The 218,976-nt window shown below is 42.6% G+C and overlaps 5 protein-coding genes and 1 long non-coding RNA gene across 9 annotated transcripts; 4 read left to right on the top strand and 2 right to left on the bottom strand.

The window, feature by feature from the left end:
- The first annotated feature begins 12,458 nt into the window (after nt 1–12,458).
- On the top strand, nt 12,459–37,719 carry MXD1 (MAX dimerization protein 1). The gene is made up of 6 exons (XM_028517746.2): nt 12,459–12,790; nt 13,526–13,625; nt 18,198–18,227; nt 30,746–30,860; nt 32,615–32,774; nt 33,035–37,719. The coding sequence occupies exons 1-6, from the start codon at nt 12,718–12,720 to the stop codon at nt 33,220–33,222; spliced, it is 666 nt and encodes a 221-aa protein (XP_028373547.1). The 5' UTR covers nt 12,459–12,717; the 3' UTR covers nt 33,223–37,719.
- LOC118501132 lies at nt 20,241–163,656 on the bottom strand. Of its 4 annotated transcripts, XR_004903730.1 has the most exons (8): nt 162,150–163,655; nt 159,454–159,618; nt 136,240–136,341; nt 134,311–134,429; nt 66,952–67,094; nt 37,937–38,016; nt 27,725–33,216; nt 20,241–20,472 (listed from the first exon to the last, which is right to left on the bottom strand). It is a non-coding gene; the product is annotated as an uncharacterized LOC118501132 (long non-coding RNA). The 4 variants fall into 4 exon arrangements; XR_004903729.1 differs by lacking the exon at nt 20,241–20,472 and having other exon boundaries at nt 28,095–33,216; nt 162,150–163,656; XR_004903731.1 differs by lacking the exons at nt 20,241–20,472; nt 134,311–134,429 and having other exon boundaries at nt 28,095–33,216.
- ASPRV1 (aspartic peptidase retroviral like 1) lies at nt 52,219–56,364 on the bottom strand. Its single transcript, XM_036028128.1, has one exon. It carries the CDS (start codon nt 53,592–53,594, stop codon nt 52,818–52,820), a length of 777 nt encoding a protein of 258 aa, XP_035884021.1. The 5' UTR covers nt 53,595–56,364; the 3' UTR covers nt 52,219–52,817.
- A 502-nt stretch (nt 163,657–164,158) lies between the features above and the next one.
- On the top strand, nt 164,159–165,835 carry PCBP1 (poly(rC) binding protein 1). The gene has a single exon (XM_028514772.2). The coding sequence runs from the start codon at nt 164,399–164,401 to the stop codon at nt 165,467–165,469; it is 1,071 nt and encodes a 356-aa protein (XP_028370573.1). The 5' UTR covers nt 164,159–164,398; the 3' UTR covers nt 165,470–165,835.
- A 28,129-nt stretch (nt 165,836–193,964) lies between these two features.
- Nucleotides 193,965–194,704, top strand: LOC114499664 (cytochrome c-like). Its single transcript, XM_028516031.2, has one exon. The coding sequence runs from the start codon at nt 193,975–193,977 to the stop codon at nt 194,347–194,349; it is 375 nt and encodes a 124-aa protein (XP_028371832.2). The 5' UTR covers nt 193,965–193,974; the 3' UTR covers nt 194,350–194,704.
- A 5,140-nt stretch (nt 194,705–199,844) lies between these two features.
- Nucleotides 199,845–201,547, top strand: LOC114499470 (ADP-ribosylation factor 1-like). The gene is given in 2 exon segments (XM_036028126.1): nt 199,845–200,370; nt 200,372–201,547. Coding segments are annotated over 2 exon segments (537 nt in total). The 5' UTR covers nt 199,845–199,936; the 3' UTR covers nt 200,475–201,547.
- Nucleotides 201,548–218,976: the final 17,429 nt, after the last annotated feature.

Raw genomic sequence — 218,976 nt, 5'->3', positions numbered from 1 at the left:
AATAAAGTTTTATGGAGAAAACCAGTACAGTATGCAATTGGATTTACTTGATGGGTACCTATTTTGGAACTCTGCTCTATTTCCTTACACTAGGTGTTTAGTGTTACCTGAAATAAGTAAGGATTTTCAGTTCATTTTTTAAGTCTTTGGGACCTTCCCAAATAGTTTTGAAAGTATATTTCCATATTTCTTTTTGGATTTTATGGAAATCTAAAATACTTTGGCTTATTTTGAAAGTGAAGTAGTATTTTCTTAATGTACATTAAGTAATCTTGAATACTTCTTATCCTAAACTTTGCCACCTTAAAGGTGATTTATAGGTTTATTCTCTGAAGCATGTGATTATTTTTTATAAGAGGAGTTCAGAATTTTTTAAAATAAACATTGAATTTTTTTTTGTCATAGGCAATACATGAATCGAAAAGGTGGATTTAACAGACCTTTGGATTTCATTGCATGAGAATTGAAATGTTGAAGAATGATTTTTTCCCTCATTGTGATCAGAAGAGTGGACGTTATATTTTATATTTCAGACTCATCAAAGCAGGATCACAGTCTTTCCTCCTTGTAAAGTAAGAAAATTTTATTTATGATGGGTGCAGTTCACTTATCCTGCCTCAGAAGAAGAAAGGTTAAATAATTACATTTTTTCTTTTAGGAAATATCACTTGGGGCAGTCATTAACCCCATTTTCTTTTGTTCTTATTCCTGTGGAAGCTGTGTATGGTTTGTTTTGTTTTGTTTTGTTTTGTTTGGATGCTCATTAGGACTTTTTTGAACACATAAATTAATTTGGACGTAAGTCACTCAAATAAAGCAATATTTCTACCCCTTTGTATTTGATAACTGTTTTATTGCTATATAAAAGTATCTTCCTACACATTTTCTTTTTTCATACATAGATTTAGATATGATTCTTAGACATTTAAAAATTAAAAAATGAACAATTTAAAAAGATGTTATCAAAAAAATTAGATGAAAATGTATAACTAGATTTTTATCTTCTGAGGGGTTTTTTTCAATACCATTTATTACTTTCCCCCTATTTTAAAAGCAATACATGCTTATTAAAAAATGGGAGAAACCAAACAGTAAAAGAAAAGCCAAAATCACCTATAATCTACCCCCAGAAGTAATGTTAATATTTCGGTATACAGTTGTCCCTCACTGTATCGCAGTTCACTTATTGAGGCTTCACTGTATCACGGGTTTTTAAAAATATATATATCTAATTCTGTATCATGGAATTTTCACTGTATTGTGGGATTTTGCAATATACTGTACCCACATAGAATTTTATATGTTGTTAAAATTACATAGGTTTAAGAGTGTAGAAAATGTTTAAGAGCATGTGAAGTGTTTACAAGAGTGTGGGAAAGGTTAATAAGAGAGAAAGATTTATAGGAGTGTGGGAAGGATTTATAAAGCCTTAAATATACATAAATAATAAAATAAATATAACATCGCTACTTCCCGGATTTTCACCTGTATCCTGAGGCCCTCTGGAACGTAACTCCCGCGATAGGTGAGGGATCACTATATGTCTTTCCAGGTGCCTATGGGTGTATATTTCTTACTTGCATCCATGAGATCAGGATGTATATGCTGCTCTCTTTTACTAACCCTTTTTCTCCCGTGTGTTGTGAATATTTTTTAAAGATTTTATTTACTTTTAGAGAGAGGGGAAGGGAGGGAGAAAGACAGGGAGAGAAACATCAGTGTGCAAGAGATACTGTATTTTGTAGTGTATAATACAAAATATGTATAATGGGCACCCACATTGTCGGTTTAGGCCCGAACTTTCAGGAAAAAAATCTTTCATTTCAATTTATTGATTTCATTTCAATTTATTTTTTAATTCAATTATTTGTTTGTTTATATTTAGGTACTTTGTTATAAAGGAATTTTAATATTTTTTGAACATATGGTACAAGAAATTTTATATAACAATTACAAAACACAAGAAACCAAACAGAGTATTTCAGGCACTACCTATGTATGATACACATCCTTATTTTTCCCTCAGAAATGTAGGCAAAAAGTGCGCGTTATAAACAACAAAATATGGTACATTTATCTCTTGCCTCTCGCACAGCCCCAACTGGGGGGACCTGTCCTGCGACCCAAGCATGTGCACTACCCAGGAATCAAACTGGCGACCTTTCAGTTCACAGGCCAGGCTCAGTCTACTAAGCCACACCAACCAGAGCAGTTTCTTAATATTTTTACATATTCTTTGGAAAGTTAGCTTTTAGTAGGTACTTGGTTTTACCATAATTTATTATTAACTAATTCTTTGATGAACATTGGCTTCCCTCCCATGATTTGCTGTGAGTAGTATTTATTAGTTCTTATATGTGAGATAAAGGGGTATGTGTGTGTGTGCAGGTGCATATTTTAAGGTTTTTGGTATGTATGGCTAGAAAGGTAACAGTCGACTCTCACCTTTGAAGTGTGAGCATATCCACATGTGCACTAATATTGGGTGTAATAATTTTTTTAAGTTTCTAATCTGATGAGTAAAATACTGGTGTTTGGTTTCAATTTACTTAATTTCTAGGGAGGAAGAACATTTTAGAAACATGTGAGCCATGTATATTTCTTTTGTGAAATGCTAATTCCATATCTTGGATCCATTTGTGTTTTGGCAAGCTTTTCTTATTTGAAGGAAGCTCTTTTTATATTGAAGATAATAATCATTACCCATTCTATTTCACTGATATTTGACACTGTGGTTAACTTTTAAATTTAAGAGGTTTCTTTCTTTTTTTAAGTAACTAATACAAGCATAGTTCAGACAGCATAAAGCAAGGGGGTCAAACTCATTTTCACCAGGGGCCACATCACCTCACGGTTGCCTTCAAAGGGCCAAATGTGATTTCAACTCCTTAACAGTTAAGGAGTGGTTACATTTATACAGTCCTAAAATTATTTTGGCCCTTTGAAGGCAATTGTGAGGCTGATGTGGCCCCTGGTGAAAATTAGTTTGATATCCTTGACATAAAGGGCATTGTGTATTTTTTCCAGAAATATTCCCTATGTACACAAAGATATATCCTATTTTATTAATCATATGTAAGCAAACTTTACACACTATTTTACACCTAGCCTTTTTTCACTTACTTGTACATCTTAAGATTGCTTCTTATCAGTACATGTAATATTGCCACTTTTTTCTTTTCATCACCAAGTAGGGTTTATTCCAGAAATTTAGAGAGAAAGAATGCAATTCACAGTATCCACATGGCTGCTTCTGTATATCCTGTTGTAGGACTCTCTGCAGCTGGTCTTCGGGCGGTTGGCTGTTCTGTAATTTAGTTGTAATTTGATGTGGTCCTGGAAGGAGGTGAGCACAGTGTTGACCTACTCTACCTTCTGCCTCTTTTTTTTTTAAGGACAGCGATTACAGTCAATTGTAGAATAGACTATAATTTGTTTTATATAATGCCCCATTTAAAGGACATTTAAGTTGTTTCTAATTTTTACTATTTTTAAAAAGTTCTGTAATCACTGTAAGTACCTGATTTTGTAAGTGTCTTTAGCTGGATTTTAAAATCCTTCATTGCATTTGAAATTTGACCATCTATTATAGTTCTTTAAAAACTCTTCTGGCAAGTTATTCCCTATGAAATATACAGGTATTATCTCCATTTCCCAGATGAAGAAACTGAGGCTTTTCAGACCACAAAGGCAGAAATCATTGGTGTTTATGCCAATAACTGTGCCTTCTGTACCTAAATATTTGAATGTGCTACATCCATTGCACAAGTGTCACTGCCTCAGGCAGTTGAATTATTTTGTTGGACTTTTTGCCAACTGAGCTAAATGGAATCCCATACCCCTACTCTCCAAAAGCTTGTGTATTTGTATATTATCCATGACAAGGACTGTTTCTAACCACATATGTGCATACCCAAGGAAATCAGACCCAATTGTTTTAATAGGAAAGCCAAAATTTCTGGAATAAAATATATACCCAAACCGAATTACAGGTCTTTGAATTGTCCTCTTGGTATGGTGTTAGTAAAGACTTGGCTTGAGATCCTCAAGGCAGCACATTTTGTAAGGAAATAATCTGAGAATATCTGGTGGCTCAGTAGATTTGTACACCATCAGCCAACATCAAAGAAATGGAGAAGGAGGAAGTATGAAAATTTAGAGATAAGACACCTCTGATCCTGAGAAGTCTTGGTTTAAAGGATCTTTTATCTATCAGATTGTCTGATTCTGTAGGAATAACAAAGATGGAAGGATAGCCTTGTCTTCTAACCAGCTGCTGCCTCTCAGCGGGCATAAATTATGCCAAATATTCTATTCCTAAGTATTTAAATGTTAAGAGTGTTCCGGGGTTCCATCCCTGGACTTTCCAATTTCTGCCCTGGCAAGTCATGTACTTGCATGACTTCAAATATCTGCCTTGGTTCCAAATTTATACTCCAGCCTGACCATTTTACTGAGTTCCATGCTTGTATATGCACCTAGATTATTAGACATCTCAAATTTCTCCCCTTTCCCTGCCCAGCCTTCTCTGAGGCTTCCTCATCTCAGTGAGTGGCTCATTCCTCCACTCACTTCTTTGCTCAGACCAAATCATTAGGGTCATCCTTGACTCCTTTCTCCTATGCAAACTTTTTTACTCTAATCTGAGAGTATATTTTGGATGCACTTTTTTCAATCCATTGAGGTATACTTGACATAAAATTGTAAAATACTTCAAGTATACATTGTAGTGATTTGATATGTTGAAACTGTTCACCACCTATACTAACTGAAGCCATCACTCTGCCAGGACTACTGCAGTAGCCTCCTAGTAGCTCTCCTTCCTCCTCTTGCTGCCTCAGTTTATTGCAGCAGAGGTGGACCTTTTTTAATGTGTATCAAATCACATTGCTGCTGCCTCTGGCATTTTTCTGTCACTTAGAATAAAGTCCAGTCCTTACTGTGGTCCAGAAGCCTGAACAGTCTGGACCCTGGCATCTCACAGCCTCACCCCCTTGCTACTGCACTAAGTCACACTGCTGGCCCTCCTTGCTGTTCCTTCAGAACAGTTCTGCATCTGCCTGAAGACTTATTCCTCCCCCACAAACACCCCCACCTTCAGTTTTGCATGGATGGCTTCTTCATGTTGTTCAGATCTGATCAAAATAAGGTTCCTGAACATTTTATCCAAAATATCAAATCCCCCTTCCCTCTATTAATTCTGCTTTACCTCTTTTTTATGTTTAAGAAGTTGAGATATGATTTACCCTTTTAACATATATCATTTCAGTGGTTTTTTAGTGTATTCATAGAGCTATGTATCCATCAACACTAATTCCAAAACATTTTCATCACCCCAAAAAGAAATTGTACCCATTAACATACATGCCTCATCCCTCCTACCACAGAAACCACTAATGTACTTTCTGTCTCTAAAGACATGTTTAATCTAGACATTTTTATATAAATGGATATTTCATATAAATGGAATCATAGAGTAATTTGGTCTTTTGTGTCTGGCTTGTTTCACTTAGCATAATGTTTTCAAGGTGTCCGTGCCATAAGATGTCCCAGTACTTTATTACTTTTTGTGGCTGAATAATATTCTATTCTATTACATACATTTTTCTTCATAATTTATCAGTTGATGGGCATTTGGGTTGTTCAACATTTTGACTATTACAAATAATACTGCTATGATCATTTGTATACAAGTTTCTGTTTAATTCCCTTGGGTGTATAACTAGAAGTGGAATTGCAGTGCAGTTAAACACAGAAAATACAATCATTCTGTGTTTAACTTTCTGAGGCACTGTCAAACCGGCACAGCTACACTCTTACATTCTCCCCAGGAATGTTTGGGGGGTTCCAGTTTTTCCACATGTTCAGCAAAGTTTGCTTTTCCTTGTAACTAAGGAAATCATCTGCCCTGTCATAGTTTTCCTTATTATTTTCTGGTTCTTCCACTAGACAAGCAGTAATGGCGGCTTCTGTCTTGTTTGCTCCTGTAACCCCAGCACCACACAACTCCTGACACAGAGTAAGGCAGTCAATAAATATCTGTTGAATTTGTGAATATAATTTAGTGACCTTTTCTCACTTGGCTGCTTCCCTTAATTTTTATATTAACCTTTAGTTACTAAAGTAATAAATGAACACATTTTCCCTGTAAAAATTTTATAACGTCGCAAAGCTAAACCCCTCATTCCTGGTCTTGTTGCCCCTTCTTTGCACTGTACCTTTCCAGACGTTTGTCTGTGCATGAATGTAAATAACAGAGTTAGAGTTGGAAATGAGGAAAATACATTGGGTTTTAAAAATACTAGTAGTAAGCTGTAGGGCTCATTTTATAATTCATTCAATACTGCTTTGGAGATCTTTCCATGCCAGTTTATGTACATCTGCTTTTTTTTTAACTGCTACATAGGGTTTTGTATAATATATACTAAGTCTGTCCAGAAGGCATCCGGCCATGTACTATGAAAAATAGAGACATTTATTGAAGAAGTTACAAGAAACATTGTACATAGGACAATGATGCTTCAGTCCCCTTCAAAGTAGCACCTCGGGACCTCACACAGTTCTTCCAGTCACCATCATCTTCCCTGTCATATTTTCCTGAATCTCACTGACAGTCTGAAATCTCTTCCCTTTCAAAGGTAATTTTAGTTTTGGGAAAAGCCAGAAGTCACAAGGCACCAAACTTGGGCTGTAGGGGAGTTGAATCACCTAGGTGATTTGATGTTTCACCAAAAAACTTTGTAGGAGTTGTGATGTATGAGCAGGCATGTTGTGATGAAGCTACCAATCATGAGTTTCTCATAGCTGCAGCCTTCTGAATCGTCCTAACAGTTTCCATGGAGGGATGGTCAAGCTTATTGCAAAATATATTGCAGATCTATTGCTCTTCTCATTCAGTCACTTTGAATCAGACAGCCACACAGTACACATGCCCACTCAACAGTGTCTGCCGCCTCCACTGAGTTGTACAGTGAAGTTGTTACTGTTCACACATGCACATTCCAGTCCACTCTCCTTGGCTGCCAAGTTGCATCAATCTCATACAAACTGTTCTCATTATATTAACAATGGCTGGACTTTTTCCAGACAAACCTCATATGCTACTGTTTGTTTAACCATTGCTCTGTTTTTAAAATGATAAATATTTGTGGAGTAGCTAGTTTTTGCAAAGTAATATTCTTAAAGGTTTGTAAAATTAATATGATATTAGATGTTGTGATATTGGAGTGTCCAAAGTAGCCAAGAAGGGGATTGATGTTATTGAAGCAGGGAATTCCAGTCCTGATTTTTGTACTTTGAAGAACAAAATTATTTCCTCAAAATTTTTATTTAAAAAATTTTACTTTAATGTCATAGTGGTTAGGAAATATCAAACTGAGTTACAAATAAGGTGTTTTGCTTCCAGCTTTGGAACTTTTTAGACATTTAAGGGTTATAATATACCAGTTTCCTTTTCCCTGCCACTCTTTGAGGTACTGACTGAAGAATTAGCTCTCTGGACTTCCAGCCAAGATGGAGGTGCAGGTAGGTATACTTTGCCTCCTCGCACAACCAAAGGACAACAAATTTAAAAACAAAACATGACCAGAACTGCCAGAAAATCAAACTGTATGGAGTCCACCAACCAAGGAGTTAAAGAAGAAAATTCATCCAGACCGGTAGGAGGGGCAGAACGGGCAGCTGGAGTGGAGAGGACTCATGGCAAGGTGGCAGCTGGAGGACCAGGGTGGGTAAGGCAGCAGCTGGTGGAGCAGGCGGTTCCACATTTGCATGCAGATAAACTGGAACAACTGGGGAGCAAGACAGACTGCACAACCCAGGGTTCCAGTGCAGGGAAGCCTCTAAACCTCTGACTAAAAAAACCTGTGGGGGCTGAGGTGGCAGGAGAAACTCCCAGCCTCTCAGGAGAGTTTGTTGGAGAGAGCCATAGGGTTCTAAAATGTACACAAACCACCCCCAACACCAGGAATCAGCACCAGAAGGGCCCAATTTGCTTGTGGGTAGCGAAAGAAGTGACTGAAAGCCAACCAAGAGCTGAGCAAGGGGCATTGTTCCCTCTTGGGCCCCTCCCCCCACATACAGTATCTCAGTGCAGCAACATGGGTTGCCCCACCCTGGCAAATACCTAAGGCTCTTCCCCTTACCACATAACAGGCCTGCTGAGACAAAGAAGAATGGCCCAAATGAAAGAACAAATCAAAGCTCCAGAAAAAACAACTAAGCGATGAAGAACTAGCCAACCTATCAGATGCAGACTTCAAAACACTGGTAATCAGGATGCTCACAGAAGTGCTTGAGCATGATTGCAAAATAGAGGAAAGAGTGAAAGCCATGCAAAGTGAGATAAAGGAAAATATACAGGGAACCAATGGTGAAAGGAAGGAAACTGGGACTCAAACCAACAGTTTGGAGCAGAAGGAAGAAATAAACATTCAACCAGAGTAGAATGAAGAACAAGAATTCAAAAAATATGGGGAGAGGCTTAGGAACCTCTCGGAAAACTTTAAATGTTCCAACATCCAAATCATAAGGGTGCCAGAAGGAGAAGAGAAGGAGCAAGAAATCGAAAAATTATTTGAAAATACAATGAAGGAAACCTTCCCCAATCTGGCAAAGGAAATAGCCTTCTGGGAAGTCCAGGAAGCCCAGAGAGTTCCAAAAAAGTGGGATCCAAGGAGGAACACCAAGACACATCATAATTACATTAGCCAAGGTAAAAATGAAGTAGAGAATCCTAGAATCAGCAAGAGAAAAGGCAACAGTTACCTACAAAGGAGTTCCCATTTAGACTATCAGCTGATTTCTCAAACCTCGCAGGCTGGAAAGGGCTGGAAAGAAGTATTCGAAGCCATGAAAGGCAAGGACCTACATCCAAGATTACTCCACCCAGCAAAGCTATCATTTAGAATGCAAGGGCAGATAAAGTGCTTCCCAGGTAAGGTCAAGTTAAAGGAGTTCATCTTTACCAAACCCTTATATGAAAGGTTAAAAGGACTTATCTAAGAAAAAGAAGAGGGTCAAAACCTATGAACAGTAAAATGACAACAAACTCACAACTATCAACAACCGAACCTGAAAAACAAAAACTAAGCAAACAACTAAACAGAAACAATCACAGGTGGAGATCATCTGGACAGTTATCAGTGGGGAGGAGTGTGAATGGAGGAAAAGGTACAGAAAGTAAGAAGCATTAAATAGTAGGTACATAATAGACAGGGGGAGGTTAAGAATAGTATGGGAAATGGAAAAGCCAAACAACTTATATGTATGACCCATGGACATGAACTAAGTGGGGGAATGCGGGTGGGAGGAGAGGTGCAGGGTGGAGGGGAATTAAATGGGGAGGGGGTGGTTAATGGGACAACTGTAATAGCATAATCAATGAAATATATATATTTTTTAAAATTAGCTGCCTGTCAGAACTCCTGTTGCATTTAATGAACCTGCTGCTCAGTCAGCATTTGCATACTATCCTGTGCCCACCTGCAGTACATATGCCTCCCCAAAGCAGGAGACTGAGTCTTAGCTTTCTAAAAGATGCAGTAAAGATTATCTGAGGGGTCATATAAGTATGTCTTTGTGTTTCCCATTTTCAACATTTTCTTTTACTTCCCAATTTTATTAGTTGATCATTTTTTAAAAGATTTTATTTAGTTTTAGAGAAAGGGGAAGGGAGGGAGAAAGAGAAGAAGAGAAATACCAACATGCAAGAGAAACCAATTCATTGCCTCTTGCTTGCCCCTGGGGCCCAGCCTGCAACCCAGGCATGTGCCCTGACTGGGATTCCAACCAGCTGACCTTTCTGTTTGCAATGACGCCCAAGGCACTGAGCCACACCAGTGAGGGCTTAGCTGATCTTAATGCTCGCTCAAAGATATATGTGGTAAACTATTGTCATCTCATAGATATGCTATTACACATAACTTTATTTAAAATGCTGGTCATAAAATTTAGGTTCAAACTTTCTGGAATTACTAATTTTTATTTTGGGGATTGTACCTATCAGTCAATGGTTATGCAATGCCTTTGAGGTTCTAGGTGCTGGGGGTCACCACTTTTACTTTAAGATTTTCAGTTTTTTTTTCAAAACCTGTATCTTCAGAATATCTTATTTAACTGGTAATTGTATAGATTTCTGTAAAATAATTTCTAGAAAAACAAATCAAACCTTTGTTTTATGCTTACTGCTTGATTTCCAGTAGATGGCACCAAATACCCTTTAAAGTTCTGAAGTGATAAGAATTCCTAGTTGGCTACTTGATCATTTCTTCTACTACCACCAGGGAACAGTAATGCTCCATTCTTTCATCTAATTCTGATTGTTACATAACTGTATTTTTGTGTAGAGTGTAAGATAGTCCTGTTAGTGTTCAAATTTGCTTTTTTTGACTCAGATTTCAACCTTTTCTCCTTTTTAATTTTTTGTAATTGATTTTCAGTGGGTGATTCTAGCAGGATTGTGATACTGAAATAAGACTAGGTTAAAAGACTTGAGGGCAAGAGAAAGAATAACGATATTCTGAATGATCATAATAAAAGCAAAGGGAAAATACAAAAGTATACAATATCCAAAATTAAGATAATGAAATGAAAGCGTTTTTACCATTGTCAGTTTTGGTACTTTAGTAGAATTGTATTATGAGTTTTCAAGTTTATTTTACAAATAACTTGAAATTTCAAAAACAGTCTTAAAATAGTCTTTAAAATTTGTATATCCGCATTCTCATTTCCAGTTTTTTGCAAACCTTACCTTCAGTATATGTATTTACTAGTGTTTTTATTAAGAATCAGCTTTTAGATCCAATTAACCATTAAAACCAGAAAGTGTTTCCTATGTGGTAGGCATAGTTTACTACATTTATTTTACATATTCTGTGAAGTTTATGTAATTTTAATGGATCTGTCAAACATAAAAAAAGGGCCCTTTTAAAACTTCCCATCATAATTATCTTGAAATGCTTTTCTTTTGCCCCAGTGTTTGAGTGTCAGTGTTTTGTGACTTGGTCTAGAAATTAATTTCTTAATTGTATTGTCTTTAGAATAGACTACCAATGGGAGCATTGGTAGCATGGGCTCTGGGTGAAACAGATCAAGGTTCACTTCCCCTCTGGTTGGAGACTAGGAAAGTCTTAGCTTCTGTGGACCTAGATAATGTAGTAAACTACCCGACACGAAATAAGCTATTTTCGTATACTGGCAACAGTTAAAAACTTTTTAAACTCATCTGTATATTCAGGACTCTCAATTTACCAAGTTTTATTTTTACTTATTAAGATAGAGATGTCAGTATATTAACAGTACTTGGGTCTCAAAATAACTTCATCTCAGAAATCTTGACAGGCTTATGGAACAATCCTTAATAAACTTTTTAGTTCTACACACTAATATTGATATCACCCCTACACACAAACACACCATTTATAGCCTTCTTGAAAAGTATTTTTTAACATTTTCATCTGGAATCAAAAGAGAAGAAAAGATCCTAAAAGAGATTTAGATCAAGATATCTCGGGATTCAGCGTCATTCTGTAGGTTCAGGGAGTTTCTGAGCTTTTAAACCCCACTCATGTGAGGGAATAGTTAATGCCAGCACTTTGCGTGGTGGGGAGTGCCTTTGGAGAGGAGCTCCGTACTGAATACAGCAGCCCGGTTCGAGCGCTTTCTAAGAAAAAACGCTGGGAGATCATTTAACGCAACTGAAAGCCAGGCTTTTTCATTCAAACCCCACAACTACGTGGCGCCTGTCGGAGCTCTGAGCTCACCGGCCACTTGCCGGGCTGCCATCATCATTCTCCATTCAGAGGCATTCACTGCGGGAGGCCCTCAGCTGCCGGATCCCGAGAAACCTTGGAACGTCTGGACCCGCAGCCTCCAGGCTCAGGGCTCCGACCCCGAACCCGATCGAGGCTGATTGCCCAGGAGAGGCGCGGTTCCAGGATTATACTCAAGGGACGTCCGGCAGGTCCCCGGAACTTTTCCCCTGGGACAGGTCCTGGCAACAGGTCCCCGTGGAGACCGAGAGGGACCGGGTGGAGCCAAGGTCCGCGACAGCGGGTGAATCAGCGCCGCCCCACGTCCCGGTCGCCCTCCCAGCCCACCCTGGATTCGGGGAGGAGCAGCGGGGGCCCTTAACCACCAGCCACTCAGGGATCGCCCGGCTTGGGGAAGGGTGACGTCATCGTAGCTGGGAGGTTTCGGAAGGCTTCGCCAACGGGAGACAGGAGAAGTGGCTGCTTTCTGTAGCTCTTGGCCAATACTAACAAAGCAAAAGGGGGCCCGGTTGTCGGTATAGAACCAATAGAAAACAGGAAAGGAGCACGAGGCGGAGTTGCGAATCCTGGTACCAATTGGAAAGAGGGTCGTAAGGCCGTCCCCCAATCGGACAAAGCTAGGGGTGGGGCAGTCTTTGGAGTACCCAATGAGAAAAGCAGCCGAAGCGGGCCTGTCAAGAGAAGGGACTGGGGGCGGGGAGACGGTGAGTCGGGGATAAACACTCCGCGGCGGGGGCGGCTGCTGCTTGTCTTCGGGTTCTGTCACGGTGTCGGCGGTACCCAGCTCACCAGTCCCCTCCCCCTTCTGGCCAGCGTGGTCGCCAGAGAGGCTTTCTCAACCCTGCTCTGCCGACTCCAAAGCCGGGAGCCGGTGTCCGGCGGCGGCAGCGGCGGCGAGCCCGTGGGCAGTGGGGGTTGGTCCCGTGGCTCCGGCCCCCGGTGCAGAATGGCGACGGCGGTTCGGATGAACATCCAGATGCTGCTGGAAGCGGCTGACTACCTAGAGCGGCGGGAGAGAGGTGCACGGGGACGGGAGGGGTCCGGCCCAAACAGGGGCCGGGGGCTCTGAGGGGCCGCGCTGCGAGTGCGGGCGCCCAGCCGCTCCGTGGGTAGTTGGGGGCGCGGAGAGCGCGACCGCGAGCGCTCCTAACCCCTCCAGCTTTCCCCAGGCGCGGTCGTAAGGGAGGACACCCGCAACCCCAAAGGCAGTGAATAGGGGTGGAAAGGGGGCTGCTGCACTCCGGGGTCCCAGTGTCACCCTCTCCCCAGTCCGTCGCGTGTGAGGTACCGGGGGCCCCCATAGCCAGGCCCTTGGTTTACCTCACCGGGGTTCTTCCCAGCTGACCCCCAAGTGGACCTGGCGCCCCGTCTCTCAGCCGGAGAAGCAGCGCCTCCCCTGTCCCCCCAACCCCCGCTCCGGGTGTTTACCCCGCACCTTCGCCTGAGGCTGGGCTCGCTTAACACACCTGCTGGATGTTGCCAATGGGAAACCCGGGCTCCATGCGCTTAGCGACTTGCTGGGTCTTTCACAACAATGAGCAGCTGGAATTCTCCCTACACCTGCCCTGAACTGAGGTATTCACACAATTTAAAAAATAATCACTGTTCTAAGAATTCCATCTTGCTCCGTTTAATTATTCCCCCATATTCTTTCCATTAAAAAATAAGTAAATTTTAAAAAGGAAATACTGTGGAGAGGAGAGAGTATTGAATGTTCTAGGCTCATTCATTAACTGGATCCTCCGGTTTTCTAGAAGCTGAGCACGGTTATGCCTCCATGTTACCATACAATAACAAGGACAGAGATGCCTTAAAACGGAGGAACAAATCCAAGAAGAATAACAGCAATAGCAGGTGATTTAGGAAATATTTCTCTTTCCCTTTTAGATTATACTGCAGATGACATAAACTGCAGAATGGAAGTTACCTATTGTGATCAGAACCCAGTAAATTAAGTGGCGATCTTGATTCAGTAATGCACACATGGTCTTAAGCCATAGGAGGAAGCAACCGTTCTGTTTTGAGTCGAAGGGATTGGAAAAAGAAAAGGAAATTATCTATTTCTTTTACTTTTCATAATGAAAAATTTATAAACATTTTAAAGTATCTGACTTGGCATGGGTAGTAGGATTTCATATTTGATATGTGGTTTGCCTGAAAAACTAGTATGTCACATCTATTTATAATGGTACAGAAGAATGAGTGAGATTAAAATCTGCCTTTTAGTAATGAGAAACAAATAATATTAAAATATTAATATGCCACAATGCTTTTACCTTAGCCTTATAGTTCTTAAAAATCTCTGAATTTCACTAGGAAATATTTGGTTAATGGTCAGTGAAATCACACATTAAAGCCCTGAACATAGTTCCTGGTACATAAGAGTACTGTGTTAATACTATTACCCTTTTTTCCCTCTTTGCTCTTGAAATGTTAGCTAGGAAATCTGTTTTATTAAATCCATTCAATTATACCTTTCATGCCAGTAAATTAAACTCATTGATATTTTCATAACTGACTTAGAATCCTTATCCCTTTCCCATCCTGCAAGTGACTATACTTGGTTAGCCTCTATGGCATAACACAGACCACTAAAAACCAGAAGCTTCCTATTTAAACGTTAACTCGTTCTTCCTGCCTCCTCTGTCCTTGATTCACCCCATTGTCCTTAGTGTTAGTAGAACCACAGGATGAGAGCGGCACACATGTGCTGAGCTCTTGAATAGGAAGGCACCTGAAGGATGAGCCTGGTAATTAATTACCTGGTGGTTTTTCCCATCTTCAGCATTACCTGAAAGTCGTAGCCAGTAGGTCTGTGCATGGATACTATGGGCCTTGAAGAAAGATGCTAATACTGACTTGGATTATACAATGATATAAAACAATTTAGCTATGTTGGATTTTGTTACAGTAGTTTTCAAGTTTTGTTTGGAAAAAATTTGAACCCTTTTGGTTTAATTTCTGGAAAAGTGTAGTTCATTTATTGTTTTTATTCTTGCCTATTTATGATTTGAGAGGAATTGTCCTCATTAATAGTCAAGGCTTAATCCTTTACACTTTATTTTTTCCTAAGTTTCACAGGAAAGTTGTCAGGGAATGTTCAGTGGTAGGGAGAGGAACTGAAGAGGATATTGGTAAAGAGAAGTGGCTGGGTCGCAGAAGATAATTAGGAAAGAAACATAATGATAGTTGAGAATTTCAAGACAACAGTCTTTCACTTTATTATGAAACATTATTTCTGAAAAATGGCTGCAACTCCTGATTTTTGGAAAAGCTCTATTCTATTAATGGGTTTGGTTTTCTTCGTGTGGTTTGAGACAGGAGGCTATGACGGTTGTCCATATTCTTGGCTAATAATGAATTAATGCAATATCTTCAGTAATGCAAGCCTCTCCAAGAGACCATGATTAAACGTGGAGAAGGCACCAAGCAATCATATGAAGCAGAAGCAGGTTGTCGTGTTTAAATATGATCATTTCCTTCATGACCTGGGTGGAATGACACTTACCTGAACAGTGAGGCATCGCCCCAGAGAAAGCACTTTGATCCCTTGATTTGAATTAGACTTATATGCAAGGTTTTATATCATCAGGATTTTGAACTGAAGTAAGGGCTATGGAGAGATTGCTGCTGGTTTACATAACCATTGGATAACAGTTTATTCTTGTTAATTCAGGTGGAAATGCTGTGCTCTTTGCTTGTAGAGTCTGGGGGCTGGGAGTACTTTTCCTTGGATGATATAAAATAAGATTTAGCCACATATCAAACTTCTTGGGAACTAAAAATAAAGTCTTGAGTATCGCTAATTGCTTGTTTAAAAAAATAACAAAACAAATGAATTGTGAATATTGATTGCTTTAGAAACATTCAGAGAACTAATGGAATACAGAGAGGTGGGACCCCTTTCCTTTCCTTTCCTTTCCTTTCCTTTCCTTTCCTTTTTGAAATCAGTTACTAATTATTTAGAATTGAAACCTAGAGTTTTTAAAACTATGTTAAAAGTATGTTAAATTGGTAAAGCAGGCTTTGGTCCTCATTTGAAAGAGGAAGTTCAGGACTTGCACCCAGTTCTTTGATGAGACAGTGCCATAGAGCTGACCTGACAGGGGGAATCTTTCTGAACCAAGGACTTTTCTCATTCTCAAATACTCAGTAGTTTGATTTAGTTATCTTTTTGTTAGAATATATTTTAAATGGTGATATTTGACCTTCATCAATGATTCCAGAGTTATCAAATATTTCCAGTAATCACATGGAAAATGATTTTGATACAAAGTATCTATATATCTTACAATGCTATAATTAAAAATAATAAATGCTAACCTATCAATACTGTTAGCAGGCAGCTCTGAACTGAGTATTTTTTGAAAGTCTGCTTTTTTATTAAAGACAAACTCAGTTTCAGTGCACCAAATGCACTGCAGTAATGCCCTAGCCATCAGGTGTAAGTCCCCTTGTAAAAATCACAATGTGTTCAACACCGTTAAGTAATCAAGTAAGATCTGTAGTTTCCCAAATTCTGCTCAAAATTTGGAAGGAGTTCTGCCTCCTATAGAATTTATTAAAAAGTTTATTTTGAGGATTCAGGATTTTTAAATAGGTTTCTTCAAAGAATCCAGAAGTTTTTGGTAAGAGTGTCCTGTGTGCTGTTATTTTCTCTATGCAGAGACCACGTCCTTTTCAAATACCCACTCCCCTCTCCACCACCTTCCAAGGATGGTACTTGAGGGCAGCCCTTATCTACAATCAAACAAGGAAGTCTTGACCAGTTGTCACATAATTTCAATCATTTAAAAAATCTGTCAGACTTTGAACTTGTTATTCTCTATTAAAACTAAAATGCCACATGCTTTTAAGCCAAAGGTTTGCATTGCAGGCCAGATTCTCGTTAACTATGATATCCTGCTGGCCATTGCAAGAGTAAACCTTCAGAAAAATGTAGCTGAGAACACTGAGGAATAATCACGTGAATCAATTCTAAGCTTTTAGGTTAACCAGTTTTAAAGTTCACATATCCTTTATCTAGAAAACATATTGTAAAACTGAAAGTACTGTAATTATTTTCTTGTGAATAAAAACTTTGTATCCCCAAGAGCCTCATGGAAGAGAACTTCCAGTGCCAGATTGGAAATTTCCCATTTCAAAACTACACACACATGCATGCAGGCACGCATGCACACACACACGCTCAGTCACTGTTGTGAACAGATTTGGTGTTGCCCCCCTGATGTAAATGAGTGGCTGAGCATTCATGGGAGCAGTGATCCTCCATGTTACTATGAGAATTTATCTCCTAGGCCCAGTTAAGTTTCTGATTATGGTCCCACAGAGTTCATGGCCTGAACTAGGGCATATTCTCCTGAACTGGTTAGATTGTGGAGAATTTCCATAAGAAAGGTCAGGATTCAGTGTCTTTATAACACTGAGGTGTTCCTCAAGTTTATTTGTAACTAGTCAGAGAGGAATTGTGTGAGCAGGATATTGAAGTGCCCACATTGTCTGACTTCTTGTGACCTTTGTGGAAACCAGTCCATAAACTCTTGGACTAGACTTTATATCCAAGGTCAGCTATAAGTACACTAAGAATATAATTTCACATCCACCGCAGCTTTCATCCAAGGCTCTCTGATCACTGTTACAGTTGCTACCTCAGTGACCCACGTTTGTTCAGAAGATAATTAACAATAAGTTTTATTCCATTTTACAGAGGGATTAACCGAAGACTGGAGGGCAAAAAAAATTTTATGTCTTCTACAGTACCAGTCAGTGGCAAAGCTGGATTTCAGATTTCACCCTTACTGCTGCTTTAACCTGGCTATTATCTTTATATTGAAATGAGTTTTGGAAGCCCCTTCCTGAAATCATTTTGTAGCTGTTCAATAGTAGTGTCTTTCAGGAGGTTGTAGATGATAAAATAGTTACTTCAGGGAATAGGAAAGATTGATGGGTTATTTTTACCCATTTAAAACTGTATCCTGTAGCCAAACAACTTAGCATAAAAACTTGGTGTATACTACACCTAGAGAAAACTGCAGGGCTGAGGTGGGGGTACCATCTCCACCATTGTACTCTCAACCTAAAGAAAGTTTTGTGGAATTATATAACCCCAATTCACATCACATTGTGTAGTGGTTTTTGTATAAATAGACTCCTTTTATTTCCTTTCTTAAAATGGATTGCTTTCCCACTAGGGAATGCATGCCTCTTAATTTGTCACTTCTCCTTGAACTCTATTTTAGATATTTACATTTCTCTAACTCCCCAAAGGGACTGATTTCTTTATTAGAGCCCATTGAGTTTTTCTCCCTTTCTCTGTCTTCTCTCCTACCAACTTTGGAGAGAAAGAAATTAAAATAATTCTGTTGGTATTGAAGTAGTCCTTTAAGACAAAAACAATCTTACTCTTCTTATTGTTCCCTCTTTCAGATCAACTCACAACGAAATGGAGAAGAATCGGTGAGTTGGGGATTTGGAAGGTAGAATCGGGGGAGTTTTGATGCATTTTCTATTAATTAAATTGAGAATTGTTTGCTCCTCTTGATTCCTCTCACAGGTAGCACCTGATTAAAGAATTCACTTCAGGCCCTCTAAGCAGCATTGCCCAGAAGTCACTTAGGTGCATGAAGGGTTTGCCAGTTCTAAAGACCCCACTCTCACCCCTGCAGCCTCTTGAGGAATGCCTTTCTGTGCGACTGTTCCACAAGCTAGAGTATTTTAGGCCCTCAGCAGTTTCTGCACATTGTGTTTTAAAAAATGACATGCCACTGAATATAATTGGCAGGGCTGTCTCAAATCGCGTGTGTACATACACACATGTATATATACACACCACATGCACGTATGTGTGTAGTTACAATTTACTTGTGAATAAAGATTCTCAAAATTCAGGCAAATACAGCAAAATCAGAGATACCGACTCAGTAGAGGAGCCCTGTGTCCTCACTGGGCTCCGTCGTGCCACAAGCTTTATTTAATCTCTCTCACCTGGAGTGCCTCTTGCCGCTTATTTAAATCTTTTTTTTAACAAGCCAAAGATATAATAACAGCTTATTTAAATCTTTATTTTCCAAATTAAGTTTGCCCCGCCTCAATGATGTACCCTGGTGGTTCTCAACTCTGTTTGTACATTAGAATCACTTGTAAAGCTTTTGTTGTTGTTTTCAAAAATTATTTTTAATGTTCAATGCATTATACATATACACTGACACTTTTTATTACAGAATTTTTCAGACATACAAAAATAGAATGAATAATGTAATCAACTCCTATGTATCCATCACCCAGCTTCAACAATTATCAACATTTTTGCCACTCATGTATAATTAAAACCACCCTTTCTCATGGGACATCTTAAAGCAAATCTAGTAGACTTTTTACAAAATACATAATCACTTTCTTTTACTATACTGAAAAAAATTCATGATAATTCTTTGTGGAGCTTTAAACGAAAAAAAAAAAACCCAATACCCAGACCTCACTCCTAGCAATTCTGATTTAATTGGTTTGGGTTGAGACAGTATACCAGTTTGTTTGTTTTTTAAAGCTCCCCAGGTGATTGTCATGTCCTTCCAGGACCAAGAATCACTGAACAAGCCTTACTCTGATCTCAGAGCTCTCTTCAACTTGAAATACGAGTGACCTATTCCAATTGACTGACTTTGTTGATGCCCTGCATGAATGAGATGGTGACGTGTAATATGGCTCTGTAAATACATGTGGTTATATCGTACATACCCTCTTTGACAGGGGAGCCTGACTCTGAAAGTCAGGGTCTAAATAGCATGTTTCATCATAAAAGGGCAGACCAGACCCTTACTAGGAAGGCACATCTTGAGACAGGACAAACATTTAATATCATCCCACTGTGTGACTGTGTAATTCTGTGTGTGAGTGAAGGACAGGGAGTGTGTCTCACCACACACATGCTGCTCTCCACCCCTTCTTCCCTTTTAATCTCTCTGTGATTGTGACTGGCTGTGTTTTAAGGCAGAGCTTCCTTTATTCTTTAGGGATATATATATCATGAACTGGAAACTGAAAAGTATCTCTTAAGGTGGAAAGGGAGTGAGATGTGGCTACTGTTTTTCACCTTTAGATTCTCTTCCATCTTCCTGCCTTTGAGGTGAACTGGATAAACTGGAAGTTTTCCACTGAAAATTCTTCTATTTCTCCTTCTCCCTTCTAACATTTTGCTTAGGTAGGCATTTACTTTATTAAAATTTCATCTCTTCATGTAAGGGCTCTTAGGCTTACTATAGCTTTGTACCTTTCAACTCTGCAGGAATGCCTCAGAATGTCAATTTTATCATTTATTATAGCAGTCGAAAGATGTTTGTTTTCTACCTACAGTGGCCCAAGAACTTGTGCTCAGCATTGGGCATTCAAAGAGTTTGTATGGGAGTATTAAATCAGCATGGTCTCCATCTTTGAGAAATGTGGTTTGTTAATGAGAGGGACACAGAGTTTCAGTTAATATACTGAGTCCTAAGATTAAGGTATCTACAGGTGGCTGTGGAGGCAAAGGGTCTAGAAAACTGGACTTGAAGTCACCACTGGGCAAGCTGCTTATAATTTAGACTGCTTCTGTATGACTGGTCAACTTCTGCTCATTGAAGGGTTACTCATCTAGTTTCCTTATTGTCCTTTCTTTTTTGGAATTTGGTCTTCTAAGGTCTGGATAATTCTTCCTCTAGCCTAGAGCCTGTGAACAGAAGAGAAGGAAGTAAGGACTCAAATTTACTTAATTTAACCAGGCATTGTTGCCACAGTCCAGGGGAGGAGATTAAAGTTGTCGGGCACTTCTCCCTTGTTAGTGTGCTTGCTTAAGATTTGGGGGGTTTGAGGTCAGTGGAAGAGTTGCTCTTATAGTCTCCCTGGTTTTAGTAGCTGAATGTCATAAAAAAGTACTGCTATGCTAAATGCTACTACATGTGAGCTATTTTTTTACCTTAACATCACATAAAAAGATTGGCACAGCTGGGGGGGGAAAAAAAGGTAGCAACTTAGGGGAAAAAACTAACAGTGGGATTTTTTTTTACTTACAGAGTTGATTATACTTGGGTTAGGGTTTTGTTTTTTTAACACAGAAATCTTTTCTGTGGCACTTTAGATATTCTGAATAATTGGTATTCATCAGGACTCCACTCTGAGGATACTATACTTAACAAACAATACTATTTAAATAATGTTGGCATTGGTGAGAAGAGAAAATACTTCCAGAATGGTGGAGGTGAGAGTTGGTGGTGGTAGTGGTGGCGGCAGCGGTACTTTCCAGTCACTAGATTGGGTATCCGTGACCACCAGAGATGCCATGAAATTAGGTGCTGGGAATAGAGAGCCCAATACAGACCTGGCCCCTAGAGTGAAAGAGTTGGTTTATTATCACTCTTGATACTTGACCTAGGCTTCTCTGCATTTTAACTAATTTTGTGGGTCTGGCCTCGTAAGGAAACACCCTTTGTAAGTATTTCTTTTTTTAAAAAGCTAATCTTGTAGAAGTTTCTGAGAAATATTTAAAATCATACTAAAAAATTAAATCATCCATGAATCTAGCAACCAGAGGAAACCAAGGAACCTTTGAAATCTTTCCAATTGGTTTTGGAAAAATAACTTTTTAAAAATATAGTTTAGCTTAGAAAATTGGAAAGTTCAGAAAAGCACAAAGAATATTAAAAAATCACCTATAATAGACCTTGCAACAGTGACAACTGCTAACATTCCTGCTAAGTTCTCTATTTATCTAGACATTTGTGCATACTTTTTAAAATTAATGTCAGATCATATAGTAAACAATTTTTAATCTGTTTAAGCTACACTATGAGTGTTTTCCAATGTCATTAAATCTTTTTTTAACACTACTTTTAGTGAATGCCCAGTATTATACCATATGGATGTGCCGTGACACATATAACCAATTTCCTACTTAAGGTTCTCCCCAAGATTTTGCTAATGTAAGCAATGCTTCCTTAATCTACCTTGTAGGTAAACCTCTGTCCAACATCATAATTATTTCCTTAGGATAAATTTATAGTTGTGGAATTTTTGGGTTTTGATGTTGACTGCTGGGTTGCCCACCAAGCAGGTTATAGGCTTTATTTTCCTTATACATTCACAAGTTTGTAATTTTAAGACTTTTATAAGTTTTATAAGTAAAAAACAAAAACACACAACTTGTTTAAATTTGCATTTCTTATATTACTAGCACAATTTAACAATTTTGACTTCTTTCTGTGTGTGTGTGTGTGTGTGTGTGTGTGTGAGAGAGAGAGAGAGAGAGGGAGAATTGCCTGTTAAACCTTTGCCCAGTTTTCTGCTCAGTTTATCTTTTCCTTTATTTTGAAAATATTCTACACTATAAAGGATATATCTGAAAGAGATTGCCCCTTTGTGTATCACATAATTGTCCAGTTTATTATTTACCTTTATGGAATCGATCTTCTCTCACTATTTGAAGTCAGTGCCTCTATTGTGTACTAAGTTTTTGTTTAAGGCTAAGTCCGTTTCTAGACTTCTGTTCCACTGATCAGTCTGCTCGTTCTGTGCCAGTGTACATTGTTTGAATCACTGAGGTTTTATCATACACTTCAGGATCTGGTAAAGCAAATTTCTATACCTCCTCCCTTCTTTTTTTTTTTTTATTTTACCATATTCTTAGCTATTTTCTTCAGTTTGTTTTTCCTGATAATTTTTATAATCAGCTCCTCAATTCCTCATCCCCCAAATTGTTTTGGGATTTTCAAAATCAAATAATTCCAATACAAATTAGCCTTAAAAAGTTAATATTTACACATTAGATCTTTCCACCCAGGATTTGGTGTGTGTCTTCATTTATTCAGATCTCTTTTCTGTCTCTAAATTTTGTAGTGTTTTTGTGTTGATCTTGCACATTTCTTGTAAAAGGTATTCCTGGATTTACATACTTTTAAATTGCTATTGGTTTCCCATTGTAATTACTAATTAATTACTATTGGAAAAAAGAACAGTTTTAATCTTTCATTGTAGTTATATGCCCTTTGTTGATAATACCTCTGTTTCCTTCTCTTCACTGGGAACTCTTCTGGGTTTGAGTGCCTTTCAATGAGCCTTTAGCAAGTGGAGGCTGAGTGAATGCATTTAAGCTGCAGCCAGTAGTTCAGGGGTCAGGTGCTAGAATGGGCTCCTTTTTCAAAAGAAGGCTCTAGCACCTCCCTTAATAGTAGACACTCGTTTTTCTGGAATGGTACACGTGCTAACTGGAATTAGGCAGCTGGTCTACAGAGATTACCTCTGCCAGAGTCTTCTGAACCCCATGACAAAAGATTTGTGTGTGTGTTCTGTGGGGAGGAATCAGCGGCCTGACGTAAGCTGTTATTTTCATTTGGTCGAACAGTATTTCAGTGGCATCTGGTCTGCCATGTGAAACCATTTCAGTCAGGTCTCTTCTGGCAGGGTATTCTAGTTTATTGCAGGTCCCTGTACTTGTTTCTTTTGGGGTTTGGCTCTTCAAATAGCTAAGCTCCTTTACTCAAAGGGATAGGGAGCCTGACTTTGCACTGGGCCTGAATTGTGGTATACATTGCACCATTCTTACTGCTTCTGAACACCTTAAGCACATTCAGATTTCACTCTAGGATGCTGCAACAAATCCACATTGCCTTGTTGCCTCATTAGGCTAAAGTTAAGGCCTGGTTATTACAAGGGGAAAATATAGGTATGTTAGTGTGGCGCATGTGGATGGTGTAGAGGAGCACTCAGATTTGTATCACTAGAATCCATCTTTCTTCATGGGTAGATGGCATCCGTCCTTGGAAGAACTCAGAGAAGAGATATACACTGGTTATTCAATCAATTTCCAGTCCCCTACCTGGAATATTAGGGGGCATTCCCTGACTTTTTGCCATAGACATTAATAGTCAAAGGGTGAGATGGAGCTAGCTAGTGCTAATTATCATACATATTTTGTATTTTTTAACTGGGTTCTAGAAAGGAACTATTAATGAGACATACTTATGTATTTCATACTTTTAATAGAGAAGTGATTTTATAACTTAAATGTAGCCACCCTCAATTGCTACTTATGCATTGTTCGCTGAGTGTCATTCCCACATAGCCAGCATACATAATGGCCTTTGTATTTTTTTTTACCAAGATTACTATCAGAATTCTGAAAAATCTTCAAAACCTTCCAGAGTTTTAATTAAGTTAGTAATAATTACACATTTGGCAATTTTATATGAATGGATCATTTTAGAAAAGGGAAGAGAGTACTGTTTTTTCTCAAAACATAATTTGTAGCCTTCATCAGGATTTTCTGTTTAACCCATTAAGGCTCTGTTCTAAACCCAAAATCTAGGTAAGGTTAGAACCTATAATCACTTTGAGGGAGTAATTTTTTATCCCGTAAGATTTTTTCTTATCTTATACTAAATAACTTATTTCTCTCATTATACAGCTTATATATACCAATATCTGATATTATTTTCACCTCCAATTATCCTGTAAGATTTATAAAGCTATTTCATTGGCTAAGTCCACACAAAGGTAGGAGATAAAATGGAGAAACCTTAGTGTTAAATAGGTTACTGTTTATGTAATTTTTTTCTGCTTTGGTTAATAAACATAGACCCAATTTTAATAAAAACTAGAACTCAGGTCCAGTGTATCATATTCCTTAAGTAAGGCTTTCCTCAAAGAGCAGGGATGTGAATTACTAAAGATACAAGATTCTACTCTTAGGTCGGCAGATACATTATTATTTCTATTTTAATACAAAATGGAAGACTTGGTCTCTTCCATTATTTGGTAATGAAAGAAATAGAACAGTTAGACACATAGGTCTCCAGCATGTGAATAAATGGATGCGACCTATTTGGAAAGAAAAAAAAAACTTATTATAGGCTATGACAGCTTAAAAACCTTTATGGAGAAGTTAAGTCAAACAAGATGTAGTTGAGGCAAATGAAGAAAGAGGGCAAAGGGAATCCATTCTAGAACTTCCAGTGGGAGCTGATATTTGTCATGGTCTAAATAATTCTGCAATAATTGTTTACTCCATGTTCGATCACTCCAAGTGATTTTAAGTATCTCCAGGGGAGGGACTTGGTCTTTCTTACTCAACATTGTATCACCTGCACCTAGGAAGGTTGCAGCGGATAGTAATCCTTTGAGAAATGCTGGTGGAGTAAATGAATGAAAGAGTCCAGTGTATGTTTCAAGATTTCCACCTGTGAACCTAATAATTATATACCCTCTTCACTCACAGGTTTCCATCCTGTTTGCTCCACCCTGACCTTATAATTCTTTTTATATCTTTTTTCACTTTACGATGAAAATCTGAGGGAGAGAACTCATGTAGAGCTTCAGTGAAGAAGACTAATCTCTGATAATAATACATCCCTCACAACACAGACACACACACATGCATACACTTGATTCGATATCATTCTCAGTCTTGACTATATCCACGTCAGGAAGAACTTTAGGTTTAACACAGTAAGTTCAGGAGCCTACCTGCAGATATAGCACAATCTACCTATAGACTTACTCTTGTTGTTGCACCTGTTCCCCAGCTTACCAGATCTGCTGGTCTGAGAGAGAGACATGGGTAGAATCAAGGAAGCTTGAGTATGGAGACAGAATAAAAAGATCAGCATTGAGGATTGTCTAAGAGCACGCTCATTAGCCCAGGTGTCTCTGTCACTGCCAGAGCTCTGCTAGGAGGTACACCTCAAACAGCCCAGAGCCGCTTTAATAATGATTTCCTTTACTTGTTTAGTTTTATGATTCATGGCTGACAAGAGGTAAGGAAAACTAACAACACAATTGTGTGGCATCAAAATACATTTTATATTTAAATCTTTAATGTATATAGTTTATTTTGATATTAATCTCCCCACTCCCTTGCCATTTTCTGACTAATCCATTCTTTCCCCAAGGATTTGCAGTTATTATCTCCATTATATGCTAGATTCATGTCTATTCCTAGGTTTCTTCCTGGTAATTTTTTATTCTGTTCACTTGATTTGTCTGTCTAGTCCTATATTATTATACAGTGTTTTTAATTATTGAAGCTTTGTAATATAATTTAATATCTAGTATAGCACATTCCTCCTCATTCTTCTTTCTCAAAAATTTTAGTAGTCACTCATAAATTTCTTCTTGTACATGAAGTTTATACTAATTTCCCAGTATTAAAAAGAGTACTGTTGGCATTTTTTTGGAGTTACATTAAATTTGTACAGACTTCGTAAGATTGACATTTTTACTTTGAGAATTCATATCTAGGAATGTGGTTTTTTTTCCATTTATTCAAATTTCCTATGTGTCTCAGCAAAGTTTTGTAGTGTTCTTCCCAGGGATCCTTCCCAAAATGTTTTAAGGTTGTTCTTAAATATACTATCCTATCTTCTTGCTATTGTACATGAGATATTTTAGGGTCTCTGGATATGGATATACATCTGGAGATGTGCTTGGATTTCCAAGATCAAGACTATTTGCCCCTATTTTTGTTTCTTTTGGCCATCACAGTAGAGATATAAGAGGGAGGCCCAGGGCATTTTGGATGCTTCCTGCCCAGTGTCGATGTCCCTCCTTCCCCCGCCTCTACATGATGTGGGTGCCCACGAAGGAGTCTTTCCTTTTGCATGCAATAGCTTTACAAACTCCTTGTTAACTTTTCAATGTAAAAAGAAAAAAGGATCTTTAACATAAGCTATTTGTTTCCACAGAAAATGGGTTAGAATTTCCATGAAATCTTTTAATGACAAAAGATGTCTATTAGCTTTAAGGAAACTTTAAGGAAGAGCTTAGTGACTGGATTTTACCAGATAGCCTCTATTTACCTAGTGAGACACTTGGAGTTCCCTACCAATTTTAAAGGGAATATTATAGTGCTATGATGATCTGTATTTGCCCCCAGTAATTATCCTTCTACACAGGAAGCTAGGATTGAAAGAATAACTACTACTATATATGGAGCACCCCATGTCAGACTCTGTCTGAGGGGCTTCCCTACCTTGTCTTAGTTAATACAACAGCCCTCTCAGGTGGGCACTGTCATCCTCCTCCTACTGCTGAGGAAATGGATGCTACATGGAGTAAAGAAATTCGCTCAAGGTCACACCCGGGATGAAGGATCCCACACCTTTACTCTTAATCACTATACTAACATTTGGTTATATAGAGATTGACAGATTCAGAATTAAAAATAATTAAAAATAAATAAAATTTTAGATACTAAAAAAACTTACTGAAGAAAAATTATAGTTTGTATCTAATTTAGATATAGGCCACACTTTGTTACTAATGATAACTCAGATCAAAGATGGGTCTTTTCATGCTACTGTAAACCAAAAGTATATCAGCCCATTCAGAATAATTAAAGCAATATTTCTGAAGAGTCAGCAGGTGAAGTTGGTCAGAGTTCAAGACCTAGGGACAAAACATTTGGATCACTACAATAAGAAGCAGTCGGGGACAGGAGGAAGCCAGGATTTGGCAAAACTTTTCTGCTGGGGGAGGGAGTTGGGAGGCAGCTCTTGGCAACAGAGGGAGGCCTGTCTAAAGAAGATATGATGGGAGGAGATCCAAGGAGGTGTCAGATCGAGATATCTAGTGGCTTCCTATGAAGGATGCATGGCAAAACCCCTGCCTATTCCCCAAAAGGAAGTTAGACCTGGTTCAAAATGGGACAGTAGGCCCCTCCTACAAGACCAGAGCTCCGGGCAGACTAGTCAGGACTAAGGAGGAAGAGCTGAGACAAGTGCTTGTCCAGTTTGCTCTGGATCTGGGAGCTCCATGGGTGTTCAGGGCTGGCTCAAGGAGCCCAGTTCCCAGGGTGGAATGAGTGTATGAGTATGTGTCTGTGTCTCAGGGTTGAGGATCCCCAGTGGGAGCTGTTAATCTGTTTACTCTTTTATCTGGTTCAAGAATTGAATTTCACTACAATGTGATGGAACTGAGCTTGCTTCACATACCTCGTTCCTGTCCTACGTGTGGTCCAGGCACCAACTGGGGCTGTGTCTGCAGGCAGGTGGCAGGTGGGCAGGGCAGCCATCAGGCTGCAGGAGTGAGGTGCTGGAAGAGGTGAAGGCAGGCACTGCCACAGCCAGAAGCTGGCTCTGGATCTCTACAAAATCCAGAGAGCATTTTGGTCCTATTTTCATAAAACGAGGCCACAAAACACTGAACAAACATGTATTGTCCTCAGCTCAAATTAGTCAAATTGCCTATTTCTAGTTTCACAACTGGGAGTGTTCCTCAGAAACCCACATTTGGGTAGTGAAAATCATACTTTCTGGGCTAGGCTCCCTATGTAACTAGAAATGACGATGCATGGACAGATGACTTTATTATACTTTTATCAGTAGACAAACTTCCTTAAAAATTTACATACTCATATCTGTAGATAAACCCACATCATAAAAAGACTAATTATGACACTGTTCTGAATCATGCAGTCTTTGTAAATAACAAGCAGACTAAAAATGTTCAAATTTTAATTTTTGAGCTTTTTTTCCTAACTCAACGATTAGTCTGTAAACTTTATATTAAGTAGTAAGGAATAAGTTGGATAACTGTATAAGTGACTGATTATAGTTTCCAATGGCATTTCGAGTAACGTCTATTTTCACTGCTCTTTTGGAAGAATGTTATTATCCACAATGAGCAAGTACATTTTACACATAGGTTCTGCTTTTCCCCACCCACCCCTTGCCACCCCCCCCCCGACCAATGCAGTAGTGGAAGGAACAAACACCTAATGTGAGTCTCTGCTTGTGACCAGAACACATGGATAGGTTTTCAGAGCAAGTAGAAGTCTTATGTTGTAGTAAGACATTTGTCCCATTAAATCTTCCTAGTTCAGGAATGAATGCTGTTCTTCTTGAGCTTGTCAAGACATAGGGGGGCCCTTGGAATATCTAGGACAGCTCCTTCAAGATCCATAGGAAGAAGGCTCAGAAGCAAATGAGGCAGGGGCTCAAAGTATGTCTAATGTACCACTTGTTATATCTGCCTTGCGGGGCAGCGTCTGAAGTCTTGATCTGAAAGGTGTGAGTTGACTTCCTTGGTCAGTACCATGCACATTGACCTGCTGTAGAGCTTTCTGAAGCAATTTTCTTCTTTTGGTCTGTATTCCCAACTTTTGTTAATACAGTAAAATTTTTAAGAGGGAAAAACTAATTTTAAAGGTTTTCTTCAAGTTCAGCTGAGGATAGCCTCCCAGGCTCCTAGGGGCTCTGCTCAGGTCGTTGTGTGTGGGCAGTGGCCATGTGTCTAAAACTCCAGGATCCTGAGCACTGCTGAAGGTGTAAAGATGTAGTAGAGATGGACTCTGTCCTCGAGGAGCTTAAAGTCTAGTTGACTAGATGGCATAATCCACTCAGCAAACATTTATTAATAAGCATGTGGGAGGAGGAGGCACTGTGGCAGAACATCAGTGATTAAGCCACAGTCCCAACTTTCTAAGGAATTTTTGCAATGAGTGCTTAAGTAACAATGCCCAAAAATTCAGGCAGAACAGTGAACTTTCCAATGAATAATATGAACAAATAAGTACTCAGAAAATGGAATTGCTTCCTGGCTGGTTAGCTCAGTTGGTTGGAGCATCGTCTCCAATACACCAAGGTTGTGGGTTTGATCCCCAGTCAGGACACATACAAGAATCAGCCAATGAATGCATAAATAAGTGGAACAACAATTTGGTATCTCTCTCTCTCTCACCAATTAAAAAAATTTTTTTTTTCTTAGAAAGGAATTTCTTTGGGCTGGAATGGCCTATGAAGGCTTTAAGGAAGTAGTGGGCTGAAGAAAAAACTCTGAATCTTGGCCATTTCTCACATTCATAGAATCTCACAGGTTTTAGAATAATGCCCAAAACAAGATTTCAGTGAAGTGTTGATTTCCAAAAATTTAGGAACTTTTATACTTCTGGTCAGTCTGTGACTGAAGGCTCTCTGTTTAGTGTGTTGACCGTGGCTTTTGTCTCACACAGCCTTTCTCCCTCTCACACTCTGTCCCATGGCTCTAGTCCGCCACTCAACAAGATACACCTGGTTATCTCCAACTGCTCAGCATGCTTGTGAGTGCAGCAATACAAGGATGTACTTTCTCATTATTTTTGAAAAATATATTTAACTTTTGAATAGCAGTAGTTTACATGGTTGGAAAACCAAAAAGTATAATACATTATTCAGTAAACAAATTACCCCCCTTTCCTTGTCCCAATCTGACTATTCGCTGACTTCTCCCCACCCAGCTACTGTTCCTGGTTTCTTATGTATCATTCTAGACTTTGTGTCCAATACAAGAAAACACATATAAGTTTTCCTCCATGTTATTATATGCACAGTTTGCTTTTCTTCACTTGATATATCTGAAGGTTCTTTCCTAATAGTACATAGAGCACATTCTTATTCTCTTTTTATAGCTGCATAGTATTCCACTGTATAGATGTGCCACAATTTATTTAATCAGTTCCCTACTGATAGACTTTTAGGTTATTTCAGGCTTTGCTGTTCCAAATAAAGCTGTCATGAATACCTCCCCCACACATGTCATTTACATGTGTATAGCAATGATATGGTTATAGTGACTCAGTGGTCCTAACTGGGAAAAGAGAAGTATGGCTTCAAAGGATTCTCACCCGGCGTGTCACAATTTTCTGAATTTGAATGTTCTGTATGGGTCACATCATTATCCAGAAACCTGGAGATAACCTGGTTATCTCCTAATTGCATGCCTAATAATAGATATTTGTTCCTATCCTGACACATGTATTAAAAATAGATTTAACTGTATAAAACCATGGATTTTGCTTCTCCCTGGTTTTCACTAGAGTTGTCTGGTTTTAAAAGATATATATTTGGTAAGGGGTCACCGGGGGCATTTGCCATCACTGGGCCTGGGCAACTTCATACTCTTAGAATTTGTTCTTTAGGGGTACCTTCTGGCCCACCATGAGATTCTCAAATGCTACTGTGATCTTGTTTTCACAGACGGGCCCATCTTCGCCTGTGCCTGGAGAAGTTGAAGGGGCTAGTGCCACTTGGGCCTGAATCAAATCGACATACTACATTGAGCTTATTAACAAAAGCCAAATTGCACATAAAGGTAAGTGCGTCCTTGAGATATCTTTTTATCTTTACCTATCTAGTATGGGTTTGTTTGTTACAAGGCCAGCAAATATATATCTGCAGGACAGTCTTCTCCTCTGAGCTCTTCCATCCTATCTCTTGGATGAATCACAAGTACCCCAAACTCAGCATGTCCAGACCCATCTGAGTACTTCTTACCCTAGGCACCAGAAGTTAAGTGGTCCATCCTACTGCCATCTGATTATATAAGCCAGAAACTCAGGGTCATCCTTGTTAGCTCTTGCTTCTAGCCATATATCTTAAGTTGTCTCCAAGACAGCCTTGTCTCATTCTCTTCTGAGTCAAGGGAATAATTCACAGCCTTGTCTCATTCCCTTTTCACCCCATCATCATCTGCTGTGATAAACCCCTCAAGGCCTCCCTCTGAGCTTATCCCCATGCTTCCCAAGAACAGTTCTCCCTGAGCTCAAGTCTGCATGTCACTCTGTTTGCAATGCTGTGGTCAGGGCACACTCTGCCCCTGCTGTGCCTGACCTGGCCCACACCTGTGTGCAGCAGCCTCCTGTGCCATTACATTACCCTCTCTGCCCCAGCCCTTCCTCCAGTCCCTAGCACTTGCCATGCCCTCTGACTACAGGGTATTTGTACATGCTTCCCCTCCTTTCTTTCCCCAGTTAACCTCTTATCATCCTTCATATCCCAGCACAGGTATCACTAGTGCAGGGAAACCTTCCCTGGCCTGGTTACCTTCTTCCTCTGCCAGGTGGTCCAATATTGGATGTCTCTCTCTCTCTTCAGCACTTGTCACAGCTGGCATCCAATGGTGGTTTACATGACTGTTTGGTTGTTCCCATCCTGAGACTGTAGACTCCATAGGGAGGGGCCCAGTTCTTTGTGTTCACCTTGTGTCCCTAGCACTTCCCAGAGGGTCTGGCACAGAGGTGACTTTAGCACATAGCTGAAATAGCAAAGAGTGAGTGAATTGTATTCAGGCTTTTGAGAACCACAGCCCGAATCACTCTGTAGCTTGTTTTTATAGTCAAGATTGTATAAATATCACTTTAAATATGGTTAGTAGCCTGCATGCATGACAGTTCTGGGGGCGGGGGAGACTCTCTCTTTAGAGCAAAACAATCACAATTAAACAATCTTCTTAATTATCTGAAGAATATGAGAAGCTAGAAGACAGATTTGTAAAAACAAGCGGTCTATGGAAATGTATTTTCTAAGCTCTTATTTTGGACAATTTGGAATCAGGACTTCAAAAGGGACTATTATTTCCTGCTAACAAACAAGTTAATTGAGATTTGGCATGACACAAAGTGCTTCTGTGATGGGGACATGTACTTGAATAAACACACATTTAAGGGAAGGTCTGTTTCTTAAGCTCCCACCACATGCAGTGCTCTAGTTCGGAGATGAGGTGTTCAGGGTGTCACTGCAGACAAGGGGGACCAGGTTAGGGGTTCCTGCTTGCAGTCTTTTCAGTATCAAAATGGAGGGGTACCAGGATGCTACAGTGTCGGAGCTTATCCCTAGAATCCCTATGACAACACAGCTACAGCACTGTCAATGCTGAAGATGTTAGTGAAGACAGGAGTCACTCACTAGCCAGTCAACTTCCTGTCTCTGTGAGAAGCTGGACAAGTGACACACTAAATGGCTTCTGAGAAAATTGGCAGATTTCACTGCTAGAGAGGAAGATGCAGGGTCATTGCTAATTTTGAAATCTGCCTGTGAGCCTCCAACAACTACCCCTTTGACTTGCAGAAACTTGAAGATTGTGACAGAAAAGCCATTCACCAAATAGACCAGCTTCAGCGAGAGCAGCGACACCTGAAGAGGCAGCTGGAGAAACTGGGCATTGAGAGGATACGGATGGACAGCATCGGCTCCCCAGTCTCCTCAGAGCGCTCAGATTCCGACAGGGGTGAGCCCTCTCCCTGCAACCTCAACCACCCTCTCCCTTTTTCTCTCCCACCTGCCAGGGGCAGAACAGAGAAGGAGCTAAGAACCTGCTTGTGATTTAGAAAAGTTGAGTAGTGTGGCCTTCAGTAACTACTGCCTCTTTCCTTTTAGCAGTTAGACACCAGTGTCCAAAGAAGGGCTTGACTGGAGTCACTCTGATTTTCAGCCTGAGTTTTCTGAAGAGTGCCTTCACCACAGTCTCTGTCTTTTGTCCTCCCACAGAAGAAATCGATGTGGATGTTGAAAGCACAGACTATCTCACAGGCGAGTTGGACTGGAGCAGCAGCAGCGTGAGTGATTCTGATGAACGGGGAAGCATGCAGAGCCTCGGCAGTGATGAGGGCTACTCCAGCTCCAGCGTCAAGAGAATAAAGCTTCAGGACAATCGCAAGACGTGTCTTAGCCTATAAGAGAGAGTGGTCACTTCGGCAGCCCCCAGGTGGTTCTCCCTGTCGGATCTGATTAGGTAGTGTATTGGACCAGCCCACAATCCCCTTGCACGTAAACTTCAGTGTACTATCCTTACCGAAACCAGTTTTGTAAACATTTTCAAGGAAGTGCTTAGGATTGTGGGTTTCTGATTTCATCCACTAGCTTCTCTTTCTCCATAAAATTCGTCTCTGAGAGACTGTACATTCCAATCAATTTGAAGCACCCCAAAATTCTTAGAGCGAATAAGCAACTTTCACGTCTCAGCAGTTTCTCCCTCTTGTTTACTGTCCCCATGTGTAGCCTACCAAACCTTTTAAAAGTTTTCTGGCTTACTATGTTATTTGCCTAGCAGAAATGTACGAATGTGTCTTGTGCTTAGGAAACTGAAGGAAACAAGCTTCTAAAGTTGAGATCCTGATCTCAGCACTCCAAAGTAAGCTTTGAAAGGGGCATTTAAGAGCACTTAACCATGAACCTCACCAGAGTGAGGAGTCAGGAATACCTCCAGAAAACACCCTTCACACACCCCTGTGCTCATTCCCCAGACTCGCGTGTGGATGGGAGCAGTATTTCTCACTCTAAAATGGACACCTGGAGAGCATGGCTTTGGGGTTGCACAGCTTATAAAAGTTCCAATATTGTTTGTTCTCACAAACAAAATGGTACAAACTATTTTTGTGCGATGCTTTTGGGACCACGCTGTGTACTGCTACTCCAAGGCTCATTTCTTCTCAAAGTTTGTATGCTACTTGTCTCTGGAACATTTTTTTTTTTCCTACCTCAGAGATAAAGGAGATCTCCATTTCCCACTTAACACAGTGATTATGCCTCTTTTTTCCCCCAAATAAGTGACATTTGGTCCAACTCTAATCTATTTTCCTATTTAACTTTCAGCAATAACTGAGCTTTGGCACTAGTTGAGCTAGTAGCCATCATCAGTGAAAGGAAAAGTCCACATTTCTACTCTGTGTTGCAGGTGAACAGGAGGGGCTGGTACAGTGTTACTAGAATTCCTCTCATTATTTTTGGATGCACCCAGAAACTTCTTTATGGGGGTTTTGGGTTGATAGTTTAAAAGACTGATTTTTCTTTTTGGTTATGATTTCTCCCTTAAGTGGTCTCCCACTTTGTAGCATTTTTATTTAAGCTAAAACAGAGCACATGTATATGTACATAAGACACATTAAATCTATAAATACTATTTATTCATTTTATATAAACTAATGTAATGGAAAATAAATTCTTATGACTTTGTGCTTTTATAGATGTTCTAGAAACTTTGTATGTAGGTATCTACCAAATTGGTTCATTCCCCTTATTTTTGCATTCATATTTTTGAGGTCTTGATGTTTTCAGCCTCTGGCTAATCTTTTTCATTGAATTTAAACCATTTGTAAAATCTGTGATGCTGAAACAGAGTGTATGTCACAAAGTGATGAGAACATTCCTAAAATCCACAGACGCACTGCAACCTAAGGGCTCAAGGGCTGAACCAGTAGCGGGCGGCCACCCTGTGTCCCCGCTGGCCTGCGGTCTCTAGCATGCCACAGCCTCACACCTCCTCCATCACCTCCACCTTCCACACAACTAAATGTTCAAACACACTCTATACAGAAGCTCATTCTAGATGTGAAGACCAATGTAAACAAAGCAAGACTACTTTTGTGTTTTTAATAATTCAATATATTTAAAAAATTTAAATTGGAAGTAGGGGATTGCTAAATGATCCCAAAGTCATGTGTAACTCTTCTGCTTCTGTTCTGGTTTTTCCTTCATTTGGGCTTTGGGTGGGGTGGGGTGAGGGAGGGGCAAGAGACACGAAGGATTTTTTTTTTCATTATTGGAACCTTTTCCAATTACCAGCTGAAGATTTGCACTGAAATACAACTTGTATGCCTTTGCATTTTTAAAGCCTGCTTCCTGAATTTAAGCAGAGTGATAGTGTTCAAAGAACCAGCTCAGCCTGTAGTATGTTTGAAAAAGATGTATCTGCACTTTGAGGTCCCTTTCGAATGCCATTCGCCAGACCTCTCAAGCATTTTGTTTAATTGCTACAATTCAAGCGCCTCACAAGTCCACAATAATGATGCTGGATGGCATCAAAAACTCAAGACTTCGGGGAAAGCTTGTGGGCTTGCATTGGGGGAGGGAAGGGAAAAAATGTGTGTACTTGTTTAATTTAGAAATAAGGCATCTGAGATATGCCATTATTTTCTGTGTTTTAATTGTTGTGCCTTTGAGTTAAACTGCATTTTTGTCTTTTGGTTGAAATATGAAATGTACTGTCCCAATATAAAACAGTAATTATTTGACCTTTGCACTGTTTGTCTGGTCCTTTTCAATTTGACTGCTTAGCAATGTGGAACTTGATAGGTCGCTATATTTTTAATGCACTTGTGATAGACTGACACTAGGGTTAGACATTACTTTCAAAACTCGGGGTAGACTGAATCAGCATGCTAGATGGGCCACTCTCTGACCAAAACTGTAGCCTTCAGGACCAGCAAACTCAGCCCAAGGCAGCTAATCCCCTTCCTTCCATGGCTGATGGACAGCCTTGATTCACCAATCTGTCCTCCCATTCACTGATCCACCAGCTTGACTGCTAAGAGCTATACAGTCTTTTTGGTTGTTTTGGGGTTTTTTCCAGCAAAATGAAAAACCTTTTATTAGGGTTGTTGGGGGGAGGGGATGGGCAAAGATATAAACCCCAGCCTTTAAGATTTTGACAATTGTATGTAATAGAGGTGTGTATAAATATAGGCATGTGCATATTTTTATGTGAAAATTGATTTTAAACTAAAAGAAATCTAAACTACATTCTTACTGATACCATTGCAATGCAAATGGGAAAATAAGTGTATGTAGTCCAGTTTACTTTTATGCAGTGAGAAAATATATATATGTGTGCTTCTGTTAACATCCCAGAAAACATAACTGTCCATGCCTGATGACTTAGAATGGTGGGCCGAGCAACCGGGGCATTTTTGTTTGAGTTTTTTATTGCTAAGCAGAGAGTTTGAATTTTTCAAGGTGCCAATAGCAACTGCTGGCACCTTTCTCTAGTCACAGACCTAATGCTAGGTAGTGATTCAAAGAGCATCACATTTTTTTTTTAGCAGGACCTAGATTCTTCTCCCTGTCAACCCAAGACTAAAATAATTTCAGTGTCCATTCAGAATTGAGCACTAAGTAGGCCCAGACCCTGCAATTGGCCATTTGAGTGGTTTTGGGTTTTTTAAGATGGGCATTTTCCTTGAACCTCTACTTTTTTCAAAAGAAACAAAAGGACCTTACCTAGGCTCCTAACGGGCCTCTCTGCTTCATCTCTGAAGTGGCCAAGAGCAAATCTTAGGGTATGGGGAAAACAAAGTATCAACTGGGTAGGATTCAAAATGACTGTCTAGCAACATCTTGGGGCTTGCTAATGGATTTTGGACTTTTTTCTTCTTCTTGCCTTTCTTCGTCCTTTAGAGAGAAAACTTATTTTTGCAAAGTATATACATACATACTATTATTTAGGTTTTTATACCATCCTGTATTGGCAAGAGTATCACTTTCATTGTGCTTTATAATCTATTTATTCCCCCAAATCTTGATCTTCACTTGTTTCACCAAGTTTCTTTGTCTTCTCCTTCACCTGCCCTGTGTGTCGAGCACCAGGAAGTCAAAGGCTGCAAGGCAATTTCCTGCATGGTGATCTACAGATTATTTTTCTATGTCTAACTCTTAGATGCAGTATGTTTAGGTAGCTGGCTATTCATGATTTTCAAAATCTTTTCTGAGAGAAGACAACCCAAAGGCCCTTTTAGACGAGGTGGTATTTATTCTACATGATAGATCTCTTTGTTTTTGAAGATACCTGGGAGTTGGGGGAAGGGGTGTAATATGTGATTTATCATTTTTTTTATTAATAGTACATGGGTGATCCTCTTACATTCTCCTGAAAGAAGAAATAATTGCCTGTCACTACCAGTCAGCTATTGAATGGCTGAAGAAACCGAGTATCTTTGTCTCCTCTCAAAAATCATACAATGAAAATCAGTAAGACACCCAATTCTAACATTTATCCAGATTTTTTATTTTGACTTCCTATTCTCTCTAGGGGGGTGGGGGTTGAAGGGGGTGTTCTTCATTTTACCTGAGAACCAAACTTGCCTTTACCCCTTGTCTCTAGAATTGGTTGCTCTGGGAATGTTGCTGTTAACCACCAACGTTGGGGGCCATCTTCCTAGTGGTATACACAGCCTAAACAGGGGGCAGAAGATGAGAGTATGCAGTTCTGTTTTCCAGATGTTTCTTTATGTAAATACGCCAATGTAAATCCTGTGTCAAGACATAGAGAATGGTGCTTTTTACTACAGTTAGCACATGCATTTTTAGAACGACTATGTGTTTGAGAATCTTTGCTGTGTATATGTAAACCTCTGTATTGTTCAACTGTTAACAAATAAATTATTTCATTATTAAAGAAATCTTGGTCCTCCTGATGTTTTGTACCCCAGTTTAACTTCTCATGCTTTTTACTTACAAAACTGAATTAATCAGATTCCTTTTTTCTTTCAATTTCATGGAAAAATTCACCAGCCAAAAGTTTTTAGCCCTTGGATCCTGTGATTAAAAATTTCAGTTGTGTGGCTTTGGTTGAGCCTATTTGTTGATCAGAACTAGTAACAGTACAGGCCACTCCACTTCCCATCAGTGTCCCCTGCTCTTGCACTCACTCTTGGCTCCTTCATTGTGACCCCTCCTATGAAGGCAGCATGCTGGGGCTGCAAGACAAACAGGACTTCCTTTTCTTTCCAGCAGCCCGTGGTTTAATGGGAAAGATGATACCAATATAGTTAGTTGCAGAATAAAGTTGTACAGGGACATGCTATGAGAAATCACATAGGTGGTGGCATTTGAGTTGGGCCCCGGAGAAAGAGTGGGTATTTGCTCGGAGAGGAGACTTGCAAAGAAGACATTCAGTACAATGAGGCAGGTGTTTGGGGAAGGGAATAGCTCCTTGGGGTTTGGGTGTGGCCTGTAGGCTGGGAGCATGTAGTGGGGAGTGGGACCTGTGTGGAGAGGACACCATACTGTGAAAGACCTCATGTACTGCACAATTCAACAAGAGAAGGAAAGGCACCCAGTTCAGGTTCTTTTACATATTGACCCCTTGAGTTATTTTAAATTTATTAATTCATTTAACAGCAGGGGTTGAACACCTGCTCTATACCAGGCTTGGTCATACAACTGAAGACAAACCAATGAACCAAGCATAAAACTCTGCCCTCTGGAGCTGTCTTTCCAGTGTAAACTGACTGATGCTGGAGCTCATTGGAGCTCCTGTCCTCAGCCTGGCAAAGTTTGCTGAGCTGAGCACACCACCCTGACCTGACTTCTCCTGTTCCCCCAAGAGAGCACTTGCTTGGAGTTGAGAGGAAGAAAAAAAGGTGGCTTTCTCCTTCTTGACCAGCAACAACTTATTTTAACTGCTAAAGTTTTTTAAAAGATTTTATGGCACCTTAAAGTTACCTATGTGGCATGCAGCCTGTGGGTCTCGTAAAAAAGGATCTTTCTGGTACTTCTACTTGGGGAAATGGCCTAGCTCTTCCATTTTCTCCAAAAAGCAGAGGCCATGTGCTGGCCTGTCTAGGATGTGATTCTAGGACCCACTTCTGAACAGGCTCCAAACAGAACCCACCAAAGAGTGAATTGTCAGCAACATCAAAGAAAGTTCTGTTCTACCACGGTGTCAGGATCCCCGTTTACTAGGACTGAGTAGAGGCAGCTTTGAACCACAGATAATTAAGACGCCAGCTCTCACAGAAAGATAGTCTCCCCACAAGTTGACAAATCTTGTTCCAAGTTTTCCTGACTTGGTTTCCTGATGAAGTGTCCTTCATTGTGGTATATGTGTCAGTGTTACAATAATGGTCAATTCACATGTACTGAGCACTCACTAGGCACTGAGTGCTCTGCTCATTGCCTCCTTGACATCAGCCCTGAGGGGAGAGGAGTGCCATCATGACCCCCAGGCCACAGATGATGAGGCAGGCAGAGAGAGGGGAAGCATTTTACTCAAAGTCCACAGAGCAAGCAAGCTGACTCCAGAGCCTCACTCCTTTTCCTCCATTTTTGCAAGACCTGTGTCCAACTGTAATTAATATTCCATATAGAGCAACTTTCTTTTTAAAGCCTTTGAATGCAATGATTCATTTTCTGTAGAGGTGCCTTAAGTTTCAGTTAATGGGGCAGAAATTGGGAATGCATGAGACAACTGCAGATTGTCATTGCTAAGTCACCACGCTTCCCTCTATCTTAACTTCCCTGTCTATTGTGAGGGGTAACCCGGACTCGAACCTCCTGGGGGTCTTATAGCAATCACTCAGCATGCTCCTGGAGGAGGACATCCTGTTCAAGGATTGAAGACACTCTTTCTACACCACATCTTTTGGGCTGTGGACCCTGTGACATCACTTGACTTATCAACCAGTATTTACTAAGCACAACTTCCACCTAGGCCTTGGAGTCCCCTAAATGTGACCTAGATGAGGAGGGACACACCAAGTCTCTCTGCCAAGAGTCTCTGGAATAGCAGCTTCTTATTCCCATTGCTTTTGTGGGCCTTCCCCTCAAGTAGGGACATTTGGCTCCCAATGACCAAGGGCCCCACAGGCTGGGCTCCATAGGAAGCATTGTTCGGGGCTTGGCACTAATTGGGTGTCAAGATCTCCACGTACTCTGTCTTACACGGAATTCTTGAAGCCTCCTGGAGGAGAGCAGTCAAGGCAGATGGGGCTGCTGACTACTGACTAGAGGCAAACACATTGCCCAGAGGGGAAAAATGCTGCATGGTGGGAGACAGTGCCTGACCTCCTTTCAGCAGATAGACAGCAGACTCTGCCAGGATGGAGCTTCTGGGAACTTTCCTCGGTGTGCATGAAGGCAGACTCAGGACTCAGTGGGGCAACTGAGGCAAGAGCTAGCACAGAAGCAAAGGTTTAGCCCCAAGGACAAGATGCAGCTGGGGGACTAGGGACTGAAGGGGTTCACTGAGGCCCTGGAAGAAGAGGGAGGAGACTTTTACAGGATGCTCTTGGCCACACCTGGGAGCAGAGGTTTGTAATGAGAGTCAAGATAGAAATCTCTGGGTCAGAATAGATCTACCTTCAAGGAATCTATGCCCCTAGGAGGGCCTGTGGGAGACAGGAAAGGGAGAAACACACCAGCCTACCAATCATGTTGGCCACCCAGATGGCCAGGCTGGGTAACAACCTGGGGCTGTCCCCAACCCAGCAGAGTGGCCAGTGGGGATAGGAGACCCAACAGCCATCTGCTAAGAAAGTTCATTTGGTTAAAAACAGAATGTCTGATAAGCCCTTGCCTTGCCTTGCTGGTATTCCCATCCCCCCAAAGGAAGATGCTGGTATCATAAAGCACTGGAGCTAATTATGACCAATGAAGATTAAGTGAGCTAGCTGAGTGGAATGAAGGACTCTGAGGGGAGGGGGTGCCGTGGTAGCCATGCCCTTTAGTTATATGGGAAGGGGGTTATGGGTGATGGTCAATCACACAGACTCTCTAGTCAGATGGATCCAAGACCAATGCCAACTCCACCCTTTATACTCTGGGTGACCTGTCTACAAAGTGAGGATAGTACAGTCATCCCTCAGGATCCAAAGGGAATTGGTTCCAGGGAACTCTCCCCCTGAGATACCCAAATCCAAGGATGTTCAAGTCCCTTATATGAAATGGCACAGTATGTGCACATAACCTACACTGGCACGCTGGCTAGCACAGGGGGTGCCCAAACATCACTGCATCCACAGGGATTCACTGTAGGGCTCAGCATGTGGCAAATTCAAGTTTTGCTTTTTAGACCTTTGGGGGGGGGGTGTAAGAATATTTTTATATTGGTTGATTAAATTCACAGATGTAAAACCTGTGCGTAGAGAGAGCTAACTAACTGTACTTATTTCCCAGGACTTTGGGAGGATTGAGATAAGGGATTAAAAACAGCCCAGCCCAGTGCCTGTTGTTCAGGAAGGAAGCATTGAGCACTTACGAGTGATGATGATGATTTTACTGAGGGGGAGAAAGGTTGGAGCACTATAAGACCAAATTCTGACACTCAGCTAAGTCATCAGCCCAGGGAAAATGACATTAGATGGTAGGGGAGTGTTCAAACACATCATTCTGACTGTGCTATTTAGACAACAAACAGTGAGCAGGAAGTGGTTAAGCTGAAAGGGGGAGCAGAGAAGAGAGCGACTCAGGGACAGAATGTGGCCAACGTTGGGGAAGGGGGCATTTTTCAGGTGGTACCTCATCTAGGTGCTGTTCAGAAAGTCAGACCCTAAAACCCCTCCAGCCCTGCAGAGTAGCTCAGAGACTCTCAAAGAGGAACCAGGCAATGCCTGGGTGGCTCAGAGAGAGGCCCTTGCTTAAATGCCTACATTTTTCAAAATTTCATCAGAACTGTGGGAGATGCCCGAGGTCCTAAAATTTCCATGTATCTTTCCAACAAAAAGGAAACAGTAGTCGCTAGAGCTCTAGCCAGACAATCAATGAAGACACCATACTTCTAGTATAAACTCTGGGTAACTGCTGGGGTTGTGACAAATCTCTGCACCTTTGCAGTTAAAAGCTTTGGTCAAAGCAGCTGCCAGTCAAGTGCAGACCAGCATGGGGCATGGAATAACATGGGGCCCAGAAGACGCATCTGTGGAAACAGACATCAGGATAGGGCCCATGGTTAGGAAGGGGGGCGGGGCGGCGGGTGTGAGGGGCACTGCTTGCTCTTCATCACACTGAGATCCTTTAATGTTGGGAAACACAACTTTTCAGAACTCAGTCCAGAAATCCTGCTTTCCCTTAAGAATGGGTGTGTGTTTCCTCAGGGAAACAGTGAATCATTAAATGGATCATTTTCCTCTTCTTGCTTTGGCTGCCGGGAAGCTCAGAGCCAAATTCACACCTTACTTTTGATAATTACATGCAACCCTATGATTTGTATATTTGTGTCTTAAATTCCCCCTAGCCTTTTCTCTGACCTGGCTTTTTATTTATTTTTTTTCCTATTTTAATATATGTAATTTTGGAAATAATTTCAAACCCATATTTTAGAGAACAAGGAAGACATGGTTGTATAAGAGTGCTGCCTGTGTATAATAAGAAAACTCTGGTCTATTCTTTTGTAAGCAGAGGGAAGAGAGGTTGACTAAGCAAGACTGAGTGTATTGGAGCTGAGAGTGTGGAGAGGAAAGGTAAGTGTAGGGTTGTGGGGGTTTTTTAAGTACTGGAAACAAACTTGCCAAAGAATAAAAGGGAGCTGCCTCAGAGCTGAAGGTAATTCTGACTCCACTGTCTCCAAGAACCAAGGCTCTCTGGGGTTTTCCACAGAGAGACAGTGGAGGAGGCAGGAGACAGTGGCAGAATTGACCTAGGCCTGAGTCACCTGTCAGAAGGGGAAGGAACACCACCCTGTCTCCCCAACTCAAGAAAGTGCACTGGGTTGCAAATGAATGAAAATAACGTTTTACACAACAAGCTTGGAATCTGCTGTTGCTCACTTTAAAAAAGAAAATGACTTGCAAATTTCAGCATTTTATTAACAAATTACTCATGGCCTCACCAAAATTAAATTACTGGATGCAGGTCAACCTGCAAGAAGGTGTCCAGTATCATGAATGGAACACTGTCCCCAACAACACGAATACAATAATTTGGAGCCAGGTGTGGATGACACATACTCCGAATCTAGGGTGACCCCAAGGTAGCGAGATGGTACCTGAATAGCCTGACAGAATCAGGACCCCAAAATGTGATCAGTGGGCTGCAGTGAGGGGGCATCTTGGACAGAGATAAGAACAGCCTCCTGAACTTGGCCATGAATGGATTGAGGGAAGCCCTGTTTACAGCCAGCATGTCAAAGAGAATGGGCTCAATGCTGAGTCTCCACAGTGAAGGGACCACTGCAGAGGGGAGCCCTTCTGTGTCACTTGAATAGGCCAGAGAGCAGCCCAGAGTGAAAGAGGGGCCACCAGATGAGCTCAGGGCAGCCCTGGGCCTCAGCAAAGCCCAAGCTGGTCTCCGGGCTTTCCCTGGCTGTTCCTCCACCCCACCTCCAGCCTCTCCCAAGCCCCACAAGATCCTTTTAAAGCAAACATCAGATGGAAGCCTCCCATGACACAAAACCCTCCTGTGGAGCTCCATCCTGCTCAACAGCACATCTGAGTCTCTTCAGTGGCAAGTCTCCACCTGATTGGGCCCTACCATCTCTGACTCAGTGTCCTATCACCCTCCCCCCTCACACCCACCGCCACCGGCCTGCCCCGGCCTGTGGGCTGTTCCCAGAACACCCAAGGCCTTTGCACTTGCTACTCCTTCCACCTGGAATGCCTTCCCCTGACACCTTTATGGCCTGTTCCCGTGCTTTGCTCAGGTGTCTGTGCAAATGTCACCTTGTCCATGAGGTGCCCACAAGTCCCTTTGTATAACACTGCACATCCCTCATCACTTTCTAGCCCCCTTGCCCTGATTCATTTCTTATCACCACATGACATATTATAATTCTGTCTGTTTAACATAAAAATGGGGCTCTGCCAGGGCAGAAGCTGAACTCGACACTATGGCTGTCCTAGCACCTACAACAGCACCTGGCACAGAGTGCGGGCTCAGCGATACACTTCTGTGGATGGGTGTGTGAGAGGCACAGACACACTTCAGGCTTAGAGCTAGGGCAGAACAGTATCTCCAATGTCACATGCACCAAACTAAAAGAGGCTTTCACTGCAAACTAAGGACTTTATCACCATCAGGGCTGTGGGGAAGCACCACCATGAGGGCCCCAGAAAATGCCTAGGCTTTAGCATAATCCAGATGATTTGGCCAAAAACAAAAGCAACCTGATAAAAACAATCTGGTTGAGAACAGGTTGGGGGAAAAACAATTCTAGACTATTTCATCTAAAAGTATACTCCACATTATTTTTTTAAATTGGGGTTTTGATGCAGCACGGAGCTGGAATGCATCCTTTTGTGCCTTTTTTAAATAGTTTGCTTAAATTTGTTTTACCCTCTGCTTTAAGTTCCCAGTCAATATTTCAGCCAACTATTTGAATTCTGTTCATTTCTTAAAATGTATTGTGAAATGTCATGCACATAGATAAAAGTGCAGAGAACATAAATGTGCTGCTTAGTGACTTATTATAAACGCCAAGCAAACATGACTCAGTCAAGAATGAAGAAGCTGCTGACCCCCAGATGTCCCCAAATGCCCTTCCTGACTCAGCATCTCAGCTGCCCTGCTTCTGCCACAATCACACCTTTTCTTGTCTTTATAATTTTGGCCTCCTGAGCCTTGCCTTCTATGCACTGTGGTTTAGTTCTGTCTATTCGCTTTAGTCTATAAATGGGATGTCTGTGTCCGGCTTCTCTCCCTCCACATGGCCATGAGATCTGCATGTGTTGCACGCGGATGCAGTCCTTCCCTTTCGTTGGTCTACTGTGAGGTTTCTAACAGCAAAGTGGTGGAAACGAGCTGCATGTCCAAAAATAGGGAATTGTTTTAATCAAGTACCAAATGTGGGGGGTTCACAAAACAGAAAGCACTTCATAGCCTACTTTTGCTAAGAGGGAATAAAGAAAAAATGAGAATGAGAAAGTGAAAGAGAAAGAAAGAAGGAAACACATGCATATGAATAAAGAGAAAGGTCTAGAAAAATATGCCATGCTTAACCTAAGGAGCATGAGTGGGTGCATGGTTCTTCATGAAGTTTATTTGTATATATAATTGGACTGACCTCATTTTCTGGTTTTCCCATAATGAACACTTACTGCTTTCAAAGAAAAAAGAACAAAACAAAACAAAACAAAAAAAAAACCACTAAAGAGAATTTAAATAATGAAAAATTAATAAAGTAACAATAAGTAACAATCAAAGAAAAGTATCTGGAATTCTATGGAGGTTTTAGGGGTTTTTTCTCCTTAAAAATTATTTCTCCTCTACTTGGTGGATGATTTCTATAAACTTTTTATTTTCATAAACTGATCAAATAACAGTGAATATTTCCATGTTCGTGAATTTTATAAATACCTTACACACTGTTTAGTTAAACAAAACCTATTTGTTAGATACTTCAGCCCTTTAAATGCTTTTCCACCCACTTTGTCTTGCCTTGCTCTATTTGCAATAGATGAAAACAACCTAAATTCATTTTGATCAAATCTTTGTCTAGACTGCTCCAGCAGACTAAATCGAACACTCTAAGTCAGGTTGGCTTAAACTCCAACCTCGGCTCAGTCTTGACCATTTGAGCAACTGACCGTTGGGCAGACTACCCTCCCCTGGTTTCAGTTCCCTCATCTGTTAAATGGGTACAAAACGGACATTGCAAGAGTTTTGTGAGACTTAGAAAGAAACTGTCAAATCAGCACCTGTGTGTCAGCTCAGGCCAGTTCCTCAGCCTGTGCACTGCTGACATTTGGGACTGGAGAATTCTGTGTTGGGGGCGGCACCTTAGGCATTGGTGGAAGGATCAGCAGCATCCCTGGCCTTTACCCACCAGATGCTAATAGCACTGCTCCACCAAGTTGTGACCAAAAAAAAAAAAAAAAAGTCCCCAGACATTGCTGAAGTGCTCTGGGGGCAAAACAGTCCCCAGTGAGAACCACTGCCTTAGACTTGTCCCTTTCTCACATCCCATAACTGATGTCCCCAGGTCCTGTTGGTTCCTCCTCCTGTTACCTCAAGAATTGGTCCCCCTTCCTCATGGAGCCTCTTCAGCTGCCCCTGGGCCAGCACAGAATCCTCACCAGACTAACTCCCTCCACCCAGTCTTATTCCTGGTGCCCATCCCCAGGCTGTGGGACATGACAACGCTAATGTGTGCTTTTGCTCCCAATTCCTCCATCTCGGTAAGTAGCCTGGCCTCTTAGGGCTCTCTTAAGTCCCTGGAAGGGACACTGGGCCTAGAAGGTATAATACTTTTCTTCCCATCTTTTGTCCCTCCCTAAACCCAAGGATAAGAATCTGTCTGAAGGCCCTGGATGGGGAGGGTGGCCTTTGGGTGTGTAAGAGGAGGTGAGGAGGACAGATTGGGCTGAATGGTGATGAGCTCTGGAGAGAACAGGCACCACACACCACCTAGCAGCCTCAGCCCGAGGAAGTGGTAGAACATCACCGGTGGGGGCGGGGGCTGCCTGGTGTCCCTAGGAAGGCAGGACCTGAGATCCAGGCTTCCAATGCTCTCCCCCAGAAGCAGTGCAGCCACATGGCCTAAGGCACCATGTGGACAGAGGTGCGGCCTCTCCATGCTTCTGTGTGCCTGGGAATCTGTGCCTCTCAACCCCCACCCTGCCCTGTGCTTCAGTGCTGCTTAAGATTCTGGACCTTTCCCCAATCCACAGCAGGGAGCAACCCCAGAAAGACTGAGAGTCACTGTCTCAAAAGGCTGGCTGAATAGGGACTCAGAGTTGGACATAATTAGTTTTAATTTTGGAAAATCATTTTAAAATGACATTCCTTATACCTCATTGAGATTTTGAACTGAGGCTCAGAGGCATTACAAATGCAGATATCAACTTGTCACTTCCCTGACTACAACCCTTCCATGGCACCTGCACTGTGTAGGAACAGAGCCATGATTACCCACAGCACAGGAAGCAGGGGCACATTCTCTGCGCTCGCTCCCAGGGCAGACATCACAAATCAATCGTGGCATCTTTCTGGCTGTGTCTGAACACAGTCCCAGAATCCTTTACAGCACCACCCACCAGGCAGCTGCATGGATCTGACTTGGAACCTGAGCTGAAGTCAAGTGTTTTCTCCATTTTAGAACCCACATCCACCACTACCATGCCCACACATATATTACTGCTGCTTAAATTACCATGTACCATTGGTGTATATATTTATGTTATAGGGTTTTTTTTTTCCCTCCATAAATATTATTAAATTTATAATGCACTTTTTAATTGTGTGCATCTTAGAGCTGAAAAAATGCAGCATTGGCTATCCCTGGCCTTCTGGAGTATTCTCAAAGGTCATTCAGGACCCTCTACACTTGGCCCTCTCCCCACATCCCAAGTTACTCCCCAAGCCTGACCCAACCCACTGGTCCTTCCATCCTTTCCTAACTTCCTCCCTCTCTCCCATGTCTTCTTAGGAAATGGCCACTTGTCTTTCAAGACTCAGGTAAAGATCTCCTCCATGGAGCCCTTTTTTGACTCCCTCCATGTGACCCTCCATGTGATCCTCCCTGTGTCCCTGCACAGATGGGAGGGGACACAGCACCAGGCCTGGCTGTCTCCCTCTTCAGGCTGTAAATCCCTAGAGGTCAGGACCCACCTCACACACTTCCTAAGCAGGAAGATGCTCTAATATGAGCTCAGAGAGGCAAAGCAGGACAAAGTTGGCCCCAAGCAAGCCCAACAGGCAACATGAGCCTTAAAGAATTTGCCCCAATCCAGGCTTAGGGAAGACTGGCCTACAATGCCTGAGCAGTCAGTACTTAAGAACTAGTTTATGAACCCACAATGAGGAACGGAACAGCTGGGTAGAGTTGATGGTAAGATTAGCCTGACCAGAATTTGCCTTCCCTGCCACATAGCCAGGGAAGCTGCATTTATTACCCTGGGTTGCTTGCCAACTAGATAGGCCAGTGACTGATGGGACTGGAATGTGTGATGGCGTCAGCTAGACGGCTGCCTCAGTGTGCTCTCAGTGGCTGAGGACCAGGTGGGCAGGCCAGGTCACCTCTCTGGGGCCTGGAGATTGGCCACTCCCTCAGCATTGCCACTGGATCACTTGTGGCCTTTGGTCTCTGACTCCAGCTGGCCTCCTGACGGGAACATTTTGTCCTCAAGATAAAGTAATACCTGCAGACTGACGCCGAGAGCCTTGCACACCTGTGAGCCTTCACTCTTCTTTAGATGACTGCAGTCTAATGTCATAATCTATCTCACGTGCTGCCAAGGACCACCCACACCTAGCGCTGAGTAGGCGATTAATAACTGGGTTATGTTTTTCATGATTGTATGGGTTAGCAATTCGGAAACTACTTTCTGGGTATTTTAGAATTGAACAAATAAGTAACCTGGAGCCAGGTTTCTCACTGTTGGGGAGAGAAGTTACAAATATGGAAGAGGGGAAGGTTAGAATAAATCCTGTGATGGTGGATTGGAACTGGAGGAATCAGTACAAACTCCAAATTTCATTATAGAGGGTGATATAGAAATATATAAAGATGTGGTATATGTTTTTGTCTTAGCGCTCTGACCACCAAGAGGACCTAGGAGCCCTGACACCCCAGGAGCAAATGAGCACACCTAACACCCGGATCCTGGTTTCTACATACCAGACTCTATCAAAGAGAACCAGCGCGGGTGCAAGGAAGATACAAGATGAACCTGGAACATCTTGTGACAGAAAATAAGAAAGAGCACAGATTATGATGAGGACATGTCCCAAGAAGACAGGAGCCAGTTTGAAGAGGTTCCTGAGGCTAAATCTAAAACAATTTGAGCATCAAAATAAACAATAGCAGTAACAGAGTACAACTGATGGAATAAAATAAGAGTCTGTGAGTCTACAATGATATGAATAAATAATAAAGAAAGGAACAGGAAGGGAAAGCTTTTCCCTAGAGTGCCAGCTAATAAACGTGGAGGGTGAAGCTGAAAATCAGCGTTGCAGGCAAGGGTCATCCATGGATCTAGTGGGTGCCAGTCTGATGAGAAACAAGCTATTTACATATTGTACACACAATATATACTGCGTTTCTCATAGTATCAACCCAAAAGACATTAATTACACAGGAAAAAATGGTTTACAGTGGAGAAACCTGGCAGACACCACTTTGACCAATTGATTCAAGTGAAATCACCCGTAATGGAATAAAGAGGCACCCCGTGCCTCCTGACAGCATGCAGTGGGATGGGCACGGCCCTTCTGGGTGTCCCTGCCAAAAACACATAACCTGACTCTGATCATGAGAAGGTGTCAGTCACCCAAATGTAGATTCATGTTCTATGAAAGAAGCGGCCAAGGCTCTCCAAGAATGGTAAGGTCATGAAAGACAAAGGCAGATTGAGGATTTGTTCAGATTAAAGGAGACCAAAGAGACATAACCACTAAATGCTCTATGTGGCTGGATCGGATTCTGGACCAGAAAACAATTGGTTTCTTTTGCTACAAAGGTCATTGATGGGATAATTGGAAAAATGATTAAGCTCTGCAGATTAGACAGTAACAGTATTATACCAATGTTAATTTCCTGGTTTTGATTACTGTATTGTGGTTACGTACGAGGATTCCTTAGTTTTTAGGAAATAAACACTGAAGTGTAGAGAAGTAAATGTAGAGAACTGTAAGTGTAGAGAACAGATACAGAGAAAGAGAATGAGATTGAATGATAATATTAATTGGTAAAATGTTAATATTGGGGAAAAATAGATAAAATGTACATGGACATTCTTTGTACTCTTCTTGCAACTTTTCTGTAAGTCAGATTATTTCAAAACAAAAGTATAAAAATAAATGTTTGCTGGATAAATGCATGAGAAACCATCTCACACCACTGGGGGACTGGTCAGCATTTAGTGTGTGGTCATTATCAGAGAAGAAGGGTCCTGTGGGGGCCATGAGTTGCTCCTTAATTAACTAGAGGGATCAGAATGTTCTAGGCCAGGGCTTTTCAAACATCCATGTGCATGTAAATCACCTGGACCTCTGGCTCAATGAAAGTGCAGGTCTGGGTGAGGATGAGATGCTATGTTTCTAACCAGCCCACAACTGATGCTCATGCTGCCTTCCTGCTGGTCTGGGGACCACCCTTTGGGTCACAATGGGGCAGATACCCCTGGGATTTAGACCAGGGCTTCTTGAGTCTGGGTGCTCATTAGGGGCACCTTGAGGAACCAGCTTTAATTGCTCTTCCCAGGCCATTCTAAAGTGCAGCCAGATTAGACCTTTGCGTTGCTGCCTGCCTGTCTCCTTCCATCATCTCAAACTCAGACCCTGAGTCTGACTACTGCCCTGGCTTTCCAGTTTGATTCTTTGTTGCTGCTTTACTCCAACCTACACCTAGAAGCCAGATAAACCTTACTGGTCCTCCATCATGCAAGTCAAGCTCAAACTCCTCACCCAGGCATCAGTCAAGCACTCTGTGATGTGGCTGCCCCACTCATTAGCTGATCTCTAGGGATCCACCTTGATACTCTGCTCTTAGGGGATTGGCGGTCTCCACCCTGCAGCCCAGCTTCCACATTTGCACTAGTAACCAGCTCACACACACACACACAGCACCTGTCTTAAGTCTCACCCTGAGTGAGTCTTACCTGGAAAACCTTAGGTCTTAAGGTTTTCCAGGTAAGAACCACCACTTAGTTCCTGCTTCCATGGGGGCCTCTTCCTCCCCTGAGGCCCAGCCTGGGCGCTCACTTTCCTCCAGGAGAGAGATCCTGGAAGCTCAAACAAACTCTTCTCCCTCAGAACAGGAGAGGAAAGGACTCTGCAGCTGGGACACAGGTCACCCATTCTTGTACACCAGCCTGCTGTGCATGGGAAGGCCAAAGAGAAGACAATTTGGGTGCTGCCCTGGAAATGTGGCCTGACACCCAATTTCTCATGCCTGTGCCCCTGCCTGCTTCCCCACCCACTCTGCACCCTTTCCCTACCTCAGCCCAGCATGTGGCTGGGAGCTAAAGGACCTAGAGGAAATAGGTCACAGGGAGGTGCCACTTGGGTTGTTCCCTCAAGGGAGGGTTTGGCCTAGGAGAGAAGCAGCTTTTGTTAGAAGTTGAAAACCAAATTTGAGAAAGGGACACAGAGGACGTGGGGGACAGGAGCTCACCTCTTTCCCCAGCTCTCCTACCTCCTTCTCAGATTCTATCTCCACTCTGAGGCCATTCGCTGGACCCACCCCCTCTCCAGGCCCCACTTTCCTGGGAAAAGATTTCCTTCTGATTCAGCCCCGCCTATTGTCCCATGTTCCCTGGGGCTGACAGCTAATTCCTGTGAAGATGTTTGCTCAAGGCCTAGCTTCAGTGGCTGAGCAGGTGTCTCAGTTTCCAGGAGAATGACAGCTGGAATTCAAGGGAGGAGCAGTGGCTCTGGGCTCAGATCAAGAAGTCCACAGGCTCACCTGTGCAGGCAGGCTGCTTGTCTCTTCCTCCAAGACATCCAGGTAGAAACCTCTATGAGAGGCGCATTGAACCCTCATGAGGGGAAGATGGCCCTTCCCACCTACTGTTGAAAGCTCTCAAAGCTCTGCCACCCTTGGTCTCCCTTTTGGCTGGGGGTTTTCAGATTCCTGGCCCTGCTCAGTTCCAGAGAGAAAGGCAGGCATTTGCAAGCAGATTATGAGGTAGACCCAAAAAAGATGGATACCCCATTCCCAGATCTGGGAATGCCCCCCACTCCATCCTGCCTCTCCAATTTCAGGCTCATTCCAAGTCCCTCCGGGAAGAAGCTGTCCTCCTAGCACCAGGGCCCCTGTTGTCACTGCATCCTCTGTCCTCCAGAACTCCCTTGGGCAGGCCCATGCAGGTCAACACTTGTCCCTGACCTTGTGTTCTGCCTCTGAGCCCTTCCCAGGCAGCTGTCAGAACCTACTTGTCAGATACTTTCTTACCTGTTTACAAGAACCATAATTTTCCAATCTCCAATCAAGACACCTCACAAATAACTTTAGGGTCACTTTTGAGTATAAGGGGACAATTTAAATGCTATAATATTAGTTTGAAATGATTAGAGGAATTATGACTCGATTAGAAATGATGGTAGGAATTATGGAGGAAATAAGTCAAAATATTTGAAACTGAGGCTGTCATAAAATACAAGGTACATAGTCACTGTCTATATATTCTCCTATATCCAGGACAGGCGCTCAGTAAATACTGGAATCTTCTTTCTCTCTGACATTTACACTTTGTTTTTCTCACCCTCTCACATCCATCCCATTCATCCCCAATCAACACATTACGTGGTTTTCCATGAGTCAATCTTTATTGGCTTTGGAAGTAATGAATTATTGACACAAGGCTCCATGGGTTTCAAAGCAAATGACAGAAGGAAATATACATTGCACAGGTGGGAAGACCCAACAGGGAAGAATATCTGAGCAGCTGTGACCCTCACTGGCAAGACCTGTGAGGACCCTGCAGCCAGAAGCCAGCCTGGCTGGTTCAGGCTTCACAGATACCAAGGTGATTCACCATGTCTCAGGAGATCTGAATCGTCCCCTAGTCCTCTCTCAAAGGTGATCATTTCTAGCCTTCATGGACCCTTCTTCCAGCCTTTGAGTCTTTATCACCAATAGCAGCCTGGAGAGCATAAGGACCCTCTCTCCCTCAGATAGTAAGCCTGTTCTCTCTCACCTGTGCCTTTTCAAATGAAGCCTCCCCAACATGGGCAGACTAAGCTCCCTGCAGAGGAGGGAAGAGGAGGAAGAGGGGGAGGAGGAGTGGAGGAGGAAAAGAGTTGGTTTGGGTTGGCCAAGCCCCCTGACCCCCTAGGACCTGCCCTTCTCCTCCACCATGGTGGGTCTTCTTCCAGTGTTAGGGGGTAAGGAAATGGGGGCTTTTTAACAGGAGAGCTGCTGCTGCCCCTCCTCTGAGGGTTCTTCCTCTATGAGCTCCAGGTCAAACTCATCTTCCAGGGACCCTCCAACAGGCAGAAGGCGGAACTTCTTCCCTTTTAGGGTGCACGTGCGATGCTCAAAGTCCAGGACAGCGTTGTGGTCCTGGAGCACGTCGGTGCCAATGATGGCTTCCTCAGCACTGGCATTGGCCACTAGGAAATGTGCCTTGAGCTTCATTTTGCCCAGTGACACCGCGGTATCCCAGACGCCCAGGATCTTCATTTCTGCACCATTGGCCACTTTTACCACATTCTCAAAGGGCCGAAGGGTGTCCAAGTCACCATCAGTGACCTCCTCCCACAGACTAGGGTGGACCACAGACACCTGGGCCCCAGAGTCCACCAGGAACCTCACAGACACTTTGCCAATTTTTCCCTTGAGGTAGTAGCCCTTACCCATGCTGTTGGCAAAGAAGATCTCCTTGGGCAGGTGACTGTGGGCAGCCCTGGGTCCCCCGAAGGTCTTCAGCAGGATCTCTTTCACCACACTATAGTCCCCTTGGTCCTTGGGACTGAGTCCATCATAGACCTTCAGAGCATCTCCCCTGAGGGACTCTTTCAAGAACCTTAGCTGGGTGACTTGGTCCCAATGGTTGAGGTCACTGATGACCTCAAAGCGGTGCAACCAGAGGTGGGGGGCTACACTGGCTCCATCAAAAGGCTCCGGGGTGAAGGTGCGCTCCCGGCGGCCCTCCTGGCTCCTGGCTCGGCTCCCAGCCATTCCTCTGCTCTCCTGTGGAACTGCAGCAGCGGCCCACACCAAGTAGAGAAAACTGCAGAGCAGCACCGGCGCAATCACGCTGGAGAACAAGGCCTCTTTAAACAGAGTGTCGCTTAGGTGCCCGGCCTGGGGCAAGCAGAAGGGATCAGGCTAGGGTTGTCTGACAGACTGCTGGGCACAGAGGCAAATGCTGTAGCCTGCTCACTCTGCAGAGCCTTTTTGATGCCTAGCCTGGGCCCCCAGGGCTCCCCATTCTTTGTTCTGGAAGCTCCGCCCTTGCTTGTCCTGCCCTCTTGCCAGCATCCTGCCCAACTAGCAGGATCAGTGCCTCACCCTTCTGTATCCATCCATGAGACTGGCAGAGGCCAGCCCACGTGGCAAGAAAGGCCAGCCTCTGTTAGAGGGGGGCCACTGAGGTATCCTCCCAGACTGCCCAGAATAACACAGGAGGACACAGAGGATGTTATGACATCCAGGTATTTGTCATCATCTGTGGAAGGAAGGGGGAGGCAGGGACCAGAAGCCGATCAATCTCTAGACTTGGGAAGCCCTTTGCCCTCAGCCCCAAGTGACCACTTTGAGCAGTTAAAGGAAAGGAGCTTACATTATTACACTCCTACTATGTGTGAGGCATGGGGTAGGTGTTTCGCATACCTTCTGAACCAAATATAGAATCCCATAAGATTCCCAGAGAGGGACACAGAGAAGGGTCCCAGAATCAAGATGCACAGAAAGAGTTATTAAATGACAACACACACACACACACACACACAGCATTTTCCATGCGCTCACTTGCTACAGTAGTTTTCCCTCATTGATCACACTTTGGGTCAGCCCTTTTCCAGGCTAAGCCTCAGCCCTTGTGCCCTCATTAAGTCCCTGGAGTGGGCTGGTACAGATCTTGAACCATGGGAGTGAGCGCTGAAAGCTGCAAGCTGGAAGCCAGAGGTCAGAAGCCAGGAGCCAGGATCCAGCTCCAGCTCCAGCTCTAGGCACCCCCATGTATTGGCTCCTCCTGATGGCCCCTCTCACCTTCCAGGAACCTCCTAAGAGCCCCTTCCCCAGGACTGCAGCCACCAGCCCCCTAGACACACACACACCTGATCACTTATAAAAAGAGCAGACAGGGAATTTCATTCTCTTTGCTCTGAGAGGGAGAAATGTCTGCCATGTTGGTGAAGCCAGAGGTGAGATTCCAGAAGGCTTTGGCTGGAGGAGGTTGACTCTGGGACCTCCTGCTGGGGGGCACGGGGCCACCCCAGGCCACCCCATGGATGCCCAGAAGGTGGATCTGTGAGTCCTAGGGCTGGAGCCTAACTTGGGCCTGTGCAGGGAAATTAGGGCTGTTGGAGGGGACGGCTCTTATGACCCCATTCAGGTAACGCCACCTCCATGGAGCATTCTCCCCTGCCCCTCACATATGTACCTCCTCCCAGCTGAGTGTGTGTTGCACTGTGCTGTGTGGTTTGTTCACTAGTCTGTCTCCTGTGATGAACCAGCCTGTAAGGCTCACACAGGCCTGTGTGACTGTCTCCAGCCCCCACAGAAACTTTGGGCTCAGCAGGTGCTCTCTGCTTAGCTCTAGGCCTGGCTGAGCACTCTCACCAAACAAGACAGATTAAGACAGGAGAGGGGCAAGAACCAGTGGCATACATATGGCTCTGGGCTGTTTTTCCTGGCCTATCACCTGTTGTTCCTCACTGGCTCCCTGTACCATTCATCACCTAGTACCTGGCTGAATCCCAAGGAACCCTGACCCCAATCTGGCCTCTGGACAGTCCCAAGGTTCCCAAACATGCCAAAAGACCCTCAGTCCCTGCTACTATCTCAACCCCCTCCACCTGACACAGTGAGCCAGCAGAGAGGAAGCTGGGTCAACACCTCTTCCACAGCTGCCAGGCTAAGGTGGGGCCACCATGCCATTCCAGGAGCCCAGAAGAGGGGGAAATGAAGTCACTGGGAAGGTCAAGGGTAGATGAGTCTCTGAAATCATATAGTAAAAACAGTCTGTACCCAGAGAAATGTCCCCACCACCCACAAGACCAGGAAACCCTTTCTGCAGGTGGACTTCTGTGGATGGACTCCCAGCTCTTGCAATGGGTGTTGTTCTGTGGCCCAGGGACCTGACCTACTGGCCTCCTGGCTCCCTGGTATCTGTCATCTCCCCACACACCTGGTCCTCTGGAAGTAAGAATGAATGAGGAGGCCAGCATGGAACCAAGGGAAGGAGGAGGCAGGGTGGCTTGTCAGCTGGTGAATTTGGACTGCTAGAGGTCCCACAGTATGGCTCTTCAAACCACTGGGGTGGATGCCAATGTCAGATCTCCCCATCGTTCTGAACTAGAAGTAGGTGGTCACTGGGGGTGTGTGGCACTTCACTTGACTGGATTTGGTGTTCACTTTGGCGAAGTCATTTCACATCCATAACCTCAGTGTCACGACCAGCCCACCCTACTCTGGGATCTGAAGCACAAGGAGCTTGGATAGCTGGATGGTTCTTTCAGGCCCCTAGCTGTCCAGTTATTTTGTAAATAAAGTCAGGAAAGTGAGAGTGCTGGGCTCAGGGAGGTGTGCAGCCAGGGTCTGGGGGCTTGGGCTTGTTGATAGCCTCTGATGGGGACAGTGATCTAATGAACAGTGAGCAAGAGCTGATTTTTGCATATTCAAGAATTTTGTGAGCCAATTGTTAAACCAACTGGTATCTTTGTGGGAATTGGCAAATTCAAATCAGGATTTTTCCCTCCTCTGGAAATCCCATTTATCATCCCACCCCTGCATGGGAAACTCGTTTACCTCTCCCCCTCCCTCTCCCTTTCCCCCTCCCTTCCTCTCTCTCTCCCTCTCTCTCTCTGGCAGACAAAACCCATGACCAATGGCTAACAAATTTATAGTAATCTCCACTCCTGCCTGCCTACCTGTCCCAAATCCCCCCTTCTAGCCTAGCTTGCCCCACATTCCCCACAACCCCTATATTTCTGGGTCCCTTGGCCTGGGGCAGGCAGCACCCCTCAGGGAGGCCCTTCAGGCAGGCTGTCCACACAGTCCCATCTGGGATCCCTAAGACAGAAGCACACAGTGGCCTGGTGGTTACTAGAAGAGCTGGAGCAGGTTGCGTTTAGGGTCCAGTCTCCGGCTAGGATCGAAAACATGGTGAAGGAAGTTCTCCAGTTCTCTTAGCCCTCAAGAGATGCCCACACGTGGAACACCCCGAGACCACTCAGAGACCTCAAGATTGCTATGCTATTGGTACACTGATGAGCTAAACCAGCTGGGGCAGACCAGGTGTCTCCTCCCAGAACCTTGGAAATTGTGGCTAATTATTGACAAGTATAGGTATTAGGGTGGGAACACCCTCATTATTACCCATTAGCATCTCCTGAGTGGGTTGTGAAGCAAGCACATGGCACTTGACCCAAGAGGAGGCAAATCAGGACAATAAACAGGAAGGAGTGAGGGAAGCCCCACCCTCCACACCCCCTCACTGAGATTTCGGGGCAGTGAACTCTGCTGGCCCAATGCAGCCCCAGCCTCCCAGCTCCTCTTTGCCACATCTTCCCCCAAGGATAGGGCCCACTAAGGCCCCTGAGAATTGAACCACTTTTGGGGCAGTGAGGGCACAACTGGAAAACTTTTGCACTCTTATCCTATACTGTTTCTGCTGCCTGATGACTTCTGGAAGCACAGAGGGCACTGGGTACTGGAGAAGAGCCTGAAACTTCAAATCCTGAGGGTGGAGGGCAGGGCCCTGTGATACTGGGTGGGCTGGAAAGGGACCTGGACATTCTCAGGAGATTGTTTTGAGCAAAGAGCCCAGATACACTTTATGGATCTGGGTGCCCGCATGAGGTAGGGTCAGGAAAGGTGCAGACAAGCCCCACAATGCAGAGGTCAGCTGCTGCAGCTCCTCTCCAGGTTCATAGTTCCCCACACTCCCAAGGTGAAGTCACATGGGGCTCTCACTCAGAAAGGCCCAAGCTTGGTTTGATGCTCTGTAGCTGCTGTCTTGAAATTCCCAATAATTCTGAGTAAGTGGCCCCTCACTGACGTTTTGCACCAGGCCCTGTAAAGTATATAGCTGGTTTTGTCTCCAACCAACCTGATGGGGACATCCCTTCACACACACACACACTCCCCACAAACATACACACACAAACACATACATTACCACACACCACACTGTCTATACTGTTTATATTGTCTATAAAAACACACTTTCCACACACTATGCACACACCGTATACAGTCACACTATATTTCGCAGTTCAAAACAGCTAAGAAATTGTGTAACTTGCATATAGAATTTAGCCCCCACATTTCATTTTATATATTTATTTGCACAGACATTTACATTGAGTATTAAAGTCTTATTTACTGGAGACACCTGTTATTTATTAGCCTCTGGGCACACTTGCTGGCTCAGAAAACTAGGCAGGTCCCCATCACCATGGCTTTCAAGCCAATGAAAACAGGATACAGATGTTTAACTGCCTGGTTTTGAATCATTTAAGACCAACCTATATGTGAGGCTGACCACCTGAAGAAGCCCCAGTCACAGCCATGCCACTTTGAAAATGGATCATCCTGCCTTCTGGTTGCGGGGCCAAGGACACGATGCCTTCCACTGTTGCTACCTGTGGGCACTTGCTGCCATGAGCAAGGTCCCACTTGTCTGCACAACTCCCGCTTCAACCCCGCCCAAAGCCCCAGTCCCAGGGTAGGTGAGAGTGGAGGGGTGTGCAGGGAAGGCTGCTTTCAGCATTCTGCTTCAGCCGGTTATGGCATCCATTCCTTAAGCTGAGAAGAGGAGCAAAGAGACAAATTCCATACAAAAATCTTAGGGATGCAGATCAGAGCCCAGGGGAGTTTGGGTGGGCTCTGACCAAAGCAAGGCACGTGGGGAAGCCCAAAGTGACGGCAGGTTCCTTGTTTTCCAACCACAAACCCTCAGACAACAAGCGCTGTTGTTCCCAAGCAGAAATGACCCAGCAGTCACATCAGTCACACCAAAGACACTTGGACAAGACAGCTTTGCCTTAACTGGTCCCCCTTCTTGGTCCCTGCCACAGCCCGCACTGACACAGGCCAGTCCTACTGACAGGCCCTTCCCCAGTTCTCCACTGTTCCAGAAGCTCTTCCTCCCATTTGAGTTGCCCTCTACTCTCCTTTACCACCCAGTTCAGAACTCCCACCCAGAGTCGCCCCACTCAGCCCCCCAGCAGAGCCCCTCTGTCAGCAGGCAGTGAGAACTTGGTGCCCATCATAGCCCTGGAGGGTGTTGAAAGTGTATAGGGAACAGTGATACCAAGCCCCACTGCCACTCTAGCCCTGTAGGCCCAGAGTTAGGGCCATGGCCAGGGCCAGTCAAGAGGTGGTCAGAACAAGTTGTTGACTAACTCCCTAGCAGTCCCATATGCCAAAACTGGTTCTTTCCCTGTGTTCATCTTTCAATCAAATCTGAAGATTACTTAAGGTGTTCTGAAAGCCTCCCCACTACTCTCCTCACAGCCCAGTCCTGCAAATCGGGTTCCCGCCTTCTTCCCAATTCCTGACGCCCCCACCCTAGACCAAGTCCTCACCCCTTTCTACTCTGGTTTCTGCCAGCCTCCCTCAGGGCCACAGAGACCCAGGGTTTCTGCCTGGCCAAAAAGAATGGTTCTAAGGGAAGACCCTCTGTGGAGCCCCTCCTTCTCTCCCATTTTGTGGTCCCCTCCACTTAATTAAGGTTGAAAGTGGGACTTGTAAGATAGTCCAAACAGATCTGGAGACATTAACCCACTTCTGACAAACACTCCTGAAATTTATAAAATGTTCAGACAATCAAAATATACAGACTGGATATTCTCTAAACATAAGTGGGCTTCTAATCACACCAGGAAACTTGGCTCAGAACTAGACACATGGAGAACTTTTGTGCAATTTAAAATACCTCAAAGGCAGCTTTGAACTGATCCTGAAATAGTTTTAATTGCTGCTAATGACAACTTGTATTGTGAGCAATGCAAACATATAAAATAGCCTCAGCACAGAGAACGGCTTCTATTGAATCCACTGCCAACTTAGCTTTGCTCCTAATGTACAGAAGATGGGGGACAAAGTGGGGCACCTTCCCTCTGGCATGTCAAAGTGGCGTCTCTCCTTTACAAACCAGGAGAAGTGGGGTGGACAGGAAAAGGCAGAGGAAAAATGAGCTACCATGTATAGAAATCTTCAGGTTATTGGTAGTAGCAGTAATAAATATTTATTGAGTACCTACTGTGTGCCAGACACCATGCTGGTGGCTGTAAATTACCAGAAGGCACTCTGAGAGTCTGCAGCATAGATGAGGATAAGCAATGCCAAGTAAGTGGGTTGGTTCAATACCATGCATATTTCTTCAGGCCAACTCAGCCTCACACTGAGTGGTGAGTCAGCCCTGAGCCCTACCCTCACAGAGTGCTCAGGTGAGTGGGGGAGACAGACTCAGACACAGAGAGATGAGTGTGGGACGTGGGCAAGACGCATTGGGCAACTTGTCCTACCAGATGTCAGCCAATATTACCCAAGAAAAACAAAAATGGAAAAAATGTTAAGGGAAAACCTGCATTAGCATTAAAACTGGGGAAAGAGGACACCCCAAACCCACAAACTTGGATCAGTTGTTGCTCATAGAGCAGACTCTCTGAGGAGGGATGCAGGGGTGAAGGCCACGGGCTGAAGTCACTCGTGTGGACACACCAGACAGGAGGACTCTGGAGGGATAAAAGAGTCAAATAAAAAGCTGGAAGGAAATACACCAAACCAATGGCAGTGTTGATTTATGGATGGCAGAATCATGAATGCTCTCAATTTTCTTCTAAATACATTCTGGGAATATATTCTTTAATAAGAAAAACATTATTTAAACATAAAGAAACTTGTTCTTACAATTGTCTGTAAGCTTGAAGTTATTTCCAAATAAAAAAAGTTTTAGACCAGGAGTATATGGGAAATCTCTGTTATCTTCTAATCAATTTTTCTCTGAACCCAAACTGATTTAAAAAATAAATTCTATTAAAATTTTTTTGAAGTTTTTAAATAAGTACTTAAGGTGGGGGCATTAAATGACATTCACAATAGTAATAATCACTGAAGCTAAATGATAGGTATAAGAGGAATTTTCATTTGCATTTCCCACAACTCTTGCGTGTGTTTGAAAATTTTCCACAAAAAAAAAAAAAAAAAAGAAGAAGAAGAAACAAAAACTCTGTGCAGAGACCCTCACTGGCCTGGCCTGCCCAGTTGTAGGCCTGCTGCGCAAGCAGTCTTCGTATCACCAGTCTGGGGTACCAGAGCTGCTGGTCATCTGGTTTAGGCCATCTCAGCCATGTCTCCATGTCCCTTGCCCCATCACAGAGATCCTCAGTAAACTCACCTGCAGCACCAGCCTGTACACTGGGACCCCAAGCTCCAGGAGGGCACCCAACGCTGCTCCCCCTCAGCCCAAACCCCCTACCAACAGCCATGGCAGCATGCCCCTTCCTGCCTAGGCTACTACCCAGCTTCTCATTGCAGGGCTCCCCATCCTGCATTTTCTTTTTCCTCGTGGGTTCCCCTCTTTCATCCGAATCAGCATTCACCAATCTCTTACGGCTGAAAAATGTAACCCGTCGCATGGTCCAGCATCCCCCATGGTCAGTTTTCTAGAAGGGCTGCTCTATATTCGCAGGGCCACAGCCTGCAGATACCTCACTGTGGGCCATGTGGGGGATGAAGTCCATCATCCTCTCACTAAGCCTGAGTGTTGGGTTGAGGGTTTGATATGCCAGGAGGAAGGGGTGACCCTTTCTAACGCACACGAAGACACCATAGCAGGGTCTAGATGCAGCCCTGCTTCCTCTCCTCCCAGGGTGTCACCTCCACACACTCCCAAAGCCCCTGGCTCCTGCCACACCACCCTTCACTGCACCCTCGCCAAGGACATCTGGGGCCTCCCAACAGCCACACCCCATGGCCCCTTCAAGAATTTGATTTTCTGAAGCATTTGTCTTACTGCTTTTCCTCCTAAGTCTTTTCTGCCCTCTTGGCTCCTGTGACCCAAGTTTCTGGGTCTTGTGAAGAAATTAAGAGTTATAAATTGATAGTTATGGGGAAGTAAAGTACAGCATAGGGAATATAGTCAATATTATAATAAATATGTATGGTGTCAGGTAGGTCCTGAAATTATTGGAAGGGATCACTTTGTAAAGTAGATGATTGTCTAACAACTATGCTGTACACCTGAAATTACTGAACAATACAAAATAATATTCAGGACTTCCAGCCAAGATGGAGGCATAGGTAGATACACTTTGCTTCCTCACACAACCAAAAAAAGGACAACAACAAATTTAAAAACAAAAAGTAACCACAACTACCAGAAAATCAAACTGTATGGAAGTCCGACAGCCAAGGAGTTAGAGAAGAGACATTCATCCAGACTGGTAGGAGGGGTGGAGACAGGCAGCCAAAACAGAGGATGCATGGCAAGGCAGTAGCTGGGGGACCAGGCAGTCCCACATTCGTGTGCAGATAAACTGGAACAACTGTGTAGTGAGACAGGATGCACAACTCAGGGTTCCAGCACAGGAAAAGAAAGGCTCCAAACCTCTGGCTATAAAAACCTATGGAAATTGCAGCAGTGGGAGAAACTCCCAGCCTCACAAGAGAGTTTATTGGAGAGACCCACAGGGTCCTGGAAAGTACACAAGCCCATCCACCAAGGAAACAGCACCAGAGGGGCCCAATTTGCTTTGGGCAGTGAGGAAGTGACCAAAAGCTGGTGGAGAGCTGAGCAAGTGGCATTGTTTCCTCTCAAACCCTCACCCATACATGGTACCACAACGCAACAATGTGGGTTGCCCAGCCTTGACCAATACCTAAGGCTCTGCCTCTTAACATAATGGATGTGTAGAGACAAAAAAATATGGCCCAAATGATCAAAGCTCCAAAAATAGAACTAAGTGATGAAGAGATAGCCAACCTATCAGATGCACAGTTCAAAACAATGGTAATCAGGATGCTCACAGAAATGGTTGAGTATGGTAGCAAAATACAGGAAAAAGTGAAGGCTATGCAAAGTGAAATAAAGAAAAATATATAGGAAACCAACAGTGAAGGGAAGGAAATTGGAACTCAAATAAACGATTTGGACCATACGGCAGAAATAAACATTCAACCAGAACAGAATGAAGAAACAAGGATTCAAAAAAATGAGGAGAGGCTTGGGAACCTCTGGGAGAACTTTAAACGTTCCAACATCCGAATCAATGGGGTACCAGAAGGAAAAGAAGAACAGAAAGAAATTAAAAACTTATTTGAAAAAAATAATGGAGAACTTCCCTAATCTGGCAAAGGAAATAGACTTCCAGAAAGTCCAGGAAGCTTGGAGAGACCCAAAGAAGTTGGACCCAAGGAAGCACACACCAAGGCACATCATAATTATATTAGCCAAGATTAAAGCTAATAGAATCTTAAACGCAGCAAAAGAAAAGGTGACAGTTACCTACAAAGGAGTTCCCATAAGACTTCCAGCTGATTTCTTGAAAGAAACCTTGCAGGTAAGAAAGGGATGGAAAGAAGTGTTCCAAGTCATGAGAGGCAAGGACATACACCCAAGATTACTCTGTCCAGCAAAGCTATCATTTAGAATGGAAGGGCAGATGAAGTGCTTCCCAGATAAGGTCAAGTTAAAGAAGTTCATCATCACCAAGTCCTTATTACATGAAATGTTAAAGGGACTTATCTAAGAAAAAGAAGATAATCAAAACAGTAAAATGACAACAAACTCACAACTATTAACAACTGAACCAAAAAAACAAAAACAAAAACAAACTAAGCAAACAACTAGAACAGGAACAGAATCACAGAAATGGAGATCACATGGAGGGTTATTGGCAGGGAGAGGAAGAAAGGAGAATGGGGGAAAAGGTACAGAGAATATTAAGCATAAATGATAGGTACAAAATAGACAGGAGGAGGTTAAGAATAGTATAGGAAATGGAGAAGCCAAAGAACTTACATGTATGACCCATGGACATGAACTAAGGGGGCATGGGAATGTTGGTAGGCAGGGGAATACAGGGTGAAAGAGAATAAAGGGGGAAAAAATGGGACAACTGTAATAGCATAATCAATAAAATACATTTAAAAAAATAATCCTGAAACACCAATTCAAAAGAACTTAATGTTCATATCAACACAATTTACAACATCCAAGTGCTGGAAGCAACCTAGGTGCCCATCAGTAAATGAATGGATCAAAAAACTGTGGTACATTTACACCATGGAATTCTATGCAGCAGAAAGAAAGAAGCAGCTCCTATCCTTCGCAACAGCATGGATGGAAATGGGAAGCATGCTAAGTGAAATAAGCCAGGCGGTGAAAGACAAATACCATATGATCTCACCTGTAAGAGGAATCTAATGAACAAAACAAACAAGCAAGCAAAATATAACTAGAGACATTGAAATAACAAACTGACAGTAACCAGAGGGGAATGTGGAGGAGGATAATGGTGAAGAGAAGGGGAAGGGTCATCAAGGAACGTGTATAAAGGACCCATGGACAAAGACAAAGGGGGATAGGATTGAGGGTGGGACAAGGGAAGTGGAAGTTGGAAAATGAGGACAACTGTAACTGAACAACAATAAAAATAAATATATATGTATAAATACATAAAAAAGAAAAAAACTAATCCAAAAGGTTATGATTTTATTCAGATAACATTCTTGAAATGACAGAATTACAGAAATGGAGAACAGATTAGTGATTGCCAGGGATTACAGAGGGGGTTGGGATGGGCGAGAAGTGGGTGTGACTATAAAAAGGTGATATGAGGGGTCCTGGTACAGATGGCAATGTTCTATATCTTCATTGTATTGATGCCAATACCTGGGTTGTGACAGTGCACTATAGTTTTACAAGCTCTTACCATTGGGAGATATGAGGTAAAGGGTACCTGGGATCTCTTTGTATTATTTCTTACAACTACATGTGAACCTATCTCAAAATAAAAAGTTTTATTTAAAAAAACAAAGTAATATTCAATGTAAGCTCTAATTAAAAAAGTAAGACAACTTAAAAAAATAAAAAGACCACTCCCTTCAGTCTTTCATGGGCTTCCCTTGACAGCCCCTTCTCTCATTCTATACTCTCCCTGGCCTGACCTCACTCCTCTGCTCCAGCTGCACACTGCCATATCCACCTACAAGTGCCACTTTCAACATTGAAAGCACTGTCTTCTCCCCAGACCCGTGTTCTTCATCTGGGCAAAGGCACCACCACCCAGCTAGTTCCCCAGTCAGCACCACTGGAGTCACCCTGAACCTCTCTACTGCCTCACCCAATGAGTGATGGATGGCCATGTTCTGTTGGCTCCTGCTACCAAGTCTCCCTCCCTTTAGCCCTGCTCTGCATCCCCACTGCCCTAGTTTAGGCCCAACTATTGCAACCTCATCCTGCAGCTCTCCCTGCCTCCTGTCCCCTCCCCATTAATCCACTCTCCTCAGGGAAGCTAGAGTCATGAGATTAAGTCTACTCATGCCATTCTTCTGGTCAACATTTCTCCATGGCTCCTCATCCCAAAATAAAATCCTGACTCTCAAGGTGGCACTTGAGGCCTCCTCACTAGTTCATGCTCCACCTATGCTAAATGGCTCATATTTCCCCAAACATCATGAGCTTTCCTTTGCCTTTTCACAAGCCACTCACTTGGCCAGGCAAGCCTTTCCTACTCCCCTGATCTTATGGCAAAACTCAACTCTTCCCTCAGATGTTAGCGAAGGTGTCGCCACCTCCAGGAAGTCTCCCCTGATTTCTCCTCTAAGCTGTCATCACTGGGACTGCAATCCTCAAGCTACCTGAAAGCTCCTGGACACTAGGTCCAGACTCATTCTGAGTTGGAGCACCAGCATAATCTAGGGCTGAAAGCTGTGGTCTTTCTGCCTCTTAGCTTATGTTATTCCCTCTGCTTATCCATAACCTGAAGTCCTCCAAGCCCAGCTCATTTCATGCTTTTCCCCGGAAGCACTGACTGCTTTTCCTCAGCAATCACTCTTTCCTGTATGGCTCTGAATGGCAAGCTTGACAGTGCTGTCGTTATTGGGTAGACTAGTAGAGATTAATTTTTTTTTACTGTGACTACGGTAAGAAACACATTTCTCATCATGTTCCAGTACACATACACATTATAATATACTACATATAAATCTATCTACAAATATGTAAAAGTGTATTTTTTTTTTTTAGATTTTACTTATTTTTAGGGAGGGAAGGGAGGAGAGGGAGGGGGAGAGAGAGAGAGAGAGGGAGAGAGAGAGAGAGAGAGAGAGAGAGAGAGAGACATCAATGTGCGGTTGCTGGGGGTTATGGCCTGCAACCCAGGAATGTACCCTAGCTGGGAATCAAACCTGGGACACTTTGGTTCCCAGCCCACACTCAATCCACTGAGCTACACCAGCCAGAGCTTGTAAAAGTGTATTTTTAATATATGGTATATTTCTGTATATTTAATACTGGTATATTATATAATTAAATCATATATTTGATATTGACTATATATTACATATTCAATATATAAGTACATATTTATATATAGGTAAAACCAAATGTATTTACTACATGCAATATACTCTGAGATTTTCTATTTCACTCCACTTCTTTACTTAATGCTGGTAATGACACACTGAATTAAACTCCCAGCCCACAAACCGGCCCCCACCCACCACTTGAAGCCTCCACTACAGCCTGTGGGGATCACTCAGGGCTTCCAGCAGGGGAGCAATGTGATAGGAGGGTAAATTCAACAGTGCTTCTCAAATGTTCTAAGGAAATGCACCAGTTTTGTAAATTTCCAATCTGTCATGTATTTTACTTTTTAAAAGTACAATAAGAATGAATTATTAGAAAATAAAATAACAAAAACATATTTTAAATGTAAGCCCCAATTCATACATTAGCTGCAATAGACACTATGGAGTGGTAGCAGGAATGTGCTGGGAGGTAGACACCAGATAGGGGCCAAAAGCGTTGGGTGGCTTTGATAGCCCTTCAGATGCCCTCAAGTCCTTGATATGTGGTCACACCTGTCCTTCCAATCTCTGTCCTAGAGCAATTCCAGTGTCCACAATCTGAGGGGCTTTGCTGAGGACAAAGGGGCTGCTGTGCAGGCTCCTGTCCTGTCAACAGAGCTGGGCTGTCTGAGTTTACATCCTGACTGAGCCACCAACTGGCTGTGCACTGGGGATAAAGGACTTAACCTCTCCAAGCCTCTGTTTCCTCCTAGGATTGTCTCAGGAGATTAATAAAACAAATCCATACTGCAGGGCTTGGCCTGGGACCAGAACCTCATTGACACCCTACCTTCTAGCTTTCGTGGTTCTGGTGCTGTTGTCATCTCCCATCTTTCAGAGTTGGCCTTGTCTTCACAGGTCCCTTCTCTTTGCCCCTCACCCACCTCAGCAGCTCATTTCTCTGCCTCTCACTCTCAGAAGATGGCTGGCATCCTACATAGCAGAGAAAATGGTACATATATGAATGTGTTATAAATTTTATTGACACAAAGGATGTGTAGCAACTTACAAATAATAAAGTATATGATACTCTTTATTGTGAACTGCATAGAGCAAACTGAGTTTTACAAAGGCTTTTATTGATTTTTAGCGACTTGCTGAATCCATATCCAACCTATAATTGTAATTGAGTGTAGTTCTTATGTGAACGCTGGTTGGAATTTTTGTTTGTGCCAACTAATAAGAAAAAAAGTGACACAATGAAAATACATATTGGAACTTCACTCATTTGTCAATGATATGAGCAACTTCTTTACTGAATGAAATCATAGTTTCTGGACAGTGAAAGAACTTACGCTCATTTTTCTCTGCCATTCACAATGTAATGGCTAAAGGCACAACATACATTTAAGTTTATTAACATTTTCTCTATGACTTTCTTAAGTCTAGACAGTCAACAAGCAATAAATTAAGCCCTGATTTGTGGGGTTTGCCAACTTCCATGATGTAAATATTTCCACCATGGTCAATTTCAAGCTATTAATATGATGTCACTGAATGCAGAGTTAGAAAGAAAAGCACAGTAACAAATGGCATAGTATTTCCACAGACACAATAGATGAAAATACTCTTAAAAATGTAAATAATAAAATGTTGTAAAATTCTTAGGAAGTGATAAGCTTTGAGGATTTATCTTTGTTTTTAATATAATTTACCTAATTGTAATTTTATATAACTTAATTTTAAATAATAGCTATGTTTAACTACTGCATAATAAAACTCTTCAACATTTAACAATCAGCTCTTAGGAGCTGGTCTGATCTGAACTCACCTGGATTCGACCCCCTGCTCCCAGCTCTGCTTTAAATGGGGCCCTGAAAAAGCTCTCCAAACCTGATGGCCCCTTCCAAAGGACATTTTTCAGGTCTTATCTTAAAAGCAAAACTGAACTCATGTTCTTGCTCTCAAACCTGCTCCTCTCCAGGCTGCCATTTTGGTGAGTGAAGGACTTCCCCATCCACCCAGCAACCTAAGCCAGACCACACAGCGTCACCACCTTGCCACCTTCACACCTCTAGCACCAGGTCACTTCCTCTCAACTTTGCCCCTGTTCTCTGTCCCCTGGCTTTCTCAGGATCACATCCCCATCACCTCCTCCGCAGGCCCCCATAGCCTGGCTGCCTTCCTCATGACATCTAAAGCACTCATTATGCCCTACCCAGTTGTAAACTGGGCAAAGCCAGGCTTCTCAGAGCCCAGCAGTCACTGTCCCCTCTCCAGAGTCATCTGGGGCATGTCCTGCACACTTGATCTCTGCTCCAGTTGTAAAACTAGCTACAGTCTTTGTAACACATCCCACTCTCCCAGACCTCCATCCCTGTGCATGCCTGTCTCTGGAATGCCCTCCTCCACTCAGATTTGTTTCACAAATTCTTGGGGCTTCTTTGGACTCACCTCAAGTGTTAGCACCCTGTGAGCACCCCAACCCCAGGCAGAATTTACTCCTTTACTCATTCATGCATTACTTCATTACTAATATTTGTTCAGTGCCGACTGTGTGCTGGGGTCTGTGCTAGATGCTAGGGATGCAGAAATGAGCCTGGCTCTGAGACAGCTCTCAATCTAACAGGGAACAAAAGCAAGGACAATCAGCCCCTGGTACACAGTACCCTGCAGAGGTGCTGGAGAAAAGCAGAAGGGAGACACCCTTACTTGGGCTCCCAGGACTTGTAGCCCTTGATCTGATCTTTAATGGGTGGGTAGAAGTTAGCCAGGTAAGGGATGGGGAGAATGCTCCTGGCAGAGAGGAGCAGGTGCAAAGGCCCCAAGGCATGAGTACTGTGTTGGGAGCTATGGGTGATTCAGTTTGGCTAGTCCTTAAGGGTCAAGAGGGAGGCAAGACCAGATCCACAGGGTTTAAATGGTAAAAGCCAATTAAATTTGGAAAAAGCCAAAATGGTGATACTGGCAGTGGTGAAGGCAAAGGGAGCAACAGAAATCTTCCTGCTCCAGAATCACAGGCCTTTCAGACAGCTCAATCTGAGGAACATAATGGAGAGATACAGGATGAGAAGCAACATGCTGGGTTGAGAGATGGGATCGGGCAGTGCAGTTAAGAAATGCTGTGGGCCGCCCTCAGTGGTAGTGCTGAGGGAAGGAGCACACAGTTTGGGAGCAAGTGTAGGTGTGGAATCAGTAGTACCTGGTGACCATCTGGAAGGGAAGGGGCAGCCCCAGCTTCTGGCCTGAGTGACTTCGAGGATGATGGTAGTACTCTCTGGAGTAGAAACTGAGGTGTGGCTTTGTGGGTGACCATGAGTTCATCTGGGGGCATGCTGGTTTTGAGGAACCCATGGAAAAATCCCCTCACCCATTGGAATCCACACTTCAGGAAAAATTCCTGGCTAAAAGATGGACTTTGAAAGTCATCAGCAAGTCAGTATTTGGGAATCACCTCCTTTGTGCAGGGCAGGAGTTGACCAAGAGGAGGGGAGAGTCCCACAGAAGCCCTGTGGAACACCAGTGTATAAGAGGCCAGCTGTGGGTGAGGAGACAATCAGTGAGAGACAAAGGAGGCAGACAGCAGTCCAGGGTCCCAGAAGAAGAGAGAGGAGAGTGGCTCAGGGAAGAGAGGATGTTTAGCACAGATCAAGTGTGGTCAAGATTGAGAAGTACCCAAGGATTTTAGACATTTGGGATTCACTGGTAGCCCTGGTGACACTGGGTGAAGGAAGAGTGGATGACAAGGAAAAGCGCAGGGCAGCAAAGGGAAGGAGGAGACTGGGAGCCAGGATGATGGCTACCAGGGGCATGGGGACCTGATGGGGACAAACAAGGAAGCCAATCCACAGCCCAGCTGAAATACCAGCCTTGGGCCTGGGGAAGAACTGCCTTTACAGAGATGTGCCAGGAGGGTGGAACCCAGGCAGGGAATATTCAGAGTGACAAGCCAGGAAGGTGGGTGTCAGTACAGATTCTCTGGGAGGCAGATGCCAAATGGAGTTAGAAATATAAGAGATTTAGTGGGGTGGTGACACCTGTGAAAGAGAGGGAGAGGGAGCCGAAGGAGGCACAGAAAGCTTTCGCATGGAAAGCAGGCAGAAGAACAGGCAGGCAGAGCCTCAGACCTGGGGCAGAAGTGGCTGAGCCCTCACACCCCTGCCATGCTCACTGCTGGCTGCAGCTGGGGGCTGCCAGCTGACCATGCTCCCCCCAACCTACCAGCTTCCCTCTGGCAGGGAGGACTGTGCAGCACCCCTCCATGGCTGCCACAGCAGGGTGCTCCCCAACTGGTAACCTCTGATTCCTCAGAGAAGTGGGATTTGGGATGTTTGCCTGAAGTGTGCTGGACAAGTTATGGGGTAGATGACCACAAAAGAGGCTTGGAAGAATTCGAGGGAAAGGGGAAAGGCTGATGCTGGCTGGCTGAGGCTTGGTTGTGATTGGAGGCCTAGTTTATAGCAGCTCCAATCTCCCCGCTGGGGAGATGAGGGTGGCAGGAGGTTAACCTGATCCAGAGCTGGGATGTCTTAGCCTGGTCAGGGACAGTGGAGGAACAGAAGAGAGATGGATTGGCAGATTTGGGGAAGACGTGTCTGATGTGAGGAAAAGGGGCCTTCAGGAGAGGGAGGTGAGGATAGGCTGGAGGGGAGGGTGCTGGGGAACCTCCAGAACAAGAGCAGGGGTGGTGGAAGTTGTGGATGAAAACTCTGTAAAGGAAAATGCTGGAATCACAAAGTGGGGATTCTGGAATTGATTTAGAGCCAAGGGAGAACCATTCTGGAGAATGACAGCATCAGGTAGCTGAGGAGGGCATGGAGCTGTGAGGCCAGGCTGTCCCAGGATATGGGGTCATGGGCTGATGGCGTGTTTACATTCCTGTCACATCCTGTCAACCAACTGCCCTGCACCCATGTCTGACAGCCCCCAGACCTCCTGGGGACAAGCCTGTTCCTCAAGCACAGAGCAGGCTCTGGTCATGTGCCTGGCAGCTCCTCCTCCATCCTTGAACAAATAGGTAAATTTGGAAAGCACCCAAAATTACTTGAGGAAAAGACAGACTGTTTGTAAAAGATACATTTGAATTTGCCAAGAGACTTTGCTACCAGATTAGAGACAGAGACCAAGTCCATGGTTTTCTCCCTGTGATTTCATGTTTTCATTGGTAAAATGTGGACCTTGCTAAGCAATAAAGGGGGAAGGAATGGAACATGAAGGAGACATGAGCCAGAATCCCCCTCATTGTGCCAGGCACATAGGAGGTACCCCCAAATTATTTATTGAATGATGGGTCAGATGAACATGAAAGAATGGCCAAGGCTGCCTATTTGATGTCCCCCGACCCTTTCCCCATTGTCAATGAATCTGCTTTTGGGCTGAGCCAGGGTCCCTTTCTAGACGTCCTTGGGGCCACAAGCATATGTTGGAGATTGCATGCCTCAGGACACAAAGGGAAATACCTGTCCTTACTCAAAAGTTACGGGAAGTTGCTAAATGGGCCAAAAGAAGAACGAGCATGCTTGCTGCTCTCTTCTCTCCCCCATGCTCTAGCTGTTGCTTCATGGAGGGTCAAAATAGGCAAGATAAAATCTGTCCGACTCAGCTCCAAAAAAACAGGAGTTAGAAATGTGACCCAGCTGCAGCTCTGCCCAGTCAGTCCCTCTCTCCCACTCTGTAGGCTGGGGAGGCCCTGACCCAGGATGGGAGACCTCTGAGACCTGCGTCCTGCTGGGCCCAGGTCTCTAGGCTTCCATTTTGACACTGTTCTGATCTCTTGTGAGATCTAAACCTGGTTTCATTTCTGGATGGTGGGTCCAGTTGTTTCATCTTCTCTGATGAAAAGTTGGGTATAAGTCAGGGAGGGGTGGAAACCCATGATTCTGCAGTCCCTGCTCACAGCCGCTGGCTTCCCAGAAGGGCTGTGGTGGTAGTTTTCCCTGGCAGCCAGGCCCAGCCCTATAGTACCCCACTCACTCCAATCTGATCTTGGTGAGACAGACAGCAACGTGGCTGGGCCGCCTTCACCCACTCCCAATCCCAAGGGTCTGGAACCAGCCAGGAGTCCACTGCAGAGCCCTGATGTTGAGTGGAAGCTCTCGGACAAGCCATGGGACCCCCCCTGGAGACTCTCCTCCTATTCAGGAGACAATATTAACCAAGACACATTCCTGGCTATGAAACACAGCCTTCCAGGAACCTGACACTGAGCCCTTGCCCAGAGGCGATTTTAGATAATTATTTGTTGATTGCTCTCCAGAATTATTTGAGCAAATGAATGAATGACATTGACAGCAAGTCAGAAGCTTCCCAAACCTGAACTTCTGGGTTAAGAAAACCCTTTACCAGCCTCTTTTGTTTCATCCAGAGACCCCACCTCAGCAGTGAACAACCATGGCAGATCCCTATCTCCCTCCAGGGTCAGAGTGTCACACACGCATACATACACACACACTGCAGAAGCACAAACTGGGCAAAAATGTAAGAATTCAATTTCACCTAATCATTTTTTGTTAATTATGAGATTTTCCATTGTCTCAAAAGAAAATTACAACCTCCAGACAAGCATGTATAAGTAAACAACATAAAGACACTGGCAGCAAGCCCACTGTGGGTGGGAAATCACCAGCAAGGGGAACTCTGCTCCCCTCTCTGAGTTCTGTAATTGCTGCAGAGGTGTCATTCCTGCCTGCTGACCATACTGTAAGTTGTGTAAGATGCTGTCGAAAGAGCACAGAGTTGAGAGGCAGGAACCTCAAGTTCCAAACCCACAATAGCCCCTCAAGTAGCTGTGTGACCTGGGGGTGAGCTCCTTAGCATTGCTGGCTGTTTTGTTTCCTTCTGTAAAATGAAGGATGGCCTGTAGAACTTCTGTCTTAGATTTCCACAGTGTACAGAGCCTGGCCCAGTACCACCCAGGAAAAGGCTTAATGAGTACAAATAGAAAGAAAGGGCCTAGCATGCCTTTTGTTAATATAACCCCCAAAACTGGCTTAAGATTTGGTGAATAAGCTACCATTTCCCAACAAGTCCATCAGAAAATTTGGGTAAAATGCATATTTGGGGTCACAAGTCTTGAAATTTTCTCTTTCTCCAAGCCAATTTTTAGCCCTTGGGGTGAAGGGGAGAAAGATGGAAATGAGAAATAGGAGTAACTAAGATGGGAGTGGAAGGACTGATGTGACAGAATCACTGAGGGGTAGGCTTGTTGTGTTATTGTGACCTGAACCATCCCAGGCTGCCTTGGATCTATCTCTAGATGGTGAGCCCAGATATGGGTCCCCACCCTTGGGTGGTGAGTGATGACAGTGGCATGTGTCTGCCCAGAGACCAAACACAAACCCAGACGCTGCTGCCCAGCAGGGAGCAGGCTGAGATGCTCTCAGACCACCTCTGCATGAACACAACTGGTGCAGGCCTGTCCCACCATTGAAGAAAGGAGGACAGCCCTCTGCAGGTCAGGCACTCAGGCAGGGTCTGGGCCCTGCATCCAGGCAGCAACCCCAGAGCTCTGGGAAATGCTTGCTCTCACCCCTGGAGAACCTCACCCCCATGGCGCTCTCATGTCCCCAACACTCCCTCCTCACCTCTTCAGGACTCAGGGGACTGGAGAACCTGGGAAGCCCTTCAGGAAGGGTTTTCCCAGACTTGATTCTGAGGATAGTCACATACTTGTCCTAGGATATTTGCCTTCTGAGTCCTCCTGACCTCCCAAGGGAACACAGCCCAGAGGGCTGAAAAGCTCAGCTTCAGAGTCAGGCCAGCTCTGCCCCTCACCTACCCGGTGGCTGTGGGGAAGCTACATGACATCTGTTTCTTCTTTCATAAAACAAAAACATTAGGGCCAACCCAGCAGGCAGTTGTGTAGATTAAATGAGATAATGCAGGGAGAGCACTTAGGCCAAGCCAAAAGCTGGCTTACTTTTACTATGATGATTACACAGAGCTACAAAAAAAAATTCTCACAGATTAGACCAACAACAGCCCTCAGTAAGAATCTTCCTGGTCAAGTCACATGGCTGGTAAAGGCCAGGAACTCCAAAATAAAAGACAGCCTTGACCCTCCCAGGAAGTGACTGATCCTAGAACTGCGAGTACCACAGCTGCTTTAGAGGTTATGGAACCCACCTGCTCCTCACACAGCTGAGGAAACAGGCTGAGAGACTATGGGTGACATGCCTGAGGCCACGCTGCAGGTTTGTGACAGTACTGGGACAAGAGGACATATCTTCCCATTTCTTCCCATTTCCTGGTGTGGCCATTATTTCCTCAGATGTTAATTTGTGTTTAGATGGTTGTGTTTTGTCTTTCCCTCACCATTCCAAGGTCTTGGATCTGTCCTCTTTGAGTATCAGGACCAGACAGAAGCCACCCCCAGGCCCTTCTGTCCTTAGCCTGTTTTCCTGAGCCTGGGATCCTTATAGACTCTGAGGGAATGTCTCAAGGGTGCCTTGGGAGGAAAGAAATGACAGGGAGAGGGACCGGGGTGCAGGAAAAGAATGGAGACCTGGGTGCTGCACCTCCAGGAAATGGTAGGCCTCGAAGATGAGGGGGCAGGGCCCTGGGCACAAAGACCACAAACATAGCCTAGGAGCAGAGTCTGAGCTTTGCAGGGCACCTGGGCCCATGAGAGTGTACTGCCCACAGAAGTGCCCCTTTCTTGTGCAGCCCCATCAGCCTTCTGGGTTCTGGGTGACCCTTACCAAGAGGGGGCCTATAATGACCACAATGGGATTTCTTCCCCAGTAGGCAAGATGGGAGTTCAAGATTGGAACTGAGTTCATCTCAAGAGTGTTTCTTGCCCTCTTGGGATGGTGGATTGAGATTCACACTATCCACATAAGGCACTTCTGTCCCCTCTGTGACATCGTTCCCTATGATTGTATTACCCATTTGTATGGTGCTATACAAATCATCTTCCCAATCATCCATTCAGTCCCTGAGATTCTGCCTGTTAAAAAAACTAGAACTCAGAAAGTGGACCAACTTGCTGAAGTTCATACAGTTAGTAAGAACTAGGATGAAACCCCGAATCTCCTGACTCCTAGACAGTGATCTTTATAGCACATCACTGCCCACTCTGTCTGGCTGCCAGCTGAGTCCACTTTCTTGGGGACCATCACTCACTCTCACCCAGGTTACCCCACCAGACAGGCCTCCAAGGCAGAAAGAAGGCCCGAGGGTGCATCTGGGCAGGCCCACCCTCCCCGGGGCTTGGGGTGGGGGCTGCCCTGCCTTGGTGACTGCCAGATACAGTTACAGCTTTCTGTGTGCTCACCTGACACTGCATGTCAGCTTGAATGGAAGCCAGAGGCACACTAAATTTATGTCATTGTTGTAGCTGTTATGCCTATTAGGTTGGCAAAGTCTTTTTTCCCCTACAGTATTGGTGGGAATATAAATTAAAACAACTTTGTATACACACATGCTTAAAAGTATTCACACCCTAAATATAACATGGTGTCTTGGATTGATTCCTGGATTGGAAAAGGGACATTAGTAAGAAAACTGTTGAAAGCCAAATAAAGCTTGGAGTTTAGTTCGTAGTAGCATACCAATGTTAACTTATTAGTTTTGACAACTATACTCTGGTTAGGTAAAATACTAGCTAGGTGAGGGGTACATGAGATCTCTCTGTACTATCTCTGTAAATCTAAAATTATTTCAAGAGAAAAGTTTTAATGTTTAAAATGTTCACATTCTTACACTGAATTTCACTTCTAAGAATTTATTTCAAAACTTATCAGAGATGTAGATAGGCACTTATGTACAAGGATATTGCACAACTTAGGATAAGCACAAAATAGAAATTATCTACATGTCTATCAGGTAGACCAAATAAGTTACAATGTACCCAATGATGATAGAATGTGGTCAGAAAGAATCACATTATAATATTTGTTGATGTGGAAAATGTTTACAATAAATAGTAAAGTGAAAGAATTAGGACACAAAACTATATATTTTAAGCTCAATACAACTTTTAAATGACGTACCTAAGCAACAAGGAAAAATATCAATATATTAAAGGTATTTATTAATGGGTCATATAAAGTGAATTTTATTTTCTTCTGAATACATTTATATATACTATAAATTTTCTTATTTCTTATACTGTTATTAATAACATGAACATGTTATTAATAATAGGGGGGAAGTATCAAAAATCCCCAACCCATGGTAGTTCCTCAAAAATTTAAACACAGAATTACCATATGACCTGGCAATTCCACTACTAGGTATATACTCAAAAGAACTGAAAACATATGTACACTAAAGGTAACTTATACTTAAAATTATATTTAATAAAACTTAAAATTGGCAAGAATGCTCATGCCAATATTATTTATAATACCCAAAAAGTCAGAATAATTCATATGTCCATCAGGATAAACAAAATATAGTACCCCTATATAATGGAATATTGTTCAGGTATAAACAGGAATGAAGTACTGATACACGCTTGAGCATGGATGACCCTTGAAAACTTTATGTTAAGTGAAAGACACTAGACACAAAAGGCCACTTACTGTATGATTCTATTCATATGAAATGTCCAGAATAAGCAAATACATAAAAACAGAAAGTAGATTAGTGGTTGCCAGGATCTGGGGAGTAGGAAGTGCCTGCTAATGGTCCAGAGTTTCTTTTTGGGGTGATGAAAATGTTCTGGAATTAGATAGTGTTGATGGTTATACAACCTTGTGAATATACTAAAAATCACTGAACTATGCACTTTAAAGGGTGAATTTTGTGGCTTGTGGATTATTATTATTTCAAATACAGAAAAGAGAAAGAAAAAAATTCCCCTACCCAAATGCCACACGTTTTACTGCTTCTCATTATTTTCTTTAAAAAAAAATTGTTTTCCTTACTTGGAAATAATGCCGGGGCGGATAGAACCTAGCTGCCCCCAGATCCAGCCCCTGTAGGCAGAGCAGGTAGCCATATGTTTATGCAGCAGATGGAATCCTGAGATACTCCTTCCTCACCAGTTCACTTGTTCATTCGTTTGTTCCTTTCTTCCTTTATCCTCTTTCTCTCTCTGGTACAAGAGCTAAATTGCCCAGGGGGGCCCATAGTGAAGAGCTAATCTTTATTTTATTTTTAAGAGGGAAGGGAGGGAGAAAGAGAAGGCGAGAAACATTGATATCTGAGAGATATATCAATCAGTTGCCTCTTGAATGCCCCCAACCAGGGACCTGGTCTGCAACCTACGCATGTGTCCTGACTGGGAATTGAACCAGTGACCCTTTCATTTGCAGGCTGGCATTCAGTCCACTGAGCCACACCAGCCAGGGCAAGAGCTAATCTTTCGAGTTACCATTTGAAATAGACACCCTGTCCCATTAAATTTCCCCTATTAAATGCAAGTTTCCTGGAATTTTAAATTTACTACCTGTGTGGGGATTAATTGATTGGAGTCCTCATAAGAGCAATGAGAAAAGAAAGGTACCTCTCAGAATGGATACTGGTCCTGGCAATGTCACTGACCCCTGTGGGTCAAGCACCTGGAACTGTGGTCATTCTGCCCAATGTCATCCACACCAACAGAATTAAACCATGTTCAGTAAAGCAGAAACTTTCCTTGGCCAAGGAATGGAAGTTGTGCCCTATAGATCCCTTCTCCTAGATTCTGGGGAGTTAGGAAAGTGTCAGTTTGAGACGAGTTAGGTGGGTTCAGAGGCAGAGATCTTCGAGGAAAGGGTAAAGAGTTCTCAGACCTCCAAGGGAGCATGTGCAGTTTCCAAACATACTTGGAACATGCCTGGCTGAACATCTCATTTTAAAGTTAAGTCCCCACCCCTGGACATGATTGTTTGCATGCCAGTGAATGAAAGTTCATTGAAAGGTTGCTTGGGAAGGGGCTTCAGATGACATTTGAGAGAGAACTCCATCTTCCTAAATTCCCAGTGGGACTGACTGTCAGCACAGAATCCAAACCAGCCAATGAAACTCTATCTGGAGATCACACAAGGAGACTGGCTCTACCTCTGCCCAAAGGCAGCCTTCCTGTTCCTGAAACCCAACTCCCCTGGCCTTCATGGGCAAGGATTCTTCTAACCATTTTTTTTTGAGGGGGAGGGGTGGGAGTTGTTTATGTTAGCTACAGCCAAACCAATTAAGCATGCAAAGCATGATGCCATGGTACCAATGGTTTCCATTATTTAGTGAGTGTCTATCATGTACCAAGAATAGTGTGGGACCCATCACATACATTAATCTAATTCTTATTCCACAGATGCAGAAACTAGGACTACTCAGATGAATATTATGGCTAGAGTTCCACAATTAAAGAAGATGGAAAGGGAATTCAGGTCCAGTTTGATCTAGCTTTGAAGTCTCGCCTTCCCTTCCCTTCCCTTCCCTTCCCTTCCCTTCCCTTCCCTTCCCTTCCCTTCCCTTCCCTTCCCTTCCCTTCCCTTCTCTTCCCTTCCCTTCCCTTCCCTTCCGCCCTTCCTTCCTTCCTTCTTCCTTCCTTCTCTTCCTGTCTCTTTCTTTTGGATTTGAACCCTTGGACAGAGAGCTGATTAACCAAATTCTTCAGTGCATGGCACTTGATCACCCTTTTGTCCATGCAAAGCCCCCCTCTTTACTATCCAAGCTACTATTTTATTTTTCTTCCCACTGCTCAGGATCATGACTCGCCTATGATAGGGTTGGGCCTCTCACTGACTGGCATTCAGATATTTGGGAGAGTCAAACCTTGAGTTTCTTTGTTTTCTTGAAGATCAAAATCCAGTTTGACCTGTCCAAATTCTTCCAGGTGATTCTCCAGCACTCCCCTCAATTGGCCAACCCATCAGCTTTGCTGTGGGCTCAGCTCTGGGCTGGGGTGAAATGTGGAAGTGATAAGAAAGGGAAAGACCCAGCTTTCACCCTTAGGAAGTTTAAAATTCATATGTCTGTCCACTCAGCAAATATTTATGGTGCACTGACTTCATGTGCCAGGTTCAAAGATAAAAAAATGAACATAACAGCTCATGTTCTCTGAGAGCTAAAGCCCAGTGGGGGAGAAGACAACTAAGTAGTTTGACCTGTGTCACAAGCCTGTGGTAGGGGAGGTGCAGGAAAGTCAGGCGGACCCAGAACCCGGCCTCAGATAGTAAGTAGCATTAACCCAGAAATCAGGAAGAAATATAAATTTATAAGTACAATTGTTTCTGCTGTATGCCTCAAATCTGTAAATACAATAATGAGGGGTAGGATTTTCATCAGATTTGGAGGGGAAGTATGGGATGTCTAGACTCAAAGTGCAAACTTTATGGCATGTAATAAATTAAATATGAGCAGCCCAGGGGAAAACCAGGGAAAGAAGCAGTCATCCTAGACTAGACCTGTGGACATGGGGGCCAGGCGGGCCTGGCTGGAGGCCTGAGTGTTGAATGGGACATAGAGGTCCCCATATGCAGATGACTTCACTTGAGAATACAAACAGGGTATCTAATATGAACCCTAATCAAGATTCAGCACAGAAAGCTCTGCCCTACAGGCAGCAGTCCCAGCTGGGCTGCCTCCCACATGAGTAACTCTACATGTGTCTGGGATGAATGGGTATGGGGACATTTTAGCCATCAGTAGTGGCTGTCCTCCTGAGCAGCACAGCTGCCCAGAAGGTGAGAAGGGAGCAGGAGGCAAACCCTGCTTTGCCCCAGGCAGGAACTAGTGTGCCAAGAACACAATCTGCTCACTGGGGTTTGCCCCCTCTGCTAGGAGAAGGCCTCCCAAATCTACAAGTCCTTATGAGGACACCTAAAAGGTTCTTTAACTCAGGGAGGGAACCCTGCTTGGAAGTGGAATGACAGTTTCCTAGACTTCGCCCATGCAGCAACCACAGGAGGGAGTAGAGGTTCTGACATCAGACTCCAGCACCCCTCACTCAGGGCTTGGGAAGCATTTGACCAGACAATGAGGGACATCAGAACTCCCTTCTGGAAGCCTCACTGCTGGTCTCATGCTGACTGGGACCACTGACTGGGGACAGGGCATGTGTGCCTCTCACGAGAAGCCAGGAGAGTAGGAGATAATGGTGAGGTCACTCAGGGGGTAAGATTCTAATCCTGCTCCAAGCTGGAGCTGAAGAGGGGGCCCTATCTGGGCAGTACCACAACACATGCTGTGTAACACCATTCTTCCCACTCCTGCCAGTGCAGATGGTACAGGGCTAGGGCTCGCCATTCTAAGGGGAGTTAGAATGGTAAGGAAAGCCCTGCCTATGTTGTGGGCCCACCTTTGGGCCTTGAGGGATGAGCCACCTGGGGTTAGGGAGAAAGGGAAAGGAGTATGATGGTGTTCAAGGGTGAGGGAGCAGTCTGAATGGTGCTGAGGTGGGAACAGGGTATCTGATTCGAAGTTCAGCCTAAATGAGAAGGCACAGGGAAAAGGAGTCCTGGAGAATAAAAGGCATTCTCCACCCCCCATTCTGCTAACCTGCCAGCTCCTCCCAGCCTTCCCTGCAACACCAGAGGAAGAACACACCATGTTCCCCCAAGTGTCACATCCTCCAAGCATCTGCTATCTCTTCTGCTAACCTGCTCCCTGCCAACCCCCCCCCCCCCACCACATACACACACAGAGGTCAGACAGTCAAGCTCCAGAATCCACAGAAAACAAGGTAGGTTTTCATGGCCTTCACAATGTCTCTTCCTTCCCATTTCTCTGGGACTCCTGGTTCTTATCTGGGCTCTAGATGTACTTCTTCCTTTCGTGGAAAAAAATTCATCACACACACAGTCCTATACCAGCTTAAATTTTCCAATGATGCCTCACTGCCTTTGGGAGAAAACCCCAAATCCTTACTTTAGGCTGGCCCCTCTGCAGGCTGGCTCAGCCCCTGCAGCCTCCCTCTTGCAGCAGCCACTGGCTTCTTCTGGGTCTTCCACACCTCTTGGCCTTTGCCTGTGCTGCCTCCACTGCAAAGGTCCTTGGCCAGCAAACTCTAACTTAAACATCATTTCCTCACAGAAGCCTGCTGTCTTGGTCTAATGCAGGTACCCCTTTCACCCTCTCCCAGATCCTGTTATTTTCTGTCACACCATTCATCCCACTTGCTGTAACTGTACGTCTCCTATTTCCTACTCAGTCTCCACACTGGAGTGATCTGCTTCTGAAGGCAAGGGCTTGGATCCATTCACCCTAATTCCCAAGAGCTCAGCTCACATCCTGACATGGATTTGTTTTCTAAATATTTAAATGATACTCTTCTGGCTATGGCCTCCTCCCCACTCCCTACCCCACCCTCCCCACAGCAGGCTGCCCCCTTTCTTGTTCTCCAGCTTCTCATCTCCATTATGGCTCATTTGGATAGAGTGTCATCCCATAGACCAAAAGGTCATGGGTTCAATTCCTGGTCAGTGCACATGCCTAGGTTGCAGGTTCGATCCCAGTTGGGGTACATACCCCAATTGGGGACACATATGAGAAGGGTATATACTCAAAAGACTAGGACAGATATTTGTACACCCATGTTCATAGCAACACTGTTCACAATAGCCAAATGGTGGAAGCAATCCAAATGTCTAACAGATGAATGGATAAACACAAGTGGTATATACAAACAATGGAATATTATTCAACCTCAAAAAGGAAGGAAATTCTGACATGTGCTACCACACAAATGAACCTTGAAGACATCATGCTAAGCAAAACAAACTGGACATAAAAAGCCAAATATTGTGTGATCCCACTTACATGAGGTTCCTGAAATAGGCAAATTCATAGAGACAGAGTAGATTGGTGGTTGCCAGGACCCAGGGGGAGGGAGGCTAAGGAGTTATTTTTTTTTTAAGATTTTATTTATTTATTTTTAGAGAGGGAAGGGAGGGAGATAGAGATAGAGATAGAGATAGAGAGAGAGAGAGAGGGAGAGAAACATCAATGTGCGGTTGCTGGGGGTTATGGCCTGCAACCCAGGCATGTACCCTGGCTGGGAATCGAACCTGGGACACTTTGGTTCCCAGCCCGCGCTCAATCCACTGAGCTATGCCAGCCAGGGTGGGAGTTATTTTTTAATGGGTGTAGAGATTCTGTTTGGGGTGATGGAAAAGTTCTGGAAATAGATGGTGGTGATGAGTGCAGAACAATGTGAATGTATTTAATGTCACTGAATTGTACTTAAAAATGGTTAAAATCACAAATTTTATGTTATATATATTTTACCTTTTTTGAAAAATTAAAACCCTGCTACTTGGACCTTATGTTCTAGAGGCACAGACCTGAAGAAGAGAGCTCATTAACAAAGAGTAGGGTTTACCCTCCCCAACTCAGAGCAGGCGTCGTAACCCACATCTGGTTCTGCAGAATTCAGGTGGGGTGATAGGAGGCAGTCAGGAAAAGGTTACACACAGGTTCTCCCATGAGCTCTTCACAGAATACTTTCCCTTGTTACTGTCTTCAATTTTAAGTATGTTCAGATACAATTTTGTTTGGAAAAAAAAAGGCCATCACATATCTTTAGTAATCGTGACAAAGGGGTCAATCTGGTAGATGTTAACGATGGTAAGGCTGTGCATGTGTGGGGGCAGGAGTATATGGGAAACCTCTGTACCTTCCTCTTAATTTTTCTCTGAACCTAAAAATGTTCTAAAAAAATACTCTTTAGGAAAAAAAAAGAAGGCCACAGCTTCTTAAAATGTTTTTTTTTCTAAACTACTGCCTTCCTTCTCCAAAATGACCATTGGTTCAGAGATGTTTCTGTAAAGAGTGAGCAGGCAGGGAACCACTCTGCAGGAGGGGTCCCTTGAGTACTCTCAGGGAGGCATCAGCTTTGTGAGGAGGGTCCCGTGGGCAGGGGTCAGAGGAGCAAGAGGCCAGCCTGGAAGGGTAGGGCCCTCAGAGCCCTGTGGCCATTCCCCTAGGCTAGGGTGGTCAGGTATCAGATCTCTGGCTCCATCTTCTCCTGAGGGCAGAGTTCTCCAGCTGAGTCACCTCTGGTCTTGCCCAGGGTGGGGTATGGAAACGGCACTCGATTTTCACCTTAGAAACCTTGGCTTCAAGTCCTGTCTGTGCCCTTTATATGACATTTAACGTCCCAGCCTGTTTACTTAGCTGTAAAGTGGGGATGACCTGACACCTCCCAAGATATGATGGGCATGACACCACCAGAGGATGCCCAGCACAGTGCCAGGTACAGAGAAGTGTGCATAGGAAGCTTTAGTGTTAGGACCCTAAAGCTAAGGAATGGGGGCTGTGGGCCCCTATACCCTCAGACGTGCCTAGCTGAACTATCCAGTGCCAGCATTTTCTTGGGGTAGAGAAGGGATACCTCATGCACACCCACCCCCATAGCAAATAGTCAGGATATTTGGATACCTGGACTGACAAGACAGCAGCCCTGAGATGCCTGAAAATGCTTTGGAGCCACATCATGGTTTCAGGAGCTGGTTTCTGAGGAAGGAGGCTCTGACCTACCACCCCCAGGAGCCTTCCCCAAACCCCAACTACACGTGACTGTTCTCTCCCTTCCATACTGGGCTGCAACTTCTTAAAGGCAGGGATTCAACCTACTCACCTTTATTCTCCCAGCACACAAAGATCAGTAACTCTGAGATAAATCAGAGGTGGTAGTGATAATGACAATGATTGGGATGGTGAAAATACAGCAGCTATCTTGTAGAGCCCTTACCACAGGCATGGGTCCTAGCAGGTGTGTACTATTGACATGATCCTTATTGTTAATGAAGGAACTGAGGTGCAGGGAGTAACCTGCCAAAGGTCACGGAGAGTGACAGAAGCAGGACTTGAACCCTGGTGCCTCAATCAGCCCTTTCTTTTACTGCTACTCCAAAGTGCTGACTACTCATGGTGAAGGGACCTCTAGACAAGGGACTTTAGAATCCTTAGGCACTTTCTTAGACAGGCTCTGCCATGTGCTCTGAGATGTCCTGGCAGGGACAAGACTGAGCAAACCTTCCATTGATGGGAAAGACCCAGGGCACCTTTCTGTGAAGGAATCTGGGCCTGCCTCCCTCTCACATGGCCCACCCTATGGAAATACAGAATTGTTCCCTCCTTTACCCTCAGGTGGCTCTTCAGGTATCTGACTCACCTCTCTGCCTCTGGCTGACAGTCCCTGCCTCATCACCCACTCCTCTGTCCCAAGACCCTCTCTCTCCTGGTGGCCCACCCTGAAGGTATCCTACTTGATTAGTCTTCATGATCCTGTGTCCAACACCAGACATGACTGGGGCCTAGGGGGCAGGGAGTACACATGGGCTGCATCCCCTCCTCCTCCCAGGTCCATGCCTCCTGTGTGTATCTGGGCTCCTCTAAGCCAACACTCCTGGTCCACAGTCTGGTCTGTGGAAAACTGGCCCCCTACTGTCCCTGCACAAACCCATCTCTATGTACCTGGATTAGTTATCTTAAACCGAAAAATGAAATGTTACATTTTCTTTTTTTTATAAATTTTTTTTTCTCAAAGATTTTATTTATTTTTAGGGAGGGAAGGGAGGGGGGCCACCTGGGGGAGAGGGAGAGAGAGAGGGAGAGAGAGAGAGAGAAACATCAATGTGCGGTTGCTGGGGGTTATGGCCTACAACCCAGGAATGTACCCTGGCTGGGAATCAAACCTGGGACACTTTGGTTCCCAGTCCGCGCTCAATCCACTAAGCTACGCCAGCCAGGGCTGAAATGTTACATTTTCCTTTGTAAAAGTCCCTCCTTTTTATCCACCCTAACAAGACTAGTTTGAATCCTAACTTTGTCACCCCAGAGCCATTTCACTAGTCCCTCCCAGGGCTGTGTCATCTGCAAACTAGAGAAGCCTCACTGTAGGGTATTTATTTATTTATTTTTAATCACTGAACAGGTTTCAGTTTCCTCATCAGTGTTTAAATCTAGGACTAATAAATGGATTTGTCTCTGGTTAGACCACCCTCTCCCCAGAAGTGCTAATTCAGGGGTGCTAGTCAACCTGGATGAATGTGACAGGTGGGGAATGTGAAAGGTGACTCTACCCTGGGAAGGGGTTAATGGGGTTCCACTAACATCTCTTCTATTATTGGGAGCTTAATTTTACTGCATATGATCTTTGTTACTTTCTCCCCCAATTTGAGGACTATACTCAAGTGAAGTAAAGTTGGAAAAAATTGAGAATTAGGAGCTTTTCTTTCTCTCTGACATTAACATGCCACGCCTCCTCCCCCTAGCACAGGGCATCTTTGCCCTATTCACCCTTTTGTTCTAAACAGACTTCAATAAAGAAGTAGACAAGCAGCCTCTGCATGGAGGCTTCCTTTACAATCACTGCTAATTCTAGACTCCCATCCTTCTGGACGTTCTGACGTCCTTCTGACATGAGTATGTTGCATACCAGATATCACATGCATGTGAAAAACCAGTAGGATTATTGAAAATCTAAGCCCCTCTGTCTTCTTCTTTTGACACCCTCACCCATTAAAATCATTTGTGGCTTCATCACCAGAATCTAACTTCCACTAGTTAGAATGCTTAAGGTTGGATGATTTTTCTCTACCCCTCACATTAGTACATTCCTACTGAAGAAAATAATTCTTCTTAGGCAGCTTCTTAGAACCACCACTTGACCAAGCTATGCTCCATTTCTGGCCTTGGGATAATAGCTGTGCAAACCTCTGAGATCTTTTCACAGATCTTTGATAATGTACCTTAGTTTAATATCCTTATTTTGGCCCATTAGGAGAACCGGTTTCATCACTTTGTAGTCAAAACAGCATTTGCAAATATCAACAATAGGATGTGTAAAGTATTATTCATGACTACTATACAATAATCTGTTGTTAAGACAGAAACCTCCTGCTGTGGCACATCTCCGGGCCCCACTGCCTCCAATTTAACACTTGCTTTCTCAGATGGTGTGGAATAAATAATTCTTGTCTCAGAAATACCTGGCTTTTCTTTAAGCTCCTCTCACTGACTGGAACACCCCTGCTGTCACCTGAGGTGACTCACAGAAGCAGATGTGTAGATCCAGTGGCCAGGGAGTCAGGACAGGACAGGCTACCAAAGAAAGGGACACCTGTCCCTGCCTCAGTGAGTGAGCCACCTCAGGCAAAGCAGTGAGGACAGCAGAGTTGGTCCTCCCAGCCCAGCACCCCCTGCCCCCTGCCACTGCTCTCTAAAAACTTATCCTAGTCCAAACACTCAGTGGCTTTGTCCTGCCCTCCGGTCATTTAGGCCACACCACCCAGGCATGCCACCCCAGGGTGTGTCCAGCTCAGGGTCCCCTCTCCACACCTATCTTCAGCACATTAGGGAGCCACTATCAGCAAGCTTTCAGATCTGAAAGGATTGATTCACAAATTCACATTGTTGAACATAGGACACCATCTGTAACAAAAGAGTTTTAGGCTGTGAGACAGACTAGGGCATGTGGGCATGGGAGATCTTGCCCATTACCTGAGATCATAGCATGCCTCAAACCCATGAAGGTATGACTAGCCCTAATCAGGAGCAGTTCAATAGCATCGAATTTATCTAGAAACACTGAGGTTGCCATGAATTAGTGAAAAGTGAAACTTCAATGGCCAGAACACCATTTTAACCACTTCATTAATTTTTTTAGATTTTACCTATCTTTAGAGAGAGGGGAAGGGAGAAAGAGAGGGAGAGAAACATCAATGTGTGGTTGCCTCTCATGAGTCCCTCTCCCGGGACCTGGCCCAAAACCCAGGGATGTGCCCTGACTGGGAATTGAACCTGCAACCTTTCAGTTTGCGGGTCTGTGCTCAATCCACTGAGCTACACCAGCCAGGTGTTTTACCCACTTTAAAGGGAAATATTGCTACAAGGTGTCCCGTGGTTCCCTAATACTTAAAAAAAAAAATCGTCTTCCACTGAAGTAGTCATTGTTATTGACATTCCCTAAGGAACTAGAAAATAACCTGACAGTGTTTCCTTCTTATTGTTCCTGTTATCTGTGCATCCATCTCTAAAAACTAACTACCACCACCACCCTCCCAGGTCATTTCTTTTCTTCTGCAGTGTGTTGGGAAATCAGAGTGCCACTCTCAATTAGAATAGTATGCTAATAAATGGCAACAGAGCTGGAGGCTCTCAGAGGAGTAAAACACTGGGTTTAGATGCAGGGATTTGATTGTACCTATTTCTGCGGATTCTGTTCTCATTAACTCCCAGTTCAGGACTAAAGTCCAAAGGGAAAACAGGGCTCTGAGACTTACTCCCTCCTGGAATGCTCCTTCCATGCACAATATTTATCATCCATCCTCTGGCTGGTCAGATGTCTCTATTGTGATGCTACATGCAGGAGCTCCATGTCTTATTCTTCCTTTCTCTGTTATTTTTAGCCCCACAGGTGAGTCCAGCTGGTGAGCCCTGCTAGGCCTGGGAGCTTCATCAAGAGGGCTGAGACACTCTGTCCTGTGGTACCTGAAATGGACCTGACATCTTTCTCAGGTGTCTGGAGTACTTTAGAAACTTTCCATCTCCTTCCACAGCATGAGACATCATCTGTGACCATGGCCACTTCCTGGCACAACTGACTGGGTCCCTGAAAGGAGAGTCCACGGAGAGAACAGAGCATCGCCAGGTAGACTGTCACCAGGAGCACACAGCTGCTGGAACCACCATCTGCCAGCTCTTCAAGGGACTCAGAGGGCATTGTCTGAACAGGGCCATTGGCCTATGTTTGAAATTGTTCTGAACAGCAATGATCTCACTCTGCATTTTTCACTCTGTGCACTGTGATCCATTACCGAGTAATGAAATCAGTTTAGTAGGTCACAACCAACATTTTTCTTTAGAAAAATAAGTGGAACAAAACAGAAAGTATCCACATGCATCACTCATAGTAAGGGTAGGTACTGTTTTTACAAATATTTGCTTTGGTTTTATGTATTGGTGCACAGATGTGTGTGGTGGTTGGGACATGAGATGTATTTCTCCTTGGGAGTGGTTGGCAGGAAAGTCTGAAATGTGGTGAATTGACACCCATCCATCCTGCAGCAACATCTTCCTGAGATCCATCCCTGCCACCTCCATCACTGACTGAAAAGCCAAAAGGAATCTGTTCAGGGCCCTAAAACTGCCTCACCTGGAAGGCACAGGAGTCAGGGAAGCCTTCTTGGAAGTGGGGTTTGCTGTGACATAAGCAGAAATAAGGAGAGGGGGTGGCAGGGCAAAAGGAAAGGCACAAGCACTGTCTCTTCCTATGGTGTGGGGCAAACAAGGGCCCGGAGAAGCCTGTGATGGATCCCTATCGACACTGCCCTTCTTTGGGAAGGCAAACCAAGAAGGGGCCACGGCTAGACAGGAAGGCCCATTTGATTGAAAAGACCCATTTTCAAAGTTACCTTTGGGGGATACTCAGTAGCGGGGCAGCTGAATGGGGTATCAGGCCTAATGTCCCTATCTCTTATTGATCCAGTAAATGCAACCTAACAGGGTCTGCTTTTCTTTTGTCAATTTAAATTTAATTTTTAATTAAAATAAAAAATTTAGTTCCTCAATTACACTAGCCACATTTCAAATACTCAATAGCTACTAGTGGCTATCATATTGGGTAGCATAGAAAAACATTTCCATCAGTGCAGAAAGGTTTACTGGACAGGGATGTCCTAGAATGAGCAAATGAATAATTCATTCCAGGTTCACCTTCCCTCAGGGAGGCAACATCTTCCATTATTCCCATACATCTGTCATTCTAAGTGCAAATGTTTCTGGAAGAGGTATTGAAATGGCTTAAACTCTTACCAAAGAGTAACTAGTTGATCTCAAGGGCCTGAAGAGAGTCAGAGTCCAAGAAGCCATCCACCAGAGGATGAGTATGTATAACAGCATGCAAAGTGCAGGGGGGTGAAAGGATGTTGGAAAATAAGAAACTGCCCCTAAGAGTGTCCCATCAGAGGATACTGATGGATAAGGGATACTGATGGATAAGCTTCTTCCATCAGAAGATGTGGAAAACTGTGAGTCCTATGAGGAAAGGAAGTGACACACTGTTAGCATTCATCTTCAAGTGAGAAGACTGAGTTCATACCCTCATGTTCCCCAGCAAGGGGATTATTACATGAGAAACAAGCATTATTCTATTTCTACAGAGGGAATAAGAAATGAATGAAGGTTCGTAAGATGGATGCTTGTGAACTTGGCCTTCTTCTGTCCTCTACATTCATTCAATAACCAGGCCCAATGAATGATCCATCTCCTTCATACCAAGGACTCCCTGAAAAAAACACCACAGGCCCAGACCTAGAGATCCAAATACTAACTGATTTCCACCAGCAGCCTCCACTCAACAGTCCCGAAGAGACTCTTTGGCCTCCTGCTCCTCCCAATCTGGCTCATCCTCCACTTGCTCGCTCTATTGTCCAGGTCAGCACCCTGTGAGTCACCCCAGACTCTTCCCTCACTTCCCTGCTCCCCCACTCAAAGTTACCACATCTTGGCCACCTCTCCACTCTGCCTTGAATCTACCCTGCTCCATGCTCTCTAGCCCTAACTACCACAGGGGCCAGTCACAGTCACCTACAGCCTCGTGATTCTTAACCATGAATAAGCAACAGAGGAGTTTGAAATCTAGATTCTGACTCAGTACATCTGGCCAGGTTGAGCATGTGTAGTTTGCAAAAGTGCCCCAGGTGATTCTGATGCACACCCTTCATTAAGAACCACTGCTTCCTCCTCCTCGTTATTAACAACAACAAAAACAACAATTAACATTTTTTGTGCACTTACATGTACTGCCTCAAGTAATCTTCATGACAACCCTGGGAGGTAGGAACTATCATCTATCTACTCCCATTTTACAGCTGTTAAAACTGAGGCACAAAGTCCCATGGTCAGTAAGAGGGAGGATTGGAACATGACCCACCTCTCCTAACCATTCTGTTCCCCACACCACTGTATAGACTTGACATTTGGCTCCCTCCTTAACACCCTTTAGAGACAGTTCTAGAAAAAGATGGCAGCTTGGGGACATACTCACGATTTCCGTCTCCACCCAATCTCCCACCAACAGCTTCTTAACTTTAAAAAATTTATCTTAATCAGGGTGGTAGTTATATAGTGTACATGCATGTAAAAATTACTGAGATGGATACTTAGGGTTTGTGATTTCACTGTATGTTTGCTACTCCTCAACAAAAAAGATCCAGAAGAAGTCACTTAAATAAGAAAGAACCTAACAAATATGACAGGGAAAACATGCATGCACAAAAGCAATTAGGAAAAAGCCCTCACAATTATGAAAAATTCTTTCTGGAATAACACATTTAAGAACAGAGTAAGAAAAAGTCTCCAGACCTAACCAACAAGAAATCCTTAGAGGAGAACAGGTTTAGAGAAAACACTGACTGGAGGCAGGGTCTCCTGCGAAATGGATAGGAAAAATCTCAGTATAGTCTGTCTTGGCTACAGTGGGGAGCATCTGGCTGATGCTGTAGCAGCCATAGCAGTATGGACACAGGGACTCTGAGGGTCCACAGAACTGTCTGGGCCAGAGTCTGGGGCATGCCCCAAGTGCAGGTCAATGGCAGTGAGGGGCTTCTTCTTAACAGGCCATGTGATGTCTGTACCAAGAAGAAAGTGCAGCCCCCACCAAATCCAGCTGTTGGTATGTTTGGTACTTAAGAAAAAAAAAGTTCAACCAGGATCATCTGTTTCCAGCTCCCACTGTGCAGAGCGGGGCTTGGCATACTGATACTAAAGTCCATTCTAAAAGAACAAAGAAAATTATGAGAAAAAAAATGTGATGAAGTATCTACCTTATCCAAGCACCTACTAAGATATATTAAAAGTAGCCCTGGCTGGCATGGCTCAGTGGATCGAGCGTGGGCTGCGAACCAGGGCATCACAGGTTCAATTCCCAGTTGGGGCACATGCCTGGGTTGCAGGCCATGGTCCCCAGCAGCTGCACATTGATGTTTCTCCCTCTCTCCCTTCCCTCTCTAAAAATGAATAAATAAAATCTTTAAAAAAAAAGATATATTAAAAGTAAATGTGATCAAAACCTGATGGAAAAGACAATTGACTGGAACAGATCAGAGAGACCCAGAACAGACCCAGATATACATGGAAACATATTGTGAGATACAGGTACTTTTACAGATCAGGAGGGCAAAAGTAGATATTTTAATCATTGGTGAATTCAGAAAAAAGACATTAAATCCTTAACTATCACAATTCACCAAAATACCACAAATTCATCTAGATTAGAAGTTAAATGTAAAACAAAAAACAAAGGTTTAAAGAATTATGAGAGAATTTATGTGAATATACAATTCTGTCACAGAACAAACCTTTCTGAGCCTGACACAAAGACAGAAACCAGGCCAGGCCTAGAGATCCAAATACCAAGTTCCCTCCACCAGGAGCTTCCATCAACCATCCCAAAGTGGATATAACAATCTCTACCCTGCTCCCTCACCTTTCTTCCTATATTCCTGATTCTGGCTTATCCTCCACCTGCTCACTCTGTGGTCCAGGTCAGCAACCTGTGAGTCATCCCAGACTCCCCCTCCTTCCTCACTCGCCTACCCAAGTCACCACATCTTGGCCACCTCCTCACTCTGGCTCAAGTCTGCCCAGCTGGATCCTCTCCAGCCTGGCCATGACTGCAGGCCTTGTCCTGCCACTGCTGTGGCAGTGCAGGGGCCGCCCATGGGTCTTCCTGCTTCCAGTCACACCCCACTTCCAGCCCAGTGGTTTGAAAAGCCTATATAGATTACCTTGACTACATGAACATTTTAGATTTATGAATGCTAAATAGTAAGCAAAACTAAATGGCAAATGACAATGTAGGCTAAAATATTTTAATATAAGAAAAAAAAGTTTAGTAACTGGAATATAAATCAAGTACTCTTATAAATCAAGACAAAAAGAATAAACCACACTAAATAAATACTGTACAAATGAAACGAAAAAGTGATATATTCCTTTCTAATAGAAAACTAGATAAAGCACATAATCAAACAATTTGTCAAAAGAGGACACCAGGGCTTCTGGTCAAGATGGTGACATAGGCAGATGTAGCTCACCACTTCACACAACCACATCTAAATTATAACTAAAGTATAGAACAACCATCACTCAGGAATGTCAAAAATTCAATTAAATGGAAGTCTGACAACTACGGAATTGAAGAAACCACATCTATCCTAACTGGCAGGAGGGGAGCAGACGCAGACCAGGCTGGCCCCACACCCACATGGATAAAATTTGGGAGGGATATCTTGAGAGCAAGAAGTCCCAGATCCATACCAGGACCCCCAACCCAGGGTTCCAGTGCCAAAAAGATAAGTCCCCACACTTCTGGCTGCAAAAACCAAGTGGAGATTGAGACAGTGGAGGAGGCTGCTACAGCTCTAAGTACTTCCTCTTGGGGAACCCACATGTGGACTTACCTACTCAGACTCTCTCGCTCTGAGCCCCAGCACCAGGGTGTCAGCTTAATGGGCACCAGTGGTATACAGGGAGTGACTGAAGTGTCTGGCATTGGGGTGAGCAGAGGCCATTGTCCCTTTGCTAAGCTGTTCCCCAACACAGCCAGTAGGCTGGTGCCACATCTGAGACTCCATCCCACTTGGCTAACATTGTGTTAACACTTGGCTAACACTGTCACCCAACAATCCCAAACTGTTTTTTCCCTAAGAATGGCTCATCTTGGCTCCTAAATCCTATCAAACAAGCAACAGCTGGCTTTAGTGAGCCCTACCGGTAGTCAGGAATAGAGTCACAGCTTGACTTCATCTGGGAATCTCCAAGCCCAACACAACTAGCAGCCATCTCAGAGTGTTTTTACAGCTCAGGCAGAGTGTCTGGGGTAAAAGACAGGTGGGGGGCTGACCTTGGCCTGCACCACTCGGGGAAACCCTAGGGCCAGCGAACCCCGTGGACAGCTACAGACCAGCACTGAGCACTACCACCCTGCCCTTGCACAGCTGATCCTCCATGGAAGGCAGAGGTTGGTGGTCAGTAGTCAGGAGTCACAGCCAGTCCTTGCAGCTGGCTGGCCTGGAAAAATCCCTCCCACTGACTGCCAACAGTAACCAAGGCTCAACTACAATAGAAGGGTGTACACAAAGGGCCACAACTTGAGTAGCCAACTTGTGTGATAGGGGAGGCTGTGTCATTGGACCCCTACAGGACACCTACTACATTAGGCCATGCTACCAAGACACAGAGTCAAAGAAACTCTACCTAATACATAGAAACAAAGACAGGAAGGCTGCCCAAATGAGGAGACAAAGAAACATGGCCCAAATGAAAAACAGATCAAAACTCCAGAAAAAGAGATAAACAAAGTAGTGATAAGCAACTATCAGATGCAGAATTCAAAACACTGGTTATAAGGATGCTCAAAGAACTTAGTGAAGTCCCTCAGCAGCATAAAAAACACCCAGTCAGAAATGAAGGATACACCAATTGAAATAAAGTACAATTTACAGGGAAACAACAGTAGAATGGATGAAGCTGAGAATCAAATCAATGATTTGGAACATAAGGAAAGCAACAAACAAACAGAAAACGAAAACCAGCCATGCAGAACAGAAAAAAAGAATCCAAAAAAATGAGGACAGTATAAGCAGCCTTTGGGACAACTTTAAGTGGTTCAATATTCACCTCATAGGAGTACCAGAAAGAGAAGGAGCAAGAAACTGGAAATCTATCTGAAAAAACAGTGAAAGAAAAATTCCCTAATTTGGTGAAGGAAATAGACATGCAAGTCCAGGAAGTGCAGAGAGTCCCAATTATGATGGATGCAAAGAGGTCCCCTCCAAGACACATCATTACTAAAAGGCCAAAGGTTAAATATAAAGAGACACTCTTAAAAGCAAGAGATAAGAAGTTAGTTACCAGAAGGATGCCAGATAAGGGGGGCGGGGGGAAGAATGGGTGAAGAGGTGAGGAGATTAAGAAGTACAAATAGGTAGTTACAGAATAGCCATGGTGATTTAAAGTATAGTATAGGAAATGGAGTAGCCAAAGAACTTATACACACAACCCATGGATGTGAACAATGGTGGTGGGATTGCCTGGGGGAGTAGGGGGTGCTGGGTGGAGAGGGCCAAGGGAGGGGGGCAAAATCAGGACAACTGTAATAGCACAATCAATAAAATGTAATTTTTAAAATTGTTTTTTTAAAGGGATCAATAATGACTAGTAGGCCTGTTAAAAAAATGTCTAAGTAATAATAATAAAAAGAAAAGCAAAATGAAATAGCAACAATGAAATACTATTTTTGCTTATCAGATTTGCAATTTTTAAAAAGAGTAATTAATACCTAGAGTTGGGAAGGATAAGGTGAAAGAGATACTCTTCTAGGACAGGTGGTGAGAGCCTAAGTTGATAATACCCTTTCTGGAAGGCAATGGGGCAATATGTATCAAAGTAATTCAAAGTGTGCATATTTTTTGATCTAGCAATTCTACTTAAAGAGTATGTCCTGGGGATAAAAATAAGAATGTAGAAAAAAAAAGATGTGCATAGTCAGTATTATATACTATTACATAGGCAATAACTCTTAGCAACCTAAAGGGGTAATAATAAGGGATTAGTTAAATCATGGTAGGTACACAATGAAATACAAGAGGTCCACAGGAAGTTTATTTACTGACAAGGAAAACTTTTCGCAACTTAATACTAAGTATAAAAACACAAGTCACAGAACAATTGGTACAATATGGATCCATTTATGTAATGAAATGTATATCTGTGTATATATCCATATGTATGCACAGGAAAAAAGATCATAAAAGATGTAACCAAAATAGTAACAATAGGTATCTCTGACAAATGTTAGTAGCATTCTAATTTTATTCTTTGTTCTTCTTTGGATTTCCTGCTTCTTTTATAAGAAATATGGAGGTGTGATGCAGAGCCCCACCACCACCATCCACCTGGTGGGGAGTCCCTGTCTCCTATTTGCTGTGGGCATCCACATCCCCTACATGTGACACATACGGTATTTATTTGCTGCTCTTTAACCTTTCAAACTTAACCTTGTCTCTTCATTTCTCTAGACTGTGGGTATGGTTTGTGTCTTACATTTCTTTTGTGTTCCTCTCAGTGTCTAGTACATAGCGAGTTCTCAGCAAATGGTCCAAGAAAGAATGTGTCACTTCTGTGCCTGTGCCCCTGTGAGCTGCCCAAGGATGGGCTGTTGGCTACACAGGTGTGGCATCCAAGCCCAGTTTCAGGTCAGGCTTGATGCTGTACGTTGTGGGCCACCTGTCAATCTGGTCCTGTTAAAATGCCCATTATTGCTACTAATTATTATTGAGAGATGGGACTGTTTGTTTAAAGCATAGGTTACTGTCCCCACACCCAGAGGCAAAGCCAATTTCATGGCATCCTATAATTAATAAGCCAATACGGTAAGTATTTCCTATGGTGCAAAGTTGGCTTTAATCCAACAGATCCCTTCCCAATTCTTCTGCCACACTCATCTCATTTACTATTTCCCATCTTGGCTGTTGGAGGCCTCCTTTGGATATGCAACACCCTTCATCCCAACTGTGGGCAGACAGCCGGGTGTGTTTGGTCCCAAGCCTGACTCACCAACTCCTCCTCCTCCTGGATAATAAAGTTTGCTTTCATGTCTAAGCAAATCTAACTATTCAAAAGCATCTCAGCATGTAGGCCCAGAGATTGAAAGGGCCCTAAGGGACCACTGTAGGAGTGACAGAAAGTTTTGTCATGCAAATTCAACATGTAAATTTTCATGGTTGTCAATAATCTCTGCAATCAGTACTTACTTAGTTCAGTTAAACCCTTAGGAGAAAAAATACATAAGCTATAAGAATGGAGTCGTCAATCAGGGAGAGAAGACCAATCAACTACTTTTTGTTTTCTCTCCTTGTATAAATATAAAGAATCCTCAGTGCTTCTAGAGGGAGCAGAGAGAGAAATCCTAAAGTGCTTGCTGTGAGCACATGTGAAAGGCTGTATGGAGGCCAAGCCTAGAGTGCCACTGCAGGAACCTTGGACTGAGACTTGACAGCTCTGTGCCTCAGCTTTCCCATCTGTAAAATGGAATAGCAGTGGAACCTGTCTTCTAGGCCTGTGAGGATTAAATGAATTAATGGATGTAAAACACTTAGAACAGCAGGTACTTGCAAACTATAAGTGAGCAAGATGTTTGCCACTATTAACAAAAGCAGAGGGAGTCACGGTGACAGCCACTTGCTGGGAAGTCTGCCCTGCTGTAGCCCAGGTTTTGTCAACCTCAACACTATTGGCATTTTGGGTGGACAACTCTGTTATGAGCAGCTGTCCTGTGCAATATAGGATGTTTAGCAGTATCCCTGGCCTCTCTCTACCCATTAGATGCCAGTAGCAAACCCTCCATAACTCCCATGAAGTTATATAACCACCAAAAATATCTCCAAACATTGCTAAATGTTCCTGGCTTGGGGTGGGGGGAGGGGTGCAAAATTGTCCCCATTTGAAGATCATTGATATAGCCCTATGGAGAAGCCATGCCACACACTCTGACCTCCTACCTCTCCAGGTCTGGTGTGGATCTAGGCCTGGAGGTCCCACACTGGGGTCCCCCATGGTTAGATGTAGGAGTTGCAGGTAGGGAAGTGAAGAGCAGCCAATTCTGTTTCTTAAAGTGACTGCCATTTTCTCTTCTTGCAGATGGAACAGGAAGCTGGGCTTAGGCATACTTCTACTTGGAATGTACCCCTCACCCTTGAGAGACCAAGAGAGTACAGAGAGAAAAGGAAGCTAGGGCTGAATTATCCAAAAGCCTGAGGCTGTAGCCCTTAGATAGAGAGCATGAGCAGGGCTTACTAAGACTTCTAGGATCCCAGTCCTGCCAAGAGGGGAGAAGGCCAGAAGAGGTTCAGAGATGAAGCTCTGGCCAGGGCAGAGAGAAGGTCAGTATTAGTGAGGCCTCTGGGCATAGGAGCAAGCAGCCTCTCTCTTTTCAGGAAACAAGTGGGCTCTGCATTTGTTTGTAATTGTAAATTTTTTATTGTAAAAATAAACATACTACTCTTTTCATTAAAAAATCTTCTGACAATTTTAAGCCCTGGCTGGTGTAGCTCAGTGGATTGAGTGCAGGCTGCAAACCAAAGTGTCGCAGGTTGGATTCCCAGCCAGGGTGCATGCCTGGGTTGCAGGCCATAAGCCCCAGCAACCGCACATTGATGTTTCTCTCTCTCCCCCTCCCTTCCCTCTCTAAAAATAAATAAATTAAATCTTTTAAAAAAATCTTCTGACAATTTAACTTTATAAAAATTTAACAAATACTTATTTTGAACAAATGTACTGCTACAAATATATTCTATAGCTGCATTAGCACAGGTGCACAACTGGGGTAATAGTAATCCAGAATGCAGGCTTAGGACCTGACTGCCTGGTTCAAACCCCAGATCTAGCACCTACAAAATACGTGATCATGGGAAAGTTATCGACCTCTTTGTGACTTAATTCCTTCACTTGTGAAACGGGAAATAATAAGGCCTAACTCACTACGCTGTTACAAGGGTTATGTGACTTACTATATGCAAAGGAAGGTGTCTGTTGTTAATAAATGCTAGCTATTATTATGTTCATTGTGCCTTAACTGATAATAACTAAAAATCTGGAAAGTTATGCCAATCATTTGTTAAACATGTGGCACACCCATTCTATAGAATACTGGGCATCATTGAAAAAAGTGTAGTAGAACTTTATCTACTTAAATAATACAATTTATTTAACACTAAGGTCAAATTATTAAAGAAAAAAGCAAATGAGTTGCAGGTAAGCATATATAGTTTGAGATCATTTGTATATAAAAAGCTATACAGAATGTCTTTATCTGCATAAAAAATTTTTTTTAGAGCTCTCAAGAAGCTGTTAGCAATAGTTACATCTAATAAGTGGGACTAGAAGACTGGAGAACTTTTGCTTTCTCCTTAAGTACTATTAGAATTTTCTACTACGAGGATGTATTTTGAAAAATTTTTTAAAGAATAACATAAATCTGTATCTACAGCTGTGGAAACATTTTTTAAATATACTATTAATTGCTTTTTCAAAAGTGGCAGAACTTGAATAGAATAAGCCACAGGAATAAATCTCAGTTCACAAATTCAGGTATGCAAGAAACTAACGTTAGTTTCTGTAACTCAACTCAGTGTTTATGGTAAGCTTCCATCCTGCCAAAGGGACACTTAATTCTAGGTGTGTCTGAGTTCTCCAGAACACTGAGTAGTGCCAGGCATGGAATAGAGGAAATGGCTGTGAAATTGACTGAGGCCAAGTCTAGTAGCCTCTGCTGCTCTGTGCCACTTGCGGACAGCCAGGAATCTTGGACCAGGCTACCTGACTCCCCACAGCTTGCTGCCCCCCACCTATGTGGCCACCACTCTCTGAGATCTTACTCCTGCCTGTCCAGGTGTGCTGACAGAAGGCAGTGTGGAGGTCACAGATATTTCTCTCCTGTCTCTCCTCATCCCCCTCTTCCAGTCTGAAAAGGGAGGGCTTCGAAGAGTTAGAGGGTCTTTCCACTCCAGGTGAAATCCTTCTTCATCTTGTTTCTAGTCAAAACATTCATCTATGCAAGAGAGTATTTTTCTTTGATGAGCTATTCTGCAAATCCAGAAGTTTCCCTTAGTGTATAAGCTTTTGGCACACTAGGCCAGAGACACCTGAAGGATTCCATTTTCTAAGCTGGGGAGCTAGCTCAGGAGGAAATGAGGTCCATCACAGTGAGAGTGGAAAAAGGGGGAAATCTAGTAGGGGAAGAGATTAATTTCTCAAATATGATGCCAGCCATACATATGTATGTAAATGCAGAGCAAAAAGTCTGAACATTTATACCAAATAAGTAACAGTGCCTATCAGCAGGGTAAGCTTTAGGATAGGGGAAGGGGTGAAAGGGGAGCTTTACCTTTATATTCTATGTATTTTTAAACTGCTTGAACTTTCTCATAATGAAGCTATATTTAATATTTTTATATGGATTTACTATTTTAAATAAATACCCATACATTTTTTGCCTCCAAGATAGAGATGGAAACTGATGTAGGTCACCCCTCTCTGGCCCTCTGATAGGCAGCACCTTGGGAAGCATATTTGCACGAGGGGCTAAGAGGCCTGTTGGGAAAGAACTCTAAGGGAAAGAGATAGGTACCATGAGCTAACCCAGAGGCAAAGCTTTGCTCCATGGAAAGATAATTAATTCTGAGCTACAGTAGTATTTGTAATTTAGACATATATGTGGAGCCAGACCCCATGGCTCTCTAAGGCAATGAGGGTACCAGCAGCCCTATGACCCTGCTCCTACAGTGGAGCTGGCTGATCTCATGCCAACAGGAGTGTCAGTGGTTCTGGTAGGTGTGGGATGCTTGATGGGTGTGGCAAAGTCCAGCAAAACTGATAGTTCCATAGGGTGTGGCAGGGGCAAAGGGAGGCTGCAAAGTAGAGAAGGGAAAAAGATAGCTGGGGGTGGGGGGTGGGTAACTGTCTAACCTTATCCACTGACACATGGGAGACACACACCCTGAGGACGCCCAAAATGCTTGTGGAGTGAGGGTGTGGGAACTAGGCAGGACTTGCACTGGCAAGTAGGAGCCAAACTCAGAGACACATGTGAATGAGCTCTAATGATGTGAGAAGTGCACAGGAGTCCAGGTGTATGCACAGGTGGGGAGCACAGGACCAGGGAGCCACAAAGTCTACATGGGAGGGTCAGGAAAGGTCTATTGAGTCAGCTGCCTGGTAATTCAGTGGGTGGGAAGGGTGGAGGGAGTGAGGAACCATGTATACAAAGGCCTGGAGCTATGAGGGAATGAGCAGGGTTTGGGGGAAGTGAAAGCAGTTCAGGCTGAATACAGGGGAGTGGTAGATGAGGCCACAAAGGTGGTGTTTCATAGTGTGGAACTGGACTTCATCCTACAGGCAGTCATGAAGCTCAGAAGAGGACTTTAAGCAGGAAATGAGATAATCAAATTACCAGGAAAGCTTTTCACCACCATACTTCTGCCACTCCTACCTAACTCCCACCCAGTGAGCAGCTTCAGTGTTGCTTCCTCCATGAAGTGTTCCCTGACCACCCCTAAGACTCAGCTACTTTTAGCTAAGGCTTTTAGGGGTTCTCAAGCATCCCTATTACACTGTCTTGGTTACCTGTGTCCTGTACTTTTTCTCTCCCTTTGTAGATAGTAAGTGCTGGAGGCCAGGGGCTGTCTATTGTGTTCTGTGTTGTATCCCCAGCACCCTACACAGTGCCTGATATGATACATATTCAATGTATAGTTATTTAATTTTTAAAAAACCTATAAGTAGATAATTCTTGTAGTTTCCAACCTGAGCTGCAGAATATAGGTTGGAAAAGGGAAAAGAGACCAAGATGGAACTTCTTGTAATCATTTGGGTAAGAAGTGGTGAGGGCCTGATACGAGACAGTGGTGGTAGAGCTGGAAAGCAAGAAGAGACTGGGAAAATATTTAGGAGGCAAAACTGAAAGGCCTGTGTGATTAGCTAAGTGAAGTGATGAGCCCAAAGAGAAGAGGGCTCCCAGGCTATTGACTTAAGCAGTTGGATGGATGATGGATTAACCACAACTGGCTACTCTGGAAGAAGAGGCAATATGTGGGGGAAGATGAGTAAATCAGTTTAAACATGTTGACTTTGACATACCCGTAGATCACATATGTGCAGAAGTCCGAGAAGCTGCTCAAATCATAGAATTGGAGCCCAGGAGAGACATCTGGTCTAAAGGCAGAGATTGTGGAACTGACATCCTGTAGGTCATGGTTAAAGATCAAGGAGGGGATAAGATCACCAAGGAAGTGAGAGAGGAGGTAAAACAACAAGGACACCCACCTGTAACAGGTGGGCTGAGAGGGAGCTATGGAGGGACAAAGAGACATAAGGGAGAGAGAGAGAAAGGAGACCAGTATCACAGCTGCTAGAGGACAAGTGGCTGCAAGGCCTAGCAAAGATAGTTCAATAGTGTAGAGAAACTAAAAGCCCACCCAGACTCCTTAAAACTGAGAAAACTAAGGCCCAAGGAGGCTAACTGAGGTGTTCAAGACCACAAGCTGGTATTGCCTATGGTCACAGTGATCAGTGGCTCTCAAATTATGATCACTGAACTCCTGGGGGTCCCCAAGACCTTTTCCAAGGAGTTTAAGAGGTGAAGAACATTTTTATAATATTACCAAGATTTTTTTTTATAGTATTCACTGTGTTTACATTTGCACTGATATGCAAAAGCAACACTGGGTAAAACTGCTGGGACCTTAACACAAATCAATGTAGTCATATTCTTCACCCCCCATGCATTTATGGTTTAGCAAAAAGTCCAGCTTCACATAAGAATATCCATATAAAGTAATAATTATTAATTTTATTAAAACACGACCCTTGAACATACAACGTATTAATAATCTATACATAAAGTACTTCTGCTGCATACTGAAATAATGGATGCTTTGAGAGCTATACTACCTTCTTTTCTTGTGGAACATAATTTTTATTGGAAAGAACAATTGACAAACTGATTATTTAGAGTTGGGTATTTGGCAGACATTTTCTTTTTTCTTAAATATATTTTACTGATTATGCTATTACAGTTGTCCCATTTCCCCCCTTCATTCCCGTTCACCCTGCACACCCTCTCCCACCCACAATCCCCCCTTTTAGTTCATGTCCATGTGTCATAAGTTCTTTAGCTTCTACAGTTCGCATACTACTCTTACCCTCCCCTCGTCTATTTTCTACCTACCATCTATGCTACTTATTCTCTGTACCTTTTCCCCCTTCCTCCTCCTCCCACTCCCCTGTTGCTAACCCTCCATGCGATCTCCATTTCTGTGGTTTTGTTCCTGTTCTAGTTGCTTGCTTAGTTTGTTTTTTTTGTTTTTGTTTTTTTGTTGTGGTTGTTAATGAGTTTGCTGTCATTTTACTGTACATGTTTTTTATCTTCTTTTTCTTAGATAAGTCCCTTTAACATTTCATATAGTAAGGGCTTGGTGATGATGAACTCCTTTAACTTGACCTTATCTGAGAACCACTTTATCTGCCCTTCCATTCTAAATGAAAGCTTTGTTGGACAGAGCAATCTTGGATGTAGGTCCTTGCCTTTCATGAGCTGGAATACTTCTTTCCAGCCCCTTCTTGCCTGTAAGGTCTCTTTTGAGAAATCAGTTGACAGTCTGATGGGAACTCCTTTGTAGGTAATGCTCTCCTTGTCTCTCGCTGCTTCTAGGATTCCTCCTTTCTTTTAATCTTGGCTAATGTAATTATGATGTGCCTCAGAGTGTGCTTCCTTGGGTCCAACTTCTTTGGGACTCTCTGAGCTTCCTGGACTTCCTGGAAGTCTATTTCCTTGGCCAGACTGGGGAAGTTCTCCTTTATTATTTGTTCAAATAACTTTTCGACTTGTTGCTCTTCTTCTTCTCCTTCAGTACCCCTATAATTCAGATGTTGGAACATTTAAAGATGTCCAGGAGGTTCCTAAGCCTCTTCTCATTTTTTTGAATTCTTATTTCTTCATTCTTTTCTGATTGTCTGCTTTTTCTTCCTTCTGGTCCACTCCATTGATTCGAGTCCCAGTTTCCTTCTCATCACTATTGGTTCCCTGTACATTTTTCTTCATTTCACATATTGTAGCCTTCATTTTTTTCATCTAATTTGTGACCAAAATCAGCCAATTCTGTGAGCATTCTGATCACCAGTGCTTTGAACTGTGCATCTGATAGGTTGGCTATCTCTTCATTGCTTAGTTGTATTTTTTTCTGAAGCTTTGATCTGCTCTTTCATTTCGGCCATTTTTTTTGTCTTGATGTACCTGTTACGTAGTGAGGGGTGGAGCCTCAGGTGTTCACCAGGGTGGGGCATCCCAGTACTGGGTTGTGACGCTGTATGTAGGTGCAGGGTCCAAGAGGGAACAATGGCACTTGCTCCACTCTCTGTCGGACTTCAGTCCCTTCCACCACTTTCCCCAAGCAAACTAGGCCTTTCTGGTGCTAATTCCCATGTGGGTGGGCTTGTGCACCTATGGGTCTTTCCAGTGACCTCTCCTGTGAGGCTGGGAGTCTCTCCCTGTGCCTCAACGCCCACAAACACCCACAGGTGTTTTCAATCAGTGTTTTGAGGCTTTATTTCCCTGTTCTGGGACCCTGGGTTGTGCAGTTTGTCTCACTCCCCAGTTTAGCCTGGTTCATCTGCACATGAATGTGGGACTGCCCAGTTCTGCAAGCTACCTGGCGCGCCAAGCCCCTCCACTATTTGCTTCATTGTGTCCACCTGCTGCCGCCTTGCGCTACCGCCTGCAGGCCCAGGTCGCCAGCCACTGCTTTTTTTTTTTTTTTTTTTGCCACAATCCCTCTCTGCTCAGCCACCCAACTCTGCCCCTCCTACTGATCTGGATGAACGTGTCTACTTTAACTCCTTGGTTGTCAAACTTCCATATGGTTCAATTTTCTGTCAGTACTGGTTGTTATTTTGTTTCTAAATTTTTGTTCTCCTTGTTTTGGTTGTGCCTATGCCTCCATCTTGGCTGGAAGTCCTGAACATCTCTTTAATGACTAACTTAAGACTTCTGGAGTCTCATACCTGCTTCTGTATTTAGTGTGTTGCAATATGTCACTTTGGTTGGAGTAGATGAACAAAACCAGATGCATACAGATTTGTGGTTGGGCAAGTAGGAGTATTTTAATGGCTTTTTGAGATAATTGTGGCTGTATTTGAAGGTCACCAAAATTGGACAAAGTCAGTTTCTGAAAGATAAATTGCAGTGTGGGATCTGAAACCACACCAATGAACTTCTCATTCTCAGCTATAGTAAACTCCATTGGTCTGTCTAACACCTTGAGTAAGGTGTATTTTATTCATGTCTGATTTTGTAACATCATGCATTGGTTATTTGGAAAATAATGGCTCAGTGAGTCATGCAGATGTTCCAAATGTGGACACATTTCAGTCCACAATATCAGAAGTGTTAATATTACCACTGATTTAATCAGCAAACATCTTTAGATATTGGGAAGTTGTCAACCTCAAGACGTACATACAAGTTTCCTAAAATTCTAATTTTTACTTGACAACTCAAATTTTATTATTGGCAAAAAATACTATCAGCTGTTTTACTTGATGCGACAAAGCTCAATTCATTCATTTTCAAGAAAATGTCTGGACTGCTGCCCAAGATGGAGGCATTGGTAGACACACTGTGCCTCCTCGAACAACCAAGATAGGGACAATAATAATTTAGAAACCGAATAGCAACCAGAACTGACAGAAAATTGAACTGTATGGAAGTCAGACAACCAAGGAGTTAAAGTAGACACATTCATCCAGACCGGTAGGAGGGGCAGAGAGGGGTTGTGTAAGGCATCCCAGGCACACAAGACTGCAGTGGGCGGACTCTGGGCATGCAAGAGGTGGCCGGCAGACCCAGCGAGGTGGCGATTCTGAAGCAAGGCACTGCACACAACCCAGGATCCCAGCGCTGGGAAATAGATCTCACCTTTAACAGGAACCTAAATAACAAAACAAAGAAACAAGCAAAATATAACCAAAGACACTGAAATAGAAGTCAGGCTGACAGTGCCCACAGAAGAGAGTAGAGGGAATTTCAGGGGACAGTGGGAAGGGTTCACGGGAACAAACTTAAAGGACACATGGTCATAAACTAAGGGGAGGGTGGTAATGGGAGGGAAGTGGGGGGGTGGAAGGGGGGGCTGGATTGGGAGTAAAAAGGAGAAAACTGTATTTGAACAATGATTAAAATAAAATTTAAAAAAAGAAGAAAAAAGAACAGATTGGGGTACCAACTTACATCGTACACAAAAATAAATTTAAGGTGGATAAAAGATTTAAATATAAGTCGTGACACCATAAACGTCCTAGAGGAGAACATAGGCAGGGAAATCTCAGATATTCCATGCACCAACATTTTCACCAATATGTCCCTAGAGCAAGGACATAAAGGAAAAAATAAACAAATGGGATTGCATCAAAATAAAAAGCTTCTGCACAGCTAAAGAAAACAGCATTAAAATCAAAAGAGAACCAAATGTATGGGAAAAGATATTTGCAGATGATACCCTGGACAAGGGTCTGATCTCCAAAATATATAAAGAACTCACACGACTCCACTCCAGGAAGACAAACCATCCAATGAAAAATAGGCAAAGGACTTGAACAGACACTTCTCCAAGGAGGACATAAAGAGGGCCCAGAGACATATGAAAAGATGCTCAACATCACTAGCCAGCAGAGAGAGGGAAATTAAAACCACAATGGCATACCACTTCATACCGGTGAGAATGGCTATCATAAACAATCAACAAGTACTGGTGAAGTTGTGGAGAAAAAGGAACCCTTGTACATTGTTGGTGGGAATGCAGACTGGTGCAGCCACTGTGAAAAACAGTATGGAATTTCCTCAGAAAACTAAAAATGGAACTGCCTTTTGACCCAGCAATACCACCATTAGGATTGTACCCTAAAGATCCTGAAACACCAATTCAGAAGAACCCATGCACCCCAATGTTCATAGCAGCACAATTCACAATAGCCAAGTGCTGGAAGCAACCTAAGTGCCCATCAGTAAATGATTGGATCAAAACACTGTGGTACATTTACACCATGGAATACTAGGCAGCAGAAAGAAAGGAGGAGCCTACCCTTCGCAACAGCATGGATGGATCTAGAGAGCATTATGCTAAGTGAAATAAGCCAAGCGGTAAAAGAGAAATACCATATGATCTCACCTATAAGTGGAACCTAATCAACAAAACAAACAAGCAAGCAAAATACAACTAGAGACAATGAAATAAAGAACAATCTGACAGTAATCAGAGAGGAGCAGGGAGAGAGATAATAGGGGATAAGGGGAAGGAGGGCATCAAGGAGCATGTATTAGGGACACATGGACAAAGCCAAAGGGCGTAGTTCAAGGGTAGGAGGTGGGGATGGGCGGGGGGGGGGGGGTGAAAATGGAGACAAATATACTTGAACAACAATAAAAAACAAACAGATTTGGATCAGCAGCCTGGGGCTGTAATACAGGGGTCCCTCCACTGGGTACTTGTGCTAAAATGTCTCTCTTCCCCACTCAAGCCTAGAGATCCTTGCTTGCAAGTAAGGTCTTTGCTCATGTTTATAAGTCACGTAGATTTCATTTTTTAATACTCTGTCCATCCTCTTGGGTAACTCATTCTTTTATAATAGTTTGTAAGAGAAAGTGACTTTTTGCATTATTTTTCAATTACAAAACTAGTTTAAAAATGATTAAAAGTTAATGAAATAGAATACAAAAAAATAGAGATAAATACACAAGAACTGGTTCTCAGAAAAGAAAATCGACCTCTATCTAATAAAACTAATCATGAAAAAATGCATGAAGCATTAAATGAGCAGTACTGGGAATGAAAGGGAATATAAGTAAAATACAGTAAAGATATAAAGATAAAAGACTATAAAATTTTATGCTAATAATTTTAAAACCTTTTTTTACTTTAACATTTTTGAGAACATTTTTAACATTTTTAACATTTTTAACATTTTAAAATTACCAAAATTGACTACAGAAGTAATAGTTTTAATAATACTTATAGTTGTAGTAGAAGTAATATTCTGGGGTTTCCTCTTAAAGTACAAACTGCTCAGTGAATTCATTTTCATACAAAGTGCTAGTGAATTCATTTCTCAGTTGCCTTTTGTGACAAAAGAGAAGGGTCTTGTGGGCCTAGGGCTGTCTGTCTGGTTGGGAAAAAAGAGGATGCTAAGAGTACAGGGGAGGAGGTAGCACTGCAACTCCTTACAGCAACCCTGGTGGCCTGAAATCAGATAACCCCAAGGCTCTATGGGGCTGCTTGCTTCCCTTAAGCTTCCCTAAGACTTGGACTCAAATGTAAGATTCTGCCTGGTCTGTCAGTCCCAGATGCAAACAGACACCCCTGTCAACCTCCTCTGCCCAGCACCAAGGCTCAGCCTACAATCCCCTCCTCCCTTACTTCCTTTCCTCTTTTCTTCTCCTCTCACTCCTCCCTCTCCCCTTCACCTTTTTCCCTCTCCCTGCCTCCTCTCCATCATATTCTATTAGAAGACAAAGAATAGGTCCAGGTGTCACTGGAGCCATATCAGGTGCCACACTCTCTCCCCCCACATTCCACCCTCTCCCCATTCCCACTGCCTGGCACTTTAGCCAGAGGGGTTGCAGCAAATAGATGGTGTCCTGAGGTCTAAACATTCAGCCTATCTTAGCCAATCCCCAAACTCATTTGAGTGTGATGTCAGAATGTGACAGAAAAGGGGTCAGAAGGGTGTGGTGGTGTGTGCAGTAAAGGGAGATAGTTGTCTAGCTCTGTGCCCTGGTACTGGTGTTAACACAAGAGGTCTACCATTTATACCTTGCACTGTCTGTGGTCCAAATGAATGTCCCACATACATTAACAATAATGTGTCTCAAACTTGTCAATGCAGTTGAATGAATAAAAAATAAATCTATTTAAATGTGTTATCCTGTGACCACTAGTATTATCTCAAGCAAAAGACACTAGAAGCACCACCACTAAAAGATGTGTGTGTGTGTGTGTGTGTGTGTGTGTGTGTGTTGCAAGGTTAAAATACATAATTTTTTTTAGCCCTGGCTGGTGTGCTCAGTGGACTGATGCTGGCCTGCAAACCGAAAGGTCGGCCAGTTCAACTCCCCGTCAGGGCATATGCATGGGTTGTGGACCAGGTCCCTATAAGGGGCGCATGAGAAGCAACCGCATATTGATGTTTCTCTCCTTCTCTTTCTTCCTCCCTTCCCCTCTCTCTAAAAATAAATAAATAAAATCTTTTTTTTAATCCATAAATTTGTTTTAATGATAGAGTGATCTTCAGGAGAAGGATGGGGATGACCAGTATACCCAACATTGCTGGGGTCATAGCTGTGATGTCTCCTTATGGTCTAATCCATGGGGGTGGAAGGTAAGAATTGGAAGGAGGCCACAGAGAGAACTGAGTCCTTTGTGGACCTTGCTAATGATTTTAGTCCCAGATTGACTATAGGCCCTGGCAGCCTCTAGACAGATACTTCAGGGAACTCCTTAACTTGCCCAAAGCCCCAGGGCAGGGAGTAAGATATGCAGGGCAGATACTGACCCTGACCTCCAACTTTTGATGACCACCTGGTATGAAGTGACCAGCCTATCCAGATAACAAAAAACTGATGCTGCAATGACAATGACCACACCTGAAGCCAGGACACTTGTCAAGTGCATTAATGGACACAGTAGGTTGGAAGAATTAAAAATCTGACCTATAACAGATGTCTGGTAGTCCTTACCAAAGTCAGCCTCTAGTGAGAATGTGGATAGGAATCCAGCATCAGAGAACTAAAAACCTCCATGAGTAAGAAATATGTGCCACGTCATGGTCATTTCTCAATCCAGGCTGATAGTATGATTTGAAAGGCCCTAAGGAAGGTCCCCAGATTCCCCCTATCTAGTGAAATGATGCCTAAAATTCCAAAATTAGGGCTCTCTTCCTCCCTTTCACTGAACTTCCACTAGTTTGGGTAGTGCAGGGTGAAGCTGGATAGATCTAGGACCAGTATTATTCTGAGCTGTTGTCAATCTTTTTTACCCTTGCACTGACGAAGCCTCTGACAATGAAGCGTGATGGGGTAGGTGTGGAAATGAATGGAAGCAATAATGAGGAAACAAGTTTCTAATATTGCCAGGAACTGACTTTATTGACAATCTAGGCCTTTCAGGTCCTCTCTTCCTGACTCCACTGACCTATTTGGGTTCAATCTTTGGAAACGAGCTTCCTCAAAGTACTCACCACTCCCTGCCACTGAGAGCTATGAAGTAGGGTGCTTTTCAGCATGGACTCTATGTAGACCTTAGGGCTATGTGATTAATTCAAAACCTTCCTCTGTGGGTACCTCTGTATCCAAGAAAGGGGGATGCGTGAGATGTGGTGTAACATAGTAGGAAGTCTGGTTTATTTGATGTGATTTGTCAAGCCCTCTAAAATCCTCCTTCCAAAAACATCACCCCTATTCCAGACCTCCTGACCCCAAATTTTACCATTAGAGGGTCCTTGAAATTACTCAGTAAGGTCTCAAATAAACACAAGATTGCCCTGGCCATTGTGGCTACTTTGGTTGGAGTGTTGTCCCTGTAAACCAAAAGGTGACAGGATTTGATTCCCAGTCAGGGCACAGCCTAGTGTTTCAGGTTCAGTCCCACTCAACCTGGCTGGGGCACATACAATTCGATGTTCCCCGATCATCACATCAATGTTTCTCTCCCTTCTATCTCTCCCTCCCTTTAAAATCTCTCTCTAAAATCAATAAGCATGTCTTTGGGTGAGGAAATAAATACATAGATAGATAGATAGATAGATAGATAGATAGATAGAACAAAGATAATTTTCAACTCAGGGTAGGGGTAGGGGATTAGTGAGAAGTCACATAAGAACAAACCAGTGGTAGCCCTGGAATTCCTAGATGAGGAGCTTAGAGGTGATAATCCCGTGGGAAGAGCGGGGGTGAAAAAGTGGAAGGGTTGGAAGGAATCTATATTAAAGCTCTACTTTCTTATATAACGAATACACAGTTTTTAAATTACACTGCAATATTTATTTGAGATGGCTTTGACAAGGGACTGATAGAGATTTGGGATGCTAAAGACTCCCCCATAAACCTCCCCTTAACTCTACCACTGCAACAAAGAGAAAAAAACAAACTGAGTGCCATGACCATGGAAATCAAGACACAGAAGCCCTGAACTTAAAGGGGTGGGGGAGTGGTTCAAACCCAATCCCTTCCCCTTTCAGTCATTTTGCTTGTGAGAGGTAGGCAAACACCTCAGGCTGAGCTGAGGAATATCCAAGGGATCTTGAGTCCTCAGAATTCTCCCCTGGGTTCCCTTCCTGGAAGAAGGGAGTACAGCTCCTCAGGCCAAGAATGGCAGGAAAAGGGCAGAGTAAATTGTGGGCTGGACTGTCCAGTCACATGATGCAATCTCACTGCTTCTTGTCACGTAATTTTTCTCCCTCCTCCTCTGGTCTCTCCCTCTCCTTCTTTCCCCTCCCTTTGCTCTGTTTTGATTTGGTTAAAATAGATGCAAACTCTGGTCTTTTCTATTTTTAATACCCAGCTATTACATAATCTATACTGTAATTGCTGACTTGAAAAACTATTGGCAACAGTAGAAAATCCCCAGAGCTTTAAACAGGAAAAGGATTATTACAGCACAAAGCCTTTGGCAGTTTTACTGATGGGCAAACCGTCTGTAATCGTCACTTGCCAGTGGAAGTCACATGGACCCTGGGAAACTCTCTCCCCACCTCAGGGAAAGCCAGCTGGGGGAAGGGACAAACTGCAGCCTCAGTTGGGAAGAGGCTTTTTATGGCAAGGCAGGGGGTGGAATGGTGCACTGAGAGTCTTCTCTGCACCCAGACTCAAGGACTGAAGAGTGAGTCACCCCCTCCCAGTGACCACCTTTTACTGCTTTTATTCTTGCTTAACTGTAGTTTCCAGCATCCAGGGCCTTCCCCTCATCAACTTCCCAGGCATTCCTATAGCTCCAACACATTTCTGAACAAGTCTGAGTGAAAGGAAACTATTATGGTTAAATAGATAATCTTCTAAAGGCAGAGGAGCAAGGAAGACTGCTTGTTTATTAGAGACCTGACCCACTCCTCTACAAGGCATTCCACATGTTAGACCAAGCACCACACTATTTAATTCTTCAATAAATGTTCTAATAAAACCATAAGGACTATAGTTTGATAAAGCATTTCAGAACCAAATCAAAATTATGTCACTAAGACAAAATTCTCTGTATGTATACTGGAGGTGTGGGTAGTACAGGAGAAGACAGAATGGGCTTTCCCTGATTTTGCCAATTCTGCTACAATTCTAACCCCAATAACCAAGGAGGCTGAATTCAATTTAGGTAACTGTATGTGATGATTCAATAAATGTTTGCTGAATGCCACACACTGGACTAGTTCCTGGGAATATAACAGTGAGTAAAATCACTGCCTTAGTGGAAGTGCCAGGTCAGTGAGGGAGACGATCAAAATATTACATAAACATATCATTATAAACCATGATGAAGGGTTAGAAGAGAAAAACATAGGGCACTAGGGACATGTAGAACAAGGGCCCTGATAGGGTCTGAGGGTTCCTAGATTACCCTAGAGGCTTCAGGATTCTTTTAATTCAGCACTCTGTCTTCTTTCACTTCCCTACCCTCCCTCTTTCCTTGCTGCCTATAGTTAAAATTTACTAGGGTTTTTTTTTCTATGTTCAGAAGATAATGCCAGGTTCTTTACATGTATGGTCTCATTTGATTCATATAGCAAACTGACAATTCAGCACTTTAAGACAAAAGGATCTGTTGAGAAAGGCCAAACCACAATTTATCAAGAGAACTACATACAATTCATAGCATAAATTAAGGCTCTACTGGCTGCAGATTACAAAAACTGAAATCAAATTTCAAGAGAGAAAAAAAGGAAAGCCCAGACCCATGTAAAATGAAACGCCCTGAGTTAGACTAGCCTAAAGCTTAGACCCAAGTGCTCAAAAGATGTCATCCAGTCTCCATCTCACAGCTCAGCTTTCATATGTTGGCTTCAGCATGCCCGTTGGGGTGGCAAGATGATGACCAGTAGCCTCAGAGTTACATATAAACTATAGGCTTGGCAACCCAATTGTAAAAGAAATGAGAATCTACTTCCTAATAGTTCTAACAAAAGTCCAGAGTCCTGATTGGCCTGGATTTGAGACTATACCCATGCCAACTGCTGTTCTCTGATTAGCATCGTCATGTCTCCTCCATCTAAAGCCACAGGATGGACTTGAATCCAGTCTGAGAATGGGGAAGGAAGGAGTCCCCTAAAGGAAAACCAAAGTATTCAGACCTATGAAGGAAGAATGCATGCTGTGCAGTCAAAGCCCACCTGACCTCTGCTGTCCTCAAACTTTGGAATTACAGTAGGTGTTAAAACTATTATATAGTTTCTTCCTCCCTGAGGAATAAAGGAGAGTGCTTGTACAGTGTGGCACAGGCTGTATTTGCCCCAGTCCCATTCCAGCTCCTAAGGCACCTTGCCTTCTTGCTTCAGAGAACTCATTGGAGACTTAATATTTGCTTATGTGCTTGCTCAGAGCAGTCTTCACATCCTAAGACTTTGTGGAAGACTTTTCCAGCCTTTCTTCACTCTCGAATGATGTGCCCTACTCAGCGCTGGCTAGAGAGGCTGCAGTTCTCTGGCCCTTGGACAAGTGTCCTCAGGGGTCTACGTAAATTACAGGGAGGGAAGGGAATAACAAGCCCTTTGTTAGAAAGTTTTGCTTCTCTTTTGGAGTCTGAACTGAAAATGGCTGTCACTAGGCAGAAAAAGGAGTATCAGGATAGTTCCTGAAGCACTGAACAAATAGACCTCCACAAGAAGGATCGTAAAGAAAAGGGTTGGGGGAGTTACTTAAACATTCGGGAAGGTACAAAACAGCACTGTAGCAATCAGATGTCAACTGCAACCACCCTGTCCTTGGGCATGTTTTAAAAGCTGCCTGGATCTGCCTTCCCAAATTCTATGGGAAGTCCAAAGACCCTCCCAAAATTTCCACAAATTCCCAGCAGCTAAAGCTCTTAAGAATCCCTTTTGGCTGACTCCACATCCTTCTGGACTTGTGATCTCATTCACATTTCACCTTCTAAGGCTGGTCTCTCCCCTCTGCTCTGAGCTGTTGCAGATGTGGGACTTAGCTCCCTTTTCCCATGCTTTACAAAATAAAACCCCACATATACAAACTCACTAAAACCATTGTGTGTTCATCAGACATCCCTGAAGTTACAGAGGGCTTTCATATTCCATGCTGCTGGGCACCTTTACCCTTCTAGGTGCTTCTCAGATATGGCAGGGGTCTCGTCTTCCCTCGGGAAACTAACCTCCCCTTATATTACTCAGAATAACTTAGCTCTCCACCGTTTCCTCTGACATCCAATGACCCATCATAGCTGGAGTCAGCCCCATTTTGAACCATCCACTCCAGGTTCCATCCCTGACTAGCACAAACGAAGTTTGAACTTCCACTCTCTCACTACCACCATTCTGTAGTGATGAAGCAAATGGAATGATTCTTTCCCCAACAAATATGAATACCATCTCTCTTTAGAACAGACTTAGCTGAAACCAGTTTTGTTTTGTGTTTTTAATTTTTAAATTTATTTTTAGGGAGGACAAAGTAGGGGGAAAGAGGGAGAGAGACATCAATGTGCGGTTGCCTCTTAAGTGCTCCCAACTGGGGACCTGGCCTACAACCCAGGCATGTGCCCTGATTGGGAATTGAACTGGCAACCCTTTGGTTCACAGGCCGGCACTCAATCCACCGAGCCACGTCAGCCAAGGCCAGTTTTTATTTTAAATACGTTTCTACAGGCATACCTCAGAGATATCACAGGTTCAGTTCCAGACCACCACAATAAAACAAATATCACAATAAAGCATGACACAGATTTTTGGGGTTTGTAGTACATATAAAAGTTATGTTTACACTATACTGTAGTCTACTAAGTGTGCAAAAGAATTATGTCTAAAAAACAATGTATGCAGTCAACAATACTGTAATAACTATGTATGGTGCCAGGCATGTATTTGAAATATCCAGGGAACACTTTGTAAAGTATGTGATTGCCTAACCACTATACTGTACTCCTGAAACTAATAAAAAACAATGCTGAATGCAAACTGTAATTGAAAAATAAAATTTTTAAATTAAATTTTAAAATTAAATTTAAAAAAATGAATGAATGGACCCAGCAATTCCACTTCTGGGTGTTTATCCCAAGAAAGCACAAACACTAACTTGAAAAGATATCTGTACCCCCTGAAGCATTATTTACAATAGCCATGATATAGAAACAACCTAAGTGTTCACCAATAGATAAGTGGATAAAAATGATATATATAATGAATTATTATTGAGCCATAAGAAAGGAAATCTTGACATTGTGACAACACAGATGGACTTTTTAGATATTTTATTGATTATGCTATTACAGTTGCCTCAATTTTCCCCCTTTGCCACCTCCCCAGCACCCTCAACTCCCTCAGGCAATCCCCACTGTCTCAGACAACAGCCAGCAGTGTCTATGGCATTATGGATAAGACCAGAACCATTCACATGGACTACCAAGTCCTGTGGAGGAAAAGGGAAGGCATGGCTACTCTCTCAAGGGGAGAGCATCTTGGAGTGGCCTGACCACTCTCTCAAAGGAGAGTGTCCCATCCCTGGACAGGTTTTTATTGGGATCAATTTGCACAGGAATACAGGTAAAGCTCATTAATCATTGTCAGGCAGTAAGGATCAAACAATAGATAACATACAAAGAACTCTGAGGGCCTATTCTGACTCAGGGTCTATTAGCTAAAAGGCTACAAAACCTTGGGAGACAAACTCATTTCCTGCTCGGACCCTTATCATTTAATTAAGAACATTCTTAGCAAAGCAGGTTTCACAGGAACTTATATACTCTTTCTCAGGCCTGATCACCTGAGGAGCCCACGCTTTCCAGCACAGGGCTGCATCGCCCTCGGTCACTGTTTCCGGATTAAGTCACGCAGAGAAAGCAAGGCAGCCAAGAGATTAGACTTCTCAGAGACAGAATGAGGACTCAGGCTTTGTCAAAGCTGAAGGGCAAGGGTCCATCACCCCCTTTTGCTATAGTCCCCCAAGTCCTTCCCTGGGACCTCCATGTGATCATGACTGTCTTAGGTCATTCCTCCCTTGGGGAATCTTACCTGTTATTGGCTGACTGATCAAGCATTGGGGGCCAGTTATGGAAAAAGGAGCAGAAGCGGTGCTCCTGCCAGTGGCTTATGGTCCAAAGGTCACTCACTCAGCCTTAGCCATGGGGGGGGTTACAGCTCCTGAAACCAGGCAGGGCAGTTCCCAACACCCCACACCATTGTTGATGTCCATGGGTCAAGCATATAAGTTCTTTGGCGACTCCATTTCCTATACTGTAGTTTACATCCCCATGGCTATTCTGTAACTACCTATTTGAACTTTTTAATCCCCTCATCTCTTCACCCATTTCCCCACAATCCCCTCCCATCTGGCAACCATCGAAACATTCTCTGTGTCCATGATTTTGTCTGTTTTTGTTTGCTTAGTTTGTTTTCTAGATTCAACTGTTCATAGATATGTGTTTATTGCCATTTTATTGTTCATAATTTTGATCTTTCCTTGAATAAGTCCTTTAACATTTCATATCATAATGATTTGATGATGATGAATTCCTTTAGTTTTTTCTTGTCTGGGAAGCTCTTAATCTTCCCTTCAATTCTTTTTTATTTTTAAGATTTTATTTATTTATTTTTAGAGATGAGAAGGGAGGAAGAAAGAAAGGAAGAAAAACATCAATGTATGGTTGCCTCTTGCACGTGCCCTACTGGGTACCTGGCCTGCAACCCAGCCATGTGCCCTGACTGGGAATTGAACTGACAACCTTTTGGTTCACAGTACAGTGCTCAATCCATTGAGCCACACCAGCCAGGCTCCCTTCCATACTAAGTGATATCTTTGTTTGCTAGGTAGAGGATTCTTGGTGGTAGTGCCCTGCTTTTCATGACTCTGAATATTTCTTGCCAATCCTGTGTAGGTTGCAAAGTTTCTTTTGAAATCAGCTGACAGTCTTACGGCAACTCCCCTACAGGTAACTGCTTTTCAGAGTCTCTATTTTTAACCTTTGGCATTTTAATTATGATGTGTCTTGGAGTGGGGCCTCTTTGCATCCAGCTTGTTTGGGACTCTCTGTGCTTCCTGACTTGCATGTCTATTTCTCTCACCAAATTAGGGAAGTTTTCTTTCACTATTTTTTCAGATACATTTCCAATTTCTTGTTCTTTCTCTTCCCCTTCTGGCCCACCTATGATGCAACTGTTGGAACACTTGAAGTTGTCCCCGAGACTATTTATACTATCCTCATTATTTTTTTTTTGGGGGGGGGGGTTCTTTTTCTTCCTATTGTCCTGCATGGATTTTTGCTTCCTTATTTTCCAAATCATTAATTTAATTCTCAGCTTCATTCCACTTCACTGTTGTTTCCCTATAAATTGTTCTTTATTTCAATTAGTGTATCCTTTGTTTCTACTAGACCTTTTTTATGCTGCTGAGTCCTGAGTTCCTTGGGCATCCTTATAAAGTGTTTTGAATTCTGCATCTGATAGATTGCTTATCTCCATTTTGTTTAGCTCTTTTTCTGGAGATTTGATCTGTTCTTTCATTTGGGCCTTGTTTCTTTGCCTCATCATTTTAGCAGCCTCCTTAAGTTTGTTTCTGTGTATAAGGTAGAGCTGCTGTGAGTCCCTGTCTTAGTAGCATGGCCTAATGTAAGAGGTGTCCTGTAGGATCCAGCAGCACAGCCCCCCTTATCACCCAAGCTGGGTACTTGAGGTGTGCCCTCCCTGTGAGCTGAGTATACCCTTCTTTTGTAGTTGATCCTTGACTGCTTTTGACAGTGGGAGGGATTTACCCAGGCCAGGGCTGGCTGTGACCACTGACCACCTCCATGGCAGAGGCCTTCCATGGAGGATCAGTTGTGCAGGGGCAGTGTGCTGGTGCTCCATTACATAGTCTGTATTGGCCCTGGGGTTTCCTGAGTGGTGCAGGCCAAGGTCATCCCACCCTGTGTTCTGCTCAGGGCCACCTTGCATGAGCTTATAAGCTAACCTGAGATGGCTGCCTAATTGTGCTGGGCTTGGAGATTCTCAGGTAAAGCCAAGTTGTTGATCTAGGCTGGCTGCTGTAGTGCAGTGTCGTGGGGCCATTTAGCAAGAGTTATGGGGACTGGGGGATCTCTGAAGCTGGCTGATGCTTGTTTGAAAGGAAGTTGTGAAGCATGAGCAAAGACTAGTCACTCATATGGAAAAGTCACTGTTAACAGCTTGGGTGGGCCTGTCAGCTGGGTAGGACAGTGTCTCAGGGAATCCCCACAGCAGGGAAAACAGTGTTAGCCAGGTTGAGGGAGTCTCAGTTATGACACCTGCCTGCCATCTCTATGGCTCCGTGGGGGCAGGGTTCAGAAAAGGGACAACGGCCTCTGCCTGACTTTTTGTCTAGGAGAAATTTGTCGCCCAGCTCTTGCCTTGATGCCAGACACTTCAGTTCCTTCCTGTATGCTACTGGTGCCTTTCAAGATGCTACCCTGGTGCTGGAGCTCAGAGGGAGTGAGTCTGAGTAAGTCCATGTACGGGTTTTCTTTAAAAGGACTGCTTGAAACTCCAAAGTTTCTTCCATTGATTCAATCCCTGCTGGTTTTTGCAGCCAGAAGTTATGGCAACTTATCCTCATGGCACTGGAACCCTGACCTATGTGGCCTAGTGTGGGGCTTGGACTCCTCATTCCTAAGATATCCCACCTGAATTTTTATGTACCACACATGGATATGGTACCAGCCTGTTCTGCTTCTTCACCACTCCTACCACTATGGATGGAAGTGGTTTCTTTAATTCCATAGTTGTCAGGCTTCTATTCAACTTGATTTCTGACAGTTCTAAGTAAAGGTTGTTCTATAGTTTTGTTGTAATTTTGATGTGGTTGTGCAAGGAGGCGAGCTGTGTTAACCTATGATGCCATCTTGACTGGAAGTCTGGATGGATCTTGAGGGCGTTATGCTAAGTGATATAAGTAGGACAGAGAAAGACAAATGCTGTTATGACTTCACTTATATGTGGAATCTAAAAGCAAAACAAGAAACAATCTCAAAGATGCAAAAAACAGACTGGTTGCCAGAAGCAGGGGTAGGGAGTAAGCAAAATGGGTGAAGATGATCAAGAGATACAAACTTCCAATTATAAAATAAATCAGGCATGGGGATGTGATGTACAATATGGTAACTATAGTTAATAATATGGTATTGCATATTTGAAAGTCTGCAAGATTGTAGGTCTTAAAAGTTCTCATTACAAAAAAAGTGTACAACTATGTACAATAAAAAATATTAACTATGCTTATTGTGGTGATTATTTTGCAATATACACAAATATTGAATCATTATTTTGTCCACCTGAAACTAATACATGTCAGTTATACCTCAATAAAAAAATAATGCACATACCTTAATTAAAAAAGACTTTATTGCTAAGAATACTAACCATCACCTGAACCTTCAATGAGTTATAATATTTTTGTTGATAAAAGGTCTTGCCTCCATGTTGATGAAAACGAAATTATCTGTGCAACAAAGTGAAGCACAAGATAACAAGACCACTAAATGTAAACTCACAGGCTCAGAGAAAAGCCTGTATTACAGGTCCAAAACAATTCATGTACTCCCATACTGGGGTCCACTGACAATGAGAATGTAATTAAGGAAAGCAGTGTTTTGGTCCCAAATGTGTTACGTGTCTTTTAAAAACAAAGGGGTTTGGGTACCACCCTATGATGAAATTCCTGTTGTTTCCAGGCTGGAATTCTGGAGCCTCAAATCCCAGTGAAATAGACAAAACTAAGGTGTTAGCTTTAAGGACTTCTTTCATCTAGGTTGGTAGGGCCTACGACTAAGTTTAAAGCGATTGAGAGGCTTCTCCAAAGGAAAGGCAAAGACAAATGCAAGGAGCTCAGTTCCTCCCAAGGCCTGGGCCTTGCCTTCCTGGGCCACTCAAGTAAAAACACTTCCCTTTCTAAGGGGAAGGAGCAAGCAGACCTCCCAAGCAGAGGAGGGCCCAGGCCCTCCCACTGCATCAAAGGCAGGAGGCAAACAGGCTCTTCAAGGCTGTAAATAACAATAAAAAGAAGCAAATTCTAGGAAAGAAGAATTCTGAGCTTTGCATTCCTTTGTTCACCATGCCAAAGAGTACAACAGCAGGCACCATGGCCCAGTAGCCTGCCTCACGAGACCTTTTAGTTCCTAAGGAGGGCATTTAGTGAGAGGTCCCAAATTCTTCTTATAGGTTAAGATTTATAATACCCAATTAAACAAATAAAGAGAGTAAGAAGGTAAGGATGAGGAATAAATATTTTATTTTACATAAATAAAAGACAAGTTGACTTTTCATTCATTAATATCATAATTAGAAGAATGCGGCCTTAAATATTTTTTAAAAGATTTTATTTATTTTTTAGAGAGGGGGAAGGAACATCAATGTGTGGCTGCCTCTTGCATGCCCCCCTACTGGGGACCTGGCCCGCAACCAGGCATGTGCCCTCACTGGGAATTGAACTGGCAAACTTTTGGTTCGCCATAGTCTGGCGCTCAATCCACTGAGCCACACCAGCCAGGGCAGCCTTAAATATTTTTGACCTAAATGAACCCTCTAATAAAATTTATAACAGGGTGAATACATTGCCAATCAAATAAATAGGAGTGTGTGTTTTTTAATGGGAATATTCTATTTGTAATTTCTCTGCACTTGTTTTTTTCTCTGATATAGAAACCTACTTTAATGTTTTCATGGCCACATAGCATTTCAGTCCTGCTACTCATAGATATTTACCAATGCAATGAACATTCTTATTCAGAGAACTCTGCTCAGAAATAAGCATTTCTTTAGATGAAATTCTAATTTGCTCTGCCTATTTGTATTCTTTGTTCATTTTCTATTGGGCTTGTCTTTTCCTTACTGATTTATAGGAACCCTTTATAAATTATAGATGTTAATCTATTGTCATTTACATATATTGCAAAAATTTTCTCCTAGCCTGCTGCTTGCCTTCCAACTTTGTTTACGATGACTTTAGCCAGACAGAAGTTTTTGTCAGTTAAAGTCATTTTCATGTGGCAAATCTAATCACAAACAGTTTAGAAAACACTGCCATGGGAACAGTGTACCCCAAACTCTGAACCACATAGCCTCTTCTGCTGGGGGCCACACAACCTTGCTTAGGTTCCTGTGGGGAATGGCTGATTAGGCAATCATTTCTGAGCTGTTCACATCTGGTTTTATAGCCAGGGTAACTGTATAAATGGATCATGAAGGAACAAAATGAGGTCTGAAGATTTTGTTTGTTTGTTTTCAGCTATTTGGAATCTCCTTTCATAAATGTTTAGCGTCATGTATTAACAATGTCAAAGGAATCCTGAACCACTGAAAATCCAAAAACATCTTTATAAATAATAATCTGAGTACTTCCAGACTCTCAAACAATGTGGGCTTTAGGGCATTATTTGCTGATAGCATAGGTGGAGGAAGACATAAATTTCACACTCCACAAGAACAGAAAGGCTCAAGAATCCACTGACTCCTAGCATTTTAAACAAGAAACCTTTACAAAGTTTCTTTCCAGCCTCTCACAGAAGACTGGCACAACCTGATCCTGAACAATTCAAAAAACCCTAGTGGCCAAATGAGATTTTCCTACAGGAGTAAACTTAGTCCCTCTTTCTACAAACTCTGCCTAAAGGCCCAGTACTTTGTGGAGGTCCTCAAAGTACTTGGCTAGAACCCCCTTCTCTTCCTTCCCCAACCAGTAAAACTCCATGGTATTTAGGTTGGCCAGTGCAGAATGCAGACCTAAAAGGTGGTTCTGGCCTCCCTCCCCCTAGCTAAATCCTGATACTCCTTGAGGAACTTGGTTTCCAGGCAATGAAGGTTCTGCCATAGAATCATTCATCAGCACCCAGTGGTACCAAGAGGAAAAACAATGTCTCAGTGCTGCTGAAAAGACATTATTCCTACAATCTTCCCAAAAATAAAATCTTTCTGTTGCTGATGCTTGTATCAAGTAGCTATACTTCTCCTCACTGCTCTCAATTACTGACCTCTTGGTCCGTCAATGACTTTGGCCTCTTGATCAGAGTCTCTGCCTTTCTACTCTAAGTCAGACCCTTTGTCTGGTCATGATCTCCTATATTTCTGCCCTTCCTTGTCTTTATTTCTACGGCTTCTGTTATTCAATAACAATGAGATTTCCAGTCCCTTGATATCAGCCCCTATATTATATTGCTACCTATCAGTCCTCTCCTGGACTCACTTCTCTCTCTAGTCAACTAGATGACAACCATTCTGCTACCAATATCTTAGACTCCCTTCACTCCAAGTCTACCACTTGCCCCCACAAAACAGCTCCTATTTGAACAGAATGTCCTCTGCTTTAACCCCTAAGTTGCTGAGTAATACTAAAGCAAGCACTATTGTAAGGGCTGCTTCCTCTAGAAATTTATCATCTTCAACATTAGTTGGTTCTTTGGCACTGTTCAGTCATCCTCCTGCATGTCCAGATTACTGACATTGGCACAAGTTTTTAAAAACCATGCCACTGTCCCCAATATCTCACCTGGTCCTAGCAAATGACCTCAATTTCTTTTGTCTAGAAAAAACAAAACCCAACAGAAGGAAACTCCAACTTTCTGTCTCCCCCAAATTTCAGCAAACCTCTCTTTCCCATCATAACCCTCGCCCCTATCGAATGGTCGCAAAAGGTAAAAAAGCAATTACCAGTGGTAGTGGTGGTGGTGATGGAATTAACCTCAGTGGTCCCCTAAGTCTTTGTTCAGTTCAAGTTTAATCTCTGCACCGGTGCTCAGGCTACAACAGCCCCTTCTCCCCAGGTGCCTTGCTCAAAAATTTTTATTTCTCTTTCAATCTCCAACTTTTCCCTCTCTACTGCTTCTTTCTCCACAGCACAGAGATGCTCAGGTCTCAAAAAAATAAATAACACACCACAAATCCTGTGACACGCTTCCCTCCGCCCCCCCACTAATTCTCCTCATTTCACAGAAAAGTTTCCTGAAAGAGTAGTCTTCCTGACTCGGTCCACACCCTCCCTTCATTTGCTAGCTGCAGAGGTACTGTCTCTTAGAAGAGAGTGGAATGGTCTTATTTACCAAAGCTCTTTGGAAAATTGCTTTAGAAATTAACAAAGAAGCATAGTGAAAGGAAATACATTATGTTGCTATTAAATCAGGGTTTTAACATGAATAAGAATAATTTTTAATAACAGGAATGAGAATAGATTTCCTCTGTATCAACATTACCTCTGACTACAGTATAAGCAATATTGTTTAAAGTGTTTTTTAAAACAAAGAAAGCTGTTTTAGACAGATTCCCTGATTCTCTAGATCCAAAAGCAAAAAACAATCTCTCCTCTGAGTTCCCAGTTAGTCTATACCTGTCATACTCAATCACTTTATCTCAAATTATTATAGAATTCCCTGCAGTTAATAAATATTTGCTAGATGAATGAATGGACTTTACAAGCACCTATTATAAATCAGATAATTCTAATTACTAATCAGTCTAATGGACTAATTAAATCAGGCCTCCTGAAAAACCTCCACTGACATTTTACTAACTTAATATTAGTCTTTTTCTACACATTTAATAAATTTGCATTTAGTCATTAACATCCTGTAACTTAGGGTTTCACTCATTTAAACATGCCTTGCAAAGTCTGAAACACTGGGATATTATCATGTCATTTGGGATTCAATCTGAAAGGACTAAGTTTTTGTCACAGTCAGTGAGGCAGAAATTATCCAATCTAAGGAATATGAGCAGGGCATTGGGGGAAAGGAATGCATTTCTCCCCTCCCTCGCCTGAAAAATACCCCAAGAAATGCTCCTCCAGGAGGCACTGAGACTTCCTCTCATGCAGGGTCTTGCTCCCCTCTGCTTCAATTCCTTTCACATAACCTGAGTGTCAGCTACTCAGTATAAGCATGTCTTTGTCCTTGCTGGACCCTCTAGAGGCTTACTCTTTTCTAAAACAAGGAAGTTTGCCTAGAGTCTCAAAAGTTTTTTTTTCTGATGTGAATAACTGAATATTACTTGCAGCATGAAAAATAACATTTTATCTTGAAAAACAGGTTCAATACTTAAAGAAACCCAGTGGTAACTCCTTTTGTGATATGAAGAAGGTCCATGTCCTCCTACAACCCCCAATATAACTGCTAGATCATTTATGTAAGACCAATAATTCTCCTCAAGCAAGATATGGAGATTGGTGTCAGAAGCTTCTTCCAAAGCATTGATATTCCTGCTATCATAGTCCCTCTGAAGAAGTCAGTCTTTAATCCTTACCCAGGGAGAATTATGGGCTTGGAGGACTGTACTGAGAGTAAAAAGGTGGCAGGAAATGTACACCAGGAAACACAGAGCAGGGCAACGGCCCCAGTCCCTCTGAGGTCAGATCCAGGACCTCCCCATTTGCTTTACCCTCACAGAGGGTGTGATTTCCACCGGGCTAAAAATCGCCAATGGCACCGAGCCAAAGAACAAGACCAGGCTGGGTAAGCACGAGCTAGCCATGAGCCAAAGAGGCTCCTGATTTAGAATCTAAGCAGTGAGGAGGAAGGGTCATGGAGAGCCTCTTCCAGAGGACTTAGAAAGTATCTGCCCTCTCTGGGTAAGACACAGGTTGCCAATCAGAAATCTTATACCTCTAGAAGCCTCCTCACTTGCTTCAGAAACCTTCTCAGCAGCCTCATCTTATTAGAAGGAAAGATCGTGAGACAGGGATTCAACTAACACCAGCTTACTGGTTTTAGAAATGTCCCTTCTCTGTGGAGTCACCAGCTCACAGAGCAGAAGCTTCCCATGGTACCTCTATTTCCTCCCTTCTGAAGGAGGTGTGAGGCTCTGGGAAGACTGTTCCTCACAGCTCAATATGCCTCGGGGAGAAAGTCCTTCAGTCCTTCACTCACTCACTCACTCACTCACTCACTCAACAGCTTCCTAACTGCACACTCTGCTCCAAGCACTGGGCTGCAAGGATGCCTTGCAGGGCTGTGAGTGGACACTGGGCTAGCAATTGCCTGAGAACCTCTTTAAAATAGACCCTGTTAATTCAGAACTTCTGACAGGACATAACTGTGTGTGTGTGTGTGTGTGTGTGTGTGTGTTTATGCTATCAGAAAGGGTTAGCAAATAATTTAAACCCATAAATATGATTGTCATTTGGAAAACTGAAGGAACTTAAAAGACTTTGGATACTTTACTCATTAAAGTAGGTCCTCTTAGGATCTCTACCAGATGGCACATATACAAATGAGTTACCATGTGATCCCAAAAGTAAACAAACCTAATGACTTCATAAAAAATTTTTTTCATGTAATTAATTCAAACAAGCTCTTCCCTCCTGGATCAAAATCAATATGTTTTTATTGTATTACTTTCAAAAGAATGAAACCAGAGTTCGATAAACCAATAAGCTACTACATTAACTCTGCTGTAACCAAACTGGCCAACCTTACTTCCAAAACACCTCAAACTTTTTATGGACAGAATAGGACTTTTTTCCCCCTTGAATTCAACAGAAATACAACATTTTCTACTTTAGAAGAATGTCAGGGCCTACAAGGGCCAGGGCACAAGGCAGTGACTATGAGTGGCATGGTGTCTTCCCTGGCCCTCTTCTTCCTCTCATCACTTACCATACTCTGTCATATATAATGTGCACAAAACTGTGGTGCACATTACACATGGCAAAATATAGTAACTGTGGGTACTCCTAACTCCAGGCTGCAGCTTTTTCTCTAGTCTTTCCCTCCTTGGAAAATTCATCTCTAAGAGATAGAGAGTGAGGAATTGGAAATGGAATTTGAGGCCTGAATACCTGATTTAAGAGATTACATTCTACTCTGAGCCTCAGTGTCCATATAAAAGAAGAAAAATAGTAACACATAACATACAGGATTGTGTTAGTTAAGTCGCTGTATATACTGGCCTTTACAAATGGTAGAGTGGCTGTTATTTGGGGGGGATTACTGCCCACTCCCACCTCTCCTAGAAGAGTGGTTCTCTTTTCCTCTTAACCCCATTTCTGTCTGGAAAAGTAATTTTCCAACTTCACAGGGTAGGCAGAAACTTTGACATTATCAGTGACTTGCTACTCTTTCTTCTTTATCCTCTTCCTGACAAACAGGCTATCAAATCAGTGTTTCCTTCCATGGAATGTCCTTCAGATTAACCCTTGTCCTTATAATCCCACTGTCTACCCTAGTTTATGCCTCATTATTACAGGCCTGGACTGCCACTATCATTTACTGCTTTTTTCACTTCATTTCAACTTCAGAGAGACTATGTTAATTTATATCCGCAGCAACACAGTATGAGTTCACTTCCTCAAGTCCTCCATAGCAATAAGTATTTTCTGTTTAATATGTGTTAATCTAATATGATATTTAATTTAATATGATATCTCATTTCTGTTTGTGTTTTCTGGATTATAAGTGAAACAGCCTTTTTATTAGTCTATGACTTTGGCCCATTTGTGTGTGTTTTTGCTTTTTTCCAATTGATTTGTAAGAGACTTATGCACCTTAGAGTCATGTTGAAAACGCTTTGTCAACCAGATGGCATCTGCTTTTTTATTTTGTTTATGGTGTTTGTTGTAATTTTTTAAGATAATCTATCACACTTTTTCCTTTATAGTTTCTGCCATTGGTGCCCTACTAATAAATTATTTTCTAGTATACATATTACTTTAGATGTCATGTAAAGATCTTTAATCTACCTAGAATTTATTTTGCTAGAAGATGAAAATTTTTTTAATGGTTAGACATTTGTCCTGAACACTATCCTTCCCCACTGAAACCCGGGTTTGTTTCTGGGCTTTCTAACCTATTCTGAGCCCAGCTCCCCAACAAGAATTATTCTTTCCTGTTAGATTAGTTTTTCCATTGCCACAACAGGTTCTATGCAGGTTGCTGCCCATATTCACATTGTTGCCTTTGCCTGAAACATCCTCTTACCTCCCCATCACAGATCCTTCAAAGCAAAACCATTCCTGGGATAAGAAGTAAATGCTACCTAAAACAAAAAATGCTTTCAAAAGAGGGAAGATAATGTAAAAGAACACATCAGAGTTTCCCCAAATTCTTTGTGTAGCTAAAGAAGTGGATTTTAGATAAAGAAGTGTAGATAAAGAAGTATTTAGTGTAGATAAAGAAGTATTTTATTCAGCAGAGCCCTTTGGTGGGCTTTGGACACACAGAAGTGAGTTAGGGAGGAAAAGTTAAGAGTTCACTTACTTTGCATAATAGAGTAGAAGTATTTGAAGTGCTTAGTGACAATACAGTAAGAAAGGTTTGCAGAAGAAAGGTAAGATTATAAGAAAGTAAGGCCGTATACCTAGGTGATATGAATAGCAGTAAATCCCTAATGGCTAGGTAGGCAAAAGTATTTTAAGGGACAGGAATAGCCAGTATTAGAATTCAAGTTGCTTCCTTTGCTACAATGTGAAATACTCTCCATCACCCCAAACTTTTAATAAAGTCTGCTACACACATAAAGGCTAGCTTGGAGACAGATATGAGAGTTCTACATCTGGGTCAGTGTGGATGAAAACAGATACTGTATAGCATGTTTGGAACAGCAAGACCATTTATAATGTGAAGTAATTTGGAGCTCAAAATTAGAGTGACCATAAATAAATACATGAAATTCCAGGAATTTGGAGCAATCTAGGTAAAGGAATAAGACTTTCTACAAGTTGTAGAATGACACATTGAGACAAACTTTTAAGGAAAACTATAGTTCTAGCTAACTACTTATGAGTTACACTAGGATACTCAATCTCTGGGACATTCTAAAAGGAACCAATCTGCATGAGGTTCAGTAGCATCTTACAAAAGCAGCCAGTAGAGAAGGTGACAATTACTCTGCTTGCCTAAGAAACAAGCTGAGGATTATATGCCCCATCCATTCTCCACTCTGCATGCTTCCAAGGGGTCTTCTGATCCCTATCCTACCTAGAGTGTTCTTATAAACTCTCACCTCTTCCATGATGCTTTCTCCCAAGGTTTTAGCCCTCAGATGCTTCCCTTTCAGAACTTCCATTTTACTTAGAATCTGAATCTCAGTTTAACCGTTAATTGTTCTTTATGTTTTTTCTGTTAACTTCACTGCTGAATTCAAGTACAGGTGCCTTGCAGACAAGAACCACAACCTAAAAAGAAGGAAAAAAGGGAAGGAGGCAAGAAGGAAACTACCTACCCACATCCTAAACAACCTACATTACACTCAGAACCTACCAAATTTCTGGTGGGGGAAGAGTATAAGATAGTGATACAGAAACAACTTTACTAATGACCCTGGATGGTGATGCTCCTGTCAAGGAACGGAGGAGGAATAGGAATATAGGAATAGGAAGGAATAGAGGAATATGGAGAAGAGGATGGGTTGAAAAAGAATATAATTTGGCTTAGAATGTATTGAGTTTAAAATGTGGAAGAGCCATCCAGGTTATAACGTCAATAGTGTTTAGCCACTGTGAGTCAGGAACTCAGAAGAGAAATTTAGGGTTAGAGACAGAGATTTGAGTTTCTTATGTATCAGTAGTAGAGCTAAAACCCTAAGCATAAACGGCATCACTCAGGGATAGTAAGGGGAGGAGAGAAGAGAGCTAAGAACAGAATCTTAGGAAATATTTTTATGTAGGGAGCCTGTTAGGGAAAAACCAGTTGGAGAAAACAAGCCTTCTGTAGTTATAGGCCAACTAATACTTACAAGGCAGACTGACCAAATAACTGACTGGCTCCATTTAAGATCTCTAAATGCCCATTTCAAGCCTTCTTTCCACCTTCTTTCTGTAAGTTACCTCACTCCCTGATCTTCAGTTAAAACTATGGTCTTTCAGAGGAAGCGGCAGAAATGGCCAGGTGCCATAGGACAGGATCCCTAGGGTGGGGCTTGTGGGTAGAGAATGCTACTTGTTGAATGTTCAAAGAACATCATACCTAATGGCATACCTAAAAGCTAAGCTTTTCCATCTAGTTCATTTTATGATTATCTCAGCCAACTGAATTAAGATTGGCCAACCAAAGTTATCACTCATGACAGTAAAGACATATACATAAGGGTCTCAAAGAGCACTAGTAATTTCTTTCTTTTTATTTATTTTTTAGAGAGGGAAGGGAGGAAGAAAGAGAAAGAGAAACATCAATGTGCGGTTGCTGGGGGTTATGGCCTGCAACCCAGGCATGTACCCTGACTGGGAATCAAACCTGCAACACTTTGGTTCGCAGCCCGAGCTCAATCCACTGAGCTACGCCAGGCAGGGCAGTACTAGTAATTTCTTAATCAAGAGTCTTAGAGATTTCTTTTTTAAATTTTATTCCTAGAGAGAGGGAAAGGAAAGGAGAAAGAGAAGGAGAGGAACATCAGTGTGTGGTTGCCTGGGGACCTGACCCACAACCCAGGTATGTGCCCTGATTGGGAATCGAACCAGTGACCCTTTGCTCGCAGGGTGGCACTCAATCCACTGAGCCACACCAGCCAGGATGAGAGTCTTAGAGATTTCTATCTGCTTCAAGTAGTCTTTTCCTGTCTGTCCTGGTTGGGAAAAGCACACAGAGAAAAGTGACTGGCTTCCTCTTTGGTTACCACCTATGCCAGCCAGAGCTCCTTAGCACTTGGTCACCCACCCTACCAGATGTAAATGGCTCTCCACCTCTAAGATCAGTGTACCCACAAAGCATGGATTTACCTCCACTGAAAGGTTGAAAAAAATTATTATAGTCTGGACTTCCCATGAGCTATAAGAGAAGAGGGATTTCATAGGGAAAGTAGAAAATATGTAATGTCACACCTATCCCATATGAATGTGCTCCATTCTACTTGACACTGATCCCCATTGTAAAGTCAAAATCCTGAACTAGCAGTGAGGCTTGACACTGAGGTAAACAGTTCCAGGATAGGAGGGAAGGCATGCTTGGAAGTGCTAGGGAAATCCTGGAAGAGGTCAAATGCAGGGAAAGAAGCCTCCGAGAAGTCCTCCTTCCTTGGATTCAGAAACTGGAAGAAAGGGGAAAAGGGTCCAAATGTGGGAGAAAAAATGCAGAATATCTATATACTTCCTCCCCACCTTAGGGTTCCTCACCAGATCACATCAGGCCTTATGCAGACACACAGTAAGCAGTCAAATACGTCGTATGATTCCAGCAGAGACTGGTAAACAGTAGGTGGTTCAGTGGGCTTTTGTTCAATGAAGAACACAAGGAAAAATTTCCTACCCAAATCATTTTTTTCATGGATAGTCACATTACCTTCACCTACAATTCCTCCATTTGCTGTCCATTCATTTGGGATCAAGACTCATACTTTCTAAAACTGTGCTCCACCCAACTTCATGTTCTGTTAGATTTTAATAAATATTCCTTTAGAAAATAAGATGGTTTTCTAATTAAGATGGGAAAATATTATATTCTCTACCTCCCTTTGGAGCTTTACAAATGCATATTTAAAGCTCTTATTGAGGCAGAGGCAGCTGTAGAGCTAGCATGAAATTCATGATAGGGGCCTAAGCTAAGACCAGCGTGTTCCACAAGGCCTTGTTCCACAAGGGCACCTGGACAGACCAGCATGACAATTAGACAACAAGTAGCAGCAGAATTCAGGGTGGTCAACACTGGGAGATATGTACATGAGCAGGACTCTACCTACCAAAGCCTAAATTCAAGAAAAGGCTCTAGGATCAGAGAAGGGACCTGGCCTAAGAGAGGCTGGAAAGCTAAGGCCACAGCCCCTGGTGAGGGATTGACAACAGGGTTGTAGTCTTGAACAGGGCTGGGGGTTCAGGCAGGCAATTAGACAAAGCTTGATCCTCTTAGGAAAAAGTCAAAATATATGTGTTATGGAAGGGAGACACCGATTGTCATGCAGTGCACTGTACACATGCCCAGAAGTCCCTCCCTGCTGGGGGTACTGTCTCCAAAATCTTAGTGACCAACAGATCCAGCTGCATCACTAGATCTTGTGTATGGGGCTACAGTAGTTAGGGAAAAAGGATGGAGTGTGGTACCTCCAGAAAACTCTCCAGAGCTGTGCTGATTCCAGTAAGTAAAGAGATTCAAACCCTGTAAAACTTAAGGAGGTGAGAGGGAGAGACCATTTCTAGGAGAGCCCTTTAGGAAAATATGCCAAAAGAAATGAGTAAGAACCCCAGAGGCCTGAATGAAGCCAAAAATCTGATCAAAGGAAAATGCGCTAGACTTAGGGTATAAATCTGGACAGAGTAGAAGTTGAAGCTTGAGACTGAAAGACCTCCATGAACCCAACTGTGAGGAGCTAGGAAAGGCAGAGAGTTGAGTTGCCTCTGTCAAAGACCCCCTGGGGGAGGAAAAGATGTGAAAATTTAGATCACACAGGCAGTCTAAGAAGCCTGGTAAATAAGAGGTGAAGCCAACTAAGGGAGGTTCTCTCTCAGTTTGGAGGAATTCAGACCAAAAAGTTGTAGATCTGAATCACAGGTGCTATGCTGGCAGCCTCTGGAGTGGCTTTTTGGCTCTACAAAGTCAGTGAACAAGGGGAAACTGCACCTTCTCATGGACACCCCCAAGTGCTTTGTCACTGTTTTTAACGTGGCTTATTTTGCTTTCCGGTAAAGCCCTGTCTCTGCACAGCTCATTGGGAAATCAAGACCAGAAGCTGTATGTGACCAGTGGCCACTAAGGAAGTGCCCTGCCCATGTTGTCAGCAGCAGCTTCTTTTGCACCACCATTTGACGTCATTTCTGGGAAGCTCCCTCACACTTCCTAAGTTCTGATGGTCTTGTCTAAGGACAGTCACAGCAAACCACAGACCCAAAAGTCCTTGTCACATTCTGCCTGTCAGCTGCTCTCCAGACAATACTGTGCCTGCATACTTAGCATGCTGGTGGGAAATCTTTGCTCCAAGCCCCCTCTTGGGATCAAGAGCATCCATCCCACCTACCCTCAGCTGCTAGTTGTTTTTGTTTTTGTTTTTTTTTCAGACAAAACTGTAAAGGAAATGAAACATTTCTTTAGAGACCAAACTTCTCATTTCAGAGAGCCTTTATCTCCAACTCAGTGTTGTCTCCCTCCTGCCGCTATGAGTGGGAGCACCGTGTCCTCTCCTCCCTGTCAGTTGTCTTAGTCTAGTTCTCAGAAATTAATCTCATAAATTGAATGACACTTCCACTTACATGACCAACATCCTTCATATCAAACCCCTTCCTGGAGTCTCTTCATTTTTAGTAGGGTCTCAAAGACTTAAATCTAGGGAATGAAATCTCACTGTGTAACTCCAACCAATGGCAAATAGCTGAGGTAAGTCTTTGAGGGGCAGGACACATTCTTGGTGCCCCTAAGATTACACCAATTGATAAACCAGCCCTGTCTCTTCTTATTCCATCACCTGACACTCTCAAGCTGTCTACTCTGCCAGCCCAAAGGCCAGGCTCCCCTGGATCTGAGCCAAATCCACTGCCATCTGGTCTCCCTTAGAAAGACAAAAGAGAAACACCTTGTTTACTCAGTAATAATTCACTGCAATAGTCACATAACAGGTGCCACCAGCTCTAGTAGATGCAGTAAGGGCACACCACACCCTCATCTCTGCCCTTATCATGGCTTACTCCTTGGGACACAGCAACAGATTTTATTTGAATGATAGGACAGGGCCTCTTAAACCAGAGTTACCAGTGGTGTTTTGACACTTGTGGGTTACACTGCAATGGTGAACTACAGCTAAAGAATAAAGGCTTTTTTAAATCTTCCCCTCCAGCCATTTGGTATTTTTCCCACATATGTTGTTGTAGCATCTCTATATATAAAACCTAGTATCCTATAAACAGGATGCTCTGGCTAAACAGGTCTCAACAAGCAAAACTAGAGAAAGATGGTGTCTCCCCATCCCTTTCTGCCCATACCCCTTTGCTAAATCTTGTCAGAGATAGAAGAGCTCTACAATAACAGCATGGGCCTTGGAATTGCAGACCTGAGTAGAAATCAATCCTAGTTCAGCCTTTTATTCGCCATTTGACCCTGGGCAAGTTACATAACTTCTCTTTCAGCTTGCCCACGTGCAAAAATTGAGATAAATATTGGTTTGCATTATGATAAGAAAATATATGAAAAGCATCTAGTTACATGCCTGGCTCTTCAGGGATGTATTTGTTCTTCCTCATCTAGCACATCATACACCTGGTGCCTTCATGTTACTCTCTGGCTATACAAGGCCAAGGTATGTGCCCCGCACAAACCCTTCCTTTCTTTCCTAAACCCTATCAAAGTTCTCATTCCTTAGAAGACCTGATCTAATCATGATGATAAAAGGAAAGCAATTCTGATAAAATTTAATTAAAGTAAAATGTGGATAATATTGCTGGATTCCTAAATTAACCATGTGTATGGGGGGCAGGGAGAAGGTTCTGCATTTAAAAATGGAGCCTAGAAATTCAAATGAAAGGAAGGTCAACTAATGGCAAGAGGACAGGGGACCAGTATATTGGACAACTCATATCACTATGCTGAGATGAGAAACCATCAGAGATACAGAACATCATCTTGGATTACTGAATATCACACCTCGAGTCAACAGGTTCAGAATAGAACTTGGGAGCCTTGGCTACTCCTCCTGCTCCGGCCAGCAAGCACCACTTCCTTAGCCAAGAAGTTACCACCATGCTTTTTTTTCCTAGAGATTTTCCAACACTATTTTAAACTCTTTGGAATCAAGCAGCAACAGGATTTGAACATGGTCATAGCCTTTGAACAGCCTGTAGGAAGCCTGGGCTCTACTTCCAGAATTGCACCATCCTTCTCTGAATGGTCCCAGCAAGGCCCAGATTAATACAGAAGGCAGAGTAAACCTGTGTCTTGAGTTCTCTCTCAGTAATCCAGGAAGGAACACTACAGGGAAATTTCTGGGCTTTCCATACACAGGATCAGAAAGCAGATTATTACAACTAAAATGGCCTAAGTAGCACAATGTGCTACACTGACTATAAATCACAATTCAGCATGGGAGTTTTCCTTAGCAATGTTCACGTTCTATTTGATTTTCTTGGCAAACTCCCAAGGCACTAGCCTTGGCACTAGCCCAGGCTGGGGTCTCAGGAGCCAGACACCCCTTGGGGGGTGAAAAGGGCTAGATGGCAGCTTCAGCAGATGGAGTAAAAAGGAAAATGTGAAGTCCAAGGTGAGGGAGGGACTGGTCCAGGCAGGATTATCCAACAGCATGTGCTTAGGGAGCTATCAAAGAAGACACAATAACAAATATTTTTAAATTATTTACTATTTATCCAAGTAGTCACCATGGTAAAAACTAGAATTTTGCTGGATTTTCCTCACACTTTGCTAGATTTCCTTATACTTATTTTGTTTTAGTATTGTTCTTGAAATATATATGGGGGCTAAAGTATGAGGGACATAATAATCATTTTATTGCCCAGGCCCCCCAAAGTTCTTAATCTGATCTTTGGCTTTAACAAGAAGCAAGAAAAACTGGGATTCCAAAGCTTCATGGTTAATATTCACTTCTTCATTGAATAAACATTTCCTGAGGGGCTGTCCAGTAAGTGCCAGGTCTTTGCTCAGTCCTGGATACAGTGGCAAACAAAATATATGGCTCCTGAGTCCCCAAAACTCAGTCTAGTGAGAGGAACTGACAATAAGAGCAAGATCCAAAGGAAAAGGTCTGTAGTGGGGAAAAAAAAATGAGATTACACAGCCAATAACAGGATGTGAAGGGAGGAAACCTCTTCAGGCATGCCTGCAGAAGAGACCATGGGCAGACAGAAACTATTCAGAAAGATGAGCTGGGTCAGATGATGTCTTTATCCCCTACACCCATAGGGGAGAGATCCACTGTGGTGGTTTGTGTTTATCAAGAACAGGTAACCTGGGCAGTCACAGCCAGTGCTACCATGAAACAAGTCCTTCTCTGCTTGTGAGCTGTGTATGAGATCCCAAAAGTGCCAAAGAAAAATAAAACTTGAGTTGTCTACTGACAAATTCAAGAAGCATAGCAGGCCAGAAATGAGAAGCATAATTCAACTGCTAGCAGAAATTGTATGACCATCCCCTCAAATTCCACTCACTTTCTCTGACAATGCATGGAAACGAAATATAAAAGCCTAATTTCACCTGAAGGGTTGGGGCCAGGAAGAAACCTAGTGAAATGATCAGGCTACAGCCAGAAACCTCATGAGAAGGGTTTCTACTTTAGGATATGAAGTGGGCATAGATGGAGAAAGACTGTGCCTGCTGTGTTAGAGAAAGGAGCCATTCCAACAGCTCAGCCCCAGCACTACCAGAAATCGATAGCTGTGGTGAAGGTGGAGAGCTGCAATGGCAGGAGCTTCAGAGTAAGTGCCCAGCCCACAGAGCAGTGGCCTAGAGATATCTCCAAATACTTTTTCACTTTGGGCTTCCATTTCCTTACCTGATAAATGAAGGTAATAAGAGTGTGCACTGGTTTCCTAGGGCTGCTGTAACAAATACTAAAAACTGGGTGGCTTTAAACAACAGAAATTTATTCTATCACAGTTCTAAGGCTAGAAGTCCAAAATCAAGTTGTTAACAGGGCCATGCTCCCTCTGAAGACTCTAGGGAAGAATCCTTACCTGCCTCTTTCAGCTTCTGATGGCTGACAGTTATCTTTGCCCTTCATGGTTTGTAGCAGTATAATTAAATCTCTGCCTCCATCTTTATCTGGCCATCTTTTCTCTGTGTATGTCTCCCTCTCTTATAAGAATACCAGTCATTGGATTAGGACCAACCCCTAAACCAGTATCTTCATCTTAACTTGATTATATCTAAAAGACCCTATTTCCAAACAAAATCACATTCATGGGCTCTGGGTGGACATAAATAGGAATGGGGGCACTGTTCAACCCAGTATAGAGGATCTGCTCAAGAAGGGTATATATACATATGTAAGGTGCTTAGAACAGTTCCTGGTACATAATATATACCATGTAAGAGTGAGCTGCCCTTCTTTTCATCTCTGGCAGACAGTAGCTGCCATAGGATATGTAGATGCTCTACTTTACGAAAATCATCCTCTATCTTGAGTCAGAGGCAAGATGGAACTAGAGTTCCAAAATGAGCTGATGAGTTTATTACTATTCGGTACCTCCTATCAATACCCTAACCATACCCTCAGGCTGGAGTGAGGAAACACCTGCTATTGTCACTTCATTTGTTTCTTGAACAAAATAACTTTGAGTTTGAGGTGGAGATTTGCTATCTCTAGAATATTTTCCTTTCAAATTAGAGGAGGGGAGAACCAATTCTCCAGAAGGAGAATTCTTCCTGATTCTTGCTCCTGCTCTTGCTCCTTCTTCTTCAATAAATGGGTTTGGGAAACTACCCAAATAAAAAGAAATAGAGCCAGCCCTGAGTGGTGTGGATCAATGGGTTGGGCGTCGTCATGCAAATATAAAGATTTCCAGTTTGATTCCTAGTCAAGGCACATGCCTGGGTTGCCAGCCTGGTCCCAGTTGGGGGCATGAGGGAGGCAACCAATTGATGTTCTCTGGCTCATCAATGTTTCTCTCTTTTCCCTTCCCTTCCCTCTCACTAAAAATAAATAAATAAAATCTTTAAAAAAAATACAGACAGATCACAACTGCTGTCTTCATATCAAAATAAGTTCCAAATAAAACTTAAATTTAAAGATTAAATTTAAAGATTTTAAATTACATATATACACAAAGTTCTCAAAAAGAATCGGTAACTGTTTTTATATTTTGAGGTAGCAAAGCATGCCTTGTCTTTTTTTAATTTATATATTTTAATTAAATTCATTGGGGTGACATTGCTTAATAAATTATATAGGTTTCAAGTGTACAATTCTATAATAGATTATCTTAATTGTACTGTGTTTCTTCCTCCAAAGTCTAGTCATCTTTGGTAACCATTTAACCCCTTTACCCTCTTCTATTTGCCCCCACCCCCTTTCCCTCTGGTAATCACCATACTGTTGTCTGTATCTGTGAGGGGTGTTTTTGGTTTTTATGTTTTTTTGCTTAATCCCTTCACCTATTTCACCCAGCCCTCCAAGTTCCCTTCCCCTCTGACAGCTGTCTATCAAAGCATACTTCTCTAAGCACAGGCCTAGCGGCAGAAAAACTACAAAGGAAAAAATTATATTGACTACCTAAAAACATAAACTTCTAGCAGGAAAAAACTGCATAAACAAAGACGAAAGCAAGATGACGAACTGGTAACAATTCTGTACCATATATAAGAATCAACACTTTAACTCTTACAAATTATTGGGAAAATGTGCAAAGGACATTAAGTGATCCAAAGTCCAAATGTCCAAATTATGTCCAAATGTCCTAAAATATATTGAAAAGATGCTCAATCTTTAATATTCAAAGAAATGTAAAGTAAATCACACTTATTGCATGCTACATCTCAGTTACTATTTTGAATTCATTTTACTTGAATTAATTGATTTATCCCCCACAAAATAGGTACTATTGTCATTATCCCCACTTTATTATCAAAAATGAAACTGAGGGAAGAGAGGTTAAATGACTTACCTAAGGTCACATAGTAAGTGACTGAGTCAGAATTCAGGACCCAGCAGGCTGGCTCCAGAGTTACATGCTCAACTACTGTTCAGTCACAAGACCATGTCTCACCTGTCAGATGGGGAATACAAAAAACACACAACCCAGTGTTACTCATAATATGAAGAAATTGACAACCTTATAACTGTTGGTAGAAGTTAACATTCTTTTTTGTTGTTGTTGTTGTTGAAAAACAATGTATATTTATAAGTAAAAATGAATGAAAAAAATATCCTAAATTCCAAAAGGACTCTGTTCTTTTCTTTTTTTAATATATTTTACTAATTATGCTATTACAGTTGTCCCATTTTCCCTCCTTCACTCCCCTCCACGCTGTATACCCTCTCCCACCCAAATCCTCCCCTTTAGTCATGTCCATGTGTCATACTTATAAGTTCTTTAGCTTCTACATTTCCCATACTTTTCTTACCCTCCCCCCTATCTATTTTCAACCTACAATCTATGCTACTTATTCTCTGTACCTTTCCCCCCTCTCTCCTCCCTCCCACTCCCCTGTTGCTAACCCTCCATGTGATCTCCATTTCTGTGGTTCTGTTCCTGTTCTAGTTGTTTGCTTAGTTTCTTTTGCTTTTGCTTTAGGTGTGGTTGTTAATAATTGTGAGTTTGCTTCATTTTACTATACATGTTTTTTCTTTATCTTCTTTTCTTAGATAAGTCCCTTTAACATTTCATAAATAAGGGCTTGGTGATGATGAACTCCTTTAACTTGACCTTATCTGAGAAGCACTTTATCTGCCCTTCCATTCTAAATGAGAGCTTTGCTGGATAGAGCAATCTGGGATATAGGTCTTTATCTTTCATGACTTGGGAATACTTCTTTCTAGCCCTTCTTGCCTATAAGGTCTCTTTTGAGAAATCAGCTGACAGTCTGATGGGAACTCCTTTGTAGGTGACTGTCCCCTTATCTCTTGCTGCTTCTAGGATTCTCTCCTTCATTTTTACCTGGCTAATGTAATTATGACGTACCTTGGTGTGTTTCTTCCTGGGTCCAACTTCTTTGGGGCTCTCTGAGCTTCCTGGATTTCCTGGAAGTCTATTTCCTTTGCCAGAATGGGGAAGTTCTCCTTTATCATTTGTTCAAATACATGTTCAATCTGTTGCTTTTCTTTCCTCTTCCCCTTCTAGTACCCGCCATAATTCAGATGTTGGAACGTTTAAAGATGTCCTGGAGGTTCCTAAGCTTCTCCTCATTTCTTTGAATTCTTACTTCTTCATTCTTCCTTTCAGTTGTTTTTTCTTCCTTATGGTCACTCTATTGTTTTGAGTCCCAGTTTCCTTCCCATCACTATTGGTTCTCTGTGCATCTTCCTTCATCTCTTTTATGGTAACCTGCATTTTTTCACGTAGTTTGCGCCCCAAATCAACCAATTCCGTGAGCTTCCTGATCACCAGTGTTTTGAACTGTGCATCTGATAGACTGGCTATCTCTTGGTCGCTCAAAAAGGATGAGTCCTGGGGCATTGATCTGTTCTTCTGTTTGAGACATATCTCTCATTTTTTTTTTTTTTTTTTTTTTTTTTTTGGTCTGGTCGCTCCTGTAATGGTAAGGGGTGGAGCCTTAGGTGTTCATTGGGGCTGGGCACCCCAGTCGCTAGATTGTGACGTTGTATGTGGGGGCAGGGGCGGAGGGGAACAATGGTGGTAGCTCCGTTCTCCTGGCCTCAGTCCCTTCTCTGGGATCCTAGGTTGCGCGCTCTGCTCTGGTCCACAACCACCGCCTCACTGGGTCCGCCAGCTGCCACTTGCATACTCAGGGTACACCCACTGCGATCTTGTGCACCCCAGATGCCTTACGTGCTCCTGGTTGCCTTATGCACCCAGTTCTTCCTGTTCTCCGAGCGCCACGACCCACGCCAGGCTGCTCCTCTCCACCCCTCCTACCAGTCTGGATGAACGGGTCTACTTCAACTTCTTGGCTGTCCGACTTCCATTCAGATAAATTCTCTATCAGTTCTGGGTGTTATTCTGCCTCTAAATTGTTGTTCTAATCTTGGTTGTGTGTGGAGGTACGGTGCATCCACCTATGCCTCTATCAAAGTTAACATTCTTAAAGGTTTGTTAAAATGAGTCAACATTTTAAATGTGCATATCGTTAACTCAGCCAATGCATTTCTTGAAATTTATCCTAAGGAGTAAGTATAAAAGTATGCAAAGATCATAACATTTATCAGAGTATTTATCACAGAATCTATATAATAACAAAAATATTACAAATAAAAAGCCCAATAGGTACACAAAAAGTTTAACAAATTCATTCATTTAACAAATATTTATTGAGCACCAATTGTGACCAGGAACTGCTGCAAGTACCAGATATAAAGTAACGGGGTAAAAAGAAAAAAAAATCTGTCTTCATTGAACTTACATTCTAATGGAATGTGTTAGACAATAAACAAATACATTTTTAAAATGTATATCAAGCCCTGGCTGGTGTAGTTCAGTGGACTGGGCGTGGGGTGAGGACCAAGGGTCACTAGTTCAATTCCCAGTCAGGGTACATGCCTGGGTTGCAGGCCAGGTCCCCAGTGGAGGTCATGCAAGAAGCAATCACAACACTGATATTTTTCTCCCTCTCTTTCTCCCTCCCTTCCCCCTCTCTAAAAATAAATAAATAAATCTTTTAAAAAATGTGTATCAAGTGGTGCTAAATGCTATAGAGAAAAATAAAAGAGAGAAAGGAAATAGGAAAGAAAGGTTTGTTACAATTTTAAGTAGGGGAGTCAGGAAAGGCCTCACTGATAACAAATGAGCTAAACAGATTAAATATTAGAGAATAAAATGTATTACAGTATAACCACACACTGAAATATAATTCAACAACTTACTCTGTATTGGTTAACATGAAAAGATGTCTATAACACACAATCAAATGAAAAAAGATTTTCACAATACACACACAAAAAAATGGGTAACTATGTGTGGTAATGAATGTGGTAATCATCTAACACTATATATGTATATAAAAATCATCACACTGTACACCTTGAACTATACAATGTTGTATGTCAAGTTTATCTTAATAAAACTGAAGGAAAAGGTAAAAAAAAGGACTACAAAACAGTACTAAAGAAAAAAACAAGGAGGGGGGTTTGGCAGGGCACAGGAGAGGAACAGGGAACAGTGGGACAACTGTAAGTGAACAATAAAACTTTTAAAACAGTATAATGTATAATTCCTATTAATATGAAATTACATGTACATATATGCTGATACTTTAAATGGGAGAAAAGAAAAACACAGGAGATTGATAATACCAACCAAGGGTCGGAATGAGTGCCAAACAAGTGATACAGGTTGCATTTGTTGTTCTTCCAGCCACTCACTCATCCTCCTCCCCATACCTATACTGTGTTTCAGAAAGGATCTAAGGACAGCAAATCCACACACCTCTACCAGTTCTTTAACTCTCCCCATCTTCCTTCACCCTTTTCCCTCCTCTTCCCAGAAGCCAGGCCAGTGACAGGATGAAAGGGATAAAGCTTAAGATCGAGGTAAGCTGAGGGGGCATAAGAAGAATGGAAGGAAACCCTCCTAGATCTGGTGGGATTCCTCTAATTTTGGCACATGGGAAACAGATAGGCACACTTCCACCCTGCATATCTGTAAAACTTAAAACGAGGCTATCTGATTCGAGTCCCTATTCATCTCCTATTTATCCCCAAAAGCCTTGCAGAGCAACCAGGAGGTGACATTCACAGGGAGGTAACAGACGCAGTAGACCAGGGCTCTGCACCTGGAACAAGTACCTGTATCTCCCTATGAGCAGAAAATGACACAGAGCTAAGCCCTTTTCCCCCTGTATCTTATCCTTCCTCCATGCCTGCATCTAACAAGCTATCCTGGCTAAGGTAAACTCATGTCCAACCCCACCCACCCACTACCACCTTGCCAACAATTACCCTTGAGTTCACACACTTCTCCCCTAAGATTCTCAACACTAGGTTGTTACTAAGTTTGCCCAAGGTGTAAGACATGCTAGTTTGGAACATTTTCTGTCTGGGGTAAGGTTTTAAGTAACCTAGTGACAGGGTCCAGATGTATCTGCTCTCAGATATGTAGGAACATATTACACTTCTTGCATAAAGCCACAAACAAGAAACTGGAAGCTTTCCAAAGATGGAATCCATGTTGCTATCCCCCCTCCCTCTCATTTAAAATGTCTATTCATTCAGAGTGAGAGGAAGGGAGAAAGAGAGAAACATCTATGTGAGAAAGAAACTCAAATTGGTTGCCTCCCATATGTACCCTGACCGGAGATCAAACTTGTAACCTAGGATGTGCCCTGATGGGAATTAAATCCCTAAACTTTTGATGTACAGGATGACGCTCCAACCAACCTACACCAGCCAGGGCTATTCCCTATCTCTTTAGCCTGAGAGTAGGAGTGAGGGCACGTGAGAGGTAGGGGACCTAGAGAAAGATTTTAAGTGTTTGAAAATATTTCTCACATACTCCTTATCACCTCTTGGCTATCTACAATATGCCAGGTCTGTGTTAAGTGCTGTCCTTATATCCAAGTGCTTCATATCACCAAAATGAAAAATCACTTTTATCAAACATCCCTATCATGTGCTACTAAATTTAAAAAGCCTAAGGCATTGCCCTGGCTGGTTTGGCTCAGTGGATTTAGCGCACACCTGCGAACCAAAGGGTCACCGTTTCAATTCCCAGTCAGGGCACTTGCCTGGGTTGCCGGCCAGGTCCCCAGTAGGGAGGGCTCAAGAGACAACCACACACAATGTTTCTCTCCCTCTCTTTCTCCTTCCCTTCCCTTTCTCTAAAAAATAAATAAAATCTTTAAAAATAAAAAAACAAAAGCCTAAGGCACAAACAGATCCAGATGTCCTGGTGACAGGTGAATACCCAGGTTTGAAATTAGGAAGAGGATAGAAATCTGAGATTCTCCTGAGGGTTGCAAACATCGAAGTCCCACTACATACTATCAGTCCACAGGCTTAAAGACCCCATACCAGTTTTTTCCTGAGCTTTCAGCAGGGAATATCACACACACACACACGCACACGCACACACACACACAAATCCTCCAACACACTTAAGTCTGAAATTAAAAGAAATTCTTCACTAGTGAGAGTACAAGATGAATCAGAGAAAAACCAAAAGCAATCATCTCTTCAGAAGAGGAACCTTTTTTCTCTCCGTCTCTATCTCTCTCTTGTCTTCCTTGAATATGTAGTTTTTGAGCAATTTCTATTATGCTCACCACTAGAGAATGTTAACGTAAGACATGTCTCCTGCCTTCAAGAATTTATTACATCTGGAAAGACAAAATCAACACACGGGAAACATGTTATAAAAAGAGGGCCCCAAGACTTCTAGTGCAATGAACAGGAAGCACAGAGATGCTAGTAAGACAAAGGGGTGGGTAAACTAAGACAAATAGTGGGGTATCCTGACATACACAGATATCTTCAATTTCACACACAATCTCTCTTTTTTGTTTCATTCTTAGTAAGAGATGTATTCACTGCAAAAAAAATCTCAAATACAAAAGTCCAAGACATAAAGTTGGGGATCATTCACTAGACAAAAGGAATCTTTCTCTTTGCTGTAAAATTTAAAGAGATACAATTTGACACACACACACACACACATACATATACACAATGTTTACATTCAACTTTGTAGGATCATGTTTATAGGGTGAAGCAAATTGCTTTTTAAAAGTTTATAAAAAAACCCTGACCAATGTGGCTCAGTCAGTTGGGTGTCATCCCACAAAGCAAAACATCACTGGTTCGATTCCCAGTCAGGGCATATGCTTAAGTTGTGGGTTCAAGCCCAAGTCAGGGAGTGTGTGAAAGGCAACTGATCAATGTCTCTCTCTCACATCAGTGTTTCTATTCCTCTCTTTATCCCTTTCTTTCCCTCTGTCTCTAAAAAAAACTATGTTGACAGGTGAATAGATAAACAAAATGTGGTATATACCTAACATGGAGTATTGTTGAGCCCTGAAGGAAATCCTGTCATGGTACATGGATGAAGCTCAAGGACATTCTGCTAAGTGAAATAAGCTAGTCACAAGAAGACAAATACTGTATGATTCCACTTTTATAAGGTATCTATAGTAGTCAAAGTCATAGAAAGAGAAAGTAGAATGGTAGTTACCAAGAGCTAGAGGGCGGAGAAAATGAGGAATTGTTAAATGAGTATAAAGTTTCAATTTTGCAAGATAAAAAAGTTCTGACAATTTGTTGCACAACAATGTGCATATACTGTACACTATAATACTTAATGGTATGCAAGTGGTTAAGATGGTAAATTTTGTTATGTTTTTTACTACAGTTTTTTAAAAAGGCAATGCACATGGGTTAAAAAAAAATTCTGCAACACAAAAAGATACACATAAAAAAAAAAAAAACCTTCCAGAAGTCTGGGAATAAAGTACATAGAGTCCTCCCTTTCATTCATACAAATACTAAAGATAGCATGCCACAATTGCACTTCTGCACCTTTAGTTTTCCTTTTATTTTCATATAGTTCATTTTTATTGTATTTTTTCATTACCATTTATCTTCCCTAGTTTTCCCTTAATGATAAGTCTTGGAGTTTGTTCCACATGTGTGTATCTAATTTTTTTCATTACCATTTATCCTCCTTAGTTTTCCCTTAATGGTAAGTCTTGGAGTTTGTTACACGTGTATGTATCTAATTCTTTTTCATAGCTGCACAATATGGTAATCTAACAAATAATGCAATTAGTATCTATAATTCTTTTTCATAGCTGCACAATATGGTAATATCTAACATAATTAATGCAATTAGTATCTTATCAACAAATGATGTATTTTTAACCAAAATGTAAAGGCTTTAAACAGGAATTCTGCATATCTTCCCTCCAAGTAAAGATGTTCAGATTCCACTCTTTATGCTCTAAGCAACTATGAATGATGACTGATACCTGCTTTGGTTTGAATTTAATAATGTTTCACCTTGGCTCATTTCTACGAGGCTATACAAGGGGTAAGGGGCAAAAAAACCTGGAATTATCTTCTGGAGGCAGCCCCTTGTCGAACAGGCTTCCCCTGATAGGTGAGTGTTCTAAGAACCCATTTGTATTAGTGAACTAGCTGGTGTTATTGTGAGAGGCTGCATTCAACTTCAGTGAATTTTTTTTAAGACTCTTCCAATGCGTTTGCCCATTTCATGATGGATGATTTACAAGTGTACCCACCCACACCATGCTAAATGTTCAGCAGTTTTTGATCAAAAACAGCATGACCCCCATACCCCAATTCACCCAATTTCTTTCCAAGTGACTTTTTTTTGTTTCCCTGATGAAAATCATCTTCAAAGGGAAACGTTTTGCCGACAGGGAGGAGGCGAAACAAAAAAACAGCAGCAACACTAAAAGGCATCAAAATCAATGAGTTTAAAAATTGTTTTGAGCAGTGCAAAAATGTCTCAATAGGTGTATTGCATTAAATGGAGAGTACTCTGAAGGTGACTGAAGTTTAAACAGGTAAGAATACACTATTTTTTATAAATAAATTCTGTTTCATGCAGAGTCTCTCCTTGTATATTGACTTTGTCATTATCACAAGAAGTCCCCAAGGCAAGACAGGAACAAAGAAACATGGAAAATACACATCATCCTTGAATATTATGGTCACCCTTTAAGTCCATTATCCTTATAAATGGCTTGTCAATAGTACACCTTTTACTGTGTTTAACTCTGAGGAAATTTTTAAATATATTTATATATACTTCTATTACCTAAGCAATTTTTTTAAAAGCACCTCTTTCACTTCAGTGTCCCTGAGCTTGCTATTTGATTTCTCTTAGAGAGAGCACAGTGAGGTAAAATGAGTGAGGACTCTACAGACATATCAAGGTTCAAATCTCAGTTCTGCTATTTCCAAATTAACCCCTCTCAGAGCCTCTGACTTGTCATCTGTAAACCAAGAGCAGTACTACCTATCTCCTATATATGTGAAATTACCATACAGGGCAAAAGTCCATTCAAGAGAACCAAAATCTTGTCTCTGTTGAATTAGCACTGCCTGGCAAGTCTAGAACTACTCAGAGAAGTGGTAAAAGAACAACAAGGAACCTAATCAATTGATGAGAGAAAGAGGGTTTCTGTCAGAGGCAATAACACATGCAAAGGGTGAGAGCTGCTGCAGAGCCACAAAGCACCAACACGGATACTAACAAGAAGCTGAAAGGTAATTTAGTCAACAAGTACTTGAGTATCTCTATGCACTAGGCACTAAGATACAACCATGAACAAGAAGGTCCCTGCCCTTGTGGAGCTTATAATCTAGTAGGAAGGAAACTGGTAAGTAAGCTAATGGAAGCAACCCAGGTGCTAAATAACATGTGTGTGAGTAACATGATGTTGCTTTGTATAGAGTGGCCAAAAAAGACCTCTAAAAGGAGACAATGCTTAATTGAAACTTAAAGGCTAGGATGGTTAATAAGGTGAAGGGCAGGGTAAAGACTGCTCCAGGGTGGGGGGTGGGGGTGACCACAACCCTGCAAAGACACTGAAGCCAGAGAATGGAAGAAGAGGTCAAGCAACTTTGAGGGTGCCTGCAGGAGATGGAAACAAGGAGGAGAGGGGCTTGGAATAAGCCCTGAGAAATAGTTTTTCTGGGCCTTGTAGTCCATAATTTGGACAAAATTGTGCAAGACTGTTTATTCCACACTGATACATTTGGACTTGACTGTATAGACAACAGAAATGCAATAGAGAATTTCAAAAACAGAAAGACAGGTTGTGTTATTTAATAGAACAGTGAAAGCTATATAAAAGATGGCCACAGCAGGAAGTGAGAATAGCTTGGAGACCAGCTTACACTAGTGCAGGATCTATGTGCACAGGAAAGAGAGGCATCTCAGACACAAATCTAAAGTGCAACTGGTAGCCTTTAAGATCTATGTTCTAGCCTGCCTTCTGAATCCAAAATCAAAGCCCCCTGCAAATCTCATGAAGGAGTCATTAACACCCTCTTCCTCACAGTAGGGCTCTATACCTACTATGGCAATGAGAGAGAAGGTACTGGTACACAGAGAGTCATCCATTGGGAACAATGGATGACTAAGGTTCCTAGGACCTTAGGATCCTAGTAAAGGGTTCAAATCCCTTTCCTTCCCCTTTAGGGGTGGGGAGGAGGTGGTCAGCAGAGTCCATTAAAGATGGAGTTTCTCCAAATATGGTCTGCAGGTGACCAGTGTCAGAGTCACCAGGAAGCCCATCAAAATGCAGATTCCTGATTACCAACCCATACCTACTAAATCAGAATAGCTAGGATTAGAAACCAAGAATCTGCATTTTAAGTGAGTATCCCAGTTCTCCCCTCCCCAACCATTGCCCCATGGGTAATTCTGATGCATTAAAGCTTCATAATCATAGCTCTAGGAGGAAGGCTAATGGAGGACCTCACTTGAAGCTGGCTGACAATGTCAAAATTAGGGACTATATAGAGCCAAGAGTCAAGCCGGGCATGGAGTAATATAGACATAGGAGTCAAAATGGATTATGAAATTTGAAGGCCACAAAGCAGAAAATAGAAGGCAGGACATCAGAGCATGGGGCTTAGGGAACAGAGGAGTCAAATTCAGGAGCACTTGCACTCTTGGAGAAATCTCTAACAAAGGCTATGATTTCTAGCCCTCTTAGGTTGGTTTTCCTGGCAGAGCCCTAGGATGGGGTTCAGATGCCTTGCCTCATATAGGTCAGGTGACTGGGCCTTAGACTGCCCAGTATGTATATATAATCAGTCCATCCAACCTTCGAAAATGAACACACCTCTCCTCAGTAAGTACTGTTTCTATCCCTATGATTCTCTCTCAGCACCCACCACTATGCCAGCTACTAAGCAGTCTGCAGAAGAATTCCAGGCTACACAGAAAAACATAAGGATACCTACAAGGGCACCTCTAAGGGCTAATAACTAGCACTACTCTACTCGGCACATCAGAGACCCCCTAATGCTGCCTTAAACTCAAGGACCATTCCAGGTCAGAAACTTCGAAATCTACTGCCTACACACCTTCAGATCCTACCATCTATACACACCCAGCCAGTTTTCCACTTCTCCTTACTATGCCTCACCAATAAAAGTACCAGTCTATATTCTACACTCCCGTGTCTTTCCCTAAAATTCAGACAGAAATTCCACAGATTTGGGCTGAGCAGAGAGTTCTGAACTCCTGAGCCTGCAGAGGCCAGCTCCTATGCCTAGTTTACTGAGAGGAAGTCACCTGAAGGAGTGTTCACTCTACCTGAAAGGAGCAGCAGGATTGCTGCAGGCTCTGTAATCTTTTTTCAAAGATGAGTTAGTTGAACCTAGTGAAAAGAGTGAAGGCAGGCTGTTGGGAACAGAAACTGAAGTAGGGGAAAAAGGTAAGGTAGAAATTCTGGAGGAAATTAAGGCAGAATTTGACTGTAAATAGCACATAAAATACAAATAAAGTAATATGCAATCTAGATCAAACCCTTGTATGTGAACTACCTAATGCTTCTTATAATCCAAAAGCTGGTTCCACACTAAAGAGCTAAAAATGCTAGAACATAATTTAAGTAATCCTCAAGATTATTTATGGTCCTAATCCTGAACTGCCTGCTCTGTCTTTTCTTACACTCCACCCGCTATCCTGATTCTCTACGTTTCTGAGCTAATGATTCAGCTTCCTGTTTCATCTTTGCCTCACCCTATCCCTAAAGCCTTTTGCTTCCTTCTTTGCTTAGGATTCCACTGCACTCTCAGTTATTCTCCCATAAGTCACTAGGAGTAAATAATTGGCCTACCCAGAGACTCAGCCTTTGTCCTCAGCATTCACACCCGCTTCATGGACAAGTTCCCTGGCAGGCTTACTTTGATTTTATGAATGTGTCTCAGTGAGACACAAGAATGTTAGATGGTTCAGCCAGGTAAACACTGGCATCACTAAAGATGATGGAATAATGAGAATTACAATAAGCCAGGGGCAAATGGCTAGACCTCACCCTAACATTTTAAGACATACTTTGTTTCCCCTCAGGTGATACTCCTGGTATTACATCCCTCCTACCCACCACCCACAACTCAAGGGATCCTTCCAACCCACAGCAGATAGGACTAAGAATACTTGGTGGGTAAGATATGGGCCTTTATCCAACAGAATTTACAGTCTAGATAAGGAGATAAACACATAATTACAATATGCATGATAATTAAAGGCAATACTTGCAGAACTGTAAGGTTAAAAAGGCTAGTAAGGTGAAGTTACACCTAAGCTGAAACTTAAAGTATAAATAGGAGATACCCAGACAGTGGCAGGGCATTTGAGAAAGAGTATTCCAGGGAGAAAGAACAGTATATGCAAAGGTTGTGAAGCAAGAAACCACATACAAAGAGACGGGATGTACTAAGGCGGTGGGGAGGACAAGGTAGAGGGTATACTATGAGGCAGATGATACTGGACAGACCAAGAAGAGCTTCATAAGACATATGAAGCTGTCACATATTGCTAAGCACTATGCAAAAAACTACAATAGGTGATATTATAGAAAGTACATGGGTGGCCACTTTAGAATCATTAGGTGGTCAGGATAAGGCCTCTCTGAGATGACATTTAAAAGCAGCATCTCAATAAAAAGGAACCAGCCATTCAAAGATCAAGGGGAAAAGCATTCTAGGTGGGGGTATAGTATATGCAAAAAGATCACTGAAGGATTTCTAAACATGGAGATTAGATCACAATCATTCTTACATTTTACAAAGACCACTCTGGCTGCAACATGGAGAATGGAAGAGGGAGAGGATAAAAATCAAGACTGAAGACAGAGACTATAGAGGAGAGAATGAGAAGAATAACAACACAACGACAACTACGAAGACAACAACCAACTAAGGCAATAAGGAGGAGGAGGAGTGGAGGAAGAAAAAGGGGAGGGGGAGGGAAGGAAGGAAAAGCAGGAGCCAATCCCTCCTTAAGCATTTGATATATATTAATTCATGTAAAACTCACAAATACTCTATTTGATAAATTAGGAAACTAAGGTACATAATGGCAATGAAGGAGGAAAGAAAGCATTCCAGAAAGGATTTAAGAAATATTGGGGGTATGGGGGAACAAGTCCTAGTGATAAGCTGACTGATGGCTGTGGGAAGGGAAGGGAGGACTTACAATTACTACTAGGCTTTGGGGCCTAACAACTGTGTGGGTCAATGGTGCTATTTACCACATGATAGGACACTGGATGAGGAACAAGTGGGGAAGAGCAAGAGGCTGCATTTTGCCATGTCTGCAAAAAAATCTAGTGAAGTTGTCCATATGAGCAGTTGGATACTCTGGTCTGGAAAGAGATTTAGGTATCATCCATGTAGAGACATGAACCGAAGCCATCAGAGAGGTTGAGATCACCTAGAGAGAATATGAAGAAAAGGGAAAAAAGTCCTAGGAACGGAATGCTGACATTTAAAACATAAGCATCATTCATAACAAAAAACTATAGATAACTTAATGTCCCATAAGAAAAATGCTAAATGAAATACAGTATACATATTCTATGAAACATTATACAGTAGCCAACAAGAATAAGTACCTTTGTGTACCAACATGGAATACTGTCAAAAGCATATTACTGAATCAAAGAAAGAAATACCAGAACAACACATAAAATGTAACCCCATTTGTGTAAATAAATAAAAAACAAAAATAATACTTTAAATTTTTCTGGGCTCATACATATGTATGCAAACATACAGAAAAAAGTCTGGAAGGAACATTGCAAACCACTAAGAGGTTATCTTTGGAGAATGCAAAAATAATTAAAATGTGGGAGTAGAAGTATTCAAAATATCTACAATGTATTGATTTCAACCTTGCTGTGAACCAAACTATTCTAAAAAAATAATAACTATAAATTTCTTTTAAAAGTGAGAACAAGGAGCCTGCAAAGGATATCCTTTCCTTCAGATACTAAGTTTTCTCTGTTCCTTCCATCCCCATCCTGATACTGACCTTGATGTTCTAACCTTCTGGTTTTCCATTTGCCCATATCTGTAAAATTAACTCCAACTCCCATAATTCTATGTTCTATCCTATATCCTTGGCCTCAAGCTAAGCTTGGCCACCAATTCCCAGGCTTAGCCAGAGCCCCAGGAAGGGAGGTCAGACACCAAAATCCTAAACAAACATGAGAGAATGAGTATAGATGCTCATCAAGGACAGAGATCAGGCAGCCTTGCTGGCCATCACAAGATTCAAGGAAAAAAGGTATTGAAGGTTTGGAAGCAGCTCTTCAATGCTGGAGAATGGGGCCAAGGGACAGTCAGGCAAAATTAGGGGGAAATGGTATGGGGTAAGTTGAAGGAAGAGCCAAATGCTCTTATAAAAATTCCAAGTGAAGTGTTATAATATGATGGAAACCAGGTTTATAGCAAAGAGAAGAAGAGAAGCTGTATTCTGTGAATGGGTATATATGAGTATTTGTCTAGGGGCATGCAGAAGAGTCTCCTCATATCAGAACAGCAATTCCAGGAGGAACAATTTAAAAGTTGACGAGCTGAGGCCGCAGAAGGCACCAGGATCTTGGCTCCTTCCAGACAAGAAAAGAGTCTCTACAAGAAAAGATACTGAAAAAAGCCTTTCCTTCTTTAGTAAACCAAAGACAGGAAAATATCATGGCAGATCTCTAGAGAGTGTGCTCTTAACTTTCAAATTGGAGGATGAAAGACAATATATTTGGTCTACAGGTTTTCTTTGCTGTGCAAAGAAATAATACTGCCTAGTCCTTACGCAAGGCTGAATCACCATCAATTAGTCTGTATCACAACCTGCTGAGCCTTATATCGCACGCAGTCGCATACCAGACGGCTCCAGAAAGAAAACAACCTGGTGTGAGCTGTCAAAGTCCTCCCAGGTACCTGACCACACCCTGTGGGGTAGGTTTCATTTCAAAACTGAAAAGGACTGAAGGGCTGGGGAAATCCAGAGATCAACAGAGCCAGGAATGAGTGATTCCCAACAGAACAGACTCCTAGGCTGGAACTCAAAACAGAAACCAGACCACTGATAAGACATAGTTTATGATGTCTGTCTCCAAGCCTTCAGATACCATTTTTATGTTTTCCAATATTTACAACAGGGCATGCCCATTCTTATCCAACTTCTGATAATTAAATATCTAATTCTCCAAGTGTTCAATCAACTTCCTGGCTTTATTAAAGTTTTAGGAGCTTTGAGGTAGCTCTAATAGCTGGGATACCAGGGGACTGGTGAATTTTCAGTCTTTCTTTCAAATAGGCCACATTTTGATCATAATGAATTTAATCACTTCTTCCTTCTTCATCTCCACACAAACCCTTGGCAAAACTCCTGTCTCACTAAAATATTTCCAAGTTGTTCATGATAGTCCTCTCATTAGAGCAATATTCAATACATTGCTTTCATTGTATTGAAAGTCTATAGCTCATCAAAGGGGTCAAGGTATTTGCTTGAGGTTCATTTTTATTTTTTAAAATTTTTATCTATTTATTTATTTTTTTAGCGAGAGGGGGAGGGAAGGAGAAAGAAAGGGAGAAAAACATTGATTGGTTGCCTCTCACACACTCCCTGACCAGGGACAGAACCCGCAACCTAGACATATGCCCTGACTGGGAACTGAACCAGAACCCTTTCACTTTGCAGAATAACGCCCAATCAACTGAGCCACATTGGTCAGGTCTTGACGTTCACTTCCAACTAGCTGAGTGACCTTGGGCTCAGTTTCCTTATCCATAAAGAAGGAGGTTGGAAACAGATGGAAGGAAAGCAATAAAACTTCCCTGAAGTTTTGAAGTCTAAAAGATTCATCACATGGCAAGCGGAGTTATTTGAAAAAGACACACACCTAAACATATCGTGATGAAAATCTAAGCATGAAAAAATTTATAAGCTTCCAGAAAGAAAGAACAGGTTATTATTTCAAAGAAAAAAATTATCCAGTTGACAAAGGACTTTCCATCTATATCACCAGAAAATGAAGATAGTAGAAAGCTGCACACAGACTTTGTAGAAACTAGGACTACTATTCAAGAAAACTAAATCCAAACAAGATACCATTTACATGCGTGAAAGTTAAAGAAAAAAATACTTGGATATATAAGGAACTTGAAAGTATCATCCATGCCCATTTTCTAAGAAAATCACTCAAAGAAGTGTCCTAGTCAAATAAATATTTAAGATTGGAACTAAGCCACCAGGAAAGACAGCCTGGGCAGGCCAGGTAACTCATTTGGTGAGAGTGTCATCCCAATATGCCAAAGTTGCGGGTTCAATCTCCACTCAGGATACATGTAAGAAACAACCAATGAATGCATAAATAAGTGGAATAACGACTTGATGTTTCTTTCTCTTTCTTCTCCTTCCTCTCTCTAAAATCAGTAAATTTAAAAAAAGGAGGAAAAAAGCTGGGAAAGACAAAGTATACATGTGTTTCCCTCTTCCCCCCAAAAAGCCTTTTAATGAAGTTGTACCAGATGACTTTTGATAGCCTTTCCAAACACAAACAAAAATTGTCCTATACACAGCTTGCTTGGCAGTCTGGGTTTGTGAGTCGTTCATCACCTAGTGGTCTGATGAAGGAAATGCAATTTCCTCAAGTGCCCAGATAAACTTCCAGCCATTTTGAGGGCTCTGTGTACAGGGCAGCAACCTAATGTCCTAGAGATTACAAGAGTAGGAGACTACCTCCAGACTCATATACAGTTGTACAGATTCAGCTTACTATCCGTTCATTCTCCAAAAACATGGGAAGGGCCCACACTTTGTGCCTAACTACTCACAAGAAGTAAAGCATTCATTTGTTGCAAGGCTGTACTTGCAAAGTAGTAAGAGATAGAGATCACTTTTGTGAAGACCAATCTCAATTGAATACAAGTTTAGATGCTACAACAAAACTGCAAATATGCCTTATAAATAGAAAGACTATCTTCCAACATTCACAAAATTGGTGTGTGGAAGATGGATTACCCATACTTTGCCATGTATAATGCTCACCCACATTTTTGGCCCAAACTTTCAGGAAAAAAATCTTTCATTTTAATCTTTTAATTCATTTTGTTATTTATTTATATTTAGAAACAAAACTGATTATCGTATTCCCAAGTATCATTTTGCATATGGATATCATTATTGCTTTCTAGAATTACACTTTTAACACATAAGCATAAATAGAAGAATTAATATTTATATAGATATGGAATTAGTACTATAGGCATGTGTAATGCATCTTTATTTTTCCCTAAAAAATTTGGGCAAAAAAGTGTGCAAAATATACACAGCAAAATATGGTATATTTCTCCTGCGTGGTTCCAGGGGACAGGCCTAAAACTGGTAAGTCATCTCATTAGATTACAATTCAAAATAAGAAATAATTTCCTGCCAGTGAGAGCTGTTCAACCATATAATAGGATTCCTCAAGAAGCGATGAGCTCCCCAGTGGTGGAAGTATTCAAAAGGAACTGGATGATCATTTGTCAAGGGGATGACAAAAAGCATTCCTGTAACTAACTGGATGACAGTCTGAAGACAAGGAGCTTGACACTATTATTGTAAAGGCCCTTTCCAACTCCAAGTGTCTATCATTCTAAGCAAAACAAAACAAAACAAAAACCCACTAATAAATAACTAAAAAGCCCTCCTTCTGCTTTTTTTTTAAAAAGCTCCAACCAGGTATTATAACTTAATAGATTTGATACCACTTTCCATTTGAGTAAATATAGACAAAGTATTTAACTGCTTGCTTCATTTTCTTTATCTGTAAATGTAGAACAGTACCTATCTCATACCATTACTATGAAGATTAAATAATATACTTTGAAAGTACTTAAAATAGTACCTATCATATAGAAAGTGTATAAAACTAGCAGCCTCAAAAGAAAAGTGAGCTAGGGGGTGGGGGGCAGTTTGGAAAGTGAAACCTAAATGTGCTGCTTGTTTTAGTTATCTGTACCCAACCCTCAACCAAAGCATTCCTGACTGTTGCTGGCCAGAGGCTAGGTTCCCCTGGCAACCAACCTCAAAAAAGAGACCAGACCTACCTTCTTCAGGAAGGCGCTCACTCTCTGCCCTGAAATCTGGCATCTTCCCTGCACAAAGCAGACTCCCTAAAACTCACAAATACCACTGCTTCAAAATCAAAGAGCTGAAAAAAGAAATAGCAAGAAGCTGAGCTGATGTTACTCTCCTCACTTCACATGATCAATCACAGAAAATCAGAGTGAGAAGGGATCTCAGAGACCAGCTAGAGCAACACATTTATTTAATGAGTGAGGACAATATGCTGAGGAAAGTGAAGTCCTGTACCAGGCAAGCTGGTGACAGGGTCAAGATCAGATCACAGTCCCAACAGTCAAAATCTTCCCATTTTTCCAATGGGAAGAATAGAATTGGCCTTACTAAGCCACCAGGCCCATACTATGTACTTTACACAGGTAAGAGAGAAATAGCAACAGTAGAGAAAAGAGGTTAAGAGCATGGACTCTGGAACCAGACTGCTTATTCAGATGGTAGCTGTACCACTTGCTTTGTGACTTTAAGCAGGTTTCCTAACTTTCTCTTTGCTTCTATAAAATAGGAACAAGAGCAACTATTTCATAGCATTATTTTACAGATAGGATGAGATAATCCAGGTAAAATGCATGGCACATAGAAAGTATTCAATGCATATATTGCTCTGCTTCTCATCATACCAGTTAGTTGTATTAAAAAGAAAAACAATCATACTAATAAAGGAGACCAGACAAGCTTCTATTTCTGATCCAAAGAGCACTGGGAAGGGCATAGGTGTTTATTAGCTCCATTTCCTGGCCCCAGCCAAGGAATACCCAATGGGTTAGTTATAGACAAGAACATCATTAACCCATCACTCATTCATTTCTTTGGATCAAGGGAAGGTCAACTCAAAGAATAACCAAGCACATGCTATGGTGATAAGATGCTTAGGACCACAAATACAGATTAGGTAGGCCCAAACCAAAGCCTGACTTTTACATCTATGCTATCTGAAGTTGAACAAAACACAGTTTTTATCCAGTCTCTTCTCAACCCATGAGGGTGATGTGATGTAATGGTTAAGAACAAGAGTTCTGGAGTCTAACTGTCTGGGAGTAAATTCCATCATTTATTTGCTGTGTCACTTAGGCAAATAACCTTACCTCTCTCTATGTCTTTGTTTCTCCATCTGTTAATAATAACTATTTTAATTATGATAACAGCTGACATTTGGTGAGCACTTTCCATGTGCCAAGCACTGTTAAGCACTTTACGTGACTTACATCATTTAATCATTACAACTACTTTATGAAGCAGGTACTATTATTACCCTCATTTTACAGATACAGATGACAAAAATGAGGCTACTTCCTTAATCAAGGCCACATGGCTAGTTACTGGCAAAGCTGAGGTATCCCTGCAGGTCTGACCTCAGAGTCTATGTTCCTTACTCCAAATACTGTTCTACTTCTCACAGTACCAGGCTCATATGGTTGTTATATTGTTAAAATAAGACCCACAAAACATGCTTAGCACAGTGCCTAATCCATTAAGGTTAGCCATTACTATTATTGTTATCATCACAGATCCCTTTGAGCCTCTCTCAAATACTACTACCTGAGTTTCAATTTCATCTCAAAGGAAATGCTTGTTTTCCTACCTAGATACCAGCTCACTGGACAGCCTGGGGTGGGGTTCTAGCATTTCATTTCCCTCATGCAATACAGGGATAAGTATCTGGGTGGAGAGACAAGGAAATATTTTCTATAGACTTGCTACTCTAAGGAAAGCAATACATTAGTCTTTGTTTTCAAAGCTTCATTGCTCTCATTAGAAAAGAAACATGCTTATTAAAATTAACTTTTCACCCTGGCTGGTGTGAATCAGTGGATTGAGTGTCAGCCTGCAAACCAAAAGGTCGCCAATTCAATTTCCAGTCAGGGCACATGCCTGGGTTGCAGGCCAGGTCCCCAGTTAGGGATGTATAAGAGGCAGCTGATTGATATATCTCTCACACTGATGTTTCTCTCCCACTCTTCTCTAAAAAATAATTCAGTAAGATCTTTAAATATATATATATATATAAATAAAATTATTTTTTGAAAATAAAGCAGAGATACATAGTATTTGCTTAAAAAAAAAGAAATTATTGGTCCTCTAACTCCTTCCCTTTTCATTCTCCTATTTCAAAACTATTATACTATTTAGTCATTTAATCCTCACAAGAAGTAAAATTGGCCCCAAATGGTGTATGGTTCAGTTGGCTGGGTGTCATCCCACAAAGCGAAAGGTCCTTACATCAATTCCAACATGATGTATTACTTTATCCTGCTAAAGATCACAGCACTGTTTAGGTCAAAATAATTTTTTAGCCTAAGAAACTTGAGGGTAGGAACAATGTCTTATTCATACAGATATTTTCCCTCATTATCTGGTGCACAACCCTCTATATATTCAATACGTTTTTGTTTAAAATTTGAATATTCATTCAACTCCTAGGGCTAGGCATTGTTTTCTAGGAGAGAGAGAGCAATGAGCAAAACAAAGTCGTAGGCATCACAGAATTTATATTTTAGTTGTAGATGAGAATACATAAGCTACAGTAGAGAAAGTCCCTAGAACAGTGCCTTGCACATAGTAGGCAGCATTCTATAAATTTCAGAATAAATATTATGTCAGATAGCAATAAATTCTGCAGAGAAAAATAAAGCAGAGAAGGGGGACAGGGAAAACAGAGAGCAGAACAGGGCTTTTACTTTTAAATAGGATGGTCAAGGAATGCCTCACAGATTAGGTGACAGTTAAGCAGAATCCTGAAGGAGGCAAGGAAGGAGGACAGCCTAATATCTGGAACAAGTGTTCCAGGCAGAGAAAACTACAAAGTTCCAAAGGTGTCTGACATATTGGAGCAACTACAAGACCAGTGTGGCTAGAGCACAAGGGCAAAGTAGTAGAAGATAAAGACAGAGCACATGGGAGAGGGTAGTGCTAAAGATGCTATGTGGCCTTGCAGACCACTGTAAGGACTTTAGTTTTCAATCTGAGGGGACCAACAGCAAAGGAGGAAAACCATTTAGAAAATACTCCAATAGTAATAGAGAAAGTGGTGAGATGTGTTCAGTTCCTGGATATATTATTTTAAGATACAGTTGACAGGACCTGCTGGTATATTAGATGAGAAAGAAAGAGACAGGAGAGAGTCTTCCATATACTCAATACAACAGAAACAGAGATGGGAGGAACTGCCAGAGACATGCGGTTTGAGAGAAGAATTTCCAGAGTTAATATTTTGAATACGTTAACTTCAAGAAGCTATTAGATACCCAAGAGGAGGTATCTAGTAAACAGTGGTATGTAAGAGTCTTGAGTTCAGGGAAGACACTCACACTAGTAATATAGACTTGAGAACTGTCAGGGTACATGTGATATTTAAAGTCTTGAAATAGAGTACCTAGGAAATAAGTGTAGACAAAGAAAGGCTCCCAGGACTGATTTGAGTACCCCATCATTGGAGGATGAGGAAAGAAGTAGAATCAGCCAAAAAAGGGGAGAGGGGTTGAGAAGGAGGGACCAATGAGGTAGGAGTAGACCCAAGGAAGTGGTATCCTGGAAGCCAAGTGAAACTAGAGTGCAAAGGAGTGTCAAATACTACTCGTAGGTCAAGAAAGAAGACAACTGAGAAATGACTACTGAATCTATGTGCTATTTTCTAAGCACTTTCTTCCCTACTCCACACACATCACTTTTTATCTTTTAATCCAGGTAAAATCCCAGTGTTGTTTAATGCAGCTATACCTATGTCTCTGAAAAACAAAAAACAAAACAAAACAAAAAAAATCAATGCTCTTAAATCTAGACACAACAGATTTTACACAGTGAATATTGTTTAGTTAACACTTTGGTTCAATTGTCTTTCTGAAACAACATCCCCAACTATCTTGCTTGTGCTCAGGAAGTAGAATCAAGAGAAATGAGCTATTTAAATGTATTTGTTTTGTTCTGCCATAAAGTAGCAATTACTCTTCAACTGTTTTTCCTCCTCCCTAACTCAAACAGCCTAGCAAAAGACCCTAAATTTCCACACACACACCCCTTTAAAAACAAAGCAGAACACAATCAAATCCAAAAGCTGAATGAGAGAGGGGTATGCTATGCATACACTTTTCTCTTTTACTGCACAAAAGGTTAATGATCATTTGCTGATTCAAAAGCTGTGCTTTATTTACATTTTTGTCCTTACACTCTCTAAGACAGAAAGTGCAATTTCTGGTGTCTTCATCTTAAAAGAGAATTACTGCTACAAAATAAGAACTTTAACTTTGTGCTCTAGCAAAAAAGTCAAGTCTCAATAGTTTACATTTCTGAAGCAGTAGAAAAATAATCACCAAAAACTAGATCATGCAAACATTGTTCATACCTCCCTTAAATGAATGTAACTTCTGAATGAACTGTGTTCCCTCTGCCTGTAATACTCTTCCCTGCCCTCCACCTTGCAATTTGCCAACTTGGGATTTAGCCTGAATGTCAACTGCTCTTAGGCAGCCTAGATTCACTGAATCCCCTCCAAGACTGAATCAAGGTTCCTCCTCTGAGCCCATAGCACCCCTTGCTTACTCATATCCTAATATTGTACTTTAATGCAGTGTATTGTAAATCTACTTATGAGTCTGTCTCCCTCTGCAACCATACACATCTTGAAGGCAAGGACAGGATCTTATTCATTTGAATATCCTTAGTGTCTGGAATATAGCAAGCAATCAATAAGTGTTTAATGAATGAATGAATGAGATGAAATTTAACTTAGAATACCTTATGTGATTTTTGTAGCACATTTTCCTTAACAAACCAATTGAACTGGTATTGATATTAAAATTACTGGCATCTAATCACATCCCCAGCTGATAGCAAAAACAAAAAAAAATTCTCCTAACACTGAAAATAGAGGTTTAGAAAAAGAGATGTTCTGTTCAAAATCAGCTCAAGGAGGAGTTACCATACCAACTGCTCTTCCTGGTGCAAGACAGCAGCCTGTGCACCCCACACCACAGGATGGGATAATGGACCTCTGGGTTATTCTCTTCACCTCCCTTCCACTAACCCTGTATTCTCCCCTTTTCTGCCCTATTATTTTCTCTTTCTTTTTCTTACCTTTTTTTCTTCCTCACTTTCAATACTTTGCACTTTCACTCTGAATGTTCTCATTTTCCCTTTAACTTTTCTCCACAACCCCTTCTCCATGCCTCATTTCAGAGTGACCCTGGGGAATCCATGGCACTGCGTTGCCCAACTGGGAGAACTTAGGCCAAGGATGTTGCTGTATCTCCTCATCACTTCCGTAAGGCACGCCAACATATTTCTTCTGTTTCTAATGATACAAGTAGTGACCCCATAACAGCAATGCAGGGTCACCAGCAATTAAAGTCAAATTGTTACTATCCACATTTTTAGGCTGCACTCCAAAAGTAATATGAGAAGAGTGCTCTTAATTTAGTATAATTTTAAGTAAAAAAGAAATGTAAAGCTAATATGAAGGGAGAAAAGGAAACGAAACCATGTTTTTGGGAAAAAAAAATGCTGCTACGTTAGTAGGGCAAATTTAAAAAGCTATAGTGTATTTGCTGGGCCAGGTAATTTATTAGAGAAAAAAATGTGATCCCTGCCCACTGGGAACCCAAGAGTTTTACTGAGGAATCATGCCCACCATTTACCAAACCCATAAATGTGAAAGAGAATAAAAAAGAAGAGATGCTCTTAAACTAAAAGAGTTAGAACCCTAACATACGTGGATTAATGTTCTGGAACAGAACAATAAAGACTGGATGGAAAGCTTCTGAGTTTCAGATAAGACCATTCCATGTGTCAAAGTCAGTGTCACAAGCACCAGAAGCTCAGGAAAGGACAATCCACAACTAGGACTCAAGAGGATCAGCTCAGATCCTAATAAGCTGTGTAAACTTGAGCAATTCATTTCACTACTCTGATCTAAACATGGCTCTTTCATACAACAAGCAGAATACCTTCCTGGCAACATTGTCTGTGATGATTAAATAAATAATGTGAACTCACTTTGAAAGGTTCTTATAACAAGCCAGTGTGAGGTAAGAGGAAGCAAAAATCCTTCCTCTGAATGGAGCATAAATCCAGTGGTTCAATTTCCAAAGTCTAAGCCTGACTCACCTTAACCAACCTGAAGGCACTCAAGTTGGGAGGAGAAGAGTCATATGTGAGACTCCAAGGATAGGGCGGTGACTATTTATAGTCAGTTGCTCCATTATCTCACTGTCTTCATCTATAAAATGGGTGGTGTGGAATTCACTCACCTATCCACAAGACAGTGCAGATCTGAGAAAGAAGTGGAGAATTTACAGTAAGTAAATAAGATACATTATTTTCATAACCCTCCCCTCCAGGGATAAGTAACTGAGATCATCAAATATCATTACTCACTGGATAGAATTAAAAGGGGTCTTAGAGATCATTTAATCTCTTTTTTTTTTAACAGATGGTGAAACTGAGGCCAAGATAAATGAACTGGGATATGGAAGTCTCAAAGCTAATCAGCGATATAGAGTTGGACTGAGGGGCCAGAGTCACAAATTCCCAAGTCCAACTGTACTTTTTGCCAGATCTCAGGTTCACCCAAGTTACCTGTGGCCTGTACAACATACTATCAACACCAAGACACATTACAATTTAATCAACAGCTAAATGTGAGCTTCTCTAGGGAGGAGATGTAGGACTCTGAAGGAATGGGAAGGTTGAGAGCTAGGAAAGGTAAGACTTCAATGAGGAGGAGGGTAGAGTCCTAGGAGTACTCAGATAAGAAATTAAGGGAATATTTCTGGCAGAAAAGGCTTAAAATAGGCAGTCTTGTGAAGAAAGACCTAATGGATAAAATTTTCTTTAGAGATAATAAATAGATGGCAGATTTAAAGGACCAGAATGCTTTCAATCAGGATTCTTTTTTTTAATTTTTGAAAAATTGATTTTAGAGATGGGGCAAAGAGAGAGAGAGAAACAATAATTTATTGTCCCACTTATTTATACATTCATTGGTTGATTCTTGTATGTGCTCTGATGAGGAATCAAACCTGTAACCTTGGTGTATCAGATGACACTGTATAGTCAACTGAGCTACCAGGCCAAGGCTAGGATAATTTTTGATTATATATAATGTAGTCTCCTAAGTTTTTAACATTTGCTAACTTTTTAAAAGATTTTTTATTTCCTTATTTTTAGACAAAGGGGAAGGAGAGAGAGGAGAGAAACACCTATGTGTGGTTGCTCCTGGCATGCCCCCACACTAGGGACCTGGCCAGCAACCCAGGCATGTGCCCTGACCAGAAACCAAACCAGCAACCCTCTGGTTCACAGGCCACTGCTCAATCCACTGAGCCACACCAGCCAGGGCAACATTTGCTAATATTTTTAATACCCTAATCAACTCTTTCTCCCTACAAAATAAGGCCCTCTGCGGAGAACACATCCACTTTAGGGGTTAAATAAATAGGTACTGGACCCAGATAGTGTAAATTCAAATCCTTGCTTACCACTTACTGGCTATGTGACCTTGGACAAAATCCTTTACCTCTTGTACCTCTCTGAAATGGAAATAACATTACCCCATCTCAGGAGTTTCTATGAGAATTAAATGTGTACATTAATCATATCAGTCACAATCTAATAATGGGTTTTTCAGTACTTTAGTTTTCATGCGCCCTTTTTAAAACTTTTGTTATTTACTGATTTGGAGAGGGAGAGAGAGAGAGAAACATCTATTTGTTGTTCCACTTATTTATGCATTCATTGGTTGATTCTTGTATGTGCCCTGACTAGGGATCAAACCTACAACCTTGAAGTGTTGGGCCAACCCTCCAACCCATTTAGCTACCCAGCCAGGGCCTTGTCGCGTTACCTTTTTAATGTAAAAGAGAGAATAAAAATTACCAGAGTGCACTGCATGTAGTAACAGTAAGTACCATTTTGCAAAATTTTGTTTCTGTTATATACATGGTGCGCATATATCTGCTACTATATGTTACTTCTTACAGTGGTTTGCTTCTAAAAATGTGAGAGCCACTGACATAACACAAAGCTTCAAAGTGTCTGCCTACTTACCTGCCATGGTAAGCACTAGTTTCGTCATTGTCATTGCTGCTGTTGTGTACCTATCTATGTCAGTTGTTTACAGAATTATGTAAGTAATGTGAAAGCACTTCGGAAAAGTCTGATATGTGATATCAATGTAAGTTGGAGGAAACAAAAACCTTTTTCTCCATTTCTAACACTCACATAAGCAGAACCCTGTTTAGGCATATATTTGTTGCTTGGCCCACAAGTTATTTGTTACACTGAACTAAAATGTCCACAGACTATGATTTATCTAACACTCTGTCATGCTCTGTCAATATTTGCAGAGAAATAGAGGCTTGGCGCCAGTGTGAAATTACTTATTTTTACCTGGTTGGGGTGGGGAAGGCAAAGTCATGCCTCTTGGTAGCTAAAGGAAGCAAGTGAGTCATATACAGAAATTGCTTGCTCCAGAGCCAGGTAGACTCAAATTGTGCCACAGACTCAAATTGTGCCACAGCTGAGGCAGGACTGACAGATACTAGAGCAGTTAAGCAGGGTTGAATCATTTCCCCCTCCCTATCCTCACCTAGACACCTAATAAGAAAATAACATTTGAGCCCATTACAGGTATAACTCACACCAGGAAATTCTGGAAATCCCCAAACATGTACAAATAGAGGGTAAATACCCACCAAAAGATTACCTGAAGGATTCCTTTAAATGACAAGCTCACCTAAATATTCAAATAGTAGTTAAATTATAGAATCCTAATTTACAGAAAAATGTGGATATTTGCTCACCAATAAGGAAATAAGGAGGTCTGGATTCCATTCTTGACACTGTGTGACTTTGAATTAATCATTTCATCTCCCTGGGCCTAAGAGAACTCGTCTGTTAAAAAAAGAAAGAAAGATAACACCACCTACCTCAGAGGATCATTATAAATTAGGTAGTACGCAGTAAAATGTCTAGTATAGGATCTGGTACCGGTAAATGAACAATAAATGTCTGTCTCTTCTAGACTAAAAGTGAACACCAGTTGTGAGAAACTGAGGCTCACTGTCCAGCTTGCCCATGAAAAAAACCATTGGCATCCTAGTCTCTCCATGGAAACTTTTTAAAAATATATATGTCATTTCTTGAACTTTTCTAGTCCTAGAAGACGACGGAAGCAGTAATTTCCCCTTATTCCTTAAGGCAGTGATTGCTAAATGTCTGTTATTGCAGGTCCAAGTTACCTATTGGTACCGGCCCTCGCTATGCATTAAATTTAAAGAGAGCAAGAGACACGGTATCATGCCTACATTTTACAGTTCATGTTCGTGGTTCAAATTAGTAAGAAAGGAATTAAAAATCGCTCCCTCCCTTCTCCCAGGTTTTGGACCACGCTGTGGGAATTGTTATCGGAGTGCTCAGAAGACTCGCTGCGCTGGGAAGGTCCCTGGCCGACAGGCACGGGGGATGGCAGAATGACGAGAACGCCTTCTAGAGCATTCTTGCCCACCCCAATTTCTCGTTGGCGGCAACCCCGGGCCACGTGCCGCCATTTTGTGTTAAGGAAACATGGCGGCTACCCCCGTGAAGAAGGGGGGGGGGGGCAAAGGGACCGCCACGTTGGTCGCTTTCCCTGAGGGAGTCTCAAACACGTTGTGCACAAGGCCTTTTCTGTCTGGCTTAACTGAAGGGTAGGGGAAAGGGGGGAATCACAAGTAGTACACCAGCAACCAGAGCAATCTTTCTCCTTTAGCAAGGAAAATGTGCAGTTGCACCAACAGCAGGAAAGGCTTCCCAAAATGGCGGCCCGTCAGGGGCCACCCCCGGAAAGTGCAGAACACGGCGGCAGCACCAAGGGAGGCAAGGACCGCAAAGCCTTGCGAAGCGCAAGCCGTGCGGGGAGTGACACAGGAGCTCCCCAAAGCACTAGTCGGTAACCCCTGAGTGAATGCGGTCTACAAAAGGAACACTATTGTTTTAAATGCCTGTAAGCTGCCATGACTAAACCACCACTAGGGTAGGAGGTGGGGTTTCTGCGGGTTTTCCGAAATAAACTTGCAAAATGCAAACAAAGCATTATGTAAATGGACGCCATTCTTTTCAGGGCCACGTTTCTACCACTACGTAAAAACCGCGAGCAAAGCCGCGACTCCAGTGGCGGAGTGGAGTGGATCAATCTTTCTCCTCTCCAGCCGCCAGCCCTAGGCCTGGGCCCGAGTGGCAGCTGGCACCCAGTGCCCAGACGCCGGAGACTAAAGATCCCCACGTGCCCGCCCGCGCGCCCGCCCCACAGCCTCGCCTCGCCTCCCTTCCCCCCCGGAAGATTGCGGCTGCCCCTCCCATTCCCCCACGCCCTCGCGCACGCGCCCTTTACGCCTCACGCGCACGTTTTAAATCCGCGGCGTCCCAGCTGCTGCCTGCAGTTATCGTCCGGTCTGGCCGTATTCCTCCGCGTCTAAGCACATTTCGCAGGGTAGTAAAATAACGTGTCGCCCCCATTTACATCACTAACATTGCCAAACAAATGCCAGCGCCACTAGAATTAATGAAGTACATATTCGTTTTAAAACTTTGCCGGACGCACAGCATCTGCACCTCGGAGCCTTATATTCAATGCCAGGTTGTTAAAAGGTTTTTGTAAAACTACCCTGTGGAGGCTGGCGTAATCTTGTGACCTAAAAGAACACGGGTCCTCATTTTTTTCAAGGGGTCCTGCGCAGCAAGCACTTCCGGGGTCAGAGGGTATGCGGGGTTGAAAGCGGGCTTCCCGCCCCGCCCAGACCGCCGAGGCTGCCGCTGGAGTCGCCACCGCCGCGCCCTCGCCCACCCGCCCGCCCGCTGCTCCCGGCCCTGCTCGGCCCCGCTCGCCCCCTCCACCGCCGCCGCCCGCCCCTGCGACGACGCCGCGGCCTCCGGCCCGTGCCCGCTCGCTTCCGCGGCCCTCGCTCGCCTCGCGCCGGCAGTTTTGGGCCTACACCTCCCCTCCCCCCGCCAGCCACCAAAGACTTGACCACGTAACGAGCCCAACTCCCCCGAACGCCGCCCGCCGCTCGCCATGGATGCCGGTGTGACTGAAAGTGGACTAAATGTGACTCTCACCATTCGGCTGCTTATGCACGGAAAGGAAGTAGGAAGCATTATCGGGAAGAAAGGGGAGTCGGTTAAGAGGATCCGCGAGGAGAGTGGCGCGCGGATCAACATCTCGGAGGGGAATTGTCCGGAGCGAATCATCACTCTGACTGGCCCCACCAATGCCATCTTTAAGGCCTTCGCTATGATCATCGACAAGCTGGAAGAAGATATCAACAGCTCCATGACCAACAGCACGGCGGCCAGCAGGCCCCCGGTCACCCTGAGGCTCGTGGTGCCGGCCACCCAGTGCGGCTCCCTTATTGGGAAAGGCGGGTGTAAGATCAAAGAGATCCGCGAGAGTACCGGGGCCCAGGTCCAGGTGGCGGGCGATATGCTGCCCAACTCGACCGAGCGAGCTATCACCATTGCTGGCGTGCCGCAGTCTGTCACCGAGTGTGTCAAGCAGATCTGCCTGGTCATGCTGGAGACGCTCTCCCAGTCTCCGCAAGGAAGAGTCATGACCATTCCGTACCAGCCTATGCCAGCCAGCTCTCCGGTCATCTGCGCGGGCGGCCAAGATCGGTGCAGCGACGCTGCGGGCTACCCTCATGCCACCCATGACCTGGAGGGACCACCTCTAGACGCCTACTCGATTCAAGGACAACACACGATTTCTCCGCTGGATCTGGCCAAGCTGAACCAGGTGGCGAGACAACAGAGTCACTTTGCCATGATGCACGGCGGGACCGGATTCGCCGGAATTGACTCCAGCTCTCCAGAGGTGAAAGGCTATTGGGCAAGTTTGGATGCTTCTACTCAAACCACCCATGAACTCACCATTCCAAATAACTTAATTGGCTGCATAATCGGGCGCCAAGGCGCCAATATTAATGAGATCCGCCAGATGTCCGGGGCCCAGATCAAAATTGCCAATCCAGTGGAAGGCTCCTCTGGTAGGCAGGTTACTATCACTGGTTCTGCTGCCAGTATTAGTCTGGCCCAATATCTAATCAATGCCAGGCTTTCCTCTGAGAAGGGCATGGGGTGCAGCTAGAACAGTATAGGTCCACTCATAACCCTTTCTGCTGTTTTCCCATGATCCAAATGTGTAATTTCTGGTCAGTGATTCCAGGTTTTAAATAATTTGTAAGTGTTCAGTTTCTACACAACTTTATCATCTGCTAAGAATTTAAAAATCACATTCTCTGTTCAGCTGTTAATGCTGGGATCCATATTTAGTTTTATAAGCTTTTCCCTGTTTTTAGTTTTGGTTTGGGTATTTGGCTCATGAATTTTATTTCTGTTTGTCGATAAGAAATGTAAGAGTGGAATGTTAATAAATTTCAGTTTAGTTCTGTAATGTCAAGAATTTAAAAATTAAAAAATGGATTGGTTAAAAAATGCTTCATATTTGAAAAAGCTGGGAACTACTTTGTTGGTGCTTTTTTTTTCCCCCCTTCCCTTTTAGTGTTAGTCATTTGCAGGGAGAAGGCTGGCCCCATCCTTGGTATTCCCTGAAGCCCTTTTCACCTCATTGGTAAGATTCCATTTCCTCTCTGTCCCAACAAAGGAACACTGCAGGTTGGGCCTCCTTTGGGATGTTTGCAGAGACAGGTTCTCTCCGGGAGAGTAACATCCCTCCGCCCAAGTTCCAGAGATAGGCCTCTGCCCATTTCTCTGGTAGAAAATGTGTTTTCTCAGACATGAAAAGTATCCCTACTCATTAGGACCTCTGAATGGCCCTGTGTCCTCCCTTCTAACCAGCTTTATCCCCACCCCCAATCTCACTTGGAAAACTCAGCCTGGAACAAAAAAATGTTCTGAGGTGGGAGGAGCCCCAGGGGACACAGAAGAAGGGGGGAGGATTGGGCGGGGGGGGGGGGGACGGTTGGGGGAGTAGGGGGAGGGGCGAGGGTAGGTGGGTGGGCTTGAGGGCTTGGAAGAGGACAACTACAGGGTGGTTGGTAAGGCTAAAGGGGTCTTGGTGGTTAAGCTGCAGGACTGAATGGGGGATGGTACCAGCGGGGCACACGTGTCAAGAATGCACCTGTGGCAAGCAGCCTGTCAGAGGATGTTATTACACCTGCCAAGTGGCGTATCCAGAAACAAAAGAGGCCCAGCTTCTAATTCTTCAGCTGTGTGCAGTATTTAGAGAAATTACTATACCAGGAGATAATTCTACCTAAAGGGTAGTCCTCACAAGCAGGAATGTAGTAGACAGCATTGGCTGTTACGGCCTAGGAATGACCTTGGAGTTAAAAATTCGGATTTGTGAGTCCCACCCCAAATTTATTCAGAAGGCTGCATCTTTAACACTACCAAAGGTTCTTAGATTTGAATGCCACTGATTCTCTTCACTAGTGGATTGGGATGGTCCTGCTATGAAGGCCTAACAGCCTCAAGTCCACATCAGCCAGTAAAAACAAGGCTGGACCTTATGACAGAAGAAAAATTATTAGGCAAAGATAGACTGAAACAACAGTATGAGACAATAGACAAGTGACAAAGTGTAGTTCACACCCCAGGCACTGGAGGAGATCACTAACAAATTACAACGGAAGAATTTTATCCACAATAAATATATGTTGAGACTTAACTCTCCAGGGCATCTGCTCCTTTTTTTCTGAGGTGCAGACCTGATTCTGAGTCCTTGGAGGTAAAAGTGGGGTCTTCTCTGCTCTGGAGTTAGGCATGAAGTCACTGAAAGGAGCCCAAATTCTGGAGTTCAACCTGAGTTCAATTGGGCAAATCACTTTGTGTCAGCTTAAAATGATGGTGGTAAAAGTACTCATCTGGGCTTGTGAAAAAAATGAGAGCACATATATGAAGCAGAACAGCTTGTAACAACACAGTAAACTTCAATATACTTTAGGTTGCAAGAAGGTAAAAGCCCATTTCCACCCACAATACCTCTGGGTGCAGAAGATAAATAATAAAAGGTAGGGAACAAAGCAATGTGTCCTAAATGATAAGGTTGAGATAATACAGTTGGACTGAGGGGCCAGGACAAGGAAGGACCTACTGAAGGCCCCAAAATGGTTTCAGTGTCTCCTGGGAATAATACACACAAATCATGTTTGTGTAGGGTAAGGAAGGAATGAATTATTAGACTGGCCCCTCACACACCAAGCCAGATAGTTTGTGAGGAGTCCCTGAAACATGCTGGGTTTAACATTTGAACATCTACATGCAAAATACTTTGAACTAAAACTTGATGTTTTGGTATGATTGGAAGCTGTATAGTAACTCATAGAGCATGGTTTGTGATAAAGGGAGGGAAGGGAAGGTGAAGGAAGCCACTAAATCATTTGAGGCTAAATTATAAAGAGTCTTGAATGCCATAATAAAGGACTTGACCTTTATTCTAAAAACAAGTGGTCTACAAACTTTTTTTAAAGTGTACCCCTTCAGTAATAAGTCTTTAGCATATACCTTATTACATGTTTGTAAAGTACCTATATGGATACTAGTCATGCTTATTTATACACCATATATAAGCATAATCTAAATACATACCAGTGTATCAGAAACCACAAAAACTTAAGATAAAAAACAAATTGAAAAATAATTTCTAATAGTTCTTTTACCTTTTCTTCCCAATCATTTTAGAGAGCACTTCAAGGGAATACTAGAGAAAACAATTTAAATGCTATAGGTTCCTTGCGGCATGATGGGGAGAAGCCAAATTGCACCAAGAAAAGGAGGGACTGGGGGATGAGGCAGTGGAGACAGGAATGTAGATGGCTCAAATACTTGATGGTGCAAAGGAGAAAAAGAAATAGGACAACTCGAGGGGCAAGAATTGAGGGAATAGGTTTCTTGAAAGGAACCTCACTAAAGGCAGCTAATCAGGAATCAATAGAAGGCTCTGGATAGGGAGGGCCCAGGCCAGCTTGACTATTAGATTTTAATTCACTTTGTCCTCACTCCAATGGGGACTTGCTTTCAGGACTCCTCTCCTTTCTCTTTGGGGCAGCTTAAGTATATCCTGTCCTGTTTTAGATTAAGGACTGGAAATCAATGAGCCCCCTCTGAGGTTGCTGTGTTTCTTGCCACAACCCTATTCCTATCACCAGCTGCTAGGCCACAGCTATTGCCACAGTCAGGAGTATATAATAATTTCTCTAAACATTGGCAACACCTGCGTGTCATAGCCAGAGGAGTTAGGCTACTTGTTCTGAAGGCTGGTATCCCTCCCAGACCCCTCACCCCACTCAACATACACCACCATATATGTACACCACCACCACATGCCCCACCCCAGGAAGCAGTTGGGACAATGAATCACCACTGTTAAGTTCACCCCTAGAACAGCTACTTATTTTTTTGTCACTTGTTTGCCAAGAGCTTGAGGTTTTTGAGTTGCACCCATCTCATCCCTGATACTCTTGGCTACCCCAAGTAGTGAGCCACATACTGTCTACCATCTCTGGACCTATAACCTCCTGCCAATGAGACAACACCCAGCCAGACATATAAATAGGCAGTCACCACCAGAGAAGGCTCTACTGCCAAGTCTTCAGGACACCTTGCCTGGCCTGGCCACCTGTGGGGCCGTTCTAAAATTCTAGTCTGACCACATTACTCCCCTGCTTAAAGGCCATCAAGTCCTGCCTCCACCCGTGGTCTATAAAATAAAATCCACACTTCTCAACACAGCTCACAGACCCTTCAGGATCTGTTCCCACCAGCCTCAGCAGTGCCAGGCCTCTCATACAGAATGACTTGTAGTTCCCCAAAGTCATTCTGTTTGGAAATTCTTGCATTTGGGAAATAATTGTTTCTTTGTCATTCTGACCCTGGCTGCCCTCTTCTTTGTTACCTGCCTAGGGTTCTGGGGCTCCTACTCTTGTTTTGTTTTGTTTTTGTTTGTTTTTTCTAGAGTTCATTGATTTATTTTTAGAGAGGGGAAAGGGAGGAAGGAAGAGAGGGAGAGGAACATCCATGCAACAGAGAAACAGATCAATTGCCTCCCATATGTACCCCTACCAGGGACCGAACCTGCAACCCAGGCATGTGCCCTGATCCAGAATCAGACTGTTGATGTTATGTTTTGTGGTACAACACTCAACAACTAAGCCACACTGGTCAGGGCAGGGCACTGACATTCAGCAAGGAAAATTACACTCTGTTGAGGATCCAGGAGACTGAAGCTCTGGTATCAACTCCCTGGGTGATCTTGGACAAGCTGTTCCTCCTTTCTGGGCCTTAGCCTTCCATCTGAGAAGAGGGGATAAAATAATGCCCACAATTCTCTGGCCACCTTGGGGAATAATGCGCCTTTGTGGGTATCCATCCCTGCTTCTGCCTCCTGCCACAAGGCTGTCTTCTGATACACAGACCTTCCCTAAGCACACTAAGAGAGAAAAACGGAAGTCAAAAACCGGCAGCAACGAGCCCCAGCTTGGCATTTTGGGTAACGACTCACGAGGGTTTGATTGAGGAGGAAGCAGAAAGAAAAGAACTGCTAAAGAAAGAATTTTGCTCTGAACACCTTTGAAGGTGCTGTCATCTTTAGACCTCATTGGGGAGAGGAGAGAGCAGCAGAGGGGAAGGCAAAGGGGGCATGCCAGAATTACCTGGAGGCAGAGTTAGCCCCCTAAGCAGGCCCAAACCCCCTACCTCTCCTTCCCCTGCTCTCGTGCTCTAACGGTGAGGACTCTGTGAGAGAGCTCTGACTCCCCTGAGTGTCTCATAGACCTGTGTCTGCTGAAGTAGGGAGAGGGTGTCTATAGCTGCCCCCGTCTCCTCTCGGGACTCCAGACCTCTGCCATCAGGCTGAGTTCACCTTGGCAGAGAGCTGAGGTGACTATAGTTCAGTGACAGCACACACTACCCAGTTAATCAAGTGGTGGGAGACATCAAATTAGTTATTCCCTGAGCAGTTCACCCACTGTGAGGAGATACAGACACACCTTCTTAAACCTGCCTCCATGTGAATGAAAACCTGTGCTTTGTTAATTCACCACTACAAAAACCATTTTCAGCGCTTGCTCAGTGGTCCCTTAAGAGAACCTTCTCCCTGGCTGGTGTAGCTCAGTGGATTGAGCGCGGGCTGCGAACCAAATTGTCACAGGTTCGATTCCCAGTCAGGGTACATGCCTGGGTTGTAGGCCATGACCCCCAGCAACCGCACATTGATGTTTCTCTCTCTCCCCCTTCCCTCCCTCCCTTCCCTCTCTAAAAATAAATAAATAAAATCTTAAAAAAAAAAACAAACTCCAGCATTTCTCTTAAAAAAAAAAAAGAGAACCTTCTCCCATCGGCTCCTGATAGGACTTGAATGAGGTCTGATGCTGTCATTTCCCAACCTGGAACGTGAGCAGCTCCAAGCAACATCGCCAGGACTGGCTAACATTTATCAAATTCTTACTATGTGTAAACCACTGTTCCAAGCACTTTAAATGAATTAACTCACTCAATCTGGAGAGCCCTATGAGGTACATATTATTTTGAGGCCACTTTACAAGTCAAAAAACAGAGGCACACAGCTATGAGGTGACTTGTCCAAGGTTACAGAGCTAGCCGGCAGCAGAGCCAGTATTTGAACACAAGCAGTGTGACCCCCACACTGCTCTCTTAATCACTATTCTGGGCTGTCCCTCTGGGCCAGAGAAACTGCCCCTGGGAGAGTCTATACAAAGAGTCTGCACTTTGTTTTATTCTGTCTTTAATAACCTTCATTGTCCAATTTTTCAAGTAAAACAACAATACATATTTTTATGAAACATAGATGAATATGTAATACATAAAAATCTATATTGCTACTGTTAGCATCCTCTATTATTTGTTTTATATGACTCCTCTAAACTAGTGTATTTGAATCACTATTTTAAAAATAGAATCATATCTACACACTAATTTGTATGCTATTTTTTATTAAATTGAGAATCATTTACACATCATAAAATTCATTATTTTTAAAGTGTACTATTTAATGGGTTTTAGCACATTCAAAATGTTGTGCAATCATCACCACTACCTTATGTCAGACATTTTCATTACCTCAAATAGCAACTCACACACATTACCAGTCACTCTTCATTTCTCACCCGCCCCCTTTACCCCAGTCCCTGGCATCCAATAATCTACTTTCTGACTGCATGGATTTGCTTATTCTGGACATTTCATAGAATTATATAGGAGTGACCTTTGTGTCTGGCTTCTTTCACTTTGCATAGTGTTTTCAAGGTTTATCCATGTTGTAGCATGTACCAGTACTTAATTCCTTTTTTTTTTAAGATTTTATTTATTTATTTTTAGAGAGGGAAGGGAAGGAGAAAGAGAGAGAGAGAAACATAAATGTGTGGTTGCTGAGGGTCATGACCAGCAACCCAGGCATGTACCCTGACTGGGAATTGAACCTGCGACACTTTGGTTCGCACCTCACGCTCAATCCACTGAGCTATGCCAGCTAGGGCTTTCATTCCTTTTTTTTTTTTTTTTTTGACAGTACTTATTACATCACTTTATTTATTTTTTTTATCCCCACCCAAGAACACACTATGCTTATTGATTCTAGAGAGAGGGGAAAGAAGGGAGAAAAACATCAATGTGTGGTTGCCTTTTGTGTGCCCCCAACTGGGGACTTGGCCCAAAACCCAGGTATGTGCCCTGACTGGGAATCAAACCAGTGACCCTTTGGTTCTCAGGCCAATGCTCAATCTACTGAGCTATGCCAGCCAGGGGATATATCCTATTTTTTTTTTTTTTAAAGCAGGTATGTTTTAATTTTTTTTTAAAGATTTTATTTATTTATTTTTAGGGAAGGGAGGGAGGGGGTGGAGAGAGAGAGAGAGAGAGAGAAACATCAATGTGCGGTTGCTGGGGGTTATGGCCTGAAACCCAGGAATGTACACTGGCTGGGAATCGAACCTGGGACACTTTGGTTCCCAGCCCACGCTCAATCCACTGAGCTACGCCAGCCAGGGCCCTATTTTTTAACATAATAAATTGTGAACATTTTTACTATGATGAATATTTTGTAATAGTATATTTATTAACTCTATGTACTCCATTCACTAATATAATTTATTTAACTAGTCTCCTGTTTACAGATATTTAAGTTGTTTTTACATTTTGCTGTCTTAAATCATACAGCGGTGAATATACTTACAAAAATATCTTGAGATTCATCTCTGATTATTTTTTCAGGATGAATTACTCAAAAGAGGAAAAGGTTGGATTAGAGGGTAGCTCTATTTTCAAGGCTTTGGATGCATATAATTACTTAGCTTGAAAGCAGTTCTCAAATTTTTCCCTTTACACTGTTAAAAATTATTGAAGTTTTAAATTGCTTTTGCTTATGTGGGTAATTTGTATTTGTTTTAACTGTTTTAGAATTAAGGCATAGAAAATTTGTTAACATTTATATATTCATTCATTTTAAAATAACTATAATGAAACCATTAAATGCTAACAAAAGTAACATTTTGATTAAAAACAACAATTTTTAAGACAAAAAAATTTAGTGAGAAAACTGGCAGTTTATTTCTTCCTTTTTTTCCCCCAAAGCTCTTTAATGTTTGGCTTAATAGAATACGCTGGAATCTCATATCTTTCTGCATTACTCTGCCATGGTATTATACATCATCTAGCCTCTGGAAATCTGTGTACTGTACAAGTGAGACAATGAGAGTGAAAAGGGCAAACAACATCTTAGTATTATCATGAAAATAGTTCTGACCTTTCAGACCCCTGAAAGGGTCTCAAGAAACCCCAGGGGTGGGTCTCTGACCACTTTGTGAAATGCTGCTCTGCGGAAAAGTTTTACCAAAGTATACTCTCACTCCTGTGCCCTTTCCCCTGCATCTCCACCAATACTGGGCATGATCATTTTTTTAACATTTGCTAGTTTGTTAAAGCAAAAAAGCAGACCCTCTTTGTAATTTTAATTTGCATTCTGTAATTTCTGATAATATGGAACTTTTTTTCATGATTTTTTATATTTTTCATGTATGAATTGCCTCTTCATATCATTTGCACATTTTTTTCCTAGGGTGGGCATCTTTTATCTTAATGATTGTAAGAGTACTCTTTCTGCTCAGGATATTAAAACTAGCTTTTTATCGTGAATGTTGCAAACATTTCTGATATACAAGAGGTTATTATTATTATTATTATTATTTTATTTATTTATTTTTAGAGAGAGGAGAAGGGAGGGAGAAAGAGAAGGAAAGAAATATCAATGTGTGGTTGCCTCTGGTACACCCCCAACTGGGGACCTGGCCTGCAACCCAGGCATGTGCTGTGACTGGGAATCGAACCAGTGGCTTTTTTGTTCGCAGGTTGGTGCTCAATCCATTGAGCCACGGCAGCCAGAGCTTTTATTATTATTTTTATAAAGGCAAACCAATCAGGACTTTTTAATGGTTTCATCCTTTCCTTTTGCCTTACCCAAAGTCAAATAAATTGTCCTCTAATTTAATTTGCCACCAGCAGTGTGTGAATGTGCCTGTTGGCCTAGGAAGGCATCAGGAGGGATCTGATCAGCACTTTCATAGAATTAATAAAATCTTACCATTTTTATTCTGTTGATTATTTTGGTATTAAACAATGAGAACGAAATCACATCTGAGTCACAATGAAGATGACCTTCATTGGTATCATCATCTTTGCACATCTCCCAACTAAATGCTTGGGGAGAAAACTCCTGCTCACTCAGAACAGGGTGACAAATGTGGGGTTTATTGCTTGTGTGACAGATGAGGTGGGTCTCACCTGCTCAAAAGGCTGGAGACTTGTGTGTCTCCGGTTCCTCACAGGGTAGAACGGGACCCGTTTGGGTGGGCCTTCTGGCCTCCTGCCAACACTGTGGTGCCCAGCAGGGGGCTGTCTCATCGTACCCTGAGGTGGGGCCAGTTTATACCCAAAATTTTAGCAAGGGATTTCAGTACCCAAGTTAAAGATTTATTAGGGCACAGTAGCCTAAGCACTCGTGACCCATTTCTTAGGAAGAGACATCTTAAAAGAAGAAAAGGAAACTAGAACTTAACAGTCTGACAGGATATTCTAGCTAACCACAAATTTACAGAATTATAGCTTAGCTACGGAGATCTCCTGTAGCAACTTTTTGCAGATTAGCCAGTAAATGCCACTTTCTGTAGCTTGACTGCTCTCTGCAAAAGGTAAACAGAAACCATTACAAAGTGGATTTTGTGTCCAAGGTGACTAGGCCCCATTAGCTGGGATTTTTCTCAACATTCTTAACCACACTAGAGGTTTTTCTTTGCCATTTTGGCAAATAAAAAAAAAATAGCATAGCATTGTGTCAATTTTCATTCCTTAGATTGATGGTGAGTTAAAAAAGAAAGTATGTTTCTCAGCTGTTTGCATTTCTCCTTTGGTGAATTACCTAATTACCTATTAACGTCTACTTCACCTTTTTCTATCAGGATGTTCATGTTATTTTTATTGATGGAGGAGTGTGTTACATAGCAAAATATTAAACCTTCATTATACTGGTACATATACTACACTTTTTTTTCTTAGTTTGTCAGTTTCCTTTTAACTTCTGCTCTGCAGAATTTTCTAATGATTAAATAGCTAAATTTATCAGTCTTTAACTTTCTGGTTTCTGCCTTTAGTATCATGCTTGGGAAGTCCTTCCCTCACCACAATAATTACTTTTAAAGAAATTCCTCCTTTTTCTTCCACTATTTTGTGCTTTCATTTTTCATACTTAAATTTAAGCCCTCTGAAATTTACTTTGGTATCTATGATGGGAAAAGTTAATAATTTACCCCCCACCCCCACAAGTTGCTATCTAGTTGTCCCAATGATATTTATTGAATAATCCAGGAATGACAAATATGTGGCTTAACTGTAGTCTTCTCTTCCTGGGCCCCTGGAAGACATTTCTAATCAAATGCAGAACTCCTGGCTAAGCCTATACTAGGTCTCATAGCCCCACTACAGCTTCAGGCAGCCACTGCTGATTTGTGTGATTTGACATCAAGATGAAACTTTTTGTCATCTCTAGACTAATCCATCATTTTCCCCATAGATGCGAGCTCTTTATTAGATAATACATTCTTTTTTAATTTTTAAAATTTTTTATTTATTGTATCTTTAGAGAGAGGAAGAGGGAGGAAGAGAGGGAAACACCCATCAGTTGCCTCTTGCACACCCCCAACTGGGGGCCTGGTCCACAACCCAGGCATGTGCCCCGACTGGGAATTGAGCCAGTGACCTTTTGGTTCACAGGCCAACACTCAACCTGTTAAGCCACACCTGCCAGGGCAACATTCTTTTTTTATTCTAGACTTTCCTTTCTGTTTTACCAATATGCCTGTCTTGTCCCAGCTCTCCACCCTGTTTGGTTATTATATCTGTATACTAAATGGTAATAACTGGTAGCACAAGCCTTACACCCTTTCCAAGACTTTCTTGATTATATTCTCTTCATTTAAACTTCTGACTACACTTATTGCATCAAAGTACCTCCAAATTAATTAATTAAAATTTAAATTTTATATTTGATTTTCAAATTTAGGTACATAGTATTTCCATTTTTAGAGATCCCCTTTATGTCTCTGAATAGTTTTATTCTGATAGGCCATATACATTACAGGTTAAATTTATTACTAGATATTTTATATTTTTATGGCTATTATCAGTCAAAAAGTTTTAAATATAATATCTAGCCCTGGCTGGTGTGGCTCAGTGAATTGAGTGCTGGTCTGTGAACAAAAGGGTCACTGGTTCAATTCCTAGTCAGGGCACATGCCTGGGTTGTGGGCCATGTCCCCATTGGGGAGCAAGCGAGAGGCAACCACACAATGATGTTTCTCTCCCTTTTTCTCTCTCCCTTCCCCTTTCTAAAAGTAAATAAAATCTGTAATATATATATAATATCTAAATTCTTATTATAGAATGTAAGCTTCATGAGAGCAAAGACCACACATCTTTTGTTCATAACCGTAACCCTAGAGTTTAAAAAACAGGGCCTCCACATTTTAGATTCTCAGTAAAAGTTGTTAAATGAGTAAAGGAACAAAAGCATAAAGCAATGCTATTGTCTTAATGTGTCATTGATTTATAACAGGCAACTTTGCTAAATTATTTGATTAGCTTTGTTTTTCAAGTGATTCTTTGGAATTTTCCACATCTGTAAATATTAATGATTACCTTTTTTTCAGTATGTATTCTTATTTTTCTTATAAAACTTATTGAATAGAGCTTTCTATTCAGGTTGCTATTGTCCTTTCTGGGCAATTCTAAGTAATACTGATGGCAGTGAACACTTTTTTTATTCCTAACTTTTATGGTAATACTTCTGGTGTTTCACTATTAAGTGTAATGACTACAGAAAGAGCAAACTTGATGGAGAGAATAAAATGGGTTCCATTTTGGACATGTTGAGAGGGTATTAGTGTGGAGATAGATGTCCAGTAGAGAGCTGAACATACAAGAAATCTGGGTTAGAAACAAAAATATCAGAGTTAACATCATATTGGTAGTGGTTAAAGTCTTGAGATAAATAAATTCACATGGAGGGAAGGCCAAGGATAGAACTGACAAACACCAATCTCAAGGCTGAATAGAGGAAGAGGAAACTATCAAAGACATGAGTGGAAAATCATTAAGGAGAGGAATCACAGGAGATCAAAAATGAGTTTCAAGGGAAAAGAAGTGATTAACCCAGCCAAACAATGCAGAGAGAAAGAGAGAAAACAGACCAAGGGTTTAGTATCTCGGAGGTTGCCAGTGATCAAAGTGAGTGTCAGCAGTGTCAGTGTTGTGATGGGACTGAAGTCACTCACAGTGTGGGCTAAGGACAGGTAACAGAGTACAGGCTGCCTTAAGGACTCCTTCAAGAAGTTTAACAGGGAAGAGAGGCCAGGAGATAAAGTACCAAACTGAAAGGGAGGCAGGATTGAAGCAGGATTTTTCAGGCGGTACAGTAGTCTCCCCATTCTTCACAGAGGCTCCATTTCAGGACCCCCAGTGAATGCTTGAAACTGCAGATAGTATCAAACCCTAAATATGAGTATACTATGTTTTTTTCCCTAGGATACATACAAACCCAGGATAAAGTTTAATTTGTAAATTAGGCAGAGTTTAACGACAATCCTAAAATAGAACGAGTATAACACATGGTAATAAAAATATGTGACTGTAGTCTCAAAGTATCTCATTGAACTGTACTCACCTTTTCACTTAAATGAAGCTCTTCACAGCTTCTCGTTGGCATATTGGAATTGCCAGCACCACTGCTCTGACTTTGGGGCCATTATTAAGTAAAATAAGGGTGACTTGAACATAAGCACTGTGATACTGAGACAGTTGATCAGATAACTGGGAGGCTACTAATTGAGTAACCAGAGTATAGCACATATGCTGGACAAAGGGATGATTCACAATCCCAGTTGGGATAGAGCGAGGTGGCATGAGATTTCATCATGCTACTCAGAACAGCACACAGTTTAAAATGTATGAATTATTTCTGGAATTTTCCATTTAATATTTTTGGATAACGTTTGACTGAGGATAACTGAAACAATGGAAAGCGAAACTGTATAGGGGGACTACTGTAGTGACACAAGGATGTTCATAAGTTGAAAGGGAAAAGGCAGTGAAACAGACTAAAAGTTCAAGAAAGAGACAGAGGGAAAATATAACCCAACAAAGCACACAGAGTGTGGAACGGATGGGTTCCCTTGATAGGGCCCTTGATCTCTGCTTTCCCTGAAGGAAGTGTGTCAGATGAGTAAGGACTGGTGCCACAGGAGAAAATAATTTCCCACCTCTGTCTTTTCTCAACCAGACGAGCAGAGGAAGGCATCGGGGAGCCCAGAGAGCAGGGCAGGTGTGGAACTGCTGCTCTTGGGCCTGCTGACTGGGGAGGAATAAATGCTGCTGGGAAGAGAGAGCGTTCTGACGGAAAATGGAAATCATAAATCCACCTGGCCACAGAGTAAGGCCTCAAGAGATTCCGATTAACTGGCCTGGTTTTGGGCTTGGGCATCAGAAATTTTAAAAATTGCCCCGTGATGCTAATGTGCAACCCTGGTTGAGAATTACTGGAGTCAAAAAGTAAATTTGTGCATATGGAGTCTGAATCTCCAACCCCAGGTGGGAGGAAAAGGAGAAGCTCTGCTGTCCTGGCCGAAGCACGGTGTCCTGTGGGGGCTGCGGCCATCCCCTCAATCCCAGAAGGATGACTTCCTGCCTTGCTCTGCCTTTGCATCAGGATCTGAACTTCTCTGCAATCTCCTGCCTTAAATTAAACCACAGAGAGATTCCCTGACAGAAAGACCCAGCAACCCCTGGAATGGCAGTGGAGGGCTGGATATGGGAATATGATAGTAATTATGGCAAACAATATGCTTTCCTGCTTAAGAACCAAGCCCTCAGACTGGGTGTGTGTGTGTGTGTGTGTGTGTGTGTGTGTGTGTGTGTGTCTCAAGCTGCCAATTCAACCAAAAAACAAAAGCGGCTCTGAGACTGGAGGAATGTTTAACAAGTGACCACGATGACTCATGCTGCTTGGCTGCCACCCCCTCCCAGGGCCTGGGTGGGAAGGGTTACAGGTACCATGGGTCCTGTGAACTTCCCACAATACCCTGGGCAGACTGCCCTTTGGGCCATCCACATACTTTTGTAAAAATTAAGCCGGAAAATGTAACTTTCCTCATGGCCACAAATTTCTTCGAATAAGCAGGCAAGCTGAAGCAAGAATGAGGCTGAAAGATCTTGCAAAGTCATGGGATATTCGCACAAGTGTTGGGGTTTACAATACAGGCTAAAAACTGGCCTTTCTTCCCCCACCCCAAAGGGCTTGCTTTGGAATAAGAGAAAGCCTGGGCAGAGCACAAATGCTCTTGTGAATAGGAGTCAGGAGACAGGACCAGCCCAGAGGAGCACATTTGATGGAAACTTACAATGTGCAGGTTTGGGGACATGAAGGAAACATTAAACCTGTGCCATCTAACTTGCAGTTTCTAGCCACACGTTGAGCAAGTGAATGGTTGGTCTGAATTAAGATGTAAAATAAACAGTAGATTTTTAAAGACAGTACAGAAAAAATGTGTAAAATATCGCAATGATAATTTACTAGTACTTTTTTATGCTGACTACATGTTGAAATGATATGTGAATATATTAATTTCACCTTTTTTGTTTTACTTTTAAAAATATGACTACTAGACAATTGAAAGCACATCTGTGGTGTCCATATTTCTGTTGGACAGTGCTGCTTTATTTTAGCCCCATCAACCAATTAGCTTTCATTAGACACCTACTTTGGCCAAGGAAGCATGAAGGGACAAAGCCATAAATAATTATAATGATGATGATAATAATAATAATAATCAGCTCCAGTTTTTAGCAGGCTGACTGCTTGCCAGACACTTTGCACTGATTTAGTAACTTGCCCTAGGTAAGAAAGTGAGTTGGATTCCAGAATCACTGTTGTTAACCAACTGGCCAAACTGTCTCCCTGGCAGCAAAGTCCTTAAGGTGTAGTTGGAATGCATCATGATACCTACCCTGACACAGCAAAGGAGCTGTCACGTGGCAGAGAATACCCAAGTTAAAAACCCACCCTCAGGAACACATACACTTTAAGTGTTTTCTTTTTTTTTTTTTTTTTTTTTTAATAGAATGAAGCCCTTTTTTTTTTTTTTTTAAGATTTTATTTATTTTTTAGAGAGGGAAGGAAGAGAGAGAGAGAGAGAGAGAGAGAGAGAGAGAGAGACATCAATGTGCGGTTGCTGGGGCTTATGTCCTGCAACCCAGGCATGTACCCTGGCTGGGAATCGAACCTGGGACACTTTGGTTCCCAGCCCGCGCTCCATCCACTGAGCTATGCCAGCCAGTAAGTGTTTTCTAATGCAATTGAAACACACAGCAATTTATCTGCATTCTCTTTCCCAATTTCTTTCTTTTTTTAAAGATTTTATTTATTTTTTAGAGAGAGGGGAAAAAAGGGAGAAAAAGAGGGAGAGAAACAGCAGTGTGTGAGAGATCAGTTGCCTCTTGCATGCCTTCAACCAGGGACCTAACCCCCAGTCCAGCACGTGCCCTGACCAGGAATCGAACCACCGATCCTTCAGTTCACAGACCAGCTCTCAGTCCACTGAGCTACACTAGCCAGGGCTCCTAATTTCTTTTCCAAAGAATGCAAACTTTTCTGACATGCTGACCAGGGTAAGAAGTTCAGGACATGACCTTGGGAAAGACCAGTGGTTCTCCACCTTGGCTGCCCAGTGTTATTACCTAGGGAGCTTTGAAAAATCCTGCAGCCTGGGCCCTACCTCCAGAGATTCTGACATGATTAGTCTGGTTTGGGGCCTGGGCTTCGGGATTTTTAAAAACTGCCCAGGTGGTTCTAATGTTCAGCCATGGATAATAATCACTGGAGTAAAGAGTTAACTGGTCCACATGGATAATGGATTCTCCAAACACCAGCTCCCTCCTAAAGGCTGAGCACTTTAACTTGGGCTCTTTCTGAATTGGTGTATTTTAAAAATACAGCTGTTTTAGGGCACATTCTGTTCAGCTTTATTCATCTCTCAAGCTTTATTTATTGTAAACCTATAATAAATAAAGTGTGTGTATATACCCACATATACACATACTAGATGAAAGCAGGAGACTGTGGAAACTGTATTGTACAAAAAGTCAGGAGTATTTACAACAAGTAGTAAATAAGCCCTACAGATTTGATGGATTGATTGAATGAATGTATTTAGTTTTTTAGCCCTAGAGATTTCATGAACAGTATAGTGAATATAACAGCGATACTGTATTATAATCATCAAACTTACTGAGAGAGAACTTAAAAATTCCAACCACTAAAAAAACAGGATAATTATGTGTTGTGATAGAGATGCTAATTATCATTATAATGACAACCGTATTATAACATATGTATTAAATTAACTTGCTATACACCTTCAATGTATACATTATATGTCAAATATAACTCAATTTAAAAAAAAGCTAAGAGTACTTGTCTGCCACTTCTGAGACACCATTTTCCCCATATATAAAATGGGCGGGTTGGCCCAGATAGGCCTAAGGCAGCTTCCAGCATAGATATTTCAGAATTCTACATTAGAGGTTTTCAACCAGTGTGCCACAAGAGTTTTTAAAACATGCAAAACCTGACTATTTAGTTGGGGACACTTCTTTTCCCTTAAAATGTCAAATTAAGAAATGACAACAGCCAACATATTAGCCATCTGGTGTGAATGAATCAAATTTAGTTTTTTATTTTTGCCAGATAGACAAAAATATATTTCTTGGTATGTTGCTGAATTTTGCTAATTAGTTTATGTGTGCCATGAGATGAAAAAAGCTGAACATTGCTGTTCTGTATTGAGGTCACTCTGCCTAGATTTTGTGTCCGATTCCACAGACAGAGAATATCCCTTGCTAGTGATTTAATGCCACCAACCATAATGAAGATGAGTATGTGTGTGTCTCTCTCTTTCTCTCCTCCTGTTTGAGACTTCACCTTTGTCACAGAAACTTCTAGCTGCATCCTATCATGCCTATCCCACCCCACCCCCACTCCTCCTCATGTAAATCAGCCTGGGGAATCAGATCTTGGAGAAACTTTGATCTCTTTATCTGAAGGTACAAAGATAGCTTTGCAAAGCCTGCTGCTGGTGTGTAGGTGGGGTAGTTAGAAATGCTTCACATTTTTCTAACAAGTTTCATTCCTACAATATTCTCAGAGAAGGGACTTTCCTCCAGCAAGGCCTTAGGGAAACCAGCAATGGAATGAGGGAAAGAAGGCAGACTGGGTGGGAGGGAGGTTTCTTTGAAAGGAAAGATCATCCAATTATGATATACACACTTTGAAAAAATCCTTTATATCACAGTCACTTAGAAAGAACCTGGGCTGGGGGGCTATGGACTTGGTTTTCTCACTGTGTGATTTTGAAAAGATGGTTCATGTTTGCAAGCTACTAAGTTCAACAGACCTCTCACTGAGCACCCAAGTCCTGATTTGTGCCCCTCCAGCCTACATTGCTGCCAGTACTCACTCTGAAATGCACATCTAACCATGGTACTTCCTAGTGTAAGATCAGACTTCAGCTCCACTCCCACCCCATGGATTCCATTACCTGAACAAAACTAAAATCTAAACTCTTCTCTGTGTCATTTGAAGCCCTTCAAAATGTAGTCCCAGGCCACATTTTTGGTCTCCTCCACTTCAGATCTGTGCCTTTCTCCTGTTCTCCAGCCCACTGAACCCATAGTCCTTCCATCCTGTGTGTCGTGGCTGCCTCTGGATAGCCCTGAGCTCCAGCGGGAAAGATAACAGCTTGGCCACTCTGGCTGCATCCGTCTTCCAGCACCCATCCCAGTTTCTCAGTAAAGGTTTGGTGACTGAATGACTAACTAAAAGGAAAACCATGTCAATTAAGGCCCTTGAACTGGACAATTCCTAAATTCTTTTCTAGCCCAGTCCTAACTTCTGAGAACTGTTCCCGCAGGCAGAACTCAAAATTGCTTAGCATTTGACCCAGTTTACACTAAAAGTCATTGCAGTTTCCAATACAGAAAAATAGAGACAAGTGGTCTGACAAAGGGTTTAAAAGATTTTTATTCATTTTAGTAAACCATAAAAATTGTAGTAAATTTTTAGTAAGGCATACATATTAAATTAAAATGCAATTAAATGTTTTAAATCACATCAAAACAAGACCACCCTGTGGTCACACCACAAGGAGTGTGTACTTCAGGCCACTGGACTGTAGATTTAAAAATGGTTAAGATGAAAAGAAATAGTTAAGATGATAAATTTTATGTTATGTGTATTTCACATTTTTTTTTATAAAGGACCATTTTGAATGTGCAGCTGCTACCACCATGGCCTTCTGTTCAGTGAGATTTTGAGGTAATCAAACAAAAACCCTTTGAGTAGGAAGCATATTAAAACTATTTTTTTTAAAGATTTTATTTATTTTTGGAGGGGAAGGGAGAGAGAAAAGAGAGAAACACCAATGTGTGGTTGCCTCTTGCACACCCCCTACTGGGGACCTGGCAAGAAACCCAGGCATATGCCCTGACTGGGAATCGAACTAGCGACCCTTTGATTATTAGCAGGCTGGCACTCAATCCACTGAGCCACACCAGCCAAGGCAAAAACTATTCTTAAAGAAGATGGAGAAAGGATTACTGGTTTAATAAGATGTTTAAATGTAGTAATACTTAAAGTACCTTAATATCACTAATTTCCAGAAGCTTCATCTATCTGTCATGTGGCCTGGGGCTAGGAAATAAGCAAAAATAACCTCTGAGTGACCAAATTAAGTATCGCTTGACTAATTAAAGAGCCAAGTTTATGACATAAATTATCTCCATTTCATAGTCAAGGAAATTAAGGCTCAGAAAGGGGAACTTGCCAAAATGTATATAGCTGACCAGTTAAAGAACCGACATTCAAAACTACCCTAGGTGTGGAAAGAGTTTTAAAAAATAACAAAGTCCATGCTCTCTGTACTTCGCCATGCTGCTACTTCTTGGATGCTACAATATTTATAAGTTGTTTTCTTGCTTGGCTTGGTTTAGTTTTGGTTTCAGGGATTTTTTTTTGGGGGGGGGGGACGGGGGAGTTTTGTTTTTGAGCTCTTCTGAAGCAATTTTGGTGACCTGAACCAAATGGGACATTATTGGAAGGAGACTACGGTGTCACAGAGAGCTGAGGAAAAGCTAACAGGGCCAGGCCAGAAGAACCAGGCAGATGGGAAACCTTCTCTCAGTGGCTCATAGGATCAGGCTCAGAGATTCTCTGTTCAGGTTTCAAATTCCCAGGAGAGAGAATCTGGTTTGTCTTCCTGGATTAGGTGTCAACAGCCCTACGGGTCAGCTCTACCCAGAGAAATGGGAGCCCTGGACCCCAGACATGGCCACTGGGCCACATCCTGGATATCAGCTCTCCTTAGAAAAAGGGGGATGCCAGTTGGCCAGGGAGACCCCCCAGGTGTGTCCCAGAAGTATATTTTCTGGGGCAGGGAAGAAAACAGGAGTGCCCTGTCACCCAGAAAAGCTCCTGTTTAAATTCTGAGCTAAAAATTCAGCCTAAGCTTTGCATATTGTTCCATTTATAGTTTCATCATTATCTGGGGTTGCAAACTTTGGCAGCAAATCTGCAATTTTAAACTCAGTGAACCCCTGAAAGTGTTTAAATTCATCTTAACAGCACCAAGGTGACTAATCTGGAGCTTGTCTTCCAAGGGCACCTATGGGTGTTTAGGGATTAGAGGGATGCTCAGGGCAAGGAGAAATGAAGACATACAATCTAGAAAGCTCAGAGTTGTCTGGGAGGCAGGCTGTGCTCACTCTACAGGAACCCCTGAGTATTCCCTTTAAAACAAACAAACAAACAAACAAACAAACAAACAAAAAAATGCCATGTATTTGATTTCATTCAGCCGTGTGTTTGTGCTCATTGCATAGAAACCTGCCCATGCAAAGCCACTCTTAATAAGCAAATAACCAGAGGTGCCTAGCCTAAATTCCAAACCACATTTAAGGCTATTAGAACCATTAGTTCTAACTGGAGTTCAGCTATAGAAACAAATCACTAACCAAATTAAATGGCCAGCAGTTCAGCCAGCCTTTCAAAGCCAGCAGGCCTGTATAAGAATCGACAGCAACAGTAACTACCTTTGGATAGCACCTTAACTGCTATTTCAATTGCATTTCTCTACAACCCTGAGAAAGCTGCTATTATTATAACCATTTGTGGATTAGAAAAAGGAGGCACAGAGTTTTGATTTTGTCTAGAACAGAATATTAGGAAATCCCAGAGAATGAGGACTTGAATTCAGTTCTTCTGACCCAGCCCCAGGCTGATATGTCTTATAAGGGCCTTCTAATAGATTCATCCCTTCTTGTATTCCCTTTATGTCATCAGCCTTCTTTCAGAATATGTTACCAGGGGAACGGAATAGCAGAGTAATTAAGTACCTGGAATCAGAATATGTTACCTAATGATATTCTGCCTTAATACAAAGGGGCTGGCTTCTCCATGCCAGTGTAAATGAATGTTTTAAAAATGCAATGGTCCCTGACTGGTATGGCTTAGTGGTTTGGGCATTGTCCCATAAACCAAAAGGTCCCAAGTTGGATTCCTAGTTGGGACACATGCCTGGGTTGCAGGCCAGGCCCCCAGCTGAGGGTGTGTGAGAGGCAACCGATTGAAACATTTATGTTCCTCTCCCTTTCTCCCTCCCTTCTCCTCTCTCTAAAAATAAATAAATACATAAAATCTTTTTAAATCTTTTAAAATCAATGGGCCCTGGCCAGGCAGTTCAGTCAGTTGTACCATTGTTCTGAAGAACCAAGGTGGCAGGGCTGGTCCCGGGTGGAGGCACATACAGGAGGCAACCAACGGATGCATCAATGGGTAGAGCAGCAAACTGATGCCTTTCTCTCTCTCTTTCTCCCTCCCTCCCTTCTAAAATCAATAAATTAAAAAAAATTATTAAAGAATACATCAGATTAGTTTCTCTGCCCAAGAAAATAGTGTCACAATTTTCTTGGGCTCTAATTGTAAGAACAGCTGGGCTGGAGCAGATCCTGTTGACCATTTGTTGCCAAATCCCAGATTACACAATAGACAAGAGGAGTTTTCTAGGACTACATTAAAGCGAATATAGCTATGGTGAGGATTTCAGGACCATGGAATTATAAAGAACCTTATTCTAATCCTCGGGCTTGAAATCCAAAACCAAAGATTTTGCTTTTGCCTATTAGATGTCAATCAAATTTTGTTCAGTCTCAGTGTTTGTACATCAGTCTTCAGTAATCTCTATGGATAGATAATTGCCTGGCTTTTCATCACCACTTGGAGTGGGAGTTGAATGAAAGTGGCATGGAAGTGGATAAGATTTGGGGAGAGAGAAAATCAGCCTCTTCATGGTTCTGATTTGTGTTTTTCAAACTCTGGGTCAAGGCTTTGTTGGTGGGTTAAGTCAATTTACTAGGTCAAGATGGATTTAAAAAAAATGAAATACAGGGCTTGGCAGGAATAATGCCTGCTTGAGTGTGGTTGAGTGTGGTTACACTCATTTTATTACCCTGGTGGGGTAATAATAGAAGTGTAACAATTTATAGTTTTAATTTGAATATTTCACCTCAAATGTCATATGGTGTGCTTGAGTGTGATATTGTTATATTACAGAATTACATGCTTATGATTTTGTAATAAAAGAATTTGTAATTTAAAAAGGGGGCATTATTTGTGCCAGGCCCTGTAGAACAAAAATTAGTCAAACTGGAAATATTAGACTATATCACATGTAGTTGGGGTAAATAATGTTTCATGAAAGATTTTTAAATTTTTTTAAATAAATATTTTTGTGTAAAGTGGTTTGCCATGTAAACTGTATTTTATTTTTTTACTTAAATTCACAGTAAAAAAAAGTTTGAAAGCCACTGGCTAGGGACTGAAAGCTAAGACATATAGGTTTATAATCCTCTCCACTTAATAATAAATCCCAGCTGTTAGTAACACCATTACTACCGCCCTGGCTGGTGTGGCTCAGTTGGTTGGAGTGTTGTCCCATAGACTGAAAGGCCACAGGTTCAACTACTGGTCAGATTGGAGTTTGATCCAGAGTTAGAATACATAAAAAAGCAACCCAATCAGTGTTTCTCTTCTCTTCTCCTCTTTTTTCTCTTCTCTCTCTCCCCCTTCTTCCCTCCCTTCCTCTCACTCTAAAAACAATGAAAAAATGTCCAGGTGAGGATAAAAAAAAATAAAAGAAATAAACAAACTTTCTACCAAGAAGTATGAAACCAAAACCAAAAGTGGCAAAGATTTAGAAGCTTGATTTCATAAATATTCCTAAATTTCCTATGTTAATAAGTGTAAAACAGAATTGAAAGGTTAAAAACAAACTAAAAAAACATACACACATTTCAAAGAGTAAATGTTCTTAATATAAAAATTCTAAATCAAGCCCTGGCTGGTGTGGCTCAGTGGATTGAGCGCCGGACTGCGAAGCAAAGGATCACTGGTTCATTCCCAGGCAGGACACAGGCCTTGGTTATGGGTCAGGTCCCCAGTGGGAGGCGTGCAACAGGCCAACCACACAGTGATGTTTCTCTTTCTCTCTCCCTTCCCCTCTCTCTAAAAATAAATAAATAAAATCTTTTTAAAAATTATAAATCAAAAATAAAATATCTAATATCTCAATAGTAGAAAAAAGGCAAAGGTAAATCATTTAAAATAAAGGGAAAGAGGTAAAAAGATGCCCAACTTCACCAATGATGTCAATTAAAACAAGATCTTTTTTTACCTTCCAATATTTTTTAAATATCCAGTTTTGTCAAGGATGTAAGACTATAAAAGGCATCACATACAGCTGGTGGGACTATAATTAGATAAACTGAAGGAAAAATTGGCACTATACACTAGAAGCCTTGCAAGTTGTGTACTCTTTGCCTCACTAATTCTTCTTCAAATAATTTATCTGAAGGAAGCAATCATGGGTGTGTTCAAGGTTGCCTCAATACTAAAAAACTGGAAAACACTCTCACTGCCCAACAATAGAAATGTTATGACCTCCTTTGTATAAAAAAGTTAAAAATAAATAAGCGCATGTGTAGCAGAGTTTCCTAGCAAAGCCGGACCTGGGCCTAGAGTTCTGGCTATTTGTGGGCCTGGAAGCCTGGTGACACCCCTGGAAATTCATTTTCCTGACCTGACAGATGAAGGCAGGAGGATGGAAGAGTTTGGGGAATGAGGCTTGGGAGCTAGCAAAGGCAGAAAATGGGACTATTGAATATTGGTGGAGACAGGTTTGAGACAGAAGCAGAAAAAGCTGTTCCCATGAGAGACTTCGTGAGACTTTAAATCTAGGGCCTGGGATTAACAAAAAAGAAAAGATGTGGTCATCAAAAGTGTCCTGGTGAAAGTAAAGCAAAGCAGATAGGAGAATGTAAGAAGTGTGGGAGATGGGGGTCTTCACAGGTTAATCTTGGTCAGAGAAGTCTTCTCTGATGGACTGACATCTGTCAGAGACCTGAAGGAAAGGTGAGAACTACTAAGGGAATCTAGGCAAGAACTACTGAGAGGAAACAACAGGTGCAAAGGCCCTGAGGTAGCAACATTCTAGTTGTATTCTTGAGAAAGAGCAAACAGGCAAAGTACCTGGAGTACAGTGAGCAAAGAGGGAAGTGTGAGAAGACAAGGTCAGGGAAGTAGCCACATCAGGTCATGTAGGACACTATAGTCATTCTAAAGATTTGCTTTTCACTCTGAATGGGATATGGAGCCTTGGGGGAATTTTGAATAGAGAAGGAACCCGACTTATGGTTTTAAAGGATCACTCTGGAGAATGCAACGTAGAGAACAGAGTTGGGGGACAGGTGGGAGCTGAAGATAGAAGTTGGAAACTAGTGAGGAGGCTACAGCAATAATCCAGGCAGGAGGCAGTATCTTGGACCAGGATAACAGCACAAGAGGTGGTAAGAAGTGTTCATATCCTGGGTACATTTTGAAGGTAGACTCCCAGGATTTGCTATTGGATTGGGTGAGAAGTGTATGTGTGTATGTGTGTGTATGTGTGTCTACAGTGGGACCCCACCTCATATCAAGTGAATCAGTCTCTCTACAGATAGTTCACGGTATTTCTTAAAAGCTCCCCAGGAGATTCTAATATGCAACCAGGGTTGGCAATCACTGCTTTAGGTTGGTAGGGTTATAGGAGACTTACTTTTTGTATCTTTACTTTCCACATTTTCTACAATAAAAGTTGCAATAAGCCCTGGCTGGCGTAGCTCAGTGGATTGAGCGTGGGCTGCGAACCAAAGTGTCGCAGGTTCAATTCCCAGTCAGGGCACATGCCTGGGTTGCAGGCCACGGCCCCCAGCAACCACACATTGATGTTTCTCTCTCTCTCTCTTTCTCCCTCCCTTCCCTCTCTAAAAATAAATAAATAAAATCTTTTAAAAAAAAAGTTGCAATAAGGAGAGGAAGGATACTTTAAACAAAATACTGCCCCTCCCCCAACATGAGTATAAAATGTAGATAAAATAATAACCATACAGCTTTGTTTTAATGGTCATATCTCCTCTTGCCAAATTCCTACCATCCTTCCATGGCCAGCAGAAATGCCACCTTCTCTCTGGAGTCCACTGAGTTTCCCCTACAGTCTGTGATGGCTCATTTTTGCTCACTCCTGCGGCCCATGGCCTGTCTTTTTAGAGCTTAGTTCTCCAGTGTTTGTACTTGGAGTCTACTTTTTGCCTAGAGAGGGCCTTTCCTATAGACCCACTCTGGAAACTGTCCAAGCATGCCCTGACAGGTGCTATTTGTCCACAAATAGAGGTTATATTTCTCCCAGTCCAGCTGGGAGATATGGTGCAAAGAGGACCCAGGAACGTCCGGCCATGGGGACACAGAGGTAGGCCAAAGGTTGTCCCTGGATCTGGGACACGCCATGGGTGTGCCCGAGGCACTAGGCTCCTGGTTCATCTGTCCTGAATCCCTGACTCCTGGGAGGCAAGAAATGAGCTATTTGTGGAGGACTCAGGCTCTGGAATGTATCCCAAGTTCTCTGGCACTAGGTGCCCCATTTGGAGGCCTAGCAAAAAACTATGAGGAGTGGTGGGAAAAGCCTCTTCCCCTCTTACACCTCCTCTCCACATCATACTTTATTTAGTGTCCTCCTTTTTTAACTTTTCTAAGTTTCTCATGTCATTAAATATTCTTCAAAGATATAATTTTAATGACCACATATTATTTCCACCAACCATAATTTGATCATTTCCCTATTGTTCAATATTTAGATTATTTCTAACTTTTACTATTATATTTAATACCACCTGGTAATTGATCTAAAAGGAATCATTAGACTTCAGCCCCAAATTTTGAGGCTGTACCCTAGGGGAAAAAGTCTCATTTTCCACAGTCTTCTACACTTTCCTTTAAAATTCTGCTTTGGCCCTGGCTGGCGTAGCTCAGTGGATTGAGCGCGGGCTGCAAACCAAGCATCGCAGGTTCGATTCCCAGTTGGGGCACATACCTGGGTTGCAGGCCATGGCTCCCAGCAACCACACATTGATGTTTCTCTCTCTCTTTCTCTCCCTTCCCTCTCTAAAAATAAATAAATAAAATCTTAAAAAAAAAAAATTCTGCTTTGGAAAGGCAATCACTCTTGCCAGTATCTGAGTAATATTTATCTATACTCTTATTATCTACATCTATAGATAGCTTTGAAGTTCACAAAGCACTTTGTCATGTTATCTCATCTAATCAACACAAAAGCACCATGAAATGGGTTATTATTCCCATCTTACATTTGGGGAAGTTGAGGCTCAAACAGGCTACAGGAAGTATTCAAGGTAACACAATGACTTAGTGTCAGAGCTAGGATGGGGGCCCTGGTCTTGAGACTCCCAAAACCACACCCTCTACTATGTATAAAGTACTATGCTAGAGATGGAGGGGGAGAAGTAGATAGTGGTAGAAGAACAGGTATGGAAAAGCTCTATAAGGCAGAGTGGTCAGTGCCATTAGTAAGATAGAGATAAAGTGCTACAGACTGTGCCTTGCAAAGACAAAGCAGGTCCTCTCATTTGGGGACACCGCAGAAGGCTTTTTGAGAAAAACCACGACTAAAAGTTAGGTCTTCAAGAATGAGTAGGATCTGGACATTTCCAGAGGTGCACTGAGAGATAAATGGAAAGAGTGGCTGGCTGGGGAAAGGGCCAGCACAGGGAGTAGAGATGAGGGAGGAATGGAACTGTAATTGTAGCCTCACAGAGGCTATAGCCAGAGGCCTTGGCGATCATCTGGGGAGGAAACCAGAGATGTGGAGTGATGTCAGGAAGGAGGTACCAGGCAAGGAAAGGGCAGGTCTAGATTCTACCCTGGCCACTGGTCACCCAGGCCAGTGCTCCTTCATTACAATAAACTTTATCAATCTCCTAAAACTAAGGGACCATTTTCCTGGAAGAGTATCTGCTGTGGAGTACTGGATCAATAACCAGTGGCAAGCTGAGGAATCAACACCAGATCTTATGAGGGGTCGGCGAGGAGGCTACCTCAGTGGCTTGCCAAGGTGACAAACGAGGCCGGAAGAAGGTGGAGCCAGAGGAACAAAGAGGAAGAATTGAAGAAATAAATATTGCAAAAGGGGCACCGTTGGTGCCTGATCAGTTACGGGAGGCGGCCTAGAGGAAGGGACTAGATATGAGTTTTCAGTCCCTTAGAGAAAGCAGCTTTAGAGTGTGAGAAGAGCAGAGGGGAGAATGGGTGGGAAATTGGTGAGGGGCTGGAGAGAGCAGACCGACTTCCAAGAAGTTATGCAGTATTGCAGAGCAGTGTGCACCTCCTGCTACTCTTTGTGAAATAGATATGCGTTGCTATAATTCTTCTGGAAAAATACACAGGAAAGTGGTATCAGTCATGACCTTGGGGGAGGGGAATGGGTGATTGGCAGACGAGGGTCTGCTATCTCCCTTTTGTGTTACACCTTTGGATTATGAGCCATGGGCATATCATATCTAAAGGCAAAATAATTCCAAGATGTTTTTCAAGTTGTGTAGTAAACGGAAGGAAAGCAAAAGGACAATGACAGAAGGGAGTAGCAGGTTTTTTACCTTAGGATGGGGAGATCTGAAGACCTTTAGAAGATGGAATTGAAAATGTGAGGGGGCGGGGGTTAGGTGGAAGAAGGGCCAGGAGTGGGAGGAGAGAGAGCACTGAGGCCCCGCTGAAGCTGGTCTTGCAGAGGAGGAGAAAAGGCCTGTCTTCTGTAGTAGCGGAGTGTAAATGTGAGGAAGCGAGGAAAATGGAGAGCAGCGCCAGGCTCGTGATATTTACACCCATCGGACCGGGAAATGCTCGTGGGTCTGAGAAGAGCGCATTCTCAGACCTAACTGGTGAAAACAGGAGTTGTTCCTGGTTTGGGGCTGTATATTCACGGCAGCACTGTTTATGGTGGTAAAACACAGGAAACAAAGGAATGGGCATGAACGACTCTACTCTAAATGAACGGAGGTGCCTTTGTGCTGTGGATTAATATTCGGCCACCAAAAGACTGGATTCCAGCTGGGACTAGGCGTTTCCATGGTGTACTAGAAAAGCAAGACTCAGGGTGGTGTATGTGATGCCACTTTGGAAAACAAAGGCAACACCGTGTGTGTGTCTGTTTTTGCATGGGTATGGGGAAAATTACGGAAATATAATTTTAAGTTGGTTAAAATTGGGAATAGTGGAAGGCGAGGGAGAGAAAGAAGGGGGGGAATCTTTAATACTTACAGAGCAAAAGGAGCAAGTACAAAACAAAACCCCAAAACACCAAGGACCCCAGGGTCGGCGATAAAGACTCTTTGAGTCAAGGAAGATCCTGGGCGCAGGCGGGTGGGGACGCTCCGCAGCCACGCTGTTGCGGCTTATTTCCAATTCGTGGGCGTCAGCGCAGGCGTGTGCAGCGCGCCGTGGGGTTTCTCTGAGCTCTTTGTTAAAGGCTGATGGCGAGAAGGGGGAGGGCGCTACGTGCCGCCAGCGCTCCAAAGGGCGGGCGCGGGGCACCCCGAGCTGAGGATCAGGCAAGAGCCAGTGGGAGAAGGGACCCGACTCAGTTCCTCTTGCCCGCCCTAGCTGCCCCCGCATGGCGGTTCCGCCCAAAGCCCCAATGCTCGAGCGGAGAGCGTTGGAGGCCACGGCGGAGCTCCTGCACGCCCTCCGCCCTTATCTGGACCCAATGCTAAAGGGCCCGCTCCCCAGATCTTTTCTCTCAGCAGCCATGGCTGCCTGCCCTTCCTCCTTTTCTATTACCCCTCCCCTCGCCCCTGATAACCTGTGATCTACTTTCTGTCTCCATTCATTTACCTATTCTAATTATCTCCTCTACGTGGTACCATACAATATTTGTCCGTTTGTGTCAGGCTTATTTTGCCTGGCATAGTTTTCAAGGTTCATCCATGTTTTAATATGTCTGGGAACTTAACTATTTTTTAAATTGTAAAATGTACATGAAATGTATCATTTTAGCCCATTTAAGTGTGCAATTAAGTGGCGTTAAGTACATTCACATAGGCACTATCCATCTCCAGAACTTTCATCATTTCAAGCCGAAATTTTGTACCTATTGAGTAATAACTCCCCTCAACACTGTCAACCACCATTCTACTTTCTGGCTCAATGAATTTGGGGGTATTGCTTTTTTGTATTATCTGCAATGGCCTTGTTCCCACTTTGTGGGATTGAGGGGGACAAGCCCTACACTGGAAAATATCCAGATGGGGTATGACAAGGATGTCAAAACCTGGTCATGATAAAAAGCAGAGGAGACTGAGAATGTTTAGAAAGCGAGGTTCTGGGATGATTTTAATTCACCTAAAACAAAACAAAACAAAAACCCTGGAGGTTTTAGTTTAATGGAAAACTTAAAGGGAGTCAACAGTGTGATGTAACTGAAAAAGACTCAAGGGACCATGAAGACTGTCTTTTGCTTAAATGAAAGGTGGTAGTGTAGGAAAGTGGTTAGAACTGTCCTGTCAATAGCAGTGTAATGTAACTCACATTTTAAATTTTCTAGTAGCCACATTTAAAAAATAAAAGCAGGATTAGAGAGTGGGATGTCCGGCTTGGGAGGAGAACTTCTGCGTTTCACACGACAAAAGAGCGATTTTAAAATGGGTGATGCTGAGAAAGGCAAGAAGATTTTTGTTCAGAAGTGTGCCCAGTGCCATACTGTGGAAAAGGGAGGCAAGCACAAGACTGGGCCAAATCTCCATGGCCTGTTTGGGCAGAAGACAGGTCAGGCCCCTGGATTTTCTTACACGGATGCCAACAAGAACAAAGGGATCACCTGGGTAGAGGCTACACTGATGGAGTATTTGGAGAATCCCAAGAAGTACATCCCTGGGACAAAAATGATCTTCGCTGGCACTAAGAAGAGTTCAGAAAGGGCAGATTTGACAGCTTATCTCAAAAAAGCTACTACTGAGTAATAGTTGGCCACTGCCTTATTTATTACAAATGTCTTGTGACTTTTTTATGTCTACCATATTTAAATTGATCTCATATACCAGAATTCAGATCATGAATGGCTGATAGAGCATTTCTTTGGGGCAGTTCTGATTTAAATAATACTGGCTTGTGGCTAAATGATTACAATCAGCTTTTTGAACTTTGATGGTAATCTGGGTTCAGCAACTGCTATCACTATTTTCCCCTTCTAAAAATATGACTGGACTCAGTTGGTAATATTCACCTTTTCACAGAGATGGTGAATGCTGTTTCAAAACCTGTAGGGGATTGGTTTTTTATTTAGATTTATGTAACTGCTAATATGAACATTTTAAACACTGAGAAAATCCCTTCACTATTTATTAGAAAAGCAAGACTTGCTTGTGTTTCATATTGTGTTCATTAGCCTGTTAAAAAGCAAGGGCTGAAGAAAAGCTGGCAGTGTCCATTTTATCTTTTTGGTCGTAACTATGCCCATTAAAAAAAAATATCCTGTATCTGAACTGTAGCCTTTAACTCACTGAAAGGCATTTTAGTGTAGTTTGTGTATAATATCAAATAAAGAATATTTAATCCCTGGCTGGCATAGCTCAGTGGATTGAGTGCGGGCTGGGAACCAAAGTGTCCCAGGTTCGATTCCCAGCCAGGGTACATTCCTGGGTTGCAGGCCATAACCCCCAGCAACCACACATTGATCTCTCTCTCTCTCTCTCTCTCTCCCTCCCTCCTTTCCCTCTCTAAAAATGAATAAATAAAATCTTAAAAAAAATAGGGACTACATCTCTAAAAAAAAAAAAGAATATTTAACACTTCAAAGAAATAAAAAATTTAAAAAAATAAAAAATAAAAGCAGTAAAATATTTTACTTAGCCCAATGTATTCAGAATATTATTTTAATGTAATTAATTTAAAAATGAGATATCTCCCATTCTTTCTTTCATATTTAGTCTTTCAAGTTAGGCTGGACACATTTCAAGTACTCAATAGCCACCATTCACTGTATTTGAGCACAGGATTGGAACCTGATACATGGGTGTCAGGTAGGTCTGGGATCAAAACCTATGTTCCATCCCTTACTAGGATGTGTGAATGGGCAAATTACTTTCTTAATTGTTTCTTCATTTATAAAGTGGAACTAACAACAGTACCCACTCCATAGGGTAATTGTCAGGATTAATGGCACACGAAGCACTTAGAACATGCTCAGTAAATGCTGATTGTTAGTGGTAAATTAGGTGATTACTAATTTGAATTACCATCATAGGATGTGGCTTGGAGACATTCCAGAGGGACAAAGTTAAAAGACAATGGACAAACTGGGAAAACCTGCTTGTAACACATGACAAACAAAATGCTATTTTTGATATGTAGGAAGTGCCTGTAAATAAATAAGAAAATGAGAAATGTGAGCGGGAAATTCAAAAAAGGAGACACATAGGAAGTGATAAAAAAAAAACAACAACAGGAAGACATTTGAAATGAGTTCAATCCCCCTAGGAATTAATAAAAGTAAACATGTACCATTGCTGAGTAACAAATTTGCAATAACCAGAAATTGGTGGCAGCTAATACTGAAGAAGGTGTAAGACCAACTCTCTTTTCAAATCAAGATTTTTCTGAACTTTTGATGCTCAGATTTGATCCCAGATTATCAGGATAAACAATCTAAGTACTTGCTTCAAGGGGGAACTAGTCAAAGAGCCTTTTCTACCCACCTTTTTCCTCTTCCAAACAAAGGTGAACAACCTACAAACACCTTCTAACAAGTTTGTTTTTATCCTTGTCATATGCGCGATCATTTCACATTTGCTTTGCTAATAGCCTTTACCACTAGGGTTGACATTTCACATAGCTTGAAATAGCCCCAAATTGTTCCAAATTTAGGCAGGGCTAACTGACATTCTAACTTCAGCCACAATACCCCCAGAATACTCTTAGACTTCTAGCTGGCTCCTTCTGGAATGCTCTTTCTGCTAGTAGGGTCAGCTACATAATATGGGGCCCAGTGTGAAATGAAAATGTGGGGCCCTTTTTTCATAAAAGGAAAAAAGCTTTTTCCTTTCTTCTGCAGTCACTTCCTCAACCTGTTGTGGTGTTTTTTATTTGCTATTTGTTGTATTGCTCTCCCGAGTGGAAATACTAGGGGCAAGTGCAAACCCTCCCAAGTGCCCCCAGGCCGTATGCGGAGCTAGCTAGCACTTCCCAGTCTGGGAAAACTTGATCTTGTGGCAAAGATGAGACTAACACAGAGTGATCTAAGTCATTAGTCTTGTGTTTTTCTGCATTCTGCTCCACAGCAAAGGTTTGAGGCAAAAGATGTCTCATGGTGCAGCCATCTCAAGGGGAGGGAGGGTTACAGGATAACAGGAAACTGAGAAGAAAAAAAAACATTGGTTAGATCAAAATATTATCCCTGCCTGTACACCAATGTCTGAGACCTGGGTTAATGAGTCAGCCCCTGGAGAGCTGATCTACTCTTTGTGTGTTAATAAATCAGGTCTTGAGATAAAGCTGAAGGCCACTCAAAGCTCTGAGGTGAGCTGATACCACAGGGATCTCTTATGAGTGGCCAGCTTGTCATGACATGTTGACCCCATTCTGTCTTCCTGCATGCACTTCTGGAAAGTCATATACCCCTTGACTGTTCAGGGGCCCAAATGGCAGTGATGGGTGTGGTTAGTTAGGGATGAGAGGTGGGGCCTCACCCTTCGTCCCTCCTTTTCTTCAAACCCTGTTTTGTTGCATCACAAAATGCCTCCCATCAGGGTCACTTCCAGGCCCCTGCCTTGGAGGTAGAACCCCTAGGCTTCTGTGAATTCAAAAAAGGATACTTACCTAGGAAGCCAGTGCTGAGAATGCCTTCAGTTAAAGTTCAGGGACCAGCCCATCCCATTCCACATAAGGCCAGATTCTCCAAGTGGGTGTTCCCTACCACTCCCACTCACTGAAAATCCAGCATTAAAACAAACCAACACAGGTTCCCTCACTTTAGTCGAACAAAGAATTAGAAATGATTCTTTTCTGACTCAGAGGGAGGGGCCAGTACTCACACAGGCGCAACTACTTGAGCCAAAAGAGGAGGGGCTGGAGTGGGGCCAGAAAACACCAGTCTGGCCTCATTTGGGGTCCTCTCCAACAGCAGCTGCCCAGTGTCTTTAGGGACCACCTTTTCCCTGGGAGACTTCCCTCCTGTTTGGTGGTTGCAGTCACCCTCTGGCCCACCTGAAAGATATTCCAGTGACCACCTGAACTTGTGAAAGAGTGAGAAAGCTAACAGCCCCTTATTTATCAACATTGCCCTTTTCTTATCAGCAAGCATTTATGTTATTAACCACCTTCCTCTGAAAATCCTTTTTTCCTTTTTTGGGGGGTATATTTTCTGTCTTCTGATTCATTCATTTGTTTGAATTGTTTGCTGTTTACTCAATCAGCAAATATTCTGTACTATACCAGGCACAGTACTGAATGCAGGGGACACAAGGGTAAGATACCTGGTCTCTCCCTTTAGGTTCATCATTCATAAAGGATTTCCCTGTTTCCTGGCTACTCCTTCACTTCCTCCTCCTGTTCCTCTCAGTTCTCAATGGTGACATCTCCTAAGGCTTTTTCCTTTGGTCCTCTTCTTTTGTGCTGCATGTCTTCACTCCCATAATGCCAATACTACCACAGTGCAAACATCCCTTAAATCCTACCCCCCATCTAAAACTCTCTCCTGACCTCCAGATCTGATTTTCTAACAACTGGCCAGTTTTCTCTACTTAGACATTCCACTAGTTATTCATAATGTCCAAAAGAATGATTCTTCAACTTCCCATCAGCCCCACCCCATTCTCCCTCCCTCCTCCTCCTAACCAGTTCATTCTTTTGATTTCAACACTTACGTCCATGAAACTCTTTTCCAAGCATCTAGGACAAAAAGTTTGTTTTTTTGGACTCCTAAGCCATACCTCTGCCCTTCCATAAGACAGTCAATGGTCAGCATCTACAGATTCTATAGTCATGCTGTGTCCCACAGGTGTTTCTCCATTTCTATCTCCAGCACCACCCTGGCTAAGTCTCTCCTGGACTGCTAAATAGTTTGCTGCCTGGTTTCCATGATTCTGACTTTTTCTCTTTTTATTTATTTATTTATTTTTCTTTTTTTAAAGAAATGCACTTTATTTTTTATATTTTTAAGAATTTATTTATTTCTTTTAGAGAGGGAGGGGAGGGAGAAAGAGAGAGAGAGAGAGAAAGAGAAACATCAATGTGCGGTTGCTGGGTTGCACGTGGCCTGCAACCCAGGCATGTGCCCTGACTGGGAATCAAACCTGAGACGTTTTGGCTTGCAGCCCACGCTCAATCCACTGAGCTACGCCAGCCAGGTATTTTTCATTTTTTCTATCACCATTTATCCCCACTATACCCTCTTCCACCTCCACCCACCCTTCCCCCACCCCACATTCACCACACTGTTGTCCATTTCCATGAGTTTTCTTTATTGCTCAACCTCTCCCACCTGCCAGCCCTGTGCCCCCAGCTGTCACCCTGCTCTCTATGAGTCTGTCTCTTTTGCTTGTTAGTTCAGTTTGTTTATTAGATTCCACATATGAGTGAAATTATGTGGTACTTGTCTTTCTCTGACTACCTTATTTCACTCTGCATAATGTTCTCCACATCCATCCATGCTGCTGCAAATGGTAAACTTTTCTTCTTTTTTATGGCCAAGTAGTATTCCATTGTGTAAATGTCCCATAGTTGTTTTATGCACTCATCTACCAATGGACACTTGGACTGCTTCCAAACTTGGCTATTGTAAATAATGCTGCGATGAACATAGGGGTGCTTTTGAACTAGTGTTTCGGGTTTCATGTGATAATTCCCAGAAGTGGAATTGCTGGGTCATAATAACTTTCCCTCTTCTAATTCTCAGCTCCCAGCATGCTTTTTCCTTGGCTGAAAAGTTGTCTGAGATTCACCACTGTCACCAGAATAAAATGCAGAATCCAAAACCTGATACCCAAGGCCTCATCAAAACAACTGTGTTCTTTCCCACATTTTCTATTTTCTCTAATACAAGCCCTGAACTTCAACCAAACTGAACCACTATTTTCTACTTCTTTGCTCAGGCTGTTTGCTCAGCCTAACATGCTTCTCTAATTCCTACTTTTGCTGGTTCAAATCAAAGCCCAACCCAACCTCTCCTATTCCATGAAACCTCTTCTCCCCAATAGTTGGGATTTTTTTCTTCTCTAAAGAGCCACAGCCCTTGATGTGTACCTCTCTGAGACCCACATATCTTATTTTGTCTTACCTCTCCTAGTGAACTGTAAACTTGAGGACAAGGGGAGTTGATTTGCCATGGCTGTATCTTCCAGGCCCTAGCAGAGAACCTTATGTACAGTAGCAACAAAATGAAGTAGAAAGAGCAAGATCTTAGAATGAGAAGCCCTGGTTACTGGAGGCCTGAATATAGTTAGTCATAAAAGTACATGTTGAGCGAAACCAACGCCTGGCTCGGAGGAGCAGCAGCAGTGCCGCGGACCCTGAGGGTTTCTCTGGCCAGTGTGTCTCCCTCCAGTCTACAGCATGGGGAATATCTTTGCAAACCTCTTTAAGGGCCTTTTTGGCAAAAAAGAAATGCGCATTCTGATGGTGGGCCTGGATGCTAAAGGGAAGACCACTATCCTGTACAAACTGAAGTTGGATGAGATTGTGACCACCATCCCCACCATAGGTTTCAATGTAGAAACTGTGGAGTACAAGAACATCAGCTTCACCGTGTGGGACGTGGGTGGTCAGGACAAGATCCGGCCTCTGTGGCGCCACTGCTTCCAGGACACACAAGGTCTCATCTTTGTGGTTGACAGCAACGACCGAGAGCGTGTCAATGAAGCCCGAGAGGAGCTCATGCGGATGCTGGCAGAGGAGGAGCTCAGGGATGCTGTTCTCCTCGTGTTCGCAAACAAGCAGGAACTCCCCAATGCCATGAATGCAGCGGAGATCATGGACAAGCTGGGACTGCGCTCTCAGGAACTGGTACATTCAGGTGACCTGCGCTACCAGTGGGGACGGGCTCTATGAGGGACTGGACTGGCTGTCCAATCAGCTCTGGAACCTGAAGTGAGCTGCACTCTTCTCTCCCCCCTCACTCCCTCCTTCACCCTCACTTTTCCTCTCATGTGGCAGCCGTGCCCCTGTGGTGTGAGTGCCAGAAGCTGTCTCCATGGTCGGTCCCAGTGTGAGTGCTTCACTATGCTGTACATGTGCAGACACAGCCTGCAACCGGGTTTTTATTTAATGTAAATAGTTCTTGTTTCCAATGAGGCAGTTTCTGGTACTCCTATGCAATATGACTCAGCTCTTTTTATTGTAAAATGAGAATCAACCCACTGTCTAGTACAGAGAAGGGATTTTAGGCACCAGGGCCTCTAGGATTAGCTGTCAGATCAGTTCAACACTCCTCTGGGCTTTAGATCTGTGTTGAGATCCATTGTGATGGTTGATTTTTAACCCAAGCTCAGTGCATTTTTTAAAATAGTTACAAATACAAGATAAAGAGACACTTGAACACAGAGAAGGGGGAAATGTGCCTACTGTAGGTTCTATAGTAATGGCTTGAGTCCAGTCTACCCGTGGTCTCTCGAGTCTGGAGCACGTGGTGGGCTGAACCAGCCACAAAACATTCTGCCTGGTCACTTATGGCCCCTGAATGGCTGTCTCGCTGGGTCTTCCGCATTCCATAGCATTTGCTTGTACCTGTGCTTATACCACTGCCAGAGGGAAGGGTTGGGGCTGTGGCCACCACTGAAGGACCCCTTAGAGGGACCTCAGCCTTTCCTTGGGTTGGTGTAGGTGCTTTGGCAGGATCACTCTGGCAGAGCAGGAGCCCCTCTATGGTCCCCATGCACGCTCACTTGCTCCAGGTTGTCTGGGTCTCACCAGTAGGAGCACGGACATGTGACCCGTCATCTTAGAGCCTAGCTCCTCAGAGCCCCTGTCCATATGTGCTTTCACTCCTTCAGTCTGCAAGGGTCAAGTTTGACATCAAAATCAACAACCTCTACTTTTTTCTTTTGTATTTTGATAAACACTGAAGAAGCTGGAACTGTTAAACTTTATCTTAGGGGAAAACCTCAGAATTGGTTTATCTGGTGTCGTAGAACCTCTTACTGCTTTCAATACACAATTAGTAATAAAAAAAAAGTACATGTTGTTAGTAGGACTGGGTGAGCACTAAATACCAGGTCCTGAATGACAAAGATTTCTGTGAGTTCTTTAAATAGTTTATTATTTTATGTGCTTGAGATATGTGGGGCCCTCTAATGTATAACTTTCGGAGTAGGGGGCTCTCTTGCTTAGGTCTAAGTTTTAAAAGTAACAATCTAGTAGACAGGGCAAAACAAAGCAGGAAAAAGAGAATTAGCTGTTTTTTTCTCATTTTTTGTAGCATTATTCTAACTAATTGTAGAAGCAAAGGCAATTGATACAAACTTCTTTATGATTAGAAAATCCTAGAATCTTGTTATAAAAGTTTGTAAACCAATAGCCTCATTATACTTAATGGGGTAATTCTAGAGTTATTCCTTTAAAGTCAGGTCTAGAACAGGGAAAGAAAGGGCACTATTTTAAAACATTGTTCTAGAAATTCTAGTTACTAAAGACAAGGAAAATAAATAACAGCTCTAGAGAGTTGAAACACAACAGTGTCATTATTTGTAAATGATATGCTACTTTACCTAAAAACTCAAGAAAATTTTTTGAAAACCACTGGTACAGGCAAATTCATAATTATGTATATTACAACAAAAGTTACAAAGTAAATATATACAAAATAATAGATTTCTATATGCCACTAATTTACAGTTAAAAATATAATAGTAAAAAAAAACCCTTATATAAGAAACATCCAGAGCCTTTGTGAAGAAAACTACTTTACCTAAAGACCTAAAAGAATAATTAGAGAAACATTCTGATGCCTAGGAAAATTAAATATTAGTCCAATATATGTGTTTTCTCAACACCATCAAGCAATTCTCTAATTCTCAGCAGACACTGACTGGGTATCCTACAATTTAACTCAATTCTTACACTATCCACCTGGAGATAGTATTAGATTCCACACTAAAGGTCTCAGTGCCAGAAAACTGCTTCCACTTCATACACCAATCACAAGTCCAAGTTGTTATCTGTGCATCTGACAGAAGGATTATAAATTGGAGGCTCCCATGACCCCCTCCTTAGGCTCAATTAACTTATATCACAATTATAAAGACATCAATTTTTCACTGAGACTTACTGTCTCTCAAGTACTTTGTATATTCTATTATTTAATCTTTCATAGCAATGTTATGGAACAGGTAATAAAAACATAAAACAGACTTCAGGTCAAGATGGAGGCATAGGTAAACACGCTTTGCCTCCTTGTGCAACCATAGAAAGGATTACAACTATACCTCAAAATAAATAACAGCCAGAATTGTCAGAAAATCGAGATGTATGGAAGTCTGACAACCAAGGATTTAAAGGAGCCACATTTATCCAGATGGGTGCCTTTTTTACAATAGGCCACACTACTAAGACAGGGAATCAAAGCAGCTCTACCTAATACATAGAAACAAACACAGGGAGGATGCCAAATTCAGGAGACAAAGAAATATAGCCCACATGAAAGAACAGAACAAAATCCCAGGAAAAGAACTAAATGAAACAGAGATAACCAGCCTCTCAGATGCAGAGTTCAAAACATTGGTGATCAAGATGCTCAAAGAATTCATTGAGTATAGCAACAACATGAAAAAGATCCAGGAAGAAATGAATGTTACACTAAATAAAAGAAAGAAAAATCTACAGGGAACCAACAGTGGAGGAGATGAACCCGGGACTCAAATCAATGATTTGGAACATAAGGAAAAAAAATAAGCATTAAACCAGAAGAGCAAGAAGAAAAAATAATTAAAAAAAATGAGGGTAGGCCCTGGCTGGTATGCTCAGTAGATTGAATACTGAACTGCAAACTGAAGGGTTGCTGGTTCAATTACCAGTGTAGGGCACATGCCTGGGTTGTGGGCCAGGTCCCAGTAGGGGGTGTGCAAGATGCAACCACACACTGATGTTTCTCTCCCTCTCTTTCTCTCTCCTTCCCCCTCTCTAAAAATAAATAAATAAATAAAATCTTTTAAAAAATGAGGGTAGTATAAGGAACCTCTGGGACTTCTCCAAACATACCAACATCCAAATCATAGTGATGCCAGAAGGAAAAGAGGAAGAGCAAGAAATTGAAAACTTACTTGAAGAAAATAATGAAAGAAAACTTCTCTGCTTTGGTGAAGGAAACAGACATACAAGTTTGGGAATCACGGAGAGTCCCAAACAAGTTGGATCCAAAGAGGCCTGCACCGTGACACATCATAATTAAAATGCCAAAGCTTAAAGATAGAGAATCTTAAAAGCAACAAGAGAAAAGCGGAGACTTAACTACAAAGGAGTTCCCATAAGACAGTCCACTGATTTCTCAAAAGAAACTTTGCAGGTAAGAGGAGACTGGCAAGAAGTATTCAAAGTGATGAAAAACAAGGACCTATAACCTAGATTATTCTCTAGTAAAGCTATCATTTAGAATGGGAGGGCAGATAAAGTGCTTCCCAGGCAGGTAAAGCTAAAGAAGTTCATCATCACCAAGCCCTTATTACATGAAATGTTATAGGGATTTATCTAAGAAAAAGAAGAAGATCAAAAGTATGAACATTAAAATGGCAACAAACTCACAACTGTCAACAAAGGAATCTAAAAAAACTAAAACAAAGTAAACAATCAGAACAGGAACAGAATCGCAGATATGGAGATCATTTGGAGGGTTATCAGCTAGGAGGAGGAAGGGAAAGAATGGGGAAAAGGTGCACAGATTAAGAAGCATAATTGATAGGCACAAAATAGACAGGGGTAGGTTAAGAATAGCATAGGAAATGGAGAAGCCAAAGAACTTATATGCACAACTCAGGGACATGAACTAAGGAGGGGGGAAAATGCTAGAGGGAATGGGGGTATCAGAAAGATCAGGGCCAAAGGGGAGAATTGGGACAACTGTAATAGCATAATCAATACCATGTATTTTTTAAAAAACATGAAATAACCCCTGTTTTTCTAAAGAGGCAATGAAGGCCCAAAGTCAGTCACCTAGTAAACATCAGGACTAGATTTCTTTTTTTTTTTTTTTTTTTTTCAATCATTGTTCAAGTACAGTTTTCTCCCCCCTACTCCCGTTCCAGCCCCTCCACCCAGGACTAGGTTTCAAAGGCACGTCTGACTTTTTAAAAAAGATTTTATTTATTTATTTTTTGAGAGAGGGGAAGGGAGGAAGAAAGAAAAGGAGAGAAACATTAATGTGAAAGAGAAACATCTACCTGGTATGTGCAACCAGGATGAACCCGCAATCCAGGCACATGCCCTGACCGGGAATTGAAAGTCCCTTATTTGTAATAATAAAGACTGGAAACAACATAGATGTCCCTCAGTGAGAAGCAGTTAAATTACAGTAATACATACATTGTAAAACTCTGGATCTTAAAAATAAAAATGAGAATGTTCTCTATTTCATTTTCAAGGTATAGTGTTAAGTGAAAAAACAAACAAACCCCCAAAAACAAAGTTCAGAAAATATGTATAGCCCTGACTGGTGTGGCTCAGTGGATTGAGTCCCGACATGTGAACCAAAAAATCGCAGCTTTGATTTTCCGTCAGGGCACATGCCTAGGTTTCAGGCCAGGTCTCCAGGTGGGGCTGTGCAAGAGGCAACCAGTCAGTATATCTCTCATACATCGATGTTTCTTTTCCTCTCTTTCTCCCTCCCTTCCCCTCTCTCTAAAAACAATAAATAAATAAATTAAAAAATAATAATAAAATAAAGAATTCTTTAAAAATAAAAAAAGATATATATAGCACAGTACCATTTATGTTAGAATGGAGTAAAGATGAGTATATATTTCTTTTATCTTGCACATGCATAAAAACAATATTAGAATATTGCCCAATATTAGAATATTGGGTTTGGATAAACCAAAACCCAATAACCGAGTTATCTATTTGGGGCAAATCAGGAACCAGAACAGGAGACAGACTTTTCACCATATACCTTTTAATCTATTTTTTAAAGTTTTGACACATGGAAATGAATTACCTATTCAGATACATATAAACATTTAAAAAGCAAAGTAAAATAAAACAAAACCCCTTCCCGTTCCACTCTTCCAAAAGCCTGAGACATCTTTAGAGGGTAGTTTGTATCCCCAATTCAATGAGTCACAGAGGGCAGCAGGCTTCTGGACTCCTCTGGTGGCTCTAACAACAGTGTCAGCAAACAGACTAGGGAAGATTGCTCTGCCAGGAAGCAGTGCCAAGCCAAGCACACCCTCTTCCCCTATCCTTGACTTAGAAAAACAAAGCTAATAAGCAAATCCACTCATCAGCATTTCTGAAGCCAACTGTTAACCAATCCACTTCTTGCCATTTACTCTCCTTTTTTCTTCCTTTTTTCCAGAAAAACCTGGAAAGCTCTGTAAAACTGCAAAATGCCTTACTAGTTCTGGCCACCTTTTATTTATTTATTTTCCTCCTTTGGCCTGTGTCATCCTCTCAGGCAAGGACTGCAGTGTGACTTCCTGCCAGCTTGCCTGCAGGATTCATCTCTATGTCTTTAAAAAAAAAATCTGTATTTTCTTAAATCTACAAACCTCAAGTTAGAGGAAATTTTGTCCAACTCCCGACCCAAAGCAGAACATCTAAGTTGTAGAATTTAGCAGAGTACATGTATTTGGTTTTAAAACACAATCCTTCAGTTCCACTTTGTCCATCCAATCAACTTGGAGTGACAGCTCTCATAAAATATCTGCTCTTGCTAAGAATCCCATGGGGCAGGTCTATTTGTGTGTGAAGTCTAGCAGCACAGAGAGCCCCAGTAAATTTCCATTTAGTAATTCAGTGACTGTTAATCGACACCTACTATGTATCCATGGCCATCTGAGGCCCTGGGCTGGGTACAGAAACAAACATGAGACCCAGATCCTGCTCCCAATCTCTAACAACCCTGTTCAGGTACCTTCAGCTCATAAATGCCTCTGTACTAATTCATTTCATTTTTTAAATCTATTTGCAAGGTATCAAATGTAGCACTGGGTTGTGGACATTTTCATGATTAGTGACAGAAACATTTACAGGAATGACTTTCTCCCTCCTCTCCTTTTTCAAGGTTTTGGGAAATAATTTTTATATTGCAAACATCATAGCCACAGTTCAAACTCTAGTTAATATAATCCACATAATATTCACTAATCTTTCAGGGTGTTAATTTAGTCATAAAAGTGTCGTAGCTTTCAGCTTTCATTAGTTAGAATTCCTTGGCTAATGTGCAGGAAATTTGAGATGTATGCCAGGTGTGTTCAATGAAAGATTTTATACAAAACAAATGTGAGTCTAAAAGCAAGTCATTCTCAGTGATGAACTTGGCAGGGATTCAGGTGTCTAGTACCATACCATAGACTTCTCCAACAGATAGTGGGCTAGAACATGGCCATCAAGCATTGTTAAATTTGCTGGGAGCACAGAGCAGAAGGCTGCATGGAGGCTGCATGCCCATTCTTTATTACATGTGTACAGTGTCACCAGGAATGTCACCATGGGATTCATTCTGTACTGGCTTATTCTCAGAGGAAAACCCCAACCAGGCTGAGGATAATGAATACCACAGACTGTAAGCAGCAGCAACAAGCTATTGCACCATTGTGGCTTCCACATATCCACACAAAACACACCAACAGGAAGGTGTTACGTTACTCAGGTTTCCTCTCAGGACATCCTGGCCTGAAACACAGTTCTGTCACTGAAAAATATAAAATAAATGACAGGCAGGAAACTGCCAGATCATGTCCTTGAAAATCTCAGGAATCTATAGGCTTGCAAAGGAGAGCTCAAAAGCTGGCATAAAAATCAACCATTCCTGTTAATGACATGTAGTTTTTCTTCCAGCTGAAGAGAAACATGGAAGCATGGGGGCTTGGGGAAGTCTCCATGCACAGATTCTGAGCAGCCAGGGCCTTGTCTTAAACAAACAGCCTTGGACCAAATTTATAATAAGGATGTGACAACCCCTGGCTGGCATAGCTCAGTGGATTGAGCATGGGCTGTGAACCAATGTGTCGCAGGTTCAATTCCCAGTCAGGGTACATGCCTGGGTTGCAGGCCATGACCCCCAGCAACCACACATTGATGTTTCTCTCTCTCTCTCTCTCTCTCTCTCTCCTTCCCTTCTCTCTCTAAAAATAAATACATAAAATCTTAAAAAAAATCTAATACCTCTTACAATCCCAACTTCAATTCATAAAAAAAAAAAAGGATGCATCAAATTCAGAGTACAAGCATTACTGCATAAAGTGGCAGACCACATTTTGCCCATGACTGAAAATTGCCTGAGTTTCCCAATACCCATGGGCTTTGCCAAATGGTGTTGAACAGCGCAGACAGTTCAGTGCAACAAAAAGTATAAGACTACACATTGAACACTATAAGCTGTCTCCCTGGGGATAAAAAGGGATCTATTAAAATGAGGGTGTAGGCCAGGGCCCTGTTCTCCAGGCTTGTCATGTCAAACTCAGAATCAGACAGAGCACTCATCCATTCATTAATTTATTCATTTACTCATTCAACAAGCATTTACAGAACACCTCTGAGGTTTCAAGCACTATGCTAGGTGCTGGGAATGCAAGTTTCCTGTCTTTGAGCGGTTCACAGTCTAATTAATGGTGAAGAACCAAGAAGACGAACAGTTACAGGAAGGCACTATGACGGGTGTTCACACACAGTGAAACTGCCCTTACTGTTGTGTGTCCTGCTTTGTTTCAAGTATGGTGGCACAGAAAAAGTTAGGGAAGAATAATCAGAAACTGTGATGCCTGAGTGGAACACTTGAAGAGTAAGGAGGAATTAGCCAAGGGAAATGTGAAAGGAAAGAATGTTCAGGCAGTGGGACCAACGTGTGCAAAGGTACACAGAAGAAAGAGAAAACGTGGCTCAGGCAGAGCTTCACATGACTCAGTGTGGATGGAGAATAAAGGGTGAAAGAGGATGGGATAGAAGAGATAAGGAAGGACGGGGAAATTAGAACCAGGTGACCAAGGCTCTTACTGTCATGCTAAGGTAAGGGCCAGGTCTTGTGTCTGATTTATCTTCCATGGGACTCAGACAGTGATGGTTGTATATTAGTTGCTAATAAACATCTGAAGACAGTGAAGAGCCACTGAAGGTTTTTAAGCAGATAGATGAGTAAGGTTACCAGGTATGCCTAGGAGACAGGAATATTGGGGGAAGACTTGAAGAAGGTGAAACGAAGACAGGAAGACAAGGTAGGGACCTGAAGTGATCCAGGTGAGAGATGAAGATGGGCTGAACTGAGGTAGTGCCAGTGTGGGTGCAGAAAAGTGGGTGGATATAGGATCAGCACACTGTATGGGGTAAAGGGGGATGTCATTTTTAGGTCGAAGAGTATGGTTACTTTTATGATTTCTCATGGGCACTGCTGACCACATATAGAAAGTATTGGTAACCTGCAGCTTCTAAATAAGATTCATACTATAAACCTGGGTGAGATGACACTTCTCAGATCCCACTTCTCAGATTCCTGTAGAACTTTTCTTGTGCTTACTCCCATTGCTTTCTCTGTGCAGAGGAAGCAAAAAGGAAACACTATTCAAAAAAGGATGACACAAAAGGAGAAAACTGTATTTGAACAATGATTTAAAAAAAAAGCCCTGGCTGGCGTAGCTCAGTGGATTGAGCGTGGGCTGGGAACCAAAGTGTCCCAGGTTCGATTCCCAGCCAGGGTACATTCCCGGGTTGCAGGCCATAACCCCCAGCAACAGCACATTGATGTTTCTCTCTCTCTCTCTCTCTCTCTATCTCCCTCCCTTCCCTCCTAAAAATAAATAAATAAAATCTTTAAAAAAAAAAAAAAGGATGACACCTTACTACCTGTACGTGACCAACTTCCTTCCACACAGCCAGCCTGGGTTGGCAAAGGGGCCCCATCTTTCTCTTTACACAATGTCTGAGGGATTAAAAGATCAATTCAAGTCCCCCAGAAGAGAAAGCTAGAACTCCAAGAGGTACAGAGACTTGCCCAAGGACAGAGCTAAAGAGCATCAGAGATAGCCAACAAGGTCCCCTCCCCCTTCTATTAGGAATTCCATTAAATTTCCCCCAATCTTATCATTAACAGAGGAGCAGGAGTGATAGCAGGTGAAACCAGGAATTTTAAGTCATTGAGTCAATTTCGGTCACAAACCCCATCCCTATTTCCCCAGCTTCAAAGAGAGTATAGGTGATCACTGACTCTATCTTGCAGGTCAGTGCAGACTTTTGAGGAGCCGTTGTACATCCCCCAGTCTTCTTCCAATGGCTATTATCTGTTACCACTAACATTAATACTGTCCCACATTTGGTCTTTCCCTCCTCAACCACTAATTCTACTTTCTACTATTGTGTCCTATTATACTCATAAGCTATCAAAATGTGTTTAGAATGTCAATATTTTTGTGTCCCAATTTCATCTCTGGCACCAAGAAGTATGATAAATGTTATAGTTCTGAAACTCTTGGTTCAGAAAATAATGCTGTGGAGGACAAAATGGGCAGGTTGAAATCCCTTTCTCAGCTTCACCATTTCCAGCCTCCTCATGCATCTGTGAACAGGGAACCCCTCCTGAGGAAAACATGGTCTTTGCACCCCTACCCAGCTCAAGACCTACCTTTCTCCCCTCTCTACTACCCCACACCCTGTTCCCAGGAAAAGGAGCTGAGAAGGTGCTACATTTTTTTTATTGGTTCTAGAGAGAGGGGAAGGGAGAAATAGAGGGAAACGTTGCACCCCAAACCCATACACCAGGCATGTGCCCTGAGTGGGAATTGAACATTTGATCTATTTACAAGAAAGATGCCCAACCCACTGAGCTACACCAGCCAGGGCTAAGAAGGTGCTACTTTTGCTCTTTCCTCTTCCCTCTGTAGTTCTATCACAGCTTACCAGATTCACACTTGTTTTAGAACCACAGTGTTTGTTTAGGGGTCTAGGGTACAATTCCATTTTCTTCTATCACCACATCTGGCTTTGAGAAAAAAAAAATGCTCTGTTCAGAGATCTTGGCTTATTTTCCCCAGGCAGTGAGTCATTCATAGACAAATTTCCTGGGTCATCACCTATTCAGCTCTCCAACTCATAGAAAATGATAAAAGACAGTGTATACTTTTACCTTTATATCAATTTGCACATAATTCATTTAAAATTTGGAGGAAAAACACAACATATCCTCTTACCTCCCCACCCCTTAGTTTATCTCCAGAGCACATCTGACATACTACATAGACTCTCCTCTCTTCAGCATTCTTTCCATCCCTCCTTTCATAGTCAGTCTCTCTCCCTCTCCCTCTCTCTCCCTCCTCACTAGAATGTAACCTTTTTGAAGATAGGGCTTTTGTCAGTTTTGTTCATTTCTGTATCCCTAGTACCCAGCTCAGTGCCTGGCACATAATAGATACTCAATAAATATGGAATAAAAAAAAAGTCATTGACTGAACAGTTGATTTTTCCTACCTTTTCTCTGGGGCCTACCTGCCACGCCCTACGCCCTCTCTTGCCACAACAATGTTTTTCCTTTTGCTTAACAGTTGACAGATCAGATGACCATATATTTTACATCAGCTAGTGGGGAAGTTCACTGAAGTGGCAGGGGGTATTTCTTCTCTACCTCTGACATCTCCACCTACTGAAATTGTATCCTTTTGGCAAGTCCTACTCATCTTCTCTCTGGCACCATCCTTGAGCCTTCCCTGGTAATCTCACAGGAAGGTTAACAATAATACAAGGGTAGTATTTCCTTGGCAAAGCTGGCTTCCTGCCTCCTGCTTTCCCTCCACCTCCCCTCAGCAGACAAGAAAGGAGTGCTATAATAAATCATAAATTCCTAACTGGGCAGGTCATGGTGGGTTGTCACACCCCAGCCTATAGCTTCTTTAGTGAAAGTTTTCAAGCAAGCCTTGTCCACTGTTCTTATGCATCTAGGTTAACACAGCTTTGAGATGCCAAAAGTAATACACCTAAAGACATAACCACCCTTACGAAAGCACCTAATCTAACCCAATGCCCACTTTGCTTTCTCCCACCTTCATGCAGTCTTCCTTACTCTCTGTAATTCCAAACGTATAAAAGAAGCTGCAAAAATGTTATCCTTTGAGGTCTTGCTACCCAGTATATGATGTCACTTTGCTCAAATAAACTCATAAAAATTCTCTACAGGTTTGGATGTTTCTTATATTAATAGCCCTTTCCCATAAGTGCTCAATAGGCAGTGCTTCTCTTGCTGAATTTAAATAAAAGACCAGATCTGGGCTTTACACTTTGAGGCTGGCCCATGCAAGGGGATTCACCCCTCAAACACTTTTTTTTTTTAAGTTCACACAGAGACCTTTGGTCATATAAACCAAATGATAATGTACCAATTTACATCAGGAATGACAGACATTCTAATAGCAATCTACTAGAATGCTTGAATTAGCTTGACTGGCTGATCTTTTCCCCATGGGTTAAACATTGCTTGGTAAACATGGACTTAGAACAAAAGTAACCAATCTAAAGTCATGTTTCTCATTTAGGGCAGAGCCCCTTTCCCCTGCTACAGGAGCAGTGTGACCAAGGAAATCATGGAGCTCAAATCCCCTCAGTCAAGACCTGTCCTTCCTTAGGCAGTCCCAGGGCTAACTTCCATACTTCTGAGGATGGCCAAACACCTGTTCGGTCCCACAAACGGCTTTATAGCACAACTGATTAGATGATCTAAATTACAACCACTTTCCAAATGATAATCCTTCCTTCCTGAGATTGTTCCCAGACATACGATCACTGTTAGGCACAAATGTATAGACAATTTCTAGATTTACTTTTATGGACAGCTAATCATCTATTACACGTGGGTTTTACTGGTCTGAGGCAAACTGATTACTTGTCCTTTAGGTGCAGAATCTGCAATGACAAAACAGAAGACACTGCCTTGTAGGTTTTAATAAGTATGTTAAAATGAGTCAGGACAGGAAGGACTGCTTTGGCAGCAAAGAGTAAGGAAAAAAACCTCCCCTCTCCATTGAAAGTATCTCTGGGTTAGCCAGAATCATCTGCTCTCCAGATCTGAAACACAAAAGCTACCTGCCTTGTTCAAAACCAAGGAGTATTTACTCATAAAGCCCTGGATTTTAGGAACTACTGCAATACTCCTTGGCCCTATTAGTTTGCCTTATTCTGGGAATTTCTCTATCTGTTGCCCTAGCCAAGTTCAAGATAAAACAATGAAAGTGAAGGAGACTTTCCTGCCTTTTGTTGCCTTTCTCTTGTGTCTGGCATTTCCACATACAACTGAGCAGTGGGTATGGGCTGCAACTTTCACGAAATAACACACTGAACACAGCTGTCCTTGAGGTACATTGAATCCCAATTACACAGACACCAGATTTCTGCCATTTGCACTGATGGCAAGTCAGCCATGGTTTGTAGATGCTGCAGGTAAGGGGAGAGGTGGCTCTGGCCAGATGGTGCTAAAAAAAGGCCCTAATCTCACACAGAAGTCCTTCCATTAACCCATCCATGACCCTGCAAATTGGAAGGGGGTTGCCCCTTTTCTGTCTTTTGGAGCTTCTCAAGCTTTAAATGCTGCCCTTGATGTGTCACTTAACCTGGTTTTGCTTTGATAAAAATGTCAGGCATAACCCAAAGAATGGGGATATGGAGGGGAAGCCCACAATGTACTATACCTTCACTCATACCCTTTAGGATGGTTCTGAGCATCTCATACTCTTAGGAAGGCTGACTATGTATTATTGCCTCTTTCTTTCCAGAGCCCTGCAACAGAATCTTACTACCGCCTCCAAGAGCACTGGCTCTACCATTTCCTTGCTGTAAATGTGAGGTCCCGTTATTTTATCTGCTGAACCAGTTTTCTCCTTTATATAGAGATGATAATTCTGCCTAGCTCACAGGACTAGCTATGGAAATTATATGAGGTAATAACTTGAGTGAAAAGCCTAATACTGTCCCTGACACATCTACATAAGCACTTCAAAATACATTCGTTTTCTTTCTACCAGGAAATAGTCTTCCTTCTGTTTACTGTTAGACAAACTTCACATCCCAGGAAAGACGACTGGGAAATATAGCAATGTAATACGAGGTGCAAGATTTTGGGAAAGGGCAGCAAGAGGATAACTGAAGGGTGCCCCAAGGCAGAATGTGCTCTAGACTGGGCTTCTAGCAGGAAATTTTGTGGTCTCTCAGTTGCTAAGGCCCAGAGAAAAGTCCACTAACAACCCCTCCCTAAATACTGAGCAAGCCCAGGTTCAGGTTCAACTCGTCAAGTTACTGTTTAAGTTCTTTGTCACCTTTTCTTCCAAAGCCACCGGGCAGGTTGTGGAGCTCATACTAACAGAACTCATACTAACAAAAGGGAACTTCTATAAAAAGCCAGTACTCGGAACCACACAGTCTTTTGTTTTAAGGTCTACCCAAGGATTAATACCACTGCAAACTGGCTCTAAGGGCTGGGTAGGAAAAAGTGGAAAAGTAATTTTGTGATTTTACAGACCGCCTACCAGATGCTAAGCACAGACTAGGAAGTTCGTGAAGTGAATGGTACTACTTGTATTCTAAAGGAGACAACCGAAACTTCGCAGACTTAAGTGGTGGGCCGAGTCAAACCCAGATCTCCTCCCAGAGCCGAAGATCTTTCTCTTTTCCCATCAGGAAAGAACGGCCTGGGTGAGGGCTGGCCAACACTAGGCCGGCGGGGAGTACAGCGTGAGCCGAGGAGGCGCGGGGCGGAGCCTGGGCCCAGGAGCCCTGCAACTATGCTGTAGAGCTGCGCAGTATAGAGCCTGGGATGGGGTGCGGTACAGCTAGGCCCCACGTGCTCCGAGTCCACTCCGCGGCGCCGGAACACCCGCGAGTCAAATTCCAAGCTTGGCCCCGCCCACACAAAGGCGCGGCCGCCGGGCGCGCAAGAAGTCCGTGTCCGGCTTAAAACCGAGTCTAAAGGCACGCCTGGGGGCTGGCGGGGGGGGGTGCCCGCGGGCGAAGGACCTCCGCAGAGCCTCGCTCGAGGCCGCCAGCGCCCCTCCCCGCCGAGACCCACCTCATCAGCACCTTTGCCGCAGCTAAGTCTGGACTCGGCCCCACAGTGGGTCACGAGGCGGGCGCTGGAGCGTGCGCGGCCGGGTCTACCCTGTAAGAGGCCTCATCTGCACACCGCCCCAACCCCCTCCTCTTTCCTTTCTTCCCCTTTCCTCCTCCTTTCTCCCCCTCCCCGCGTGCGCCACGTCCGCGACCCCGCCCTCGGGAGCCATGCGGGGAACCCCGGTGACGTCACCACCCTCTCGCACTCGCCTTCCCGCGCTCTCCAGAAAAGACGCGAAGGTGATTACGTGTCCGGGGGCCTGTGCGGCTGCGCAGGAGGCCTTCGCCATAGAACGTCGTTCTGTGGCGCCGCCTGGTGGAAGAAGGGTGGTCAAACCGGTCGGAAGCTGCGACGCAAGCGGGATAACGTGATTAACGTCATCTCGCGGGGGCGAGGGACGACAGCCGCGTGACCAGCTACCAGCCGTGGCGTTCGGAGTCTTTCTCTTCCTCCTTTCAGTAGAGTATAGAAGCTTGATTTTTATGCCCTTTCTTTTGTAGTTGCAACCTTGCCTTTTTTTCAAACCTATCGAAGTAATAGTGTTCATTACAAAAATTTGGGAAAATGAAGACTTATGAGTACAGCACCTCTCCCTTTCATAATTACTTCCAGCCTTTTCTTTTTTTAACGTTAAGCCAAATTGTGATGTTGCTGTATAACACTGGTATTAGGTACAAAAATTTTCAAAGAGGGACAAAGCACTATTAGAACCTCAAGGCTAAGTTAGAAAAACATGTTCAGGAAAACACAGAAGGGGAAGAGAGAAGTGCAAATTAAGCCAAAGGGTAGTGGTTAGTTATCTAATAAGTGTTTTTCACACACAGTGTCTTATTTACTATGCACATGATCCACGTGAAGAGATGGGCTCAAAGGATTAATAAGCAGGTGGCAAGGGGGAGGGGTTGAACCCGCGGCTTAAAATATGAACCTTAGGATAACGGTTGTTGGGAGGGCAATGGAAAATGTGCCGCGCAGAAGGCAGAAAAATGGCAGGGGATGGGTGTGGTTACAGACGCACTGTTGGTGGGGCTGTCGAGTTGTAGTTAGATCTGAAGAGCAAGGCTGGGGCTCTTGGGCCCTAGGGCCACCATCAGTAGGAGTAACTTTGTGGGAGCGTTCAGTAAAGCAGCCACACTAACACTGCCTTAAAACACCTAGCTGTGTGCTGGCCGGTGCTCTATCTATATGCAAGGGCCACTGTTTGCTGTCATTGACCACCAGCATTGTCCCCTATATATGGCAGTGAAGGTGTGAGTCACAATACTAGATCGGGCATTATTAAGTCTTGCTACTCAATGTGTGTAGCAAAGTTCAGTACTTTCTGCATCGAGCTTGATGATACAAATGAGAATCTTGGACTCCATCCTAGAACTTCTGAGTTAGAATATGCATTCTACCTAGATCCCTGGGTGATTCCTATGCACATTAAAGTACTGTTGTAAAACAAGTTATTCTGCTCCCTTGGTGAGGCACGGAAGCACAGGATGATAGGAAGATGTGAAGGGAGCTTACAGATCTGGATAATGGGAGGGCAGACAGACAGGCAACAAGGTCTGTAAGGTTTAACATGAGTATCAAATTAGGAGTATCAGAAAATACCACAAGATGCAAAGGAAGAAAACTAGGAAATTAGAATCTGGGGGATAACAAGAAAAGAGAAATTGATCGATGAGGTAAGCAGGTCTATCTTGGGAAAATTCACCCCAACAAATAAACACAAGGATTGTTCTCTGTGGCTTTTCTTTTTTATGTCTGTGACTTTGCTGGAGAGGGTCCAGTTCACTCAAAGGACTGGAGCACAGCCCCTGCCCATTTCCTCACTTTTAGCAAAGAGGGGGCTTTTCCCGGGTTCCAGTGGAGGGCAAGTTCAGGACTTTTTCTGACTGTTCTGTCAGTGCCTGGTTCTACTATGGCATAAACAGATTGCAATCTGTAAGTGGCAGGGGCTGGGGGCTAGAGCGTGTGTGGTGTTTGTGCATGTGTGTATGCACATGTGGGCTGGAGGGAAGGACAGATTATTGACAGATAAGACGTAACAGGAGTCAGTGAAAGGTCAGGCAGACTTACGTGACTGGGAATTGCTGGGCCCAGAAGGCCACTGGGCTGATGACTGATGCCTTGAGAGCCTGGTGGCAAGCCTTTGCTTTGGTGACTAGTCCTTGAGGTCAGATTTTCTGGAGGTCTCCTAGTGGTCTGTCACTCTTCTAATTACTAGCAAAAATGACAGCATTTTTGACAAAGGCAGGGACATGAAAGGTTAGAACCAAAATGTTCTGTGTGGAGGAGTAGCAAGTTGTTCTTATGATACCCACAATGCTGAGGGCCCCCCAGTGTTGCATGGAGGAGCAGTTAAGGTAGCATTCCTCTCAGACCCATTAGTACTCAGTCTGTGCTCTAGACAGGTGGCTTTGCAGACATGGAAGGATTTTATATATATATATATATATATATATATATATATTTAAGATTTTATTTATTTTTAGAGAGGGAAGGGAGGGGGAGAGTGAGAAACATCAATGTGCAGTTGCTGGGGGCCATGGCCTGCAACCCAGGTACGTGCCCTGACTGAGAATCAAACTTGTGATGCTTTGGTTTGCAGCCCGCGCTCAATCCACTGAGCTACGCCAGCCAGGGCTAAACATGGAAGGTTTTGATCTATTCACTCCAGAATACAAACCGTGGCTTCAGTGTAGAAAGGCAGCAGATGGGCAGCTTGTAGAGATGCCATATTCCAATGAATGGAAGAGGTGTGCAAATGGATAGTACAGATGGGAGTGTGTATGGGTGGGAGAAGCAGGTGGGTACAGGGTTTGAAAAGCACTGTTCTGGTGGGAGTACCAAGGACCCCTTGTGTGTGGGTGAATCTCAAATAAGGTCAATGCTGATGGTGTCCCAGAGGTGTCTGGACACTGGGAGTGGGTGCAGAGGTCCTACTAGTACTTGGGGTAGAAAGGGTATCAATTTAGAAGAAAGGGTATCAAGTTAGTATCAATGTATATCCGATCCCTATGCCATAGTTTGATGTGCTAAGATGGTCCTGAGTGACGACCTTAGCATTTGAACTGGGGCCTCTTTGGGTGGATCATTTTCTTCCACCAGGTATTTTATGGACTCTGTGGTTCTCTTGAGTCTGTCAAGTATTGCTAGACCCACACATTGCCTGTTACTCACAGGTTTGTCTTGGTCAAAAGGTTGTGACCGCCCTGGCCGGGTGGCTCAGTTGGTTGGAACATTGTCCTATACACCAAAAAATTGCAAGTTTGATCCCCAGTCAGGACACAAACCTAGTTTGTAGGTTTGATCTCTAGTTGGGGCACATCTGGAAGGCAACCAATTGATGTTTCTCTCTCTTGATTCCCCTCTCTCTAAAATTAAAAACAAACAAACAAATCCTCAAGTGAGGATTTAAAAAAAGAAAAGCTGTGACCAATGTCCTTGAAGTTATCAGAAGATTTCTGAAGATTTCCTGAAGATTATCCTGAAGATTTCTCAGAATGGGCCACCCATGTGTTTCCTTGAGTGTTCTTGCCTTTCAGGCAGGCTCTCTCCCTTACCTAGTTTTAATTCCTCCTCTTTTCCATACCTTTCCAGCCTTTCCTCTCCTTAAAGCCCAGTGCAAGTTCTAAATTCTCTGTGGACCTCCCTGGACTCTCCTCAAGGATTTCCCCCTCTGTTGGAAACACTTGGGAACTCTTCACATAAGCTAGCACCTCAACGATACAGTCTAGACAACATTTAATTTACCTACCTATCCCCTTCTTGTATGGGCACAGCTCCCCCTTTACCAAAAATGCTCACATACATACCCCTCACACACACAAGCACACAAATAAGCCAACTCCCTTTCTTGAGAGTTTTGGCCCTTTGGGTCAGAAAGAGTAGAGCATTTGGTCCTGCTCTAGCATGGAAGTCAAACTTTCAGGCATGTCAGGAGCCAGAATCCTAACAGATGCCCCAGGAGAGGCAGAGATGAGTCAGATGAAGCTTGGCTCCTGGAGTTCTGAGGCCTAACTAAACATGAGAGTTGAGTTTTGTTACTTGCAATGAAAAGAAAACCAAGAGATTACTTCATGTGGATTTTTCTTGTGTTCCCAAGGTCAATGAACTATAAAGAATTTATACAAAGCAGTGTGATGAAGTGGAAAGAATATGCACTTTGGAGTAAAATGAAACATTTTTAATGCTGTTTCCAGCAAGATACTTAACCTCAGAGAGGCTGTTCCTTTTACTTTATAAAAGAAGAGATTAAGACCTAAAACTCAAAGAAGAATGAAGACTAAATGAAAAAAATAAGTAGGTATGCAAATTAAAATACCTGGCACATAGTAGGCATAAAGAAAATGTCCATTCCCTTTTCTCCTTGAAAACAAAC

This window comes from Phyllostomus discolor, chromosome 6 (assembly GCF_004126475.2).
Source record: "Phyllostomus discolor isolate MPI-MPIP mPhyDis1 chromosome 6, mPhyDis1.pri.v3, whole genome shotgun sequence".
Taxonomy (NCBI): Eukaryota; Metazoa; Chordata; class Mammalia; order Chiroptera; family Phyllostomidae; genus Phyllostomus; species Phyllostomus discolor.
This window is presented reverse-complemented; position numbering and strand designations above follow the sequence as displayed.

Bases quoted from the DNA above. Each gene is read 5' to 3' on its own strand.
- PCBP1 (XM_028514772.2), top strand. From the start codon at position 164,399: ATGGATGCCGGTGTGACTGAAAGTGGACTAAATGTGACTCTCACCATT.
- MXD1 (XM_028517746.2), top strand. From the start codon at position 12,718: ATGGCGACGGCGGTTCGGATGAACATCCAGATGCTGCTGGAAGCGGCT. The intron at 12,791-13,525 runs GTGCACGGGGAC...CCGGTTTTCTAG, and splicing joins CCTAGAGCGGCGGGAGAGAG to AAGCTGAGCACGGTTATGCC. The intron at 30,861-32,614 runs GTAAGTGCGTCC...TTTGACTTGCAG, and splicing joins AAGCCAAATTGCACATAAAG to AAACTTGAAGATTGTGACAG.
- ASPRV1 (XM_036028128.1), bottom strand. From the start codon at position 53,594: ATGGCTGGGAGCCGAGCCAGGAGCCAGGAGGGCCGCCGGGAGCGCACC.
- LOC114499664 (XM_028516031.2), top strand. From the start codon at position 193,975: ATGTCCGGCTTGGGAGGAGAACTTCTGCGTTTCACACGACAAAAGAGC.